The sequence below is a fragment of the Ochotona curzoniae genome, unplaced genomic scaffold (assembly GCF_017591425.1).
Source record: "Ochotona curzoniae isolate NIBS_2020 unplaced genomic scaffold, NIBS_Ocur_1.0 contig_54, whole genome shotgun sequence".
Classification (NCBI taxonomy): domain Eukaryota; kingdom Metazoa; phylum Chordata; class Mammalia; order Lagomorpha; family Ochotonidae; genus Ochotona; species Ochotona curzoniae.
The window spans coordinates 1,246,141-1,526,256 of record NW_024466464.1 but is presented as its reverse complement, the minus strand read 5'-3'; the positions used below and the strand labels follow the sequence as shown (position 1 = coordinate 1,526,256).

General features: G+C 56.8%; 5 protein-coding genes across 11 annotated transcripts in view; 1 reads left to right on the top strand and 4 right to left on the bottom strand.

Annotated features, from left to right (window-relative positions):
• The window catches only part of TNRC18 (trinucleotide repeat containing 18), a 73,498-nt gene extending 34,383 nt beyond the window's left edge, over positions 1–39,115 (bottom strand). For 2 of the 3 annotated variants that reach the window (XM_040990029.1, XM_040990030.1), the window contains exons 1-9: positions 38,839–39,115; positions 16,737–16,862; positions 14,616–16,271; positions 9,650–9,752; positions 9,266–9,471; positions 8,825–8,971; positions 8,253–8,443; positions 6,607–7,033; positions 4,748–5,752 (exon numbers count right to left, since the gene is read on the bottom strand). In XM_040990029.1, coding sequence (XP_040845963.1) covers positions 4,748–5,752; positions 6,607–7,033; positions 8,253–8,443; positions 8,825–8,971; positions 9,266–9,471; positions 9,650–9,752; positions 14,616–16,271; positions 16,737–16,862; positions 38,839–39,025 — 4,048 coding nt within the window. In that variant the 5' untranslated portion in view covers positions 39,026–39,115. Of the gene's footprint in view, positions 1–4,747; positions 5,753–6,606; positions 7,037–8,252; positions 8,444–8,824; positions 8,972–9,265; positions 9,472–9,649; positions 9,753–14,615; positions 16,272–16,736; positions 16,863–18,687; positions 18,844–38,838 lie in introns of all 3 variants that reach the window. The other variant, XM_040990028.1, reaches the window with a different exon arrangement.
• A 28,032-nt stretch (positions 39,116–67,147) lies between these two features.
• On the bottom strand, positions 67,148–83,669 carry FBXL18 (F-box and leucine rich repeat protein 18). Of its 3 annotated transcripts, XM_040990026.1 has the most exons (5): positions 83,590–83,669; positions 77,389–77,601; positions 75,332–76,863; positions 72,350–72,568; positions 67,148–67,344 (listed from the first exon to the last, which is right to left on the bottom strand). In XM_040990026.1, the coding sequence occupies exons 1-5, from the start codon at positions 83,605–83,607 to the stop codon at positions 67,188–67,190; spliced, it is 2,139 nt and encodes a 712-aa protein (XP_040845960.1). In that variant the 5' UTR covers positions 83,608–83,669; the 3' UTR covers positions 67,148–67,187. The 3 variants fall into 3 exon arrangements, with proteins under 3 accessions (XP_040845960.1, XP_040845959.1, XP_040845961.1); XM_040990025.1 differs by lacking the exon at positions 83,590–83,669 and having other exon boundaries at positions 77,389–77,675; XM_040990027.1 differs by lacking the exons at positions 67,148–67,344; positions 83,590–83,669 and adding an exon at positions 70,040–70,051 and having other exon boundaries at positions 72,339–72,568; positions 77,389–77,675.
• A 4,298-nt stretch (positions 83,670–87,967) lies between these two features.
• Positions 87,968–91,398, bottom strand: ACTB (actin beta). Of its 3 annotated transcripts, XM_040990022.1 has the most exons (6): positions 91,304–91,398; positions 90,280–90,408; positions 89,949–90,188; positions 89,097–89,535; positions 88,838–89,019; positions 87,968–88,727 (listed from the first exon to the last, which is right to left on the bottom strand). In XM_040990022.1, exons 2-6 carry the CDS (start codon positions 90,400–90,402, stop codon positions 88,584–88,586), a joined length of 1,128 nt encoding a protein of 375 aa, XP_040845956.1. In that variant the 5' UTR covers positions 90,403–90,408; positions 91,304–91,398; the 3' UTR covers positions 87,968–88,583. The 3 variants fall into 3 exon arrangements, with proteins under 3 accessions (XP_040845956.1, XP_040845958.1, XP_040845957.1); XM_040990024.1 differs by lacking the exon at positions 91,304–91,398 and having other exon boundaries at positions 90,280–90,438; XM_040990023.1 differs by lacking the exon at positions 91,304–91,398 and having other exon boundaries at positions 90,268–90,427.
• Positions 91,399–117,210: 25,812 nt separating this feature from the next.
• Positions 117,211–123,222, top strand: FSCN1 (fascin actin-bundling protein 1). The gene is made up of 5 exons (XM_040989934.1): positions 117,211–118,094; positions 121,941–122,097; positions 122,195–122,316; positions 122,407–122,574; positions 122,784–123,222. Exons 1-5 carry the CDS (start codon positions 117,260–117,262, stop codon positions 122,984–122,986), a joined length of 1,485 nt encoding a protein of 494 aa, XP_040845868.1. The 5' UTR covers positions 117,211–117,259; the 3' UTR covers positions 122,987–123,222.
• Positions 123,223–129,733: 6,511 nt separating this feature from the next.
• RNF216 (ring finger protein 216) lies at positions 129,734–242,854 on the bottom strand. The gene is made up of 17 exons (XM_040990021.1): positions 242,768–242,854; positions 234,659–234,788; positions 229,145–229,278; positions 226,785–227,621; positions 222,468–222,544; positions 216,957–217,059; positions 215,935–216,099; positions 207,130–207,244; positions 203,486–203,625; positions 202,727–202,777; positions 201,554–201,691; positions 197,825–197,973; positions 197,297–197,375; positions 153,182–153,279; positions 143,693–143,915; positions 132,371–132,440; positions 129,734–132,001 (listed from the first exon to the last, which is right to left on the bottom strand). The coding sequence occupies exons 2-17, from the start codon at positions 234,720–234,722 to the stop codon at positions 131,682–131,684; spliced, it is 2,763 nt and encodes a 920-aa protein (XP_040845955.1). The 5' UTR covers positions 234,723–234,788; positions 242,768–242,854; the 3' UTR covers positions 129,734–131,681.
• Between the last annotated feature and the right edge of the window lie 37,262 nt (positions 242,855–280,116).

Below are 280,116 nucleotides of genomic sequence, written 5' to 3'. Positions count from 1 at the left end.
AGGCTGCTCGGGGCAGGCAGGACTCACAGGTACGACACAGGATAACACAGGCCTGGGTGCCCAGGCCTCAAGGCCTGGTGTGAGCACAGAACACTCGGCTGCTCCCGCTGTCTGCTGGAGCAGAAGACCCCAGGTGTGCTGAAGGCCAAAGAGCTTCCGCTGGGAGACCAGCTCGAAAGGCTTTACCGAGGCTGTGCTTAGAACTAGAAAGCACACAGGACAGATACGGGACCCCGCTGAAGGGTGTGAAAAAATCACGCCACTTTGCCACCAGGAAAATCCCTCCTGGGGGTGGAAGGGAGGCCACTGTCGGCGTCGATTCTGGCAGATGGTTCCAGAAACGTGAATGCATTTATGTTCCAAAGCACATAACACATCTGGGCATCCTGAATACAAAACCAGTGGCAGTCAACACAAACCACATCCCATGCCACTCTCCTCTGTCCAGCATCTCCCCAGTGGCTCATCATACACACACTCCCCTGCTCACTGGTCTCAACTGTGTGTAGCTCACCATTTCACCGACTGCTTTCACTGCCAACCCTACCAGCAGGGAACCTTCCTCTTGCATTGAGCGTTCTCATTAACCTGAATGATACCCGCCATTGGCATCGGCTTCTTTCCATAAACTCTTTTTGGAGAAGAGACAAAAGCTCGGGCTATGACAGGTGTGTGGGTACAGGTCCCACCAGTGGGGTTGGCGTGAAGTGGGAGAACCTCAACCCAGCAGAGGGCAGCTTGTCTCCACCAAATCAAAATGAGTGATACTCCCGAGTCTGCAAATTGACGATGTCTTTGACATCTAGAATATGACCGTCCTGGAGCCAGCACATCAGCCGTGGTGGTTTAGGCAGCTGTATCCCACATGCGAGTGCCTGGGGTCTAGGCTCCACTCAGGATTACCCCTGAGGCAGCAGGCAGCACTCCCACCCACACGGGAGACCCGGCAGAGCTCCCGGCTCCTGCTTGCCTTCAAGTCTGGCTCAGCTCTGGCTGTCGGGGCATTTGGGGAGTGAGCCACCAGGGGGCAGCACACGCTCTCTACCTTCTCCTCACCACTTTCTCAATTAATCAAAATACATGGATGAGACTTTATAAAAATAAATTTTACAACATTTTTGGAAGTTCCCTAGGTGTTTAAGCAGAGCTTGTCAAATACAAGAGGAATCTACACAGTGCTGCCCTGGGGCTCGGCATGTGAAATTGCCATATGCCAGCAGTTCTGACCTGGAGAGGGCCATCCTGGTCAGGTGCAGGCTGGCAAGAATATCCAGCTGGGGCCCGGCACCATGGCCTAGCGGCTAAACTCCTCACCTTGATAGTGCCAGGATCCCATATGGGCCTCAGTTCTAACCCCGGCAGCTCCACTTCCCATCCAGCTCCCTGCCTGTGGCCTGGGAAAGCAGTCGAGGACGGCCCAAAGCCTTGGGACCCTGCACCCGTGTAGGAGACCTGGAGGAGGTTCCTGGTTCCCGGCTTCAGATTGGCACAGCACCGGCCGTTGCAGTCACTTGGGGAGTGAATCATTGGATGGAAGATCTTTCTGTCTCTCCTCCTCTCTGTATATCTGACTTTCCAATAAAAATAAAATAAATCTTAAAAAAAAAAAAATAGAATATCCCGGTGGGTACATCTGTCTGGTCTGAGCTGGTGTGAACCCACACCAGAGTGAGTCCTGCCTTGCCCCACTAGAGGGCACCCGCATCCCTCCAAGCCGCAAACGGTGGACGTCAGTAATGTCGAGCAGGGGCATGCCCGCTCTGCCAGGCCCTGGGAAACTGAAGCCACCAGCAGCCATGGGCTCCTACGGGTGATGCCTCCACCCTCTGCATCCCCAGATTCTTAGCTGTTGGGTCAGGCAGAGCCCGGTCCTGTGCATGCTCCCCTCAGATGGCCCCAGGGTACCTGCGGGTCCCTCTGGGCCACTGCACAAGTCGGGGTCCTGACTCTCAGGACCTACAGAGTTGACCCCATGAAAGGGAAGGTGGGGCCCACAGGAATGAAGCCACGGGGAGACAGAGCTGTGCGGAGACCCTCTGACAAGCCAGGGAGAGGGATCCGGCCCAGTCCCTCAGTCTGCTGGCCTATCATTTTCCCCTCTGAGCTGCCCAGGCCAGCCTGCTTTCCCACAACAAACATGACCAAGCTGGATGGGCTTTGTGGGACATCTGCGTGCCGCGTCACAGCACTGTCTCAGGCCTCCGCGCTCCACTTCAGATCCAGCTCCCCGCCAGTGTGCCTAGAAGGCAGCGGGTGATGGCCCAAGGGCGTGAATTCCTGCCACCTGCACGGGAGACCTGGACTGAGCACAGCTCCTGGCTTGGCCTGGTGCAGTCCTGTGGTCATCCGGAAGCTAAGTGACAGATGGAAGAGCCCCCCTCTCTCTCTGCCTTCCAGTTACTAAACAAACAAGACAACAGGACAATGTGACACCTAAGACTGAAGACTGAGCTCCCGGGTTCACCAGCCAGACCAGGACAGGGAGCCCAAAGCAGGCTCCCCCTCCAGGCACCCCCTTTCCCCCAGGGGACCCCTCTGCTCCAGAAGCCCTCGGGCCCTCCTCAGTTCCCTCTGAAAACCACCAGCTGGCAGGGCAGTTTTCATTTTCTTCTGAAGGAAAAATAAAGTTTTCTCCTAAACTGTTTTAATCCAAAAATGAAAAATCCTCCATGAATTCTAGAACCACCACCAGCGCACCGGGGTGGCCCGGGCAGGAGATGGCATGTGGGCCATGGCTGACTGTGAGGGTCAGAAAACCTTGAAAACACCAACTTGTTTTACTGACATTTTTGCCTCTGGGGACACAGCCTTGGGACAATCAGACCAACAACAAAGACTTCTCTCCAAGGATAATCGCCCTGCTATTTGCAACAAGAGAAAAAAAAATAGGATTGCGTCATTGAAGGCCAGAGCCTGCACTGGACAGAAAACCCAGCAGCCTCTTCAAAAACATTCTTCTGAGATACCACGCCTGTGCAAAATGCTTGATAAAGAAAATATTAAGTGTAAACAGCAGGCTACAGGGCGCCGTGCTGCAGAAACACCTACGTTACCCAGTCAGCACATGTGTAACAAGTTCCAGAGGAAATACATAAGCTTCCCTGACAGCGGGGCCTCAGCCGTCCACCGCGGGCTCCAGGCCCTGCTGTGCGGGGCGGCGGGGCCGGGCCACCTGCAGGCCCTCACCAGAACGCCGCATTAATCATGCCGTGCCCGACCCTGAACTCGAAGCTTCTGCCAGTCACTCCACTCAGAAGGAACACGGCGCCCGCCCACTCCCGGCTGCGGGCGCAACACCTCTGAGGCCACAGCTGTTCCATCTCCCTGGACACTGAACTCTGGCAGCCGCAGAGAGCTGCTCTCGGCGCTGGCACCACAGCTAACGGGAGACAGGTGGCCTCTTCCAGGAAGGCTCCACGCCCAGGACGAACTGCCGGAGCCCCACAAGGAGCAGGACTACCTCGAACGAGGTCAATCCAGAGAAAAGTAGAACACAGCTCCTGGATACACACACACCCCTAAAATTACCCACTTACTGCTGAGCCATATAAACCTCCCCCTACCTGCTCTTAAATCAGCATGCATGAAGGCTTCCATCCTTCATTGTTTAATTTATTTAATTTTTATTGGAGAGGCAGATCTGCAGAGAAGAAAGTCAGTGAGAGAGATCCTCCATCTGCTAGCTCACTGCCCAAATGAACGCAACAACTGGAGCCGAGCCGATCCAAAGCCAGCAGTCTTTTCCAGGTCTCCCGGGTGGGTACGGGGTCTTCAGCTGTCGTCAGCTGTTTTCTTAGACCATAAGCAGGGAGTTGGACTGGAAGTAGAACAGCTGGGACTCAAACTGGCAAACATATGGGATGTTGGCACAAAAGGTAGAAGTTTAACTTACTATGCCACAGCACCAGCCCCAGTTTCCAGCCTTTAAAACTCCCTTAAAAAAAAAAAAAATCCACAGATCAACTGTGTTAACAGGCTGCTTTAAAAATGGCCAAAGCGGAGCTGGTGTTGTGACGCAGCAAGCAAAACTGCCCCCTGTAACACCAGTACCCCATAGAGGCTGGTTCTAGTCCCAGCTGCTCCACTTCTCACCAGCTCCCTGCCGTGCACTGGGAAGGCAGCGGGGACGGTCCAAGTCAGCACTCCTTGCACCCACGGGGGAGATGGGAGAACTTCTTCCTGGCTTTGCTCTCGCCCAGTCCTGGCCACCGTAGCCAAGTGAAGAAGTAAACGGAGGATGGCACTTCTCTCTGCCCCTCCCTCTGTAACTGTGCCTTTCCAATAACTGAAAATACATCTTCAAAAATAAAAACCGGTCCGGGCCAGTGTGGCAAAGTTAAGCCTCTGCCTGCAGTGCGAGCATCCCTCTATCCGCTCCATTTCCAATCCAGCTCCTTGATGATGTGCCTGAGAAAACAGCAGCAGATGGCCCAATTCCTTAAGCCCCGGCACCCACGTGGGAGACCCAGAAGAAGCTCCTGGCTCCTGGCTTCGGACTGGCTCAGCTTTGGCCGTTACAGCCAGATGGAGATTAAACCAGCACATGAACATCTGTCTCTCCTTTCTGGAACTCTTTCACGTAAAAAATAAGCAAATCTTTACAAGTGAGTGGGCCAAGATGGTAGACTGTGTGTTCTCCCACAATTTCTTACAAGAGAGAAGGAATGACTCAGAGGCACGTCCTGGGGCCTCCCCACCCTTACAGACTGAGACCTGGGCACAGCCTGCAGACCAGCGGGCACCTCACCTCCTGGCTCCTGGCTCCGACGCTGCAGCTCCAGCTCAGCAATCTCGCTCAGCAGGGTGATACCGTGCAGGAAGCTCTGCTCCAGGACCAGGCTCGGGGCCACGGCAGCTTCCAGCTTCTCCAAGGCCGGGGCCCCGTCAGCGGGAGAAGGCAGGGGCCTGGCCTGGGGCAGCTCCGCAGCCGCCGCCAGCGCATTCATGCCAGCCAGCGGGTCCTCCAGGCCAGGCAGGAACTGGTCAGAGCTCACCTCCTCCAGGTAGCAGGCACCGCCGGGCCCAGGGACAGCCTCCTGGGCGTCCAGACTCAGGCCCTGGTCCTCCGTGGCGGAGACGTCACACCGTGACAGTTCCAGGTCAGCTTGGGGCTCACTCAGGGCTGCCGAGGCCAGGTCTTCCTCAGGTGCCGCCTCCACTACGGGCACCTCCATGGGCACATCCAGGGGCACCTCCACTGGCTCCTCCTTGGTCTCTATCAGTGTCTCAGGTGTCAGCCGGCCCCCCAGCTCCAAGGCAGCCCTGCAGGACTCTGTCCGGCCTGGCAAGTCCACCTGTGTTTCGGCCCCTTCCGTGAAGCCTGGGCACTCGGCGGGCTCCACACAGTCCTGGCCAGCGGCACTCAGCGCCTGGGCCTCCAGCAGGCTGCCGCCACAGCCGCTCGCGGGGCTCACGGCTGCCATGGTGTCGGCGGTGGGCAGGGCCAGCGGTGACTGCAGGGGAGGCAGCTCGGCCGGGCCTTCGTCCTCGTCCTCCACCTCGGCCTTCACCTCCCTCTCGACCAGCGTTTCTTCTTCCGGACCCTCCCGCAGTGGCTCTGGGATCTTGGAGGGCGACAGGCGGATGGGCTTGTCCTCAGGTGAGAGCGCCAGCTGCTCAGGCCCCTCGGATGGGAGCGGCACATCGGGGGCCAGGCCATCTGCGTCGGTAGCTGCTGTGGGCTGCAGCAGGAAGGGGTAGGGCCTCCCGTAGTGTGGCGGAAGGGCTTGGAACGGGTACCTGGGGGGGATATCTGTCGGGACACAAGGTCAGTGTGTCATGGGCTGCCCCTGCCAGCACCACCAGCACAGGCCCACAGCCCCCGGTGTGGGCCCGGAACAGGGCTGCTATAGGGTAGCACTTAGCTCTCCCAGGCCCTGGCCACATGTCTGGACCACGTGGAGAGAAGGGCTACGCATCTTGGCCCCAGGGATATTACTCGCGCGCTCCAACGCAGAACGGTCCCTCCCACTCAGCAGCCAACCAGGTGAGCAGAACCACGCCAAGAAGGTTCTCTGGCAGCTTGCCTCTGTAGCCTGCTCCCCTCCTACCTCCCCACCAAGGCCGTGAGAACAGGCCGAGCGGTCACCCTCTCCCAGGGCCCCACGGCCATCGCCTGAGAGTGAGCAGACCCTCTGCCCACACCCAGCCACCAGCTCGTGCTCCAGGGAAACCAGAAGACTCCCACAGCCCCGGCCCAGGGCCAGGCACACCAGCACTGCACAGCATTCTCCCTGAGCTCACACAGCACCAGTGCCAACCATGCCAACCACGAGCCCATGCTCCTAACACTGTGGTGGAGCAGACACACGCTCTGGTCCCCGCACACTGCCCCTCAGAGCCAGCAGGCAGCACAGGAGGCATGGACAGGCCGCTGCCGAGAACGGGCAAGAGGGATGGGCACCAATTGCATGCTGAGGGAGCCACAGCCTTGCCTGCAGGAAAGCGCGACGCCAGGCCTGCTGCGGAGGCGCCCAGCCACCAGCCAGGACCCCTGGGGCTGGCTCTGAGGAGAGCAGGGGAGAGAGCATGACTGACCACTGGCCCAGTGCCCCGAGAGCTGGCCCCAGGCACGGCCCACACAGAACGGAGCGGGGCGGCCCCTACCTGAGAACAAGGTCTGGAAGGGGCTGGGGGCTTCCTTCTCCAGCTCCAAGTCCTTCTTCTCCACCACGTTCTCCGGGGCCTCCTCCTTGCGGGTGATGCCAGGGGCAGGGGGCGGGGAGGCAGGCGGCGGGCTGCTGGGCTGGGAGCTGGGCGTGGCAGGATAGGCATAGGCAGGTGGCTTGGACACGTCCTCCAGCTTCTGGATCACCTTGGCCTTGAGGGCAGCCACAGGGGACGCACGGGGGGACGGTGGCGGGCTCCCAGCCTTGCTGTAAGCGCCAGTGGGAGCAGTGGCCAGTCCGGGGGGCTTCCGAGGCAGCAGCCCAGGCCCTGTGGCGGTCAGGCCGGCCTTGCCCGCGGCCTCCAGACTGCGCTTGCTCACTTTTTCCTCCACGTCTGCCCGATGCTCCTGGGCCTTCAGCCGCTCCTGCTGGGAGGGGCCGGCAGGCAGAGTCAGCAGAGCAGCAGCCACCATGCAGCCGCCGGTCCCCGGGCTCCCCACACTCAGGGGACAACCTCGGGCAGAGCCTGGGGTCCAGGCCACCCACCCCCTCCCAGGCCTGAGCTGGTCATTCCGGCACTGCACACGTGTAACAAGGACAGCGTTCCCCGCGGAACCCCAAAGGGCAGGGATGGGGGAGGGGCACAGAGCCCACACCTGCAGCATGGGACCTCCACCCAGACCCTGGCCCTGACCCTGGCTCACGGCTGGAGCAAGGGGCCTAGGGCAAGACCTGGACTTCCTGGGAGACCACGAGACTGCCCATTGTCCTGGCCGCTCTACTCCTGGCCCAGCTGCCTGCTAACACACCCGGGAGGCAGCAGACCATGGCTCAAAGGCTTGGGCCCCTGTCACCCAGCATAGAATTCCTGGCTCCTGCCTTTGGCCTGGCCCAGCCTCAGCAATGGGGCCACTTGGGGAGGGGAGCAGTGGATAGAGGATTTCTCTCTGTCCTCTCTATGTCAGCTGCCTTTCAAATAAGGAATGAAGGAAAGACAGAGAGAAAGAAGGACGGGAGGGAGAAAGGACAGAAGAGGGGAGGAAGGATAAACGAACGTGGGAAGGAGCCGGTTGGCTGCACGTCGGCTGTCTGTCGCACGCCAGGCCACGGCTGTGGGAAGCTGAGAAACGGGCCACAGCCAAGAGCTCTGGCAGCACCCAGAAGTACAACGGTGGCCCCAGGCACGGGGCTCTCAGACGTGGCTCTGACAGCACAGCCCACTCCGGTGACGCCTGCTGCCCGAAGCCACGTGGCCAGGTCTGGCAGAGCTAGGATACAAACCCGGAGCAGGGCCCTGAGACCTGAGTCATCTCTGAGCACACGCAAAGAGGGCAGGAGGACCATCAAAGAACATTCCGGAATCTCCTTGAGGAAGAAGAGGAGAGTCCAACCTCACCAGAGGAGCCCTGGGGCCCCTATCTAATGGAATCAGAGACTCAGGCTCCCCCAGGGACAGCAGGCCAGGCCAGGTTGAGGCAGCCTGGCCCAGGGGCCACAGGCGTCCTCTGCCACTGTTTCCCCACCCCTGTCTTTGCGCACACTGTTCTCGCTGACCGCTCCAGTTTTTGCTCCAATGCCAGTTTTTCCAGGAAGTATTCCTTGCCTCGCCAGCTTTCCCCCTCACTCTGACCAGGTTCGACTCACCACCAGCTGCGTGCTCCTCTGCAGCTCCAGGGCCTGGGCCGCCTGCTGCTGCAGGTACAGGAACTCCTGTTGCCGCAGGAAGTGCTGCTGCGAGAAGAGCTGCAGCTGCTGGGCGTGGTGCAAGGGGCTGCGGCCCGGAGGGTACAAGGCGGGCCAGAGCGGCGGCACCGCGGCCCGCTCCATCAGCTCGGCTGCAGGAGAGACATATGGCACTGAACCCCTTCTCCCAGACACCCTGCCAGCCCGCTGCAGAGTCCAGCTGAGGCCCAGGGCAGGGCCCGCCAGATCCCTTGCAATGTAGAGTCACTCACGCCCAACAGGAGTTCACCAACATGCACACTCATCCCAGAACCCCTGGGGACCCTAAGCTCCTCCCCGCACCAAACCCCAGAGGGAGCAAAGCGGGAATCCCATGGATGGGGCACTGAGCAGAGTTCAAGCGCCCCTAAGGGGATCCTAAGTTCGAGTTGGGGAAGGCAGACCCCCAGGTGTGGTGACAATGTGGAAGCCCTGACATGGGAAGCCCCTCTCTGGGCCTCGGGCCCCATCTGCCACCCACAGTGGTCCCTTACCGAAGTGAGGCAGGTGATCGCTGGGAATGACCACCAGCTGGCCCGACTGGGGGTCCCGCACAAACTGGTAGGCTGAGGGCAGCGAGCCCCCGAGGCCCGGCGGGAATGCAGGTGCCACACCCTGGTGCAGAGAAGGGGGGCCCAAGCCTGGGAGGGGAAACTCAGGTGAGTGTCAGGGCTGGGCCCACCTCCCACCGCTGGGTCCGATCCGGCCCCCACACCAGCCATCAATCCGTCTCTGAACCCTGGGAGCCTCCTGCAGAGAGCCGAGGGTACAGGGTGCAGACTGACAGCAGAGACCCACAAGGGACCCCAAAGGGCGGATGCCATTACAATGCCATGGTTGGAAGGCAGCAACCAGCAATGGGCTTGGGTCCCTGCACCCAGACTTTCCCTACCCACCACCTGATAGGGAGAGAAACCCCCTAGCCCCACGCTCACCATAGGGGTGTCCGGCAAGCCACATGGACGTACTGCCTGAGCGAGGCAGCCAGGGGTGTGTGGCCAGGTGAGCTGCGGGGTCGGTGGACCAGCGTCCGGAGCTTGCCAGGGCAGGGCCCCCGGTCACCATGAGGTTGGGGTTGAGGCCATTCGGAGCACAGCTGGTGGGGTGCAGGCGGGCCAGGTCGGCCAGCTCCTTGCTTTCTCTATAAGGGAGACGGAGCATCACCGATGATCTGGTTAGCCCCAGGACTCAGGAGGGCGAGAAGTCAGGCTCAGCCAGCGCGGCCAGGCCTAAGGTGGCAGGTGCCTCCTGGCTCGAAGCACAGGACCAGCCAGCTGTCAAGGAGCCAAGGCCATGTGGGGTCAGCTGCTCGCCCTCACCTGAGCAGCTTCTCTTGATCCCGGTCCAGGCGTGCCCCGAGCAGCCGCTCCTCCCGGTGCCTGGCTCTGTCGTCTGCACAGTCTTCATCGGTTCGGCCGTGCCCTACAAGGGATGCCCAGGTGACCCCAAGCCCTGAGCCAGCACAGAGACCCAGGCCCTCCTCACCACAGAGCGCTGCCCCCCTCAGCTCCCCAGCACCAAGACGCCTGCCTGCAGCACACACTCAAGAGCCCACCCACCACCTGAGCAGGTAACCGTGGCCACGGCAAGAGAGCCGGCGCGAGGCAGGACGCGTCACACGTCGGTGGAACAGGAGCCCCCGTTTGTCCCCAGCACCATTTCAATGCCGAGAAGGGGCTTGGGGGAGCACAGGTGGAGCCAACAAGAGGAACCACAGTCTCGAAACGTGCTCCACCCTTCTCCAGCAATGCCAGACCAGACTGTGGTCACCAGTGCCAGCCTCAAGTCCCACTGCACAGGTGACCAGGGTGTCCAGTAGCGCAGGGCAGGTGAGGAACCCGTCTGTCTCCCTGTCTTTTCCAGGTGGCAAACTGGACGAGCAGCACCCAGCCCTGGCCTCCGGCTCCACCACTCTCACACGGCCCAGGGCACACGCACCCTAGGCCAGCACAGGTCACACCAGGCAAGGGACTCAAGAGGGAGAAGACGCAGGCATCGGGCATGGGTAGGGCACAGCCTGTCTGTCCCCTGACAGCATGACCATGTCCAGGACTGGGAGGACCAGCAGTACAGGAGAACAGCGTGGCCTAGTGACAGCCTCAGGCAGACAAGGGCAGGGGCAGAACCCCACAGCTGCGCTGAGCACCAGAGCCCAACTCAAGCCTTGGCACTCCTCACCTCCACCTTCTCAAGGCCCAAGAGTAACAGGGCTCACCAGGGTCTAATGGAGCTTGGGTGTGCCGACACAAATTGTTCCCCCTACTCAACCTCAGCTTCAGACGCCATCTCCTCCAGGCAGCCCTCCCACCAGCCAGCCTCCTCCTCCATACTCCCCTGCCATCTCCTCCAGGCAGTACCCCTCTCAGCCTCGCCCCCCATGCTCCGTTGCCTTCGCTCTCACAGCACTGACCACATCACAGAGCCATTCTGCTTGCTGGCTACCTTCCTCTTCCCGACCTGGCAAAGAGGGATGGGAAGTGGATGGGGGAAGGTGCAGTTCCTGTAGGCATGGTGGGGGGGGGGGGGGACAACGCACCAGGAAGACAGAATGTTCTGCAGAGAGGCTAACAGGACAGGGTGCAGGAAGCTGGCGGGGGAGGATGTGTGATGGCCCCTGCTGGAGGCTTCAGCAACCCCCAGGAACACAGAGCCACTAAGGGCCACTTGCCTATCCCTGATGAGATTAGGCACAGCACTGAGTGTGTATCCTAGTCCCCGCATCAGGGAGAGCCCAGCCACTCGGGCGGGTAGGCAGGGTGGATGCCTGCAGGTGGGCCCATGCACCACCTGCCGCAGGCCTGCCCCTGGCCAAGCGGAGCTGCCTCCATAAAAGCCAGCACCACCCGGGAAGCAGGCGGCAGCAGCTCCTTCGGCAGTCACATGCCCCAGACTCAACCAGGACTCTGCCTGGGTCCAGCTGCCATGGCAACGGAGGATGCTGCCCTAGCACTGGGGGCAGCTGTGTCTGCTGCAGCTCAGGCCTTCTCGCTGGCGCAATAACAGAAGCTGCAGAAGAAAACCAATGCGTCACCACCACCTCTGGCAGTGGCCCTGAATCTACCCAACATACTGGCAGGGTTGGGGACACCCTGAGCCTACCATCCCCTCAATTTGGTCCCAAACCTGCCTCCAACCATAAGGAGATAGACAAGCCCCAAGCCCCAGCATCCCCACCTGTGGCTGATCGCTAACAGGCACCCAAGAGAAGGAGAGACTGCTCGGTCCGGCTGACAGCAACGCTCTCCACTGGGCTCAGGGTCCTGATGGCGTGAGGCCCTCAGGTGCAGGACCTGCCCACCCTGAGCTCACTCCTGACGCCCAGCATGATAGCTTGGAATCTCACCCAACCAAAGGAGGCACTGTCAGGCCGCACGGCCCAACACCTGGAGAGGAGAGGCACGGACAGAGGGGTGCTGTCCGCCACCTGGACACAGCGCCCAGGGGCTTCACGCTCCCGCTCAAGGCCACACAGCTCCGAAAGGGCAGAGCAGGGGGACAACTACAGGGGCAGAGAGGGGCAGAAAATCCAGCCCTTAGGTGATTTTTTTTTTTTTTTTTTTAAGGACAGGAAGAATCCAGCTACTTTCAAATCCCCACAGTGTCAGACAGTGCTAGGGCCTGGCTCCCGTGGCACAAAGGGAGCCTGGGATGCTGACACCCTAGCTCAGAGCGTCTGGGTCCAGCCTGGCCTCCTCCACTTGAGGTTCAGTTTCCCGCAGGTGCACACTCTTGGAAGGAGCGAGTGATCACTCGGGGACTTGGGCCCTTGACACACACGGGAGAGACCTGGCCTGAGCTCCAGGCTCCCGACTTCAGCTGTTACGGGTATCTGGAAGCTGAACCAATGAACAGAAAATCTCTTTATCACTGCCTGCCTTTCCAATAAACCAAAAATGATTTTCCCCCAAAGATGCTAGGAACCAGTATTGTGATAATGGCATCCCATATCTAACTATGATGTTTGTTCAAGTCCCAGCTGCCCCACTTTCAATGCAGCTCCCTGCTAATGTACTTCAGAAGGCAGTGAGAGATGGCCCAGGTGCCTGAGCCCCCGCCACCCACGCGGGAGACTCAGACGGAGGTCAGACCCCTCTCCTGGCTTCAGCTCCAGTCACTGCGAGTATTCCAGGAGAGAACAAAGATCTCTCTCTCTTTCTCTCTCCCTTTCAAATAAGTAAAACTCCTCACCCGTCTTCATTTCTCAAGTGTTCTGCACACTGCGCCCCAGAATGTCGTACGCACAGGCCTCTCAGGCACCGGCAAACACCTGGAACGCCAGAGCACCCGCAAACAGGAGTACAGCAATACCACAGAGCATCCTTCCGGACAACACATCCAGAACAGTCTCTGCCTTCAGGAAAGGCTAAAGGAATGACCACCAGCGAGCTGGCCATCTCCAAACCAGGGCTGTTGCCCTATCCCTACATTGCAGAATAAGGTACAGCTATGCACACAGCCTCCAGGGCAGCAGGGACTGCAGGCAGAACAGGGGGAAGGGGACTGTCCAGCCCCTTTCGCACCTTCAGGCAAGCCTCTCTCACACAGACATCCAGGCAGCAGGGACAGAATGCCAGACCAGGGCAGGAAGAGCCCCACCTCCTGACTCCAACACTGCTCGCAGCTGGGACAGTCACAGCAGGCCAGAGGATGAGCAGCTGGGGCCTCCAGGAGTGGGGTACGCTACAGGCAGAGGCACAACGTGAGATGCACAGGGCCTGTCTGGGGTCCTGGGGTGCGGTTATCTGTACCAGGAGGAGCCAGCTGATGACCTTCCCCCAGAACGTGGAAACCACGGCTGTCACAGTGGGACTGGCCTCTGCTCCAAGTACCCCAGGGCCTGACTTCCAACAGGTGAGTCCAAACCAACTCCCCAGAGTCCCGGGACGCATGGCCAGCACCCCACAGGTGAAGCTGCCACTGTCCTTGATGCATACGTCGGTCAGCACCCGGCTGGCACTGTGGCAAAAGTTAAGCTGCCACCCCCAATGCCACTTCTCACATGGGCTCCAGTTTGAGTCCCGGCTGCTCCAACGGTTGAGGCCATTTGGGCAGTAATCAGCAGATGAAACCTGTGTGTGTCTCTGATTCTGTATAGCTCTTTCAAATAAATAAAATAAATTTAAAAAGAAACACCTCCCAGGCAACCCACCGAGTTCTGGAGCAGAAATGACTCACTGTAACTAAAGGAACCACACAGTCACTAGCACGCTGGAAGCACCTCCAAGTGCAACGCAGACTCGGACGCTGCCGACGCGCGCCTGAGCTCCCTGCATCAGCAGCCACACACGCTGTCAGGGCCCCAGGGACGCCAGCACCCTGCTGCCCCCTGCTTGCTCACACACCCACTCCTCCAACATCTATCCTGGCTGGGCCCCGCCCCGAATGGGTTCTGAGAACCCTGGAACGCACAAGACACAGCTGCTCCCAGAAGCACCCCAAACCAAGGCCTAAGTCTCATCCACTCCAAGGACCCGCTATTCTTAGGAATTACTCAAAATCCCATCACAGCACAAGGCCCAGGAATACTCAACACGATTGACATGGGCCCGAGACCCGCCGGGGCATGGAGGCTGGACTCCAGTGCACGCCCCCGGAGACCCGCCAGGGCATGGAGACCCGCCAGGGCATGGAGACCTGCCAGGGCACGGAGGCTGGACTCCAGTGCACGCTCCCAGAGACCCGCCAGGGCATGGAGACCCGCCAGGGCACGGAGGCTGGACTTCAGGGCATGGAGGCTGGACTCCAGTGCACGCCCCCGGAGACCCACCAGGGCATGGAGGCTGGACTCCAGTGCATGCTCCCAGAGACCCACCAGGGCATGGAGACCCGCCAGGGCATGGAGACCCGCCAGGGCATGGAGGCTGGACTCCAGTGCACGCTCCCGGAGACCCACCAGGGCATGGAGACCCGCCAGGGCATGGAGACCCGCCAGGGCACGGAGGCTGGACTCCAGTGCACGCCCCCGGAGACCCGCCAGGGCATGGAGGCTGGACTCCAGTGCACGCTCTTGGCAGGGAAACAAAAGCCCTAAAACCAGGCCTAACAAGGAAGCGACACAAAAGGCCAAGATGCACTGGCACAGCATGCTCTCCAGGCCGAGGAAACAGAATTCAGGGTCTGAATTCACACAGGAAAGCTCCCGGGATGCTGAGGACACAGAACGCCTTTTATACACTCAAAGCAGTGACTCTGAGTGTCCCCAGGGTGCAAACAGGGCCAAGGGCCCCAGGAGGGCAGGGACAGGAGAGGGTGCTCGCAGGACGCCAGCTGGCAGCCAGGACCTACCTTTGACGTTGCTTAGCGACAAGGAGCGCTCCTGGTCCGCCAGTCCAGGCCCCAGCCGGCTACTGCCCCCGCTGTCCTTCTGCCGGGCCACGGCCACCGCGATGCCCACTGGTGGGTGTCGCACTTCAACCTCGCCCTGGGCCCCAGAGCTGTCGCGACCAAAAGCCTTGGCACTATCGGGCCTCTCGGGGTCCCGCTTCAGCTGCCGGCTGCCACCGGCCACAGGCCCCCCGGGGTGCGGCAGGCGGGCCTGGGCCCGGGGCGCCCCTGCCGAGGTGGGGACCGGCTCAGGTTTCATGGTGCCCAGACCTCCAAAGGGGCTCTTCTTGCCGCAGCCCCCGGGGCGCACAGCAACCGCCTCGCGGGCGAAGCTGCCGCTGTACTTGATGAGGCTCTGCATGGCCGAGGCCTCCCCGGGTGCGTGCGTGGCAGGGTGCAGGTCAGTAACGGGTCGGACACAGGACGCCGAGGCGCGGGGCAGAGCGGGTCCCGGCTCCAGGTAGGACTTCTTGGACGCGGCCGCGGCCTCCTCCTCCGCGCGGCCGGCGTGGTGGTGCTGCGCGGCCAGCACGGCCATCTGCGTGGTGGCGAAGTTGCCCAATTCGAAGGGCTTCCACTTGGGTTCGGGCCCGGCGGGCGCGGGCGGCCGCCCCGACTCCAGGCCGAAGAGCTTGGCGGCCTGCTGGGCGGCGGCGGCCGGGCCGCGGGGCGCGCGCTCGCACGGCCGGGGCTCGCCGTCCGGCCTCAGCAGCTCCTTGGCGGGCAGGTAGGTGCGGGGGTCCGGGGAGGCGCGAGCGCTGCGGGCCGTCGGGGCGTCGGAAGGCGGCGGCCGCTTCAGGGAGCGGATGACCGAGTTCTTCTCCCGCAGGACCTCGGGCCGGTCCAGGGGCCGCGGGGAGCCGGGGGGCGCCTGCAGGACGCCCGGCCGTCCCGCCTCGCGTTCGCGCGCGCGGGCATCGCGTGCCTGGGACGCGATCTGGATGGGCCCCGCGCGCTCGTCGAAGGCCTCCACGGAAGGCACGAAGGTAGGCGCCACCACACGGTGCTCGCGGCCCGGCTCGCGGAACACGGTGTAGACGCCGCCGGCAGACGCGGAGGCCGAGGGCGCGGGCGGCCCCTTGGGGGGCGGCGGCGGCGGGGGCAGCGGCGAGGGGCAGGGCCGCGGCCCGGGCAGCAGGGTCTCCGCGCGCCGCAGGAGCCGCGCGCTCTCGTCTTGCCTGGCCGCCTCCTTGGCGCTGGCGCGGCCCGCTTCGGCCACGAGAGCCGGCAGCCCCGCGTCCCCCGCGCCGTTGCACAGGCTCAGCGCCGACGGCTGCAACACACTCTTGCCCTTGGCCTCCGCCAGGAAGGGAGACAGGCGCTCGGACAGGCGCGGGGGTGCGCGCTCCTGCCGGCCGTCGGCCCGCGCCTCCTGGGTCAGGTCCACCACGCGGCTGGCCTCCTCGCGGGCCCGCGGGTCCTTCTTGCCGAAGAGCGGGGGCGGCTCCCCGCCGCGGCCCGCCCGCTCCTTGGCAGGCCCCTCCCGGGACGTGGAGGTCGAAGAGGTCGAGGAGCCTTTGGGTGGAGCGCCGGAAGAGTGGCCACCGGGGGTCCTGGAGGAGGGTGCATGCGAGTGCAGGGTGCCCGGTGCTCCAGGGGCGGCCAGGTAGAAGCCGTCTGCGGAGAGCGGTGCAACATTGAGCCAGAAGGCATCACCCCAAGACGTCCCTGGGGCCCAACACCACATGACAGGAGGGGGTCCAAGATGGTGGCCTGCATCCCAGGGCAAGGACACACAGCACGGCCCCCTCTGACCCTCCCCAACCCCGAGTGTCCCCACCTGTGAAAGGAGAGACCAGCAGCTATTTTAAGAGCTGCTCAGGGCCCCTACAGCACTGGGCACGGAGAGCAATCAGAAGGTACTAGAGCCCGCAGGCTGACCCAGGCCTGCTCTCCAGGCCCTTCGGGCTTGGGCTCTCAAGAAAGTATCTTGGATGCGGTCTTGGAAACAGAGCTAGGGGTTCCGGAGAAGGTGAGGGTCCCCGCCCATCCCGGCATAAACCCCACGGGAGGTTCCCATGGCTCCATCTCCCCTCTCCCACAGCCCCTCAGTCCCTCCCCAGGCCCAATCTAACTCCTCACCTTTCTGGGCGTCGAAAATGCTGGGCTGGCCCAGCTGGCTGAGGAGGGGGCTCCCGCTGCTGGGGGGCTCCAGGTGGTTCAGGTGGAGGTAGGATGGGCACAGCCCACTGGGCATGTGGGAGAAACCTGGAAGAACCAAGGGAGAGCTAGGCTGCCAGCTTCCTGCCTCCGCCCCATCCTCTTCGCCGAAAGCAACCTATGTGAGCTGGCAGCCCCTGGGGCAGGGTGCCCGGGTCTCCTGAAGTCCCCTGGCACCATGCCTGCTCCCAGCTCCGCCGCTGCTCCCGAGGCCTCAGGGGCTCAATTCCCCTCCTTCTGCAGCCAGGAGCACCCGGACAGCTACCCCGACACTATCGCCTGCGTTGCCTGGTTTTTCAGGAGAGCTCGGAGGCAGGTAACTCTATGGGCTCCGTGTTACAGGAGAAAGAACAGGGACTCGAAGAGGACCAGGCATCCAAGGCCCTTCCGCAGGGCAGCCTGCGTTGGGCCCTGAGCTACACCAACCCTACAGCCCGACACAGAGCCAGGGCAGTGGCTGTCCGGCCCTTCTCTGACACAGAGCCAGGGCAGTGGCTGTCCGGCCCTTCTCTGACACAGAGCCAGGGCAGTGGCTGTCCGGCCCTTCTCCGCTGTGAACCCCCAGGGTCATCTCCCTGGTTCTTCCAGGTTTCTTTGCATCCCACAGCACTAGCCTCTGGCTGCCAGGTCTCAGAGACACATGCCGCCCAGGGCAATTTGTTCAGATGATGGTCCTGCCCAGCTCCTGAAAAACCCCTCACCAATGCTGCCCAGGAGACAAAGACAGGCAGGAATCAGGCACCAGGAGACAAAGACAGGCAGAAAAAGCAAGGCCTCCAGGCAGATGTGGAACAGAAGGTCGGGTGGCCAGGTATCCAGCAAAGGGTCCTGAAGTTCTGTGCCTCTGGCACAGGGAGCCCTTGGCCCACCGGAGATCCTGCAGAGACCCAGGCACTCCATGTCTCCAGGGTGCCCGCTGTGGCTGCGGGTGCAGGACCTGTCCCTGGCCCACTGGGCACACAGGTGCCTTCTCCCCCAGCGCTATGGGACAAAGACATCAGCCCTGATGAGTCAACAAAATGATGGACAGACAGAGCTCTCCTCCTTTGATCCGACAACAATGCCCACAGGCAGGCGCTGCCACCTGGGTCAGCACAGCAGAGCAGCCGCCAGGCTGTAAAGCGGGCTCATTGGATACGTAGCCCCTGGGACGAGATGAGCATTCTAGGAAAGGGGGGCCTCAGAGCACAGTGGGGGCTCACAAGTACCCGGGCTGGCTAAAGGGAAGCCCAGCTCAAGCAGGCCTTGGTGAAGCCCCACCTGCACCAGAGGCGCTTGGGGCAGGGGTTATCAGACGTTATGCCCAAGGGGCTGCAGCCGCTGTCCACAACTTCTAAGGACCGCAGGGCCCTGCGCCCAGGTCTGGGGAAGCTGTGGGCTGGGAAAGAGAGCAGCACCACAACCCTGCCTGATCCAAAGGTGCCCTCAGACTAATGGCAAGCAGGTGAAATTCTAACCTTGGGCATCTGTAAGCCAGAGCCGGGGAACTGAGTAGCGAGTCTCAAGGCCTTGCACCCAGGGACAGGAGACTCCTTGCTCCTGGTGGGCAAGCAAGGAAAGCCAGGCCCAGAGACCACACCAGGAGGTCCCTCTACACAGACAGCTCCCAGTGAAGGTGTGGCCAGGCCAGCACACCGGGTCCTGCCCTCAGGGCTCACTCTGCCAGGAAGAGGGTGGGCAGGAGAGACAGGTGCTCAGCCAGGCCTGAAGCAAGGACAGGAGAGCTGTGCAAAGGCCCTGTGACACCAATAAGAGGATGCGCTGAGTATCCAAGGAACAGATGATCAGGGCTGAGTGCACCAGCCACAGAGGGAAGGGGTGACCATGGAGGGGCCAGCATGCAGCAGACCCAGCCCACCCGCACACGCCTTACCTTCATGGGCATGAGCGGCCCACAGCTGCACCATGGGCAGGTTGCTGGGTGTGGGGGAGCGGAAGGAGAGGTCAGAAGGGAGGGGCACTGGGCTCCCGTGGGACGAGGCCGATGGTCCCATCCCACTGGCCACGAAACTGCCCAGGAAGGCCTCGCCTGTGGAGAGAAGGGGCCGGTCAGGCAGCTGGTCAAGTTTCTACCCTCCCCCAACCCATCCCCCATTACTGGCAGGACAGGCCTGGGTCAACACAGCTACTCTCAGAAAGAGCCCAGGAAGGCAGTCCAGCCAGCAGCCAGGCCCCCGGGGCCCCAACACCCTGAGGAGGGCTTTGTCCATCCCACCCCATCAGAGGGTGGACACCACAGCTAAGTGGGAGCAGGGCTTCCCGCAAGCGATGGGAGCGTTTAAGCAGGCCATGTGGACCAGGAAGGACAGCCCAGGCCCACAGAGAGGCTTCCCTGAGGACCCCACGGCAGCCCTGGACAGACTCATGAGGCCTCAGCTGACCTCATGTGCCCACTTCCCAGCTGAGCACCTGAGACTCCAGCAGGACTTGTGCCTGGTCACGCAGGGAGTAGGGCCTCTGCATGGTCAGCGGGGTAGCCTGGAGCCCACCCTTGTACCTTGGAGAGTGAACGCGTGAGAGCCCTGAGCTTACTCCCTGGCCAGGGAAGGTGCCAGTGCCCTGCCAGGGGGACCATGCCTCCTCAGGCCAAGGGCCCTGCTGACAAGGGCTGAGCCGGAAGGACAGTCACAGCGGGCCGGGCCTGCTGGAGCCACACCCTCGGTCCAGCTCAGCTGACCAACGGGCCATCCACACCCAACAGGACACCTTCTGCTGCCACCAGGGGCTCTGCCCCACCAGCTTCAAAGCCTCCATCGTCCGAAGAAGGCCTGGGTCACAGGCCGTGGGCACGCCGGGCACCCTGGGCACAGGTCTACCCTCCCCGGGACTTGCAGAGTAGACGCGGAACTGCAGTAAGTGAAGGCAGTATGCACAGCCGTGACGGATGGTCACCCCTCGCTGAGAGCTCCAAGGCACGGGGGCCCAGCAGTGACCTCACATCCCCAATGTTCACCCACTCCCAGGGGCCTCTGTGTGCCGCCCGCAGACCCCCTCAGCCGGCACCCGGAAGTGAGGCGGCCTGGCAGGGGCGCATGGACAGGCCCTCAGGTCAGCACGCAGGGGGCTCAGAGTCCAGCCCTGCCTCGGGGTCTCCAGAACCTCAGCAGCCATCTTCTCCCTGGGACACAGATCCCCCAAATGTCCAACACAGCCCCTTCAGGTACATGGGGGGACCAAAGCCGTGAGGGCCAGGGTCTCCACCTTGGTTCCCCCAGACAAGAGGGGAGCAGGCAGAGCAACGCAGGCCACTTCCGCCCGCCCATCCACGGGGGTTCGGCCTCCCACAGTCCAGCCCAGCCCCCTCACCAGACTCCAGTGCCAAGCCCTTGGGCCCCAGGGCCATGGTGGCCGCTCCATCCATCCATGCGGCCCCCACTAGTCCACAGGGCCCCTGGGCCCTGCCCAGCCCGAGGCTTCCTCTTCGCTGCGGTGGGCAGACAGGCAGAAGGCTCCGGAAGCCGGTAGCCTGAGGTTTGTGCAAGGGCTTACATCAGCTCTTCCTGCCCCGGGCTGCACGGAAGCCCTGCAGCCGGGGCCTGCCCTGTCTGGGCTTGTGAAACCCGCCCCACAGCAGCACCCAGGCCCTCAGAGCGTTGGGCCCGGATGCCACCAACGGCCCCCGCCCACCACAGGGGCCCAACGGCAACTCCCTCCTCCCCAGCTCCACAGGGCGGCCGGGGATCCCCAGGGACGCAGGCAAGCCAGGGCCCTGCTTTCAGCTCTGTGAAGTGGGTGTGTGACCCAAGCTGGCTCTGCGGACCGCGGCCCCGATGTATGTGAACCCACGTGGTTTGACAGCAGGTGCCTCCCGATCCACCGTCCCGGGCTGCCGCGGCCATCCAGGCACCTGCCCGGCCCCACTCAGCCCCCTGCGCTCTGGACAGACCCAGAACCAACCTGTGACACCTGGAAGTGCACATCCACGCACCTGAGCGTGCCCGTCACTCGCTCCCTAACCGGTTCCCTCCGCCTTGCCCTGGCCGTGTGCCCTTGCCCAGGCCTGGCCTACAGAAACACTGCATTCTGGCTGACAGGGAGCTCAGGAGCACCATTTACGGACACACGGGGCCAGGCAGACGGACACACGGGAGGATCCAGAGGAAAGGGAGGGGCGGCCTCTGACCCAGGTGGGGCTGTCCGCCCCCACCGCGCCGACACTGTCTCTAGGCAGCCTCCTAAGTGGGCACAGTGAGCAGGCACTCTGTGTCCAGCCTGCAGCCCTGCCTGCGGCTCACACCCGCCGGGCACCCAGCAGAGGCCCCCTAGAAGGCTGAGCTGGGCCGAACCTCACAGCCCTCACCCAAGACTGTGATTCCGTCAAAGCCAATGAGAGCTGGAGGGTCCCCCTTAGCGACAGGAGCCTATGTGCCACCGAATTCCCCTCATGACCAACTCACTTGACCATCAAGCACTCACAATGGCAGGCACTCACACCGCGCTTCCGATGCCTCTTGGGACGCCGCATCCCATACCAGGAGTGCTCGGCTCCATTTCTGATTCCGACTTCCTGTCAGCCTGCACTCTGGAAGCCTGGCCTGATGGCTCAAGAAACTGAACCTGGGGCCAGCCCAGTGGCACAACTAGCTAATTCTCCACCTCCGAGCTGCAGCCATCCCATATGGGTGCCGGTTCATATCCCGGCAGCTCCACTTCCCATCCAGCTCCCTGCCTGTGGCCTGAAAAGCGGTAGAGGACGGCCCAAAGCCTTGGGACCCTGCACCCACATGGGAGATCCAGAAGAAGCTCCTGGCTCCTGGCTGCAAATCTGCTCAGCTTTGGCCATTATGACCACTTGGAAAATGAACCAGCGGAGGGAAGATCTTTCTCTCTGTAAATCTTCCTTTCCAATAAAAAATAAATAAATCTTGAATACAAAAAAGGCGGGGTGGGGACTTGCCTCCCCACTACCTATGGGGGTGGAAGATCTCACTCTCAAAATAATTAACCTTAATCAATACATACATATATGTATTAAAAATAGTTACAGAGAAGACAAAGAACGCTGTCACCCACTAGTTCCCTCCCAGATGGAGCCACGCCAAGGCCAGAAGGCTGAATTCCATGCAGGTGCAAGCTGCTCTGCCGGGACATGAGGAGGGAGCTGGATTGGAGTGAAGCAGCCAATCTAGTTCCTATAGGTGATGCCAGCCAGCACATAGGTGGCAGCTTAACACACTCATGCCAGCCCCCAAAGGAAGTTTAAAAAAAAAAAAGCAAAGACCAATGACTGTGGATACCACACACACACACACACACGCATACGCATCATCACAGTTCAGTGAATGCTAACAAACTCCCAGGGCACCAGGCACCATGCAGATGTCCCCAATGCCCGCCCGCTGAGGGGCTGGCATACACAAGGTCCCACCACCCAGCCACAGGAGCCTGCAGTGGGTGGGGCTCGCAGACCAGAGTCCCACAAGGACCCCCAGGACACAGCCCTGTCACTTCCTGGAGACATGCTGTGTGTTCACCAGGTGCAGCCAGCGTAACCTGACCAACAGCAGTGCCATCCACAAGGCACAGGGGGCCCCCCGGGCCAGTGCAGTGCCAGCCTGGTGACCTGGAACTGCATTTTCCCTCTGGTGCCATTCTAATGCATTTCACCAACAGACTGCTGGAGGTGACCCCAGGGGACACTTGAGGGGGTGGGCAGGGATGGTGGCTTCCCTATGGGAACCGGGGTCCCATCACTCGGCTGCCTGGCTTGTCTGGTGGCTGTCTCCACTGCTCCAGGCTGTGGGAGCAAACCGAGCGAGCCCGTGCTTAAAGCCTGCAGTGCCAGGTGACCGCGCTGGCTGTTCCATCCCCGCTCTCCTTACTACGGCAGCCTGCCCCCTTATCGGCAGTTTCAGCTGCTGGCGGTCAACCACAGCCTGAAAATATTAAATGGAAAATTCCGCCTCTTGAGAGAAAGAGGGAGGGAGAGAGCGCCCGTGTGCCTAACTTTTATTACAGCACACTGTAACGGCAGCTCCATTTTATCAGTAACCGTCATGCCGTGCCTCGGCTGAACACGGACACTCAGCACAGGCTCGCAACGCATGAGGAAAAGCAGGGGGCACAGGATTCAGACCTTCCTAGGCTTTGGGCATCCACCCAGGGGTCTTAACACAGCGCTCAGGGAACTGATCCTTCTTGGAATAAAAATTGAATCTGTTGCTGGCATTGTGGTGCAACTCAGTAAGCTGACGCCATCAGCACCTGCATCACACTGAATGCTGGTCCAAGTCCCGGCTGCTCTGCTTCCGCCCCAGCTCCCTGCTAATGCACCTGGGGAAGCAGCGAGGGATGGCGCACGCACTTGGGCCCCTGACTTGACCTGGTCATTCTCTGGAGGTGGAAGGTGTCTATTTCACACCCTCTCTCTCTAACTCTGCCTTTCAAATAAAGAAGCCATTTTTAAAACACTCATTTCTGAGAAGCCTGCTGTGACTGTGGAGGCTCAAGCTGTCCCCTACACCAGCATCCCACACGGGCACTGGCTCAAGTCCCGGCTGCCCGACTTCTGATCCAGCTTCCTGGGAACACCAGCAATGATGGCCCAAGTACCAGGGGCCCTGGCGGGTAGGAGGCCTGGCTGGAGTGCCAGGTTCTGGGGGTGACCAGCAGACAAAACCAATCTCTCCTCCTTCCTGTCTGCTGTCAGCTTTGCAAGTCAACGGACCCCAGCTCTGTGTGTGTGTGTGTGTGTGCGTGTGTGTGTGTGTGTGTGTGTGTGTGTGTGTGTGCGTGTGTGTGTGTGTGTGTGTGTGCGCGTGTGTGTGTGCGCGCGCGTGTGTGTGTGTGTGTGTGTGTGCGTGTGTGTGTGTGTGTGTGCGCGTGTGTGTGTGCGCGTGTGTGTGTGTGTGTGTGTGTGCGCGTGTGTGTGTGTGTGTGTGTGCGTGTGTGTGTGTGTGTGTGTGCGTGTGTGTGTGTGTGTGTGTGCGTGTGTGTGCGCGTGTGTGTGTGCGTGTGTGTGTGTGTGTGTGTGCGCGTGTGTGTGTGCGTGTGTGTGTGTGTGTGTGTGTGCGCGTGTGTGTGTGCGTGTGTGTGTGTGTGTGTGTGCGCGTGTGTGTGTGTGTGTGTGTGCGTGTGTGTGTGTGTGTGTGTGCGTGTGTGTGTGTGTGCTGAAAAGCGCAGAGACAGAAGCAGGGACTGCATCACGTATGTGTACACCCACATCCACAGCCAACACAGAACAACCACCACAGCCGATGGATGACGGAGGGATGAAGGCCATGGCGGACACTGGTGTGATGGAATACCCCTCAGCCCTGAAGAGGAAGTACTGGGGCTCTAGCATGGACGAGCTCAGAGGCAACGCAAGGAGTAAAACAAGCCGGTCACAAGCACACGGATCCTGCAAGCCTCCACTCCCCAGATGGACCCAGAGGTGCAAAGTACCTCCAGCCACAGACTGCCAGGGGCTGCGGCAGGGCTCAGGGGGTCCGTGATCCCGACCATGACAGTTGCACCGCCCTGTCTCCACCATGTCTGACCTGGGGACTAAAATGCAGTTCTGGCAAAAAATTCAGTCACACAATTGCACTCCAAAACACAGGGTCTGATGTTGTGGCACAGTGGCTTGAGCTGCTGCCTGCCGACGTAGGCATCCCACAGGTGACCGTTCAAACCCAGTTACGCTGCTTCTGATCCAGCTCCATGCCAATGGGCCTGGAAAAGCAGCAGAAAACGGTGCCAGTGCTTGAACTCCAATTAGCCACATGGGAGACCAGATGCAGTTCCTGGTCCTGCCCTGGCCACTGTGACCACTTAGGGGGCAAATTTGCCAATGGAAGGCATCTCTCTTTGCTTTCAGAAAAATAATGTTTTACTCATTATTGGAAAGGCAGATATTCAGAGATAATGAGACACAGAGAGAAAGAGAGACAAGGATCTTTCCATCTGCTGGTTCTCTCCCCAAATGTCTGCAACAGTCAGAGCTGAGCCGATCCAAAGCCAGGAGCGTCTTCCAGGTCTCTCGTGCAGGTGCAGGATCCCAAGACTGTACACCATCCTTGGCTGCCTTCCCAGCTCACAAGCAGGGACCTAGAAGGTAAGTGGAACAGCCAGGATACAAACCAGCACCCATATCGGATCCCGGCGTATACAAGACGAGAATTTAGCCACTAGACTACCACGCCAGGCCCATAAATATTTTTTCAAAAACTGAAACACAAGGGTCAAGAGTAGCCCAGGCAACACTGAGGATGAAGTGTGAAGGATGTCGCAATGAGTGGTCCAGCAGATGTGGAGGGAGCCTAATGGGCCAGCCACGGCAGGGGACGCTGCTGCTGGGCCGCGGCTAGCACGTGACAAGAGCCATGGCACAGTGACAGAGATGCCGACTGGCAGGTCCACGTCCATCTGTTGGTTCGCCCCTCCAACGTTCACAATAACCAGACCTGGACCAGAACAAAAGGCACATCCTGTGTGCCAGGGAGGGGAGAGGAGCCCAAAGCACCAAGCCATCCTCACTGCCTCCCAGCAAACCAGGCACAGCACTGATACATGTGGGTGTCCCAAGTGACGACAGCTAAACCACTGTGCCACAAAGCCCACCCCAACCATGAACCTTGACCCCTGCTGCCCACTGAACACCAAGTCCACTCCGAGCATGTGGGAACCCTGACTAAAAGGCAGAGCCAGGGGCCTGGCAGTGTGGCCTAGTGGCTAAAGTCCTTGCCTTGAACATGCTGGGATCCCATAGGGGTGCTGGTTCTAATCCCGGCAGCCCTGCTCCCCATCCAGCTCCCTGCTTGTGGCCTGGGAAAGCAGTCGAGGATGGCCCAGAGCCTTGGGACCCTGCACCCGCGTGGGAGACCTGTAGAAAGTTCCTGGCTCCTGGCTCCTGGCTTCAGATCAGCATAGCATCGGCTGTTGCGCTCACTTGGGGAGTGAATCATCGGACAGATCTTCCTCTCTGTCTCTCCTCTCTGTATATCTGACTTTGCAATAAAAATAAAATACATCTTAACAACAACAAAAAAAAGGCATAGCCAGACAGACTGCTGAAGACTCGTGGGAGAGCGCTTCCACAGCCTGCAGGCCAGGGGAGCAGGCGCTGTGCGAGATGGGCAGGTGGGCACACCAGGTCCTGGCACAGCCAGCTCTGCTGGCCACATGATCCTATCAGGGGCTGCTGCTGTGGCACAGCAGCTCAAGCCACCCTTGCAGCACTGACACCCATAGCTGAATCCTGGCTGCTGCACTTTTGATCCAGTTCTCTGCTAATGCGCCTGACAGAGCAGTGTAAGACGGCCCAAGTGCTCAGACCCTGCCACCACACATGAAACCCAGACGGAGCTCCTGGCTCCCGGCTTCCGCCTGGCTCAGGTCCTGCTGCTGCAGCTATTCGGGGACTAAAACATTGATTCTCTCTTTTTACACACACACACACACACATATACATACATACACACACACATATATACATGTATATACCAATATCTGTAAAAACTCTTTTTAAAAATTTTTATCGGGCCCAGCACGATGGCACAGTGGTTAAGGTCCTCGCCTTGCACGCCCGGAATCCCATATGGTCGCCGGTTCTATCCCGGCAGCCCCGCTTCCCTTCCAGCTCCCTGCCTGTGGCCTGGGAGAGCAGTCGAGGACGGCCCAAAGCTTTGGGAACCTGCACCCGCGTGGGAGACCCGGAAGAGGCTCCTGGCTTCGGATCGGCATAGCATCGGCCCGTTGCGCTCACTTGAGGAGTGAATCATCGGACGGAAGATCTTCCTCTCTGTCTCTCCTCTCTGTATATCCGCCTTTCCAATAAAAATAAATCTTTAAAAAAAAAATTTTTTTATCTATTTGAAAGAGTTACAGAAAGAGAGGGAAAGGGTTGCAACAACCAGCACTGGGCCGGTCCGAAGCCAGGAGTCAGGAACTTCATCGGGTCCCCATGGGGGTGCAGGGGCCCAAGCACTTAGGGCCATCCGCTACTGCTTTCCCAGGACACTAGCTGGGATTTGGATGGGAAGTGGAGCAGCTGGGACTCAGCCGGTGCCCATGTGGGGTCCACCATTGCAAGTGGCAGCATCAGGGAGCACATGCCACAATGCTAGCCGCTGAACTCTGCCTTTCAAATAAACAAATCTTGAAAGAATATTTTTAAATAACACCCTCAGAGCAAAACCCGGGGGAAGCGGGAGCAAGAGACTGCTAGAAGATCTCCACCTCCTCATGGTTCAATGGCATCAAAATACATAACCCTGCTCAGGCAGTGAGAGGCCCAAGGCCACATACAAAGTGGCAGGCCCAGGGAGAACCTCAATGTCGGTTAAAGCACCGGCTCTGAAACCACCCCCGGCTGTGAATTCAACTGCCACCCAGCCAGCAGAATGGACAAGCCAGGCAGCTGCAATGCTGAGCAGTCAGCCCCGGGGAAGGGTGGCGGGCAGGGAGACAGGCCGCAAGCTGGCTGGGCCCCCGCAGGTGCACACCCCACAGCGCACAAACAAACCCACGTGCAAAACGGGACTTTTCCCGACAGGTCGGGGGCAAACGCCACTGCAGACGCAGTGACACGGCCCCATGGGAACACCGCTCCCCGTGAGCAGGGAGCTGCCGCTGTGGCACGGAGCCAGCGCGGCCAGGTGCCAAGGAACACGTGCCATGTGACTCCATTCAGGCTCCAACGACCGAGCACAGGAACCTGGTCAGACACGGAGCTGGTCTCCCTGTGCACACAGGGGTGACCCTGGGACCCCACGGCCTCAGCTGCGCTTTTATTTATTTATTTACTTTCAGTTAATTTTTTAGAAATGCCAGAATGACAGTCATGAGTTCACTCTCCCCACAGGTCCAACAGCTGGCACACGCCTCCGTGCTGGCTGCCTACGTGGGTGGCTGGGCCCAAGCACCGAGCCGCCTGCCTCCATCCCAGCTCTCGTAGCAGGATCACAAACAGCCCCTAGAACTTCAACCAGCACCCGGAGCAAGTGGCAGCTTCAACGGTTCCGTCACAAAACTCACCTCGAGTTTTCTTTTTAATCTAATGGGTGGTTATTCAAATGAGTTCATCTGGTTTTATACACACACACACACACAAGGGGCCAGTGCAGCGGCATACTGGGCCACTCCTCCACCTGTGACGTTACCACCCCGGACGGCTGCCAGTTCTTGTTCCAGCTGCTCCACTTTCCATCCAGCTCCCTGCTCCGGCCCTGGGGAAGCAGTCAGGGACAGCACAAAGCCTTGGGACCCTGCACCCACATCGGAGACCAGCAAGAGGCTGCGGCTCCTGCCTGGCCCAGCCTGATCCCCACAGCCAGTTGGGGGAATGAACGAAATGAAAGATCTCTCTCGCTCTCCCTCATCCTGTAACTCTGCCTTTCACATTAATTTTTGAAAGAAAACAACATTTCCTTAACATGAGGCCACGGTGTGTCTGCAGGCAGCCACGGAAATACGGCATTCTGAGGGACTCTCATGAAAACCTCGGACAGTTGACATAATTCATAAAAACCAAAGCCAGTAAAATGAACAGGGGAGTGGAGAGAACAGAGAGGCAACCTACCCACCTGCTACCTCCCCCCTCCCCACAATCGCCTGGCTCCAGGCGGGGCTGCACCCCATCCCTGCTGCATGACCCATGACCCGGGCAGGCACCCTCCACTTCCCGCTGAAGCCAAAAGCAGCAAGCCAGCTGCGGCACACCGCCCGGCAGGCGTGGTGCAGACGGCTGCTGGGGACTCGGCCTGCACACTACTGCACACTACTCGGCCTGCCGCTGCCACTGTCCCCCGTCCCCAGACCCGTCTGCAGACCCCATGGTCAGCTCCAGGTCACCCCCACGCGGAAGGCCCGCCCCGGGGCCCCACGCTCAGCCTCACCCCTGCCCGGCCCAGTGGGAGGACCTAAGGGCCCTGCCCCGCAGCAGCTCCTCCCACACATTCTGGTTCCCAGGCCCCAGGGTGCTATGGGCTACGCCCCCCAAACTAGATACTCAGATTCACGTCCAGGGAGCCTCAGCCCCCCCACACACACACCTCCTACACGCAAATACTGTCCACTCCGCAGACATCCGGGGACCAAGACGACAGGCGGCAGGATTTCCCCCGGCCGGGAGGTGAGGATGGAGGATGGGGGAGGATGGGGGAGGATGGGGGAGGATGGGAGAGGATGGGGGAGGATGGGGGAGGATGGCCGAGGATGGCCGAGGATGGGGGAGGATGGCGGAGGATGGGGGAGGATGGCCGAGGATGGGGGAGGATGGCCGAGGATGGGGGAGGATGGAGGATGATGGGGGAGGATGGCCGAGGATGGCCATGGCCGAGGATGGGGGAGGGTGGGGGAGAATGGCCATGGCCGAGGATGGCCGAGAATGGCGGAGGATGGCGGAGGATGGGGGAGGATGGAGGATGATGGGGGAGGATGGCCGAGGATGGCCATGGCCGAGGATGGGGGAGGGTGGGGGAGGATGGCCATGGCGGAGGATGGGGGAGGATGGCGGAGGATGGCCGAGGATGGCGGAGGATGGCGGAGGATGGCGGAGGATGGGGGAGGATGGCCATGGCCGAGGATGGCGGAGGATGGGGGAGGATGGCGGAGGATGGGGGAGGATGGCGGAGGATGGGGGAGGATGGCGGAGGATGGGGGAGGATGGCGGAGGATGGGGGAGGATGGCCGAGGATGGGGGAGGATGGCCGAGGATGGGGGAGGATGGCCGAGGATGGGGGAGGATGGAGGATGATGGGGGAGGATGGCCGAGGATGGCCATGGCCGAGGATGGGGGAGGGTGGGGGAGGATGGCCATGGCCGAGGATGGCCGAGAATGGCGGAGGATGGCGGAGGATGGGGGAGGATGGAGGATGATGGGGGAGGATGGCCATGGCGGAGGATGGGGGAGGATGGGGGAGGATGGCCGAGGATGGCGGAGGATGGCGGAGGATGGCGGAGGATGGGGGAGGATGGCCATGGCCGAGGATGGGGGAGGATGGCCGAGGATGGCCGAGGATGGGGGAGGATGGAGGATGATGGGGGAGGATGGCCGAGGATGGCGGAGGATGGCGGAGGATGGCGGAGGATGGGGGAGGATGGCCATGGCCGAGGATGGCCGAGAATGGCGGAGGATGGCGGAGGATGGGGGAGGATGGAGGATGATGGGGGAGGATGGCCGAGGATGGCCATGGCCGAGGATGGGGGAGGGTGGGGGAGGATGGCCATGGCGGAGGATGGGGGAGGATGGGGGAGGATGGGGGAGGATGGCCGAGGATGGCTGAGGATGGGGGAGGATGGCCGAGGATGGGGGAGGATGGCGGAGGATGGGGGAGGATGGCCGAGGATGGCGGAGGATGGCGGAGGATGGGGGAGGATGGAGGATGATGGGGGAGGATGGCCGAGGATGGCCATGGCCGAGGATGGGGGAGGGTGGGGGAGGATGGCCATGGCGGAGGATGGGGGAGGATGGCGGAGGATGGCGGAGGATGGGGGAGGATGGAGGATGATGGGGGAGGATGGCGGAGGATGGCTGAGGATGGCCATGGCGGAGGATGGGGGAGGATGGCGGAGGATGGGGGAGGATGGCCGAGGATGGGGGAGGATGGCGGAGGATGGCCATGGCCGAGGATGGCCGAGGATGGCGGAGGATGGCGGAGGATGGCGAGCCGGGACCGCCACGACAGGCCGAGGGAAGCGTGCCCGCCCGCGCAGGGCCGGCCCGGATGCCTCACGAAAACTCCCTCAGCATCTCAAAGCGAGCAGCACCCGGCGCTCTGAGGAGCCTGAGGAAAACGCAGTGGGAAGCTGCGTGCGGCTGCCGGCCTTCTAGAACCGTCCACGCCGGCTCATCCCGGCCCACGCCATCCAGGGCCTGTCTTGCTGGTGTGAGGGGAGCAAGGTGAGGACTGGGGCGGGGGAGTGTGCATCTATGACAGATTGGGGAGCCCGCCCCCCAAAAGCCTCCAGTGAGAACCCCAATTCCAGCGGGAGCCAGAGCGGCCGGCGGGGGCTGGGGGTCCCAGCCCAGGAGGTGCAGGACCCAAGGGCGCCGCCCGCCCTTCAGGAAATCCCTCTGGGTGAATAAGCCCAGCCTCACTTCAGACTGCCATCTTTTTAGCGCCCCTGTGACAGACGCCTGGGGGGGGGGGGGCACCTGGAGCTCCTGGGAACAGTGCCCAGAGAAAGAAAACTCGGGATTTGGGGGGAACCACAGTTGATGTCCTCCACGGGTATCCTTTAACACATGTATCAGCAAAGCAGGAAAGAGATACTGCTAACAGAAAAATGAACCCTGAGCTTAACAACTCCTGAGAGGGGGGCCAGCACGGTGGCCTAGTGGCTAACGTCCTTGCCTTGAATGGGCACGGGTTCCCATCCAGCTCCCTGCTTGTGGCCTGGGAAAGCAGTCGAGGATGGCCAAAAGCTTTGGGCCTGCACCCGCATGGGAGACCTGGAGGAGCTCCTGGCTCCCGGCTTCGGATCAGGGCAGTACCGGTCGTTGCAGTCACTTGGGGTGTGAATATACTTCTCTCTGTATATCTGACTTTGCAATAAAAATAAACAAATATTAAAAAAAAAACTGGAAAAAAATCATGACGTCACATTTAAAACTCAAATGGAATTGTTTCAAGATACCCTTAAGAACATTTCCTCAAAAACAGAAGGAAGGGGGGCCGGAGGTGTGTCTTAGTCATAAAGCCACCACTCCTGACACGGGCTTCCCAGAAGGACACCAGTTCAAGTCCCGGCTGCTCCACTTCCCACCCAGCCTGGGGAAAGCAGTGGAGCATGACCCAGAGCACTCAGAAAGAGCTCCTGGCTCTTGGTTTCAGACCATTTGGGGGAGTGAACCAGTGGGCAGATTTCCCTCTCTCTTCCTCTGCCTCTCCTTTTCTGTCTGTAACACTGCATTCCAGACAAGTTAATAAATATTTCAAAAAGAAGAAAAGAAAAATTGCTTGAGACCGAGCATCCCTGGTGGTGCTGCATGCTGGGGCCCAGCTCTCCTTCTGAGCCCCGCTCCCTGCTAACGGGCAGCAGGCGGGGAGGAGACAGCAGCAACGGCTCAAGGGCTCGGACCCTGGCAAACCAAGTGGGCGACTCCGATGGAGTGCCAGGTAACTGGCTCACCCTGGGCCTGTCCTGTGGGTGGTGTGCATCTGGGGAGTGAGGCAGCAGCCATGAAGATCTCTCTTCCACGTAAAAAAGAAAGGAAGGGAGGAAGAAAGGGAGGGACGGAGGGAGGGAGAGAGAGAGAATACTAAAGGTAAGAGCAAATATTAAGAATGATTTTTAAAAATTCACTAGTAAAAGTAACTTTTCCTTTAAAGAGTTATTTACTCTTATTGCAAAATCAGATATACAGAGAGGAGGATCTTCCGTCGATGATTCACTCCCCAAGCAGCCATAATGGCTGGAGCTGAGCCAATCAGAAGCCAGGAGTCAGAAACATCTTCCGGGTCTCCCACGCGGGTGCAGGATCCCAAGGCTTTGGGTCGTCCTTGACTGCTTTCCCAGGCCACAAGCAGGGAGCTGGATGGAAAGCAGGGCTGGATGGTTTATGCATGTGTATAAACCATCCACTCCTGACCCAGCCTCAGGAGGTAGGCACCACGCCTCATTTCACACACACACGGAGAAAGCCTTGGGTAAGACACCTGAGGCCCAGAGCTAGCAGTAATGGAGTGAGTGGTGTGCTCAACAATTACGTGGTTCCAAAAGAGTTTAAGCATTTGGGGAAAAAAACAACAAAACTGGCTTTCCCATGAAAATGGCATCATATTCCTCAAAAGTAACATTGGAACCTGAAAGCTGGTGCTGCAGTTCCTTCAAAAACCAAAGTCACGCAAGAGTCAGCATTTCAGCTTTCCCAAAACAGGCCGTCCAGGAAGCGTCACGTCAAAGACCACGGCAGGATGTGCAGAGGAGGAAGGGAAGGAGCAGGGGACAGAGCGGACAGGGTATCCCAAGCAGGAAATTTCCAGCAAAGAGAAAACTGTGGGTCATCCAAGCAACAGGCCCAGGGGAGCTCTGAACCAGGAAATCAGCAAGCAGAGACTCCAAGACAGCTCCGTCAAGAAAAGCCAAGGCAATGAACAACTCCAGGAAATAAAGAAAGGAATTCCATTATCCCACTTGGCTCAAATATGAATAAGAGTTACAAGGCCATAAAAAGAAAAACTTCAACAAAATTGTACTTTCCATATATCAGGAACTTGAGGGCGCCAGGAGATGGGATGGGGTACCACGGTAATGTAATTACTGTCTGTTATGGGCCACATATGTGCAGTGGTTCTATTTTTTTAAATTTATTTATTTTTATTGGAAAGGCAGATTAATAGAGAGGAAGACAGACAGAAAGATCTTCAAAGCACTGGTTCACTTCCCCAACAGCCAGAGCTGAGGTAATCCTATGCCAGGAGCCAGGAGCTTCTTTCGGGTCTCCTATGTGGGTGCAGGGTCCTAGGGCTTTGGACCGTCCCTCACTGAAAAGTGGACTGAGGAACTGGGAGAGCGAGGGGCTTGCTGGTTTCTATACGACCCTCCCGCCACTCTTTAACTTTTTAATATGTCAGTCTGATTGTAAAATCTACAGTAAGCACAAGATAGAACACTGCACTTTCAATTTGCACATTTTACTTTATGTAAAATAACCATGAATAACTTTTTTAAAAAATCAGGGGAAAAGGCTTAAAAATTTGTGCACAACTCAATACATGTTCTCCACAATGTGTCAAAAATTTCAAGATTTTTATCTTTGAAAGGCAGGGATGAAAGAGAAAGTGAGACAAAGATGTTGCCTCCACTGGCACAGTCCGCTAAAGTGTAAGAGCCAGGACTGTGCTGGTCAAGCCGGCAGCCAGGAGCCAGGGACTCCGGGTCTTGCCCTGTGGGTGGCGAGCCCCCAACCGACGAAGCCATCATGTGTTCCCTCGCGAGCACATCCACACGGGGCTGGAACAGAAGTGCACTATGCAGGACTCAAGCAGACACGGATGTGGGAAGCAGGCTCTGCAAGCAGCGGCTTCACCGGCCATACCACAATGCCCAGCCCAGAACGGCTAATTTGAAGACGCTGACATCACACGTTGGCGGACATGGAGCCACAAGAATTTTAAATGGCACGGCCATTGGAAAACTCGAAGCGACTGAAATTTAACCTAGGCAGGCTGAGCTCCTCCAATTCTACTCTCCTCCATATAAATTCAAAGAAGTGTAAATTCAAATGCTGCCAATAATCTAAATGCCCAGCAGAAGATAAACAGGTAAATCATGCAAAGATCATCGGGTGGAATACTACACCACAGCGAAAAAAAATGCAGATCCCTGCTCCGTTCCAAAGTACAGATCTGGACAACAGTGCTGAGTGAGAACCGCCAGACAGAAAAGGGCGAACTATATACACTCCCTGCTTGAACACACACACACACACACCCACACCAGTTACAGAAAGGATCCAGGCTCCAGCCGGCTACTGGCTACAGGGAGCATGCTCATTTTGTAAAAACTCAACGAAGAGGCGAAGTCGAGTTCGGGCTGGAGGTCTGGAAGGCCTGCGACCCCCTCAGGACTTAGCGCTCCAGGCTCCGGTGAGGCCTGGGTGAGCCAGGGGACTCTGCACAGCCAAGGCTCGCACATCTCGGCCATTCAGTGGGCTATGCCTCGGCTCACTCGGTCGGGCCTCTTTACCACTGAATGAACCTCACACTACAAATGGACCCACTTCAGAGAGGAAAACATTTAGGTTTGTCGACAAAGAACCACACCTGAGCCCCAAGTGTGGTTAAGGACCCTGGTACTGAATGACAACCACCCAGGGCTCCCAGCAGGCCCCAGGGGGAGGTCCAACTGGTCCCCTCCAAACAAAAAAAGTTGGCCTGGGGCACAGGCACTGAGGCACAACATTTGCAACCCACACTGGGCGCCAGTTCTCCCGGGCTCTGCTTCCAGTTCAGCTCCCTGCTAATACACTTGAAAGGGCAGCAGAAAAGGACTCGGCCCCTGCCACCACTGAGGGCTGGCTCAGGCCAGGCTGCTGTGGCCACTGGCCATTTAGGGATCTGTCATTCTGTCTTTCAAATAAATAAATCCTCTAAAAAAAAAAGCAGGCCAGGACGCCTGTTTCGGTTTCAGACCAGGAGGTACTGGCGCAGGCCAAGAACCAGGAGCCAAAACAACAATGTCATCCCCACCCCTCCCCAGGGCTGTACTTCCCCATTCCTCAGTGGGGGGGGGGGGGCTGTCCAGCCTGCTGCCGACCACGTCCCCTCCCTAGGCGCCCAGACCCTGGCCTGCCCTGGTCTTGGGCACCTCCACCTGCCTCCTGGCACAGCCGGCTCGCCTGCCAGCACCCCCTGCTGAACAGCTTTCGAATGCTTCCTTTGAAATCATGCCAATCAGAGGGAAAGTCTGAGCAGCAGAGTGACCTTCACCAGCGGCCACATCACCTGGGTGACCTGAAACCTTCCCGCTCCTTGATGCCACCTCTGGGCTGTGCACACGCCCCCCACCATCGCGCTTCCCAGGAACGAGGACACTCTTACATAAGCACAGTCCAGCTGTCCGGCCACCTCCAGAAACGCGACATGGATCTGATCCTATCAGCTCATCTCCAGTCCCATTCCAGTTTCACCATCTGTCCCGACCACCAGCACGGATTCCCCGAGCTGTTTCCTCTCCAACCCAGACTCAATCAGGGCTCCTTCCCAGCCTTTGCACCGGGAACCGCTTCGGGGCCTCTTTTGTCTTGCAGCCCAAGGACTTTGTTTTTTCTTCCTTAGAATCCAGACCAGCAGGGGGGCAGGGGGGAGGGACAAAACTAGCCCCTTGGTGGATAAGTTCGGTTGCTTCCAGTTGCTCCCAGCGTTCCCCACCCTCTACTAGTTTCAAATTCCAGGAAGGAGTTCGGCAGAGAGCAGCGGGATGGGATCCACCTCCCGAGGCGTCTCCTGCAGCTGCACTACCTGGTCCCTCATCACACTCCAGCTTGTCTCTGTCACACACACACACACACACACGCCTTCATCCCTCAGGCCCAGCTCCCGGGACCCTGCCCTCGCCACTCCGCCGGCCAGACCAGACCCTGGTCATTTTCTGCATGGCCTTGTGTGTCTCTAGACACAGCCATTTCCTCCGCCGCCTCGTGCGTCTGCTGCGGGGTCCCACGCCGGCAGGGGACTCCGAGGAGGCCAGCCTCATCTGTTTGGTTCTCGCTGCAGCATTCCCAGGACGGGTGCAGCGCCTGGCACGCGGGAAGCACTAGGAAATTATTTGCTGAGCAAATGAACAAGCGAGGAAAGAAAAAAAAAAAAAAAAGGCACCGAGACTGGAAGCTGAAGGACAGCCTGCTTGAGGAGGGGGACGGGGGAGAGGTGGACGGTCCAAGCAAGATTCCAGAACCTTCCCCAGGCATCTCCCAGCTGCGCACCCTTATCTCCTGGATCCCACCAGCAGCAGCGCTGACTGCTCCTGCTAAATTAATCCCAGGAGGCCAACCGGCCGGATTCCAAACAGGGACCCGGTGAGCCCAGGAGAAGGCCCATGGCCCCTATTGTCCACTGACCAGGCCAAAGTGCATGGCCTCCGGCCTGATCCCTGTGCCCCACCCCTCATTCAGCCTGGGGCCAGTGGGAGCAGAAAGAATCCCAAAGATACGGAATGCTGCAGCTAATCGCTCAGCGATTGTGTGCAGGCCTCCCAACTGGGGAGCCCACAGAGGCCCTCCCAGGCCTCAAGGTTACAGCAGCAGTGAAGGCCGCCTTCCTCACTGCTGTCACCTCCTCTTCTGAGGAAGGGGCCAAAGGCCGGGGCTTCCCAAGGCAGCCCCACGCTCGCCCTGCTCAACGGCAGCACCACGCAAAGGCTCCCTCCGACCCCCACAGCCCCACCAGGTCCTCCCGCGTGGGGGCAAGGGCTGGACCACCTCTGCCTCCCTCCCTGGCTGTGTGACCGGGGCAAACCCACAGCCTCGCCAGGCCTTCCAGCACAAAAATAAACAAATAAAGATGGGGCTGATAAGGCTGGCAAGACCCAAGGAGCTGACAGCCAAGAAGGATGGGGGAGAAGGGGAGGGTACGTCGGAGGAGAAAAGCTGGCCCTGTACCCCACAAACTGGGTTGAAAAACCTCTACTCTGGCACCGCCCCAGGAGCACAGGGCACAAGTGCCCACCTTCCAGCTGGATGGGATCAGCTGGCGCTGGGATCTGGGCGTTGGCAAGGGGTCCCAGCACCCCCCCCCACAGAGGCCACTGGCGATGGGGGTGGCGGGGAGCAAGGGGCAGCGCTGGCCCTCACACTAGAGGAGAGAGGAGCAGTGGCCTTTCCCGCCATTTCCAGCAGGAGCTGCAGGCAGGCAGCTCCGAGCTCTGGAGGCGCGGAGACCACACTCCACCGGCCCGCCTCTGGCCGGACACTCCTCGCTGCTCGCTTGGCCCCGGGATCCACCAAATGAGGTCAGGCTGCAGCCCTGGCACGGTGGACGCGGCACAGCGCTCTTCCCATCGCTTCTCATTCGGCAACACTGCCTGCATCTGGCCCTGGCCAGCTCGGGGGGAGGAGGGGTAGGCAGGACAGCCCGGGGGACACCGTCCCGCGGAAGACGGGAGTGGGGCGCAAAAAAGTCTGATCTAAGACCACGGAGCCGCGTCACTATCCCGGGCCGAACCGAGGGACCTGGACCTGCACAGCTCAAAAGGCGCACACGCGCTTCAGCGACCACACGCACACCTACAACCCCACGCTCACCACACCACGCACTGCCTCGCTGACAGCGAAACCAGGGAGGCCCAGGTAGCATCTCCATTCTAGAGCTGCCCCCCAAATCCTTCTGCGGGAGGGGTTCTCCAGCTCCCCTGCCTCGGTCCCAGGGCGCTGTGCGGGAGAAGACCCTGGGCCCTCGCCGTAGCCCCCCGGCAGCATGCGGCCCCCCGCCCGGGCCGACGGGGCTCCCGGCGCGCAGGCCCCCGCGCGCGCCCCTCCCCCGTCCGGCGCCGCACAAAGGCCCTTTGTCCCGCCGAGCCCCCGGCACTCCGGTTCCTGAAAAGTTGCCGCAGAGAAATCGGAGACGCTGAGCGGGCGAGCGCGCCGGGGAAGGTCGGGGACATCTCCTCCGACACCCCCAAGGACAAGGCTGCGTCGGGGGCGCGCCAGGAGACCGCACGAGTCCCGAACTACAGTCTGGGGAACAGGAGGTTTTCTTTCTGCTGTTTCTCAATAAAAGCAGAAGCCAAGGGAGGAGTACTGAAGTGGCCGCCCGCCGGGGAGAGTTGCAGGCCCCCGCGACTGCCTTCCCACCCGGGCGGCTGCGGCGGCAAAGACCGACCGAGTCAAGCGTCTCGGCCCGCCGCGCCCCGGGAGCCCCTCCGGGGAAATGGCGCAGACTGCCGCCGGCTTCCTCGGCCACCTCCTCCCGCGGTTCGATGCCAGACCCAGGGCTTCCCCGCCGCCGCCTGCACCCGGTCCGCTACGCTCCCCAAGCTCCGGGTGGCGGCCGCAGCCCGGCTGCACGGCGCAGCGTCTCGGCCCAGGAAACCAGGGGTCCCGGGTCGGGGTTGCGGACCAACTACAGAAGTGCGAGCTCCGGGGGGAGAAGGCTGCTCCCGGGGCCCGCCCACCCACCGGAGACAAGGACCCGGGACTAGAGCCGCGGTCTTCCCGTACCCGCGCCACGGGGGACTTGCAACCCGGCTCGCCGCGAGTGGCAGCGCTGGGAGCAGACCCTGGGGACCGCGCGCAGCGGGGAGGGCTTTCGCCAAAAAAGGTTTCGAGCTCGGGAACGCACGTCTCGCCGAGTACGGGGACTTGCTTTGGTGTCTTTTCTCTTCCGGATTTCTGAAAACTGCAGCCCAAGTTCTCCCAAGTGCATGCCGCGGGGGCTGGGAAGGGATCAGACCCGGCTCTGGCGGCTCCGAGGTCCGCGGGCGCTCGCGTTCCCGCAGGGTTGGGAGGGTGCCTCGGGACCCAGGGATTTCCGTGTCCCGGGAACCGAGGCTGTCCACGGCGCCGTGCGCCGGCCGAGGGAAGCTTTCCGGGGCTCCCTCCTCTGGAACCCGGGAAGACTAGGGCGAGGCGGCGCAGCGCAGAGCAGGGCACACTTACCCGGGTGCGGATGAAGGTTGAGGCCGGCCATGTACTTCCCGGGCGGCAGTGGCCCCGGCAAGCCCGAGGCTGGCAGGCGTCCGGCCGTGGCGGCGCCCACGCGGTGGGTATCCATGGCCAAGCCGGACAGCAGCGGCGGCGGGGGGCCGTGCACGGACCGCTGGGGCCCGAAGTCTCGGCCATCCATCCTCCGCGGGAGTGCCGCGGCCAGCCCCCCACCTGGCTCAGCGGGACCTAAAAGTTCGGCCTCGACGTAGTCCCAAGGTCCTCGGGCGGCGAAGGCTCCGCGGCGGCGTGCATGGCGGCGGCCAGCGGGGCTTGCGCTCGGCGGCGGGCCCGCGGCCCGGGGCGCACCAGCGGCCGGTAGCGGCGGGGCCCCTCCGGGCGGCCAGGCGGAGCTGTGCGAGGCGTCGCACACAGGGTCTTGGCGGGCAGAAAGAAGCGAGCCGCGGAAGACACAGAGGAGGGGAAAAAAAAAAAAAAGGGAGGGGAGAAGAAAAAATAATAAACAAGTTTCAGAAAGTCGCGTCGTCCTTAGGGTTCTGCCCAGCCGAGGAGATGGCGAGGCCGGCTCCTGGCTCCAGGCTCCGGCGACTGCAGGGCGCAGGCCGGCTCCTGGCTCCCCGCTCCGGTGGCTGCAGGGCGCAGGCCGGCTCCTGGCTCCCCGCTCCGGCGGCTGCAGGGCGCAGGCCGGCTCGGCGCGGTGACTGCACCCGCCGGGGAAGGCTCCTCGGCCGCGCCCGGCCCGGCTCGGCGCGGACCTCGCCAGTGCGTTTTATTCCTGGGCGGGCGTCACATGCTACGGGGCTGGGAAGCCTTCCCGGGTCACCCCAGAGGTCTCCCTCAGCCTTGTGCCACTATCTGCTGGGGAAAAGTTTAATATTTAACCTTTTTGAGCCCTTTGCTTCTCCTCTTTCTGGGCTTGCTTCCCCTGCGCCGCCAAAAGGAGTATTTGACCGGATTTGTTGTTTTAAAACCGGGTTGGGGAGGAGAGTCAAGAAGGACTTATTAGCGTCCCCCCCCTTCTTATTCTTTTTAAAAGGGCCTTCGCCCCCTCGCGCTGTCCCAAGACCCTAGACGTGGCACTCCGTCCGGGGACTGGCCAGACCCCTTCGGACCATGCTTTGGTTTCATTTTCCAGCGCCCTGGTCCCTGGAAGCTGGCCGTTCGAGGACGTGGCAGGTGTGGGCTGGAGAGCTTGGGGAATTTCTATGCTACCCTAGTTTTCAGCCTCCTCCCCACCCCAAATTCCACCCCCCCCGAAAAAAAAAATCCTACAGAAAAAAAAAAAAAAACCTGGGCAGCGCAGGCTGGCGAAGGGGCGCCTCCCGTCCCCAACCAACGCTGGGCAAATCCGCCAGTAGTTCCAGTTTAAAGATGTTTGTTTAAGAGATTTGTCGCTGGCCCATCCCCGTGGGGGCGGCAGTGTGTGTGTGTGTTGGGGGGGTCTCGAACCCACCCTCCGCTTGGCTCCCCAGCGCCCTGCAGCACGCAGCTCCGATGGAGTCCGGAGGGCCCTGGCCGCTGCCGACCTGCGCTCTGCTGGGCACCCAGCCCCCCAGCCCCCCAGCCGCAGAGCCCCGCGCCCTCTCCGCCTTCGCGCCAGGGGGCCCGCGGCACCCGGGTCTGAGTAACAAACACCCCCCGCCCTGCCCTGCCCTTCCTCCCTCCCTCCCGCACTCTCCCGGCGTCGGGCTCTGATTACCAGATCCGCGTTTACTTTGGAAAAAATCTAAGATCGCCACATCCGAGGAGACACGTCTCAGGCAGGCGAAGAGCTCCCCTGATTTATATACATATATATGTGTATGTATATATAGAAATGGTGTTGGGGAGCAGCTTTCCCTTAAAAGCCGGCGCCTCTGAGCCCGCTCGGGCACCCCGTTTCGGGGCGGTCGGAGTGAGAGCCCCCTGTGACACCCCGGCACTGGCGAGGGAGCTGGCTCGGCCACCTGCGGGCTCCGTTTGCTCTCTCCTTACTTTTCTCCCCCCACCTCCCTCCGAAATGCAGTTAAAATGGCTGAATTCCGGCTTTTAATTAAAAACAGCCTATAATGGAAAACGTCTCGACGGCCACGACTCCCGCGCCGCCTGCAGGGAAGCGAGAAGGGAGGAACCGACGCCCCTCCGCCGGGCTGGGCGCGCTGCAGCGGGGCTGGGGGCTCGGGTGGGCGCCCCGGGGCGCAGGGCCCGCCCCCAGCCCACCCCTCCCGGGGCGCCCCCTCCGCGCCGGCCTCGGGCACCCCCCGCGCCAGGGCTGTCCCCGCGAGCGGGTGCGGCTGCGGGGGACCCCGGGCGCGCACCCCGAGCGCGCGGCTGGAGAAGTTTGGAGCCCGCGGCGCGCGGCCGGGGACCGGGCACCGGGGGGCGGACCGCGGCGTACCTGGCGCGGCGGGGCTCCCGGCTCCAGGCTCCGGCTCCGGCGACTCCGGCAGCGGCGGCGGCGGCCCCGATTCCCGGCGCGGCTAGGCGCCCGTGCTGCCCGCCATCCCGCGGCCGCCGCTCCCCTCCGCCACCCGCAGCCGCCTCACACTTTTTGCCCGCCTTTCCTTTTTTTGGTAGAAAACCGCTCCCCGGGCCGAGCGCTCGGCGCGCCAACTCCTCCGCCCTCCCGCGGCCCGGCTCCCGCAGCCCCCGGAAAAGCCAGCTTTCTTCCCGCCGGGCTCCCCGCTTTTTAATAAAATCCAGGTAGCGCCGGTTTAAAGAATCCCAAATCTCCATATACAGCCCGGGATTGGAAAAGGTACATTACACAACCCCCCCCCCCTTTCAAGTTCCTCTCGCTAGATCTAAAAAAAAAAAAAAAAAATGGGGGGAGGGCGTGGGGGAGGGGCGCGCTCGCAGGCGAAGAAACACGCATTGTTCCCGGGCGCCCGCCCCGCGCCCGGCCCGCCCCGCGCCGCCGCGCATTGGCCCCGCGCGCCGCCACTCAAGCGCATGTAAACACCTTGGCCCTCAGCCATTCCTATAAAACCAATTACGGACCGAGGGGCTCCAGCAGTTTCCAGGCCCCCCTCGGCGGGGCTGAATGATCAAAACTGGTGGTGAGAATTTTTCCGAGCCGTTTCTAGGCAGCCCTCCCCCTCCACCGGCTCCGACTCCCTCCCCCGTCCTTCCTCCTCCCTTCCCCACCCCCATCCCCTCCCCCTCCCCCTCGCCCAGCGTCTGGGCTGAGTGATCAAAATAGACGAAGATGGTTGTCGCCGCAATCCAGGGCTTTGCAAGGCGCGGTTTAATGGGCCGCCTGTCAGCTTCCTGCTCGCAGGAGCGGGTGACGAGCCGAGCGCACCGGGCGGGAAGGGTTTTGGGGGGACCCTGCGGGCTGCGCCCCACGCCCGCTCCCCGGCCCCCAGCTCCCCTGGGCTGCGCCTCCAGAACGCGCGGGGCGGCGGCGCAGACGCCACCGCAGACAAGGGCTGCTTTTCCTTTTTTTTTTTTTTTTCCTTTCCTTCCTTTTAAAACAAAGCGGCGATTCATTCCCTCTCCCCTAGCCAGCGCGGTAGGGTGGGATGGGCAGGCGAGAAGGCCGTCTTCCTAAGCCCCGGCCTGAAACGCGCGGTGTCAGATGGTTACTGATTAATATTTTGGAGAGGCCGCGGCGGCGGGCAGCGGGTGAGTCTCTAATCTTCTAAAAGGGGGTTCCTATAGAAACGCGGATGGGGCGCGCCCCCCGTGCCGCCCGGCCCCGGGCTGCGCCACTGCGCGCAGCTCGCCCCTCCCCAGAGCCCCTCTGTGCGTGGGCGTCCCCTCCTCTCTCCTCTCCCCCTCCAGCACCCCCCCAAAAAAAATCAGAGCAGAAAAAAGGATTAAATCGACTGAGCGCGAACTGAATCCCCTTCTCGTTTCTGACATTTCAGCCCTATTAGCATTTCTCCACGGGGCCTTCTGCAACCTATTAAAGTGTAATATTAAAAACCGCTTGGCTGGGGGCCTCTCTCGCCTTCCATCCGCCGCGCCCCCTCCAGGGAGGGCGAGACCGGGAAGGAAAAAAAAAAAAATGTTGAGCTCAGAGGAAGCGGCAGCCAGGCCCAAAAAGTGCTGGGCTGGCCGCGGCGGGCGTGGGGGAGGGGAGCCCCCGGCCCCCAGACTTTGTACTTGGGTTCTGCGTTTTCAGCACAATCCTTCCTGAGCTGGAGCTACCCACTGCGGGCATCTGCCTGGCCGGGGCGGGGGGCTTCAGGGAAATCTCACTGGAGAGAGGCGGTTGGAAGGAGAGACCCCAGCGCCCTTTCCAGCGCAGCCCCGTGGGGTTCCCTTCCCGTCCCCAGCCGGCTGGAAATTACGCACCCAGAAAAGGGAGCTTGGAAAGGGACACAGGTCATGCCGATTGTGTCCCGAGAAAAACCGTGGCAGTGGGCTGTTCCTAAAACTATTTTCCTCCTCCGCTCGGCTCGCTCCGCGCTGCGGACTCAGCGTTTTCTAGTTGCTACTTTTTTTTTTTTTTTCCTTAAATCCATTATTTTTAAAAGACAACTTTTCTGGAGGGAGGGGAAATTAGCTGGTTCTCGCCCATCCGTTCTATTTTCTTTTCTCCACTTTTAGGGGAGAAAATCGGGGGGGGGGGCAGTTAGGCTTGGAGAAGGAAATGGGGGTGTCTAATTTAATTCCAGGATAAATTTGAGGGAGAGGGAAAAAAAAGCTACAGCCCCATGAGAGCGGTTTCAAGTTGCCCTTCCCGGAGCCGCCTGCGCTGGTTTCTAGGCTGCCCCCTTTTGGAAGCTTGGCGCTCCACGCGGGGGTGGGGAGACGAGGGAGAAGAAAAGAAAAGGAACGAAAATAGCCGGAGCGGAGGGGAACGAGCCGCCGCGTCCGCGCTCGGAGCTGGGCGCGCGGGTCTCCAGGAGGCCTGGGCAGCCCCGGGCGGCGGCCAGCAGCAAAGACGCAGAGGACTGGGGGGGTTAGAGAAAGGAGGTATTGTGTCCGTGTGCCTTAGGGGCGGTGGAGGCGCACGCGGCCGCAGCCCAGCCAGGCCGGGGGAAGGGGCCGCCGGGGCGCGGCGGGGGCGCGGGGCGCCAAGCGCCCTTGAGACTTACCCCCAGGTCTTTGTGGGTGCCCAGTAAGCCCTCCCACGCCCGAGTCCCCGTCGCTCCCGCCCCCCTTACCCCACCCCTGCGGCCCTCCAGTGTTCGGAGCGCAGCCCGTGATTATCCCGCCCGGGACCTGGAATGTTGTTTTTAATTTTAATATAGTTCAAGAAGCGGCGGGGGGGTGGGGTGGGGGGGAGCGGCGGAATGGATCTTAAGAGAGTTGGGGTGGGGAATACAAAAGGCTTGCGGCGCGGAAAAAAACAAAGGCCTATTTTTATAAATGTTTAATGTTTTCACCCCCGGATGCGCCGAGACGCCGTAATTGTGACGGCGGGGGGATGTGTGCCATAAATCATTGAGTTGCTTAATAAAAATTCTGCCTGTTTGTCCTGGATTTGCCAATGGCGTTTACATTTTTCAAGTGTGCGCCTGGTCGGCGTAGCCAGCCGAGCCGGCATTTCAACAGGGGGGTCCCTCCCGCCCGAGCCCCTTACCTCCAAGGACTTTGTCCGCGCCCCCCCCGGCCCCCGCCCCGCCGAAAATTGCGCACCGGTGCCTGTCCTGGGTCTCAGGCCACGCGCCCCGTGTGCCCGGCCGTTGGCCCGGGCGGCGCAAAGCACCGGGCCTGCCCGCGCCGGTTCTCCAGGGCTGCGGCGCGCGCACGGGCAAGGCCGCCATGCCTGATCTTTGCCCGGCTACTGCCCCGCGCCCTAGTGCCCCCCGAAATTGCAGAGTAAACAGCGATGAGGAGCCATCTTGGGGCGGGGGACGAATGCTGAGCAGCCAGGCTGGAGCTCCTTGGGAGACCCCCCCGCCCGCCCCAGCACCGCCTCTCACAGTCGGAGGCGATGGGGCCTCCGGAACGCCTTGGCGAGGTTTCAGGACACCCTCCCTGATTTGGGGGGGGGGGGGCCGCAAAAGTTTAAAAAAAGAAAAACAGGTCTGGGCGTGCGTGGCGCCCACACGATCCAGCCGCCATCTTCCGAGCCCCACCCCCTCCAACCCGCGCTCCCCACCCCCATACTTGTGTTTACCCGGCGGGATCGGTGGCCAAAAACTGTGTTGACGCAGTGGGTGTGGGTGTGTGTTTTTGTACTGACTGGGCGGAAAATCGGCGCGGTGGGGGTGGGGGCGCCTGTTCACGGCCCCCAGCCGCAGTTCCCGGAGGAACCAGCCGCGCTGGCCTCGGCCCCCGGCGTAGCGCGACGACGTGGCTGCCCCGTGTCCTCCGGTGTGTGCCCAGGCCGCTCGCTTGGGTCTCGGCGCCCTGGACGCGTCCGAGTGCGGCACCCCTTCCCCCTTCCCCGTCCGAAGGACAGCTGCACCTTGAGCCCGCGGCCTCCCGTGCCGTGCCTCCTCCGTTTCTGCCGCGATCTGGGCTGAGCCCGGCTGTTTTCTAACTCGGGTGTTGCTGGACGCGCGGAAACGTTCTCCCTTTACCCCCTTCTCCGAAAATTCCTGCATCCGTTCCTAGGCGCGGATGATCTGAGCCGCCCCATCCGGCGTCCGGCACGGTCATCCCCGGCAGGGATCGAAAGCCCCGCACTGCCCCTGCGGCTGGCTTCTGCCGCCCGCTGGAGAGGCCGGGGTTATTGGAACTCCGGGATTTCCGCCAAGCCCTAGGTCCAGCAGGCGACCGGGATGTTCCTGGTGGCCCGGGCGCCACTAAAACCCGGAAAGGCCTTGCCGCGCTCTGGGCCGCGCTGCGGTGGCGGCCGGCTCCCCGCGATGACCGGGGACGCGGCGTCTGCGCCCCACGCGCCGACTAACCCCGGGTGTGCAGCGCGCAGAGCCGGGGCCGGTGCGCCAGGCCTGGCTCCCGGCGGATCCGGCTCCCGTCGGCCCCGCCTCCGGCCCTGGCCTCTTCCTCCGGCCCGGGTCGGGTCTTCCATTCCACAGCTTGGCTGGGAGAGGAGCCGAAGCGCTGCGCTAGGGGGCCGGCCTCGGCCGTGCGTCCGGCGCGGGCCCTGCTTCCCGCCGTCCCCGCGCTGGGGCCCCGCAGCCGCGATGGGACCCTGTTCTCGCCCGCAGGGTCATGAAGACGGTGCAGGGAATCAAGGCAGGCACTGCCCGTTCGGCCACTCCGCCCAAACCGACCTCGTTGCGGGGTGGCCTGAGCCTCCGCGGTCACCGCAGGCGGTAGGGCATGGCTGGCACGTCCCCGCTACCGCCGCCATAGAAGGACAAATACCAGGGTCGGGGTCTGAGCAGCCTGGCGCGGACTTTACCGCTGACCATCCTCTCCCCGCGCTCGTGGCGGTCTGCGGGGGCGCGGTGCGTGTGGGTTTTTTTTGCGGGGGGGTGGTTTGTTCTGCACGGCAAGGATCAAGCTGCGTTAACTGGGCCCGGGGCCCCTCTGGTTCCACACCTCGCGCCACCCTGCCTGCTTCTAGGTGCCCCCCGACCCAGTCGTCACGGGGTGCCCGGAGCGCAAGCTCGGAGAGGCTGCGTTTGTCTTTCACCGGGGATCCCGGCCCGACAGCCGCTGGGCCGCTGGCTTTGGCGCAAGGAGTCTAACCCACCGGAGAGCAGGAACCGGTCACGCGCTGGTGACAGCCTGGTGGGGGTCTTCGTGGTGCGTGGGCATGGGAAAAGCGCAAAAAAAAATGGGGGGCATTTGAGATGAGGACATTTGACTGTCACCGGCGCTGTTTATCGCTGGCGGGGAGCATTCCCTGTGGTGCGATCGGGGCTGACCACCCGAGACCCGGCTTTGCTTCGGACTCAGGGTGTGGACATGCCCTCCCGGGTCGGGGGGCTCTCCTGACGACCTCTTCGTGCCAGCGACACGACTGCGCGCCCCCGGGGCGCTGCGATAACCTGGCTTTGCGGACGCCCGCTCTCGCCCTCCAGGTGCCTGAGCCTCTTCCCAGCACTTCCAAGCAGCGGGTTCGGTAGGGACCCAAGGCTTCCGGCCTGGCGCAAAGGAATCCCAGAGAGCCTGGGAGTGGCCAGGCGGCCGAGCCGCATTCCGGCCCAGCCGCCCGGGGCCCGGCCCCGCGCGGCACCGCAGGAAGCGCTTCGGAAGAACAAAGCGCTGCGGTCCCAGCCCGAGGTTAAAGTCCGCCGCGAGCCTTCCCTTGCCCCGGAACCCGAGAGCGATAGCGTTTCTCCAAATAAACAGCCAATAAATCAGCTGCGGGGAACTGCCTGCCCGCGAGCTCTGCTGACCTTGGGCACTGGTTTTCCGGGCTCAGAGCAGCGGGCCCAAGGTCGGCGTCCTGCGTGCGGTGGCACGGGACGGGGGGAGGGGGCGTCTGCAGGTGTCGACTGTGGTATGTGTGGCCCGAGGGGGAGGGGCGTGCCAGGGGTCGCGGGAGTCTGCGGGGGTGGCGAGGGCGCCCCCACACCCACCCTGCGCCACCAGGCAGGTTCCCCCTCCGACTGTCCCGAGCGCCGCCGCGCTGGGCGCGGGGCAGAGAGCGCGACGCGCAGGCGAGGCCTCCTCGGGCGCAGCGCCCTTTGTCTGGGTGCGAGCGGCAGGCGCGTTCGCGCGGGGTGTGACTAATGGGATTTCTGTATGGCAGTGCCAGGGTGACTAATGGAGGGCTTGGCAGCACGTGTGCTCGGGGAGGGAGGGGCGCTGCGCCTAGGTGGGGAGTCGCCGCCCGATTTATAGCGTTCCCAGCCCCTCCCCCTGCCCGCCGGGAGCTTTGTTTGGGCCTCCGAGCCGCTCCCTGGCAGGCCCGTGCGTGCCGCCGAGCTCTCGGGAGCGCATTCCTCCGCCCGCCGCGGTCCCTAGGGCGCTCCGGTGCCGCCCGCCCCCGCCCGTCCACCGCACCCCGCGCACCCCGTATCGCACGTGGTGCCTGCAGACCCAGGGCTGATGCTCTCTGGCGGCAAAGCCTTGGCCGAGAGGGTCTCTGACGTCTGAAAATTCCTGGAGCTGCGCCCAACCTAGGCACTTATGAAGCCCTCTTCTGCCCACCCTGAATGCCGAGCGCAGGCGTACCCATTCCACAGATGAGGAAACTGAGGTACAGCCAGGCTAGGAAGGGTATCGAGCATGCCTGGAAGCTCGCCATCCCCCAGTCTCGCTCGGGGAAGGTCGGGCACCCTGGCTTGCCTGCTCCTTCTCCTCCTTGCCATTTCTCCCGCCCTAGCCTGGCCTGGCGGGTTGCTAAGGTCAGTGAGAGCCTCTGGCTTCGCTGGGCTAAGGGCTGGGGTCTGCGTGGAGCACCTCCACGCGGTGCAGACACACTGACCCAGAGACCTGGGCCCCCTGACCGAGGCCACCCAGTCAGGTGCACGAGGCAGACTAGACCCAACTTGCCCACCCCAGGATATGGCTGATTCTCTGTGCCGCGCCACCCCACCCCTGTGACATTGGAGGGAGGCGGTGGCTGGACTCCTTGGGCAAACATCTCCCACTGTGCGTGCGTGTGCGCGCGCGCGCACGTGTGTGTGTGTGTGTGTGTGTGTGTGTGTAAGCGCAGGCGCGCTGTCTCCTGGGCTCACACTCAGCCTCTCTCCTCACCTCCCTCCTGCCTGCCCTTCCCCCCCCCTTGGATTGTAGTGGTTTTTTTAATCCCTTCTGTTTCTTTGAAGCAGAAAATACACATTTTTTTCCCATGGCTTGTAGCTTTGCCAGCTTCCCTCTGCCCGCCCTGTGCCTCTGGGCGTCCAAAGTCAGTACCAAGCCAGAGCCTGTCCCATGGAGAGGAGCTCTGACGCCTGCCCAGCCCCCGACCCCCTTCTTCAAGTCTGCACTCACACATCCCACTTCTGCAGCCATGGAGACCCTCGAGAGCATTCTAAAGCTGTTCCCTGCTTCTGGAAAAGCCCGAGCTCCCCCCCACACACACACACACACGCACACCCAGCCACTCTCCCCTGGGGCTTGTTGGACAAGACCTGGGGTCAGGTCCCAAGCACCCCGCCCCCCCAAGCCTAGAAGTGTAGCCTGTATTTGGAATATAGAACAGCTGCATATGGGGCTAGCTGAGATGAGAGAGGTGGAGCCCTCATCAAGGACACACTTGGATACAGCGAGAGGAGATCCAGGCTAGCCGCAGAGGAGAGAGCAGATGGCCGGCCAAGGCCAGGGGTGAGCTGGGCGACCGTTCCTGGGGACCAGCACCTTGATCTGGAAGCCCAACGCTCCAGAACCAGCTACGAGCAACAGGGCTGCAGATCCCATACGGGTACCAGTTCCTGTCCCATCCAGCTCCCTGCTGTGGCCTGGGAAAGCAGCAGAGGATGGCCCAAAGCCTTGGGACCCTGCACCCACAAGGGTGGGAGAGCCAGATGGAATTCCAGGCTCCTGGCTTCGGCCTAGCCCAGTCCCAGCTATTGTGGTCATTTAAGGAGTGAACCAGTGGATGGAAGATATCTCTCTCCTGCTCACTCTGCTTTTCAAATAAGCCTTATTGGAAAGGTAGATATATGGAAAGCAGAAGATGCAGAAAGACCTTTCACCCACTGGTTCACTCCCCAAGTGGCCATGCAGCTGAGTTGATCCAAAGCCAGGAGCTTCTTCCAGGTCTCCCATGCGGGTGCAGGGTCCCAAGGCTTTGGGCTGTCCTCGACTGCTTTCCCAGGCCACATGAACAGAGAGCTAGATCAGAAGCTAGCAGTCAGAACTAGAACCAGCACCCACATGGGATGTCAGAGTTGCAGGTAGAGGCTTAACGTGCTATGCCAGGGCTTCGCATCCATCCTTGGCACTGGATTTAACTCTGTGATGGGCAGAATAAAGTGTGCAAGGAGACAGAGGAGGAGGCCACCTGTTGGTGCCTGAGTGCAAACTTTCCGAGCCTCTGTCCAGCTCAGCTGGGTCACCCATGCCCGCCTGCCCCCGCCCACGGCTCTCCTGGGGCCCTCACACTCCTCTCCACCCCTCAGTCACCTCCCAGGACCTGTGGAGAGTGGGGCTCCATGGGACAGAATCCCAAGTGCGGTGGGCCCCACAAAGGGACAAGAGGAGCTGGCAGCAGGCAGCACCCACTTTGCTCAGACCAGTCACGGGGTCCTGTGTTAGGAAGCGCAAGGCAGGCTGGGTCAAGGACAAGCCAGCATGGCTCACACGTAGACTGTCTCTTCTCAGTGTCTCGTCATTTCCCACGGGCTCCACTCTCCTTAGAACCTGGTTTCCTCTAAGTGTTGGGTCGTGACCACCTGGCTTGCTCTAAGTGTTGGGACGTGACCATCCTCAGAGATGTGGACCCACTGTCTCGCCAGCCACAGTCCTCCCACACACTCACAATTCCAGTTTCAGGCTTGAAATCCCCCTGGAACACATTGTATTACAAGACAGTGCCACTTGTATCCTCTGCCAGGGTGTGGCCAAGACACTCCCCCATTGCAAGGAGGGGGCACTGTGTGGCTTCCCTGGTCACATCACCCACATTACCCACAGGAAGACCTGGTAACTGGCAGGTTCACCTGGGGCCCTGCTTGCCAGGGGCCTGGCACTGGCAGCGGCTTGAGCCGCACCTGGGCAGGGTTCAGCGGGAGCCGGAGGGGAGCCTGGGTGCAGGTTCCAGCGCCCGTGTGCTGGGAAGGCCCAGCTCCTCCTCAAAGCCCGGCAAAAAGAGGCTTGGGGCATCAGTGATGGCCAGGCTGGGGCTGGGACCCTGCTGCTTCCCTGCCAGCCCCCTGCCCTCCGTGAAGTGTGACTGTCTCTCCGGTTCCTCAGTCTACCCGTCTACAAAGTGGGGTTGGACATGCCGGTTTCCTGGGGAGGTGGCTGAGTACTCGCCTTTCCAAATACCAGCAGGGGAGCTGGCCACAGGACCTGGGCAGACAGGGCCTGGCGTTGCTGGCTTGGAGCCACTGTTAACAGTGACCACAGGCTGTGACTTAGGCATCAGAAACTGTCTCTTGACCCTGGCATGGTGGCCAAGTAGTGCCAGATTCCACATGGGCACCAGTCTGTGTCCCTCCTGCACCATTTCCCTTCCAGCTCCCTGCTTGTGGCCTGGGAAAGCAGTCGAGGACGGCCCAAAGCCTTGGGACCCTGCAACAGTGTGGGAGACCTAGAGGAAGCTCCTGGCTCCTGGCTTCAGATTGGTACAGTGCCGGCCGTTGCGCTCACTTGGGGAGTGAACCAGTGGACGAAAGATCTTCTCTATCTCTTCTCCTCTCACTGTATCTGACTTTGTAATAAAAATAAATCTTGCCGTAACCCCAAAAATCTTAAAAAAAAAAAAAAAAACTGTCCCCCCACAGTCCCAGAGGCCCAAAGCTGGCAGCAGGGCCAGGCCCAAGTTCCCGCTGCCATGCTGGCTGCCAGTCCCTGGCACCTGCATCCCGTAGCCCCCGTAGCCTCCACTTGTCCTGGGGTACCTCCCCCTACACGTGTAGCTTCATGTGGCGCTACCTCGGGTGCTGCTCTGTCTGGTGTGTGTGTCCCAGCAGCAGAGGCTCTAATCCTTCCGGTGCAGCCTGACACTGAGCATACACACGGGCAGTGACCCCGTTTCCAGATTGGGTCCTAGCAGAGGGACTGCCGCTTAGCTTTCTGGGACTCGTGGTCATCGCATCCCCCATCCCTGCACTGCAGCATCACATGAAGCCCCTTCCTCAGCTAGCGCAGGTTCCTCTAGCAGCCGCCAAGGAGACCCAGGTCTGCTGGGCAAATCCAAATCCTGACGTTCCAGGAAACAGGAATTAAAAGATAAGGCAAAAGGAAAGGAACTGATTAAAAGGAGAGAGAAGGGAGAGATTTAAAAAAAAAAAAAAAGATCAAGAAAATGCATATATTTTTAAAAGGTAAGCTGGGAGGGGAAGCCTGTGGCCCAGCGGGTTAAGCCTGAGCTGAACTGCAGAGCACACGTTGAATCCCAGCGGCTCCACTTCTGACCAGCTCCCCAAAGAGACGCGAGTGGAATTCTGGGCTCCTGGCTTCAGCCTGGTGCAATAGAGCTGTTGCAGAGTGAAGTCGTGGATGGAAAAGTCTCCCTTCGTTCTTTCCAATAAAATGAAAAAATGAAATGTAGTACTTGGTTTCACATTCATATCACTTGGGGGGAGAGGAAATCACCAAAAAAAAATCATGAAAAACACAGATACACACATTCTGTGGATTTCAGAAGGTCTATTGAAAGGCAGAGAGGCATCCGACTCAACTTGGCTAAATCCTCACCTTGCAAGTCCTGGGCTCCCTGATGGGCATCAGTTCATATCCACTGCTCCACTTCCCATCCAGCTCCCTGCCTGCGGCCTGGGAAAGCAGTTGAGGACGGCCAAAAGACTTGGGACCCTGATCTGCTTGGGAGACCTGGAGGAAGCCCCTGGCTCCTGACTTCAGAACTACAGCTGCAGCGGTTTGCGGCTGCTTGGGAAATGAACCAGTGGGTGGTGACCTCTCTCTCTCTTTCTCTCTCTCTCTCTCTCTCTCTCTCTCTCCTTATCTCTTTAAATCTGATCTGCTTTTTCAGTCTGCCTTCCACCAGCCCCAGCCCCAGCTGCCCAGCCTGGCACCTCTTGAGCTGATCTCAGCCCTCTGCTGCGCCCACAGCTGGCACACAGGGGCCACACCGATGTCAGCTCAGCCCACTGTCGCTTAGCAGCTGCCACCCTGCCCCCTGGGAGCCAGGGCTGGTGGAGGTGGCAGGGTCTGCATGGGTCACGCTCTCCCTCATCACCCCGTACAGGGGACACAAATGGACAAGAAGTCCAACCTGGCCACTGTGCTTGGTTTTCCCATCTGTGAAATGGACACGGTGTGAGTGGCCTGGCTGTCCTGCACTGCTATGTCCCCATGGCTCACACCTGGCGCCCTGTGTCACCCTTCAGGGAAGAGGAGGGCCAGTTCTCTCAGTCCTCCTGGCACACACAGAATTACTGGCCCTCAAATCCCTGATGCCCTGTGGGTGGCAGGTGGGGTCTGCCTGTCCCAAGCCTGTGGCCTCCATGTTTAACACCAATAGTCAAGGCCTCTCCTCTGGACATGGCAGCTTCTGAGTTTGGGGGCTATGGATGTCCCTGGCCCGCAGAGTGTGCCCCCGTCCACACCACACGAAGCAGAACCCAGGACCGGTCCAACCTGCAGATCTAGCAGCATGGCTGATCTAGGCCCAGGGACTCAGATGCTCTGTGAGCAGCACAGAGAAGCCAAACCTGAGGCTTGGCTGAAGCTTCACTGTGCCCCATCCTGTGTCCGCCAGCCTCGCCACCTTGGGCTGAGCAAGGATGGGACGGGGGCACTAGGTTGTAGCATCCATGATGTTAATATCTTCCAGCTACCAACATGATGTCACTGCCGGTGCCCCATGACGACACAGTGGGAAGAGCTGCAGGACCACCCAGCTGACTTCCTGTGGCCACTTGTCCTCAGAGTTGGGGTGGGGTAGATTCCATGACCCCCAGGGACTCCTGAATGCAAAGTACACTCTTCCTCATAAAATAGAAATTTACACTTTTCTTTTTATATCATGTTACTTGTTCATTTGAAAGGCAGAGTGCTGGAGAGGAAGAGACAAGAGAGAGGTTTTCATTCCGTTCACTTAACCCCCAGAACGGGCTGAAGCAACCTGAAGCCGACAGCTGGAATCCCACCGGCCTCTCTCATGTGGCTGTAGGGCCCAGAGCACTTGGGCTGGCACCACCTGCTTCCCGGGGCGCGCATTAGCTGCGATCAGAACTGGAGCGGCCTGGACTCAAGCACTCCAGGAAGCAGCGTGACCCCCACCTCGCAGCACTGAGTATCTGCTGACCCCCAGTGGCTACTGGTAACTCAGCCAGAACCTGAGCAGGGACCCCAAAGTATGGGCCCACGTGGGCACCCAGCACAGGCAGCTACTGAGTCTGCATGGCGTAGATCATAAGCAGGTGGAGGGCAGCTGACCATGCCAGAGAGCCCGTGCCAGCCTGCCAACAGTCCAGAGAATCAGCAACAAGGCCTCTCCTGGGCTGCGGTATCTGCTGCTCCCATAAGGGAGGCCCCTCCAGGCTTCCGGTGGGGCCCTTGAGGGTGGCAAGGTCCACCTCAGGCTCTCATGCCCTCAGCCCAGTAGGGGAGGGGAAAAGCTGACCAGGGCCCAGATTTAAAGCAGCGGCTGGCAGGCCTGAGCTGTGCTCCCATGCAGGCTGCTGCCAGCTGCTTGAATGTCAGTTAACACCAGAGACCACGCACACATCCGTGTACACGGCACACACATGCACAAGCCCAGGAGCACATGCATGCACTCACGTGAGCAGGGCCGCCCCAGCTGCCCCCACCTCTGCCCACCACCCCGTCAGCTTCATGTGTCAGGGTCTTGCAGCTGCCATGGTGGAGTGCCACCCACTGGATGCCTTCTGAGCATCCAGTGTCTGTTCTGGGTCTTGTTGCAGCACACTGGGCTAAGCTGCCATCGACATCCACATCGGAGCACCTGTCAAAGGCCCCGCTGCTTGGCTTCCCGTCCCGGCTACTGTGCCTGAATGGCAATGGTGATTGTTCAAATGCTTGGGCCCCTGTCCCACACAGGGGGGAGAACCGGTGGAGTCGCTGGCTCCTGGCTTTGGGAAGTGAGCCAGAGGATGGAAGAGCTTGCTCCCTCTCTGTCCCCATCCCCATCTCTCTGCCATTCTCTTCCAATCAATCTTTTTTTGAAGATTTATTTATTTTAATTGGAAAGGCAGACTTACACAGAGAAGGAGAGAGAAAGATCCTCCATCCACTGGTTCACTGCCTAAGCGGCTGCAATGACCAGAGCTAAGCCAATCTGAAGTTAGGGGGCCAGGAGCATCCTGCAGGTCTCCCACACAGGTGCAGGATCCCAAGGCTTTGGGCCGTCCTCTCCTGCTTTCCCAGGCCACAAGCAGGGAGCTGCAAGGAAAGTGGAGCATCCAGGACACCAAAAGGCACCCATATGGGATCCTGCCACATGCAAGGGAAGGATTTAAGCCACTAGGTTACCACGCTGGGTCATCCAATCAATCTTATGAAAAATGCTTACTTGTGGGCCCGGCACAGTAGCCTAGTGACTAAAGTCCTTACCTTGAATGTGCCAGGATCCCATATGAGTGCCAGTTCTACTCTTGGCTGCTCCACTTCCCATCCAGCTCCCTGCTTGTGGCCTGGAAAAGCAGTCGAGGACGGCCCAAAGCCTTGGGACCCTGAACTTGCATGGGAAACCTGGAAAAAGCTCCTGGCTCCTGGCTCTGGATCAGCTCAGCTCTGGCCATTGTGGTCACGTGCGGAGTAAACCAGTGGATGGTGATCTTTCTCTCTCCTTTTCTCCGTAAATCTTTTTTATTATTATTATTTTATTATCTAAGATCTTCGTCCGATGATTCACTTCCCAAGTGAGCACAACGGCTGATGCCATGCCGATCCGAAGCCAGGAGCCTCTTCCGGGTCTCCCACGCGGGTGCAGGTTCCCAAAGCCTTGGGCTGTCCTCGACTGCCTTCCCAGGCCACAGGCAGGGAGCTGGATGGGAAGCGGGGCTGCCGGGATAGAACCGGCGCCCATATGGGACCCCGGGCGTGCAAGGCGAGGACCTTTAACCACTTGCGCCACCACGCCGGGCCCTGAAAATCTTTTTAAAAAATACAAATAAATAAATAATTTTTAAAGATTTATTTTATTTTTATTACAAAGTCAGATAAACTGAGAGGAGAAGAGATAGAGAGGAAGATCTTCCATCTGATGATTCACTCCCCAAGTGAGCGCAACGGTCGGTGCTGAGCCAATCTAAAACCAGGAGCCAGGAGCTTCTTCCAGGTCTCCCACATGGGTGCAGGGTCCCAAAGCTTTGGGTCGTCCTCGACTGCTTTCCCAGGCCACAAGCAGGGAGCTGGATGGGAAGTGGAGCTGGCGGGATTAGAACCAGCGCCCATATGGGATCCTGGAGCGTTCAAGGTGAGGACTTTAGCTGCTAGGCCACGCCACTGTGCCCCACTTTTACACAGGGTACAATGCAATGGTGGTTCTTTTCTCTACCTCTAGCCCAATGGCCCCCCGCAGTCAGCAACAGCCACAGCTGATGGCATGCACACAGTGCTGACTCCCTGTGCCCACTGGCAAGCACAGTCCGGAAGTGGCCCCGCCCCTGCCAAGCCTGCTGCTGGGCACAGCAGGAGTTTAATTCGGTTCCCTGACACCTGGAACCGTGGCTTCCCTGGAGACCAACCTCCATGGCTCCTGGGAGCTGACACACTCAAACCTGCCAGGTGGTGCATTCCTGGCCCCAGGCACTGCCTGCTTCCCCTCCTAATTGGGACCATTTTTAGCAGGGAGTGGGAGGCTCCCCTAGGCCAGGGGGGCCCTCCTGGGTACCCACAGGAGTGACACAGGTCTCTCCCCGCCCCCTCTCCAGCCCCGATGGCAGTGGCCCACGGCACCCACACACAGAGCCCCACTGGGGACTCAGAGCCTGTGTCCCTGCCCTACAGGAAGGGGGCCCTCTCAGACCGCATTCATTGCCATGGAACTGTGGCTCAGGGTGGCGTCCCCAGCACCAGCCACAAGGGGGGCACAGGCACTAGGGCCCTCTCTGCCCACACCTCCAGCTGGTCCTTCTGCAGCTGAAAGTTTAGGTTGATGGCCTTTGGCACAGCAATCAAGGGATGTCAGGCAGGGACACAGGGGACTCCAGCCATGGGCAGAAGGCAGGGAGACTGGGGTCTCGGAGAGGATGGGTGGGGGTTAGACCTGACTTTCCCTGGAGCCTGGTCAGGACTTCCTTATAGGATTAACTTGCCAGTGCCCAGAGAGACCCTCAATGGCCATGTGACGGGGCGGCGAGGGATAGGGGACTCCTGGAAGAGGAGGCGGCCATGGTCATGCAGGGGGTTCTTGTTGGTGTGGGCACTGAGTCCTGGCGGGCATGAGGGGCTGGGACACTTGACCAGCGGGAGGTGCCCTTGACCAGCATGGTGGTTTGGCTCTCCTTCTTTGATGTTGGGGTCTCCAGGGACCCATGAGGTGATGCCAGCTGCTCCACACTGCCGCCTGCTGGCCCACAGAACAGGGTGAGGCTGCCGGGCAAGTGTGCACACAGCTATGCCCAACGGGCAAAGCCACTCACTGGCTTTCCTGCTCTGCGGAGATGGTGACTGACATTGTTGAGGAGTGAGGGCAGGAGCACGGGCCTCTCAGCGGGGACCAGGCTGTTAAGCAGGACACAGGCCCGAGCCAGCAGCCAAGCGGATGTGGTTTCACAGCCTTAGACTCCCCACGCTTGAACCCAAACAATCGCGTGTCGGTGCCCTCAATCACAGGTGGCACCAGGCCCAGGCGCTGGGACGATCCTTGGCAGAGGCTCTGTGGCTGACAGATAACGTGGCCTCCCAGCGAGCACCTGAACTCAAGTGGCCCACGTGTGTGCTTGGCTGAAACTGCCAGTCTGGCCAGGACTCAAAGAAGTGCCCTTGTCTGGAACGAGAACTCTCAGCACAGGAACTGACCTGTGGTTCTCCAGCAAGCCGGTCCCGGTTTAGGACAGGAAGGACATAGGAAGTGGCAGCGGGAGAGGCTGAGTGACCGAGCAGGCAGGAGTGGGGTGGTGAGGCCATGGACCTGGGAAGGCTGGAGACCAGTGCATGTGTAGCCCGAGAGGGCCGGGGACCGTCCCCTGCCCTGAGCCCCCAGCAGGCAGCTCTCGCTGGTTGCATCCCTCCTGTGCTGGACATGGACGTGACCATCTCCCAGGGGCTAGGTCTGCTCGCTCCCCAGACTGGGTGGGCTCCCAGTCACTCCTGCCACAGGCTGAGGGCTTCTGTGGGGTGTGGCCCCTGCCCGGCCTGGGCCGGGCACACAACCTGCTGCCCACAAACAGTGCGGTGAGACCCACACCTCGTGCCCCCAGTTTCATCTGCTCACCTCTCAGTTGGAGGCCCTCACCTCCAAATTGCTCCCAGCTAGGAAGGCACCACTCCACGGAGGATGCCCAGGGCCAAGGCTGTGGGCAGACCGCGTCCCCCTTCAGCACCCTCTATGAGGTAGGCTGGAGTGCTCCCCCAGGGCCCATGTAGGCTGGTACCAGCTGAGGCCGAGGGGGAACAGTATAGGCGTGAGCCAAGAGAAGCAGGGCTGCCCACGGGATCCGAGCTCATGGTTGTGTTCTGAGGCCACACTGTGTGGCAGGCCTCACGGTACTCTGGCACTCACCAGCAATGACTATGGCGAGGTTTGGACAATTCCAGAAGCTGCCTGCCCCAGCTCTGCCTGACACTGGCCTTCCTTGCTGGATCCCCTTGTCCCAGCTCAGCTCCCTTCCCTGCTGAGAGGGTGTGTCTGTGGGTGCACAGAAAGCTAAGACCAAGACCTGGGTCAGCGCTGGATTGGATGGATGGACAGACACACGGGTGTTCGGATGGGTGGGTACCTGGGTGGGTAAATGGTATAAATGGGGACAGGGTCAGTGCCTTCTGCACAACCCAGACCCTCCCAGGGTGTCTCACTGACAGCCCAATGGGGCAGACACCCAGGCCTGCATGGCTCCCCTCTCCCTGGGGGGGGGGCCGGCACCCAGGCTGCGTGGCTCCCCTCTCCCTGGGGGGGGCCGGGACCCAGGCCAGGTGCCCCGGCTGTGGGCAGGTGTGGGAACTATGGAAGCAGCCCCTGTGGATGCATGTGCCAATTTCCTCTGCAGCCTCTTCATTTGCTTTCTGTAGAAAACACGCTAATGGAAGCATCGAGAATTCATTAAGAAAAAAGCAGGCCTCAGCGTTTCCTTGGCATTGGCAGCATTCCGGGGAGGGGGGAGGGGAGGAATGGGGGAGCAGGCAAGGAGGAGAAAGAGGCAGAAGGAGGAGGGAGAGGAGGGGGGGAGAGGAGGGGGAAAGAGGAGGGGGGGAGAGGAGGGGGGGAGAGGAGGGGGGGAGAGGAGGGGGGAGAGGAGGGGGGAGAGGAGGGGGGGAGAGGAGGGGGGGAGAGGAGGGGGGGAGAGGAGGCGGCCAGGGAAAGGTGGGCCGAAGGGAGGAGAAGGAAGGGAGAGGGGAAGGAAGAGGGCAAAGGGAGGAGGTTGGAGAAGAGGGGAGTGGAGGAGGGAGAGGAGGGGGGGGACGGGGAGCAGGGGTGGGAAGGAGACTGGGTGGAAGCAGCCGTGACTGCTCGGCGGATTCCTGAGTGCACCACCGCTGGCCCACCTGCCACAGCAGTCCCCTCAGCTCTCCCTCTGTGCTCACACCTTGGCGCTGTGGCAAGGGGGCGAGGCTCCTGGGAGCTAAAGGGCCACTCACCCTTAGCCCCTGCCCGGGACACCTGCTGCCAGGGCTCTGACCTCAGAATAGTGTAGGCTGGGTCCCAAACCTGGGTGTGTGCCTGTGGGTGCCTCTGTGGGTGTGTCTGTGGGTGCCCTGTGTGTGCCTCTGTGGGTGTGTTTGTGGGTGCCCTGCACGTGCCTCTGTGGGTGCCTGTGGATGCCCTGTGTGGGTGCTGTGTGTGCCTCTGTGTGTGCCTGTGGGTGCCTCTGTGGGTGTGTCTGTGGGTGCCCTGTGTGGGTGCTGTGTGTGCCTCTGTGTGTGCCTGTGGGTGTTTCTGTGGGTGTGTCTGTGGGTGCCCTGCACGTGCCTCTGGATGCCCTGTGGGTGTGTTGTGTGTGCCCCTGTGTCCTGTGCCCCGTGTCTTGCACATGTGCCACAGGGCCTCGGTGTATGTCCCGTGTTTGTGTGTGTGCCCCTGCGTGAGCCTGGCTTCCTGGGTCAAGGTGGCTTCCAGAGTGGACCAGCGCCTTGCTCCTTTGCTGGGCTCTGTGTAGCAGCCCCTTGGCGTAAGGACACTGCATGGGGTCTCCCAGCCTGCTGAGGCAATGCAGCCCACCTCAGCTGCTCTGGGGCCCTGGCAGAGGGGTGGGAGGTGCCAGTGCACTAGTGCTGCTGGTCAGGGGCTCACAGACACCCCCTTGGTCCCCAGATTCTGCAGGCTCTGGTGACACCTGCTGGCCACTGGCCCCATCACCATGGCAACCTCTCACACTTCCAAGGAGGGCTCAGAGGGGCGGAACCCACCCTGGCTGGAGGTTGAGGGCCCAGGCTTGTTATCACTGTCCTTCCATCCAACCTGGTCCTGCTGGTTGCCCCCCGCCCCCAGCTGGGGGTAGAGGGTCCTTGCCCAGACCCCAGGCTGTGCCCCCCCACTGACAGTGGCCCCATCACCCCTTCCAAGGTCTCCCATCCTCAGCCGAGCCTTGACAGGAGCCTGTGGCTGCCCCTCACCACCAAGGCCTGTGCAGGTACTACAGGACCAGCCATCCCTTCAGAGTTCCACAGACAGCCCCGCTGCTGCCCTGTCCCTGGCTTCCTTGGTTACTCAGCAAAGCCTTCCAAAACATTTCTGCTGTACCCTTCCCAGCACCACTCCACCCTCCTATGCCACCCGGGCCTGGGGCCCACCCCTGTCCTGGGGTGCTGCCCACACCAGTGGGGCATTTGCTGTGTGTGCAGGGCTGCCCCAGGAGGAGGTGTCTATGACCAGTCCACTGGAGCCTTCTGCTCTTCTAAGCACCAACCCCAGCTGAGACTTCTCCCGTCGCCTGCTCTGGTCAGCTCCGGAGAGGTCGGTCAGCTCCTGGTGGCAGGAGGCCAGCAGAAGTTGAGGCCCTGGACGGTAAGCAGTGCAGTGGCAGCCTGCCCGGGGCCCTCCATCCTCAGGGCCTTGCCCTGCGTCTCGGGGCAGAAAGGGGAGCAGGCTGCCCCTCTGGAGGCACACACTCTGGCAGCCCCATGTCCACAGTGAGTCCAGCAGGAACTTCGGCCAGATGTGCAGCTCGGGGGACCTTGGTGGCCACTGAATGGCGAGAAGTGGAGGCCTTGGGCAGTGCAAGGAGCTGCTGGCACGTGAAAATCCCCAAAACAATCCATGCCACACACAGCGGGTGCGATACCCAGGCCAGGAACCCAGGGAGGTGGCAGGTAGAACTTTCTGGATAACACAGGACGCCCACGTCTCCCCTCCACCTCAGCACCCTGGCCCTGCCACCTGTGGACAGGAAGACCTGAAACTCTCTCTCTCTTCCTGCCTTTCAAATAAATGAAAAAATGTGGAATAAAAAACACAAACCTGGTGATTCCTCTCCTGACTCACTGGTCTCCCAGGACCTGCTCTGCTCGGAGCCCGCATTTGCCCCTCACTGTCCCCAGCCCCACCACACCTGCTTGCTTGCCTACCTGGCTCCGTCCCCCAGACAGTGAGCAGGGGGGTGGCCGGGGTGCCTCAAGAGGAAGGGAGACCAGAAAGGGACAAGCTGAGATCACATACAGTTGGTCTTCCAGGATTCCGTAGAAGCCCCGGGGACAGCTGGCTGCGACACCCCTCACCCCACCACCACCTTGAGTTTTCCAGCATGTAGGACAAGGACAGGGTGGGGGGTCTGGGTTGGAGCTGCCTGTGCCACTGCTCTGGGGCCACGCGTGGACAGGAGAGCAGAGTGGCAGGGAGCAGGGCACAGGGACACTGGTGTGAGGCCCCCAAGGGGCAGCCCAGGCCCCAGGCCCTGAGCAGCGTGGCCCCCTGCAGCACACACACAGCAGCAGGTACACGATATTGGAGGCATGGGGGCTGCACTAAGCCAGCCAGGGACTCCCCTGTGAGGGAAGGACTGGGCGGTGTGGCTGTCCCAGGGCAAGAGGCCCAGGAGGTAAACTCCTGGGATGCTGAAGGCCTCCGTGTCCACGCGGCTCACAGCCCCCGCCCAGCGCCCCATCCTTGCCGTGGAGCCCGGCTGGACGAGTGCCCACAGTTAAGAGAGATTTCTCCGCAGCAGTCGCTCTGGTAGATCTGGGCCTTATCTTCCCCTTCCAGAGCTGGGTTTGTGCATTTCCCCTAAATAAATAAAGAAAGAAATAAAGTAACAGCCAAGCCACAAACTGAAAAGCAGTGGGGCCGCGCCTGGATTCTCTGCAGTTTTCTGGGAACTGATAAGGGGCTGCCGGTTGCCAGGGCGACAGAGCAGGGCCCAGCATTTCCAGGACGACCTGCTGCTGCCCAGCGTGACAACTCCCCAAGGCCTCTGTCCTTCGCAGGGAGGGGGCCAGGCCAAGGGTCTGGGGGTCCAGACAGGAGCTCAGCTAATGCACAAAACCGAGTGATGCTGCCTGCCCGTGGGGGCTCCGGGCGGAGCCCCTGACCATACGCATGGCCCTGGGGATCTGAGCCCTGTTCCACAAAGGCGATGATTGCTGACCACAAGGGCAGGGAGACCACCTGCCCAAACCCACAGCTGACCCAGAAAGCTGGGAGAGGGGTCGGAGGTGTGGCGCGGTGGGTTAAGCCACCACTGTTTTGAATACTGGCTGCTCCTCTTCCCTCCCAGCTCTGCTCGTGGTCTAGGAAAGTGGCAGAGGATGGCCCACGTGCTTGGTTCCCTGCACCCATGTGGGAGACCAGGACGAAGATTCTGGCTCCTGGCTTCAGTTTGGCCCAGTCCTGGATACTGTGGCTACGTGGAGAATCAGCAGATGGAAGAGCTCTCTCTAAGTACGATTCCTAGATGTACTTCTAACAGGACATTTGTGTCAACCACTTAATAAAACACCAACTCAGGCACCTAACGAATGAGACTCCAGATGACAACTGAGCCCACAGAAGGACCCTTGGGCAGGACAGCCAGAGCCACAGCGAGACACCACCACACCCGGCAGGATGGGCGAAACAAGAAGACACTGAGCTCTCCATGTCTGACCGAGCTGCCTGTTAACACACCTGGGGAACCAGCCAAGGATGGTCCGGGGGCTGGGCTGCCTGAACCCACCTGGGAGGCCTGGGAGAAGCTCCCGGCTTTGGGTCAGCCCAGCTCTGGCCACTGCAGCCACTGGGGAGTGACCCAACACACGGGATCCCGGCTTCTCTGTCCAACACTGCCTTTCAACGAGGCAGAAAGCAGGCTCACACCCACAGTGACAGGTCGTGCCCACCCAGTCTAAGTCGTGGCCTCATCTGTCCACCTCAGGCCTAGATGACCTAGGTCAACATGTGTGCACACACACCAACACACATGTTCACAACACGCTCACACACACACACAGCATGCTCCTTCTGCAGCTAACGGTTGTGTACACACACACCTGCATGTCATAATGCACACACGTGAATGCATGCCACATGCACACGGGGGGGGGCAGGAGCAGTGTGTTCCCAGGACTTGGCCTCCACACAGCGGGGCTTGTAGGCACAGGTGCCGGCTGGGGGTCCCAAGTCCCCCCAGCTCCAAGGCTGCTGCACCCAGGGTCTCGGCAGGGGCCGCGGGGCCATCCTGGACAGGCAGCCAGTGTGTGTGTGGGTCCGCCCAGCACTGCCGTCCCTGCCGTGGCTGAGGAAGGGCCAGGGCTCCTCTGCATGTGGACCCAGTGAAGCGGGCTCCGCTGTTCAGGGTTCAGTCCCAGAGACTGCAGCATGCTCTGCCCGGAGGAGGTGGCCTCAGGATGGCCACGCCAGGCTCAATGCCGAGCAGAGTAAGAGTGACTGAGGAGCCAAGCAACGGAGCTGGTGCGGTGGCCCAGGGGACACAGCGGAGCTGGTGCGGTGGCCCAGGGGACACAGCGGGCAGAGCTCAACCTGCAGTGCCTGGGGACACACAGGCACACGCGGCAACACCCTGAGGGCAGGGTGGGTTCTATGCCCAGGGCCAGGCTTCCTGGAGCCGTGCAGACAGCTGGGTGACCACGGGCATGCTCTTGGGAAGGGAGGAGGGGAGGACGCGCTGGTACTTGATAGCTGCCTCGGTGACAAGCGTCCCCCATCGCAGCAGCTCTTCGGTACAGCTCACGCAGCTTGGGAAGGCAGAACCTATGTGGGCAACCTGGCTGGCGGGCAGCCTGGCCCTGGTGGACATTTGGAGTGAACCCACAGATGGTATGTCACTCGCTCTGCCAAAAAATCAGTGAACGAATGGATGAGCAAATCAGTCCGCAAAGCAGGTGGCTGCTGTCTGCAACGGCAGACACAAGGCCAGCCCCATGTGAGGAGCTGGAAGTGCCGGCAGCCAGGTCAGCGCTGACCCGACCTCGGGTGCCAGCCCAGCTCCTGGGCCCCGGCCTCCTTCCCAGAGGCTCGAGCAGCAAGGTCGCCGTGCACAGGGGAAGCAGGTCCAAGTTCTGTTTGCACATTTTCTTCCACGCGCCTTACTGGCTTTACACTGGAAATGGGTCACCCGTGTGCGCATGCTGAGCCACCAGCCAGGGCGTGGGTCTCAGGCCGGGGCTTGGGGAGACTCCAGGATAGGCCCCGATTTGTGGCAGGGCAGGGAATATCCAGTGAGGGTCTGTGCTTCTTAATGCGTGCTGTGCACAGGGAACTGTGCCAGATGAGGTGGGTGCCCAAGGGGTGGTCAGCAGGTCACGTCCACCCCTATGGCCAACGGCCACTGCCCTCAGGCCCCCCAGCTCTCGGGGAGACACACCTGTCCCGTAGGCATCAATGCCGCATCATTTATCACTTACTTTAAACTGAGAGAAGAGTTCTTCTATCTACTGCTCCATGACCCAAAACCAGGAGCTGGGCACTCCATCTGGGTCTCCCTGGGACTTGAGCCTGCCCACATGGCTTCTTCCCAGGGCATCCAACGGCAGGGAGCTGGAGGCAGGAATTAGAGCTTGGCAGTGACCCCAGTGCACTCTGACAGGGAGCCAGGCGGGCAGGTGTCTCAATTGGCAACCAACAGCTGTAGGATCTGTGCGTGCAGGGTCTCGGAGGACAGCTTTTCTGCCGGGCCCAGGGGTGACGCAGAAGCAGCTCCCCACGCTCCACACGGCGTGGCCACAGATCTCCCAGCCTCATGTGCCCAGCCGTCTTCCCTTCCCGGTTCTGAGTGTGTGACAAGTGACCATCCCCCACTGGCTGTACGGCCTTGAACATGGAGATCCCTCCAGTCACACATGATGGGCACAGCTCGCTCGGAGCTCATGTGACTGACTGACCCAGGCCGGCCACCAAGTACACACTGGATGTGAACGGAGCCCGGAGCCTGGGCATGGGAACATGTCTGCTGGAAAGAACACACTGCTGCCAGGTAGGTTTAAGTTCATTTTATTGGAAAAATTTCCCACATGTCAGATTCACATAAGAGACTTCCCCCCACCCCAACATGTAGCTAGACACAGGGAACGGCAGGGCCCGGGGGCGTCACCAGGGGACCCTCACATGGGCAGCCCATATGGCACTGGTGGGGACAGTCATTTAGCACCTGCTCATGAGCAACACTGAGACCCCAGACTCCCCACCTGGGGCCCCCAAGACCACACTAACCATGGTGTGCTCAGTGGAGGTGGGAGAGACACTGCTCACACAGGGCTGCCTGCACCCCATGCCCCATGCCCCTCTCTCCCACACATGGTCTAGGCAGGGTGGGTCAGCTGCTGCAGCCTCCAGGCCCTGGCCCGGCCCATGACTGGCACGGCCAGGGCAGCATTTCTGGGTGAGCTTCAGCCTCCAGGCCCACATGCAAGGCCCTGCCCTCCAGGGGAGGTGACGCTGGCTGGGACCTTGGGCAGCTGGGGCTCCCAGGAGGCATCTGTTCTTGGGGCCGGGCAGGTCCTGGGCACTCCTCATGGGACTCCTGCGGGGGGCAGGCACAGCCATGCAAGGTGCCTTCCGGTCCTGTGGCCACGCCTCACAAACTCTTTGGTGGTTCTCACCACGTGTGGGCAGCTGTCAGCCCTACAAGGGGCACGTAACAAGGTCGGGGACAGGGAGCAGAGACTCCACAGGGGGGACTCCTGCTCCACCCTTCCTGCAGAAGCACAGCCGGCGACACCACGAGCCCCACTCCCAAGGCCTCCGAAGGCAGGGCTGAGGATGCCAGCCCTTCTCTGGGAAGGAGCCCCGTCTGCTCCCAGAGGCTCCCACGCCCTCACAGTGCTGGGAGCGGGCCGCAGGACACGGGCCTGCAGGATGAGGCAGCTGAGCTTGGGGCTGTAGGGACAGCCAAGCAGGAAGCCCCGAGCCTGCTGCCCTGCCCCGGGCTCACACACACATGTGTGTGCAGGCCTGGGTGCTGACCGCGCCTCTCGGCACACAGCATACGGTGTGCCACTTAACGGCCTGGCCCTGCCAACTGGGAACTGTTACAGCGGGTTCCTCTCCCAGTGCAAAACGCTGCAGAATATAAATTGCAATTAACACCCGTGCCAACATAGCACTTGGTGAGAATCGGCATGTTGTGAGCGTCTGCTGGCCCGTCCTGGGTGTGGAGGAAGCACAAACTCCCGCTCCAGGCCCAAGGGCTGTGACGGGGCGTGGCAGATACATGGGGGGGCACCCCCAGTGGGACCTCACCCCTGGGGGACAAGGTTCTGCAAGGAAGGGACATGGACGCCAGGGCACCCAGTCCTAGGGTTTTCCAGGCAACCTATCCCCTCAGGGCTGTGGTTTCTCACCTATCAGGCTGCGACAAGCATTGCTCCGATGCAAGGTGACAGGTGGTCGGTTCCAGGCAGCCCATGCCACCAGCCTGGGAGTCACCCTTGCGGCTCCCCAGATGACACCTCAGAGCTCTGCAGAGATGGCCAAGGCTGGAGTTGGTTCCAGCACTGACAGCTGACCAGGACCATGGCTCTCAGAGAAAGGCTCCCTGTGGAGCGTTCCCCGCATCGGCCTGCCAGAGGACCGAGGTCCTTCCGGCACTGCAGCTTGGAGCACTGAGGGGCTGTCCCACGCTCCACCTGGGGCCCTCCGCCCCACCAGTGCAGCCGGCCCCAGCACAGCCCATGGAGCCTCCAGGGGCCCTCCACCCCACCAGTGCAACCGGCCCCAGCACAGCCCATGGAGCCTCCTGGGGCCCAACAACCCAGCAGTGTAGCTGCTGGCACGTTAGCCCCGGAGCCCAGGGACAGTCCGGGACTAGTGCCCGTGGCCCAGGGAAGCGAGAGGAGGGCAGGTGGCGGCACCCTGGGGCCCATCACCGAGGGGCCTGCTTCTGGGTGGGTGCAGGCCTGGCCACAGCCTGCTTGGGACAGTGAGGCAAGACAGGGGGTAGGCGGGGATAAGCCATCTGCATGGGTGAGCCACACAGACAGGGGACTGGCCCTTCCCTGTTATGCCAACTCGGCCCCAGGGAGCTGGTGCTGTCTGTCTCCATCCAGCAGTCCCAGTCCCAGGGACCCCACTGGGCCACACACACTGTCTGGAACGAGACGTCTTGGGATAAGACTGGGTTAAAAATGTGCCTCCAGATTTGCAGCCACCACAGAGCTCCCAGCAGGGATAGCCAACCCCTGCACGGCCGCCATGCCAGGACACAGCAGGACCCCAGGGCCGCACGGCCGCCATGCCAGGACACAGCAGGAGCCCAGGGCGTGGGTGCTCAGGCCTTCATCTGTCCAAGTCCTTGTGTAGACTCCCACAGACCCTGCAGGTCACTTGGCCCAAACTTCACCGAGCAGTGCGTGCACGCTGGGACAGCCTAGGTGGGCACTGGATGGCACCAGCAGTGTCCTCACGGCGACAGCCTCGCTCACCACCACAGGTTGGGTGGCTCCTCGGCCACTCTGCTTTTAAACAGGGTAATCTCGTCCAGGTGCACCATGGGCACGTCCCGAATGACGTCCGTCAGGCCCTCGTGCAGCAACGGGAAGATGACGACGTTCAGGGCGGGCCGCTCGGCCTGGAAGCTGAGCCAGAGACAGCGGTCAGGGACGGCGGTCAGGGACGGCGGTCAGGGACAGCGGTCAGGGACAGCAGTCAGGGACGGCGGGCAGGGTGTCAAGGCCAGGGATGGTGGGCAGGGGCGTCAAGGCCAGGGACGGTGGGCAGGGGCGTCAAGGCCAGGGACACCGGGCAGGGGCTTCAAGGCCAGGGACGGTGGGCAGGGGTGGGTGCCAAGGCTCTCCCATGGGGCTCAATCTCCCTGTCAGGCCTGCAGACATGGGTGATACTAGGGTGAGCCTACATGAGGGCTATTCATGCAGCTCCAAGAGCGGGGGAGGAGAAGGGAGGTGGGAGACACAGGTGGGAGACATGGGAGGCTGCACTCCCTGGAAGGGCAGGGCACCCCTTCCACAGCCAACACAAGACTCAAGCCAGAGGGGCCAGCCCTGCGCTGGAGCCGGCACAGGCCCCTGAACTGCAGGGAGAGCCTCCGAGGCCAGGCGGCCAACTCTGCACAGCACAGGTCACCCTGAAGGACATCCCCAAGTCAGGAGACAGGGGCTTACGAGGCAACGGTCGGGACCTCAGGCATCCATTTGGTGGGCGAGCAGCTCCCTGGCCCTCGCGGCAGCAGCACCACGCCCTGCCATGCTGAGTACCATGCTGTCAGGTGGGCATTGGGTGGAGTATGGGGGCTATTCTACCCTTCCCAAATCTCCCAGGCTGACCACAGTCCCACTGCTGGGCAGGGGCCAGGCAGAGTCCCCTGTCTGGTCAGAGAGGCCAGGGAGCAGTGTTAGCCACTCCACCAGGTCAGAACACGATGTGACACCATGACAACCAACGTGCCACCGGGAGCTCATGTCAGGCAGAGGGCACAGTGCCGTCCACAGAGCAAGACGGGACAGGCCCAGGGCCGGCCGGGCCCAGGCAGCCAGGCCCCTCCAACAGCAGGGTGGGCGTGGCCCTGGCTCAGCTGCACCAGCAGAGGGTTGCCACGAGGGCACAGGAGACACCGGGCAGGCGCCAGTCCACCTCCCAGCTCTGCTCAGTGCTGGTGGCGGCTGCACCCATGAGCTTCGCAGGCCATATGGCAGACAAGTCCCTGCCCACAGCACTGTTGCTGAAACACAATCTCACAGACAGGCTCTCTGAAGACCCCCCTCCCTGGGGGTCCTGGGCAGCTGCTGTGGGCACAGGGAACAGAGTCTGCCCTCCCCAGCAGCAGGACCCTGAACTCACATGACTGGCCCCAAGACCTCACCTCGCTGCTTCCGTTTCCAGCTCACACCTGGGCTAACTTGTCCCCCTGGCTTAAGTCAGTGTTTAGAGGAGTGGGCCATGGGTCTTGCCAAGGCAGAGCACCGGGGGCAAACCAAGCAGGGAGGGTAGAGAGGCCCAGGGGTGCTGTTCAGGCCACCATGGGTGCTGCTAGTGTGGCTGCACCTGTGGGTGCAGTAGAGGAGGAAGCTGGCCGCATGGAATGCGGGAAGGGGCTGCTTGTGCAGGGGAGGAGCTGAGGCCACGGTGAGGGTGGGGCCTGTGACGGGGTCAGTGGCTTCACAGGAGGGGGCACCAGGGATCCCCCACGGGCACTGCCTAGACTCCAGCTGCTCCAGTTCCCTGTCGCAGTCTGGGAGCGCAGCACAGGATGGACCCTGTGTCCACGTGGGGGACCTGGAAGAAGCTGCTGGCTTTGGGCTGGCTTAGCCCGGCCGACTGCTGCGTCCATGTGGGGAGAGAAGCAGCACTTGAAGATCTTTCCTCTTTCTGTTTCTCCTTTCCTATGTGACTGTGCATTTCAATTAAATGAATCTTAAACAGAGAAAAAGGAAAGAAGAAAAGAGATGAAGAATACACGGACAGAAGAAGGCAGACAGACACACTGCGAGCCGGACAGAGGAAGGCCAAGGCACAGCTGCGGCGGCTGCTCCAAGCCCAGGTGTTTGCAGAGGCCACGGCAGTGCCAGGGCCCCCGGCTTCCGCGTTCAGCTTCTGGGTGCGGAGCCAAGCATGGAACATGGAAGACAGGGTGAGTGGGCTGTCAGGCTTCCCACTGCTCCAACTGCCCGGGGCTGTCTCCAACCAGCCTGGTCCTGGGGAAACCTAGGCAGTCACGCCGCAAGTCGGCAGTGCAGGCTAGGCAGCACCACACTGACCCCAGGCCCCGGGCACACGCCTGTGAATGAACAGGTGGCGGGTACGGCCCAGCCCTGCTAGCAGTCACAGACAGGGACAGGCAGGTCCACCTCTCACTCCAGCATTTTCTGAGCTCTCAAGGATGGAAGACGAGTGAGACAAGAGAGAGCAGCTGAGAAAGTTAACAATCCTGGGCATCTTCCTTTCCCGGTCGTGCAGCGGCTGTGGGCCACAGCGCCACCTACTGGCGCCCTCCGCAAGAGCATCTGCAGGACAGGACCCACAGCGAGGCCTGACCCCACAGCCAGCAGGTGCCAGATGAGGGCAGGACCTGCAGGGGCTGCAAACCATGGCTACCTGCAAGCAAGTGGGGTAGACACAGCTGTGCACTGGCAGGTGCCACCAGGGAATTCTTTGCCGATGTCCACGGTGGGGAATGTCTCTGCTCCATTGCTGGCCCGGCTGCAGGATTTCGGGGCTCAGGCCTGGGTGAGAGCCAGCATGCCGCCAGCAGGACCCTTTGCCACTCACTGCAGTGAGCTCCTGTTCTCCGGCCCCACTGTTCCCCCACTCTGGGTCCTTGTTTCCCATCTGTACATTGTGGTGACAGCATTTACCACTCAGGGTTTTTACACTTTGAGCAGCAGCAGCAGCACTCTGCCTGGCTCCAGCCCGGGGCCTGTGTTGGGACGCAGTGGTCTACATGGCCACTTAGGATGCCCACCACCATCTCCAAGTGCCAGTTCCAGTCCTGGCTGCTCCACTTCCAATCCAGCTCCCTGCTAAGCCACCTGAGAAGGCAGCAGAGTCAGCTTAAGCACTTGGGTGACTCGGATGGAGTTCCTGGCTCCTAGCTTTGGCCTGGCTCAGTTCTGGCTATGGTGACCAACAGATGGGTGATGCGTGTGTGACACTGTGCTTTCAAGTGACAAACAAACCTCTTTAGAGTGGTTAGCACAGGACAATGGCTGGAAAGAGAGCTGCTGCCCTGATGTGTGGGCACGCAAAGCACCTGCAGGAAAGACGGAGATGGGCAGACGTTCTGGCGTCTCCTCGGTGCCAGGAAGGACCATGGAGAACCAGCAAGGCCGTGACCATGGTGACTGGAGGGATAGCGGCATGGGAACATAACTGTCCCACACACACCCTTTACACTGGATCTGTAAGGCCACCAGCAGGAGTCCAGATCTCCATCAGCGTCTCCCACCCTCCAGCCATTACCTGCTGCCTCCCAGGGAGATGGGCAGGAAGCGTGACAGGGCCCCAAATCCTCAGGCCATTGCCACTGTCTCCCAAAGACGGTATCCTCAGCAGGCCGGATCAAGGCTGGAGCTAGGTAATGAACTCAGGAAACCCACAGGAGGGGCCACAGAGTCAGGGTCAGAGCTAGGTAATGAACTTGGGTACCCACAGGAGGGGCCACGGGCTGCAACCTGCCTCTCCACAGACTTCCAGGAGCACAACTTGCTCACAGACATCAACTTAGGCCGGGCGAGCAAAGAAGAGCTAAGAAGTGAGGGGTCCGATCCCAGCCCGAAAGGACACAGCCTGCACTAGGCGGGCAGGGACAATGTGAGCGCAGGGACAATGAGAGGGACGCAGGAAGCTCACTGCGTAAATGAGTGTCCCGGGTCCGCACGGACACCCAACAGACATGCAAAACAGAAGGAAATGTGCAAGAGGGGTGGGGCTTTCTCGTGGTACAGCTTCAACTAGCAAACACATGAATGAGACTGCCAGCAACCACCCAGGCAACCCGCACGAGGACAGTGCTAGGTACTGCTGGACGGGGCCGGCAGTGGCCTCAGCCAGCAAGCGCTGCTATCCCATATGGGCGCCAAATGTCCGTCGCTCTGCTTCTGAGCCAACTCCCAGCTAACGGCATGGGAAAGCAGTCCCAGACAGCCAAGTCCTTGCAGCCATGCACCCGTGCGGGAGACCTGGCTGAAGTTCCTGGCTTTGGTATAGCCCAATGCGGCCATGGCAGCCATTTTGGGGAGTGAACCAGCAGACGGAAGATCTCCATCTCTGTAATTCTGACTTTCAAGTAAAATACATAAGTCATTTTTGTTCACCTGGAAATCAGATCTGAGGCCAAATGGATGGCATGAGGCAGTGCTGGGGCTCACGACACTGCGGGGAGCAGCAAAGCAGCCTCCTGTGACTGGCTCGGCACCTCGCACTGCACCTCCCAGCCACCCAGAAGTGTGAGGGGTCTCCCCAAAAGCTCATGGCAAACGCACGTTAGCGAAAACCAGGCATAGGTTTCAAAATCCTTTGACAACAACTAAACCTTCAAGCCCGTTTTTCCTGGGCTTCTGGGCGGTCACGGGCGATGAGCAAACTGGGCAAGCCCTGCCAAAACGCCACCCAGGGCACAGGGAGCTGGAAGACAGGCCCCTGGGCACTGCCTTCCTCCCAAGAGCCTCTCCCCATGGACAGGGACTGGCAGGAAAGCAGCAGCCAGCACCCGGCCCGGCCCAGGACAGGCCAGCGACCTCGGCAGCCTCAACACGATGCCTGCAGTGGCACGTGGCACCTGTTCTGGCACAGTCTTGCCAGAGCTTACAAAGCTCAGAACGACCTCCCCGTAAAAGGATGCTGGCCAAACTCAAATGGAGGGATGTTCTGCAAAGCTGCCAACTTCCCACAGCGTCAAGGCCTGGGAAGGCCAGCGAAGACGCACAGGAGCTGCCTCACGCAGCAGACAGAGCTACGAGGCAGCTCAGTTCCTGAGACAGCTCACAGCCGACACACGCAGACGAGAGGGGGACCCCAGGACGCCCACTGTGCTTGGACACGGGTCTTCCAGGGTGGGAACATGCTCCCGCCCCTCGTAGTGTTCCCACTTCCTGAGAGCACTCCCAGGCGCCCACACCCAGCACTCACCTGCGGAGGAGAGACTGCTGCAGGCTCTTGCAGGTGGCGAGGGACTCGCCGGTGAACAGGTGACACACAACAACATGCCGACAGCGTGCCATGAAGGCCAGCACAGCGTCGGACTGCAGCGTGCCACTGCGGGATACCAGGCAGAAGCGCTGCAGGGATGGGCACTGGCTCAGCGCCTGGAAAAACTGCGTGTTGCCGCTGAAGTGCGGCTGCTCCAGCCTGCGGGAGAGAGGCCCCGTGAGGTCCTGCCAGGGTGCCCCGGCTGCCCCTGCGCCTGACTGTACCACAGGCCCCTGAAGTGCTGGGTGGGGACTCCGGCACCCATGCTCTTAGAGCACCCGATCTGGGGGTCACGTGCTGCCCACCTCCCCCCCACAGTACACCCTTCCTCTAGGCTGATATGGGAGAGGTATGCAGACCAAGGGACATGGGGTCCCTGCCCTGGGAGGCTCGGTGCGGTGGGGGCAGGTGCACCCCCAGCAGTTCGATGTACCTGGGCTGGAAGAACCACCCCAGCCATGACAGGAGTGGTGGGCAGCACCAGGGGAGTGCCAGGCTAGGGGGCGGCGCCTGCAGACAAGAACGGGCTAGAGATCCCTGCCCAGCAAGACGCACTCGCACAAAGGGACGGGGAGCCAGCAGCTCGGCACAGCAAGTGAAGCCACTGCCCGCAGCGCCAGAACCACACAAGAACGCATTTACATCCTGGCTGCGCTGCTTCCAATCCAGCTCCCTGCCAACACGCCAGGGACAGCAGGGCACCCACGGGGAGACCCAGACGGAGTTCCTGGCTCCTGGCTGCGGCGTAGCCCACAAACAGCTGCTGTGAGCATCTGGGGAGTGAACTAGTAAACACTAAATCTCTCTCTTTGTCCCTCTGCCTTTCACTGAACACAAAAATCAACATTTTAAACAAAAATATGCTTCATACAAAACAACAACAACAAAAAACACACAGCATCCACCGACTGGCAATAGTGCTGGGGATACCAAAAGGGAGTCCCCAGGGCTGCTCTGGGCACAGGAGCGGGGGCAGGCCCTCCCTGGGCAACCACATGGAGCAGGCGCAAGGGCCTGGCAGAGCCCAGGCAGCCAGTAAGCAGTCACTCGCAGAGCAGGCACACACACGATGGACAGACGGGCCAATGAAGAGGGAGGGTCGGGACAGACACACACACACACACACTGCAGTGTATCTACACACACACACACTCACTCTCTCTCTCTCTCTCTCTCTCTCTCTCTCTCTCTCTCTCTCTCTCTCTCTCGCTGCAGTGGCTGTGCTGCCACCTGTCACTAGGTGGCGCTGAGAGGCTGCACTCCCCCATCCGGTCTGGAGGAGCCTCTCCAGTTAGGGGCTGAAGAGCTGGCAGGCAGGAAGCCCCTGTGTTCCCCCAGGACCCCCAGAGCACATCGACCCAGCACCCAGGCGCAGCAGGTCCAGGCATCAGCCCACTGAGGAAAAGGCTCTGAGGGTACTTGGCTTTGCTTGGGGTCTCAGCCCAAGCCCTACTCCCCAGCAGAGAGCTGAGCCTCACGGGGGTTCACAGTGCCAGCAATGAGCGGGGCAGTGCCAGCCTCCTGCCAGCATGCATTCCTATTCCCATGTGGCTGCTGGCCTGGTGCCCAGGTCGGGCAGCCCAGGCAGGGTGGCTAGGGATGAGACGCACCTGTCCTTCTCTCAGCAGGCAGCGGGGAGAAGGTGCCCTCTTCTGCCCACGCTGCAGGGCTCCAGCTCCTCAGGCGCTCCTGGGCGCTCCGCGGGCACTCTCGGGGCCGTAGCCAGGACCACTGGCTCCTGCACGCTCCTCCCTGCCGCAGCTTGGTGGGCACAGCAGCCCTGGGGCAGAGTGCCCACCTCACCTGCTCCCCTCCTGACTTGCCAGACGGAAGAGGCCCAGGGGAACATAGCAGCAGGCTGCGTCTGGAAGTTGGCGTGTGCTCTGAACGGGCAGTTCCAGAAACACAGCAGACGGCAGGCACAGAGAGGCCACGCATGGCGGGTGGGGTCCTAGGTCAGCCATATGCCCACTCACTCCAAGGCTGGCAGCGGTACATGGCCTGCTCCCAGGGAGAAGCTGGGCCAGGCCCTGAAGGCTGCTGGGCGGCCATGAACTGCTGCCATGCCACCCTGTGTGGCAGCACACATGGGCATCTGTGGGAGCCAGGCAGGCACAGCAACGCCCGGGGCCGCACTCTTCCTCAGTCTCACCTGTCCTAAGCCCATGAGGGCACTGGCAGCCGCACAGTGTGAGGGCAGTCCCCAGCCCGCTGGCCAGAGGGGGCCGCAGGCGTGGACGGCCGCTGTGGCACATGCCCAGACTTAGCACACTGGCGCCTCTAAACTACAGGCACACACTGCTTTTCCTGGCTTCTACTGGCTTCTGTTTTGTGCAAGCACCTCCTGATAACAACCCAAGGGTCTGGTTCATGCAGTCAGCTAAGCACATGGTGTAAGGGGCTGGCAGGAGAGGAGCCCGCTGCCCCAGAGGCCAGGCTGAGGCTAGGCTGGAAGCAGCACAAGGAGGGGGCCTGGGCAGCAGCCCACTTGGACACTCGGCCCCTGCCCACACACTGAGCACAGCTGCTCCAGGGAAGGTCGGGGGAGCCAGGTAAGACACAGCGAGGCCCAGAGGCTGGCGGGAGAGGGCAGTCGAGCAGGCATTTCCACGCGCCCTTCGGGAATCACAAAGTGGGGTCAGAAAGACCTGGATTCAGATCCTGGCTCCCTCACTGCCCAGTCAGCCAACAGTCCCAGGGGCTCCACGAGACTACAGCGACATTGTCAGGAGCCCAATACGTTCAAGAAACAAAGACAAAGACACCAAGCTCGGGCGCCCCCGCCTTCCCCAACCCCCGGCCTGCTCCAGTCTCTAAGCCCAGAGCCAGCCTGGGCTGCACTCCAGGCCCGGCACCAGCGCCCACCCCGGCCTGGGCAGGCGTGCTGTGCGCCCCTCCCATCACGTCAGCCTGCGCCCTCACCTGAGGTCCCTGAGCCGCTTGCAGTGCTTCAACATGTCCGAGAGGGCAGGCATGTACACCACCCTGCCCAGCACGCCCAGGTTGGCCAGCGACAGAGACTGCAGCTGCTGGCACTGCAGGCCGATGCTGAGCAGCCCGGAGCCCGTCAGGATGCTGGGCAGCTGGGCCAGTGTCAGGTGCCGCAAGAAGACCAGCTGGCCGATGGCAGCCACCTCGGAGTCCCCGACGCTCTGCGCACGGCTGCAGGGTGGCAGCGAGTTGCGGATGGCAGGCTCGTTGCGTGGCATGGCAGAGGAAAAGTTGGAGCCAATGAGCTCGAGGCGCTCCAGGAAGGGCAGGGCCTTCAGCAGCGACCAGAACACGGAGGAGGGCTGGGGCGCTGTGGGGCTGGCGCAGGTCTGCACGCCGATGCGCACCTTTTTGCCGAAACCACGGGGCACGGCATGCGTGGCAGGCGGGGCGGGCGCACGGTCAGCCCCTGGCGCCGGGTCGGCCACGGAGCAGACGGGCAGGGCGAGGGAGCGCAGGTGGCAGAGCCGGGCCAGCAGCTGGCAGAGGTGCCGGCCCAGGCCCTCGGAGCTGTGATGGTGGGCGGCAGACAGGTTGAGGTGGCGCAGGTTGCAGCAGCAGGCCACCAGCGTCTCCAGGATGCCACTGTCAATGTCATCCTCGGCCTTGCGCAGCAGTGAGTCCGGCGACAGGCAGTGCACGCAGCCGCTGAGGTTGAGGCTGGCCAGGCTGCGGAGGTCACGGCCGCTGTGGATGACCCGCTGCAGGAGGTGGCCGCCGGACAGGGCGCAGCGGCTGAAGCTGAAGTAGAGCGGGTTGCGGAAGCGCAGGCTTTGCAGCAGCGAGGAGCCGTTGAGCCAGGACTTGGGCAGCTGCAGGGCGTCCAGCGTCACGTTGCGGGCCATGGAGTCCAGCAGGTTCTTGGTGGCCCCGCTCTCGGCGAAGCTGCCCGGGACGGAGATGAGGAAGGCGTGCAGGTTCTCCGGCGTGCGGTCACTGAGCACGGCCAGGTAGAGCCGCACCACCTCCTGGTTGACATAGCCGGGTGCCAGGCGGGCGTAGAAGACACGCAGGTTCTGGTAGTGGGGCACGTTGCTCTGGCCCACCATGAGCTGCCCCGAGAGGATGGCACCCTCTCGAGTGCGGTCCAAGATCTCAAAGTAGAGCAGCAGCCGCTCAAGGCTGGTGCAGCAGGGCACCACGCCATAGGAGGGCGTGAACAGCGTCTGCTTGAGCTCCCGCACGCGGCTCAGCGTCGCCTTGCACTCGCTGCTCAGCTGGCCAGCGTCGAAACCAGGGCTCACGTCGATGGCCAGCGAGCGCAGGTGCGGCAGAGCCGAGAGCATCTTGGAGAGGCGCAGGGAGGTCAGGTGGCAGCCCGAGAGGTTGACCTTGACCAGGCTGTGGCATCGTGCCACATGCTCGATGGTGGCACCCGACAGCCAGTAGCAGCCAGCCATGTTCAGCTGCTGGATCTCCCGGCCAATCTCCTTCACCAACTGCTTCACCTTGTCCTGGCTCGCCTGCAGACAGCAAGACCAGGGGCTGGAGCGCCTCATTCTGCATCCCAAACACACCCGGCCAGCTGGGGGAGCCCCCAGCGCCACGGGGAGGCAGGTGGGTTGGTGAACCGTCATAAAGCTGAGGGCACAGCGGGGGCCCAAGTGCCAGTGTGCCAACACCCACAGCAGCCCACCGGTGGCAGGATGCCTGCCTGCCCACCCACACATTGCAAAATCATTCAGCCACACAGGGAGAGAAGTGCTGGCTCCCGGCATGCCCCGAAGGAGCCTCGAGCGCAGTCAGACACTACGTGGCATGCCCTGCAAACGCCCCTTCCTCTCCCGCTCCAGCACAGGTGACACACAGGGACAGGAGGCAGAGCAGAGGTGCCAGGGGTCCCAATCAGGACATGAGGAAGGGGACAGAGGCAGTGAAGCCCACACAGCAAAGGTGTGTCCCCCACTTGCCCTCTCAGCCCTGGCTTCTGTCACTTCCTGGTGCCCACGTGCTGGCCCTGTCCCACCCTGGCACCCAGGCTGCCTCACCTGGTAGTCCTTCTGCAGCAGCACCGTGTGCACAAGGCTCTTGTCCAGGCACAGGGTGGCAAGCTTCCGGCAGGTGCGCCGCACGTTCAGAATCAGGTCTGTGCTGGGGACGTGGCTCAGGATGTGCAGCAGGATCTCGTCCGAGAAGCCCAGCAGGTGGGGGCCGCTGGCCACGTCGGCCGCGTGGGCCGCCTCCTCGTCAGTGGACACATCCTGAAAGGAAGGATGTCCCGGCATCACGGTGGCAGCTCCCGGCCCGGCTCTTCCACGCAGGGAGGGCCTTGCTCAGGCTTGTGCGAAAGGAGCTTTTAGCAAAAACCTGAACAGCACCGCACAGAACTGTCCTCCAAACCCTTTCCACATTGGCAAACCAAACTAGGATCTCTTCAAAAATGAAAGGTGCCAGGGTGGACGCCCACGCAGCAGGCTCACCGCCCCCAGGGCAGCGGCATCCCACCAGGGGTGCCTGGGATTCAGGCCCAGCTTCAGCCCGGCTTCGGATCTAGCTCTCTGCTCGGGCAGCTTGGAGGCAGCAGAGGGCCCACGCACCTGGCAAACCTGGATGAACTCCAAGCTCCTGGCCTCAGCTGAAGCCATCTGGGTAACGACCCCGGCATCTCTTTGCCACTCTGCCTTTCAAATAAATACAAATGAGTAGAAGATCTATTTTATACAAATCTTACGTTTTCACTGAAGGGTTCAGGCCAGTCGCCCAGGCCCCGCCCTGAGAAGCTGCTGTTCCCTGGGAGGACTCCAGCAGGAACCCACTGAGCACAAGAAGGGCGCCCTCGCCTCCCAGGCTGACCACTGCAGCAAGTTCGGAGAGCCTGTGGGCCAGTGGCTCCTTCAAATGGAGCAGGGGGTGCAAACAGGCAGCTCTCCTTGAGCACTGGGGAGCACACTGCACAGTCCTGGATAAAGGCCCTACAACCCAGGAGGGCTGCCAAGCTGGCACTCAGCAAGACGGCAGGGAGGGCACACAGGAGAGCCCTGTCCCACGGTGCCTCTGGGCCCACAACTGCACAGTGACCAACCTGGAGGGAACTGTGGCGGGCAGCATGGGTGGTTCCCAAACACAGTGTAACAGGCACACACATGGCATCTACATTGTATCTTGTGGCCCTCCACTCCCAATACGCACTTGGCAGGCTTCCATACTTTTGCCAGGAAATCCCAGCTAAGGACAAAGAAAGGCAGAGGACCCTGCTGAGGGAGTGGGCCTGCCCGGTGGAGGGGCTCAGCGCTCTAAGGGTGCCTCCCTGCCCAGCTCCTTCCTGCCAGCAGGAGCCTATCTCTAGCCTGCCCCTTTCTCTACCCCGCTTCCTGCTCACACTGCCAGCTGTCTCTGAACGCCCTGCTGCTGCCATGGCAACCGTGCAGTCCAGAGTGGAGGAGCGCTGCACAGGTTACACATGACGCAGGCTCTGCGCTCGCTCGCCCGGGGAAGCGGCTGTCACATCCTTTCATCTCCATCCAGCCCGGCCCTCACGCAGGCCCACACAGGTGGCAAGGCACGCTGCCCACCAAGGGGACCACCCAGGGCACGGAGGAGGACCCTCCACTGTCCACCACAGAAACGCAGGACGGACGCCAAGGAGAGCAGCCAGGCCGAAGGCCAGCAGCCCTTACAGGCCCCGCAAGGCCCTCACAGAAGAGGCCGCGACCAGGGCAGCTGCCCTTTCCCTGCACCCTGGCCCAGCTCCAGCCTCCAAGGCCTCAGCCACTGCACTCTTTTGTTCTGGGGCAGTGTTGGCGGCAGCAAGCGACCCATTCCCCCTCAGCACGCGACTTCCCATAAACCAGGTCACCCAGACACCTTTAGAAAGCAGATTCCCGTGGGCCAGTGTTGTGCCTCTGTGGACTAAGCAGCCACCCGAGGTGCTGTCTGAGCACAGGTTCAAGTCCTGCTCTTCTTGTGCTAATGTACACGGAAGGGCGGCAGCGGGCGGCCCAAGTGGTTGGACCCCTGCAACCCACATGTGAGAGCCAGACGGGCGCAGGGTCCCAGGGCTCTGGGCGTCCTCGGCTGCTTTCCCAGACCACAGGAAGGGAGCTGGGTGGAAGCTGGGACATGAACTGGCACCCACATGTGAGAGCCAGACAGGCGCAGGGTCCCAGGGCTCTGGGCGTCCTCGGCTGCTTTCCTAGACCACAAGCAGGGAGCTGGATGAGAAGCGAGGTAGCTGGAATATAAACATGCCCATATGGGATTTTGGTACATGTAAGGTAAGAACTTTTAGCCACTAGGCTACCCCATCAAGCCCATAAACAGAGCTTCTAAAAAATAAAATAAAATCCGATTCCCAGGGCAGGTGTTGTAGTGCAACAGGTTAACCTGCCGCTTGGGACACTCATGTCCCACATTCGGGTGCCAACCACCCTGCTCCAACCCAGACTCCAGCTACCTCTGGAGAGAGCAGGTCCTGAGTCACGTGCCTGTGTCCCAGGCACTGCCCAGCCACCACAGGCATCTGAGGAGAGAGCAGCAGGACAAAAGAACTCTGTCCCATGGGCCCAGCAGATACCCTGGCGGCTAAAGTCCTCACCTTGCATCCAGCAGGATCCCATCCGGGCACCAGGTAGTATCCCAGTGGCCCCACTTCCCACCCAGCTCCCTGCCTGTGGCCTGGGAAAGCAGTCGAGGACGGCCCAAAGCCTTGGGACCCTGCACCCGCGTGGGAGACCCAGAAGAGGCTCCTGGCTTCAGATTGGCTCAGCTCTGGCTATATGCAGCGACTTGAGGAGTGAACCAGAGGATGAAAGATCTTCCTCTCTGTCCCTCCTTCTCTCTGTATATCTGTCGAGAAAGAGAGAAAGAGAGAGAAAGAGAGAGAAAGAAAGAAAGAAAGAAAGAAAGATAGAAAGAAAGAAAGAAAGGAAGGAAGGTCCGGCAGTGAGGCCTGTTCTCACCTTGAACGTGCCATGATCCCATATGGGCGCCGGTTCTAATCCCAGCAGCTCCACTTCCCATCCAGCTCCCTGCTTGTGGCCTGGGAAAGCAGTCGAGGATGGCCCAAAGCCTTGGGACCCTGCACCTATGTGGGAGACCCAGAAGAAGCTCCTGCCTTCGGATTGGCTCAGCTCCGGCCACTGTGGTCATTTGGGGAGTGAATCATCGGACGGAAGATCTTCCTCTCTCTCTCTCCTCCTCTCTGTATATCTGATTTTGTAATAGATAGATAGATAGATAGAAAGAAAGAAAGAGGCCTGTTTCTGGCAGACATTGGTACAGCACTGAAGCAGTCATCTGGTATGCCCATACCCCATCTGGGATTGCCTGGCTCCATCCCAGCTCCTCCACTTCCAATCCAGCTTCCTGCTAACCTAACCAGCAGAGGATGTGCGAGACCCCACCACCAATCCTGGCTCCTGGCTCCTGGTCCCCAGCACTAGGCTCTGGCTTAGCTCCTGACTCGCAGCCCTTGGCCCCCGGCCCTGGCTGGCCTGGCTCCTGGCTCCTGACCTTTGGGTCCCCAGCCATGACCTGGCTCCTGGCTCTGGCTCCCGGCCCCTGGCCTCCGGCACCCAACTCTGGCCTGGCTCCTGGCTCCTGGTCCCTGGCCCTGGCCTGGCTCTGGCTCCCAGCTGTTGGGGTCCGTGCAGTAGATGTGGGGGACATAAAGGGGTGAAGAGTGTTCCATTGCAGGCAGGGCCGCAAGGAATTTCCTGCTGTTCGGCAGGGCCCGCCTGGCGGATGTCTCTACAACCACCTGAATGCAGCTCCACCTTCTTTTGCATGGACACAGGACCACCCTGCGGAAGAATTCTAATCCATCCTGGCATTTGCTACTGCGAGGTTAACCTTTTGCTCAGCCTGAGCTTGGAGGTCAATATCTTGCAAAAAGGTCCTTTATCATTCCTACTGTCTCGGCTGTCCCCATTGAACCTATGCTAATGAAAGGACCTGTATTTAGGCTTTCATTCTTTCCTTGAGCTTTAAGTTCTCCTTTTCTTTGTGATACAAGATTGAATTGTAAGATAAGAATTGTAGCAGGAACTTCTAGGTAATACTATGGCAAGAGTTATCTTTAGAAACACCCACTTGACCATACCGTAAAAAGTCTGGGCCAGAGTTTGACTGATTTTGTATAAATAAAGCGGACAGCTTTCCCGCGTGGTCCATTATGATGAAGTCCTAGTGGTCCGTCTTTCTTTCCTCTCTGCACCTCATCCATGCACCCTTCGCGAGTTCCGAACTCAGCTGGAGCTGGACTGCAGCACACGTCTGCCCACAGCTGCAGGAACCCGTGGGCTTGGGCGTACCTGCTGCTTTACCAAGCAGCTTAGCAGGAAGGTGCAGGGAAAGTGGAGCAGTCGGGACTCGAAGACCAAGCTGGTCCCTGACAACGGACAAATGGAAAAGCCCTGTCTCCCTATCATGTTGCCTTGCAAATAGAGCGGGGAAGTGGTGCAATGGTTCAAAAGGCTAATCTTTTACCTCCAAGTACTGGCATCCCAGGATGGCCCAAGTCCTTGGACCCAGCACACACGGGAGACCCAGAGAAGACTCTTGCCCAAATCGGCTCAGCTCCAGCCATTGTGGCCATCTGGGGAAGTGAACCAGAAAATGGAAGATCCGTGCTCTCTGCTTCTCCTTCTCTCTGTAAACCCGTCTTTCCAGTAAAAAATAAACACATCTTCAAAAGGGACAGAGAAACCAGCTAAGATATCCAACCCTCTGGTTCGCTGCCCAACTGCCCAGCTCCGACTGACCAGGCTCCTGACACCCAAGTGGGAGGACCTAGATTGAATTTCTGGTTGCTGGATTTGGCACTTGTGGCACCTCGGTGAATCAGGTGATGGGACTGTATTTTGTCTCTTGAGAGAAAAAGCCAGGGAGGCGGAGGCTGGGGTGCCTGCATCTCCCGAGAGACGGCCCATGTGTGGGTCCTGACTCCCTGTTGGAATGCACACTGGGCGGCAGCAGGCATGGTGGGCACCCTTGGGTCTCTGTCAGCCACATGGGGGGCCCAGATTGGGTTTCAGGCTTCAGCCTGACCCACTCCCAGCTGTGACAGGCATCTGGGGAGAGAAACAGCAGAAGGAAAAACCTCTTTGGATGTGCTCAAGTGCAAGCAGTGCGACATGAACAAGGCGCTGAAGGTGCATAAAAACCTTGAGCACCCTAGCCAGTGCCCCATCTCTCCCTTCTCTCCTCAAGCCCACGGCCACGCCCAGGCGCTGCAGGAGCAGAGCTTGCCCCCTTGGCCAGGCTGCCCACAAGACCCACCATTCCCCATCCCCAGCTCACACCAAGTGCTCAGCCACTGGCACCACCAGGCTGCCCCTCACCTCTTCCTCAGGAATCTGCCCTTCCAGCTGTGTCCCCCCTCCTGCAGTTGGGCACCACACTTCCCCTGTAGCCATCCGGAGCCACCTTCGAGCCAAGTTCATTACAGAGAGCCATCCATGTCCCATCCGGTGCCCATCTCTCACGTTCCTGCACCCCAGAACCCAGGCAAGCCCTCTGAAACTTACCCGGGATGGCCTGAGAGTCCTGGGGTGACACTTGCAACCAGGACCACTTAAAGGAAAAACAGGAGGGAGTACAAAGCCACCAGGCAGGGTCCAGACCCCTACATCCCGGCCTACAGGAAATACCTTACACCCCATGCTGTGTGGCCTGGGAGGCGCCCCAAGGCAGGCCGAGACCCCCTTGCATCCCATGCTGTGTGGCCTGGGAGGCGCCCCAAGGCAGGCCCAGACCCCCTTGCATCCCATGCTGAGGCAGCCTGGGAGGCCCTCCAGGCCAGGGCGGGACCCCCTTGCATCCCATGCTCTGTGGCCTGGGAGGGACCCCAAGGCAGGCCGGGACCCCCTTGCATCCCATGCTGAGGCGGCCTGGGAGGCCCTCCAGGCCAGGCTCCGACCCCCCAGCCCAGCAGGTGAGATGGTTTCCCTTCATCACCACCTCCCGCGCCTCCCAAGTCCGAGAAAAGTGAAGGTAAGCGATCCGAGACGTCAAACCGGGAGGGAACGCGGGCACGGAGGATGGGGGCGTGGGTGGGGGTGGACAGGAAGCCTCCAGGCGGCCGGGGTTAGTCCACGCCAGGCCCAAGCGGGCCACACACATCGGGATGGGCAGGTCCAGCAGGGAAGGACGCAAGGTGGCCGGCCGGGGTCGGGATGGGCAGGTCCTGGGCGGCCGAGGCGAGAGCAGAAAGCAAGAGTGGAGACAGAGAAGCGCGCGCGGGGCCGTACCTCTCCGGAGCTGGCCATGTCTCGGGCCGAGGAAGCCGTGTCCAACGCTACCTGCCCTGTCTGGGATGCTCCGAGCCGGCGCGTCCGCGGCTCCACGGACACCCCGGGGAGGGGCGGGGCAGCGGCCACTTCCGGCGCCCGCGGCACGCATTTCCGTTCGCGCGCCGGCGGGCTCCGCGCGGCGGCCATGTTGGGTGTGGCGCTGCCTGCTCGGGCTGCCCATAAGGGGCACGGTTGCTCACCGCGGCTCTGGCACCGGGCTCTGCCAGCTCGCGGAGGAGCCGGGAAAGCTTCCGATGGGCCCCGCCTCCTCTCCGGGCTCGGTTCCCGGCTCCCCTGGCCTCTGCACGCCTGCTGTCCGGTCTGTGCCTCTGCGCGGTCCCACCACCTGCTGTGTCAGCAGGCCTCTCCCGGCCCTTGGCCTGGGCTTTGCTAACTGCACCAGCTAAGTTACTGTATCTTTCCATTTTTATCCGCCCGCCACCTCCCACCCCCTCCTTCCAGTAAACAGCCAGGATTCCTGGCCCCGGGCGGGCGTGGTTCAGCACTGGTCCTGGGATTTCAACATTTGCCTGTAAAGGGAATTTATTATTAATTTTTTAAAATTCAGTTGGGTCCGCCGCGGTGGCTTAGAGGCTTGAAGTCCTTGACTTGAGCGGACTGGGATTCCATATGAGCGCTGGATCTAATCCCCTTCCCATCCAGCTCCCTGCTTTGTGGAAAGCAGTCAAGGACAGCCCAAGCCCTTGGGACCCTGCACCCGCATGGGAGACGCGGAGGAGGCTCGTGGCTCCTGGCTTCAAATTGGCTCAGCTCTGGCTGTTGCCACCACTTGTGGAGTGAATCATGGGTTGGAAGATCTTCCTCTGTCTCTCCTCCTCCACATATCTGACTTTGCAATAAAAATAAATGAATCTCTTTTTTTTAAGATTTATTTTTATTGTTTTTTCATTGGAAAGGTGGATATACAGAGAGGAGAGACAGAGAGGAAGATCTTCCGTCCGATGATTCACTCCCCAAGTGAGCGCAACGGCCGATACTATGCCGATCCGAAGCCAGGAGCCTCCTCCGGGTCTCCCACGCAGGTGCAGGGTCCCAGAGCTTTGGGCCGTCCTCGACTGCCTTCCCGGGCCACAAGCAGGGAGCTGGAAGGGAAGCGGGGCTGCCGGGATTAGAACCGGCGCCCATATGGGATCCCGGGAGTGCAAGGCAAGGACCTTAACCACTGTGCCACTGCGCCACTGTGCCGGGCCCAATAAATGAATCTTTTTTAGAAAATCAGTCATGGCTGCAGCCAGGATAGAGTGGCGTTGGTGGGGGTGGGGACTCCCATCAAGGAAGCTTGTCCGGGAGCCACCCCCACACGGCAGCTAACTGGGGGTGCGCATTGTGGTGCTGTAGGTGAACCCCAGCACCCCAGATCCAATGCCCACCTGCTTTGGATCCAGTTCCCTGTGGGTGTGCCTGAGATGACAGTGGAGGAAGGCTCAAGTCTGGCCCCTGCACCCGCGTGGGAGACCCAGATGAAGCAGGTCCAGGCTCAAGCCTTGGGCCCCGCCCAGCCCTGCCTGTTGCAACCATTTGGGGAATGAACGAGTCATTCAAACATTCAGCCTGTCTCTTCCCTTTGTAACTCTGGCTTAAAAATTTTTTTTTAATTGTTAAGAGAAATTTTTACAAAAATGTACATGTTCCTGGGGCACGCAGTGTTTTACTCTATTGTGTAATATTCAAAAGTAAGATAAGCGTGTTTATCTGCTTTATCATTCCTAGTCCTTGCTCCAGGCCTTTTCTTCTTTTTGGAAATTTTTTCTCTTCCCCGGGACATGGCTTCCAAGGACTCTCTTCCCCTGGGGCTGACCTCATCGGCAGGGACAGGCTGTGCCAGGGCCTGCTTCCACATAAGGTCACAGTCCAGGCGGCTCCAGGTGGACCGGAATCCCCAGGCTGGGAGTTTGGGATTGTGCCCCGCCCCCGGCCCGCCCACCCGCCAGGGTGTGCAGGTGACTCACCTCACCCCTCACCACCACTGAAGTACAACTAAGAATGTGTGTGCACGGGTTGGGGGTCCCATCGTCCACTGCCTGAGCCCACCGCGTGTCTCCTGGCCCGGTCACCATGACGTCGGCTCTGATGGAATGCTCGCAGCTCCCCGACGGCCACCGCCCTGCCCCGCCTGGACCTTGCTTTCCCTGCTGCCTGCCCTCCCACAGCTGTCCTCTGATTCTCGCTGGAGCAGGTGCAGGGCGTCACTCCCGCCCCACCCTGTGGAGTGAGGGCTCAGGCCTGCTGGACCACTCCTGCCTTGCCCTGCCCTGTGGCTGTCACCACCATCAGGGCCTAGGCCTGCTGGACCACCTATGGGCAGAGCGAAACCCAAAGCACTCCTCCAGTGGAGGACCCTTCCCACAGCGTCCCGGTGGCCTTTGGGTCTGAAGGCCTCCTCCTGGCAGGGCCCACAGGTCAGCTTGACCCCACACCTCCACCTTGCAGCCCCTCTGGAAGCTAAATATAGAGAATGGTGGTTTAGTTCCCAAGCCACTGCTTGTGCCCTGTGCCAGCCCTGTGGATCACCTGTCATCTCGTGGAGTGTAAGGGCGAGGCGGGGCTGGGATTCAGGCTTAGGTCTTTCCCTCTCTGGAAACTCCCAGAAGCAAGGCCCGATTCAGCCTGTGGGCCCCTGCAGGGTGGAGACAGCAACAGTGCACCCCGCCCTGGGGAAGCCCGCAGGCTCCCTGGGTGCCGGACACTGGCCCACCCCCACACCTCTCACCTCCCCAGCAGGACTTTCAGAGGAGCCATGACCTCCCAGCTCCTGCAACTCCACAACGACCTTTAGAAAAATTAACTTAAAATGTGTTTATTCGAAGAGCAGTGACACAGAGAGATCCACTGGTTCACTCTGCAAACAACCGTGACAGCTAAAGCCAAGAGCCTGGACAGAGCGACAGGCCCCAAGTGCCTGAGCCCTCTGCTAATTTCCCCAGGTGCTGGGTCGCAATGGACTCGCCAGTTGCCTGTATGGAAGCCAATGTCACAACCTGTGTGGGCAGAGGAGTGGACTGCCCAGGGCTGATGCTGTGGCACCTGAGGCTGCTGCCTATGATGCCCGCGTGCCAGGTGGCAGCATCAGCTGGAGTCCCAGCTGCTCCATTTCCAATTGGGCTCACCGCTACTGTACCTCAGCAAGTGCTTAAAGGCCCAAGCGCTTGGGGCCCTGTAAGCCAGGGAAGCAGGCCTGGCTCTGGCCCCGCTGGATAAGCTGCTCACCAGGCTTAGCCTCCCCTACCCTGCGGGGGCTGTGGCCACATCCCGAGGCTGCCTCACCTCTGAGCTTGGCTCCTAGCAAGGACAGGCACAGGGTCCCTCCATCCTGACCACTGGGCACAAGGAGGGGTCAGGGTACAGGGGATGAGCTGGGATCCCCCAGGACCCCTTGTCAGTGCCAGACATGGCTTCCCTCTGAGCTCCCCAGGGAGCTACATTAGATGGGACTGTGGTCGAAGGGCATGATGGTGGGGGGAAGGGGAGGCTTGGGGCTAGCCTAGGTGTGCAGTGAGTGGTGAGGGTTGCGTCCTCTGGCTCACCAAGGCTTGGGTCCTGGGTTCCTGATGCTGCCCTCACAAAGGCCTCAGGGGATGGAGCCCAGCTCCTGGGCCCTGAGGCTATCCCAAACTGCTAGGAACAGGTGCTGGCCACCACCGCTGCCCAGGGTGCAGACAGTGAGTGGCATGTGATGCCCCACTCAGGTGACCAACCACCAGCAATTCCCATTTACCCTGTGCACCTGCCCCGGGTGATACTTGAAGCTTCCTCCTTGGGGCAGCTGCTTCCTCCCACCCTCAGGCCTGGCTTATAAACCATCCTGTTGGGTTTTATCCAGAAATGCTGGAAGCCAGGTGTTCCCATACATACTGGTCACTCAAGGGACAGCCACTCTATCAGGTGGCCAGCCAGGCCAAGACCAGAAGTCCCCACATGGGTGTCACTCACTTGGGAGGCAGTACCTGCTGTCCTACTGGCCCATGGGCAGGAGTTGGATGCAGCTGGACTCCAGCCAGTACTGCTTCTCCACCCTTCTGTGCTCCAACCCCATTCAACACACTCTCAGGACTTTGAACACAGTACAATTTCAACCTCAGAAGCTTCCCGTTGCCCAGCGCCCTACAGTGGGCACTCCATTCTGGCCCCTGAAAGCTACCACCCTCTGCACCTGTGCCTGCCACTCCTGCCCAGTCCAAGTCTTACGCTTGCACCAGCCACTTGGGCCAGGCAGACCCCTCCAAACCCTAGCAAGGTGTGCTGTCAGGGCTCCTAGCCCCGGCCCGGCCCCACCCATCCCCTCTCCCCTCCCCAGCAATGACGCAAGAGCCTCGCCTTGTTTTACGGTGTGCACTTTTATTGAACTGGTCTCAAGTGTACAGGTAAGCCCGGGATGCCTCCACACCTCAACCCACTCCCAGGGAGACCAAAAGCCTTCATACGTCTAAGTCGGGGGGACAAAAAACAGGGGGGGTCACAATGGCTGACCATCCAAAATAAAAGGAAATTAAAAAAGTATTAAGGCGAAGATCTAAAAAATTTGCATTACATAATTTACACGAAAAGCAATGCTGTGGCCTCGGCCGGGTGTTCCCAGCCAGGACTGCGCTGTTCCTCCCGCGGGAGGGAGGAGTGGGCTCGTGGAGGGCAGGGGGCTTCCTGTCACGTGGCATCTCACAATATTTGGAATGACTATTAAAAAAAAGAACAATGTACAATCAGAGTCCTCGGCCACATTGTAGAACTTTGGGGTGCTCGCTCCAACCGACTGCTGTCACCTTCACCATTCCAGTTTTTAAATCCTGAGTCAAAAAGCGCCAAGAAACAAAAAATAAAAACAAAACAAAAAAAAACCAAAACAAAAAACCAAAAAACAATAAAGCCATGCCAATGTCATCTCGGTCTGCGCGGGTAGGTTGTCGCGGGTCTCACGCCACTAGCCGACAGTCCGCCTAGAAGCACTTGCGGTGCACGATGGAGGGGCCGGACTCGTCATACTCCTGCTTGCTGATCCACATCTGCTGGAAGGTGGACAGCGAGGCCAGGATGGAGCCGCCGATCCACACCGAGTACTTGCGCTCAGGGGGAGCGATGATCTGCAAGGAAGGAGGGAGGGCGTGGTTGGCGAGGTTGGCGTGGTTGGCGAGGTTGGTGAGGCCCGCCGGCCGCCAGGGCACCCCCACCGCGGGCTCCCCCGCCCACTCACCTTGATCTTCATGGTGCTGGGCGCCAGGGCGGTGATCTCCTTCTGCATGCGGTCAGCAATGCCCGGGTACATGGTGGTGCCACCGGACAGCACGGTGTTGGCGTACAGGTCCTTACGGATATCCACGTCGCACTTCATGATGGAGTTGAAGGTCGTCTCGTGGATGCCACAGGACTCCATGCCTGGGGAGCAGAGGCCAGACTGAGCGCCCTGGCCCGGACACGGGGGTCTGGGGCACCGGGCACGGGGCACTACTCACCCAAGAAGGAGGGCTGGAAGAGCGCCTCGGGGCAGCGGAAGCGCTCGTTGCCGATGGTGATGACCTGGCCGTCGGGCAGCTCGTAGCTCTTCTCCAGCGAGGAGGAGGACGCGGCCGTGGCCATCTCCTGCTCGAAGTCCAGGGCGACGTAGCACAGCTTCTCCTTGATGTCACGCACGATCTCGCGCTCGGCCGTGGTGGTGAAGCTGTAGCCACGCTCCGTGAGGATCTTCATGAGGTAGTCGGTCAGGTCCCGGCCGGCCAGGTCCAGACGCAGGATGGCGTGGGGGAGGGCGTAGCCCTCATAGATGGGCACCGTGTGGGTGACGCCGTCGCCGGAGTCCATCACGATGCCCGTGGTACGGCCGGAGGCGTACAGAGACAGCACGGCCTGGATGGCCACGTACATGGCCGGCGTGTTGAAGGTCTCGAACATGATCTGCAGGCAGACGGGCAAGGTCAGGCGCGGCCAGCCCGGGGCAGAGCGGGCGCTCAGGCCGGGGCGGGCACATGCAGAGTGCGGGAACACAGCACGATGTGCCAGGGGAGGAGGAATGCCGTTCAGGCCTACTGTGCACCTGTCTCACACACACCCCAGGCGCGGGGCGGCCCCCACGAGCCAGTGTTAGTACCTACGCTCACAGCACTGCGCTTAAAAAAAAAACACCTGGTCAGAAGGACAGACACCAGAAAAAGAGCCCACAGCGGGGCAAAGCACACAGAACCTGGAGAGACAGATCCAAAGCAGATCAGGTCAGAGTCCTGGAACAACGGCAGAAGAGAGAGCCGGTGAGGCGGGCGGCCGCGGGAGGCAGGGGACCCGCGGGCTCGGGAGGGCCGCTGGCCACGCACCTGGGTCATCTTCTCGCGGTTGGCCTTGGGGTTGAGGGGGGCCTCGGTGAGCAGCACGGGGTGCTCCTCGGGGGCCACGCGCAGCTCGTTGTAGAAGGTGTGGTGCCAGATCTTCTCCATGTCGTCCCAGTTGGTCACGATGCCGTGCTCGATGGGGTACTTGAGGGTCAGGATGCCGCGCTTGCTCTGCGCCTCGTCGCCCACGTACGAGTCCTTCTGGCCCATGCCCACCATGACGCCCTGCGGGAGGAAGGGGCCGGGCGGCCTCAGCACGGAGCCCGGGGCCGCAGCCGCGACCCCGCCTGCGGCCAGGGCGGACCCCCAGCCTTACCTGGTGCCGCGGGCGGCCCACGATGGACGGGAAGACGGCCCGGGGGGCGTCGTCACCCGCGAAGCCGGCCTTGCACATGCCGGAGCCGTTGTCCACAACGAGCGCGGCGATATCGTCATCCATGGCGAGCTGCGGGGGTCGGCGGGGAGACGGGCGCGGCGCCGTGAGCCCCCTGCGCGTGCGCGGCGCCGCGAGCCCCCTGCGCGTGCGCGGCCGCCCCCGCCCTGCCCACTTCCGGCGCGCCGCGCTCGCGGGCCGCCAGGGGGCGCCGGCGCGCGCCCCGCTCGGGGACAAAGGAAAGGCGCCGGGCCGGCCGCGTTGTGACCATAAAAGGCAAACGCGGGTCCGCGGCAGGAAGCCAGGGTCCCCGCCCCCTCCCGCTGCAGCTCCTCCCTGCCGCGGGCGGGGGGGGAGGCGTCCGCCGGACGCGCGCGCGCCCCGACCACACCCGTACGCGGCCGCGGCGACAAGCAGGAAGTCCGCGCAGGCGCCGTGGCGGCCCCACCCCTTCCGGCCGCGCGGCCCCGCCCTCGCCGCAGCCCGGGACGCGGCACCCGCGCCTCGGCGAGCCCCCCCCCGGCCCGGGCCCTGGTGCGCATGCTCAGCAGCGCCTCCCCAGCCCCCACCCGGCGGGTCCTGCGGGGCCGCGCGCCCACCCCCGTGCAGCGCCCACCCCGCGCCGCGCCCACGGGAGCCCCTCGGACAAAGGGCCGGCCTGGCTGCCCGCTGCACCGGCGGCAGCGCCTTGCAGGGCGCGCCCGAGCCCCGAGTGCAGCCCGGCCGCGTCTGAGCCCCGAGTGCAGCCCGGCCGCGTCTGAGCCCCGAGTGCAGCCCGGCCGCGTCTGAGCACCGAGGCTGCTGCGTGCGCCCCCACGCTCGCGGCCCGAGTCCCCCCGGGGTGCAGTGTCCAGCTCCCGCGGCGTCCGGCGCGCCGAGCGGGGGCTGCGGGGCCGGGGCTGCGCGCTCGGGCCGTGCACGGGCTGCGCTGCAGCTGCGCTGGGCGTGCGGGTGCGGCAGGCCTTACCTGGGTGGCGGGTGTAGACGGGCGGAGGATCGGCTAAGCGAGGCGAAGGGCTCGCAGGCGGGACGCGGTCTCGGCAGTGGCTGCACCCCGCTCCGCCCGGGTTTTATAGGGCGCCTCTGCGGCCGCTCGAGCCATAAAAGGCAACTTTCGGAACGGCGAGCGCTGATTGGCCCCGCGCCGCTCACTCACCGGCCTCGCCGCACAGTGCAGCATTTTTTTACCCCCTCTCCCCTCCTTTTGCAAAAAAAAAAAAGAGCGAGAGCGAGATTGAGGAAGAGGAGGAGGAGGGAGAGTGGTGGCGTCGGCCGGCCTTGGGTGCTGCGGGGTCCACGGCCGGGGGCGCGCCCCGGCAGCCGCCCTGCCCGGCCCTCGTGGCCAGGCCTGGAGCGCGCCCGCCCCGTGCGCCCCTGTGCTGCAGCCCCCCCAGGACCCCCTTGCGCCCCGGTGGAGGGGGGCATGTCACAGGGCAGCTTGAACGAGCGCCCAGGGGCCGAGGGTCAGTGCGGCGCCCTGAGCTGGTCCCGCTGCGGGACTTGGCATGACCCCGGCCGGGCGCGTGCGCGGCCCTAGCTTGCCAACTGTGGCTGCCTTGCCCAGGAGGCCTGGGCCGGGGTGCAGCCGGCTCGGCGGGCAGGGGGCTAGGGTGTGGTGTGGCGAGAGTCAGGGTGAGGGGTCTTGTGTCTGCTCCGGGGCCCATGAGCCACACCAGGAGGGGGCCTGGACAGGGGCGGCTGGTGCCAGGCTGGGGGAAGGCTGTGGCCCTGCCCTGCCACCCAGACCTAGGGAGACAGTGGGCTTCGCAGGAGAGAGACTTGGCCAGGTGCCAGGCTGCGCCCAGCGCCAAGGCCAGGCCTGGGACCGTTGGCTGGGGACCCAGGCAGCTGCCCAGGCACAGGCCCTGTGTCTGTTATCAGTCCCCGAGCGTTGGCTGGGGACCCTCCTGCAGGATGACAAGGCCACCAGGGACGTGGGAGTGGGCATTGAGGGGCGAGTGATGGAGTGGGAGGGGGGCTCGCAGGCGCTGTCAGGAGCAGACCCCAGCAGCTGACCTGGGGCGTTCCCTAGCAACCAGAGCAGACACCCCCCCCCCCAGGGAGCCCTGGGGCCTCCTGAAGAACTGGCACCTACAGGCCCCAGGCAGCGCACAGTAGGGCTCTGTGCCTGCTCAGCGGTGTGCAGTGACGGCTGCGTCCATATATGGACTTAGAACCTGCAGCTGCCTAGGGGTGGTTGGTCCAGCTCGTGGCCCGGGCTGGGGGCAGGGCCGGTGCAGGTTGCAGCCAGGTGGAGGAGGCTGGGGGGTGGGGGGCAGCAGCAGCCTTCCGGCGCCATGCCCCCAGCCTCCCCAGGGAACAACCACAGAACTGTCTCCCCACCCCACCCCCTCTACCACCACTGCCCCAGGCCGGAGCACTTTCCCAGCTTGTCCACTCCCTGCCTCCCGGGCGTGGACAGGACTGCCCTGGCCTTGCATCTGTGTCTCTCTCGGCATCCTGCCAGCAGACTCTAGACCTGCCAAACCTGCCGTTCGCAGGGCCTGGGCCCAGGGTGGGAGTGTGCTGGCAGGGGGACCCTTTCTGTGGGCCCGTGGTCACCGGGATTGCAGAGCAAGCTTGACCCCCAGACAGGACCTGTGATGCCAGGGCCTGGTGGGGGCACCATTCCCACTTGGCCTCAGGACCATCTGTCTACAGTGGCCTTGGGCTGGTGCTCTCCTATGCACCCTTCAAAGCCCACCCTGGCAGGCCCCTCCTTGGGGGAGTCCTTGGCACCCGTCAGCCGGCGACACTGGTTAATCCAGCATCCCCCTACAAAACTACGAGCACCCCCCCCCCCCCGGGATCTCCAAGCCCCCGGTGGCTGTGAGTGAGGGTTGGCCACGCCAGGGACCTTCGGGCTCAGGACTCTGGGAAGGCGGCTTGGAGGGGGACGGGGTGGGGGTGGGGGAGCTGCAGAGGGGACAAGGAAAGAGGAAGTGGCCCCGGAGGCCGGGGGAGGGGCGCCGGGCGGGCGGAGAGGAAGCGAGCAGGTTCTTCTTCGCTGGGAACTTTGGCCTCGTGGGGAGTTTTCAGGGTTGTTGCCTCAGCAGGCTCAGGGCCATCGTGCGCCCTCACGCCCGGCTCAGCCAACCGGACGCCACCTGCCTTTCTGGAACATTCTCTTCCCTCCCAAGGCCTCGCACTCTTGGTTCCTCACCCACCAAGGCCTCGGGCAAGGGACCATTCACAGCCCACACTGGCAGATGGCTCCCAGCCTGCCGCCCTGCCTGCCGCCCTGCCTGCCGCCCTGCCTGCCACCCTGCCTGCCCAGGGCACCCGGGCCCCAGGTCACTGCCGGGCGAGACAGCTCTGCTTTGTAAAGACAGTGAGAAGAGAAGCACCCCCCACCCCCAGAGATGTGGGTTGGCTGCATGGGGACCTGCACAGGGGAATATAGCAGTGAATAAGGCGTTGGAACATTCCAGAACACACACCCCCTTTTTTCACAGGTAAAGAACTTTGGGACAAGGGTCTGCCCCTCCCTGGATGGAGTGCCCTCTGGAATGTCCCAAAGTCAAGGGCTGTGAAGTTCACCTTCTCGGTCCCCACCCCTGCTCACCAAGCCCGGGCCCCCAGGGCCTTCCCCGCCTCCTGCTGCCTGCTCCCAGGAACCCGCTGAATTGAGGCACACATCCCACTTGCTGCCCCGTTGGCCTGGCACAGTGAGGGGAAAAGTAAGCACAGCTCATGAGATGGCACCCCAAACCAGATGGATGGCCCAGGAGGGGCAGGCAGGGAGGGCTCCCCGGAGGAGGTGGCAGTCAGGTAGGCAGGGATCCCCTCCCAGTGGCTGGAGCCTGCCCCACTTCCCCTGCTCCCTGACACAGCCAGTGGGCTCCAGGGTGTCCCTACAGAAGAACTGGGCACTGACCACCAGTTCCTGGGAGTTTTAAAAAAAATCTTTGAAAACCACCTTGCCTCTCCCTCTCCTGGGGGGGATCTGCAAAAACTTCCCTCCCCTCCCCGCAGGGAGTTCCCGACCTGGCTCATTTGCCTGGGTTCTTGAGTAGAAGCAACGTCCCCGGGCCTCGCTGCTTCCTCAAACCTCTGGGACCCCTGCCTTCTCCAGGTGCAAGATGGAGCCCACCTTGAAGCCCAAGAGAGCTAGTGCTGGTGGGGCAGGCCGAGGCCCTGCAGAGCCAGGGTCACCTGCCCAAGGCAGCCTGTGAGCTCGGGGCTTCCTGGTGTCCTCGGAGCCTGAGGAGCTGGGCAGTGGGAGGACATTCAGCAGCATCTCCAAGGTCAAGTAGGGAGATGGCAGAAACGAAGGCAGGAGCACCGGTGCCGCCCAACCTCTGGGCAGAGGCACCCGGGTCTCTCCACACACACACACACACACACACACACACACACACACACACACACACACACACACACACACACACACACGGCAGTCATCAGGCTGCCCTTTTCGCTGCCCCAGGCCTGTGAGCTGGCAGCAGATGGAAGCCCAGAGTGGCTACAGGTTATGGGTCTTCTGGCCTGTTCGCCATACTCTGTGGGGCAAGTTGGATTCTTCCCACTTCTCAGGCAAGCAGACTGAGGCCCATGATGGGAGAGGCTTGGGCCCTGCTCACCTCACAGCTTGTCCAATATGCCCAGTACTGGACCTAACCTCTGGGGCCAGGTACGGGCCTCCAAGGGGCCTCCACTCTCCACCCCATATTGCAGATGGGCAGACTGAGATTCAGAGCAGCCAGTGGCAGGGGCTGCCCGGCCCCCTCAGCCACCATGCCTGGTCCACGGGTCGCACACGACCCCATGAGCTCCAGAACAGGCACCAGCTCCACCGCCGCGGGGCTTGGGGCCTGCCCGGCAGGAAAGTCCGATCAACCAGGGCCATGAAACCTCATCAACAGGCCCTCCTGGGGCGGAAATCCGTGCTGCCCACTGGGCTCCCTGGAACCTGAGCTGGCCCTGGGGGCAGGCATGGGCCCTCTGGGGGTGGGCATGGCCCCACTGCAGGTTTCCTGCCGCCTGCCCCAGGCTTGGCCCTCTGCCAGCTGTGGGGGCCACCCGCAAGTCCCTTCCCTGCAGCCCCTGGGGACACAGAGCGTGACAGTCCGGGCGGAATTGGCCTGGTCAGGGAGAGCACAGGGGCTCCGCAGTGTGGGCAGTGATGGGCAGCCCAGGCAGGGGCTTTCCTTGGTACTTGGCCAGCAGTGGGAGCCGCAGGCGACAGCCAGGGCACCCCAGACCTCCCCTCCATCACTCACTTGGTCTCAAAGGCCTCTAGGACTGATTTGGGGTCCCCTGTGTGTGCCTGAGCCCACCTGGGCTGCACAGACACACAGCACTGGGGGGGGGTGATGGAGCAGGGGTACACGGGGGGCCTGAGGCCGTGACTAGGAGGCAGACGAGGGGGCATGTCAGGGAACAAGCCTGCCCTGCCCCTGAGAGCCAGTCCCATCCCCGAGTGAGAGGAGCAGGTGTGTCTTCCCAGGGCTCCCTGAGGACTGTGCATCCCCACGGGGAGCCTGACCCGCCGGTCCAGTGCTTGCATGGCTGAGAGTCCCAGCACCCTGGCTAGGGGACTCCAAAATCTTCCTTAGCAAGGACACTTCAGAACTTAGAGGTCTTCAGGAGCTTGAGGAAAAATGACACGAAGCTCGATTCTGCTGTTGTGTTTTTATTTGAAAGGCAGCGAGACAGGATCTTCTGTCTGCTAGCTTGTTTGCTCCTCCAGAGCACACTGTGGCTGGATGTAACTGCGTAGGGCTGGAGCCAGGAGCCAGGAACTCCATCTGGGAGCCAACTGCTTGAGCCACCACCTGCTGCCTCCAGGGGCACACACTGGCAGGAAGCTGCGATGCGAAATGGAGCCGCAAACGAAATACCACCTTAGGGTCAGCTTCCCAGAGAGCTCCCCTGGCCACACAATGTGAGCCACCCCAAGACCGGTGAATGGTCCCCATTGGTCCACCTGCCTGCCACACAGAGCGGGGCAGAACCGAGCAGTGATGAGGGCGGCGAGGCCTTCAGGCAGGGAGAGTCAGAGAAAGACACAAGACTGTCTCAGTAGGGAGGGTCACTCAGCAGGTGCAAACAAAGCCCCCTTGGGGTCCCACCTCATCCCTGCCAGCCGGAGAACGCCAAGAAGGTCCCCACTGTGTGCTCTGGAAGAATCGCTGAGAGAGGGAGAGAGACTCCACTCCCCAAACGGTTGCATGGGCAGGGCTGTGTCAGACTGAAGCCGTCTGGGTCTCCCACAAGGGTGGCAAAGACCCAACCACTGGGACCATCTTCTGTGCCTGTCCCAGGCCATTAACAGGGAGCTGCGTTGGAAGTGCAGCAGCCTGCTTTTTGCTATGTGGCCCACTGAAGTATTTTTTAAAAATCAGTTGGTTGGAGCTGACACCATTGCTCAGTGGGCCTCCACCTTCAAGGACAGGCATTCCGTGTAGTCCCAAAGCCCTGGGACCCGGCACCATGTGGGAAAGCGGGGGAAGAAGCTCATGGCTTTGGGTTCAGCTCTGGCCTTTGCGGCCACTAGGGGAATGAATCAACAGTTGGAATCTCTTTCTTCTCTTTGTCTCTCAAAGATTTGTTTATTTTTGGGCCCAGTGCAGTGGCCTAGCAGCTAAAGTCCTCATCTTGCACTTGCCCCGGGATCCCATATGGGTGCCAGTTCTAATCCCAGCTGCACCACTTCCCATCCAGCTACCTGCTTGTGACCTGGGAAAGCAGTGGAGGACGGCCCAAGGCATTGGGACCCTGCACCAGCGTGGGAGACCTGGAGGAGGCTCTTGGCTCCAGATCAGCACAGCTCTGGCTGTTGCGCTCACTTGGGGAGTGAATCATCAGATGGAAGATCTTCCTCTCTGTCTCTCCTCTCTCCTCTCTATATATCTGACTTTGCAATAAAGATAAATAAATCTTTAAAAATAAAAATAAATTTTAAAAAAAGTCAGATTTACAGAGAGAAAGATCCTTCATCTGCTGGTTTACTCTCCAAGTGCTTGCAACAGCTGCTGCTGAGCTGATCTGAAGCCAGGAGCCCAGAGCCTCTTCTGGGTCTCCCAAACGGGTTCAAGGTCCCAAGGCTTTGGGCCGTCGTTGATTGCTTTCCCAGGCCACAAGCAGGGAGCTGGATAAAAGCGGGCAGTTGGGATACAAATCAGCGCCTATATGGGATCCCAGCTCATGCAAGGCAAGGACTTTAGCCACTAGGCTACAGTGTCAGGCCCCCTTCTCCCTTTAAAAAGATTTATTTGTTATTTGAAAGACAGATCTTGCATCTACTAGTTCATTCACCAAACAAAGCCAAGAGGCGGGGACTCCATCAGGACCTCCCGCGTGCTGCAGGACCAAGCACCTGGGCCGTCTTCTGCTGCTTTTCCAGGCACAGTAGTGGACAGCTGGATGGGAAGTGGAACAGCTGGGACTCGAACTGGCTTCAGAGGTAGCAATTTAGCTTGTCACTCCACAGGCCTGTCCTAGTGGCAGATTTATCACAATTATCACTTACTGCTTCGCCTGTCCACCCCCGGGCTAGAGCAGCAGGAAGCTGGGTTAGAACTAGAGGGAGGAAGACTCCTCCCTGGCAGGCAGCCCAGGATGGGCCAGGGGCATTCCAAGTGACGGCTTGCCCCAGGGCAACACCAACACCGGCCCCTAACTTAGAATGCTCTGAAAATTTGAGCTCACGCCAAAGGTGTGTTCCGAATGAGTCAGTTCTGCGTTGTTCTCTTTTGCAGGGAAGTGTCAGGGAAGGGAGAGTAACGGATGCCGGCTGACTGGGGCTGCTGTGTGTGTGTGTGTGTTCAGCTGTGGACAGAGCTGCCCACTCAGGACGCGTACCCTAGGTGGATGGCAGCCAGGCTGGGCATGTGGGGTCCCCTTGCAGCACCCAGCTCCTGCCTGCCTCAGGACAGTCACACCTGCTGGCCCCCACTCTGTCCTCCCACACACATCCTTTTGCTTCTGCGGTCTTGCTTATCCTTCAGGTCTCACGGTAAGTAATTTCGGCCTCGTCCAATGACCCCTCGCAGCAGCAGTCAGGGCCGGAGCCATGCTGCCTGTGGCTGCATCACCGAGCACATCTGTGTGATGACAGGTGCACTTGGCTGCTACATGGCGGGGGCAGGAAGGATGCATGGGTCAACACAAGACCCCCAGAGCACAGCACGCACGCACGCATGTACGCAATCAGCCCTTGGGAAACTCTGCAGGGGGAGGGAGGAAGGAGGGCTCAGGCCTGGACAGGAGGGATGGAGCCTGCAGCAGCCCCAGAGGGTGTTGCTGGAGGGTGTGACCCAGTCCTGGCAAGAGCTGCCGAAACCTCCTCCTCCTCCTCCTTGGAGAAGACTGAGGGACAGACTGGGAGGAGGAGGTCCCGCCAGCTCAGGGCTCACACCTTCTAGCGTATGTTGGCGGGAGGGGAGCCGGAGGGCGCTGTCACAGGAAGTGGCTCCTCTCTGGGCTGTGGCTGACTCACTCACGGGGCTGGGCCGATGGTACTCCCAGGTCAGACTCCAGAGGCCCGGGAAATGACGGGACTGTCTGCCATCCAGAGTGTGTCAGGGGTTGGCCCACTGCAGGGACAGGCAAAACTTCCCCAAGAAGAGGGCTTTGGGGGGGCTGTACTTTGATGTCTAAACAAGAGTCCACCCTGGAGACAATCTAGGGAGGGACTGCAAGTGTCCCCTGTAGCTGGGCACCCTGGGAAGCGTCTAGGTAGGCCTGGTTGCACGGGGGTGAAGGAGATTGTGTGGGCACGGAGCCTCTCCTCACTGCCTGTCTGCCCCATGCCTGCCTGGACCGGCTGGTGCCCTGGAGGCCCGGGGTCTCAGGGGTCACCCTGCAAGGCGGGGCCGGATCCAGCAGCAATGACGCGGAGGGTGTGTGGAGAGCAGCAGGGCGGGGAGAAGCCTCCTGCTTCCTGATGGCTCTCCCCATCAAAGGGTTGCCAGCAAACCCTGACCCGAGAGGAGCTGTACTGAGGGGCCTGGATTTCGCCTGTGGCAGGATGGCAAGAGAAGCCACCCATGGGTGCCTGGGCGCTCACTCCCTCCTCCCTGCCCTGCAGGGTGACACTGTCCCCACAGGGCTACCACGAGCGATAAGGCTGCTGCTGTCACTCACGTTGATAGGGGACAGGGCGTGTGCAATGGCACATGGGTGTGCACACAGGTCAGGGACCTGCACAGGTGTGTGTCACACCCTCACCTGTCAGCAGGGCCACACCTGTCCCCTCGTGGCCACGTGCCTTTCTGGGGTGGTCAGGGGCCAGGCCTGTGGTGGTTCTGAAGGCAGCTCAGCAAGGTGAGGGCCAGCCCTAGAAAAGGACCTCAACCTTCTCTGAGAAATGGGGGTGAAAAAGCTGCTGTGGGAGGGAGTCTGGGTACCCTGGAGGAGGAGGGAAACATGGCTTCAGGTCTTGAGGACCACCCAGGGCAAAGGGCAAAGGGCAAAGGGCAGGGCTGGGGTCCGACCTCTCCCTGCCTCAGCTGACCCACTGAGGCCCGCCTGCCTTCTTCCCTGCCCTGCTCCTTTCAAGTCCAGCTGGGGTGTGGGGGCGCAGGCACCTGCCAGCGGCACAAGGCAGAGGCCCACTGGCCAGGTCTGCTGGCCAACCTGGCCACCGGCCCTGAGCAGCCTGCAGCTGAAGGAGACACTCATTTCCGGGGCTGCTCTAGGGAGGAATCACAGCCCTGTCTCAGCTGCTGAGTGGGTCACACCTCTGACTACAGTCCCCAGAGCTCCGGCTCTGCTCGTCCCCACTACTCCTCCGGGACCCCTCTGCGGCTCCAGGGGAGCCCTGCCCCAGGACGGGGCCTTCCTGGTGCAGCAGGTTCCAGAGGCATCGGGGTTTTGGGGACAGTGAGCGGTCGGTACTTATCAGGCACTGCCAGGCTCTCGTGGCACCCGTGGGCCGAGCCGGGGCCTCCCGTGTCCCAGGACCAGGAGATAAGCAGCAACCCCCGCGTGTCCAGCGCGGGCTTGGCCGGCCCCCTCCCCGCCCCTCGGGCCGGCCCGGCCCACTTGGCCCAACTTCCTCTCCTTAAAAGGCGAGGTTTGGGAGCGCCCCGCGAGGGGAGGGTGCGGGGCTGGGCACCGTCCCCACGCCCCCTCCCCGCCGCGGGCCGCCTTGGGGCTCCGACCCCATTTTTCATCGGAAGAAGACAGGGAGGTCCGCGCAGCAGCGTGGCAGCCCCGGATGTGGCGGGCACCGGGCAGTGGGTACGGCCCGTGGAGCCGCCCACCCAGACGGACCGAATGTGACCTGGCGCGCACGTGTCGCCGGCTCGCAGCCTGAGTTTCTCGGCGAGAAGAGGCGCGCGAGGAGAAGCGGGGCCGTGGCACGGGGAGCATCTCCAGCAGCTCTCCGCCCCGCGCGCCCCTCGGCCTGGGCGCGGCCGGGGAGCCGAGGATGCCAGGGCGCAAACACGGGGCGCTCCCCACAAGCGGCCCCGCCCCGCAGCGCGCACCCCCGCGGGAGCGTGACTCATCCGGGCGGGCCCGGGAGACGCTGGGCTCCGCCCGCCGCGCCTGGCCGGGTGACCCCGGACGGCGGGCTCCGCCTCCTCTCTCTCGGACTCAGTTTCCCTCCCGGCGCGGTTCCGAAGAGGGCTGGGGGTGGGTGGGGGCGGTGCCCCCGCTTGCCTTGGAGGCCGCCATAAAAGGCCAAGGGCGCAATCTGCGCAGCCAAACTTAGTCATGCGGCCCGCGGGCCGCTCCGCGGCCGACTTCCCGTTTCCAGCCGGGGGGCCGAGGTGTGGCCCGGAGCTTTCGAAAGGGCCCGGGGCTGGGCCTCGCGCGGGGCGGCGGAGTTGCTGGGGATGCGAGCCGGGGAGGGACCCTGGACTCTCAGGGGGCTGTCGCTGCAGGTGCTGGCCAGGCAGGGGTCACCTCGCTCTCCCGAGCTTTCCAGTCCTGTTTGGGAAATATTCCGCACCCTGGGGCTCAGGCTGCACCTGCTCCCAGCTGGCTTCTGCTCCTACTTCCTTGGAGCGGTGTGTGTGGGGGGGATGGGGCTGGTTTACTGTAAACGCACTCAGGCGCTAGGCACGGGCCCCAAGCACGAGGCATGGAGAAGGCGCTCAGTAAGGGGTCTGCTTGAAGGGTGGGAGGAGCCCTTTTGCCTCGCTGTTCCCAGAGAGGGCTGGAGGTCAGGGGCGCAAGGTGCCTGTGGCCCGCCAGCTCCTGGCTGGCCTCCGTGGCTGGGGAGGTTTGTGTTTCTGACAAATGGGGCCAGCCAACCCCCATGCCCTGCTTTGTGCGGTCCGTTGCGTCCTGTCCTGTCCCCGGGGTCTGGGTCAGTCCGGGTGAGGCTCAGCACCAGTGTGCCCAGCAGGTTACAGGCAGGTGGGTCACCTGGCATCACATTCCAGGTGGCCTGGTCCTCAGCAGCCCGTCTTGGGGTGGCAGGTGCACAGGCCGCCTCCCCACCCCCACCTCTCGCCCCCAGAGGGTTAACGGGCTGCCAGGGAGGAAGGGGCGGGGCGGGGACGGGAGAGGGCGGAGGAAACAGAAAGCAGAAAAAAAGAGAAGCCCAGCTTCTGCTTTGGGAGGAAATTAGAGCGCCCTGGGGTGTCGGGAAGCTCCGCACCCCTGCTCCCAAAGAGAGGCCCCTCCCCCCGAGGACAGTGAGGTTAAACAGTCTGGCGGGGAAGGCCAGGCTCCGAGTAGAGGCAGAGATTCCGGAAAGACTCCACGGGGCGTCCGTGGCGAGACCGGCGGGGCCCAGGGCAGCGCGCAGGAGTGGGGCGAGACTAGCAGGGCCCAGGGCAGCGCGCAGGAGTCCACCGGGGCCCAGGGCAGCGCGCAGGAGTGGGGCGAGACCGGCGGGGCCCAGGGCAGCGCGCAGGAGTGGGGCGAAGCCGGCGGGGCCCAGGGCAGCGCGCAGGAGTGGGGCGAGACTAGCAGGGCCCAGGGCAGCGCGCAGGAGTCCACCGGGGCCCAGGGCAGCGCGCAGGAGTGGGGCGAAGCCGGCGGGGCCCAGGGCAGCGCGCAGGAGTGGGGCGAGACTAGCAGGGCCCAGGGCAGCGCGCAGGAGTCCACGGGGGCCCAGGGCAGCGCGCAGGAGTGGGGCGAAGCCGGCGGGGCCCAGGGCAGCGCGCAGGAGGCCGGCGAAGTCTGCCGACGCGCTTCGCGAGCGCCCTCTCCTGAGCGCCCGTCTCTGCTGGGGACTTCCCCGGGTGAAGGACTCTCTGGATTCGAAACTGGGCACCCCACCTAGGTTTGCCCAACCCGCTTCTCCCCATCCCACCCCTGTAGAGGTTTAGAAGCAGGAGATGGGCACGTCCCAGACTTTGCTGGGCGAGAAAGGGGCATGGGAAAACATACAGTGGGAGTATGATCTTGAGCCGCTGGTGGCCACCTGCCCACTGGCCAGCCCCGCGCCGGGCATCGTCCTCCTCCTCGCATGCAAGTTCCAGAGGGCCGATGGCACTCACCAAGGAGTGTGGCTGACCAATGGCCCGGCTGGGGCCGCGTCTGTGGTAGTCGGGGCTCTGCTCAAGCCGCTGGACAGGCAGGGAGCAGCAAGGTGCCTGCCAGTCGCCCCTCACCCTCCATCCCCCCTCCCCCGTTGCTCCCGGGGGCACCAGGCGCTCTGGGTGGCTGTGGGTGATGTCTACAAAGGGTCAACCCTGACAGAGAGCACAGGTAGTGTCCTCCCACTTCGCTCTGAGGCCAGGACACCCACATTCACCCAGCCCCTTAGGTAAAGTGGTGTGGTGGGGGGGCGGGCATAGCCGGTAAAGCTGTTCCCTGCAGTGCCCATCCCATATAGGCACTGGTTTCAGTTCCAGCTGCTCCACTTCCCATCCAACTCTCCGCTAATGGCCTGAGAACGCAGCAGAAGGTGGCCCTGGGCATCGGTCCCTGCCACCCGAGTGGGAGACCCAGAGGAAGCACCTGGCTTCAGCCTGGCTTGGTACTGACCACTGTGGCCATCTGGGGAATGAACCTGCAGTTGGAAGATTTTCTTTGTAACTCTGGCCTTCAAAAAAAAAAAATCTTTACATAGCTACATCAAAGGAGTGGCAAGGGGCGTCCCATACAGAAGCTCTGCAGCCCTGCGTTCTAATCCCGAACCCAGCTCTTAAGCCTGCCCTCTCTGCCTTTCAAATAAATTAACCTTTAAAAATCTGGAGTAAAACTCGTAAAGATACAAACTAGAATGGTGCATGGTGATGTCCAGGGCCTGGGTGAAGAGGAGGCCGAGACCGGAGGTCTGCAACGGCTCCGGACCCCGCACAGGAGCAAACGCACAAATGGCCCCAGGATGAACACTTGTGCGCAGATGCCCAGCGTGGACACGCCCCTGCCACACCAGCTTCTGCTGCCCATTGGGTGAGGCCAGCCGCCGGAGCTTCTGGGAATGGTAGTTCAGTCCCTAAGGCCCGAGCCTGACCAGCCACCGAGCCGGGTGGGCTTGGCGCCACGAGACAATGGCTGTGTGGCTGACTATGGAGTCGGTGAGGGACGCCGCCCGCTCCTCGTCGTCCTTGCGCGCGCGCACACACATGCATACACTGGGATGCACATCTTTGCCTGTACCTCTGCGCCTCCTGGCACGTGGGTACACCTGAACCTGTTGGCCTAGTCTCCCTGTGCCGCCCTCGGGCGCCCCTCACCCCTCCCCGACACACCCCGGCAGGCGTGGGAGCCTTGGTAATAACTAGGAGCGGACGGGAAGAGCGCCCAGGCTACAAGTGTCCGGGGCTGTAAGAGTCCCAAGCTGAGGACACAGCCAGCGCTGTGGGAGGTGCAGAATGGTAGGAGACAGGCCGGTCAGCTTCGTGGACCCAGGAAGGGGCGTTTCCCGGGTCGGCGGCCAGGTGCCAGGTGTCCCAGGGGCCGCCGTGGGGCAGGTCGCAGCAGCCTCAGTGTTAGCTCGGCTGGGGCTCTGGTGGGCATGACTCAGCCATTTCCGGGCACTAGGGACCAGGGGTCCTGCCTGCCTGTGCAGAGGCGCAGGGGGAGGGGGGACGTCCCTTCCGTCCCCACCCCACCCCCACCCCCGGGCTAGCGCGCTGCCGCAGGGGTGCGGTGTGGGGGGGAAGGGATCCACAGCCCTGAGCCTGGCCTTGCCGGTGGGAGTGCGTGGAACTGGCCCTGTCTGGACCCAGGGTGCGACTAGGCGGGTAGCGACCTTTACTCCCTGTATAGGGCAAGCAGGGGCGAGGGGCTCTGCCGGGAGGTGCGCGCCCTCCGGGACCTTGGGAGGGATGGCCGAGCGCCACGGGCAAACTTGATGAGGTTGGGCAGGTGGGCGGCCATCTCCGACCCCAGCTAGCCGCCTGCGCGCGTTTCAGGAGGCAGCTGTGCGGACCAAGACAGTACTCGGGTCACTGTCACCCATGTGGGAGACCTGACCGCAAAGGCCTGGACTCCTGGCCTCTACCTGGCTTTGCCCCTGACTGGGTTGTTGGACATCTCAGAAATGAACCTGGCCACGGAAACTCTGCTCTTGCAAGTGACTGGGCCTCAGCGTCCCCAGGCATGTAATGGTCCCCAGGCTTGCTGCAGCGAGCGGCAGGCTGGCTGGACTGGGAAAGTGGCTTGAATCTGGTCGTTCCGGGAGAAGCTACCTACGGCTGCCAAGGTGCACAGACACGGCGGGGGGCACCTCTGGCCTGGTCCCTGGCGCGCAAGGCGGTAGTCACAGCCGGGAACCCAGCGGGGAGCGCACGGCCAGTCACCCTCCCCGGGAACCCCAGCGGGAGCGCACGGCCAGCCCCCGGGAACCCCAGCGGGAGCGCACGGCCAGCCCCCAGAACCCCAGCGGGGAGCGCACGGCCAGCCCCGGGAACCCAGCGGGAGCGCACGGCCAGCCCCCGGAACTCCAGCGGGGAGCTCACGGCCAGCCCCGGGAACCCCAGCGGGAGCGCATGGCCAGCCCCGGGAACCCCAGCGGGAGCGCACGGCCAGCCCCGTGCGCCATTGGCGAACTGCTCCTGGCCGCCGCCAGGTGGCGACGGACACGCGCCCGCTGGGCCTGGCCTCGCTGCGCTGGACAGGGCCTGGTGGCCCCATGCGGTGGGGGGGACCTCTTAGCGGGGTTCAGACAGAGCCCGTGGTTAAGTTACACGGATGCCTGCCGCTCCTTACACCAGGACTGGCCCTACTCGGCAGACGGGGGAGAGTGGGTGTGACATCCCCACGTGGCCCCGCTGGGACTGGCCACTCTTGTGCCCTTGGAGACGTGGCCCATTCTGTGTCACTATGGACATCGGGCTCCTCTGTCTTTTTGCAACGTCACACATCCACATTCCCAGGACCCCTGGCGGCCTCAGGGTGACCGTGTGCGTGGGCAGGGCCACGCCCAGCAGGTCCAGATCGCTGGACCCTAGGCCTTCCGCAAACTCCATGGGGTCAGGAGGTTGTAGGGCAGATGCTGGAGTGACCTGCTGGTGACTGCCCCCCTCCCCTGAGCCACGGGATTTGGTGTGTGTGTGTTAGGGGCGGAGTGGGGGAAGGGATGGGATTCAGGCTGTGTGGCCAGCAGGACAGGGGCCCGCGGAGGGCACTGGGCTGACTCCTCCCGCTTATCTTAGGCCTGCAGGAGATAACAGATCTCCCAGACTTAACCTGTAACCTGGACCACAGGCCTGCACGCAAAGCTGCATAGTCAGGCCAGTCAGAAGTTTCAGAATTTAAGCTGCCTGGGGTCTGCCCCTGACCCACAGGGTGAGTACTTGGCTGAACCCCAGGACCAGCAAGCTGCAGACTGGCCAGGGGCTGTGGACAGATCCCCCAGACTATGGCAGCCCCCTGCCCCTACCATCCATCCACTCCAACCCAAAGACAGCCACTGCTGTGCATTGCGGGCCTGGGGCTGGCACCAGGCTCCTCCTGCTTGTGGGGGGCTGGCACCGGCCTCCTCCTGCTTGTGGGGGCTGGCACGGGCCTCCTCCTGTTTGCTCTCGCGTGCGCAGGAGCAGCCAGGCTGGATCCGAGGTGGAGCCGGTGTTTGGCCCAGGTGGCATTGCCTTAGAGACCTGTCCCTGTGGCCGCCACCTAGACCGCCCAGCTCCCTGGCCCTGCCCAAGGCGGGGTGCTGTTCAATGACTGCAGGAAGTAAGGACCACACCAAGGGGTCTCTCCAGCGGGGACAGAGGCTGCTCCAAGCACGGCCTGGTCAGGGCTCCAGCTTTGCACCTTATGTTCTCTGTGGGTCCGGCGAAGGCCACTCTAGGTGTGCAGGTGCAGGCCACCCTAGGGAGACTGGACAGGGAGGTTTAGGGTCCCGCGACACCCCCGTGATCTGGCTTCAGCCTCCCCGCGCCCGGGGGTCCCCACACCTGAAGCTGGGAGGGGTGGTGGGCAGGACAGGGAGCGCGGCCCAGGGGAAGGGAGTGGGTGCGGGACGCCCGCAGGTGGGCGGATGGGGACCTTTGGAGGGAAATCCAGCTCAGGATTTCGGAAACCACACCCTAGAGGAAGCTGCCGGGGTCCGAGCCAGAATCCTCTCCATCATTCCCGTGGAGCGCCCCCAGCGCCAGGAAACGGCGGAGGGGGCTGGGTCAGAGGAGGGGTGGGGCGAGGGGCGCCGGCCCCGGTCCCCCGGCTGCTGAGCCCCAGGCCCTGCGCCCCGGCCCCCCCCCCCCCACTGCTGGGCCCCAGGCCCTGCGCCCCGGCCCCCCGACTGCTGGGCCCCAGGCCCTGCGCCCCGGCCCCAGGGCACCCCTCTCAGCCGCCCCACAGCTTCAGCCAGACCCCACCAGTACCCCCAGCCGCCTGGAGCCCCCCGCCCTCCGGACTCTCCCTCGCCCAGCCATTGGCCTCCCGGCGCTGGGTTTCCTCGGATAGGTCCACCTGCCCGGGGCCACGCCCCCAGCAAGGCACAAAGACCGGGGGTCCACGGCGCGGGCGCTTCCTCGGGAGCGCGGGGGTCTCCACTCGTCCGCGCCACGTGGCACATGAGACTTGGGGGTGGGTGGGTTGTGAACCCCGAACTGGAGGAAGCGCAACCCAGGGACTGGTGCCCTGGCCTGTCCTTCATTGCCCACGGTGCTGGGTGGGGGTTGGGTAAGGAAGGTCCCAGGGAAGTTCAGCTGGGTTGCGCCCCACGGTGGGTGCCCGGCCCGCGGGGAGAGTTCCCGACATGACTGAGAGTGGGGTGGGAAGGAGCCAGGAGCCAGGGAGGGGTGCCTGGACAGACACCAGGCCTGCAGGCTGGACCTGCGGGGCGGCGGCTTGTTGGTTGACAGACACTTCTTCAAGTTTGACATATGTCCAGCGATCTTCCACCCACTGGCTCATTCCCCAAATGGCTGCACCCGCCAGGACAGCGCCTGGGTGAAGCCAGGAGCCCCGAACTCCGGGTCTCCCACACGCGTGGCAGTGTCTGAGCCCTTGGGCCACCGGCTGCTTCCTGCCAGGTGCATCAGTGGGGAGCTGGGCGGGAAGTGGAGGGGGCTGGATCCGAGGCGCTGGGCACAGGACGAGGCTGAGTCAGCTTGCTGTACCGAGGTACAGTTGGCAGTGGCTCAGGGGAAATCACGGTGGGCCATTGTTTCAGACTGAGCTCTTGGCACTGGACGCAGGAACCTAGAGTAAAAATCCAGATGGAGTCGCTCACACTAGTTCTCCTGTCATCCTTGCACTTGACCTTCTGAGAGTCCAGAAGGCAGAACGGGAGGACATTCCAAACACGCAAGTTCCGGCCACCCTGCTTTACTCCCTGCACAAGTAGGGACTTGCTGGTACAAAGCCGCATGCTGTCCCCCTTCCTTGGGGCTGCCCTTGGCTCTCCAAAACCCCTCTGTCCCGCTTCTCAGCACGTTCACAAGGGCGGTGTTGCTGAGAAATGCAGTTGTATGACTTTATTTTTACATCTTTAAAATGTACACACACCGGGCCCAGTGCGATAGCTTAGTGGCTGAAGTTCTTGCCTGGAACGCACTGGGATCCCATATGGGCCTCGGTTCTAATCCCAGCGGCCCTGCTTCCCATCCAGCACCCTGCTTGTTGCCTGAGAAAGCAGTCAAGGACGGCCCACGACTTTGGGACCCTGCACCCGAGTGGGAGACTGAGAAGCTTCTGGCTTCTGGCTTCGGATTGGCTCAGCTCCAGCTGTTGCGGACTTGGGGAGTGAACCATCAGAGGGAAGATCTTCCTCTCTGTCTCTCCTCCTCTTTGTATATCTGCCATTCCAGTAAAAATAAATACATGTTAAAAAAAATAATAGACACTGTCTGTTCACTCCCTAGTTGCTCACTGCAGCTGCGACTGGGTCAAGCAGAGGCCACGCCCCCACAACTGCACCCAGGTCTCCCACATGGGTGCAGGGGTCCGAGCACCTAGCCATCCGCTGTGGCTCTCCCAGGTGCGTTAGCAGGGAGCTGGATGGGAAGTGGGGCACTGGGACTCAAACTGGTGCCCACTGGAGCGGCCAGTGCTGCAGGTGGCTGTGTAACACACTTCGCCACAAGCAGGTTGTCGAGGAGCTGTAAGCAGGAAGCTACACTCAGAGGCTGGGCTCGGGGGCTCCGACTGCCATGCGGTTGACGCAGTGTGCCGTGGGTGGGCAGTGTGCCGTGGGTGGGCAGTGTGACCGTGGGTGGGCAGTGTGCCGTGGGTGGGCAGTGTGACCGTGGGTGGGCAGTGTGCCGTGGGTGGGCAGTGTGCCGTGGGTGGGCAGTGTGCCGTGGGTGGGCAGTGTGACCGTGGGTGGGCAGTGTCCCGTGGGTGGGCAGTGTCCCGTGGGTGGGCAGTGTGCCGTGGGTGGGCAGTGTCCCGTGGGTGGGCAGTGTGCCGTGGGTGGGCAGTGTGACCGTGGGTGGGCAGTGTCCCGTGGGTGGGCAGTGTGCCGTGGGTGGGCAGTGTCCCCGTGGGTGGGCAGTGTGCTGTGGGTGGGCAGTGTCCCGTGGGTGGGCAGTGTGCCGTGGGTGGGCAGTGTGCCGTGGGTGGGTTCTGGCTGCCTTCCTGCCACGGGGTGGCAAGTGTGGCTCTCCTGCTTTTCAGCCATTTGTATACTCCTTGGCAGAACTCCAGGCTTCTGGGTGGGGCCTGTGGGATTTTTGGTTTTTTTTGCTTAGGAGGTTCTTTTTTCCAGCAGGGTAAGAACGGGAGTGGAGCTGGGGCTGGAGGGGGAGAGAACATGAAGGGACACATCTCCTGCCATGGTGGCAGGCTCGGGGACTGCTGGGGCAGGGCAAGGGGGCAACATGGAGTTGGACGGGGGAGCCAGGAAGAAAGGCGCCTGCAGGGCTTTGTTCCTAATTAAAAAAAAAAAAAGATTTATTTTTATTACAAAGTCAGATATACAGAGAGGAGGAGAGACAGAGAGGAAGATCTTCCGTCTGATGATTCACTCCCTAAGTGACCGCAATGGCCAGCGCTGCGCTAATCCAAAGCCAGAAGCCAGGAGCCTCTTCCGGGTCTCCCACGCGGGTACAGGGTCCCAAGGCTTTGGGCCGTCCTCCACTGCTTTCCCAGGCCACAGGCAGGGAGCTGGAAGGGAAGCGGGGCTGCCGGGATTAGAACTGGCGCCCGTATTGAGATCCTGGCCCGTTCAAGGTGAGGACTTTACCTGCTAGGCCACGCCGCTGGGCCCTGGTCCTGATTTTAAAGATGTATTTATTGGGCCCGGCGCGGTGGCGCAAGTGGTTAAAGGTCCTCGCCTTGCACCCCCGGGATCCCATATGGGCGCCGGTTCTAATCCCGGCAGCCCCGCTTCCCTTCCAGCTCCCTGCTTGTGGCCTGGGAAAGCAGTCGAGGACAGCCCAAAGCTTTGGGAACCTGCACCCGCGTGGGAGACCCGGAAGAGGCTCCTGGCTTCGGATCGGCATAGTATCGGCCCGTTGCGCTCACTTGGGGAGTGAATCATCGGACGGAAGATCTTCCTCTCTGTCTCTCCTCTCTGTATATCCGCCTTTCCAATGAAAAAATAATAAAAAAATAAATCTTTAAAAAAAAAAAAAAAAAAAAAAAAGACAAACAAAAAAAAAAAAGATGTATTTATTGGAAAGGCAGAGTTACAGAGAGGAGAGACAGAGGTCGACCTTCATTTTCTGGTTCACTCCCCCCCACATGGCCCCACAGCCAGCAGCGTGGCACTGCATCTGCTTCTCCCACATGGACAGCAGGACCCTGGGACTCGGCCACCCTCTGCTGCCTTGCTAGTGCATCAGCAAGGAGCGGGATGGGAAATGGAGCAGCCGGGGCTTGAACTGGCACCCGTGTGGGGTGCAGGCACCAGTTCAGTGCCTGCTTTGTCAGGCTCTTCTTCCAGCTCTGCAAGACGGCCGAGCCCTGGAGTCAGGAGTCGCTGATCCCTTGCGTGGAGAACAGGGGTGCAGACACAGGACTCCAGGGGTGCAGAGCAAGGAGCCCGAGGCCCACGTGCACGGAATCCTGCCTCCCTTAGTGTGTGAGGACAACCAGTGGCTGACCTAAAGAGAACGCTCCACTTCCACCTGCTGGCTCTCCCAGCTCTCCTGGGCAGAATGGGGTCGCCCTGCACCCCCTTGAAGATGCTGTCTCCTCCGCCTGAGGGTCTGGGGACCAGCCCAGCCTGCAGCTCTGACCTCTGACCTGCCAGCAGCCACCCTGGCTCCTTTCACTGCACTGCTTGGGCCGGTCACTAGAGCGCTGGATTGTTCCAGAAAGGGGGTTGCTGAGTAGAAGAGACCGAAGGAAACGGAAGCCGGGCGGTCTCTGGGTTGTTGCTTCATCTTCCACACTTTGGCCAGGTGCACTTTCCCCCAGAGTTCCCAGCTGCCTGAGTCCTTAGGGAAAGGTCCTGACTGGGGGCCTGCTTGCCCCGTCCTGCAGCAGCCCTGCAGTACAGCCGGGAAGAGGCCAGGGCCCTGGTAGGGGCGGAGACGCCCGGAGGGCCAGACAGGGCCCTGGGACAGAGGCCTGCTGTCCTCTTCCTTCCCAGACAATGGGCAGCCGGATGTGGCCGGAGATAAGGGTCCTGCTGTGCGGAGTGGACGGTGGGGGAGGGGAAGGCCCTGACATCCCCCGGTGGTAACTGTCACAGGGGTGATGCCATTATAGAAGGGAAAGCAGGGGGTGCCTGTCCTCGGGCCCACCCAGATGCTGCCCAAGGCCAGAGCCTGCGGCCCCCGCACTTGCCACCCGAGTGAGCAGGTGGGGTCGCCAGCTGAGGGATGCAGGAGGCACTTGGGGCCTGGCCGGACGTGTCCCACCTCTGCCTTGAGCACAACCCAGGGAGGCCTGGGGACTTGGCGCTGGTGCAGGAGTCAGATCCGGTGTCCGGCCCTCCGGCGTCCGCGCCCTGGTGGCTTCCGCCCCGAGCCCCGCTCAACCCGGAGGGATCAGGATGCGGCCGCGCGTCCGGGCCTGCTGCGAGCGGAACGGCTTTGTTTCCTGGGCTCTCCCGGAGGGCGGCGTGCACGTTGCTCTGCACCGTCCAGAGGAGATTGTAACGAGGAGCCTGGGGAGAGGGGGACCCCAGGTCTTTCCCCGCCCCCAGGGTCCAGTGGGTAGAGAGAGATTTCCTGGAAGCTGGAGATGGTGGGGGCGGGGAGGCGGCAGACCGACCCCACCCCAACTGCCACCTCCTGCACCCCGCGGGTGAGTGCAGAAGTCTGCGGGAGACCTGACAGCTGAAGCAGGCTGCGGGACCCCTCCCTGCCAACACTTTTTGCATCCAGCTGACAGCCTTACCCAGCCTGTGGTGCAGCCATCGCTGCTGGGAAATTTCCAGAACTTTCTTTTTTTTTTAAAAGATTTATTTTTATTATTTTTTCATTGGAAAGGCGGATATACAGAGAGGAGAGACAGAGAGGAAGATCTTCCGTCTGATGATTCACTCCCCAAGTGAGCGCAACGGCCGATACTATGTCGATCCGAAGCCAGGAGCCTCCTCCGGGTCTCCCACCGGGTGCAGGGTCCCAAAGCTTTGGGCCGTCCTTGACTGCTTTCCCGGGCCACAGGCAGGGAGCTGGAAGGGAAGCGGGGCTGCCGGGGATAGAACCGGCGCCCATATGGGACCCCGGGCGTGCAAGGCGAGGACCTTTAACCACTTGCGCCACTGCGCCGGGCCCAATTTCCAGAACTTTCTTAGCCCCAAGAAACAGTCCCTGACCCTTCAGAAGTGCCTTTTTTGCAACCTGTGGATTAAAAAAAAAAAAAGCAAAAAACAAATTTTTTTTAAAAAGATTTTATTTTTATTGCAAGGTCAGATATATACAGAGGAGGAGAGACAGAGAGGAAGCTCTTCCTTCCAATGATTCACTCCCCAAGTGACCACAGCGGCTGCAGCTGCGCCAATCCAAAGCCAGGAGCCAGACGCTCTTCTGGGTCTCCCAAGCGGGTGCAGGGTCCCAAGGCCTTGGGCCTTGACTGCTTTCCCAGGCCACAACAGGGAGCTGGATGGGTAGCAGGGCAGCCGGGATTAAAACCTGCACCCATATGGGATCTTGGTGCACTCAAGGCAAGGACTTTAGCTGCTAGGCCACGGCGCTGGGCTCTATATTTTTATTTATTTGAAAGACAGAGAGCCACGCACACAGCCCCCTCACTCTCCGGCTGGGGGAACTGGGACTCCTCCGGGTTCTCCCACTCGGGGGACAGAGTCCCAAGCACATGGACCATCCTCTGCTGCTGTCCCAGGAGCATCAGCAGGGAGCTGGATCGGAAGTGGAGGAGCCGGGACTCGAACCGGGACCCATAAGGGATGCTGGCACTGCAGGTGGCAGCTCAAGCTGTACGATGTTGGCCCTAAGATGTTTCTAGTTTTTCAGGTGGAAACAGACAGAACACGGCTTGTTCACTAACTGCGGCTGGTTGCCGAGTGAGGAGGAGCGGGGATCACCCAGGGCCTTTCCCGGTGGCGGGACCAGGAACCAGCCCTGGGAACTCCCGCTGTTTCTCGCCATTGTGAGTGGCTGTGCTGTGGCCCTGGCTGAAGCGGGTCTCTGTTCCTGGTGTTGAAGCTGCAGAGCCCGAAGAAGGGTGTTCCCAGAGCGCCGGGCAGCCCCTCTGCATGACTCAGAGGACCAAAGCCCCTTGGCTGCACCCCACACATGTCCCTGCCGGTGGTGGCGGCCAGGCAGCTGCTGGTCTTGCAGTGCCGGGCTCCTCCAGGCATCCCAAATGGGCGCCTGCTCGAGTCCCAGCTGCTCCACTTCCCATTCAACTCCCTGCTGATAACTCCTAAGTGCTTGGGCCCCTGCACCTGCGTGGGAGCCCCAGAAGAGGCTCCTGGCTCCTGGTTTCGGATTGGCTCAGCTCTGGCCGTTGCGGGCACTTGGGAAGTGAATCTGTGGATATAAGACCTGTTTCTCCTCTCTGTAACTCTGCCTTTCAAAGAAAACTAAATTTTAAAAAAGCAAAGTCACCCACAGCTTATGGGCTGGCTCACAGCATGTCCCTGTAGCCGCTGCAGGCTGTCCACAGTCGGCGTCCAGTAGGGCCACCAGGAGTCACAGATGGCTTTCGCATATGCACTAGAGAGAGAGAGAGAGAGAAAGAGAGAGAACCCACAGTCTGCCAACCACACTTCCATGCTTCATGAGCTCCATGTCTATGCATGATGGCAAAGGACTCCTGTGTGGGACAAACAAGATTCTAGGACATTTCTAGAAAGTTCTGTGGGATGGCATGAGCCCAAACCCCTGTCGTGAACCCTGGACGCCAGACCTGGGTGAGGAAGGCCTTAGGTGGCACTCGTGGATGTCTGAAGTCAGAGGAGGAGGGTGAAGGGAAAATTGGGTCTTTCGTTGGGAAGGCCAGGCTGCCGTCCCGGGCATGGGCAAGGCTGCACGAGGGGCTGTGACGGGGCGGGCCCAGGGCCCCAGGCTGGGCTGTAGCCAGGCGGGGAGGCCAAGGCCAAGGCCTGGCAGCAGCCGGCGCCCCTCTCCTGCCAGAGGCCTGGTGGCAGGAGCCAGGCTCTGCCCAGGACACTAATGGCCTCTTAATTAACCAGGCCCTTGCCAAGCATGGCTGCCCCGCCCTGCTTTGTGGAGCGCGCCAGGGCTGGGAGTGGGACCAGGGTCTGCTGTGCTGCAGTGCTCGGGGCCCCAGGGAGGTGGCCTCAGAGATACCCCCTGAGGCTGGTCCAGGCCTGGGCAATGGGAGACTGCTGGAGGTGGCATTGCTTTTCCAGCTCCAGAGACTTTTAACTGCCCGGTGGGGGCGTCACCACCTCCTGGAAGCCCTCCAGGACTCCAGGTTTGGCCAGCGTCGGGCAGGGCACAGAGAGAGCTCTTTGGAAGCATGCTGACAGCCCCAAGCCTGGTCCCCCACACCCTCACCCAGTGCCAGATCCTGTGTGCCTTGTCTGAGCCTTGGTTTCCCTTAGATGCAGCCTGGGCCCCTAAAGGCTGGTGCAGGGAGCCGGCAGCGGATGGCTATGGGGAGGGGGCAGCTTTGTCCCTAGAGGCTCCGGCTAACTGCGCAGGCGCCCTGCGGGGCATGCAAGCCCCTCCCACCCAAGCCCCGTGGTCAGTGCCTTGCACCCTGGGGCTCCCTGAGGGGTGCCGGCCGTGCCAGGCAGCTTTGAGAGGACCCTTCCTTGAGGTGATGGCTGGGCCCGCAGAACAACAAAGACACCATTCATGGGCCCAGCTACCAGAGACAGTTGGTTGTCACTACCTCTACACCGTGTTGCTTGTGCACGCTGGGCTGGCCACACTTGTCTTCCCCCAGAGGAAGGGAAGCTGAGGCTGGGAGAGGCAGTGGGCACCGCTGCTTGAAGCCTCCAGGGCCCGAGCTGCCCAGCCCCGTCCCTAGCCAGCCTCAGGCTCTGGCTGCCAGTGGCCCAGCCACTCCCTTCAGTTCTGCCCAGGCTGTGCCCTGGTTCAGGGTGGCTCAGGTGGCACGTGGGGTCCCTAGGGGGCAGGGCACACAGCGTCCTTCCCACCCTCTGGGGACCCGAGGTTTTGAGGGCCACCTGATGGACTCTGGGACAGCGGGCGTGGCTTGGGTGTCTATGCCGAGCTGGGCCTCCTCCCCACGGGGGCCACCTGCAGGCCTCCCCTGCTGTGCTGTGCCCACACCCAGGCAGTCACCCACCCTCCACCACGAACCTCTGCCTCCTGGGGGCTGGCAAGGCGGAGCGGAAGTGCAGCTGTGGGGCCTGCCCTGGCGCTGACCAGAGGACGCGGCGAAGGAGTGTGGCACAGGGTCCTGGCCAGGGCAGAGTGGCAGCATCAATGCCCCCGAGACCCGAGGGATATCACACAGCTGTCAGGCTGAGGAAGCCTCGGGCGTGTCCCCGCAGGACACAGGACTGGAATTCTCCCTGGGGTCGTGCTTACCCTGCTGTGGGTTGTTCAAGTCCCGGCTCTGCTTCTGAGTCCAGTGTCCTGTTCAGGGGCCCCCAACCCTCACCCTGCGAGGCAGCAGGCGACAGCTCCAACACCAGCACTGGGGTCCCTGTGTCACCCCCATGGGAGGCCCAGATGAAGCTCCTGGCTCACCTCTGGCCCCGCCCTCCATGGCCACGGTGGGCATCTGGGGCGTGAACTAGTGGATGGGTCTCTCTTCCTTTTTCTCTCAAAACAGAGAAGGAAAAGAACCTTTGAAACAGAACAAGACAAGGCTACAATTGTGTCTTTAAAGACACAAAAATGTCAACAACCCCGAGAGCCCAAACACAGGGGCGGCAGCCCAAGGCCCTCCTGCTCTCTCCTATCTGAATCCGTGCCTGGGGGGTGTGCAGCTGGCACAGCAAACACCTCACCAGGGAAGGCCGGCTTGAGGCCCGGTGGTCGGCACACCTGTCCCCTGCCCAGCCCACCGAAAGGCACAGGCTGACAGGTCCCCGTCACCAGGCACTGCGCGTGCCCCAGGAGTCTGTGGCCACTGTCCCACAGCCAGCCACCTGCCGTGCTGCGACGCTGGCCTGGCTGTCCCCCCCAGGGCCCCTGCCCACGCCCCAGCACACCCCTGAGGCTAGAAGCCAGGCCTGGGCTTTCTGCTCTTCCCAGCTTGAGACGGGGACCAGGGAAGGAATCGGGCCCAGAGAGGTGTGGTAACTTACCCAGAGAGGCACAGCCCAGCAAGGTGCCCCGGGTTTCCAAACCTAGGATGGCATGACCCTGGATGACCTGCGCAGGAAGATCTGGGTTTCCGGGATCTGAACAGGGTGGGCACTGTGGGAGGGGCTCCCAGGGCCAGGCAAGGCTGGGGGTGTGGGCAATGGGGGGTGTCTCTTGAGGGGTTTGTCTGGGGTCAAGGGAGGACTCGGCCAGCTCGGGCCCCTTGCCTGCAGCGGGCAAGGGCCTGGCCGAGTCCCTGTGGGCAGCCGGTGGCCGTGCTGGCATGTAGGGAATGTCCCCAGAAAAAGCCTGGGCTTTCCTTCAGCGGGCAGCCAGGGGGCGTGGGTGGTGGGCACGGGGTGGGGGGCGCTGCGTGCACGGAGAGCTGGGGCGGCCACAGCGCCCGGCCAGGGGCCGTCTGTCCGCGGGACTGGCCCCAGCGCCGCGGATCCTGCCCTGCCCTGCCGGCCCGGCGCTGGGGCTCCTCGGGACGGGGGTCACAGGGCAGCGGGGCAGCGGGCAGGAGGCCTCCGGGGGCAGCGGCCCCGGCGGGGGAGGGTAGGCTGCAAGGACCCCGCGGAGCCGGCGTCCTGGGGGTCTGTGGGCCACCGGGCCGGGGCCTTGCAGGCGGGCTGGGCGCCAGCGCCGCCTCCTCCGGGCAGCCCCGCCGCTCGGCATCGGGGTCCCCAGGGCCGGTCGGCGGCGGGGCGCGGGGCTTCGGGGGGCGCGCGGGAAAGGGGCGGCCGGCGCGGGAGGCGGGGGGCGCGCGCGGGGCCGCGTGCGGGACGGGGCGGGGCCCGGCGGCGCTGACGTCAGCCCGCCTATAAAGCGGCGCGCGCGGCAGGGCCGGCTTTGTGGAGCGCTGCGGCTGCGGAGGCGCGGGGTCCGCGCCGCGAACAAAGGAGGCGCGCGTCGCGGGGAGGCGCGGGCAGCAGCGCCGCCGCCGCCGCGGGCACCGCGGGCACCGCCAGCAGTCCCCGGGCAGCGCCGGGCAGCGCCGCGCAGCCATGGCCGCCAACGGCACGGCCCCCGAGGCGGTGCAGATCCAGTTCGGCCTCATCAACTGCGGCAACAAGTACCTGACGGCCGAGGCGTTCGGCTTCAAGGTGAACGCGTCGGCCAGCAGCCTGAAGAAGAAGCAGATCTGGACGCTGGAGCAGCCGCCCGACGAGGCGGGCAGCGCGGCCGTGTGCCTGCGCAGCCACCTGGGCCGCTACCTGGCGGCCGACAAGGACGGCAACGTGAGCTGCGAGCGCGAGGCGCCCGACGCCGACTGCCGCTTCCTCGTCGTGGCGCACGACGACGGCCGCTGGTCGCTGCAGTCCGAGGCGCACCGGCGCTACTTCGGCGGCACCGAGGACCGCCTGTCGTGCTTCGCGCAGAGCGTGTCGCCCGCCGAGAAGTGGAGCGTGCACATCGCCATGCACCCGCAGGTCAACATCTACAGCCTGACCCGCAAGCGCTACGCGCACCTGAGCGCGCGGCCGGCCGAGGAGATCGCCGTGGACCGCGACGTGCCCTGGGGCGTCGACTCGCTCATCACGCTCGCCTTCCAGGACCAGCGCTACAGCGTGCAGACGGCCGACCACCGCTTCCTGCGCCACGACGGCCGCCTCGTGGCGCGCCCCGAGCCCGCCACCGGCTACACGCTCGAGTTCCGCTCGGGCAAGGTGGCCTTCCGCGACTGCGAGGGCCGTTACCTGGCGCCGTCGGGCCCCAGCGGCACGCTCAAGGCCGGCAAGGCCACCAAGGTGGGCAAGGACGAGCTCTTCGCGCTGGAGCAGAGCTGCGCCCAGGTCGTGCTGCAGGCGGCCAACGAGAGGAACGTGTCCACGCGCCAGGGTGAGTGCGGGGCGCCCGGCGGGAGCTGGGGACACAAAGCGCGGCCCGCGCCGCCGCCGCCGCCTTCCCGGAGGGGTGGGGTTTGCTCTGCGGGTCCTCGGGGGCGCGCGCGCCGGGCGGGGAGGGGGCGCCACCTCCCCCACCCCACCCGGGAGCTCTGTGCCCACTCCGGGGAGCCTCCTTCCCTCGTCCTGCACGCGCGGGTCCCACGGATCGGCGGCCCCGGCCCTTTGGGGAGGGGGCGCTGTGCGTGTGCGCGCGCGCCCGCCTTTCTCCGCTCCCGACCCCGGGCTGCGGGGCTTTTCTCTCCAACTGGGGAGGGGGCGGCTGGCGATCCCTGCGATGCGCTCCTCCACCTCCTCCCGCCGCGGTCGGGGTGGGCTGCTGCCGGGGGTCGCCCTGCGAATCCGCCCTGCCCCCCAACCCCCGCGTCCGCCCCGCGCCCGAGGCCGCGGCCTTTGTGAGCAGGGGGCGGGTCGCCTCGCCTGGGCCCTCCCTCGCCCCCTTTGTCCTGCTCGGCCTCTGCAGATGGGGAAACCAGATGCGGCGGGGCGGGGGAGGGGACGGCTTTAGCGCCCCCACCCCGGAGCAGGAGCCTCCCCCCGCCCGGACCCCCGCCGCTCCGTCCCTAGGGCCGGCGCCGGGCCGGGGGGCTCCCGGCCTCCCGTCGCGCCGGACCCGGGACTGGCGAGGCGCCGCTGGCCGCCCGCCAGGCACCCCGCCCTGCGCCTGCCGCGCGCGCCTCCCCGCCGGGTGCGCTCCGCTCGACGGGCGTTCGAGGGCGGCTTGGGCGCGAACCCGAGACCCCAGCCCGGCTCCCTCGGGAAGCTCTTGCCCTAGCGTGAACCCGTCCCCAAGGGCTCTCTCTCCGGGAACAATTGGTTTGCAACGCGATCCCGCCCTGCGGGGCCTCCAGCCGGCAGAGCTGTTTCCGACCGGCCCGTGCAGTGAGCTCCCCCACCTCCGCTTTCCTCCTGGCTTGCGCGCCCCTCCTTTGCAAAGCCCCGCTTGTGGGGGGCTGGCTGGGGGCCCTTGCTGAGGTGTGAGTGGCAGATGAGCACAGCCCGTGTCCTTGAGGCCTTGGCTGAGGCCGGGAAGAGACGGCGGGAGGCCGGGGTCCGCAGCTGTAGTGGAGAGGGTTGGGGCTTTCCCAGGAGGACCCTGGGAGGCCTGGGGGGAGGGCACAGCACATGCCAAGGCCCTGAGGCGGCGGGACGCAGGTGCCAGGGGCTCCCCTGCGGCCGGGCTGCCTGCACAGTGGGGTTCCCTGGGGAAAGGGCAGGCACAGGTGGCTGTGGCCCCTGGGACTGGGGCAGGAGCCGCTTGGGGCGAGCCCGGGCAGTGCCCCTTCTCTGGGAAGGCTTGTTCAGCTCCTGGTGGTGACTCAGGCTGAGGGGGCAGGAGGGGCAGGAAATAGGAGCCCAGGGGGTGTTGGCTCATCCACAGAGTCCAAAGGGATGGGAGTGGGGAGGGGACCCTTTGGGCGGAGCCCAGGGCCCTGCCTTCGTCCCTCCTCACCCCTCCACCTAGGGGAGCTGGAGACCCCAGGCGGGCCTGGGGAGGGGGCGTGTCCGCCGGGGCCATTTTGGACAGGCCTGCGTGGCAAGGAGGCGGTGCTCGCTGCCCTGCACACGTTGGGAAAGTCAGGCCGGAGAGGCGGGGAGGGTCCTGGAGCGCAGCCTGCCGTGCTGGGGGGATGTGAGTCATCCTTGCAGGCCTGCTCCCATTGGTGGGTGGGGGCGCCAAGGGGCCTGGAGCCTGCGTCCCAGCTTAGCTCCTGTGAGTGTGCTGGCTTTGGTGCCCAGAGGGTCTCCTGCCCCTCAGAACCCTCTCCAAGGCCCTGGCTCCAGCCAGACCACTTGCCCCCCCATCCGTGGCTCATTGGTGAGGGTGCAGAGAGATGGGGGTTGGGCAAGCTGGGGGACAGGGATAGGAGGTTTGGATCCTCCCCAAGTGGGACCTGGGGATGGGGCTGCTGTAAAGAATGTTCTGGAAGCTGGGGGCCTGGTGCGGGGGTGGGGAGGACAGGACTCCAGTTTCTCCTAGGCTCTGGCAGGGATGGGAAGTGCCATGGGCCCCCCAGGCCATGCAGGCCTGTGACTCAGGCTTTCTGGGTTGCCAGTAAGGGGAAGAAAAATCCCAGTGAAAGCCTCGTTCCCAGGGAAACGGGGCCCTAATTAGAGGCTGCAAGGCTAAGTGGGGCCCTGCCTGCCTTGGCAGGGGCTTGGAGCCCCGTTGGCGGTTGTCCTCTCGAGTACACACTGCTTGCTTGTAGGGGTGGAAGGGCCTGCAGTGGCAGGGACCCTCATGACAGGCAGGGAAACTGAGGCAGTATGAGGAAGCCACTGGTCTGGATCTTGGCATTCAAGCAGTTTGGGATTGGACGTGCCAGGCAGCTGGGGTCTGCCGGCATCCCTGGCAGGGGTGGCACAGGTTAGTCTCTCCATGGCACAGTCAGTGGCTGCGCTGCTGAGCAGCCGGAAGTCTGCCTTTGTCTGGACTGAGGCAGCTCCCCGACGTGCCCACATGTCCAGGACCTGGCCCCACCTGGACCTCAATTGAGGCCGCCCGGGTGGGCAGCAGAGCCAGGAGCTGTAGCAGGTTCCCTCTGGGGAGGCCTTCCCTGTCCCGGGAGCCTCATTTTGCTGCCCCCTTGCCCCTCATCAGTGCTTGGGCAGCTGGTGAGCTCTGGGCGCCCAGGAGGGGACCTGGCTGTGCTGGCGTCTTTGCCTCTCTTTAAGCACTCTGCCTACCCTCCTGCCATAGGGGACCCAGTGGGGCTCCTCCCCGTGGCCCCATTCAGACACTGGGTGGGTGGTTTGCCAGGGCCCTGGGGCAAGGTGGCCCGCCTGGCTGCTGGCTCAGCAGTGCAGGTGGCTTGTGGGGGTGGCATCCTAGTGGCCTGAGCTGTGTCCTGGGAAGGGAGTGGTGGCCTGAGCCTGACTCCCCAGCAGCATCTCGGGGTGCCCCTGACCCTGAGGGCCTACCTGTGGCGCTGTGCATGGCAGGATTGGTGGGTGAGGGAAGTCTGTCCCTGCCTTCTCCCAGAGTCGCTGGCACCCCTTGCTTTCTTGGGGTGACCTTAGGGAAGGATCTGGCACTGTCTGGCTTCAGCTGCTTGCTTTGTGAGGCAGGCAGGGCTTACTGGGGGGTCCTCTGGGATGGGTGTGGTAGAGTTGAGTGTCAGCCCTTGCAGAGCAGTCTCTGTCCCCGGCAGCCTCTTCCATCCGTGACAGGACACCTGCCATTCAGGACTGCAGTCCCTGCTGGTGGCAGGTGCCCAGATGGGCATAGGAGGGCAGCCAGCAGAGCTGGAGCTGGTGCCAGGGGCATTTGGGGGGAGGTGACCGGGTTCTGTGGGGAGTAGAGGCCCCGCCCTGGGTTTGAATATGTGTGTGTGGAGTTTGTGTGTGCACACACGGATGTGCAGGCCCACGTGGCTGCAGAGAATAGCTCCTGTGGGGGCTGCGTGGAGGGATCATGCCATGACACAGGAGACTCGTGAGCGTCGGCGAGTGCAGAGCTGTGGCAAGGCACGTGTGTTCAGGGAGCAAAAATACCCAGGGAAGGGGGCGGTGGGGGGAGGGTGGCATGTCTTTGAAGTTTTTTGGAAGGGCTCCTGGTACCCACAGAGGCAGGAAGCGCTGGTGTTTCGGGTGGATGTCGGGCACAGCCCTCCCGTGGCGGTGCCCACGCCCGCAGCACCCCTGCATCAGTCCTCCTGGTGATGCTGCCCCGGGCCACACCGAGCCTCCTGCCTGGCACACTGCGGCCCCTGTCGTGGCTGGTATGCGAGGGCAGAGCGGTGGCCGGGCAGCCTGGGGACACAGCTCACTCTCTTCCCAGGGATGGACCTGTCGGCCAATCAGGACGAAGAGACGGACCAGGAGACCTTCCAGCTGGAGATCGACCGCGACACCAAAAAGTGCGCCTTCCGCACCCACACGGGCAAGTACTGGACGCTGACGGCCACTGGGGGCGTGCAGTCCACCGCATCCACCAAGTGAGTACCCCCCGCCACCTCCTGAGCACGCCCCCAGCACACACACCTGGGGCGGCCCTCCCAACCCTGCTCTGGCGCCCTCCACCCCTCCTCCCAGGAATGCCAGCTGCTACTTTGACATCGAGTGGCGTGATCGCCGCATCACCCTGCGGGCCTCCAATGGCAAGTTTGTGACTGCCAAGAAGAACGGGCAGCTGGCCGCCTCCGTAGAGACAGCAGGTAGCCTGGGGGGCTCACAGGCACCGCCGGCCCTGCCTGTTCTCCCACTGTCATGAGGCTCATGGGTGCCCCCCGTCCTGCCCTCCCCAGGGGATGCCGAGCTCTTCCTCATGAAACTCATCAACCGGCCCATCATCGTGCTGCGCGGGGAGCACGGCTTCATCGGCTGTCGGAAAGTCACGGGCACCCTGGATGCCAACCGCTCTAACTACGATGTCTTCCAGCTGGAGTTCAATGATGGCGCCTACAACATCAAAGGCAGGTCCCCGTCCTGTCCCCCTCATCCCCCCGGGGCGGGTGGTGCTGCTGGGCTGGCCAGGCAGGGGGGCTCTTGGGGGAGGGGCTGAATTCCGTGCTGCAGGGTGGGAGGCCGCAGGGTGGGAGGCCGCAGGGTGGGAGGCCGCAGGGTGGGAGTCCGCAGGGTGGGAGGCCGGGCCCGCCCTGAGCAGCCTGGGCTCCCCTCGCAGACTCCACGGGCAAGTACTGGACAGTGGGCAGCGACTCCTCGGTCACCAGCAGCAGCGACAGCCCCGTGGATTTCTTCTTCGAGTTCTGTGACTACAACAAGGTGGCCATCAAGGTGGGCGGGCGCTACCTGAAGGGGGACCACGCGGGTGTCCTCAAGGCCTGTGCCGACGCCGTGGACCCCGCCTCCCTGTGGGAGTACTAGGGTCCCCCACCCAGGGGCCTCCTCCAGACCCACCCTCCTGCCAACTCCCTCCCCCAGGTTGAGGAGCCCCTTGCCTTTCAAACTGGAACCCCCAGAGAGAACAGTGCCCCCACCTGCTGCTCCCTGTGTACCCCGCCCCGCCTGTGGTCCTCTGGTCCTCTCTGCCGCGGGCGGGGCCAGCATCTCTTCCTTCTGACCTCAGTCGTCTCTGAGCCTTAGTTCCCTGGAGTGGGATGCCCTCCCCTCCTGAGCCCCCAGGCCTGGCGGGGCCCAAAACTGGAATGGGGAGCCCTCCCTAGCCGCACGCTCTCTCGGCCCCCTGGCCTGTGGGCAGCATCAGGAGAGGTGCCTCCAGGTGGGGCGGAGTATAGCCCTTCCCGCTGCACAGGCCCAGCTTGGGCCTGTGGGTGCCCGCCTCATATCCTGGGTGCTGGGGCTTGCGGGGAGCCCCGTGCTCCCCCTCTCCTTTCACCCTGGCCTGACTGGAAGCGGAAAATGACCAAATCAGTATTTTTTTTTAAGTGATGTGTTACCCTTGGAGGTGCCCTGGGCAAACCCAACTGTAGGGGTGAGTGGTGGGCAGGGGGTCCCGGGCACTCGCCTCGCCCTCTGCTCTGCCTCCTTCTCCCATTCTGGGGCCCGTCCAGCCCTAGCCAGAGCCCTGCCTGGATTGGTGCTCCACCACTCTGACTGGATCCCTGGGGGTCTCCGGGGTGGGGTGAGGCTGGGAGTCCCAGAGCTCACCCCTGCCCTGCCTGTTGCCCCTCTAACCCTGCCCCACCCCCCAATGCCCTGCATCTCACTTTGGGTGTCTTGGTCTTTTATTTTTTCTAAGTGTCATTTGTATAACTCCAAATGCCCATGATAGTTAGCGTCAAACTGGAAAGAGCAAAATAAAATACAGCCAGTTGGCAGCTTGTCTGTGTGTATGGGGCGGGGGTAGAGTGCCCTGCCCTGAGCTGGGGAATGTGACAGTGGGGCCGGGGTGCCCCTGTACCTCTGCTGGCTGTGGTCTGTGTTCCTTGTTGCGCAGGGGCTCCTGGACTAGGGAACTCGGGGTGGATGTCGGGGAGAAGCTTGGACAGGAGCCCAACCCATAGGAACTTTCTGGAGTTCCCAGAGCCTGACAGAAGATGGAGCCCAGACCAGCTGACCATGTTGCTGTGCTGGGGAGAAGGCTCACTTCACTCCTAGAGGATTCCAGAGGCCAGAGACCCTAGGAAATGGCCCCAGCCCAGGAGGGAAGGGGCCGGGCTGACTTCTGGGCGGTGTTGATTGGCTGCTGATGACGCAATGGGGAGGCCCTCGCTGTGATTCGTGGCCCCTGGGGGCGGGGGTCTGGAGATTGACAGAGGCAGATGGCCACCACAAAGGGATGCTGGGTCCCCAGCAGGCTGCCCCCACCCCCATTACAGCCCTTCTCGAAGCCAGGAAAATCTCAGTGACACAGATGGATGCCTGAGGCCCAGCGCCTTAACCTGGGGGAGGGGACAACCCCGCAATGCCTATCCCTCACCCAGGGGCCCCGGCCCTGGGGCTATGCGCTGCCTGACTCTGGTTCCTTCTGCAGGCCCCAGTGTGCCTGGTTGCCTGGACAAGCATGCAGTCATGTGGGGATGGGTTCTGCTTGGAGGAATTCGCAAACTTGGTCCATGCAGAGCAGTCCCCTCCCTGTTGAGGGAGGTGGGCTGGCCCGTGCTCACACCTTCTCCCTTAGCTGCTCTGGGACAGGGGCAGTGTGTGCTGGGGCCCTCCTCTAGTTAGTCCTGGCTATTCTCACCAGTAGGGTGGGGACGGCTGGGAAGGGGGCACCACCAGCCACTCCACCTGGACCCTCGTGGGCCAGTCCGGCCTCCGTGTGTCCACTTGAGCAATGGACAGTTGAGTTCTGGTGTCCCTGGTTTGCAGCGACAGGTGTCTGCATTGGGGAGGGCCTCTGAGACAGGAAGGGGTCTGACCCGGGGTGGCAGGGCCCAGGATTTGCCCGAGTGACAATCCCCTCTCCCTGTGCCTGTCCCTGGGACCCAGGCCCGACAGCAGGAGGTGAGAGGTAGAGGAAGGAGGGAAGCCATGGTCAGGGCAAGGGCTGGGCTGCTGCTGGCACTGCTGTCGCCACGAGGAGTCTGCACCGTATGCAGACAGGCAGGAAATCAGAGGGAACCGAGAGACACCAAAAGGAGTGAACCAGTGCACAGATGGAATGAATGAATCCTTGACTTGAAACAGGTGATGGTACAAAGGAGGCTGGCTGTGTGCAATGGGGCCATGCCACAGACAAGCACTCAAGGCCCCAAGTGATCCTCCGAAGTGCAGGGAGGGAAACGGGGAGACAGGGCTGAGAAACCCAGGATTCACCTGCCCCATCCGCCCAGGGCTGGACTGAGCTGAAGCCAGGAGCCAGGAGCTCCATCCAGGTCTCCCCAGCCCTTTATCCTAGCCACCCGCTGAGCTGGGGACTCGGATGCTCCCATGTCGGAAGTGGGCACCTCAAGGTGACTCCGCCTGCCTCTTGGTACCTCTTACAAGCAGAAGTGCGTGTTTGTCTCTCGGGACTGTCCTCCGGTCCAAGTGCTCAGGAACCGCGGTGGGGATTTCTGCTCTGAGTGGTCAGGACACAGCGTCCCTTGTCCCAACTAATGGCTGTTGCGAGACAAAACTTGCTTATCTTTATTGGAAAGTTGGGTTTATAGAAAGGAGAGGATTTTCTGTCTGTCTGGTTCACTTCCCAAGTGGCTGCAACAGCTGGAGCTGAGCCAACCCTAAGCCAGGAACTTCCTCCAGGTCTCCTATGTGGCTGCAGGGTCCCAAGGCTTTGGGCCGTCCTCGACTGCTTTCCCAAGCCACGGGCAGGCAGCTGGAAGGGAAGTGGAGCAGCTGGGACATGAACTGGTACCTATATGCAACCCCAGCACATACAAGGCAAGGACTTCAGCTGCTAGGCCACTGCGCTGGGACCCTGCTGGGAGATGAGACACACAGTTCCTCCATGCCTGCAGAGAGTGCCCAGGGTGGGAGTGGTGGCCAGGTCACTCTGCGACCTTCTGAGGACCCACCCTGCCCTATGTTCACAGCCGTGGTCACCACCAGGACCTCCCACTATGCTGCTGTATGTCTAGAGCTGCCATGCGCGTGGCCTCGGGTGCTGCTGTGTGTGGGAACTCGTCCCCACACTGGGACCAGGCAGTGGAGTCACGGGCCATGGCGCATACTGTGAGCTCCCAGGGTCACAGCCCACGGTGCCAGATCACCGATGGCGCCTGCATTTTGATCCTGTGTTGGGTCTAGTCTGAAGCAGGGGCAGCTCCAGGCAGGTATCCCAGGGTCCGTTACCCACTTTGGGAGACCTGCAGTGCCCCAGGGCAGTGTGGGGGTCTGGATATACGGGTAGGGCTGCTCCCCAAGTCAGCCTTCTTCCAGCCTGGGTGTCTGCAGGAGGGTGATGGATTAACCCTTGTGGGAAGGACTGGGCCTCAGGGCCCGCCCACCTGCCATCCTGACTCACCGGTGCCAGCTGGGGTTCAGATCCTGGTCGCAGGCATAAAGGCATCTAATCCAGGGAACCAGGAACTCGTCAGCCAGCACAGGGGCCGGAGGAATCCCAGAATGCCTCTGGAAGGATGAGGAGGGCACAGCGTGGGGCAGTTCACCTCGGGAGGCCGGGAACATCTTCAGCGCCATCCCTTACCTGTCCGCTGGCCTGCGCGGGGACATCGGTGGGTGGTGGCTGGGATGCCGGCCTGAGACGTCTCTGTGTGGTCTGTGTGTGGGGCTAGCACGGCTTGGCAGCTGGGCCCCAAGAACAGGTGCCCCTCCAAAACCAGGGGCAAGGGTGAGGCATTTTACTTAATAGTTGGCGCTGCTGTTGCTGCTCTCCGGTTAGGGCTGTTGGAATGCCCACTCAAGTTCAAGGGGTGAGCCTGCGGTGGTGCACGACTGCCTGGTGCAGATATTGTGGCAGGCACTGCCCGTCACCACCTGGCTGAGGGTGCCTGCGATGGGTGGCAGCACACTGGCTTCTGGGAGACCCAGGACCACGTCTGGAGGGGGTTGGACTCTGAATCTTTCTTAGATGTAGAAGGAGGAGAGGAAGATTTTTCGTCTGCTGATTCACTCTCCAAGAGGCTGCAATGGCCGGAACTGAGCCGACCTGAAGCCAGGAGCCAGGAGCCCCCTCGGTCTCCCATGTGGTTGCAGGGTCCCAAGGCTTTGGGCCTTTGTCTGCTTTCCAAGGATGTTAGCCACTAGGCTACTGTGCTGGGCCCTGGACTGTATCTTTGGAAGATAAGGCAGAGAGCAAGTGAGACTGTTTCCTCTGCTGGTACATTCCCCCGAAGCCCCAAAGAGCCAGGTCTGGGGTGGGCTGGAGCAGGAGCTTCGTCTGGGTCTCCCACGGGGGTGCAGGCACCAAGCACTTGGGCCATCTCTGCTGCTTTCCCAGGTGCATCAGCAGGGAGCTGGATCAGAAACCCAACAGCTGGAGCTTGCAGCATGGCTCTGGCATGGGGTGCTGGCATCACAGGGGTGGCTAAATGTACTGTGCCACACCACCAGCCCCCACAACACTTACTCTACCAACAGATACTGCCTGAACAACCCAGAAGACTTGAGTTGCTTTGGTTTCCCTTCAGTAAGGACCAGGGATGGTGCTGAGCCAGGGCATGGCAGAGCAGGCATAGGAGCAGAGTGCCCAGTGGGCACTGTCACGTGTGCCCTGCAGGCTGGAGAGGCCTGGACAGTCCGGGGGGTACACACAGAGCTACTTGGGCCACTCCACAGCACTGGGCAGACTCAGGAAGGTGACTGGGTGCCTGGCGGGGGATGGGGGCTAGCTGGGGTGGCAGCCAGTGGCCAGGCTTCGGCTCAGGCTGGCTGTGGCTAGTTCCTGCCCTGTGAGGAGCCGGTTGTGAGACCTGCGCTGGAGCTGCTGCAAGATGAAGCCACTGTGAGTGGCGAGCGACGGGAGGACGGTGCTGGCAGGACACCGTGGTGGTCCTGTTCTCGGCTGGAGGTGGCGGTGGGGAGGTAGAGCAGGACCACGCACAGGAAAGGCACTGGTCCTTGCTAGTAGTGGTTACTGGGGGTCACTCTGACACGGCTGCAGTTCTCTGGTGTGTGGAGGGCAGGGCTGGGACTGGGGACAGAACTGACCGGATGACTGTAACCACCCCGTGTATATGTAGGCTGATGTGGGTGATGGACTGAGTGGGACCCCACGCTAACTGGCACACACAGGAGTCAGGTCTGCAGTCACATCTGGCCAAGTTTGAGTACCACCCCCGACCGAACTGCTGGACCTCTCCAACCATGGGGAAACCACGGGGTCTGAGGTCTGACCGTGGAGTGCAAGTGTCAGAACTGGAGCTCCTGTTACTGCAGCAACTGTGCAAGGCATGTCCAGATGCACACGGTGGGCAGGACAGACCTTGAGGTCTGCAGAGGACACTGAGTACCATGGGGGGAGATCTGGCCAACGCTGCTGGCCAAGCTTTGACAGCAAGTATGTGGGTGAAACCACTTAGGCTGCACCCTCGGGACACGCTCCACATTGGGAAGGCTGTCCCCCATGCCCAGGTATTAAAGCAGTTAGGCTGCTGGGCTCACCCTGCTTCTCCCAGATACAGGAAGGAAAAAAAAAATCAGCTGTCTCATCCACTTTCCCCCATACCTCGACCCTCCCTGCCCTATAATGGTCCACATGGGTACATATCTCTCTCAACTATGCAAATAACATCACAAAATAAATTAAAAAAAAGAAAGCAGACACAAACAGCACCTTGGGCAGGCCCACAGCCTGGGCTGGGCTTCTATCTGTGAGTGGGGCTCTGGCAGGATGGAAATCCTGCAGAATATCCAGGAGGCATAGAGACCCGCACAACAGACTCTGCTACTGACACCTGCCCTACGTACATCCCAGGCTGGTGAGAGGAGCCCTTGGCTACGGCACTGTGGTAGCACCAGCACAGCAGGCATCTCAAGTGACAACAGTGGTCTGACACATGGCAAATCTACACAAAGAAACAGGTAGCACAGAAAAGGCACGCCGGCTGGGAGCACAGCACAGGGCTGTTCTGAGGGAAGCAGGTGGCCACGCAGGGCTCGGAGTCCCTTCCGAGATGCCCACTCACCTGGCAGGTGCTGCCCTGTGGGGAAGTCCCTGATTTGAGGCACTTCGACTCCCGTATCTGAGTCCTGCTTCTGCTTCCAACCCCACTTACCACTAACGCATCAGGGGAGGCAGCTTCTGGTCAAAACACTTCGCTTCCGGATACCCACATGGAGCTCTTGACTCTGGCTTTGGCCCCGTCTGGCCTCAGCTCTTAGGGCATTTAATGAATGAACAGGTGTCATCACTCTTTCAAATAAATAAAACATGACCAAATATTTAAGAGGCTTCACTGCGATGAGCAGTCATGAACAGCAGGAGACACAGTTCGTGGTGTGTGAGCTCTATGCCACCTGTGGTCGGCAGTTGGCCAGTGCTTCCTCCCAAGGCCTCAACACCCAGGGCTGCCTCAACACCCAGGGCTGCCTCACGGGCCATGGGGGGCTGTGGCCCCAGACCCGGGCAGGTGTCTGCCCACGCGGAGGCCTGTGGGATGCTTTCTGGGACTGGAGAGTGTTCCATACCCACTGTGGGGAGGGGCAGCTGCACAGACTTGGTGCTCCAGATCTGATCCCCTCTGCTGGCTGGCCCTCCCTTCCTCTCCAGGCGGAGGGCTGCTAGCTGTGTGAGAAACAGACCAGAGCAACAAGAGCGCACAAACATTTATTTACAAAAAGTGCAAGTTACATATGATACAGGCTTCTTACACAGTAGTTTGAACAGAACTATTTTATTTTTGCTACCTGAAGGTAATGAACAGAATGGAATGAGCTAATCATTTTTATACAAAGTGACAAATCATGCACACTTTTCCTGTTTTTCAATCATTTGCTAAGTGCAAATACTAGGTTCCTCTCCAGTTTTAAGGCAAGTAAAACAGGACTGCCTGCTGGCCAGACTCCAGTCCCTCTTCTCCCTGGACCCTGCTTCAGGAAACGCAGGGGTCTGAAGCCTCAAGTGCCCACTCCAGGCCTTGCTGCACTCTGCAAGCAGGTGCCCTGGATGGAGAAGGGCACTGCCTCCTTCCAAGCAGCTGGGACACTGGCTCAGCCTTTGGGGGCATCGCCTAGGCCTCTGCCTGCCTTGGCAGCAGCCTGTTCCCTGTCCTGCCCCGGGCCCGTGATGGAGCCCATCTCCTAGGTCAGTGGGCTTGCTTAAGAGGCCCATGAGGGGATGGATGAAGGGAGGCGTGGGGTCACCGTGCCATCCGGCAGGCTGACTGCTGTGCCCCGCCCTCAGAGGCCCTCCCTGGAGGAAGCAGAGGGATGGCCCATGGAGCCCGCCTTTCCAAGGCACTGTCATTCAGGCTAGGAACAAAGCTCAGGTGGCCCGAGGCCGGGCTTGGCGGGAGACAGCAGCAGGCTGTCCCCACCCCAGGCCCTGGTGACCACCTGTCTTCAAAGCCTTCATCCTGAGGAAAGGCAGAAAGAACGGGCATCTTGGATTATGCCTCCACTCAGATCCCCAAGCGACATCTGAGGAGTTGTTGGTCCACACGTCCAGGTCACTCCAGCCGGAGGGCCAGGGCAGGTGACACAGATTAAGAAGGTGACCTGTGCTGCCACAAGGGCTCCCCTCAGCTGAACAGCTGGCAGCTCTGAACCTCTTTCCAGCAGATGGCCACAGCAAGGGCTCAAGAATGGCTCAAGACAAACTGGACAGAAGGTGAGGCTGGGAACTGTCTCACACTGGGGCTGCGTGCAGGCCAAGAGCTGACACTCTGCGGGCCCTTCTACCTGAGTGGACATGGGAGGGAGGACGGAGCTGCCTGGATCCTGCTGGGGAGTGAAGCTACCTCCTAAGGATCTTCAGTCCAGCCACAGCTGCAGGACCAGGCAGCCCTCAGGAGAGGCCTGGCATGGGGTAACATTCTTAGTCTGACTCTGCAGAGCCCGAAGGGAAGGTTAGCAGGGCACGGAAAACCCAGACCAAGTGGAAAAACAGGACAGACACTTCTTCAGGTAAACGACAGAGATGACGTGGCACGGTTCTTCATTACTGGCTGATCAGAGGGGACCCTGAATGGCCGTGTGGCAGCGCCAACAACCCCACACCCTGCACCCCAGCACTGCATCCTGGGCCAGAACGGTGGTCCTGCTTGGCTGGTCTCTCCCGACTTGTGTCACCTGTTGCTTCGCTGGACTAGGGTTTGGACTACGCTATAGGAACGAAGGCCTACGTGGTGTCCAGCTCTGTGAGGCTGCCCTTGTGCGTGCTGGGAAAAGGGGAACAGGCAAACGGACAATGCTTTTCTCATCTCCCCCTGCAGGGGTGTGAGGAATGGCCTACCTCAGCCACGGCCACGTGTCGCCTGTCAACATGGTGGAGCTCTTGGGGAAGAGGGCTTTGCTGCCTCTTTCTCCTGGGTCCTCCAAGTGCCAGAGCAGTCCTGTTTGAGGCACCCGGAGGGCACCGGCCCGCGGTGCCACTCGAGGGGCAGGGGCCCATCTCAAAAAAGGTGCAGGAATAAAAGGAGTCCACCCCACCATCCTACTGAAGGCATGGGCAGAACCATTAGTCCTTGGGGGATTCTCCATCCAAAATCCACCCCCGCCGACTCCATGGCTGCCCAGTGGTGGCGGGAGCTCCGGGTCAGAAGCGATGCCGTGGCTGGGGACCAAAGTGCATGGGCAGGTTGTGCTCCAGGGGCAAATGAATGGGGCCAAAGTCATAGTTGACCCTCATATTGGGCAGAGGGGGCACGTAGGGTGCCGGGATGGGTCCCATGTTGAGTGGGAAGTTGTTGAACATGGGCCTGACGGGTGGCAGTGGGAAGGGCGGGTGCACGAAGGCGTAGGGTGGCATATGCGGCTGGTGCAGGTTCTGCGGGACGGGCCGTGGCAGGGCCTCCATTCTCTGCACCTTCTCAGGGGGCTTCTCCAGCGGGGGCCCGATGCGTTTGAATGTGTTCTCTGAAAAAGGGAGATGTGACAGTTGAGGAAAACAGGTTGGACCAACTCTGCTGGGACCCAGCCTGGGACCAGGGCTGCACACACTGACCTTAGCCCCCAGCCAAGGCTGGCAGCTAAGCAGAGCCTGGAGTAGGAGAGGCTGGTCCACGGCCAGGGGCTCCTCAGAGGGGACTCCCGCTTTGCATGGGAAAGCACCTGCCGCGGTCACCAGCCACACACGGGAACGCCCCTGCCCGCCTGCTCGCCAAGGGACCAGAGCTGGTTTCTGAGTTTATGCGCACCGCACAGGCCTTCCTCAGTCTGGGAGATGCCTGGAGTGTGTCCGGGCTTCCCTGCCCTTGCCCTGCCTGTTGCCAGGGGTGCACTTGCCTCCATTCTTCCTTTTCTGCTCTTCCTCAGCCTCCTTCTGGATTTCCTCAATGAGCTTCTCGTCATCCTCCTAGGAAAAAGTAAGAGGAAGGATGAGCTGGGGCCAGAGGTTGAGGGGCCAGCTGAAACGCTCCTGGCCTTCCCCCAGCAGCTCCAGCGTTCCCATGAGGACGCCTGTGGGAAGCAGGGGGAGGGGCGGTGGCGGGGAAGCTCTCCGTGGTCAAGTACAGGGAAGCAGCCACAGCCAGCCCATGGCCTGCCACAGCAGAGCAGGGCCTGGGCAGTGCACAGCGAGGGGAAGCAGAGCAGCCTGAGGGTCTAGGTGCCTGTTCCCGCCCAGGCGACACTTGGACACTTGGCTGGAGGAGATAACCTCCAGTCAGCCCTGAGCCTAGAGGCAGAGTGGCAGACCACGACAGGGAGAACATTCATGGGACCGAAAAGCAAGCCAGCCAGCCAGCCAGCCAGGTGGAGCAGCTCCTGCCCGACCAGGTCAGGAGGCCAGCATGGCCTCAGTGGGCTACCGCAGGGCTCTGGGTGCAGCCCTGACCAGGGCCACTGCAGGAAACCATCCAACCCAGGCTCATGGGAAGCGGGTCCTGCTCCTGGGGAATTCCAGTAGCTTCTTCCAGAGCAAAGAACAGTCAAGTCAGGGAGGAGGTTGGAGGGGGGTGTGAGTGAGTTTCAGCCAGGCAAGGAGTTTTAAAGTAAACACGTTTCCCTCTACACAAGGCCTGGAGCCCGTCCATGTGGCCAGCTCTGTACTTCTGGCAGTTATTTCACGAAGTCTGGATTTTCCCAGCAGATGTGCTGACCCCCAAGGACCTTGTGAGATGTGGAAACAGGGCCTTGGCCTTGTGCTGCGGCAGCCCCGGCTCCAGCTGCTGGCGCTTGTGCCAGCCCAGACAGGCCAGCTGGCTGCCCATGACCCTCAGTGGCTGCTGTCAGGAATTTCACCCATAAGTGGCACTGAGACAGAAGGTCACACAGGAGGGATGAGGGTGCTCCTCTTGCCTGGGAGGTGGAAAAATCTTACGGTGGAGCCGCAGGAGACTGGGGGCTTTAGACTACCGAGAGACTGCTGAACCTATGCTCCTCCCGGCTTCGAGAATGGACACCTGTCCTTGGTAGGACCTCGTCCAGTGGGGGCTCTGAGCAAGGCACAGGCACAGGAAGAGGTGAAGTGACAGGCACACTCCCTCCTGGCACCTCTCACAGTCCCACGGACTGCTGTAGGCATCCCCCTTGGCCATGCTGCAGAGGCGGCCTCCGCCCTCCCGGGGAACACATGGCCCACGTGAACCCAGCCGAGCTGGCAGCACATTTGCAAAGGCCACACACACTGCATGAGAAGTAATTTCACAACCTCCAAACTGACCTTCAGCTTGCTCGTTTCTCTCTCCTGACGTTTGTGCCAGCATAAGTGAAACACGAGGCACAGGATTCCAGATCCTTGTGACACTGCCTGATTTTTGGCGCTAAGATTCACTTGACAAACCCAAATGCTCCTGAAGGAGTCCAGCTCGAGCGCTCACTCAGGGCCTGGGCTCCCAGCGTGGGGGCTGAGCAGGGCGATGGTCTGCAGGGGATCCCCAGTTAGTCATTCAGAGTGCTGGGATGGAGGGTGCTTCCACATGCTAGGGACAGGAAGCTGCTGCCCAGCACTGCACTGCAGATGGAAAACAGCTGAAAATGGCCCACGTGCTTTGGGCCCTTGCCACATAGGGGCCTGACTCCTGGCTTCAGCTGGCCCAGATCTGTGGCATCACAGCTACTGGGGAGTAAGTCAGAAGCTTTCTCTGCCTCTCCTTAGGCATGATTAGGACTGATTTTGGGGCGGGGTTTTAAAAATGTATTCATCTAAAAACAGAAAGGGTTTCAATGGCGGGGGCTGGGCAGGTCCAAAGCCAGGGGCTCCTTCTGAGTCTCCAATGTAGGTATAAGTCCTCAAGGACTTGGACCATCTTCCTGCTTTCCCAGATCCACCAGCAGGGAGCTGGATCAAAGTGAAACCGCTGGGACTCCAACAAATGCTCATATGGGATGCTGGTGCCTCAGACAGTGGCTGTATCCACTATATCCCAATGTTTGATCCTGAGGTTAAATGTGAAGCCTGGCCCCTCTGGCCCCTCACGGCCTCTTGGTGATGGATGAATCCCTCCTGGAAGTGGGCTCCATCAGCGAACATGCCAGGCATCCTGTCTCACCACACCCAGGAAGTGTGACCGTGGTTCAGAAAAGCTGGACACACCGCAGCTGCTGGAAATGGCAACGATAGGAAAAGGCCCAGAAGGGCATGCTGAGCCCATCCAACAATGACTGTCCTCTGCCCAGGCTGAATTTCACATGGGGCAGTGGGCATTGGCAGCTGCCCCGACAAGGTAGGTGCCCAGTGCTCCCTAAAAGTGGCTCTGGCATCCTCAACTTCGCAGTCGTGAGGGGCCGGGAAGAGGAAGGTTGACTTCGGGGCAGCAAAGTCTGCACGTGGCCCGCCCTGAGACACAGGGTCCTGACAGCCCCTCTCCTTAGCACAAGGCAAAGCCCACCCAGAACACTCAGACAAGCAAGCAGAGGGGGGCCACTTCCAGGCCATTCTCAGGAAGCAGCTTGTACTTTCTTGGGCTCAGGTCGTCCCTCACAACAACTTACTTGACTATCATCTCTCCTTAACACTTGACCTCTGGGACAGAAGCCAGCAGAGTGGGGGTGCTCCGGGAGCCCCATGAACGTCATGAGTTGAACCAGCAATCTAAGCTGCAGACCAGGGTGGACCACTGAGGCAAAGGTCCCGGCTGCCTGACCACAGGGCGGAAGCAAGCCCTTCAGGCCGCCTGCTGCTGCTGTTTTTTCTCACGAGGTCTCCGAGTTCCTCGAATGTGATGAAGGCTTATGGAATTTGCTCTTCGGAGACCTTCTCCTTTAAAAAACCAGAGATCTGATTCCCACACACACTGAAAAATGTCACCTCACCAGGGTCAGAGGGCTTACTTCTGGTCGCTGAGCCCCTTTGAGGAGAACAGAAAGTTCTGTCAGATGAGACTCCAGCAGGGCTGAGCAGGGAGGACCGGGCCTCAGTTGGACCCCACGACCAACAGTCAGGTTTCAGTTAAGGACAAAAACTAGCCCCTTAACGTGTCCCTCAGCCCACAGCTGAGGCCTTGCAGAGGGTCTGGAAGGAGAAAAGAAGGAAGAGAAACGCCCAATGGTTAAGCAGGAAGGAGGAGAACACGGCCACCAGGTTTCCGTGACCGTCCGCCGAGGCCTCTGAACCCCAAGGCCATGGCACTGGAGCTGCTGGAGCCAGCTGGAGCCTCTGCTCTGCTGGTGGCCACCAGGACTGGCTGCCTGCATGCCAACCGGCAGACCCTCATACGAAGGGTGGGCGACTGGCTTCTCCAGCACACCTTTGCCCCTTTAGAAAGGTGACAGAGGCCAGGTGTGGTAGCTTAGCGGCTAAAGTCCTCACCTTAAAGGTGCTGGGGTCCCACATGAACACCAGTTCTAATCCCGGCAGCCCTGCTTCCCATCCAGCTCCCTGCCTGTGGCCTGGGAAAGCAGTTGAGGACGGCCCAAAGCCTTGGGACCCTGCACCTGCGTGTGGGAGACCCTGAAGAGCTCCAGGCTCCTGGCTTTGGATTGGCTCAGCTCTGGCTGTTGTGGTACTTGAGGAGTAAATCATCAGACGGAAGATCTTCCTCTCTGTATATCTGACTTTGTAATAAAAATAAACAAACAAACAAAAAGAAAGATGATATAAAATTTGCTGCGTGTTAAGTGCTGTGTCCCCTCCTGTGATTTTGGGGTGGAGCAGCCTGGGTCATGTGTGGCCACAGCTGTTGTTAAGAAACTTGCAACGATTTCACGACAGGCCCTGGAAGAGCGATGATTCTCAGGCCATCTGAAGCTGGCTGGGCAACAGGAGGCCCGCCTGCCCACCCCGTGACAGGAAATGAGAGGCAGCGAGTGGGGAGTGGCTGAGGCCCTGCAGCTGTGGCTGCAAGATGGGGTGGGGGCCAAGCGGCCCAGGCTGGAGGCTGGCCACCTGGCAGGTCAGAGGCCCAGTGCCTGGAGGCCTGCCTACATAGAGAGGTGGAGGTGGGGGTGGCATGAGTCTGCCTCAGCCCTCCCCAGTCCTGAGATGGCTCCCCAGCACGCCAAGCCTGTCCTCCTGAGACCTCCTTCCTGTCATCTGCAGTTGTGGGCCTCAGTCCCCTGGCCTCTGGACAGGGGGGAGGCCTCTCCACCTTGGGGGAAGAAGCTGGACATGGCTCAGGATGTCACCCACGGTGACCTGTCACTTTCCTCATCTACAAAATGGGACAGCTGGGAGCACAGTGTGGCTGTACAGCAGGGAGGCCGAGGTCAGCTCTGAGGACAGCACAGCGACAAGCTCCCTCCCGCCCTCTCACAGGAACAGCAATATTTGAAACTAGGGGGGAAAAAAAAAGCAGACAGGTTATGGAGGCCAGGTGATGGGAACACGTGGGCTGATTTGTCTTTACTTTTAAAACTTACTTTATCTATTTGAAAGGCAGATTTACACAGAAGAGATCTTCCACTTGCTGGTTCACTCGCCAAGTGGCCAAAAGAGCCAGGCTGAAGCCAGGAGTGAGAGTTTCTTTCTTTCTTTCTTTTTGATTAAGATTTATTTATTTATTGGAAAGTCAGATATACAGAGAGGAGAGAGAGAGAGAGAGGAAGATCTTCCGTCCGATGATTCACTCACTCCCCAAGTGAGCGCAACAGCCGATGCTATGCCAGTCTGAAGCCAGGAGCCAGGAACTTCTTCTGGGTCTTCCACACGGGTGCAGGGTCCCAGGGCTTTGGGCCATACTCTACTGCTTTCCCAGGCCACAGGCAGGGAGCTGGATGTGAAGTGGAGCTGCCGGGATTAGAACCAGTGCTCATACGAGATCCCAGTGCGTTCAAGGCGAGGACTTTACCCGCTAGGCCACGCTGCTGGGCCCAGGAGTGAGTTTCTCTTGGTTCATGTTGTGTGCCAACATGCCACATGGGCATCAGCTGGGAGTCCTGGCTGCTTCACTTCCCATTCAGTTCTCTGCTAATTTTTTTCAGGGAAAGCAGTGGAAAATGGCCTACCTTGGTTGGTGTACCTATATGGGGAGGGATCCGGTGGATCAAAGCTCTCTTTTTCTCTCTACCTCCTCTTCCCCGTGTGTGTGTGAGAGGAGAGAGACAGATACTTATTTATTAAATAAATAAGCTAAAAGCCTGGCATTGTTGAGTAGCAGGTAAAGCTGCCCATTCTCATGATTCTGGCACCCTTTGTGACCCAGTGCTGTTGGTGGCCTGGGGAAAGCAGCAGACGACCCAAGTGTTTGGGCCCCTGCCACCCATGCTGGAGTCCCGAATGAAGTTCCTGGCTCTGGCCAGGCCCAGCCCTGGTTGTTGTATCACTGGGGAAGTAAATTAGTGAATGGAACGTCTCTGCCTTTCCCTATCTCCTTCAAACAAAACAGCAAAGTCAATTCATAAAGTTAGGCAAAAACAATGCTCAAGCCAAATCAGTCTCCAGCACGGAAGACCCTGTGCTTACTCGGCCCTGCCGCCCGCAGCCGCCTGCCTCTCCCCGCCCGACTCCTGCAGTGCTCTGCCCATGCCTGGAGCACAGGACCAGGTCCCTGTGGGAGCAGGCAGGCCTGGGGACAAAGAGCTGGCCTACACTCCTATCCCAGAACAAAGCACACGCTATGGACAAATGGGAGGGACCCAACACGCCACCTAAGTAAACAGCTGGTGACAATGCTACCAAATGGAGAGTCGTTTGTAAAAGCCCGGATGTCTTCTCTGAACAGGCAGCTTCAAATCCTTACATCAGAAAACAGAGTTGCGCAAAACAATCCTCTGTGGTTTCTTGTGGCCGAAGCCAAGGACAAACACCAACTGGGATGGTTAAAGAGAACATGCTGCTATGGACTGCGCCACAATTGTGGAAATCCCAACAGTTCCACGTGACTGCTCCAACAGCAGCACGAGATGCATCTGGTTTAGCCTTCAGCAATCACCTGTGGGCAGGAGTCAGTCCAGCGGCCCACACAGCCCAGGCCACGCGTCTTGGCCGTAGTCAGGCAGTGCGTGAGTCCTGGCCTTTGCCCGGTACCCCATTCGTGCAGACAGCCGTGTGTGGCTGGAAGGGTCCAGGAAAGACACCTTGTCTCCTAGCACTCTGGTTTTGCCTTCACTGTGACAAAAAGTGACATGTGTCTGGATGCCTGATGCAGAGCTGAGTTCAGATTCCCAAGCAATCTCTAGTCATTAGGGATGAAAATTCAAGTTCTTTCCAAACCACAGAGGGACAACTCCCTGGCTGACAAATAAGAGATTCTTCCGAGCGCTGCTGGTTCATTAAGCCCGAGAACAGACTCTCACGACAGTGAGTGCTTTGTTTCACTCAACTTCTGAATGGCTTTGTGTTCTCAGACGCCCCAACAGATGCTGGGCTGGAATTCAATCAGCCTCCTGGTGAGACTCAAGGAAACGGGGCCGATCCCTGTTTTGATGGGAACGGACACATGGAACAAAATCTCTGGCTATGGCTGCCTGGGGAAATTGGAGGGGTCTGTATTTGCTTGAGTTTCCTTTCAAACTGTATTTTGAGCAAATAAGGAATCATTCTCAGGAGAGAGGAGGCACTTGCAGGGGACACACTCACACGAGGCAGCCATCCATGAGAGCCCTTGTGAACGAGTCCATGTGGGAAGACACCGTGGTGGCAGAAGGAACAGGCAGAGGTGACAGGAGGACTGTGCGGTCCCTGTCCTCACTGCTTTTTCCAAAATGAAACCCAGCCCGAGGGGGACTGTGAGCTCCAGCTGCAGGAAGGCAAGGTCCTGCTTAGCTCCTCACCAGGGTGGAGATACTCCCTGGGCGGGGACGTTAGGAGGTGGCGGCCATAGCTCAGCCGGGCAAATGAACACTGACCGGTGACGGCTCCCCAAAGGGGGCCACACTTGCACTTCATCAGAGATGGACGACGACCAAAGCCCTCCCTCTCCCCTCCTTCCACACATTTCCTTAGGGCAGGGGTGCAGAGAGGAGCTTGCTCCTGATAACATTTCTGATACACCTAAGTTTCCATGGAGGATTCAAGCTTTTCAAAACCCTGTGTAGCTCTGAGGGGCATGAATTTCTTTAGCACTTCCTTTAACGGAAGCAGCTCCAAGAAGCTCACCCTGGTAACTGAAGGATCTGTTGTCACTTTCCCATGTGGCCGGCCCGGGATTTGGACGCTGGTCATCTTGCTAGCCATGCACACAGGAGTGCTATGTCCAGTCCAGCCCCTTCCTAACATGGGAAGCAGTGAGGATGGTTCAACCTCCTGGGCCTCTGCCACCCTGGGGACACTGCCTTCAGCCTGACCAGCACCAGCTGCTGCGTCCATTCGGTGAGTAAACCAGCGGAAGGACAGCCTCGCCTGTCTTACAAAGGATTGAGTAAGCAGAATAAAGCCAGGAAAGCGCTCTCCGGCAGTCGCTTCCAGGGCCCACAGGCACTCCTGATGGCCACAGCCCGCCCTCACTTCATTTCCTACACAACTCCTTCCTGTGACCCTTATTTTCTTCTTGGACAAGACAGAGCGAGCAGGATTCCGCCTGCTTATTTACTCTGTAAACGCCTGCTGTGGCTGGTGCGCTGGAGCTGGGAGCTCACTCAGGCCGCAGCGGAGGCAGGGTGGGAGCCATCAGCACCACTGCCTGCCAGGCTCTCCAATGGCCAGCAGCTGGAGGGAGGAGATAGAGCTGGGACCTCTTAGTCACTAGCACAAATGCTGACCCATTCTTTAATGTCTAAATCTTTCCATATTTCTCCTCAAAAATTGTCTTAAAATCTAGAGATTATTATTTTTTAAAAATAATCTTAGGGCCCGGCGCGGTGGCGCAGTGGTTAAGGTCCTCGCCTTGCACGCCCGGGATCCCATAGGGGTGCCGGTTCTATCCTGGCGGCCCCGCTTCCCTTCCAGCTCCCTGCCTGTGGCCCGGGAAAGCAGTCGAGGACGGCCCAAGGCTTTGGGACCCTGCACCCGCGTGGGAGACCCGGAAGAGGCTCCTGGCTTCGGATCGGCATAGTATCGGCCCGTTGCGCTCACTTGGGGAGTGAGTGAATCATTGGACGGAAGATCTTCCTCTCTGTCTCTCCTCTCTGTCTATCCACCTTTCCAATAAAACATAATAAAAAATAAATCTTTAAAAAAAATAATCTTAGTTGATTAGGGTAGGGTCAAGGGCTACAGGGTGAAAGTGGGTAATACCATTGTTTCCTCACTAATATTATCACTTTTCCCTGTATCTGGGGTTAGGGGAGTAACAAAGGGCAAAGCCCACCCAGCCTCCCACCCACCCCAGATCCCCCACGGGAGGCGCGCTCCGAGGGTCCTGGAGCATTATTTTTGTACCATTATCCTAATATTAGCACATATACATATAAATGTGTTTCTGGGCCTGGCATGGTAGCCTAGCGGCTGAAGTCCATGCCTTGAACACGGTGGGATCCCATATGGGCACTGGTTTTATTCCCAGTGGCCCCGCTTCCCATCCAGCTCCCTGCCTGTGGCCTGGGAAAGCAGTCGAGGATGGCCTGAAGCCTTGGGATCCTGCACCTGTGTGGGAGACCCAGAAAAAGCTCCTGGCTTCAGATCAGCTCAGATCCAACCATTGCAGCCACTTGGGGATTGAATTAGTGGATGGAATATCTTCCTCTCTCTGCTCCTCTCTGTATATCTGACTTTCCAATTTAAAAACAAAACAAAACAAAAAGCTTAAAAAAAGTAAATGTTTCCTATGTTGAGGCTACTGAAACATGGGCTGCTGTCAAGGCTTACCATCCAGGCCGCCCACTTGGATCGCCTGCTGCTTTCCCAGGTGCACCAGCAGCGGCTGGATCCAAAGTGGAGCAGCAACACGAACCAGCGGCAATATGAGATGCTGGCCTCACAGGCAGCAGACAAACCTCAGCATCTTCTGTCTACTCTTGTGTCAGCACATTTAAAAAGTATTCCTATTGGAAAGGGAGATTTATGGAGAAGGAGATATGGGGAAAGAGCTTTCCGTCCCAAATGGCTGCAATGGGGGAGCCGAGCTGAGCTAATCTGAAGGCAGGAGCCAGGAGCTTCTTCCAGGTTCCAAGCACTTGGACCATCCTCCACTGCATTCCCAGGCCACAAGCAGGGAGCTGGACGGGAAGTGGAGCAGCCAGGACATGAACTGGCACCTGTATGGGATACTGGCACTTAGAGGTGGAGGGTTAGCTAACTAAACCATCACACCAGCCCCAGTCAGGATAGCTTTGACCAGTGTGATTTTACAGTTAAAAATTAGTCTCCTTTTCCACATTACAGCTGACTTTTAAAGAAAATAAATTTCTAGGTGAGTGACTCAACAGAGGTCGTCTCTGTAGTGGCGCACAAACCTTAGAGGACCCACACAAGCCACACCCACGCTTCCCCAGGAGAGGCTGAGAGACAGTCGTCACTATGCACTGCTCCAGGTCACCGCAGACCACTGCTTGCTGCAACAAGCCTCACATTATTGCCAGTGATCCTTAGAATTACCTTACTAACTCACAGGCCTTACTGCCACGGCTGGCACTGTGGCACGGCTGGTGAAGCTGCTGCTTGCAGTGTTGGCATTCTTTATCGGAAGCTGATCTGAGGCCTACCTGCTGCTTCTGACCCAGGTTCCTGTAACGTGCCCGGGAAGGCAGTGGGTGTTTTCCTGCCACCCACATGAGTTCCCAGGTCTGGACTGCGACCTGGCACTTGTTGGTATCTGGGGAATGAACCAGCAGATGGAAGATCTGTTTGAACTGCCTTTCAAATGTATAAAAGAATAAACAAATCTTAAATTCCTTTTGTTTGAAAGACAGAGAGAGATGCCCCATTCACAGCTTCATTCTCCAAATGACCACAATGGCTGGATTTGAGCTGATTTGAAGCCAGGGGCCCTCTTGGGGTCTCCCACGTGTGTGCAGGAGTCTACGAACCTAAGCCATCTCTGTTTCTTTCCCAGGTCACAAGCAGAGAGCTGGATTGGAAATGGAGCGGCTGGGGCTCAAACTGGCACCCATGTGGGATGCTGGCTCTGCAGGCAGAGATCTACCTTACAATGCCAAGGCACTGCCTTCTGTGCCCCTGAAGTCTGAACACCCGATGCCTTAATGAAGGGGTTTTGTGGCTCAGTGGATTCAAGCACTGCTTGGGCTGCCCAGGCCCATCCTCAAGTGCCATGTGAGCCCTGGCTCCTCTGCCTGCTTTAGCTTCCTGCTAGCGCGTCCTCAGAAGCAGCAGATCATGGCTAAGGTGATCTGCCGCGTCCCTGACATTCACCTGTGAGGCCAGGAGGGAGTTCTGGGCTCCGTCCCAGCCAAGTGTTGTGGACATGTGGGGAGTGAGCCACAGGGTTAGACTGCCCTCGCTGTGACTGCCTTTCACGTAGATGAAAAACACAGAACCCTCCATAGAACTGATGCCCTTTAAATATGAAGCCTTCTACAGACAATGTCCCTCAACACAGTTTTACGGTTTTCAACATACTGCTCTGTGCTCCCTGCGGGCCTTCACTTCTCCGCTCGTCTATGGCTCACACGGCTGGCACACATGGTTTCATAGGAACGGCTTCTGACCGCTTTCTCTCCAGTGGCACACGAAGTGCAATGTTCTGCCACGGCAGCTTAGACGACAGCTGGAACGCCACACCAGAGTGCTCCGGGATGGGGCGGTTCTCTCCCAGTTCCAGCCCACTGATGGGTTCTGTCGGGGACAGCAGGTGATGGGTAAACAAGGTGGGTACCTGATACCCACGTGGGAGACCTGGACCAAGTTCTGGGCTTCAGCATGGCCCAACATCAGCTGTTGTGGCTGTGTGAGACAAACAGTGGATGAAAGATGTCTTTGAAGTAAAATGAAAATAACTAAAACTTAAAAAAAGGCAGAAACCATCCATGAATTCACACTTGTGTTTTGTTTCTTCCTCTGTGAGGCCCTCCTGTTGGGACTGAGACCAGCATTACACCAACCTTGCAGAAACATAGCGACAACTTCTCCATGCCTTGGAGTTTTTGGATAACACAGAAAAGCTTTAATTTCCTAAATAAATGAGGAATTTGCTTTTACAAAAAAGCACATGCTGTTTCATACTGAACTGAATAGCTTTTGTTCCTTCTCTCAATCTTTCCTGTGATGGCCAGTGCGTAGGATCCCCTGGTCTCTGCAGAATGACCATGTGCGACGCAGCCACTGAACGCCTGCCGAGGGACCGGACAGGGCTTCCCCTTAACAAAGCAAAGCACGGTCACGCATCTACTCACAGTGGGGTCAGTCCAGAGGGAGCACCTGGAACACTCCTGGCAAGGCGCTCCTGGCGAGCGTGGGTGCTGACAGAAGTGGTCGTACCCACTGATGGGCACTCGGCAGAGGTAGCACATCTGGGCACCGCAGCGGCAGGACATGCGGTTGCAGCCCTCGGACTTGATGAGGCCGGTCCCACACTTGTGGCATTTTCTAATGCGGGCGGCGGTCATTCTCTCCTCTCTGAAAGAAGAAAACAGGACTGGCGCTGAGAGAAGACGAACACTGGTCACTACGCGTTCAGAAAGACAAGAACATTGCAGTCCCACAGGCATGGGCTGAACACGGCCTTGATGACACTCAAAGACTGAAAGAGCCAGTCTCAGAACTAGTTTGCCTTGCATGTGCTGGGATCCCACATGGGTGCCGGTCTGCATCCCGGCTGCTCTGTTTCCCACACAGCTCCCTGCTTGTGGACTGAGAAAGCAGCAGAGGATGGTCCAAAGCCTTGGGACCCTGCACCCAGGGACCCGGAAGAAGCTCCTGGCTTTGGACTGGCGCAGTTGCAGCGACATGGGGAGTGAAACAGTGGTTAGAATATCTTTTTGTCTTTCATTTTTCTCTGTAAATCTGACTTTACAATCTATTTTTTTAAAAAAGATTTATTTATTTTATTATAAAGTCAGATACAGAGAGAGAAGGAGAGATGGAGAGGAAGATCTTCTGTCCAATGATTCACTCCCCAAGCGAGTGCAATGTCCAGTGCTACGCTGATCCAAAGCCAGGAACCCAGAACCTCTTCTGGGTCTCCCACACGGGTGCAGGATCCCAAGGCTTTGGGCCGTCCTCGACTGCACTCCCAGGCCACAAGCAGGGAGCTGGATGGGAAGTGGAGCTGCTGGGATTAGAACCGCCACTCATGTGGGATCCTGGCACATTGAGGACTTTAGCCACTAGGCCACGGCGCCGGGCCCTGACTTAATAATTAAAAAAAAAAAAATATATATATATATATTTTTTTAAAAGTTTGCCAACTACATAACTTTGGGTGAATTAATCAACTACCTGGAGACTCAGAAAGCAATCTGGTCTGTGGTACTTGAAGACTGTTACTTAAGAATGCTATGGGCTTCTGTGCTCCACACCCACACAGGCAGGGGCTGGGAGGCAGATCTGTAGCACTGGAGCAGGCAGGCAGGGCTGGACGACCAGATTTAGTGACGGGCTGTCTGGTCGTGAGCAGCATTGTGCAGCCAGGTGCTTCCAAGCTGTTCCTTCTGGAAACCATCGCCCGCTTGGCCTGTGGATGCGCCCACTCCACCTGTTCTGGAAGCTCCGAGGCCCTGGCTGGAAACAGGTGGGACGGGGTTCTGATCTGCAGACTGCTCTACTAGGAGCACCAGCTTTCCCCTCCAAGGCTCCTAGCGGCTCCACTGTACAAGGGCTGCTAACACTTCTTTGCAGGCAAGAGACACAGACCACGTGACTTACGGGGCAGTGTGGGGTAGAAGATCTTCCACATGCTAGCTTACTGCCTAAACAGCTGAAACTGCCAGATTTCGACCAGTCTGACAATAGAAGCCAGGAACTGCTTCCAGGTCTCCCACGGGCAGCAGGGGCCCAAGAACTTCAGGCATCATTTGCTGCCTTCCCAAGCACAGAAACAGGAAGGTGGATAGGAAGTGGAGTAGCAGAGACCCAAAATGGCACTCTGATAATGCCTGTGATTTGCAAGCTGTGGAGTCTTCCTCAGCATAAACTCTGTCAGAGCCCCCTGGAGGCTGGCCTTGGCCCTCAGCTGGGACCTGCTGGCTGACGGGGTTCCCAGGCAGCTGCTTGGGCTGCAGAGCATGCAGGCCACACCACCTCTCCCCAAAGCACTGGCAGGAGAGGGTTCACTAAGCCTCAGTCAGAGGCGCAGTAACAGTGGCGTGCAGGGCAGGAAAGGTCCTCCTAACCCGGGGGCAGCGCAGAGTACACACAGCCCACAATGGCCCTGTGTTTGGACAGCTACCTGCAACAGCATGGAGAGCTATTCAAACAGCAACGGACAGGGCCACAATGGCCCTTTACCAAAAAAGGACTGCTATTACAGGATGTGGTGACTACAACTCCAGTCCAGCAACAGCAAACCCCTGAGCTGGGGGACAAATCATCGTTGATTCTTCTAGGGGTAGAGTGGTTTGGCAACCAGATCCTGAAGGAGGCAGGAAACAAACAGCCCACAGGATGTGTCCCTTGGGGGAGGACAGGAAGCCTGAGCCGCGGCTGCGAGTGCGGCTCTGTGTTCAAACAGGAAAGCCCAGGACCCTGCTTAGGCACCAGTCTGTGACCTCTGACCCCACTAACCCAAGGCAGTGCTCAGATCTTGGCATGTGCCAATTAAAATCTTACACGTGTGTACATGTTATGTACGTGTATGCTTTTTTCTTGGAGTATAAGGCACTGACTGCCTAAACTATCGTATTTTGCTTACTTTGTTCAGAAGGGGAAGTGAGGGAGGGAAAGTAGAGGGGAGGAAAGAGGGGGACAGGGAGAGGCAGGGAGTGGTTCCATGTTTGGGTTCTGTACCTAACTAAAGCCGAGACGGGTCTCTCACCCGGAGCCATGGGCACCGCCTCTGGACTCAGGGACTTGGGCATCTTAGTCAGCTAGGTGCCCACTCTGGAATTAGCGATTTCATGTTGTGCCTATAGTATTTCATATATATATAGATGATCCTTGACTTCTGGGGATGTTATGACAAACTCACCACAAAGTAAAATAAAATAAACAACTCAGAAAACTATATGTCAACTGTTAAGTCAGAACTGCCTATAAACAGAAACTGTATAGACGGGGCCTGCTGTCTCGTTTCTTTCAAGTTTCGTCCATGTAGGGCCCAGAGTGATAGTGTAGTGGTTAAGTCCTCACCTTGAATGCACCGGGATCCCATATGGTCGCCAGTTCTAATCCTGGCAGCCCTGCTTCCCATCCAGCTCCCTGCTTGTGGCCTGGGAAAACAGTCGAAGAAAGCCCAAGGCCTTGGGACCCTGCACCTGCGTGGCAGACCTGGAAGAGTTACTGGCTCCTGACTTCAGATCGGCTCAGCACCTGCCGTTATGGCCATGTGGGGAGTGAACCAGTGAATGGAAGATTTTTGTCTCTCATTCTCTCTGTAGATCGGCCTTTCCAACAAAAAGAAATAAATCTTTAAATGTTTTGTGGTTGGGATGTTCTCTCTTGCTCTTCAAGGTGTCTTCTCTTTGTCTTTGGCATTCAAGGAATGATGTGTTTCGGTTTTGCAGATCTCTTTGAATTTTATCCTACCTCATGTTTGTTCAGATTCTTAGATGCGTGCACATTCATGCACTTACTGAAATGTGCTGAGTTTTCAGCCATTACTTCTTCAAATATTTTTCTGCCTTCGTTCTGTCCCTTTGCAGTTCCCTAACATGAACGAGCATACGTGAAGGTGTCCCATCGGTCCCTAGTTTCAGCTCTTTTTATTGAATTCTTTTTTTCCCCCCCTGCTCTTCCAACTGGGTAATTTCCACAAACTTATCTTCAAAGGCTCCAATTCCTTCTCCTGCTCAACTCTGCTGCTTTATTCTCTCGTGGGGTTTCTCATTTCAGTAGTTGTGACTTCCCAGGACAGTACTCCCAGCAGCTGCTCGTCGCCTTCTCTTTACTGACACTGTCTGCCTGTCCCTATGCTGTGTGCCTGGCGGCCTGCGGCTCTCGGGCACATTGAGGACAGCCGACTTAAGAGTGTGTCCAGGGAGTCCAACGCCTTTGCGTCCTCGGGGCTGGTTTCTGACGGTCGCTTTAACTTCAATGAACAGACTAGGCTTGTTTTTCTTGGAAATTATTGTTGAGAACTAGGTGTTCTGCAATGTGAAAATCAGCTTGGGTCTTGTGGGGTTTGTGACTGTGTGTGGTGACTTTTCTGAACTATTTTTGTAATGATCATATTTTCTCTGTTGGGTGTGGTTGCTGAAGTCTGTTAGCTTAGTGGTCAGAGCTAGACTTAATGAACTTTTTTTTAAAGGTTTGTTTGAGGGCCCGAGTAAAGTCCTTGCCTTGAACGCACCTGAATCCCATATGGGCACTGGTTCTAATCCCAGCAGCCCCACTTCCCATCCAGCTCCCTGCTTGTGGCCTGGGAAAGCAGTAGAGTACGGCCCAAAGCCTTGGGACGCTGCACCTGCGTGGGAGACCTGGAGGAAGATCCAGGCTCCTGGTTTCGGATCAGCACAGCACCGGCCATTGCGGTCACTTGGGGAGTGAATCACCGGACGAAGATCTTCCTTTCTGTCTTTCCTCCTATCTGACTTTGCAAGAAAATAAAAAAGTTTGTTTGAAAGTCACAGTTACAGAGAGACCTTCCAGATGCTGGCTCACTGTCCAGACGGATCCAACAGCTGGGAGATTCACCTCGTTTGCCTATGTGAGCGGCAGCGGTCCAAACACTTGGGGCCATCGTCCACTGCTTTCCCAGGCCATTAGTAGGGAACTTATTTGGAAGTGGAGGAGCTGGGATGCTAGCATTGTAGGTGGCAGCTTCACTCACTATGCCACCATGATGCCAGTCAGTTCCAAAAACTTTCATATGAAAAAAAGAATAAAAACTGTTGCAGCTTTCACCACTTATTGGTTAAGGCTTCTTAACATGTATTTTTTTTTTTTAAAAGATTTGTTCATTTATTGGAAAGTCAGATATACAGAGAGGAGAGACAGAGAGGAAGATCCTCCGTTTGATGATTCACTCCCCAAGTGAGCAAAATGGCCGATGCTATGCTAGTCTGAAGCCAGGATCCAGGAACTTCTTCTGGGTCTCCCACGTGGGTACAGGGTCCCAAGGCTTTGGGCCGTCCTCAACTGCTCTCCCAGGCCACAAGCAGGGAGCTGGAAGGGAAGTGGAGCTGCTGGGATTAGAACCGGTGCCCATATGAGATTCAGGTGCGTTCAAGGCGAAGATCTTTACCCGCTAGGCCACGCCGCTGGGCCCAAGGCTTCTTAACATGTTAAGACCAAGCTTGACCTCACTGTACTTGCATGCTTAGAAGTCCCTGTTTGCATGAGACACCCTGTCCTGAGACCCACCACCTAGGCAAGGTCTTAAACCCCTAGTGAGCCATGTATGAGCCATATGTGGGTATGGACAAACCATGGCTGGGCTGAAACAGCAAGAAACAGATTGGGTTGAAGGCCAGTCAGGAAAAGCCACAGTTCCTGCTATGACAGGAGGTGGACTGAGTAGGGCTGGCTTATGGGAAACCTGGTATTGGGAGAGGTTCTGATGGAGGAGCCTGGGCAACTCCTCTGGCAGGACACAGACCCGGCAGGTAAACGCAAGAAATATAATAGGAAACAGCCCAGAACAGGCCATGGAGTTACCCACTGGCATACAATTGGCAGGGGTTGGGGGAAGACCAGGCTGAATCTGTCCACGTCATCCACTGGCAAATCCAGGTGCCAGTGTGGGTCGAGCCAGGTTCGGTCGCAACAAAGACTAGTACACAATACGGAATGCCAAGGTGAGGTTGCCTGTACAGGAAGGGACCACAGCGCCCAACCAGCGTGAGAACAAGGAAGGGAGGGGGCAGAGCCGGCAGGGGAATAAGGGAGGGTTCCTGTGCTGGACAGCTACTTCCACAGGAGAGCATAGGCTGGGATGGGGGCAGACCATTTAAATAAATAAATAAATAAAACAGAAAAAAAAAAAAAGAAAAACATAATAATGTGGAAACAATGGTCTTAGCCACTTTCATGTAGCCCTTGAGCCTTTGTGCCCTAATCAGTTATGTAAAGATTATCAAAATAAAATTATAATGAAGATAAAAAAGTGATTAAAAAAAAAAAGAAATCCTTGTTTGTCCCCTGTAAGTTTTCCTGACACTTGGCAACTGCCAGAAATCCACGGATAAAGGAGTATTTTGTGGCAGAAGCCAAGAAAAGCCCTTGGAATAACCCCTCTGGAAAAGCACAGCAGATTCCTGTGGGAATTTAGCGCTGTGGTTCCGATATCATATCCCAGTTGGAGTCCTGGCTCTGCCCCCTTTCCAGCGCTCTGCGAACGAGCGACGTGGCATGCAGCAGGGGAGGATGGCTACATGGCCGGGCCTTGTCACCCAGAGACTCAGACTCAGTTGCAGCCCCGGCTGTTGCAGGCATGTGGGATATGAACCGTGGAGGGGAGAGGTTGAGGCAATAACTCCTTTCTGTCTAGCCTTTCAGAAGCACGCTTAGGCTGCGAGGATGCTATCAGGAGCTGAAGCTGCTAAGAATGAACTGCAGTCATTCCCGAAACTGGTTCCTACACACAGTCCACGGCACTAGGAAAACAGCTACTATTCTGGAAAATACCTTCTGTTCTCTGTTCAGAAGGCAGAGAGCACCAGCAGCTGACAAAGACCTGAACACCTCCTACCTCTCAGGAGAGCACACTGGCCTGGTACCCCAATGCCTAGCAGCTACAGCGTAGAGAACAGCTAACTGCTGCTCCAGGTACATCAACGAGGGCCGTGAGCCCAGAAGGGAGCTAAGCCCTTCAGCTACACAAGCATGCCTAGGATGTGCTGGTGGTCAGCAGTGCGTAGCAGCGAAGCTCATGTTGCTCTAGGCTTGCATCCCCTGCCACCAAGGAAGCTGCCCAACAACCAAGAGGGCCTTTGTGGGACTCTGAAATCAACACGAGCCACATCTGGAGGTCCTGCTCCGAGTCATCCATTGGTGATGGACACGCTGCTAGCATAAAGGTCCAAGGTTAAGGCAAGTGTCCATGGCACACCAGATGCTGAGTAAGGCATGGCAGGAGCTGATGGGAGAGGCACCATGAACCTTCTCTCTGGAGACAAGTCTTGTGACTACTGCGGAGTCCTGGAGTGTTTCACCTGCCTGCCTATGAGCTGAGCTCCTGGGGTGGGGTGGGGTAGGACAATCTGCTACTTCTCATCTGGGTTGTCCGCAGGATTCAGCCCCTGAAGGCTGCAGGCCTGAGGGGCCCACGTTCTCGGTGGCAAGAGCCCGAGAGGCTGCATGGCCGAGGCTGCCGCAGGGCCAGCCACTGGAGATCTGGGGCTTCCTCCATCGCTGCACCCCCCACAGCTCGGAGGGGCTCTGTACCTCAAGCACTCGTCATCAGACTGGGTCTGACGGGTCTGTTTCCAGGCCACAATGACCCCACACATACCAGGACAACTGCTTCGTTAGGCAGTGTAACATTCACAGGTTCTGGAAGTAGGGGATGCACATTTTTGGAGCCGTTATTCTCCCTCCTGTAGCACAAGCAGAGAGAAGCCCACCAGCCTGGGTAATCCTCGCTACAGCACCTACTGCTCTGCCCCCCAGGCACCTCCTTAGTCACACGAGGGCAATGGAGACTTGGTGACTGTTAGCTAACTGCCATTACTTGCCACCTGTACCTCACTTTCAGTAAAGGACTTGAAGGCACCAACAAAAGGCTATAAATAGTGTCTGTTTTGGAGTCAGGCTGGGCCTCTAGAACTTGCTAAGACCAGTGGGGGTAGGACCTGGCACAATGCCTCAGTAGCTAAATTCTCGCCTTGAAAATACCAGGATCCTCTATGGGCATCGATTCATGTTCTAGCTGCTCCACTTCCCATCCAGCTCCCTGCTCATGGTGTGGGAAAGGACGGCCCAAAGCCTTTACCCTGCACCTGTGTGGGAGACCGAGAAGAAGCTCCTGGCTTTAGATCGGTTCAGCTCTGGCCGTTGCTGCCATTTGGGGAGTGAATCAATCAGTATTTGGAGGATCTTCCCATCTGTCTGTCTCCTTCTCTCCGTGAATCTGAGCTGCCTTTCCAATGAAATAAATCTTTTTAAAGATTTATCTTTTTTGCAAAGTCAGATATACAAAGAGGAGGAAGAGAGAGAGGAAAATCTTCTGTTCGCCGATTCACTCCAAGTGCCTGCAACGGCTGGAGTTGCGTTGATATGAAGCCAGGAGCCTGGAGCCTCTTCTGGGTCTCCCACATGGGTGCAGGATCCCAAGGCTTTGGACCATCCTCTACTGCTTTCCCAGACCACAAGCAGGGAAATGGATGGAAAGTGAGGCCGCCAGAATTAGAACCAGTGCTCATATGGGATACTGGCACGTGCATGGCAAAGACTTTAGCCGCTAGGCCATGGCGCCAGGCCCAGAAAATAAGTTAGAGAGAGGGGTGGAAGAGGGCGGGCCAGCATTGTTGCATTGCATTGTTGCACTGTGATGATGTCACACCGTGTTAGTGACACTGGTGTTGCACGAGGGCCACTTGAAGTCCTGCTTACTCCATTTGTGATGCAGCTCTCTGCTAATGCGGAAGGTGGCCTAGGTACTTGGTTCACACACATGGGAGACCTGCATCATTTTCCAGGGTCCTGGTTTCCAGCTGGCCCAGTAAGAGCCCCGTGATCATCTGAGAAGTAAACCAGTGGGTGGAGACTCTCTCTCTCCCATAGTCTGTCACTCTGCTTCCACAACGAAGTTAAAAAGAAAATCCTCAAAACTGAAGGAAAAACGTCTTTCCAACGTAGGGTAAATGTGAACACAACGCAGACACTCACACATACACAGAGATAAGAATCCTGAGCTTGGGCCCGGCGGCGTGGCCTAGCGGTTAAAGATCTCGCTTTGAACGCCCTGGGGTCTCATATGAGCACTGGTTCTAATCCCAGCAGCTCCACTTCCCATCCAGCTCCCTGCTTGCGGCCTGAGAAAGCAGTAGAGGACGGCCCAAAGCCTTGGGACCCTGCACCCGTGTGGGAGACCCGGAGGAAGTTCCTGGATCCTGGCTTCGGATCTGCATAGCATCGGCCATTGTGCTCACTTGGGGAGTGAATCATCGGATGGAAGATCTTCCTCTCTGTCTCTCCTCCTCTCTGTATTCAATAAAATCTTAAAAAAAAAAAATCTGACTTAAGACACAGACACATGGGCTATCTGTGTACTCTCATCTAAATCAGCTGTGCTACTTGCTGCTTTACCTCGGCACAGGAAGAAGGGGACCAACATTTCCCAAATTTCTACCTGCCAGCCATGTAAAGTCACTGAAGTAGCTCTGTGGCCAGGCGCCAGGCTGGCGGTTTGAACTTGCTCCCCCATGGCACACTCAGTGGCCCCCAGGGCACACTCAGGGGCCCCCAGGGCACACTCAGAGCCCCCCAGGGCACACTCAGAGGCCCCCAGGGCACACTCAGAGGCCCCCCAGGGCACACTCAGCGGCCCCCAGGGCACACTCAGAGCCCCCCAGGGCACACTCAGCAGCCCCCAGGGCACACTCAGAGGCCCCCAGGGCACACTCAGAGGCCCCAGGGCACACTCAGAGGCCCCCAGGGCACACTCAGAGGCCCCCAGGGCACACTCAGAGGCCCCCAGGGCACACTCAGCAGCCCCCAGGGCACACTCAGAGCCCCCCAGGGCACACTCAGCAGCCCCCAGGGCACACTCAGAGCCCCCCAGGGCACACTCAGCAGCCCCCAGGGCACACTCAGGCCCCCAGGGCACACTCAGGCCCACCACTTACATAGATGTCCTGTACTTGATGTCGTCCTTCTCGGCCAGCTCTTCACAGGTGAGGCCGTTGTGTTCTTTCCAGAGCCCTTGGCACTTTCTACAAGTTTCCTGGGACAAAGCAGAGACACAGAGATTTCCTGGTCAGTGGGGGAGCATGGACCGAGCTGCTGACCTTCTGGAGGACCCCACCCTGTTCGCAGGTGTCCCTAGAGAGGAGGGAAGTGTTAGGAGAAAACACATGCTTGGTTTTCTATCTTAGATTTAAAGGAAGAGTTGCAGCCATCCCGATAGGATATGCTTCTAAAACAGTATTAAGCTACTTGCAGAAACAAAAACCAAAAACCAAAAACCAAAAACCAAAACAGCGCGCACACACACACACACACAAACACACACGTAACAAATAAATAAATAAATAGCACTGTGGAAAAAAAAAATAAATACAGCCCTGTGAAGCACCTGGGGATAGGGTCTGTCTGGATCTTTCCAGCCTCCTGCAGGCCCTCTGCCCTTGGAGTGCTCTGGCCCAGACACTGCCCCTAAACGCAACAATCGTCCGGTTTAGGACCCCCAGGGTGCCTGAGTCAGCCATCATTCACAAGCACACACACCACACATCAAAGGATGACTTCAACTCAACATGCAATTGCTTAAAAGTTACGTTCTATCAGAAGCCTTCATAGTTTACAAGATTTTTGCCTACGAACCAGAGACTATCCCAAACCAATAACAAGAACTGAAACAAACACCAATTCAACGATCAGATGTCCCGGAAGTCACAACCTTCATGACTACAATGAGGAAAAGGAGTTGTGAGCTTTAACTGGGACCTGACCCAGTCTGGGGAGGGCTGGAGGAAGTGCAGCCCAGGATCCGAAAGATGAGTCAGAGATAACCAGCTGGGCTGGCCAGCGGAGCAGCAGCAGGGGAAGGCTCTGGCAGACAAAGCTGGGCAAGCCTGGTTCCTGCAGCCTGACTGCAGTGAAAACAGGCCGGCCAGGCCTGCAGGGGCTGGTCCACATGGGCCCACAGTGTGAAACGACCAGGTCGATCTTTATCCTCAGAGTGCTAGGAAGCCAACACAGGGCACCAGGCACAGCAATAACATGATCGGGTCTGGGGTTCTGACAGATCCCTCTGGGTGGGACACAGAGTGCAAGGTAAGCAAAGACAGTGGAGGCACTGGAAAACCAACCCGCGGAGGGATGAAGAAGGCCCAGCTGGAGGCAGATGAGGATGTGGGGAAGGTGACCGATTAGAAACTGAGGGAAGCAAGGTTGGCCTGCTGGTGACAGATGGCCTGGTCTGCAAGCGAGCAGACAGGGTCTCTGGTTTATGCCACCGCAGACCACAGTGACAACAGTGGGGTTTTGGGCACAGAGGGGCAGGTGTGAAAATGCCCAGTGTAATCTGGGTGGTGACGACACAGGGGCCAGCGGGCACCCTGAGGAGTTGAAGTCGGGTGAGAGACTGTGAGAGGTGTACCCAGTCCTCAGAACACCTGCACTGCTGACCCCACCGCGACTGAGCAGCACAAGGGTGCACGTGCGACTGCTCCTACACAGAAAGGCACGGGTAGGGCAGGCAGTCTAGATGAAAGGTCCCAAAAAGGATGCCCAAGGACCTGGTGATGTGACAGGTGGGTAGGGGTGAGACTTCACTGCAGGCCCCCTGCACTATCTAATGAAACCAGCAACACCTGAGAAGCTGAGACCCTGGACGGCCCTAAGGCGGATGTTACCCATAGGCGATAGGGAGCGAGGCTGAGGGGGCTGAAGAGTTGACGGACAGCCATGCTTAAGACCACTGTTTTGGCTCTGGCACCGTGGCTCGCTGGTAAATTCTTACTTTACAAGCACCAGGATCCCATATGGGCGCCAGTTCATGTCCTGGCTGCCCCACTCCAGCTCCCTGATCGTGGCTTGGGAAAGCAGCGGAAGACAGCCCAATTAGCTGGGACCCTGCACCCACGAGGGAGACCCCAAAGAGGCTCCTGGCTTTGAATCGGCTCAGCTCCAGCTGTTGGGTCCATGTGGGGAGTGAACCAGTGGATGGAAGATCTTTCTGTCTCTTCTTCTCTCTGTAAATCTAATGTGCCTTTCCAATAAAAATAAGTTTTAAAACAAACACTGCCCCGGTGCCATTCTTGGGCTTACGAACAGCATCCCACTCAGGTGACCCAGAGTCCACGCAGTTATTATTATTGTTATCTGAGGTGCGTTTCTCTGAAAGTCAGAGTTACATAAACAAAGGGAGAGAAGAGAGCGCATCCACTGGTTAGTCACACTCTCCACACGGCTGTGAACAGCCAGGCCTGGGCCTCACGCAAGCCAGCCAGGAGCTTCATTCAGGACTCCCACAAGGCTGGCGGGCACCCAAATACTCGGGCCATCCTCCTTTGCTTTCCCAAGGCCATCGGAAGGGAACTGGACTGGAAGTGGAGCAGCCAGGACATGCACTGGTGCCCACATAGGATGCTAGTGTGGCAGCTGGTGGCTTTATGCACAGGACGACTCCAGCCCTAAGGAGTGTTTAATTATTATCCCCCAAAATGCTCAGCAGCACAAAGCTCATTAAAAAAAAAGAAAAGAAAAAAAGCCCTGGCGCCCGACTATTCCAGGAATCTGGTGGATAAACAACAGCTGGAGAATAGATGGGCTGGTATTTGGAACTTAACTTCAAAACAATGCTCAGCCAGCCACCCGCCAGGAGGCAGGAACAGCAGTCCCCACACAATGCACAGCGTTAGGTCACGTTTTAGCACTGGGGGTGGGGGCTGCCAGCCAAGCAGAGCCCTCAACCCTGAGGGCCTCCAGGAAGTCCTCCAGACCACCTGAAAAGGCACCCTGAGAGCAACAGAAGCATTAGATAAGAGACAATGAAACCACAATTAAAAGGTAAGGCAAACAAACAGCGGGCTGGGGAGAGCAGCATCCAGGCTCTGCATCTAGGCCCTGCGTCCAGGCTCTGTGTCCAGGCCCTGCGTCCAGGCCCCGAGTCCAGGCCCTGCGTCTAGGCCCCGAGTCCAGGCCCTGAGACCAGGCCCTGCGTCCAGGCCCTGCACGGCTGCCAGGTTTACAACGTGCCCTCTGCCCACAGTGTCTGTTTCAGTGTCATCACCCTCTCGCAGGGCATTAGCACTTCCAGGACACGAGGGACAGCACATCCTGCCTATCCAACCCACGGGGGCCACAGCTCCCCATCACCTTGTGTGTCTTGCACAGGCAGGAGCAGTGAGGGCGGTGAGGAAAGCACACACTGGCCAGCCTGGCCAGCCCTGCACACCAGGCAGCCTGCTGGCCAGGTTTTGGCCTGTCCACTAGCCATCCACGCGACAGAAAGAGCTTGCCCTCCATCACTGCCGTCACTGCCATCCCAGGCAATGGCGCCGACGGTGCCCACACTGGAGACTTCACTCATTTGGCTTACAGCCTTGCTTCAGAAGCAGGACACTGCAAACTCCCTCAGGGCCAGTGCTGGGGCTCAGCAGAACAACCCTCCGTCCGAGCAGCAGCATCCGGTACAGGTGCTGGTCCTAGTCCTGGCTCCGCTGTTTCGGCTCCAGTTCATTGCTTGTGGCTCAAGTCCTTGGTCCCCTGCAGTCATGTGAGAGACCCGGAAGAAGCTCCTGGTTCAGCCCCAACCTTTGCAGTTAACTGGGGCATGAACTAGCAGATGGAAGATCTCTTGCTCCCTATCTCTCTAACTCTGCCATCCCAACAAAAATACTCTCTAAAAATAAATAAATAAATAAATAAATAAATAAATACTCCCTCACTGCCTCTGGTGAAACCTCCAGCTGTGGTCCAGGGGAGGGGATGGACTGCTGACCAGTCACCAGGCTGTGGTGGATCCAAATTTAACTGGAACGCCCAGTTCCGTGCTATGTCCTCTGAGGTCAGTGAGAACATCAGCCCCCAGAGCTCAGCTAAGCGAAGCCAAGCTAAGAGACGAGGTCCAGGCACCTGCAAACTGCAGGGACCACAGGGTTGTCGGCCTACCAGCCACCTACGGGTTCTGGTTGTCAGTCACTGGCCCAGTCCACTTCCAGGTGAAAATGACAGGTGGACAGCAGGCAGGGAGACATTGATTTAAGATGCTGAAAACAGATAACGCGACAGATGTCAGATGCCTGGAGCAGACTGGGGTGCTTGCTCCGCTCACAGAGGAAATCTAATCACGACTAGTTCTCCTGGGTCTCCTTGCTCAGTTGGTCCTCAAGGCGTTCATGGTCTAAGGGGTCACAGGTCTGAGCAAAGCAAAAGCAGGGGCGCTGAGGGCAGCGGGTCCAAGGGCCTGTCCTTCAAAAGGTGGAAGGAGACAAACACCCACACAAATCATGAGGCATTTCCCCCGCCTGATCCCTGTCTGCTTCTGAAGTGCCTTTCCCGGCTGTGTGGTCACCAAACCCCACAGCTCACTCGGACACTTCACACTGAAAGCTTCAACAGTGACATATATTCAATAGATTAGCATTGTTGATTACAAAAGCTCTTCACGTTAAACACAATCATTTTAATGTTTGATTTCCATCACCCCATTCTTTAAAATGTTCTGTTTGTTTCGTGCTTGTGTCAGCAACAGCAGTACACGCTGTAACTTACACAAACTCACAGCTCTACACCCAAGTTTTATGATCAATGAGCAGGCCAAAGGTTCTGAGTCTGCTTCCAACACCGCAAAGTTGCAGAAAGGTCACAGACAGTGAAGGGCAGTCCTGCTTGTCACAAACACCTTGTCGGCCTGGACAGGCTGAGAGCAGGAGCAGGCCAACAGGTAACCGAGTGAGGGGTGGAGTGGTGCTACGCAGGGCAGGCTGAGCCCTGGAGGGCTTTGCTTCTCACCCACCTTCCTGCTGACGTGCGCTCTGGGAGGCAGTGAGGGACGCCTCTGTCCTTCTGCCTTGCAAACAGAACTTGGGGCAGACAAGTGAACGAGCTATGAAGAGGTGAGTGTGAGGAGTTGTGGTTTCTGCCTGGGGACACCACTGAGGCTGGCGGGAGCACCAATGCAGCCAGGATGCTGAGCAGTTCTGTGAGGGGGAGCAGGCCGACTTGAGTTAATTCCAGATGAGCTCACTGTCCCCTCTCTCTGCCCTCCCCACATCCGCTACTTCTGCACTTGTACCTGTTATTTCTGCATGACAGATTTGTGCATATTATCTCTATCTCTTGTGAGAGATGCTGAGTTTGCAGCAATAAGCCCTTCGGACTCCAACTCACATTCTAGTGAAGAACACAGACGCTGTGCAAACAGCACCGGAAGTTATCACCATGGCGGGGCATCTCCAAGGCGAGCCCTGCCTGTGAGTGTGCAGCAACAGGCGTCACAGGCTGCAGAGGAGCTATGGCCAGATGAACAGCAGCCGGCAGTGCAGCAAGCAGGAAGAAGACCTGGGCTGTTTGAGGCTCCGGGTGGGAGAGCAGAGCCGAGGGACCAGGCCAAGCAGGAAGCTGGGCCCCAGGGAGACCTCAGGAGGCGTTTGAAGGGTGTACAGTGGGACAGTCTGACCTGCCATTTCCAAAGACCATCGTGGCTGCTGGTGGTTGGAAAGCAGGGGGGTTACTGGCCCGCAGACAAGGCACAGGTAAATGGGGTTCTGAGACTGAGTCCTCGAATCGGGATCTGATTTCTTGGTTAGACCTCCTCGAAGTCCTCCAGAAATAAGGCCACCAGCAGCTTTCTACTTTCCAACTGAACCAGCCATGCCAACAGAGCCTGGCAGGGGTCAGCATGGCTGATATGTGACAGGAAAAATGGTAACACAGCTGCCTCTTTCTGTCCAGAAAAAAAAAAAAAGACTATGTTTTATGAAGGAACCTTCTCATTGCTTTGATTTTAAAGTTGGCCATTTATTGTTTTGGCTTTTACAGCGAGTCGCCCACTGCTGCATTGTGCACTGGGAGCACCCTCATGGAAGGTCCCTTCTTCCTGCAGCCCCGCCCAGGGTTTCTGCACACTTTTCTGAGACAGAAATGAGAGCTTTTAGGCCTGGAGGACCCAGGTTGCACGGCATGCACATCTTGCAACACTGAGAAAGAATGGACCATCACCCTAGTGTTTTCTTAAGTGAATGTGAGTCAGAGTCAAGCTATGTCGGCCAAGGCTGCAGGGCTCTGTCCTGCTCTGCGCATTGCCCTCCCGGGCCTGCGAATGCTCCCGCTACCGGGACTCACAAGAACAGGTTATTGTTTGCTGAGAAGCCGAGGGCATGAGGCTATGAGACAAGCCGGAGGTTACAATGGCATCTTGTGTAGGCGACCACAGAGGGACAATGGCGTGGCGACGTGGAAGCGAGTGCCAGGGTCTGAGGCGAGAGGCGTGCCGGCCCTGCAGCTGTGAGCACCCGGCTTCCCTGAGCCACCTGCAGAGCCGGGAAAGGCCCGGGAAGAGGCAGGATGGGGCATAATGACAGGAATCGGACACGTGCGAGGAAGGAGCTACTCCTGCCACCTCTAGCCGGTGGCCTGTCTGGCACAGCAGCAGAAGGAAGTGTATTTTTAGATTTCTATTCTCTGCAGACACAGCCTGGCTCCCTGTGAGCTTTCAATGACTGTCACTCCCTCGGTCAGCCCGGGACCCTTCCTCAGAAACACTCCTCAGAAGTGGCCAGGGTTGTGACTAGTCAGATTTTCAAGGACACAGCTGGAGACTACCACGCCCCAGGCCGCTCTGGGTCACAGCAGTGTTCCCAGTGATAACGGGGAAGGGAGCAGCAACTTCTGCACTGGGTGCAATCAGAGCAGCCGGCCAAATCCTCGCCCCCTTCGACCCATCCGCGAGCCCTACCCCGCCTCCCCTGCTCTCATCTCAGCCAAGTAATCGCACTATATGAGGAAGCCCGCGTCCTCCTTGAGTCAGTGTTCAGGCTCGGCGGGCCGACAAAGAAATAACCCTAAAGACGATGGCGAGTCCTGAGAGCGAGTGGAGCCACGCGACGAGTTTGTCAGGGAAGCTCTGGGACCGAGGTGGCAATTCAGCTCGGTCCCGCAGGCAGTGTGGTAGCAACACAGGCAGAAAAGTGGCACGACGCAGGCAGGAGAGAAAGCTCCAGCTCACAGGGGGTTTGTACCAGCTGGCACCTGGAGCCAGCGTTGTTGGCCCCTTGCCAGTGTCCATACCCCCCCTTCAATGTCCACACAGCATTCTGCCTAGAATGTTCCTTCTCTGACACGGCCTACTCGTTCGTTTTCATTTCCAATAGGTGGGGGAGTCTGGGCGGAAGCTGGGGCTCTCACAGGCTGACCCACACCACGGGCTGAGCGGGACGACGGCCGCAAAGACACTGCAGGTGCCTCCGCACGCGTCACAAAGGCAGCCCCACCGGCCCCATGCACTGCACGTGGGGTCAGAGGCACCCGGAGCCCTCAGCAGGCCTAGCTCTTCTCCCAAAAGCACACTACCTTCCTCGCTACCGAGTTTTCATATTCCTAATGATGCAAGGCAGGGCTTTATGGGATGAAGTTACGTAAGACACTGGGTGAGGTTAATCCACTTAAGCCTTGAGCATGTGGCTCTGCCTCTCCCGCAAGGGCACTAGCTGCCACGTGCCAATGCCAACTGCTCACAGACAGCCGGAAAGCGCTGCACACACTTCAGTAACACTGCTGGTGTCCAGTGCTCATCTCACGGGTCCGTCTGGTGCTGCTGCTGGAACAGCCTGGCTTTCTTCGGGGTGCCCTCAGGGGCTGTGGAAGGTCAGCCACTGACTGCAACCAGTGTTCTCCACGGCCTCTCCACACCCCCGGACAAAGCTGGCCCACCTGGCGCAGCTCCGAGGACAGCGCTTCCACCTGAACTGGTGAACGGAGCACACACAGCTCCGATGATGCCACAGCTCTCTCAGCAAACTGCTCCTCTCAGGAGACCTTTCTCGTTTCCTCAAAGTACAGCACCAGAAGAGCTCTCCATTTCTAAACCAGGAACAGCTCTGGGACCCGAGGAAGCTGCACACCCTCGTCCTGCAGGCTTTGCGCTGTTCTTCAGTTTTTTCTGATGTTCTTGTGGATGTATACACTAAAAACACTGTGGCATGTGCACTGGATGGACCCCGTCGCTTCCGTGCACAGAGCAGCTGAGGAGGCCAGCCCTTCTGGCCCCGAAGTCCCTCAGGATTAGGTGACCAATTTGGTTCCTGTGGCAGTGCTGCCCCCTAGGGGTGGAATGCTGTAAGCCAAGGCGAGCCTGAGAACGGGCCGGCCCGGCATCCCAGCCTCCCCGGCATCCCAGCCTCCCCGGCATCCCAGCCTCCCCATGACCTGCCTGCTTTTCTGAGGAAAAGTAACAGTAAAGCCCTTCTGGAATAAATGCAAGGTCAATTTCAACAGAGTAACTGCAAACAGAAATATCAATTCCTTTAAAGCAGTTACAATTCTGACAGTTTTTCTCCAATGCCTGCTTAATAGGGACTTTAATCAGGATGTGGACATTTATGCAGTTAAAAAAAACCTCAGGGCCCGGCGCCATGGCCTAGTGGCTAAAGTCCTCACCTTGAACACGCCTGGATCCAATATGGGCGCCGGTTCTAGTCCCGGCAGCTCCACTTCCCATCCAGCTCCCTGCCTGTGTCCTGGGAAAGCAGTCGAGGACGGCCCAAAGCCTTGGGACCTGCACTCGCGTGGGAGGCCTGGAAGAAGTTCCTGGTTCCCGGCTTCGGATTGGTGCAGCACAGGCTGTTGTGCTCACTTGGGACGGAAGATCTTCCTCTCTGTCTCTCCTGTCTGTGTATCTGACTTTGTAATAAAAATAAAATAAATCTTTAAAAAAATTCAAAGGCAAATATTGAATTCTTAGCAAGGCTCCGGGTCTTGTACTAGGCATTAGAAAAAAAGACTTTAGCTGCTAGGTTACTGCACTGGGCCCTGTTCTAGGCACTTTAAAGTGATCCAAACAAACCCCTGCCTCCTGGAAGTCGCTCTAGAGGACAGGAGACACGACACATTCAGCAAAATACAGACACGACTCCAAGTGCTTAGACAGGATGTTACCTAGCGGGTGCTCAGAGAACTTCCAAGGAGCACCTGTGACGCCTGGGACGAAGCACCCAGACCAGGGAGAGGCTCCAGCTGCAGAATGCTGCCTGGTAGGGGCTGCTAAACATACAAGGAAACAGCTAAAGCCACGCCCCTGACAAGGTTCTACAAACGGCCCCCTTCGCTGAACCCCTCTCAAGGAGAGCTCTCGGGCCAGGGGCTGTCTCCGCAGGCCAGCCTGTGTGCCTGGGCCCCAGGAGCGTGTCCTCACAGCACGGAGAGGCCAGGAGAGCGTAGGCTGTGACTAAGCACCTACCAAAGGCATTTGCTCACTGCGCGTGGGGGGCCCCCAGAACACTACAAGTCTGTGGACCCAGCACTGCTGCGACCACGGATTCAGTGTTTCGTGAGGTGCATGACTGGAGGCTGGAAAACAATGACCCAGAGTGCATTCTGTGCGTCAGGTATCTGCCTTGCATAGATCTTAGACAAGCACGTGTGCATTAACTTATGGTGATTTCTACTTACAGATGAAGTTAGGAACTTGGGATTCATTGACTGATTCAAAAACCAGGAAGCGGAAGCTGCTGCTGTGGCATCTGTGATGTTTACACAGTCAGGAAGGATGCATGCCCGTGTGGCGAGGAAAGGGGCTGAGCAAGTGTTTGCGATCCCCTTCCCCTTCCTGTGTCTGGGGAGAGTGGGGAGTGTGCGTGTGTGTCTGCAGTCGCCCGGTCAGTTCTGTCCCCAGCTCCATCTCATACACAAACCAAGGGATGCTGAGGCCCAGCCCATGCCTGCGTCCTACGCACACAGCAGAAACTGCAGCCCTTACTAGCGCCCCCCACAGGTGAACCCTCAGTGCCAGTTCCTGCGCCTGCCTTTGCATACAGCTGACTGGCCCAGTCCACCGGGCATCCCGCCTGACCACGCCCAGTATCCAGTCCACACTCACGCTAGCGGGTGCCACTGCCTGTCCAGCCAGGCCCACCCCCAGCCTTGGTTCCCACGCCCACCAGCCCACAGGAGGGTTGCCCACAATATCCCTACTAGGCTCACTCCCAGCCCCAGATCTTGTACTTTCCAGGTGTGAACTATCATAATACTGGTCTATCATAACAGAGTGTTGGCTGGGGCGATTGTTTTTAAAGGTTTTTATTTATTCCTTTATTTATATTGGAAAGTCAGATACACACAGAGGAGGAGAGACAGAGCAAGATCCTCTGATGACTCACTCTCCAAGCAGCCATAATGGCTGGAGCTGTGCCGATTTGAAGCCAGGAGCCTACAGCCTCCTCTGGATCAGCCACGTGGTTGCAGGGTCCCAAGGCTTTGGGCCGTCCTCGACTGCTTTCCCAGGCCACAGGCAGGGAGCTGGTTGGGAAGTGGGGTTGCTGGGATAAGAACTGGCTCCCAGATGGGATCCCAGCGTGTTTAAGGCGAGGACTTTAGCTACTACACTACCACGTGGGGCCCACTATTATACTTTGGATCCAGTTCCTTTACTGGGTCTTGGAAGGGAGTGGATGACGGCCCAAGTGGTTGGGCCTCAGCCACCTATGTAGGAGACCAGGATGCAGGTCTTGGCTCCTGGCTTTGGCCTGGCCAACACTTGGCTTTGGGGCTATTTAAGGAATAAGTCAAAGGTAGGGTGATCTTGTCTCTGTCTTTCCTTGTCGCTCTCTTCAATCAACAAACGAGTTAACAAGTAAACCACAAACTGATTTTCAAAAGTATCAGAGGGGCCCTTTCCCATGACAGGGACTTAGCCCTACTTCCCATTACCCCAGACATGACTGTGTTAATGAAGAACAATGTGCTGAAGAACCTAGGCCTTTTCTGCCTTTTGTGATTCTGCCTTAATGGCTTGGCTGGGGGCTGTGTGAACCTCGAGCCTGATAGTCTACGTGACACCCGGCAGGACACCTGGCAGGTTCCGTAGGCAGACCACTCCTCAGGAAGGAGGTACCTGGTGTCTGATAAGACTCACAGCCCAATAGCTCATCGATTTGTACTTTTTGAAAGTTGCTTGTTTCAAATCCACCAATAGAAGCCTGCTAAATCATGACTGTATAATTAACAGCCCGAAATGTGTAAGAACTGGGGGGCTTGGGCTCTCTTCTCTCTTGCGCTTCTTTTTGTCCTCCCTGTGGATCCTAGCAGCCTCGGCTGTGGCTGCCCCGCCCCCGCCCAGCCATGCTGGGCTGGGGGAGGTGGCTGGGATACCTAGGCTAACCTGAATAAACCACCTTTTTGCCTCAGCACCGACTTCAGACTTGATGATTATCTGGGGATTTCAAAAATCCGGCACAACAGTGCGAGCAGTAAGGAGCAGGAGCAAGGCCAGCCTAGGCCAGGACAGATCTAATAACAGATCATCGCCAACTGTCAAGAAGAAACACTGTTCCATTTAGGACAGAGGCAAGCCCAGGCAGATCCTGGGTTACCCCTGGCTTACCAGCCAGGAATCTGGATATGCAATAGTAGTTGGCAAATACATTACAGCCCTGCTTGGCCTCCATTGTCATGGCCCTGAGGGGAAGCCGCAGACATCAGGAAGCCAGCTTGGATGTGGCCACCTGAGCCTCCTGGCCCTGCCTGGGCTGGCAGGGCTGATGAGGCAGGGAGGGAAGCCTCTCGGGTCATCCACAGCAGAGGGAGGAGGAAGTTTTGTTTTACTTGCAGGTCCTCTGTGGCAGTACTGTCCTGGGAGCTTTCGATTCAGCTCCCTGCTGATGTGCCTGGGAGCAACAGAGGATGGTCCAAGTACTTGGTCTTTGAACCCATGTGGGGGACCCAGATGATGCTCCTGGCTCTGGGCTGGCCCAGCTTTGGCTGATGTGGCCATTTGGGGGAGTGAACCAGTGGATGGAACTGTGCCTTTCCAATAAAAATACATCTCTGAAAGAGGCAATAGCATTTTTCATTTTCTCAGTCATGCATGATGGAATACTTTGGCTCCATAATTCAGTTCCTTTCTGGTGACTCAGTTTTTGGTCACGATGTTACCAACCCACTCCGGGCTTAACCTGGGGAATCCAATGGGCCTAGGGCAGTCAGTCCCTGCCCCGAATTTCTTAGGTGTCCGGGTCTTGGGAGAACCTGTCAGTCCCAGTCAGATGGTGTCTCTCCCTCGAATGATGGCAGCCCCTCACAGCTGCTGTTTCTTTCTTGCTTTTAAATATCAGAAAGTATTAGCACTTTTTAAAAAGATTTATATTTATTTTTATTGGGAAGGCAGATATACGGAGAGGAGGACCAGAGAGGAAGATCTTCGTCCGCTGATTCACTCCCAAAGTGGCTGGAACAGGGGGAGATGAGCTGATCTGAACCCAGGAGCTTCTTCACCCTCGCGGGTCCAGGGTCCCAAGGCTTTGGGTCGTCCTCAACTGCTTTCCCAGGCCACAGGCAGGGAAATGGATGGGGAGCAGGACTGCTGGAATTTGACCCAGTGCCCATATGGGATCCTGGTGCGTACAAGACGAGGATTAGCCACTAGGCTACCGTGCAGGGCCCCCAGCTGCTGTTTCTCTGCCTGGCTCATGGACTTGCTTTTCTGCCCCATCTCTCTGTTGAGGATCAGAAACCCAGATAAGGAAACATTTTAGAACTGGGTTCAAAATGAGAACACACTGACCTGAAGGCAATTCAAGGGTTCACCACTGAGGTGAGCAGGAACTGTAACTATTTCTGGGGCCTCAAAGGTTCTCCAGAGTAGCTCCTGATGAAGAGAGGGGCAGAAGTGAAGCATTCCTCCCAAGCATCCCTGTGCTAACCTGAGCTGGCTTGGCCTTGCTCGGCATGGGGACTGCAGGAACACCAGCAGGGCAGTCCCCTCACCTCACAGGCCACACGCTCCTAGGGCGCATCTTTCAGTCCAGGCAGAGCACCGCTCTGACTAACACCAGTTTCCAGTGAAGGCAGAGGAGAACAATGTGGGCACGTTCCTTCATTCTGAGCTGATAAGCCTTGCTCCCATGAGGACGCAATCAGTTCTGACCAACAGGCTTTCTCACAGAGAGGGGAAGACAGGCCCTTCGCAGTCTCAGAGCGGGCACCCACCTGCCATCAGGCTCATCCCAAGTGGTTAGCGCACATGGTTTGTCAGTAGTTGTCAGTGTGATTTTAAGCAGCAGTATACTCAAGTCAACAGAAAACCGAAGAAACCAAGGCAAGGAAGACACCAGAGGCTCAGGATCTGGACTGGGTAGGAAGCCGCAGGCCTGGCAAAGAGGCCACGGGCACAATCAGGCCTTCCTGGTTTTCCCCACAGGAATACAAGAGCAACCACAGGTGGTTGGGACTACAGCCGAATGATAATTCCACTCAGATTTCAGGAACTCACCTTGGAAAAGCAGGAACACAGCTGTAAGCAGCCCTGGACTCGAGGAGAAGAGAGGCATTCTTGTAGAACACATGGAGTGTTTAATGTTGCTTTTGGCGGTGAGCGTGGGGAGGCGTAGTTTGAGATGCCCGTGACATCCCAGACCTGCAGCCCTGGAGCAGGGCGCAGCTCAGGCAGAAAGAAGCTATTTAGAGCCATAGACCCGATGGAACCAGAACGCCTTAGCTGCCTGTGCCACCAGCATCCCATGTGGCTCCCTGCCAATGCGCTCAGGGAAGGAAGCGCAGGATGGCCAGGTGGGAGACCTCCAAAGAGTGCCTGACTCCTGGCTTCAGCCTGGTCCAACCCTGGCCCTTGTGACCATTTGGGAGTGAACCAAACGATGCTAGATCCTCCTTCTCTATCTGTCCTTCCATCTCTTAGTGCTTGTGAAAAAGAGAGGCTCTAGACACAGAGAAAAAGAAACAGGAAACATTGTTAAGTAGCATGTACTCCTAAAGCATCTGTCAGATGCCAAGGTAATAGGGGCAAACTGACAGGAGCTGGGGACGGCAATCCGGGCCATGTCCCTCGGATGGTTAATAGGACAGCCATCTCTCTCCTGCTCCTTGTATGACTGCTTACCTGTAAGACTCTGGTGAAGTCTTGTAAAAATTTGATTTAAGATAAAACTACTAATTTGGGGTTGGGGTCGTGGCATAGCATGCTAATTCTCAGCTTGCAGCACCAGCATCCCAGTGGGCACTGGTTCTAATCCTGGCTGTTCCAGTCCTAATCCAACTCCCTGATCACGGCCTAGGAAAGCAGTGGGTTCCCTAATCCGCTGTTCGGACACCTGCACACACATGGGAGACCTGAAGACACTCCTGACTTCCAGCTTTGAACTAGACAAGCTCTGGCCTTTGCACCATTTGGAAAGTGAACCACAGGATGGAAGAGCTGTTTCTCCCCCTCTCTGATGGCTTCCTGAAACGAGAATCTTCAGTTACAAGTCTGAAAGGAGGAGTGCTAGTGGACGTGATGGGATCAGCGCTGCCTTCCCAGCAGGCCCGGGCTTCTGAGAACCCTGCAGATATGAGCAGTTCCACATGGGAAATTGGTCAAGTCTGAGGTCGCTTGAGGCAAGATTTCTTGGGGGACTCCACGACTGGATCACTGGACTCAGATCCTGGCCACCTGGAAAATCACGAGATGTACAGCCCCACCTTGGAATACATGTACTGGGACTGGACTGTCTCAGTTGCCCTGTGTGGTGGGAGACGTGCTCAGACCCTCACAGGGGACATGACAGCAGCTCACCTAGGCCTTGTCAGACGGAAAGCAGGACAGGCTGGACATTTCTAGCCAAGCTCTGGCAGCAAGTGTCCGTGTGCAGATGCCCTTGGTGGACTCTGTCAACCATCAGACCTCGGGGAGATCTCTCAACCCTGGAGCAACCAAGCAGACAACGCCTCGGAGCGAGCGAGACCGCTCAAATACCACCCTTGGGAAACTCTTCCCCACACCTGGGTCTCTGGGGCCATCATCTAAAGACTACCTCCATCCCAGCGTGTCGATGTTTGGACAGCAAGGAGCGGCCCCGTCCCTTCCTCCCTTGTGGACACGGAAGAAAAAGTCCTAGGCTAAACTCCTCGTCTTACACGCACTGGGATCCCATACGGGCGCCGGTTCTAATCCCGGCTGCTCCACTTCCCATCCAGCTCCCTGCCTGTGGCCTAGGAAAGCAGTCGAGGACAGCCCAAAGCCTTGGGACCCTGCACCCGTGTGGGAGACCCAGGAGAAGCTCCAAGCTCCTGGCTTCGGATTGGCTCAGCTCTGGCCATTGCGGCCACGTGAATCATCATATTAAAGATTTTCCTTTCTGTCTCTCTCCCTCCCTTTATATGTGCCTTTGCAGTAAAAATAAAATCTTAAAAAAAAAAAAAATGATGCCTAGTAAGCTACTTTTCAGAAATTCCTTTTCTTTTTTACAGCAATGTTTTCTGGGCTGGTAACTGGAACGTCCCAGTGGATTCCTGTCCAATTCTGGTCTTCTGGTTCACCTGCTGTCCCCAGCTGCTGCCCAGAACCTTCTAGAACAGGGAAAGGCAGCACAATGAGGTGGAGTGGTGCAGCCTTCACAGAGTGAGATGAACTGGGTTGCTCGTTACTGCTGCGGGCAGGCTCACAGCTCACTCCTCAGGACCAACTCTGATGTGGTGCCTGACGGCTGGCTGTCCCTCAACAGACCACAGGAGGTGGTCGGACGTGACCTCCACACCTCATCACTCTTGTCACCTGTGCTTTTCACTGACAGAGCAGTGGCAACAAGCCAGATGGTCTTTACGGCTGGTTTCTTGTTTCCATGTGAAATCTACGTGTAAGCGGATATGTCAAGTGTGCAGAAAACAGAATTAAGTTTATTTTGATGCACTAAATTGAAATCTACATAGATTTTCACAGTGTAGAGTTTCCAGAGAGTTTTTGAAGACATACCGTGAGGTGAGCAGGAATAAAAGAAGCGAACTAAGGTAGAGCACAGGCAGACTCTCACCCCTACTCACGCCCCCCTCTTACACGCCCCCACTCACCCCTACTCACACGCCCCCCTCTTACACGCCCCCACTCACCCCTCCTCACACGCCCCCACCCACCCCACTCATGCCCCCTCTTACATGCCCCCACTCACCCCTCCTCACACGCCCCCCTCTTACACGTCCCCACTCACCCCTCCTCACACACCGCCCACTCACCAACTCATGCCCCCCTTACACCCCTCCTCACACGCCGCCCACTCACCAACTCATGCCCCCCTTACACCCCTACTCACATGCCGCCCACTCACCCCTACTCACACGCCCCCACCCACCCCTACTCATACGCCGCCCACTCGCCCCAACTCACGCCCCCCTCTTACACCCCTACTCACATGCTGCCACACTCACCCTCACACCCCCCTTACACCCCTACTCACACGCTCCCCCACACTCACCCCTACTCACACGTCCCCCCACACTCACCCCTATTCACATGAGTCCTGAGACACAGACATTTACACTCCTAGTCACACCCCCACAGATCCTGTAGCCTGTTGGAAACCAGTTCTCTCCAGGAATGGATTAGGAGCAGTCTGAGAAGGGACTGTGGGTGGGGTATAAGACTAGAGAGAATGCTGCATTTTTCTTTTTTACAGATTTACTTATTTTTTTACTGGAGAGGCAAATATACTCAGAGAAGGAGAGACAGAGAGAAAAGATATTCCATCTGCTGACTGACTCCCCAAGTGGCCGCAACAGCCAGAGTTAAGCTGATCCAAAGCCAGGAACCAGAAGCTTCCTCCAGGTCTCCCACGCAGGTGCAGGGTCCCAAGGCTTTGGGCCATCCTTGACTGCTTTCCCAGGCCACAGGCAGGGAGCTGGATGGGAAGCAGGACTGCCAGGATTAGAACATGTGCCCATATGGGATCCCGGTGCATGCAAGGCAAGGATCTTAGCCACTAGGCTAGTGCACTGGGCCCTGACTCCAGTTTTTATTCCAGACTCCTTTCTCTCCCCATCTGGACATCTTAATAAGGTATGCAAACTCGAACAGAGCTGCAAAACCCAGGTTCAAGCAGAATCTAGGAAAGCCTGTATGCCAGAACAGCAGAGCTCCGAGCAGCCTGTGCTCAGGGCCAAGCCACTGCCCTGCTTCCTACCAGGTCTGTGCTCCACGTCTCTTGGGCCCACAGTCCTGTCTGCCCGCATCCGCTGTATCTGTGGGGTTGAGAACACAAGCTCCCGAACCGGGGAGGGTGCGATGGACACACGCACGGAGTGGGCAGAATGGCTGAGCCAGCAACAGCTGCTTCCACCTGGGCCCCATTCCTAGGGAAGAGGAAGAACGTTCCAGGTCCAACAACGGGCCCATGGCTCATCGGAGAGCCAATGGCCTTCACTTCCGGGTCCTTCCCCTGTTGCCACTGTCCCACCCTACTATAGTCTGGGCTTGTGACCAGATGTGGGTCCAGCTGGGGTGCCCAAAATGAGACCAGGAACACGGATATAACCTCATTTATGACCTGTTATTTCCTGCAGGTATTGTTCCTTACAAACAAAGCAAAATCACAACAAAACAACTGTAAGAAAGGTCCTGTGGAAGAAACTGAACTAGTGGCCCAGTGCAGTAAAACCCCCTGGCCTCCATAGCCTACTTATGTCTCTAGGATACACTGCTGTGTGTGGCTTCCACGGTGCGCGAAACAGAAACCAATCCATCGGCCGTTGGCACTGTGTCTACACGGAAAGGTGCTCCATGTGGAGCACAAGCACCCAGCCTAGGGAGCACTCACGCCCAGCCTGGGGTCACCACGTGTTGTCCTCTTGCTTGCATCAACAGCCTGGGCAACGCCACCTACACGCACTGAACGAGGGACTGAGGCACGGTTTAGGCACCGCAGGAGGTGACAGCTAGTCACAGACCTATACGTGCTTGGATTTCTTGTCGTTTTATCAAACTTTATCAAGAGTAAGCCAGGTGCCTTAGTGCGGAGCTCTCGCTAAAGCAGAGCTGCCAGGATTCCAGCTGGCACTCTGATAAGGGACGCTAGTGACACCAAGTGGTGGCTTAACCACATGCCATTCAACAGATTATAACAGCGCTGTAGTTTTATACTTTCCACATAATCAATCCACTGCTTACGACTTCAGGTGGCTCTCTCACATCAGAGGAAGTTATTAAGTAGTTCGGGATCTGCCCCACCTTCACGCTGGATACAACAGCCGATCTCACCACATCTTTCTAGAAGCCTTATCTGCATCTCCAGGACAGGAATTGGCAAAGCCCCAGGCAGCTGCCAGAAGCTGGGTTTGGGAGGCTCTGGGGCCCTCTGCTGACTGCTGCTATGTAGCTTCTCACCAGACTGACCAGAAAATGCCTTTCAGAATTCTTTCCATTTTAGAGCCACCTGCAAGGCTTTCAACTAGTTGTAAATGTTCAGGCACAGAGACATGTTCAGTGCAGTTTTCATGTGGTCTCAGCTCCTGCAATCTAAGTGCCTCACCAGGTTTCGTAAGTGAGGACCGACGGGCCCTAGGGAGGGCTGACCAGCCTCACTCACCCTGGCAATCCCTGGCGCTCTAGGCAGACCTGGGCCGTCCACAGTGGCTGCCTAACTCGGAGTTGCTTCACCCCTCCCAGTTTGTTTCCGCACCCATCAAAGGGGCTGAACTGGGCGAACGGGGTGCAGGGTTCAGAGAGAGGACGTTCTCCCAGCTCTGGGCAAGGAAGCTGGCAGCAGCACTGCCCAAGCGCTGTGGCAGGAAACACCCGCCAGCAGGGAGGACTACAGAGGCCACTCTCACCACAGAAGGTGACTGAGGCGAGACAGGACTCACAAATGAAGCAAGACCGAGGCAAGCGGGAGTGTCCAAAGAGTGTCCAAGAGCCGAAGGCCCCTGGGTCACTTGCCAATAACCCTGACCGCGTGGAGCTCAGACACAACCTTGAGCTACCAGAGAATTCCAGAGTGTGGAATATTTTCAAGATTACTGAATAAAGAGAGCCGTGACACAGTAGTGGGAGCAGCCCAGGAGCTGTTACTGATGTGCAGTCTGTGGACCAAGTCTTACTGGAGGTCCTGTGACAAGGACACTGTGGCAGGGGGTGTGTGTGTGCACGCTGTGTGGCCTGTGCTGTGACCTCCCACTGAAGGTGCTAGATGGAGCGTGTGCTCTGTCACTGTCTAGAGACCTGTGGCTTTGGGCAAATCCTTTAGCTAAGTGGTGCTCTCTGGTCAACCTGGCGAGGCACGCAGGTGGTGCTGTGTCATGACACAGGCAGTGGGCTATGCAGACTGCACGTAAGCCTGGAGGACTGAGTGAAGCTGAGCAGGGAGCTGACAGGTCAGTCTAGGCGCTCACCAGAGGTGACCTTCACGCCAGGTGCTGTGGCAATGGACCACAAAGCCAACCAAACCTCTGAAATCAAGCAAGTGAGGGCATCCCCATCATAGTGGATGTGCGCTAGTGGGATGTGCTGTTGCCAGGTATAATTAGAAAAAGGCAAAGAAAACAAAGAAAAATCCCCACAAAACCCCAGAGCATCACTGCTAGAGGAAGTACCCGAGAGTGTTTGCATTTTTACCAGCTCGCCTCATGGGCACGCAAGGGCCTGGGCTGATGCCCGTGACGGACAGAGCCCCCGTCTCGGCCGAGCAGCCCTCTGGTGGAGTGGCCAGAGCCAGGGCAGCAGGGCAGAGCCCCCCAGGCTGCAGCCACCTCACTGTGCAGTGCCGACTTCTGCCTGCAAACTCTCCCTACTTTCAGTCCTGTCTTTAAAGATTTATTTATTTTTATTGCAAAGTCAGATATATATATATATAGAAAAAGAGAGACAGAGAGGAAGATCTTCCATCCAATGATTCATTCCCCAAGTGACCACAGTGGCCGGAGCTGAGCCAATCCGAAGCCAGGAGCCACGAATCTCCTCCAGATCTCCCAAACGGGTGCAGGGTCCCAGTGTTCTGGTCCGTCCTCGGCTGCTTTCCCAGGCCACAGGCAGGGAGCCGGATGGAAAGTGGAGCTGCTGGGATTAGAACTGGCGCCCATATGGGATCCTGGCGCGTTCAGGGCAAAGACTTTAGCCGCTAGACCATGCTACCAGGTCCCAGTCCTGTCTTTAAACCGTGACCATAATTCCCTAAAAAAACAAAATGTCAATCACATCGCTTCCCCTATTTACAAGCACAGATGGGCTTCTGACTGTTAATAGGAAAAAAGACATTAAAAAAGATTTATTTGAAATATTTGAAAGAGTTACAGAGAAAGAGAGGCAGAGACAGAGATCTCCCACACACTGGCTGACTCCTCAGGTGGCTGCCATGTCTAGGGCTGCCAGGCCATCTTCTGCTGCTTTTCCAGGTGCATCATCAGGGAGCTGCATTGGAAACTGGACAGCTGGGCTTGAACTGGCACCACTGGGGTTGCAGGCGCTGCAGGCAGAGGTTTAACTTACTATACAGAAAATGATAAGGTTAAAGCTTTGCACTATATTAACTGCAAGAGCTAAACTTGAAAACACCATCCACTCACCACTCAAGAATACGAGGATGGATCTCAAGGGCACAGCACTCATGGAGCAACCCTAACTGTCCCATAGGAAACAAACGGCGAGCCAAGCGGCAGTGTCTCGGGCAGCAGCACAGCAGGGCTGGACCTGGGCACGTGGTCAGAAGTTGGTGACCTGGAACAGCTCCCAGACTCCATCTCTTCAAAAACGGAGACAACAGAAGAATGGAAAAAAAAAAGAACCTGGCAGAATTTTGTAAATACTAATTTAAAAAGAAAACAAGAGGAGGAGGAGGAAGTTCATGCAGGTAGTCAGTGGCACTGCTAAGGTGTGGCTATCTCTAGATGTGTCAGCAGTGAAGCAGTCGAGTTCCCAGGCCTAAGGTGGGTTGACATCACCCTGTCCTCCGTGTGAGACAGGGCAGAGGCCCAAGACCCCTCACGGGAGCCGCCTGAGCAGACACACACTGCGTCACACACGTCTCTCAGGACGGCACGGGGACAGGCACTGGCCCTAGGCCTGGCTGGGCTGGTCCAGCAGTGCTCTTCACCTTGAGCCCCAGTGCCCCGGGCACTGCCAGGAAAAGCACACACGAGAAGCCAGGGAAATACTTGTACTATTTAATCTCAGGAAAGCCTGTCGGAGTGGGTCCTGCCTCTGATGTGCAGGGGACATCAGGTGTGAGCGGGTTTATCCACAACCACCCAGAGCCTGATTATCAAACACAGACCCAACACCGAAGCAGGTGCCCAGGGATCTGCACTCTGGAAGAAGCCAATGCTGCTTCTGACCCCACCCTCTCTGGCTGCTCACTTCTCATTCTGCCTCTCCAAACAGCTAGCTCCCGGGGACCAGTGGCATGTCGGGTGGTGGCAAGTTTTTAGCCAATGGGCTGCCCATGGTCATCAACCACAGTGTGGACACGCCTTCCTCTTTACCACACAGGCTCCCAACCTCGACCCTCAGAATGACAAGGAGGCTGCTCTGCGGCCCGTGTCTCCCTGGGTCTGTTCCTCTGCCCCACACAGGCTGCTGGGATCAAAGCCAGGGTGCTGCAGGTGACAGCTCGGTCTCCAGGAGAGCAGTGTTACAGAAACTGCTCTGCTGGACGATGATGGACACACATTAGACACTGACTGTGGGAACACGATGAGCGACAGGATGAACTTTACAAGGGCAACCTCGATTACGTACAAACTCGACTGATTTCAAAACTGAACATCCAAAGTGACGGGCTGAGTGCGAGAGGGAGGGGTGTCCTGTGGAAGGGCTGGAGAGTCAGGCCCCCTGCTTCCTCTTACATTCTCGTCCCAGTGGCAAGTCATCAAGGCTGCAAATCTCAGGAGTAATTAAACTAATCTTGGGAAAGAGCTTTAAATATTCAAAGCCCCAGTAATCCCCATGCCTTGTAATTAAATATGCATGTTAAAGAGGTCTGGACAGAAACTAAATATTTTCAAAACCTGGATTTTTTTTTATGTGCAGTATTAGGGTGCCTAAGACTTGACCTTGCACAAAACTACGTGAACAGCCCCATGAAGCACAAACTGAGAAAACATGGCAGGAGGAATGCAGGCACAATCCCAGCCACGCGGAGCCTCATGTGCCCGAGCACACAGCCTCACTTCAAGGACCACCAGGTGTAATCCATGGTGACCTCCCCCGGCCCGCCTGCACCCCGATGCTCTGCCCTACAGAACAGGCCTTCACTCCACTGCATGGGGATCCTCTCCTCACTGCCTGTTCAGAATGCCAGTCTTGCAGGGATTATCGCCGGAACAATCACTAGAAAGGCTGGTCACGGGCACAGTAGACTAGCAGCTCAAGTCCTTGCCTTAAACCCACCAGGATCCTATATGGGCGCCAGTTCTAATCCCGGCAGCTCCACTTCCCATCCAGCTCCCTGCCTGTGGCCTGGGAAAGCAGTCGAGGACGGACCAGAACACTGGGACCCTGCACCCGTGTGGGAGATCTGGAGGAAGTTCCTGTTTCCTGGCTTTGGACTGGCTCAGCTCCGACCACTGTGCTCACTTGGGGAGTGAATCATTGGATGGAAGATCTTCCTCTCTGTCTCTCCTCCTCTCTGTATATCTGACTTTGCAATAAAAATGAAAACAAAAAAATCTTTAAAAAAAAAGAAAGGAAGGCAGGCAGGTTGGTCACCCTCTTCCTCTGTGTGCCCGCAGGGATGGCCAGCAACCACGCTGTTCTGTGGAAGGGCATTTATTCTGGTGCAGAGACCTGCATTTCCCTTGATTCCAGCTGCCTGTGAGGGTGCAACCCAGGAAGCAGCAGTGATGGCTCGAGTCCTTGGGACCCTGCACCCGCTTCAGAGGTCCAGAAGAGGCTCCTGGCTTCGGATTGGTTCAGCTTCAGCAGTTGCGGCTGCTTGGGAGTGAATCATTGGACGGAAGATCTTCCTCTCTGTCTCTCCTCTCTGTATATCCGCCTTTCCAATAAAAATAAAATAAATCTTAAAAAAAAAAAAAAGAAAGTTTAGAAACCTTGTCAAGGGCCCGGCGCGGTGGCGCAAGTGGTTAAGGTCCTCGCCTTGCACGCCCAGGATCCCATATGGGCGCCGGTTCTAATCCCGGCAGCCCCGCTTCCCTTCCAGCTCCCTGCCTGTGGCCCAGGAAAGCAGTCGAGGACGGCCCAAAGCTTTGGGACCCTGCACCCGCGTGGGAGACCTGAAAGAGGCTCCTGGCTTCGGATCGGCATAATATCGGCCCGTTGCGCTCACTTGGGGAGTGAATCATCGGATGGAAGATCTTCCTCTCTGTCTCTCCTCTCTGTATATCCGCCTTTCCAATAAAAAAATAATAAAAATAAATCTTTAAAAAAAAAAAAAAAAGAAAACTTGTCAAGAAGTTTTCAGTGTTGTTGGTGACCATGGAATATCACCTAGAGAAGGCCATTTGGGGAGTGAATCAGCAGATGGAAGATCTACTCTAAGTCTGCCTTTCAAACAAGTCTTTGAAAACAAAAAACAAAAACCACTTTTATGCAGAAACTGTGACATTAGCATGGTCAACTGAATGTACCTGTCAGGAAAATTAGGTTCAAAATAAAACCTGGAAATTAAGAGAAGATGTAACATCTTAAAAAAAAAGCCAACTCATATCTAACATACAGAAGGCCTCTTACGTCGGCATGTGTGGCTCTAAATGACATCCTAAATTTCTTGTAGGTTACTCTAGGAACAGGAAAATTGTAGTCATCTGGCTGCTTTCCAAGGCCCAGAGGAGGGAAAAGATAAATGAATACACTCACACACCCAAGGACTGGAAAGGTTAAGGCGCTGAGAGTTCGCAAACACCCCTGGGCTCCGTCCTCAGACCCCCAGTGGAGAGGGCAGGGATGGGGCGAGGTAAGCACTGTTCCACAGATGAGCAGACTGCAGACTCATCCACACTCCGTGGCTCCTGGCCAGAATTCGCAAATCAGGCCACCAACTGCATTTGCTCACTGCCTTTGGTCCTGTTTTCCAGCAGGAAGGTCTGACTTGGGTTAAATAGGTGAATGGAGGTAAGATGTAAGACACTTGGGCTCTAAGCCCTGAGTCCCCACAGCTGGGCAACAGAACTGCATAAAACTGAAAGCGTCTCTAGCAATGTTTAGTCTGCTTTTAATTTTTGTATGACTAAAAGGTTATATAGAATGTACCAACAAGCAATAAATAGGGTTAAGGTCAAAGCCTGTACACACTGCAGCTCACGCCATGTTCCAAATGAGAATGTTCAGCAGAAGCTAGATTTCTATCCCGAGGTTGAAAATTTTGTTTTTAAATCTCTGCCAACAATGGTGGAATAAATTACAAACACATGCTAAGAAATCCACAAGGGGACAGCGCGATGGTCCCTCCTGTCTCAACAGCGTCTCTTGCCTTCCAGAAAGAGTGATGCATGTATTCACGTCCTTAACTGACGGGAAGGGAAGTGGTCCTTGTTGCGCACACATCACCCTTCTGTTTTCACCTGATAATGTAGTCACGAAGGAACTGTGTTACCATGCACGCTTGCAGGCTTACAGGTCTGAGCTTTTTTGCAAATGGGATATGCAAAAGTTTGCCAGTGACACTTTCTGGACCCTGGGAGATTCTTCAATTCATTTCATTTCTAACCAATAAAGGCATGCTTTAGATAAAGTTTCATAAAGGCTCCTACATGCTAATAGCTAACACAGCTATGCACAGCACTGCACTCCGCAAAATGGAGGCCCCTGAAGTCAAAGGCTTACCGGACAACAGGAGGGTTTAAAAAGAGCTGAGCTAAGGAAACCCGTTCTCCCCAGGTGGATCTGGGAGGGTGGGGGTAAACCTGGCTGCCTCTTGGGGGGGGGCAGTTGGACACAGGAAGCAATGGGGGCGAAGCAGGCTCTCCTTGGAGGCAAGGCCCGGGGCACCTGCACGAGTGGTCACTGAGTTCCTCCCAGCTCCAGCCTGAGACAGCATTTTCCAAGTATGCGAGATACGGGAGAAGTGACAGGATTTACTTTCACTTTTAGCAACCATGACTCACCCTAAGCCTCTGACTGTGGCCATATTTAAGTATTTTTAGAAAGAAAGAAAAGAAAGGCAGAACAACTGCAGACCCGGAGGCGGGGCACCTGGGACCCACATCCTTCCCACGGCCACACCATCCGTGCTTCCTGACTTTCTGAAGCTGGTTCCTTTTCAAGAAAAATCGAAGCGTGTTTCTTCTCAAAATGGTCTCTCTCATTTAAAAGCAGTTTTCTTTTTCTCCTAGGATTACCACAGGTCAAGGTTTTCAACACTAGCAATCTATCGCTAGAACTGTAATTCCAAGGCCTTATAAGCAAAACAATGATTATGCAAAGCTTACAGAAGTAGTCCTGGAGTGGTTAGGTAACCTCACTGCTTCGCAGCTACTACAATATATTTTATTGACATCTTAAAAGCCCCCCTTTATTTCCTGTTCCTCAGAAGCTGGGTGAGCCGTGGTTATTGATGACCATGTGGAGGTTTCCCAGGTACCATTAAGAGCCTGAGAAGCATCCATCACTGCGGTGAGATGACCGCTCCTCTGCCTGAATCACTGAGGTGCACACGGCCCAGGAGAGGTGGAGCTGCGATCAGAAACATCCTTGGTCAGCCTTAACCCAGCAGGTACCAAGGCTTGCTCACCTGGGCCTACAGGCGCATGCACACTGCAGGCCGGGCCTTGCCCACCTCCACCTTCTAGTGACGCAAATGGACAATGCCCTGGTTGTGGAACTGTGACTTGACTTACAGCTAAGGAAACTCAGCCATGTAGAGGACCGCTGTCTGCAGCACCTCACTGTCCCTGCCCTTGGTCTCAGCTTGGCTCATCAGGCCAAAGAGCTTGGCGCTCCTGAGGGTGACGGTCCCACATGCCCACAGAATCGCACGGCCAGCAAGCCCGCAGGGACCCACGTGCAGAGCAGCTGCTCCCGTCTGCAGGGCGCTCAGCCAGGGCTGCCTGTGCTACGGGAGACGCTCAGACACCTCACCTTCCTGGCCAGCAGCAGGATTTCACCGTCAGGATGCCATCTCCTGGCCCCTCTCCTCCCGCTCCTCCCTTCTCAGTTGTCAGGGTAATTAGCAGTGTCAGTGCTCGGGCTTGATTGCTCCAGCCCATTAATAATGCAAGAGAAGGAGCAGGATGAATGCAAACACAGCAGAGGCCTCAAGGTTAAAAGCAGTAATGGAGGGGGGAGGGCGTGGGGGTGGGAGCTGGTGCTGGTGGGAGAAGAGGAACCCGTATCAGAGAGAGAGAGAGAGACAGAGACAGTGTGTTTATGTGACAGAGAAACAGGAAGGAGGGAGAGTTTTAAAGCAAATCTTTAAAATTCCCAGCTTCCTTTGAGGGACCACACTACGGAAAGCACCGCTTCTGAGTGTCCCCAACAAAGCAAAATGCAGCCCTTCCCTATGAGGGGACAAGCCTCTGGTCAGACTGCGGGGGTGTCAGCGCCAACTGCGACACTGGAGAGGTCCCAGGGTACGGAGCTGCGGTCGGAGCTTGCTCCGCCAGCTCCTTCTGCAGACATTTTCAATGTTTGGAGCCACTTCTCTCGCCAAGGCGAGCCCTGCTTGCTCAGCAGAATGGCCGCCTTCCCGCCGGATGCCTTCACGGCTGAGCCAAGACAAGCAGCGCGAGGCAGGCTGGGTCTGGCAGGCAGGCCCTCCCCACTCAGAGGAAAAGACAGATTTCACATTGTTACAGCTGCCTCTGTGCCTCCACAAATATCTGTCTCCAAGTAGGGATTGCAAAAGCTGCTCGCCAATCTTTCCACCCAGAGCTCTGCAGGAAAATGGAATGACAGCAAGCAAGCCCACAGAGGATGCCTGCGGAAGGCTGGGCGGCTGGGAGGAGGGGCTGTGGGGGAGCCTGAATTCCTGAGCTGTTTGTATCCACACTGCCTACAGAGCAGAGCAGGGCTTGCCACTAAGCCCTTTGCTTGCTCCTCACACACCAGATGAGAACTATTTCACACACCAGGAAAGTCACATCTTTATCTCCTGGTTTCACAACCCAAGACATTTTTAAAAAACTAGTCATAGCAACATCTGATGAATCCGAACCCATGCTTGGCTGGCAGGGGGACAGCCGCGTGGGAAAAGGCAGCAGCTGGAGGCAGGACTGAATGCTGATGACTACAGGCTGTGCTTACTCCCAGGGCTGACTTCTGCCCAGGGTTTTCTCACTGGCAGCCCCGGCCCTAGCTCTAAAGAAGCTGCAAAGAGAGGCAGAGTTCCAGCTCCCCCTGCCCATCACCAAGCACCATCCAAGCACGCACAACCGCACAAGCGCGGCAAAGCATTCCTCCAGGCCATGAACATCCCCTCCGCAAGGAACGGACCAACAGGGAACAGCCTGCAAACTCACAAGCCGATTTCACTTGCTGCAGTTCTGTTTCACAAATTCTCTCACAGTGTTTAAACCTAGAGTTCAGGTGTGACTGCTTGACGGCGGTGGGCTGCGCCAGCAGTGCCAGCGCCTCCTCGCCAGGCTCCCCAAAGCAGGACACAGCTGGCAGGCTTCCCAATCTTCCCACAGGGGTCCCACGTGACTGCCCGCTGGGCCCAGTGCTGTGCACTCTGCTCTGTTGACCTCACGCACGCTGGGCAAGGCTGGGCCCAGGGCATCCTATCCTTTTCAAGGTTCCAATGTGTGCCAGGGGTTGGCAAACTGCAGCTCCTGGGCCACATCTGGCTGCTGCTCACTTCTGTAAATATTACCAGACTGGAACAAAGCCCATTCATTTGTGTGTTGTCTATAGTTATGTTCATGATACAAAGGTGGGGGGGGGGGGTGAGCAACTGGATGCAGACCATATGGCTTGCAAACCCGAAACTACATCTTGCCTTTTATAGACAAAATGTGCTGACCCACTGTACAATGTACCAAATGTACTGAACCTGCTTCCTGCTGACCACCAGTGCAAACTGGATATTAAGAACAAATGTTGGGCCTCATGCAGTAGCCTAGTGGTTCAAGTCCCTGACCTGCATGCACCGAGATCCTATATGGGTGCCCATTCATGTCCAGGTGCCCTGCTTCCCATCCAGCTCCCTGCCTGTGGCCTGGGAAAGCAGTCGAGGACGGCCCAGAGCCTTGGGACCCTGCACCCGCGTGGGAGACCTGGAAGAGGCTCCTGGCTCCTGGCTTTGGATCGGCTCAGCTCTGCTGTTGCGGCTGCTTGGGGAGTGCATCAGCGGACAGAAGATCTTCCTCTCTGTCTCTTCTCCTCCCTGTATATCTGACTTTCTAATAAAAATAAATAAATCTTTAAAAAAAAAAGAATAAATGTAAACTCCTGAGATGCTGAGAGACAAGTTATAACCACGAGGAAGGAAGCTGCAGGAACTAACGGGGAGGAAGCTGGCACAAGTAAGGCAGCTTCAAGAGGGAACTGCAGGCTGAACCACAACCTCCCACAGTGTCACTTCCTCTTCTGAGAGGAAGTAGGAAGGGAACTGTAGGTCTTTTGATAAGAGGAAATTCCCCTTTGCTAAATACTGAAGCTACTCCCTGTGTCTGTGTTTTTCTAGTCAGGCCAGCCCTGCCTGAAGCAGGCTGTGACCAAATTAGGAAGCAGGCAGGCAGGCTGAGGTCTCCAAGCCGGTCACCGCATGGCCAGGACGCCCGGGCACGCACGGACACTGATGGACAGGCACTTTCAGTTCATGACGGAAATGTTATTTGCTTGAGAAACCAGCTTTAAAAAAATACATAATTAGAGTGAGTAATTGTTCTGTGAGACAAATTTACTATCTGTTGCTGACAAAAAAGCTGAGTGCTAGCCAGGTTTCTTCAAGCACCAAACATGCAAGCTAAACACTCTGTCCACTCGGCCCAAGGAAATGCTGTAATGGATCTGTGGCAGAGCCGGACCCTGCCATCCTATGGGGTCTTCACTCTGCAGCTGTGCACCCCCAGCCGGGCTGCCTGCAAGGGGCCACGCCGGCCTCTCCCCGCAGCCGGCTTCAGCCGCGGTCCTCCCTGGCACCCTCCCTCAGGAATGGCTTCTGAGATAACTTGGGATTCTGAGCCAATGAGCTCAGAATCTATCCCCACCACCAGCATTATCTGCGTAGTAACTTTTAACCTTGGAAAGCCTTGCCTCCCTCCCAAACCTCCAGATCAGCAAAAAATTCTTGGACACGATTTCTGCTCCCTTAGGAATGTGTTCAGTTCAGTTCCAGCTTCAGCTATGAAACCAAACACGCAGAGTTCACGGACACTAACAGCAAACCCCCCTCGGCAGTGCTCCTTCGCGGGCCCAGCAGGGACCACCTCCAGGTGTGCATCAGAGAACTCGCTCCCCGGCGCTCTGCTCCAACCCGGGTCCCTCTGCCAGAGTGCTTGGGACATGAACTCTGCAGCTCCTGTGTCAACAATCTCTCAGGTCAAACACCCAAGCATTTCATTTCCAGCCACTCCTGTACCGACTCTAACCATTTATTTCCAATCACCTACCTAAAGGACTACTGATTTTTATAAATAACACTACAAAAACTATACATCTTCCACAGATTCTAGTTAACTGTTACACAAATCTATCACTTAAGAATTGAATTTCTGTTGGTCAGGATTTCCATGGGCTTCCATTAACTGAGTCAGACTACACTCTAACGGCTCACTGGGGACAGCCCAGACCAGAGAGCTAGCTCTGAACCCCAAAACGGGAGCTGAAGGATCTCCCCAAGCTATAGAACCCTGGCCCTGTGGCCTTGCAAAGCTTCTAGGATCTCCTGGAACAAAGCTCAGAGCCAACACTGTGGCGGGACCACCTGGGCATGGCAGGCTCACGCAGTTCTGTCCTCGGGGTTCAGGGCCCACAGGCACATGTCCCAGAGGTACAAGGGGGACAAGACGACATCACTACCACAGTCTGAAGGCCCTCCAGCAGAGCCCTCCACCACCTCTCTTCTCTCGCTGCCATCCTTGCCTGGAAGGCTCAGCTGAGACGCCCTGTGGACTTGCAGCAGCCTCGGCCACATCTCCTGCCCAGAGCAGCTATCCATGCCTGTCTTCTGCTTCTCTCCCATGCTGCAGAAGGCATCACAGCTATAGACAAGTTTCATTGCCCTTTTATGGTAGAAAAATGAATTGCCTGCCCAGCAGTGCAGCCAGAGATGACAGAACGGAAAGTTGTCATCTGTTGTGGTTTTGGCAGCCACAGCAGCCTCGAAGGGAAGGAGCGCCAGGCATGCATCGAGGGAAAAGCACAGTCCTGGCCACGCTGCTCCGCAGGCCTCCTGCCCGGCCTGCCTCCACCGCACGTGCCTGCTGAGGGTCACTGTCAAGCTGGATTTTTGTGTAAAGATATCCAAAGGTCTTTTGTATTTCCCTGAAAGACCTAAGCAAGAATGTCCCAGAAAACATGCTTCAGTCAAAATGTGTGTGTGTTCAGCTGAAGCCCCAGGCTGCTCTACTCAGAGAAGCGGAAGCAACGGGAACACGCCTGAGCTGCTGCGGCCTGGTCCCTATGAACTCAGGGCGTAACAAGTGAAAGAAAAATAAAATACCTCTGAACTCTGAAAAAAACAAACAACAACAACAACAACAACATGGTATGTTTCAGGAACAGTCTCTTCTTGTACAAGGAATCCACATGAAGAAGCCGCCCGGCACGGGCCTCATCCCCGTCTCTGCCTCCCTGAAGGCCATTTCCCCGAGGAGAGGCACCAGTCCCCGAGTCTGCAAGCTGACAGACAGCAGGGTGCACCACGGGGCCTCCACCACCTGCCCGTGCTGGGAGCCGCACAGCAGGAGCGCAGGCCTCGCCACAGCCGGGAAGACACACAGCCAAGAGATGCTCCACAGGCACATGTGAGGGAAGCAAGCTCAGCTTGCTGCTAGAAAACAAGTCTTTTCAAATCAATGAAGCAAAGACTCCCGCGCTCTTCCGACGTGGCCTGCGCCTGTAGCCACACAGTGGCCCCAGACTGTGTCCTCCCTGCATGGCCATGGACCAAATGCCTTCCCCCACAACTTCGACCCTGGCCACGTGAAGCAGCGCCCCTGCCCACTGCTCCATCTGGCCCTCCGATGCCTGGGCCTCGCCCCGCAGCCCAGCTGGGATTCCTGAATGATGCGGCCCCTGGCAGCATGACTGAGCCCACAGGCTCTACGCGATGACTCACTGTGGCACCTACACTGACGAGCTGCCCTCACTCCCAGCATCCCGTATCTCCTCTCTCTCCCTGCCACTCCCTCTCCTGGCTCCTCAGAGCTCACCCTCTCAAGCAGCAGCCAGGCCCTCTGCTCGGCCTGACCATTTCCTGTGGTCTCCAGAGCCGACCTCACCTCCCCCTCCTCCTGCATCTCCAGTCTGTCCTCCCACTCCCGCTTGCCTGGGCTCGGGCTCGGCTTGTGTCACCCTCTCCTGCAACCCAGCAGATCCCAGCAGGGGCCAGAGAGGCCAGGCCGACCTTGCCCACACGGTGGCTTCCTCACCTCCCCAAATTGGAGTGTGCCCTCACCACTCAGGGTCCCCATGGCTTCCCCACCAGCTAAAGTCTGCACAGGAAAGCCAAGGTTAGGGCCACGGCTGCCCCTTTTTGTATTCCTTCTGGCAAAGCAACACTCAGTAAACACCGGCTGAACGAAGGGTCCGACCGTGACCAACACCAGGAAGTGCCCAGGGAACACGGTGAGGGTGAGGGCTGAGACCACGCGAGGGGAGGAGGGCTGAGACCACGCGGGCTGCAGGGAGAGGCTGGCACTCAGCTCGGGCAGACACGACTGGCAGGAGAGAGGGCTGGGAGAGGGCGCTGAGGGCAACGCGGGGTTTTCAGTGGGGAGGCTGGATGCTTTGAGAAAGCGCAGAAGCACGAGGAGAGCAAAGGGACAGCTGCAGCCAGAGCCAGGAGTGTGCAGCCTCGTCCACACCGTCAGAGCCAACGCCCGCACGGGCTGCCCAGACACGGGCCGCTTGTGAAGCTGAAACTGCTTTTTCATAGGAACCTCTGGATGGGAGAGAAACTCAAGACAAAGCACTTTCATGAGGCTACGGGGATTTGATCCGAGAGACACGTAAGACAGTTTCTTGTTGGAAAGCAAATGCCAACACCACTGTGAAAGTCTTCAATTTTCTAGAAATCTTAGACTTCAGGCTAGGACATTCAAAATGTCATCTGAGCCGCGGCCCTGAGGCCATGCCATCTGTGCGAGGCGCCCTGGGAACCCGGAGGAGGCAGCGCTCCGTGCAGACCCCGGGTTTGTCAAGGACTTACTTACAGCATGGGGCGGGGGCAGATATTCTCCACTAGAGATGGCCCGAACGCTTGGGGGGGGGGGCCGGCTGGCTAGGAGCTTCTTCCCATGTCTTCTACATGGGTGGCACAGCCTGCCCAAATACTCAGCCAATCTTCAGTGGTTTTCCCAGGCCATGACAGGGAGTTGGATCCAACAGAGCAGCAACTGCGACCTGAACCAGTGCCCATGTGTTACAATTAGAAGCTTTAGCTGCAGGCCTGGCACGGTAGCTTAGCGGCTAAAGTCCTCACCCTTGCAGGCACTGGGATCCCATATGGGCGTTGGTTCCAGCCCAGCAGAGCCCTGCTTCCCATCCAGCTCCCTGCTTGTGGCTGGGAAAGCAGTCGAGGATAGCCCAAGGGCTTGGGACCCTGCATCTGCGTGGGAGACCCGGAAGAGACTTGGCTCCTGGCTTCAGACTGGCACAGCTCTGGCCTTTGAGGCTGCTTGGGGAGTGAAGCATCAGTCAGATCTTCCTCTCTGTCTCTCCTCCTCTCTGTGTATCTGACCTTCCAATAAAAATAAATCTTAAAAAAAAAAGCAGCAGCACCGTTATCTGCTACGCCATGCTGGCCCCCCTCTTGGATCCTTCATGGGTAGTTTAAGTCTGTTTCCCAGCACAGTTAAACGTGACGCCCTCACCACTTACGAGTAGAAACCACACGCACGACTGAGGTCTTCCTTTCTCCAGGACGAAAAAGCTTTCCATCTTTCTATAACCAACTGCGGGCATCTTCCAGTTAAGTTACAAATGCTCATCTCTCAAAGAGTGAATAAGTCACAAAAACAGAACATTTAAATAAACGTCTTCCCAATTCGCAAGAGCGGAGAAACTTCAAATCCACAAATCAGAACAGAATACAAGGACAAATCTGGCCCCAGTACGATTTGGTGAGTCTTTCTCAGTTCCCTGTTAACTTTTAAAAATCATAAAAAGCAGGTGAAAATAGAACCCCACGTAGCCATCACTCGCTTTAAAATTTCATTTTTATTGGAAAGACAGATTAGTTTGCAGAGGGGAGACTGAGAGCAAGATTTTTCACCCGGGTCACTCCCCAGATGGTCACAACGGCTGGAGCTGGTTCCATGTTTCCCACAGCTTTGAACCGTCCTCTGCTGCCTTCCCAGGCCACAAGCAGAGAGCTGTTTGGGATGTGGAGCAGCCGGGACACAAAGTGGAACATAAACCTGGTGCTTGGAAGGTGAGGATTTAGTCAGCGAGCCCCATGCTGGGCCATCCTCATTACAGCAATGATCTGGGCAGGGTGGAGCCTGGCTGGCTACACCTGCTCTTCCATCCGTTGTCTACTACAATTTTGAAGCAAATCCCAGATAAAACATCATCCTGTTTAGAAATACTCAGCTTTTTAGCTGTAAAAGTTTAAGAAACTTTAAAGCCAAGGAAACACAGTCAAAAAGACAAATAATAGTAATAGGGGCCAGGTATGTTCCTCCCGTCGTCCGTGTGACCAAAGCTGAGTCCTCTGGCAGGGCCCCAGGCTACCAGCACACTTGCCCAGGATGCCCAACTGCCTGTTCCAAGCAAAGTCCGTGTGACCAAAGCCGAGTCCCAAGGCAGGGCCCCAGGCTACCAGCACACTTGCCCAGGATGCCCAACTGCCCCGTTCCAAGCACTGTCCGTGTGGCCCTCCTACCGGGCAGCAACGCACGGCTGCATGGGCTCCTGACCTGACCTCGGCAGGCTGCATCCTGCTCTGGGACCATCCTGAGTCCTCCTTCCACGGGGACGAGCATGGGGTAGACACAGATCACGTACCGGCAGTGTGGTGTCAAGAGATGGCAATTCCACTGGATACGGATTTCAAAGGTGATTTTGATTTTTCTCTAAAAGTCAGAGAGGATGCTGAGTAAAAGGCCACTTACACTTCTTGGCTATATTAGCAAGTTCTGAAATGACCTTGGGTCCATGGTTGGCCTGGCAGTTCATTGCCCTGGGGGTTGGCACTGTGGTGTAGAGGAAGGCTAAGCCGCTGCCTGCAGTGCCAGTATCCCACATGGACACCAGTTCAATCCTGGCTGCTCCATTTCTGGTTCAGCTCCCTGCTAATGCGCCTTGGAAAGCAGAGGAAATGGACCAGGTGCATGTGTGAGAGCAGGAAGACGCTGGCTCCACCTTGGCCCAGGTCTGGCAATCACAGCCTTTTGGGAAGTGAATTGGACCTAGGGACACCCACATTTCGATCAGCGTCTCAGGTTCAAATCTGGGATCTGGTTTTGGTTCCAGCTCCCCACTGAGCCATTCCCTGGAAGGCTGCAGGTGAGGGCTGAGCTCCTCACACCACACAGGAGGCCTGCATTTAATTTGCAGCTCCCTATTTGCCTCTGCAGTCGCCCCCCCCCCCCAAAAAAAAAACCAGAAACGAAACACAACTGAGTGCGTGAAAAGCCTGCGAGGGCCAGCGGCTTCGGCCTGGGCCCTGGCCTTGTGCTGCACCACGCCCTGCACATCTCCCGGTGCTCCCGCTCCACACTGCTCCACCCTGACAGACGCCCACAGGGAACCGGGGCGTTTCCATGCCTGTGCTGTCTCCATAGCAACCATCTCTCCACCCGCAGACTGGAAAGCCTGCAGCGCCGTGTGCTGAGAATGCCAAGAGGGGACATGGAGTGTGGCACCGCAGTGAGCACCCAGGGTTCCCATCCCACGCACACACACACTGTCTTTTCTCAAGGGCATCAGTCCGAGGTCATCTTACAATAAAGATGCCAACACCCGGTAATACTATCAACATGAAGACTAAAAGAAGGTAAAAACAAAACACGTGATGGGGCCCGCCGGCTAATCCTCTGCCTTGCAGCACTGGTATCCCATACGAACGCCGGGTGGTCCGGGTGGCTTTCCTTGCCCTCCAGTTCCCTGCTTACGGCCTGGGGAAGCAGAGCAGGATGCCCCAAGTGGTTGTTGCCTTGCACCCATGTGGGAGATCTGGAAGAAGCTACTGGCTTCAGACTGACTCAGTAATTCAGGCCACTGCAGCCACTGGGGAGCAAACCAGAGAGCATGGAGGATCTCGGTCTCTCCTTGGCTAACAACTCTGCCTTTCAAATAAAATCACACACACACAAACAAAAAACCTAGCAAAACATTTTAAAGAGACTAAACAAGTGATCTGTGCCTTCTAGAGTGTCACTACAAGCTTGTTTCTCAGACAAGTTGCCATACAAGAGAAATTTAGACCGTGAGTCTGATAAGCAATAGTTAATGTAGCGCAAACAAAACAAAACACATGAAAAAGGGCCAGGGCACCTATTTTAATAAAGTACAACCTCTAAATCTCTAAGTATAACAGACAGTGCATTCCAATGCAGACCAAGAAGAGCAAGAGGAAGCTTTCACACCAAGGACAGGGAAAGGCAAGCGGCCCTAACATCACGGCCTGCCCATGGTCAGTGCCAGGAGGGTGGCCATGGCAGTTCCCCTTCCAGTTAAGACAAAAGCCATGACCAATGAGCCATGGAGACAAACCACCCATTTTTATCACCCATTTTGTCTTGAGATTACTCTGCATTCTCCAGCAAAATATAGCTAGCCACCCTTGTTCCCAGGCCCTCTCCACATTCAACTTTTTGAGAATCTTTCGAGCCCCCATCCTTCTGGGATCAGGGGACACCCGAGAAGTACGTGACAGTGCGCAGAGACAAGCGCACAGCCACGGCAGAAGCCCCAGACAGCAAACACACACAGAAGTGATCCCCCCATTAGAAGGACTGCTCAGCAAAAAATTAGCTTTAAAAACCCATCTTTACCTTACAGCACAATGGAATACTGGAAAGCAAAACGCACATTTGAGAAGTTCATCTGAAAAGTAAGGCGACTACAAAGTCATGTTTTCCTTACCCGGCCACTTCAGGAGCCCTGCATGTGCTGTAACTGATTCAGCGGGAAGCAGGGAGGAATGGCACGTAGCTGAGCATACCAACCTAAAGAGAGATTGTGCGAAGAGCTCCCATTTATGGATTTTTACTGGAAAGTCACGCTTACACAGAGAACAAGAGACAGACATCTTCCATCCGCTGGTTCACCCGCCAAGTGGTCGCAACGGTCAGAGTTGAGCCAATCTGAAGCAGGAACTTCTTACGAGTCCCCCATATGGGTGCAGGGTCCCAAGGCCTTGGACCACCCCTGACTGCTTTCCAAGGCCATAAGCAGGGTGCTGGATGAGAAGTGGAGCAGCTGGGATTAAACCAGACCCATATGGGATCTTGTACATTCAAGGTGAGGACTTTAATCACTAGGCTATCGTGCCGGGCCTTCGACTAGCCCCGTTCTGGCTGTTGTGGTTATCTACAGAGTGAGCACGTGGATGGAATATTTTCCCCTCTGTCTAAATCTGCCTTTCAAATAAAATAAATTTTAAAAATCTTAAAAATAAACAAACAGGGTCAGGCGGCGTGGCCTAGTGGCTAAAGTCCTTGCCTTGAATGCACCAGGATCCCATATGGGCGCCGGTTCTAATCCCAGCAGTTCCACTTCCCATCCAGCTCCCTGCCTGTGGCCTGGGAAAGCAGTGGAGGACGGCTCAAAGCCTTGGGACCCTGTGACCACGTACGAGACCTGGAGGAAGTTCTGGATCCTGGCTCCAGATCAGCGCAGCACTGGCCGTTGTGCTCATTTGGGGAGTGAAGATTTTCCTCTCTGTATATACGACTTTTTCAATAAAAATAAAATAAATCTTAAACAAACAAAACACATGGGGTCCAGCACAGTAGCCTAGTGGCTAAAATCCCTGCCTTGCTCACGCTGGGATCCTATATGGGCGCCAGTTCATGTCCTGGCAGTCCCGCTCCCATCCAGCTCCCAGCCTGCGGCTTGGGAAAGAGCTGAGGATGGCGCAAAGCCTTAGGACCCTGCACCCGCGTGGGAGGCCCAAAAGAAGCTCCTGGCTTCGGAGCAGCTCGGCTCGGCCGCTGTGCCTGCTGGGGGAGTGAGTGAACCACAGAAGATCTTCCTGTACCTTCCTCTGTAGCTCCTCCTCTTTGTGTATCTGACTTTCCAATAAAAATAAAATAAATCTGAAAAGGAAAGGTGAGATGCTTCTGCTACCTGGCATTGCGTCACCTGCGTCTGTCCCGCCAGTCTGCCCTCCCCATGCCAGCAGCCACTACTGCTGAGTAACACCCAGGAGGCACGGGCAGAGAGCCAGGACGTGCTTCACCCACACCACGCCACTCGCTTTCCGCAGAATCTTTGAGACAGGGACAGTGTCCTCATTTACAGATAAAGGTTTCTTTCTCATCTTAACCGCGATGCTGTTGCTTCCAGCCTCACTCGGCAGCACGGGACTGGATGGAGCAGAACACGCTGCCTCCGTCCCGGGCTTCAAACCCTCCTGGGGCAGGCAGCTTGCTAAGAAAGCACAGCACAGGACGCCCTGGCCGTAACACCACAGGAGAGGCGCAGCGCTCTTCAGCTGCGCCCACACGGCAAGGGGACGAGACAGCAGCAGCACAATGTCCTCCGGGAACGAGAGCCGCTTCTTCCCTGGGCCCACCCGCGTTCTCGGGCTGGTGCTGAGGGGTCTCGGGGTGCCTCAATGGCCCTGGTACTGAAACGTTCCCAGGTCGATGCACACCGCAGCAGCTGCCACAGGGCTCACACGGGCCTCTGGGAGCTGGATGGGAAGTGGAGCTGCCGGGGTTAGAACCGGCACCCATATGGGATCTTGGCGCGTTCAAGGCGAGGTCATTAACCACCAGGCCATGCCGCTGGGCCCTCACAGTGGTCTCTGGAAGGCTTCCCCACCGCCCAGTCCTTCCTGAAGGCAGGCTGTGTGCGTGTGAGAGCCAGAGTGTGACGGTGAGTGGTTCCTGCTACCCTGCAGTGAAAAATATAAATCAAAACATTTGGCACCAAGGGGAAGATGCTGCTGAGGCCCCGAGGCCACGCTGGAGTGCACAGTCTCCTGCAAGCCACATGCTGGAGGCAGAGGGGAGCAGCCCCAGTGGCTGTGTCCTCGCTACCCTCTCGTGACCCTGGGGGACCCTGTGCCCCTGGCTGCAGCCTGGTCCAGGCTGTCCTGCAGGCATCTGAAAGGGAATCAGCAGTTAAAGGATCTCTACGTGTCTCTCTCTGTCTTTTAAATAAATTTAAACAAACAAAAACCAACTTCTGCAGGGTCAACAGGAAGCAAAAATAAACTTTTATTTATACTGGCAGTTTAATTTAGGCATGCATTTTTACTTTTTCCTATTTTGGACAGCTATCCTTTACTCTTGAAATATTACAAATAGCTGCAGATGTGGTATCTATTTATATAAACGTGGTTTTCTGAAGTTAAAAAAAAACACTATTTCTTTTCTTTCTTTGAGAGGGAGGAAAAGGAGAGTCGCAGAGAGCTGCTCTCGGCCGGCTCAGGAGCCAGAGTGCGCCCCAGGTCCCCCACGTGACGGCAGAAGGCCACGAGCGTGACGGCACAGCCAGAACGGCCCACACACTCCTGAACCCCAGGCCCGAGGACCGCTCCCTGCTTCATTTGTATCGGAGACTCAGAACGGCCCCCACACTCCTGAACCCCAGGCTCGAGGACGGCTCCCTGCTTCATTTGTAGCGGAGACTCAGGGTGCAGACAGACGAGCTATACTTGCCTTCCGCTGCTTCTGTCCCTCACACACACAAATACACACCTGCTGAAGCGACCAGTGTCTAGCCCGTGGCTAAGGCCGAAACGTCAGAAGGGACATGGACGTGCTCTGTGCGTCACTGTCCACCCGAGTCTTTCCAGAAACAAGAAGCCTAGGACTAATATTCCCCGTCTCAAGATGCAGTCAAGTTCACAACTGACAAGATGAGCACATGATGGACTGCGTGCGGAGAGTGCCTTGTTCCCCAGCCCCCGCCGGAGGCCGACAGGGCTCACCTGAGACCCCCTCTGGGCTGCGTGCTGGGGCAGGCTTCCTCCGGGTCCTCAGCTCACCATGTCCCCGCCTTCCCTCGCCACGGCAAGCCTGGGGCTCCACTCCTTGGGAAGTGCCCACCTCCTCCCAGGATGTTACTGTAGCCCGGAAGGAGTTCACCTTGAAGGAGCCAGCGGTTGGTCTGCAGACTCCTCGCAGCCCCCCTGCCTGCACCGGGCAGCACAGACTCCTCCATGCGGCAGGGAAGCCCTCCTGTGCGCCGAGCCCCCGTCCCCCGATGCTGGCGTGTCAACCTTCCCTCCCTGATTGCAGCCCAGGCTCAGCACAGGAGTCAGCTGACGGGCTGAGCTCCAGTTCCCAGTGCAGCTACCGAGTGCCACCACCCACCGTCCCAGCTGGGGCCGCTGGGCACTCCCAGCTGGCAGACTCATTCACATTCTCTCCTCGCAGTCACTGAGCTGCCGCGGGCGGCTGCGGCCACCTCCCTTTCAGCAACACACTGGCTTGCTGCAAACGTGAATGTCGGGGTCGTTCCAACCACGTTGAGCTAACAGCATGAAAACTACAAGGAAGGGCCGAGACCTAGAAAGTGTGCAAGGACCAGCAGCGAGAGAGTCGGAGCTGAGGCGATCACAGCCACATGCCCAGACCCCAGTCTGCAAACCAGACACCGGCTGCCGAGTGATCTGTGGCTTCTGCCTGGTCCACCCCCTGAGCTGCCCAGTTCCTGGAGGTAACTGTGCCCACCTGACGATCTCTCCACCTCAGCATCTGTTCCATGAGCAATCTTGTTTTTTAAAAATAAGATTTATTTATTTTTATTGGAAAGGCAGATATACAGAGGAGAGACAGAGAGGAAGATCTTCCGTCCATTGATTCACTCCCCAAGCAGCCGCAATGGCTGCAGCTGAGCCGATCCAAAGCCAGGAGCCTCTTCAGGGTCTCCCACGCGGGTGCAGGTTCCCAAGGCTTTGGGCCGTCCTCGGCTGCTCTCTCAGGCCACAAGCAGGGAGCTGGATGGGAAGCAGGGCTGCCGGGATTAGAACCGGCACCCGTATGGGATCCCGACGCATTCAAGGCAAGGATTCTGGCCAACTTTCTGGAAAGTTCTATTTATATATCTCCAAGTTTATCAAGTTATAGCTCTGGGAAGGCACTAAGAGCCTCCAAAGGAATTTCTGACCCTTAAAAATCAAATATTCCAGAAATATCACTTTCAAATTTTCATCTACCTAACACTTCAGCCCTGGACCAAGCATATGTGACTCATTCCTAAAAGTAGCATGCTGATTACAGACGGATGGGCCCTTCACCTGGGAGCCCACAGGGCAGAGCGCGGGCTGGACCCCAGCATCCCTCCCTGGCACCAAAACAAGGACTGTCCACGTGAACCGAGACACCCTGACTTCTCCGACAGCACATTCATATGAACACCTCCTGGGAGTGCCAAGTCCCCGGAAATCGGACCAGAGTGCAGATGACTACCAAAGACACAGAGAGAGCAGCTACCCTGAGTTCCCCACAGACCAAAGCGAGTGTGCAGCCCCCTCTGTGGCCACCAGCAATCCTCCAGGGCTAACAGACAGCCTGGCTCTGGCTGACGGAACACACCCAGGTGAACGGGGCAAAGCCGAGCCCTCCCAGTCCGGGCGTCCTGAAGGCATGTGGCCGAGCTGGAGGGGGCAGTGTATTGGTACGCCAGCCTCCCGTGCTGAAACCCGAGGGAGAAGGCCCTCTCCTTGTGGAGCACCAGCGCCACCTTGTGGCAGCTCCCCTTCGTGCGCACACAGGACGGCCAGCAGGTCTGTGGCTGGGCTGAGTGAAAGCCACCAAGTTCCCCCTCAGCCAGACAAGCTGGAACTTTGCATTCTGATGTGCCAGCGGACCACACTCACCAGGCTGTCACTGCTTTGTTTTCCCTGAATGGCAAACCTATCCTAACGGTGAAAAAGGGAAGCTAGACCATGGAGGGTACCATCTGCAGGTCAAGCTCAGGTTCTGAGGCTTATGGGAATTGATGATCATTATTCTTTTCACTGGAATACAATGCTGGGGGAGGTACTAGGCTAACGTCCTCACTGGAATCCTATACCAGCACCTGTTCTAATCCCAGCTGCACCACTTTCCATCCAGCTCCCTGCTTGTGGCCTGGGAAAGAAGCGGAGGACGTTCCAAAGCCTTGGGACCCTGCACCTGCATGGGAGACCCGGAACAAGCTCTTAGCTCCTGGCTTCAGACTGGCCCAGCTTCAGCTCTTGCAGCCATTCAGGGAGTGAACCAGTAGACAGAAATCTTTACAAATAAAAACTAAACAGGCACACTCTGAACTTGGGTTGCAGAATCTCTCCCTCCTAAAACACCACCCCCGCTTGCCTGTCCCCTCCTTTCAGCTCTCCCTCCAGCCTGTGGCTCTCCATGTGCCAGGCGGCGGGCACACACATACCAGACGTACTCACCCTGAACACTGGCCATGTCTTTTATTTCCCCTCTGCCAACAGCATCAACCACCTGGTGGCCGGAACCAGAGAAGCCTGAGTGCCCGGCCGTCTCTCCACGCCAACGTGCAGCACCCCCGCCCCCAGGCAGTTATAGTCACGGTGAGGCACTTGTCAGGACCCCAAACCAAGCCAACCTCAGCTGCTTCTCACCCAGGCTTCTCACTCTCACCCAGGCTTCTCACTCTCACCCAGGCTTCTCACTCTCACCCAGGCTTCTCACTCTCACCCAGGCTTCTCACTCTCACTCAGCCTTCTCACTCCCATGCAGGCTTCTCACTCTCACCCAGGCTTCTCACTCTCACCCAGGCTTCTCACTCTCACTCGGGCTTCTCTCTCAGCCTTCTCACTCTCACCCAGGCTTCTCACTTTCACCCAGGCTTCTCACTCTCACCCAGGCTTCTCACTCTCACCCAGGCTTCTCACTCTCACCCAGGCTTCTCACTCTCACTCAGCCTTCTCACTCTCACCCAGGCTTCACGTTCATCTTGGCAGAGGGAAGAGGTGAACCACACTGCCCTTCAAAACACACGTCACATGTGCCCTGCAGGAGCATCACTAAGAGTACAAAACAAGTTGTCAGCCACGCACAGAACGTCATGCAGTGGCTGCTAGAACATTTTCCCACGGCATGAGTGACACAAGCAGGGTCTGAAAACGTGAGACTCCAACTCTTTCCCCAGGGAAGAGCGGGGAGGTGGGAACTCCTACCCCACCCCAGCCCCGGCACCTTGTTCAGCACTAACCTGGGAGCGGGGTGTGCACGTAGACCTGCAGGATCGATGGTGGCCTGCCACCTGCTAGCTAGCTCTTTCCTGCTGGGCAAGACCGAACCCAGTCCCCAGGGCAGCTCTGGAGTACTCACCAGCAAGTTATCTACTGGCAGATTTCAAGGGTCAGAAGAAGCTACGTGCCCACCTCTACGTCCACAGGGCACGAATCCTCCTCCCAGAGCTGGAAGGCAGAACATCTGTTCTTGTTGCCAAGATACCAGCTGGACAGTAGTACAGACCGACACTCTAGTCCTCGTGGAGCGACAGCCTCCGCTTCTCGCTGGCCTGCCCAGCTGTGCATGAATCCTGTCCTTAGCACAACTTTAACTTGAACTCACGCCAGGAAATGGACTTCCTCTTTAGCAGCTTTTGGGAGACCCCAGGGGAGGAAGCCACGGTGTGCATTTCTCACCTGCACTACTCAACAGCCAAACAGATCCTCCTGCTTTTATCCATTTCCCCAACTCAAAATGATGCTTGATGGGGCTCAGCGTGGCCTAGTGGCTAAAGTCCTTGCCTTGAACGCCACAGGGATCCCATATGGGTGCCGGTTCTAATCCCAGCAGCTCCACTTCCCATCCAGCTCCCTACGTGTGGCCTGGGAAAGCAGTGGGGGACGGCCCAAAGCCTTGGGACCCTGCACCCACGTGGGAGACCCAGAAGAAGTTCCTGGCTCCTGGCTTCGGTTCAACATAGCATCGGCCGTTGTGCTCACTTGGGGAGTGAATCATCGGATGGGAAATCTTCTTCTCTGTCTCTCCTCCTCTCTGTATATCCGACTTTCCAATAAATAAATAAACCTTAAAAAAAATATATATATATATATATATATATGATGCCTTATGCCTGGTCCTGACTCGCCTCAAGGAGCCTTTATCAAGTTCCCTGTGTACCAGTCAGTGTACAGGCAGCCGCTGTACCCCAGAACAAGCCCACATGTACCAACTTCCCAGGTAGCCCAGGAGAGAACACAGAAGCACACAGAGAGAGCAGACTACTGAAACAACTTAGTTAGGCCAGCTGCCTGGAGTTGGGAAATACCATTAAATGGTCATTTATGAGTTCTGTATGAGCCTCGCCTTGCATGTGCCGGGATCCCATGTGGGCACTGGTTCTAATCCCAGCTGCCCCACTTCCCATCCAGCTCCCTGCTTGTGTCCTGGGAAAGCAGTTGAGAAGAGCCCAGTCTTGGGACCCTGCATCCATGTGAGTGGACTGGGAGCTCTTGGTTCTTGGCTTTTGATTGGCTTGCCTCCATCCATTATGGCTACTTGGGAAGTGAGTTATCGGACAGAAGATCTTCCTCTCTGTCTCTCACATCTGTATATCTGATTTTCAAACAAAAACAAATAAATCCATCTTTATATATATATGTATATATATATATATCTCCAGAGTTTATACCAAACTATTAATGCTACAATAAAAGGAATACAGCTTATTCTACTAGCTTAATTTCTTCTTTCTTTAATCTCTACCTTAATTACTTGAGATGCTATAATCTTCAACTATAATCAGTTTTACTAACTGCTTGACTAGGTACATGCTGACAGACTGTACACCCCTCTCAGCGCACAGTGAAGGGCTGCAGCAGGGAGCGGCTGGAGGACTCAGGCCTTCCTTGACAGGCTCAGGAAGCGCATGTGTGTGCTGGGGTTTCCCCAGAGGTTGTCACACTGGAATAACACAAAACTCCCCAGATTTCATGTGCTAGCATGTCTCCCAGGACTTAGAACTGCAATTCCACCAGTGGTTCTCATCCCCGTGACCATGTCAGCCACCATGCACAGCGTCAACAGGCTGAGAGCAGCAGCTGACGCCTGGGCGCTCAGGGTAGCAGCCCACAGCACCAAATCGCAAGCAGGCATCCAGAAGGAAACTTGCTCCCTACCTTTCGGCAGCGTGGGTTAGGACAGCTGAACCTCTTCACGTCGCTGTCCAGCAGAGCAGGGAAGCTACAGGAGGGGCACCTGGAGTCAAAACAGCACAGCACTACTGCTCAGAACACTGCACCCCGAGCTCAATCGGGGCGACTGTTCAGATGAAGGCAGAAATTTCAGCTACACATCACACCACTTTCTTCTTCAGTCTGCTGTTCCCCATTGAAACAAACGGAACTTCAGCGTTATGCTGGGCTGCTAGCAGGAACACACCCTTCCAGGTCCTGCTGCAGTGTGACCCATTCCATCAACACATGTCCCAGCCTGGGAGAACTCTTTGGAAATGTCACTTTTTCTCCAAATTAAGGTGACCGAGTTCCCACAGGTCAGAAGGTTAATGCGTGCCAAGGAAGGTGAAATCTGACCTGCTGATTTTTCTACCTTGATAAAATGGACTAGCGTCTCTCTCTGCAAGGTCAGAGCACTGCGGCAGGATCCTCACAGCACACATGGGGAACGAGCTGGCAGACCACACTCACCTGACCAGCTCGTCGGCGTAGGCCGCCGCGACCTCCTCCTCAGCTCGCCGCTCGTAGTACTTGCACAGGATGGTCTGCGGCAGCACCTTCTCCAGCTCACTGGTCGGGAACGAGCATGTGCAGCTGCCTTCCATGCAGCTGAGCTCCGACTGCAATGATGAAGCACACACACCGAGAAAAGACAAAGTTCAACCAAGCTCCTAAACAGACAACAAGCAGTGTAGCGGCACGCACTTCCTAACGCGAGGCCAACCAACAGTGTCCAAGTTCAAGGGACATCAGGTCCTTTGGCCTCACAACGCCAAGGCCATCAAGCAACCATCTCATCCCCAAACAAAACCCATGCTGCTGGAGGTGGGCGGGGAGGGGCTTAGCGGAGTGGAGGCGGACGGAGGCAGGCTGTGTGCAAGGAGCGGGTGTCGCGTCTCGGCCTTCTGGCTAAGATCAAGTCACTCCCTTCCCCATGTCCTGGAATCACAGGGCCAAGGGGTGCGGCCTCAGGCAGGGCTTGAAGGGGACTCTCGGGCAGCTTCTTCCTCTACAGAGCCAGCCCCTTGGAAAGGCGCTCACAGCTGCCACGCAGCAGCCGTGCGGAACCTCCTCGGCACAGAGCCCCCGCTGCACTGACAGGCAAGTCACACGTCACAGCTGACAGGCGAGCCGGGCTGGAGGAAGTCCCGCCGCCTGCGCAGCTTCTTACATGAACGACACAGGCTCGGAACACTTCAACAGGAAAGACACCAGGCAAAAAGATGGGGAAAAGACCTTAAAAATAATAACGCCTGAAGTTTATGAGGCATTTACCATGTCTCAGAAAGTAAGTTCTTTCAATCTATTATTCCCTCCTCTCCACTTGACAGAGAAAGAAACTGGGGGATGGGAAATGCCCAAAGGCACACCGCTGGTCAGGGCACCCAAGGTCCACTCAAGCTGATTCTAAAGCGAAGATTTCCAAACAATTCTATACTTTAAAAAGTTGCAAAAAATAGTACTCAGAGGTCCGGCAGCTAAAGTCCTTGCCTTGCACACGCCAGGATGCCATATGGGTACCAGTTCTAATCCCAACAGCCCTGTTTCCCAACCAGCTCCCTGCCTGTGGTCTGGGAAAGCAGTTGAGGATGGCCCAGAGCCTTGGAACCCTGCACCCGTGTGGGAGACCTGGAAGAAGCTCCTGGCTTCTCATCAGCTCATCTCCAACCATTGCGGCCACTTGGGGAGTGAACCAGTGGTCGAAGATCTTCCTCTTCCTCTCCTCTTTGACTTTTCATTAAAATAAGTCTTCAAGGAAAATTATTCACATATTTGTAAGGCGGACTGACAGACTCTATACAATGTCCACTCCCAAATTGGCCCCAAATGCTTGGTGTGACTCAGGTTGAGGTCAGCAGTCCGGGTACTGGAGCCATCATCCACGGCCTGGCAGGTGCATCAGCAGGGAGCTGCACTGGAAGCACAGCAGCCAGGACCTTTAACTGGCACCCTCCCACCATGTGCTGGTAGGATACACAAGCCAGGACCTTTAACTGGCACCCTCCCACCATGTGCTGGTAGGATACACAAGCCAGGACCTTTAACTGGCACCTCCCACCATGTGCTGGTAGGACACCCTGATGTTTCAGGACTCATCCTGCTTCCCGACTTGCACAGCCCTTTTTAATTCTTTGATGAGCAGAAAATACAGATTATTTGGCCTTTTTTCCACTTTTTAGAATACGCTTTGAAACAATTCCAGAGCAGCAAAGTGAGACACACTCTTAACCTTTCCTTTCTGCCTTTTTCCCGTTCCATGATCTCCCACAAAAACTAGAATTTGTCTTCCCCAAGGGAGGTCCCACAAACCTTTTCCCGCCCCTGTCGCGGACCTGCTCCGAGAGTGTCCAGAAGGAGTTCCCCCCATGCCCACCAGGAAGGCGTGCTGCAGAGGGGCTGGGGAGCAGCCACATCTTAACAGGGCGATCCACGCTTCCTCTGCCCTGGCTGAGCCATGAAGTCTCTCTAACAAACAGAACACGTGCAGAGCTTCAGGCCAAGCGAGCACACCCAGGCTTACAGGCAGCAGAGCAAGAACAGGCCAGGAGGGCAGAGGCACTCCAGAGCCCTCCTGGCATCACCCCAGCGATGCTCTCCAGGACACTGTTGGTTCCAAACTATTGGATCCTGGGCCAATGTGACTGCTTAGTGGCTAAATCCTCGTGTTGTACAAGCTGGGATCCCATATGGACGCCAGTCCAAGTCCTGGCCACTCCCCCGCTTCCATCCAACCCCCTGCTTGTGGCCTGAAAAGAAGGTTGAAGATGATCCAAAGCCTTGAGACACTGTACCTGGGTGGGAGACCTGGAAGAAGCTCCTGGCTTCAGACTGGCTCATCTCCGGCCACTGTACTCACTTGGGAAGTGATCCAGAGGATGGAAGATCTCTCTATAAATGTGCCTTTCCAATTTATGTGTGTGTGTATCTATATAGACACACACACACATATACACACATATATATATATAATCTATCTCAGAGCTTTTGTAACAAACTGGCAGCCTGTTTCTCTTAGTTCTTCTAGCCCCTCTAGCAAATTTACTGAGCCTGAGGGATTTGGGAACTCCAGTTTGTAGGGTCAGCCAGAAGGGAGCAGTCTGTAGATGGACACTCTTGCAGCAGATGGAGTCAGAACTGAACTGAATTAGAGGACACACGATGGCCTTCAGTGCACTGTGGCTCGGCAGTGCGCTGTTGGGGAGGACGCCCCCACATCTGGGCGCAGAGGCGATGGGTGCTGTGAGTGGACAGAGAAACACCTTCGTTTCCCTTGCACCCTGGGACAACTTCTCAGTATCTCCTGGGGCTCCCACGACCTCAGTCCTCCTAAGTCCTCCCTCTGGCTCAGCTGGCATTCACCTCATACTTAGATTGAAACCTGAGCAATCTTAACAGGGTCTGAACAGGCAGCTAAGTGATCAAATAGGAGTTCCCCTAGGCTAGGTGCATGGTGGTGAAGGAGTCCCCTAGGCTAGGTGCATGGTAGTGAAGGAATCCCCTAGGCTAGGTGCATGGTGATGAAGGAGTCCCCTAGGCTAGGTGCATGGTGGTGAAGGAGTCCCCTAGGCTAGGTGCATGGTGGTGAAGGAGTCCCCTAGGCTAGGTCCATGGTAGTGAAGGAGTCCCCTAGGCTAGGTGCATGGTGGTGAAGGAGTCCCCTAGGCTAGGTGCATGGTGGTGAAGGAGTCCCCTAGGCTAGGTGCATGGTGGTGAAGAATTTCAGCATTCCCTGAATCTATAGCCTAGAATAACACACTCAAGCACACACACATTCACCTATCAGAAGACCCCACCTTTCATCAAAGTGTGCTTCCTAGACTGTTCCCTGTGGATGGAACGTGACCTTCCACACAGTTCTCTGTGGGGCTGGGGTGAAGGCCCTGCACGATAAACCACTCCCCCATGGGAGTTCTGGTTCAAGTCCTGATGCTCCTCAGGCCCAGTTTCTGGTCAACATGTTGGGGTGGGTAGCTCAAGATGGCCCAAGGCTGTGAGCCCCTGCCCCTCGCGTTGGAGACCATACAGTTGGAGGCTCTGGGCTTCAGCCTGGCAGTTGTTTGGGATGTAAACCAGTGAAAACAGAAGATCACTTTTTTTTTTCCACTCTTCCTCTTTATTTATCACTATGCTTTTCAAATAAATTCAACTTGAAGGAGAAGCAGAAGTTGCTTCTGTATGAACACATCAGACAGCTCCTACCTTTCCGGCCCCGAAGACTGCCTCCTGGGCGTATCTGATGAGACACTCTTTGCAGAACAAGTGAGCATCTGCACACTGGGTCAGCTCCTCGAAGGGGAACTCCCCATAGCAGCAGCGGCACTCGATCAGCTGGCCGTCCTGCGGGTGTCAGACACAAGCACGCATGAAACGCCCCACTCCAGCAGCAGGGAAGAGACCGCTCACGCACCTTCAAGCTCTCCCACACACACTCCTGGGCAAAACCCACCCCAAGGCGCCAGGAAGCAGTGAGATGCTTTTTACTAACAAGTCTAGCCTGACATGCACTACTAACCCACAGCTGCACAGTGAGCTTCCGCATTCTTTACAATAACAGTCACGTTAACACTTGATCTTAGCCGAAAGGCTGAGAAGCGATAACAGTTTAACAATGGTGCCAGATGCTGGCATGTTACAAAAGGGATAAAGTGCCACAGAAGTTGTTGCCCAAAAAAACTTCAAAAGTTGCACTTTTCTTTTAAGACAGATGTGTGGGAGTTATAACCCAAGTAAGCTTTCTCTTTTTAAAAACTTCACTGTTCAAAGAAAAGTTTTTATTCGATTAACATAAAGAGAACAGATTTCATATATTTCATAGGTGCAATTCTACGGTATCCATTTTCCTCTCTCAATCCTCCTCCTCCCCTTTGTTTAATTTTTGCAAAAACTTTATTTTAATCTACTCCATAATCATGGGCTTAATGCACCAGTTAACATAACATTCAACAGAGGAAACATGGTATCTGTCATCTGGGGGCTTCAGTCAAGCTTCATCTTAAGGAGCTACCGAAGGTGACCAAAGTGGCAAGCTCAAAGAATGCGCCAAGGAACTCGCTCTCTCCATTACCTGCGGTGCCTGACGCGGCGGCCACCCTACTCTGGCTATGCTGGAGAAGGGAGTCGCCACGCGGAAAGCCATCTGGCCGGAAGCTGGGGCCCAGACCTCTTGCTTGTCCAAGTTCTGCACTTCTCTGCGAGATTCCAGCTGGCCGGCTCCAGGTAACGCTGGAACAGCACACTGCCTAATCCCTGCGGCTGACACCCCAGCTCAGCTCCCCCAGAGGTTCCAGCTGAGCAGACACTCCACAGAATGCTGGGGAAACATGCTAAGACAGCTATGAAAATAATAAGAACTTGGATGAGACTGCAAATTACCTTCTGATACTGTTCTTCATTCATCTGCAGGGCAAGCAGAAAATCTTCATGCTGAGGAATCAAAACAGAGAAACAACACATTCAGATACAAATTTAGTACAGATGACACCAACCAAACATGGTAACCCTGTAACCAGTATCATTTTAGTTATCTAGTCACCATTTTAAAAAAGCCATGTCGGAATAAATTTAAAATGGATCAAAGAGATAAACTGAAACAACATACATGTATGAGACTTTCTCAAATCTGCTTTAAAATGCAGAATGAGTAAGGGAAGAGGCTGACATGTAAAATATTTTACATGGAACTGGCATTTAATACATGAGCACAGGGTAGAGCAAACAGTGATTACTACCCATTTTGTGCCAACGCCTGATCCACACGACACCCGTGCCTAGACCGTGCTGTGGCACACCCAGTGAGAGAAAAGGGGAGACAGTGTCTGAGCACTGCACCGACAGACGTGACCTCAAAGGATGCAGGCTCCGGGAATCCACGCTGGAGGCGCTGGTCCAGCAGACACTGACAGGCACTGTACTTACTCTGGTTGACTTGCACTCGAATATACATTCATAAAAAAAAAAACAAGCGAAACAGAGCCTATGGCTACTTTGGCTCACGCTGGCATGCTGAGGGAGGTGAAACCTACGCCCCAGTTAGAACTCTGGTGACACAGCTCTGACTGCTGAAGCTCAGGATGCAGCGAGGCCCAGACAGGAGAGGCCCAGCACGGCCTGCGACTGAGCCCATCGTCCCACCTCGGCCATCTCCTTGACCTTCTGCTCATAGAACTCCTGCTCCTGCTGCACGGCTGGAAGCAAGGCACGCCGGTCATAGGACCTACAGTGTCGCCGCTTGTTTTCCAGGAAGAACATCCTCTTTTCTATTTTTATGTCACCTGGAAGACACAGATGACACAAACCATGCAGGCGGCCATTTAGGACTGCTGGTCCCCTGCAGCCCGGTCCCACTGGTACTTCCTGCGGTGTGCCCCACTCCTCCCCTCGCACGGGCCGTCCTGTGGGGACACTGGACTCCCCACCCACTGGGTTCCCAGGGGCTCGCAGACCTTCTTGGTCCCTCCATACTGTCACACTGCCTCGTCCATCTGTCACAGATCATTACCCATTCTACTGCTGGAGACACCTGGTATTACAGCTTAGGGTTATCAGAACGTGGGCTGCCTACAGTTGGCTGCTAAGGAGTGCAGTTAAGCTGAGTGTACAATACAGGAGTAGAAGTGCTGAACTACAGGATCTGGTTCTCCTTCAGCTTTAGAAAACGATGGCAGCTTCCCAAGTGGCAGCCCTCCTTTGCACCTGCACCATGCAGGTGGCAGTGTGAGGTCCAGCCACTCCACGTGCTGGCTGCCCCTATCATCAGCAACTGCTATTTTTAACTATTCTGGAAGGTGCAAAGTTGACAGCATAGTACTCGGCCTTGCTGTACTAACAGCTCAAACGGAACAGTTTGAATGGGAGACACCAGATTTGTACCCAGTCTGCTCAGGTTTGGGATGTTGTAATTCACACTTTCTTTTTTTTTTTTTAAGATTTATTTTTATTATTTTTTCATTGGAAAGGCGGATATACAGAGAGGAGAGACAGAGAAGAAGATCTTCCGTCCGATGATTCACTCCCCAAGTAACCGCAACGGCCAATGCTATGCCGATCCGAAGCCAGGAGCCTCTTCCGGGTCTCCCACGCAGGTGCAGGGTCCCAAAGCTTTGGGCCGTCCTCCACTGCTTTCCCGGGCCACAGGCAGGGAGCTGGAAGGGAAGCGGGGCTGCCGGGATAGAACCGGCGCCCATATGGGATCCTGGGTGTGCAAGGCGAGGACCTTAACCACTTGCGCCACTGCGCCGGGCCCAATTCATACTTTCTAGAAACGTATTTCCTCCAGACTCAGTAACTCACAGGGTTGTTCTAGTGATCTCTTTTGGTTTTTAACAATATTTACCGGGCCTGGCAATGTGGTCTAGTGGCTAAAGTCCTCATCTTGAACGCCTGGGGATCCATATGGGCGCCGGTTCTAATCCCGACAGCTCCATTTCCCATCCAGCTCCCTGCCTGTGGCCTGGGAAAGCAGTGGAGGACGGCCCAAAGCTTTGGGACCCTGCACCCACGTGGGAGACCTGGAAAGAAGTTCCTGGTACCCGGCTTCGGATCGGCGCAGCACCAGCCGTTGCGCTCACTTGGGGAGTGAATCATCGGACGGAAGATCTTCCTCTCTGTCTCTCCTCCTCTCTGTATATCTGACTTTGTAATTAAAAAATAAATAAAACTTAAAAAAAAAAAAAAACCCAATATTTACTACATCTGGTTCCAACTGTATTTTTAATTTTACTCTCCCTTTCTCTTGTTAATTTTGCTAGGTTTAAAAAGTAAAACTTTTTGTTCAGAAAACCAGTGTCTGGTTTTAGGAGGACACGGTATTGAGAGAGCAGGCTCTGAAGCCAGAGTGCCCATGCTGGAATCCCAGAGCAGTGACTGTGCTGGGTTGGGATGCTTGACAGTAACAGCAGGTGCCTCTCATAAGCATTTAAAAAATAGCAAATGCTGGATACTAATAAGTACCCAAGGAAGGCTAGTCGCTATCATTTCCACAGTCACTTAAGATTCAGTTTTTGGGCCTGGATTAGTAGTTCAGCGGCTAAATCCTTTCCTTTCACATACCAGGATCCCACATGGACACCGATTTGTGTCCTGGCTGCTCCATTTCCCACCCTGTGGCCTGGGAAAGCAGTGGAGGATGGCACAAAGCCTTGGGACCCTGTACACACATGGAAGACCCAGTAAAAAGCTGGCTTTGGATCAGCTCAGTTTTGGCTGTTGCAGCCACCTGGGGTGTGAACCAGCTGACTGGAGATTTGAATGTCTCTCCTTCTCTCTGCAAATCTGCCTTTCCAACAAAATCAAAATAAATATTTAGAAAATAATAAAATTCACTTTCTGCTTTTATTACTTTTCCTTTTGTTTTTATTCAGCTTTTTAAAAAAATGGGTTATCAAGCTAGCATTACAGAATTAGTACTTTCATATTGTGAAGATGAATGCAAGGGACCTGGTGCGGCAGCTTTTGCATAAATTCTTCGCCTTTCACTTGCCAGGATGCCATACTGCCACTGGTTATAATACTGGCAGCCCCACTTTTCATCCAGCTCCCTGCTTGTGGCCTGGGAATGCAACTGAGGACGGCCCAAAGTCTTGGTACCCTGCACCCATGAGAGAGACCTGGGAGAACCTCTGGGCTCCTGGCTTCGGATAAGCTCCGGCCACTGTGGTCATTTGGGGAGTGAATCAATGGACAGATCTCCCTCTCTGTATATCTGACTTTTCAGTAAAAATAAAATCTTTTTTTTCCCCCCTAAAGTAACACAATGAAGTCTCTAGCTTCTTTTCCTGGGTCGTCCAGGTTTTGGCATACGTTCTTTTTGTTTAGGACAGCTTGTGCATCCTGCACCCATACTCCAGACGGTAACACCTGCACAACAGAGGACACCAGTAGCAGCGGCACCCAGGGATGGTCCAGATGTGGCACTCCTGCCTGCCTCGCAGTCACGCCTACTTCCCTCACTGCTACCAGCGCTTTTCTTATCCTTGCCAACAACTGAGCTGTCTTCATTCCTGTAACTGTGTCAAGCATGAATGAACCACGCCACAGCTTTACCGCTCAGCAGTGCCGCGGCATGTGTCCGGGGTTTTTGCTGAGGACAGGAGTCCACGCGGTGGGGGTGCCGGGCTCACTCTTCACCAGCTGAAGGGCACTTAGCTTGTTCTAACTTTTGGACAATTAAATACAGTTGTTATGACCATATACATTCAGGGCTTTTTGCGAACCTAAGATTGTTTTTCTTGGATAACTGCACAGGAATTCAGCTGCTGGGCTGTCTTGTAGCCGTATGCTTGCTCTTAGAGACTGCCTAACTTGACCTGGATGGCTGAGGTTTTTTTCATGTTCTCAGCAGCAATGCCTGCTGGTCCTCTCTCTGTTCCACACTGTCACTGCTAGTTTTGGCAGCTCTGTAAGGTGTGTGATGGCACATCTTACCAGAGTTTCCACGTGGATTTACTGAATGGCTAATAATGCCATTCAGTATCTGTTTATTTTATGCCACTTTTTTTTTCCTTAAAAGATTTATGTACTCGAAAGGCAGAGTTAGAGAGAGAGAGAGAGAGAGAGAGAGAGAGCAGGACAAAGAGATCTTGGTCTGCTAGTTCACTCCTGAAATAGCTGCAACATCCAGTGCCAGCCAGTGCCAGCCAGTGCCAGCCAGAAGCCTGTGTGTGCAAGGACTCCATCACGGGAGGTCCGACATCTTTACTATACGGAGTCTTTGGGTCCACCGATAGAGTTTGCTCTGCAACTTCATGCAGTAAATAACATTCATGGCTTGCCATTACCTTGTTCAAACTTGAAATCTATGTAAGAAAATTGATTCATTTCTTTTCTCTTTTTCCTTTTTCCACTGGATTCTGGTGATAGTTCCTGCCATTTTTTAATGGCATCAGAAAAGGCCTAAAAATTGAGAAAAGGAAATGTTACCACAGTCAGAGAACAAGAATATGTGAAACAGTCGCAACTGGCAGACTGCAGCCGGACATCTCATCTCAGCCAAGGCTCCCCACGGCGTCACGCCATCAGGGGTGGACACACACACGCAGCCTTGCATCAGAACCAGAATATTCACCCACATATTAAAGGGTGACCGGGGAAACCAAGCTGCTGCAGCTGTCCTTACAGGGCATCAGTTATGTCACATGGCACGCAGGGCAAGTTGTGTCCCCGGCCTGCCTGCTGTTTCTCCAGCAAACACTGGTGCTCTTCTCCAATAGCCTCACTGCCCACTCACCGTCCTCTTCCTTGACACCACTTCACTGTGCTCTGGAATCGAACGTTCTCATGCTAACGAGACTCCCTTTCTCCCACACCTTCCACCCTCGGCTGCCTGCCTTCGGTCCTGGGTACCCGCGAGCACGAAGCTGGAATCGGAAGCTGAGCTTGGATTGCCACCCAGGATGGATGCCAGCTCTCCTAGCAACGTCCTCCCCGCTGTGCCAAGTGTTCCTTCCCCGGGTAGTACTACGAAGCATGATCGAGCCTGTCTCCTGACCTCGCCTCTGCTGGCCTCTTCCTGCTCCATGCCCCTCACGGGGATTGTCACCTGACCTCCTCTCTACGCACCCCGAACAGGGTCAGGAGACTCATGACTCTCAAGACCTTACCTCCAGGCCACAGAAACCCTTTCATGCCTGTTCAGCAGCCCAGTTGATTCATTCATTACCGGATGCCCCACAGGCTCTCGTCAGCATTTTAGCAGTGAATACATCCCATAATGAGTTCACGCTCCTTCTGTGAGCCATCAACTCCCGGTTACACCTGTGATCACGTGCCACGTGCTCAGGGAGGGCTCCTGAGAGCCCCTGGACCTCTGGGACTTGGCCGTCTGGGCCTCCTAGCAGACCTTTCCCAAAGAATCCTGAAGCTTCTCTCTCCACAGGCAGAGTGACCAGCTTACTTGTCTGTTTCACAACATTTCCTCCACTAGACTGAGTCCGAGTCCCTGTGGCACCAGAACTGTGCCCCCATTTCGGTGTCCCCCTAGCAACACAGTCAACATTGACTTGGAGAACACGTGGTTATAGCTGACACCTGCAAGTTCCCAGTACGTAATGCAGTTACCCTAACAGCCCCTCTGGTGAAGCAGAAAGTGTGTTTCCGTACAAGGGAAGACCACGGTCTGCACGATCGACCCACCCCTTTCTGACGCCTTCTCTGGCCACCAGAACGTGATTTCTTGCTTCCTCCTGTGGAATTCCCACCACTGATGCTATTCCTTACAACTCCTCGGACATCAACCTTAAAAACACACTTTTTATAAGCTACAAGGCTACTAAGTTTTGCCCAAGATGAACATTCCAATCTTGAGTTAGGGCTGTTAACAAAAACCAGGCAAGGAAGCGGGGCAAATGCTCAACTTTAGCAGTGAGGTCACAGAAGAATGGGTCCCACACAGCAGCCAGCAGCAGGCCAGAAGGTGAACCTGGCACTCCTGCCTGCCTGTCCTCCTTCTTTCCAGCCATGGAGGCACAGAGCGGCTCCTGAAGACAAACTGAAGGGGACAGCACCACCTCATCCAAATATTCTTTCTAAATAGCAGGGGAGTCCTGCATGATATGAACATCAATTAGTACTTGTCAGAAAACTGTATCTTTAAAATGTCTATGGGTGGGCCTGGCGGCACGGTAGCCTAGTGGCTAAAGTCCTCATCTTGAACGCACCGGGATCCCATATGGGCGCTGGTTCTAATCCCGGCAGCTCCACTTCCCATCCAGCTCCCTGCTTGTGGCCTGGGAAAGCAGTCGAGGACGGCCCAAAACCTTGGGACCCTGCACCCGTGTGGGAGACCCGGAAGAAGTTCCTGGATCCCGGCTTTGGATCGGCATAGCACCGGCCGTTGTGCTCACTTGGGGAGTGAATCATCGGAGAGAAGATCTTTCTCTCCTTCTCTCTGTCTCTCCTCCTCTCTGTATATCTGACTTTGCAATAAAAAAACAGTCTATGGGTGCCAGTGCCATGCTACAGTGGGTCACACCACCACTGTCCATACTGACATGGCATATTGGGACACCAGCACCACTCTCAGCCGCTCAACTTCCGCTCCAGTTTCCTGCTAATGTACCCAGGAAAGCAGCAGAAGATGAACCAAACCCTTGGTCCTGCTACCCTCATGGCAGATCAGGACAGGATTCTGGGCTCCTATCTTTCTGTAACAGCCCAAGCCACTGCAGCCATCTGAGGAGTAAGCCATCAATTTATTTTTCAAATAAACAAATAAGTAAATTAAAAAAAAAACAAATAATTTTTAAAGGTCAAGAATACACTAAAAGAACCTCAAAAATAATTTTTAAAATATTTATTCAGGACAACACCATAGCATAGTTAGCTAAGCCTCTGCCTTCCGTGCCACCATCCCATATGGGCAATGGTTAAAGTCTTGGATGCTCCACTTCCAATCCAACTCATGCTTATGGCCTGGGAAAGCAGCAAAGAATGGTTCAAGTCCTTGGACCCTGCACCCATGAGGGAGGATCAGAAGAAGCTCCTGGCTCCAGATCAGCTCAGCTCTGGCCACTGCAGCCACTTGGGGAACAAACCAGTGGATGGAAGATATTTCTCTCTTCGTAACTTTTCCAAGTAAAAACAAAACACAATCCTTAAAATATAAACGATAAAAATTTACACATTTAAAAGTGTTACAGAGATAGGGAGAGAGAAGAGTCCATCACTAGCCAGGACTGGGCCTGGCTGAAGCCAGGAGCCAGGGCTCCCGAGCACTTCTCCATGTGGCTGCCAGCCGTACAAGCGCTTGGCTCATCATTCTCAGCTGGGACTTGAAGCAGCACTCACATGAGATGCCAGCCTGCAGGAGCAATCCCTAGTGTCTCAGTGTTGCACCCCTCCAAAATCTTGCTTTAATAATCACTCCTCCTTGTGACAGCTACTAATCTACACACCCTGCAGGCACATGGCCACGTTTTCTTGCCCTTAGCCTTTGTACATATCATTTCACTGGCTTAAAAAAAAAATCTCTCCTTCAAGACTACTTAAGTAACATCTTCATTTCTTTCTCAGTGCTCCCAATAGCTTTCTCCACCTGCTTTTGGAAAACTGCTTCAACCACTCTTACTCCCACTCCCTGACCGAGCCCTGCAAGATCTTCCCTAAGAAAGCGCTTTCTGTGTTGGTTGGTGCTGACATCTGCAGAGTCCAGTGCTTTACCTAACAGCAAGCAGTCATGAAGCCCAGCTGGAAGAATCTAGGCACAGCAGACAACAAAAGAAAAAGCATGAGGCCTCCTTCTGGGCGAGGGCAGGAGGCACCTGTGCCTGCACACAGCGCCAGGACAGCTGTCCTCAGGGCAGTCGCACACAGGCAGGGGTCCTGATCAGCTGGCCACTTGGTGGGCAGCCTGGCCTGGGAAGCACCTACACTGGCAGGGGTTGCCATGCAGACAGGCATTCAGAGGTGCTGCTGCCTGGGTCCCCCAAGTCCCAGAGGAAGCTCATCTGAGCCTTCTAGGAACCCCAGCCTTTATCAGATTTCGCTCTCCATCCCTTGATGGTATGTGACACTGGTGGGTGGCATGTTGTCACATCCTGATGGCTTTGGATGCCTCAGGTGAGGCTGGAAGAGGGGAGGGGTGCCCACTTCCTGGACCCCTCTGCCACAGTTCACTGCTGCCCTGCACTAGATAGACCGTCTAACACAAAACAACACCTGGGACTGCCAAGACAGCCAGGGCCAGGGGAGCTTCCCTCTGCTTCTCTGCCCAGACCTAGGGGGTGGGAGGGTGCAGGCCACGCTCCCAGAACAGGACCAGCAGCAGTGTGAATAGCCTCATTCAAGACCTCTCTATCAGCACACACACCTGGTTCCCCTCTGCCCCTCTAGCTTCATGACTCCGAGAAAAAAACACAGCAAAACAACAAAGCCTTGAGAAGCCAGAGCCGTCTCCCCTGAAGCCAGCGTCCGGTGGACACCTGCCTCCTTCGTGGGCCAGTGCTTTCCTATCGCTGGGTTCTGGATGAAGATCGTTAGGCCTGCACTTGCTTCCCAGCGTCTTATTTCTATATCAAGCTGAAGAAAGGACCCGCGGAGCTTCACCGGTGACCTGGCGATCTCCGATCTCAGGAATGACACCCATGGGTGTGGGCTCGACCTGGGCACTCAGAGGTGCATGTGGGCCATGGCCTCTGTGAACGCTTGCGCAAACCCACGTGCACGGGAAAGATAAGCCTGCCTGCTCCAGTCAACCAAGCGAAGGCAACAAATACCTCTCCAAAACGCAACAATCCCAAACTTGTCAGCAATGAGGACCATGCAGGCTGGCCTAACAGGCTGACCAAACCGGTTCTTCTGCATACCCACACCCTGTCCCTCGGCCTGCGTCTAACACTGGTCCAACACTCAGCAGCGACTCAGCCTGACAGGACATGTACTGGCTCCCTGCTCAGTCTAGAATGACAGCAGAAAATGGTCCTCGTGCCTGGGCGCCCGCCACCAATGTGGGCAACACCACAGAGCTCCCCCAGGCTCCTGGTTTGACCTGCTCTGGGCCTGGCCACCGCAGCCATTGGCAGAGTAAATCAGCAGACTGAAGATCTGTCTCTGCCTTTCTCTTTTTGTACCTTGGATGTTCAAAAAAAAAAAAAAAAAAAGATAAGAAAGAAGAGAAAGACCAACAAAAACAAAACCCTCAGGATGGAAAATGTTCAACCCTGTGGAATAATCAGTAAAGCACAAGTATGAAAACCAAAACATATGGGAGAAAAAGAGCAAAATTTTATCCCACTTTCCTTTCTCCATGCCCTGACCCTCCTCCCTAACCAGAGGCCACAAGGGCATTTATCCCTCTCACCTGGTAAACAACACTGAAACTAAAACAAAAAATTAAACAAACAAACAAAAACCCCAAGAAAGGAAAGTCGCCAGATCTCAGCTCGAGGAAGAAAGGCAGGAGAAAGGCACAGAAGTTGCCACGCTGGAGGTGGGGCAGGTTTCAGGGTGACAGTCACGCAGCGTACACAGTGCACACAACCAGGGTTCTGGAAGAAGGCGTGCTTTGGGGGAGGACCCGAGGGCTGAGCTGAAAGTTCTGACAACACAAAGACCTGTGTTTCAGCTGTCAGGTGTGGCAACACCTAGCTACAGCCAAAAATCCAAATCAAAACAGTAAGAAACCAATCCAAATGAAAAAACAAAACAAACTTAATCAGTTAATTTCAATTCCAGGAGTAACATAAAACTGAACAAAACATTATGACACGTACTGCTTGCCTTAGCAGCGACCAGTTCGACCGCCATACACATCAAAGTGTGGAGACAAGCTTTGTTAAGCTGAGTGTACTGCAGGGAGGGTGCGTTTACCCCTCCAGGGTCCATGAACCAAGCAGAGGTGCTGCTCACTGATACGGGCGTGAGCAGCAGAAGGAGCAGAGTTCAGAGCTGCCTCGGGACAGCAGAGAACACCAGCCTGCCACTGAAAATATTATAGCCACTTTGGCGCTACTTGATTTTCAAACTCTGGAAATTAATTACTTTGGTAAATACACTATTTTGAGAAGTACTTTTCCTCTGAACTTCACAGTTTTACTTTCTCCCTCCAGGTCAGAAGCTGGTCATTAAAGACACTTAGCAGTGGCGGTGGCAGAGTGGCAGAGTGGGGAAAGCCAGAGCCCATGACTGCAGTGCCCTCCCCGCAACCTTCCCAACGCACAGGACGGCCCAGGCTGACGCCAGGACGGAGCTCCAGGCTCCTGCCTCCTCCTTCCCGCAGGCCTGGCTGCTGGGCCCATCTGGACAGTGAACCAGTAAATGCCTCTCTCTCTGACCAAGATTCTAGAACACAGTAACTAGCTAACACCACTATGGGGATGCAGCCAATGAAATGCAGACTATTCAAACCTATAGAAAAACAACTTTTGTTTTAAGCAAATAAGCTACAAATAAATGTAAAATGGAAAGACGAGGGAACCCATCGATTTTAAGAAATTCAAATAACAACTGTAATAGGGCCCGGTGTGATAGCCTAGTGGTTAAGGTCCCTGCCTTGCGCTGGGCCTGAGCATTCATCTTTTAAGGCTAGTCACTGAAGTTAGTTTTGACGGAAAAAACTACATGCTTGCAATTTGCTTCAAAACTGGCAAGGAGGCCCGACACGATGGCCTAGTGGCTAAAGTCTTTGCCTTGAATGCACCGGGATCCCATATGGACGCCGGTTCTAATCCTGGTAGCCCTGCTTCCCATCCAGCTCCCTGCCTGTGGCCTGGGAAAGCAGTCAAGAAAGACCCAAGGCTTTGGGACCCTGCACCTGTGTGGGAGACAGGAACAGGCTCCTGGCTCCTGACTTCAGACTGGCTCACTCCAGCCGTTGCGGTCACTTGGGGAGAGAATTATCGGACGGAAGATCCTCCTCTTTGTCTCTCCTCCTCTCTGTATACCTGACTTTGCAATTAAAAAAAAAAAAATCTTAAAAAACAAAAACAAAACAAAACTGGGAGGAAAAAAATGGGCAAAGACAGAAATGAAAGAAGACTGAGTATGAGCTGGCCTTTACCAAAGCCAAGTGATGGCTGATTACAATACAATCTACCCCTTATCTATTTATCTATCAAGATTTCTTACTTGACTTGAAAAGAGACAGAGAGAGATCTTCCATCTGCTGGCTCACTCCCTAAATGGCTACATTGGCCAAAGCTGGGCTAGCCTGAGGCTGGGAGCCAGGAGCTTCTCCCACATGGGTGGAGAGACCCAAGGATTTATGCCATCCCCTGCTGCTTTCCCAGGCCATAAGTAGAGTGGTCAGGACGTGAACCGGTGCCTCTATGGGACGCCAGTGGCGCCAGGAGGAGGATTAACGTGTTACTACCACGGCAGCCCCAGCCCTTCTATGTCTCTAAGTAGGGCAGAGTGGGAGAAGCGGGAAACTCCAGATATGCATCACTCACTCTCAACCGACTTCCCTGAGCAGGTGGTTAAAAAAAAGCTATACTATTCATATAATCGAGAAATCCGTGAGGCAGACTGCTGTGGCCCGATCTACAACAGCCACCTTCCAGAAGACATGACTCGGCACTTCCTGCAGATAACAAGCAGAAGCTCCAAGTCCTAACTGGGTGCAAAATTTAGTTTTTACCGCAGAGGACTTCCTCTTAAATATTCTTCTTTAATTACAACAGCTCTTATCCACCCCATTTCAAAACCCATGTAAATTCCCACACTCCCCAACAAAACAAACAAGATTCTAACACCAGCGGCAACAGAAACAGCAAGTGAGGAATAAATACACAAGGACAAGGAGTAATTCTTCCAGAGCGTTTCCCAGATCACCTAAATAAAGCCACTTAAGATGCAGCTTCCTCAGAGCTGCCTGCCAACCAGGGAAGGCTAACAGGAAAGCTGCCACACAGCACAAGCGCAAGCACCCCTCCAGCCAGTGGGCAGTGGAAGGACCAGCTCCTCCGGGGCTGGCCACTGTTTGTTCTTTTCTGCAGGTAGGGGCTGGGAGGGAACAGGCACAGCTAGTGCACTTTATGCCACTGGCCCCAGGATGGGCCCCAAGGCGCGAGACCACAGGAGCCCTTTCCCCTGCAGCCCCTCCCCAAGAAAGGGGCTGAGGAAGCAGAGGGACAGCCCCTTCAGCCCTGCTGTTCCGTTACACAGCAGTGGGAGCGAAGACTCAGGGATGGCAGTGATGGCTCCCTTCAGAGGGGTTTGACCCGAGATTAACCTGCAATCAGGACTGACCAACCCAAGCCATCACTGCGATAAGTTCAGGCTTACTGGTCTTTTGGTTAGTATTTGCTAAGAATCACAGAACTCCAGCAGGAGTCAGGGTCAGTGGCAGCAAGGGGGGCCAAGAAGAGTCCATCAGGGCTCCCTCCAGTGAGCTGGACCCATCAGGTAACTCACTAAATGAGCACCTCCACGTTACCTCAGTAACTAGGACCCACAAATTTTGGAGTGGAGGCCGTACCACGGTACCTTACCAGGCCCTAGCAGGGAAAACACTTGCCCTTCACTCCTCTGAGGCAAGCCACCAGCCCTGGACACTGCTGTGTTCCTGGATCCAGGGAACTTGTCAACTGGGCCACTGGCAGATGTCTACAGGACCCATCAGCCAGGTGGTATGGAGCAGGACTGCACTGTGTCTGTTCTCTCATCATCCTACATTCCATGGTAGCTACTGCCCTCCAGACCAAAAGGGATAGGGGGAGGGGCAGGGATATCACCCTTTTATCTGCTGCTTCACTCCCCAAATGACAGGCAGGGGCAAGGGCTGGGTCTGGTCCAGGTCAGACACAGGAGCCTGGAGCTCAGTGCAGGTCTCCTACATGGGCCACAGGGCACCACCTCAGGCCATCGTCCACTGCTTTTCTAGACATGTCTAGGGAGCTGGATCAGAGCTGGAGCTGCAATACAAGATGCTACACTGCAGGCAGCACCTCAGCCTGCCGTGCCACAATGCTGGTCCCTATCATTTCTTTGCAGTGCTTCCTAATCGGCAAACACTTCTGTCTACTAAACTCCACCCTGACAAACTTCTTTCAGCTCTTTGCCATCATAAGTACATTAACTTCCAGAAGCTGAGCTCTTCATTCTGCGATCACAGGATCCCACTCCCCAAGGAGAGCGAAGCTGAGCACCTTGCGGGTGATTGCATAGTGTCCCTTGAGCTCGTGCAGGGCCCACTTGATGTCCTGACTGCTGAGCATCTTGAAGTCAGCCATCAGCAGGTCGGCAGCTTGGATGAAGCAGCGCTGGTCAAGAGGAACCAATTTGGAATAGTCAAAAAAGTCCACTTTAGGCAGCTGAAATGGCAGAAGCACATAAGGATTAGAAGACAAAGCATTCCCGCCGGGTGGGCAGGAATCGCTGTGAGACAGAGATTACCAAAAACAATCATCTCGTTTATTCTTGTAATTGCCCTATAGGAAGTTATTTAGCTGCAAAATGTGAGAGGTGCAGGGGCTCAACAACCTGCCTGCAGACTGCACATCAGCAACTCTAAAATCTAACAAACGAGTAAGGGTATGTGGGGACTTGAACTCCATTCTCAGGGATTTGGTTGAACAGTTATATACACTGTATGCCACAAACAATAAACTCCAAGCGACGACACACACAACGAATGTCGCCCAGGGAGGCATATTTAAGTGTTACAACTAACTTGCAAATAGGCTAACAAAGCAAACACAAAAAAGATGGTGCTTATCCAAAGAACAGAGGAAAGACATAAAATAAAGCTTACTCTGTAAAATGTTCATCTTACAGCCACACTGGTGGAAGGTAAATAGGTGACTGATGTGAAACACATCAACTTCTCTGTGTGCTACGAAACTTTCATCATGAAACGACTAAATAAACCTAAGAAACTAACATGACAAAGAATTGCACCCAATCTGTTTCATTTTAGGAACTTGCTTCAGCAATTTGCAATAAAAATACGAAATCTTAAAATTAATTATTTGTGGAAGAATAGTAACATCACAAAAGATAGAAGTTAAATAAATACACAGTTCAAATTGGCTTGAATTCGATCCCAGTGAGGCACGATTTATCCCGAAACCCAGGCTTCCGCCAGCAGTCTTCACCAGCGTGTCTGCCGACGCGGTGAGGAACACAGCAAAGGGCTTCCAGAAACAGCAACACAGAGAACAACACTCGCCTTTGTCTCATCCGGGCTGGCAAGCAGGCTGCTGCTGGGATTCACAATGACTCGATCTTCTCTCTTTGGATAATCTGGATTTTCCAGCAGAAAATTGCAAAGTCTGCAAACACAAATGACGTTACTCTCACACTGGCTCCACATCTCCCACCTGCCCACTGACACAAACGTAGTGTTTGAAAAGGACTACAAAGAATTAAGATGTCTGCAGAAAACTAAATCAGCAAATGAGGAATCATATTGAATCTATTACCAATCAGTTTAAGAAGCAATAAACATGCCAGTTCACGCGAACACCCGTGAAGTTTATGTACTAGCTGGCTGTGATACACTCAAGTCACTGAAATTCCGAACACACCTCACAGACCGAAGACTAACGAACTAGCTATTGTCAAGGAAACAATAAGCAAGAAAGAGTATATGTTTGCACTTAAAAATAATTTGCAAAGACAGTAATTACAAGAAACTTTGTGCTAATTCATTAGCACTTTACCTCTATGATAATAAATGTTTATGAGCCATTAATTAGGTCAAGTTCATTTAGCTACTTTTAAGACCAATTTTCTATTTCCTTAGAAAGACTCTACTCACACCCATTACACACACTATTGTCTTTCTGTAATTTTTTTCAAGATTTTTTAATTGGAAAGGTAGATTTGCAGAGAGGAGAGGCAGGGACAAAGATCTTCCATCCACTGCTTTACTCCTCAAGTGACCGCAACAGCTGGAGCTGAGCTGATTCTAAAACCAGGACTCAGGAGCTTCTTCCAGGTCTCCCACACAGATGCAGGGTCCCCAGGCTTTGGGTCGTCCTTGACTGCTTTCCCACAAGCAGGGAGCTGGATGGGAAGTGGAGCAGCCAACACACAAACCAGGAGGATGCAAGGCAAGGATTTAGCCACTAGACTACAGTGCCTGGCCCTCTCTCTCTGTAACTATTATTCAGAAAAACTTCAAAGATAATGCTATACAGGGTAAGACGCACAAACCGATATCCAGGCCATGTGGATGCTAAGTTGCCAGATCGTCAATCTGGGCCTCAGCTGACAGAGAAATGCTCTCACCTGCAACCGCGGACGTTAGTTTAATTCCTTCTGTACCCAGAACTTTCCTGGGAGCTGAGTGACACTCAGTGGCACGGACAACTGTTCTCCAGGAACAGGCTGGGGCTCCTGCACTAGGATTTGCACTTGGGCCAGAAGTGGGGAAGCCTGGCAGATTCACCTCTGACCACTGGTTCCTATCATCTCATGCTTTATCTCACCTGTCACTTTAGTTTTGTTCTTTTAAAGATTTATTTTTATTGGAAACGCAGATCAGATTTACACAGAGGAGAGACAAAGAGAAAGATCTTCTATTCACTGATTTGCTTCCCAAATGGCTGCAGCAGTCAGAGTCTACTGATCTGATTGAAGCCAGGAGCCAGGATCTTTCTCCAGGTCTCCCACGCGGGTGCAGGGTCCCAGGGCTTTGGGCTGTCCTCCACTGCTTTCCCAGGCCACAGGCAGAGAGCTGGATGGGAAGAAAAGCAGCCAGGAAATGAACCGGCTCTATGTGGGAACCTGGCACCTGCAAGGGGAGGATTTAGCCATTGAGTCATCCCCTACTGGCATTCTGTTAGCGCCAGCTTGAGCCCTGTCCTCTCTGCTGCCGATCCAGCTCGGCTAACACACCTGGGAAAACGGCGGAGGACGGCCCAAGTGCTTGGGCCCCTGCCATGTGGGAGACCCAGATGGAGTTCTAGGACCCTGGCCTTCAGCCTGGGAAGTCCTAGCTCTTGTAGCCATTTGGGGAGCCAACCAGCAGAGGTAAGGTATCTGTCTCTACAACTCCTCCTTTCAAATATTCAAAAAACAAACAGCAAACATTCCCAAGGGAGATGTGGTGGTGCCCCCTGTCATTTGTCTGTTCAAGTCCCAGCTCTTCTGCTTCTAGTCAAGCCTCCTGCTGATGTACCGGAAGAGCAGCAGACAGCCAAGCACTAAGAGCTCCTGCTACTCATGCAGGAGCCCTACATGGAACCCCAAAACTCAGCCTGCTAAAATCAACTCAGCTTTATTCGTGGTCTACATAAGCCACGTTCACCTTCGCTGAGGGACTGACACTGTCCCAGGAGCCCAGGGCTGACAGCAAGGAATGCAGTGTCAGGAAGACCAGACACAAGCACCACTACTGGGCAGCCCCTGGCCTTCCAGCTTCTGCAGGAACCTTTACGTGCTTAAAGACCAGTGTTCACTCTGGAATGACAACAGGGCAACAAGCGCCTAAAAACAAGAACATGCGTAAGACAGGGCAGGATGGAACCTGAATCTACCAGTTTGATTATAAAATTTACCAACAATTAATTCTGAATTTGAAAAACCAATCATTCTCTTTGCATATCCTTTTCTCCATTACTCATTTAAAAGGCAGAGTTACAAAGAAAAGTGCTTCCATTTCCTGGCTTACTCCCACATGGCTGCCAGCAGCACAGGCTATACCAGTCTCCGGCGAGGGAACAGGAATCCCAGCACCTGGCTCATTGCTGCTTTATCAGCCTACGAACAGGAGCTGATCAGAAATAGAGCACCCAAGTCTTTTTTTAATTTTTTAAAATTTTTTTATTTTTAAATTGTTATTGGAAAGGTAGATATATAGAGAGGAGGAGAGACAGAGAGGAAGGTCTTCCATCCGATGATTCACTCCCCAAGTGACTACAACGGCTGGTGCTGTGCCGATCCAGGGCCAGGAGCCAGGAACACCGGTGCAGGATCCCAAAGCATTGGGCCGTCCTTGACTGCCTTGCCAGGCCACAAGCAGGGAGCTGGACGGGAAGTGCATTAGAACCGGCGCCCATACGGGACCCCAGCGCGTGCAAGACGTGCAAGGCAAGGACTTAAACCACTACGCTATCGCGCCAGGCCCAGAGCACCCAAGTCTTGAACCAGCACCCACACAGGATGCCAGCACAGCAGACGGCATGCCGACATATTTGCCACACTGCTGAACCCGACAATCTTTTAATAGGATGCTGATTTGTAGGAGCAGCAAACATGTACATTACATTTCTATGATGTTAGTATCTACCACAAATGTTTCAAATATTCAAACTTGGTATTTCTCATTTGAATCACTGTTCTTTAATTAAATGTACAAGCACCACATTTCACAACCAGAAAAACATTAAAAAAAAAAAGGGATTCAATGAGAAGCAATTCACACTTTCACATTAGAGAGGAATATAATGAATTAACAAATAATGTAACATGCTACACAGCCAATTACCATGGAAATGCAACCTAAACAGCAGGCCCACTTAGCAACAGCAAAAAATAACGCCTGGGCTCGGAACAACGGCCTGGTGGCTGAATCTTCGCCTTGCAAGCACCAGCATCCCACATGGGCACCAGTTCGTGTCCCAGTAGCTCCGCTTCCCATCCAGCTCCCTGCTGGCCTGGGAAAACAGTTGAGAGCAGCCCAAAATCTTGGCACCCTGCAAACGCGTAGGAGACCCAGAGGAAGTTCCTGGCTTCCGACTGGCTCAGCTCCGGCCATTGTAGTCACCTGACAAAATATTTTCTCTTTGCATATCCTTTTCTCAGTGAATTTGACTTTCCAATAAAAATCAATGAATCTTTAAAACCAAACCAAAGTCCTGTAATGCCATCATCACTCCAATCGGTGAAGAACTGTTAAAGTGACTCATGCACATCCTCAGCCGCAGTATTAACCGGCAGACCTTAATGGAAACTACTTACTGTTGGGATAAAGCTTCAAGAACCATCAATGTATTCATAAACTTTGACTGCAAATTTATAGATTTTAGATTCTCATGATCTGCTAAATAACAAATAGTGCTACACATAGAAGGTTCATTAACACTCAGTCAACATTATGAACGAAACACTCAACAGAGAGAAAGTTAAATAGCTATTAGTAAAGGTCACCCTCATTAGTACCTTGAAGGAAAAAAAAAAGTATTTTTCACTTGATAGTTTCACAAATAAGGCACCCCAAAATTGTGTTTACTTCATGAGAAAAAAATTTTCTCATTCCAAAAACTAAATGAGCATATAACACAAAGTTCTCTTCCTTCCTTTCTTCCTTCCTTCCTTCCTTCTCTCTCCCTCTTTCTTTCTTAGCTAACTGCAACTCAGGAGTTATTATTCACTGTAAAAATAGAGCTGCCAGGCCCAGTGTGGTGGCCTAGCAGCTTAAGCCCTCACCTTGAGTGTGCCGAGATCCCATATGGACATTGGTTCTAATCCCGGCAGCCCCACATCCCATCCAGCTCCCTGGGAAAGCAGTCGAGGACGGCGCAGTGTTGGGACCCTGACCCTGCATGGGAGACCCAGAAGAGCTCCTGGCTCCTGGCTTTGGATTGGCGCAGCACCAGTCGTTGTGGTGCCTTGGGAGTGAACCATCAGACAGAAGAGCTTACTCTCTGTCTCTCCTCCTCTCTATATATCCAACTTTGCAATAAAAATAAATAAATCTTAAAAAAGTGTAGTTATCTTTGCTTATTTATGCTGTTATTTAAAACTGCTTTAAAAATTAAGTTCAATGATTCTCAAATCTACAGTTGCTCCAATGTTGATTAGACATCCCAAAATAAAACATTTTTTTATTTTTTAAAATTTTGTTTATTTTTACTTTTTGATTTATTTTTAAAGATTTATTTATCAGTGGAACCACTGATGCTTAAAGACAGCTTTCCCAGGGACAACGGTAGACACACAGTGTGGCCCTGCAGGGAAGGCCATGGCTACCAAGAAGGGGAACTGTTCCAGCTAAGCAGAGTGGGAGGGTCAAAAGAAAACATGCAATGATCTGGGGTGTTCCAAGTATTACTGAGAACTGTCTGGAAGGCCTAAGACCAATCGGAGGCACCATTAGAGACAATCCGCCAAAGCAGAACAGGGGGCCCCTGGGGAGGTCTGGTTGGGGTCTCCTCCAAGACCAGGCTCTGCCTCCTTCCTCCTGTCAAGCAGGGGAATTTGTGGGGGTTCGGACAGAATGCCTGACAACCCTGCCCTGGCGCTCACCTTTCTTGTTTCCTGATCTTCTAAAATGTATCAAAGAGGCAGCCTCTGGCTTACCCCACCCCCAGCAAGGCAGCCTCAGGCTGGTCCCACCGGATCCACATCTCCAGGAGGGTGGGAGGCATTTGGCCAGACCGGACAGCCAGAGCTGAGCACTGCACACCCAGGACAAAACAGCCACGTCTCCTAATCCTAAACTCTCTAACAGGCGCTAACTTCCTTAATCAAGTGAGAAAGCAGTGTGGGCCTTCTGTCTCAGTGTTGGGATGTGCATATCCTACACCGAGGACTTGGATTCAACCCCACTCCAGCTCCTGACCGCCCCACTCACAGCAACAGCCGGCCCCACCTGCAGCAAGCACCTGTGGAGTCAACAGATGAGCAATCTCTAACCAAATTAAAAAATTCCTTAACATTGCTAAAATGGTAAATTTCAGCATATCTTTTTACCACCAAAAAAAAAAAAAAAAAAGATATAGTATCTACTTACACATTCAAATCATAATAATTCTTCAAATGAATTATTTCTTCAATATATCCATTTGCTACATCTGGAAATCTTGCTTCCTGCAAAGAATCACAACATGATTTATTTATATTTCATTCAGTATGGCTTCAAACGGCAAACTAAGATGGGAAGGAAGATACAAGCTAACAATTAGGATAGTCTGGAAAGCTTCAAGGATTGTTTGGGTCTCTGTCCCCATTTCATATTTCTAATCTTTCTCCTTTTTAATAGAGAGTGTGAACAATGTTCCACCTACTGGTTCCCTCCCCAGATAATCACATACAAGAACAGGCAAGTGCAAGTCAGGAGCCAGGAGCCAGGAGCTTAGTCCAGGTCTCCCATGTGAAGTAGGTGTGAGATCTCGACCTAGGAGGTGGCCAGGCAGGGCCAAGCTGCAGCACCCACCAGCATGTGCAGAGGCAGGTCTGACATCTGGGGACTCTCCTGTGGGCTCCAGCCACCAGGGCAGGGCTGCAGCACCCATCAGCTTGCATGTGGGCTGCATCTGGGAGCAGGCCAAACTGGGCAAGGCCCCAGCATCCTCTAGCACCCGCAGGATCAACTGAGGGCTGGGTCTGGATGTGGGTCAGGCTAGGCCACATTACCTGCTGGTGAGTGCCAGGACCAGTCACATCAGCCTGGGCAACAGTACCCCCTGGCACACATGATACGTTGCTGGGAGTGGGCCTGACAGGAGAATCTGAGGAACTCTCCTGCCAGGCCACAACACCAGCTGGTGAGCGTCAGGAGCTGGGGATATGAGCAGGCCGAGCTGGGCAGGGATGGTCCACATTACATACCAGGAAGAATGAGACAAAATGGGATGCAGGCCAGGCTGGGTTAGACCACGAGATTCCCCAGTTCATGTGAGTGCTGGGGCTGGGAGCTGGCCCGGCCAGGCAAGGCTGTAGCAGAGGCTCGCATGCACAAAAACCAGGGCTGGAGGCATGCCTGATTTGGGTTACTAGGAATGGTCCCAAGTAGGCCATGGGAGCTACTGGTACCCCTGAGGATGTGGTCTGTGGCAGGCTGGCTGAGCTGGCCCACTGCACTTGTCAGTTTTCATGAAATATGGGGCTGGCAACTGGACCTCTGGACTCAAAACTCCAAACCTAGCGAAAATCAGAGGATCTGTGGTCTGGGTGCATGTGTCCCAGTTGCTGAAGCCTGTGCAATGGATGGCATGCCCAGATGCACGTGGGGAACATGACAGATGACTGTGACCTACAGAGGATGTCCAGTACCATGGAGGGCAGAACAAGATGGGACAGTTCTCCCAGCAAAGCTTTGACAGCAAGTATCGGGCAAATGGAGACACTAAGGTGGACTGTGTCACCTAGTGGACCCTGGACGGATCTCTTCAACCTTGGAGCAACAAAATCACAAGCAAAAACTGCTTAAGCAATATCCATGAATCATGCTCCACATCGGGAACCCTGGGACGACACGGAATGGCTGTCCCCATCCCCAGGTATTGATGCGGTCAGGCTGCGAGGAGCAGTCCTCTCCCTGTCTCTCTCCCAGACACAGGAAGAAAAAAAATTGCTAACAATTGTCATTGGGCCCCGGCGGCATGGCCTAGCGGCTCAAGTCCTCGCCTTCAATGCCCCAGGATCCCATATGGGCGCCGGTTCTAATCCCGGCAGCTCCACTTCCCATCCAGCTTCCTGCTTGTGGCCTGGGAAAGCAGTTGAGGACGGCCCAAAGCCTTGGGACCCTGCACCCGCATGGGAGACCCGGAAGAAGTTCTTGGATCCTGGCTTCGGATCGGCATAGCATCGGCCATTGTGCTCACTTGGGGAGTGAATCATCAGACGGAAGATCTTCCTCTCAGTCTCTCCTCCTCTCTGTATATCTGACTTTCCAATAAATAAATAAATCTTAAAAAAAAAAAGAAAAAACAATTGTCATCTACTTCCTCCCAATAACTGGACTCTTTTCCATCATAGTCAGTGGTCAACTTGGGCATGCATCCTTCTCAACTATGTAAACATCATCAAAGATTAAGTAAATTTATTATTTTGAAAAAAGAGAGAGATGGGGCTGTGGAAGCACTAACCAGCAGGTGCAGGGCCAAGCCTGACCCTGCACCGGCTGGCACATGTGAACCCAGTCTGAGGTCATCCCAGTTGAGGTTTCCTGGGAGACTCCCCAGCTAGACTGCTGGATGCAGATCCTGGTCAAGAGAAAACCACAGGCTACGTGGTCTGTCCTTGGAGTGAATGTACCAGGACGCACATGGGGACACGACAGCAAGCTCTTCTAAGCAAGCGTGGGTTGTTGATTGCCTCATCAGAGGATGGAAAACAGAAAAGGCTGGACAATTCTCCCAGCCAAGCTCTGCAACTCCTTGCTGGATCTGCAGATGCACTAGACTTTGTCAACCAACGGGCCTAGGGAAGATTTTTCTCAACCCTGCAGCAATGAAACCAGTAAGTTTTCAGAACTATCAAAAGCACTCCACCTGCAACGATAAACTCATGACTATTTCTGACTAACTATGCTGTTGTAATGATATGGGAGAACTCACCGTGCGTGCGTGTGTGTGTGTGTGTGTATGTGTGTGTGTGAGGGGAGATTTGGGGTGGGGGTAGGGGAAGTCCCAGTGCCCATGGAACTGTATCATAAAATGACTATAATAATTTTTTAAAAATGAAAAAAGCAAACAGAAAAAAGCACTGCAGTAATAGCCTGGGTCACTAAGAGAAGCACATCGGGGTCTCTTAAGTGTCACCAAGTGACCGCCTCCCATCCTTGTCTGACACCAAGAAGCAGCCCCCTCCACCTCCCTGCTACAGACACAAAAGAGGGGGAAAAAAAACACCTGAAATTTTTGTCCCACCCATTTTCCTCCATACCTGACCTTCCCCACCCTAGTCAGATGCCCACATGGACATGCCTCTTTCAACTATGTAAACAATATTAAAAAGAAAACTTTAAAAATTTTTAACAAGAAAAAAGAAACCTGGGTGAGGCGGGGCCGATACTTAGGTACTGACAGTATCTGGCCTTAAAGCATGCATTATTCTCATCAATGCTAACAGGACCTTGGTGATTTGGGAAGGTTTTTGCCTTGGCCTTTCTAACAGGAAAGGTATCAGCCCCAGGGTCCCTCCTGAGGTTAACTGTGAATGCTGCTGGCCCACTGCGATGGCTCAGTGGCTAAAGTCTTCATCTTGGATGCACCAGGATCCCATATGGGCGCCGGTTCTAATCCCGGCCATCCCACTTCCCATCCAGCTCCTTGCTTGTGGCCTGGGAAAGCAGTGGAGGATGGCTCAAAGCCTTGGGACCCTGCACCTGTGTGGGAGGCCCAGAGGAAGCTTCTGGCTCCTGGCTTTGGGTCAGCTCAGTTCTGGCCATTCCAGCTGCTTGGGGAGTGAACCACTGAATGGAAGATCTGTGTCTCTGCTTCTCTCTATAAATCTGACTTTACAACAAAAATAAATAAATCTTAAAAAAAAAATGTGAATGCTATTACTGAAAATCATACGAATTCTTAACTCCACTCAACCACAGCACATTTGCATGTAATCAGTGTCATCTGTCACATGGAGCTAATGACTGCTATAATGAGTAGAACAGGACTTGGTAATTCAAACACTTGCTTTACAGGTTAAAATTTGGAGTGATCTCAAGGGCTCCAAGGGGAGGCCAGGAAGGACAGAAACTCCAGAATTCCTACAAGGTCTTTGATGTTCTTTTTCATCACTCTAGCAAAGCACTGAGATTTTTGTTGCACGTTCACTAACTTCACGCTGATGAAAACGGACTAGTTTCCTCCCTGCTGTGGACTGCACTCGCTGGGTGTGTGCTGAGGAGATGCAGAATGAAGTGCAGCGGAGACGGACATGCTCAGGTGTGGAGAGGAGCGCAGCACGTCTCTCTGCGTGGACCAGAGATGTCCTGACAGGACGATGCCGGACTCTGACACTGTCCGTGCCCACACTGTCGGGAAACACATCATAACAGCACGATGGACTTGTGACTACTCATGAAGGACACCCATTGTAAAACTAGACGAGAAATCAACAGTGAGGGGAGGAAACTTGGGGAGGGGGGTGGAAAATCCCACAGCCTATTAAACTGCATCAAGAAACAAAAATTTTAAAAATTAAAAAAATCAAAAAGAAAACTCCAGAATGCTTCCTGGAGAGCTAAGGAAAAATGCAGGAATCCTGCCATCATTTCTGTGTCTTCTCCGACTCTGCATCTACATATGGGTGTAGGGAAACGAATTCACATAACCATCAGCACATTTAGAGTGCAACTAGCTGAATAATTTTAAACAAAACTTACTGTTTCTTTTACTAGTAGTGCAACAAGTTCTTGATCCACTTCAGCAGCTTCCTGTCCCCACGGATTTTTGAAATTGGTGTCCTGAGATCGTCGCAGTGGGAAGGCTGGCCCTGGCTCTTCATCTTCGATCGCTAACTGTTGCTCTTCAAGTTCTCCCAGAGGATGGGCAGCCTGAGGGGAAGCAGGGCCCGGAATCCCGTCCTGCTGGGGCTCTGGCCTTGGAAAAGCTGGCCCTGGGAGTTCGTGCTGGAACAACAGAAGGCCTAGCTCTGCCTCCCGCTGTCGCTCCTGCGGAACAACCTGGTTGGTTATGTCAAGGGGCTGCTGGTGCAGAGACTGGAGGTACGGGTGGTGCAGCCAGCAATCCTCTTCAATGATCTGATCGTCGACCACACCAGCCGACTCTCCAAGATTTGATAAAAGGTCTGGCTCAGAGTCTTCCAATAACTGGTTTGTAGTTTGCAAAGGATCACCTGCTGGGAAAAGAAGGCTGTTCTCCTGCAAGACAATGATCTTCTGATCTGATCTGGGCTTGAACGTGTTCCTTGCCGCTTGCTTATGACTTGGTCCAGGTCTAGGTTCTCTCTGACCTCTTGGTTTAGCAAACCCAGGCATCGCAGGAGGCCCGAGACGCAGAAACTCCCCACAGTCACCCTCAGCCTGCTCCCGTCTCCCGGGAAGACACGGTGGCTTGTGGCACACGGCGAAGCAGGTGCTCTTCCCGGATTCACACGCTGCTCTCGACTTCGCAGGCCTCTCTTCTCCCAACCTTTTCAGGTCTTGCCACTGAGCAGCAGGTTTGATGAGATTGGGTCGTGGTGTCTGAGGTTTCTTTGTCTAAGATAAAGTGAAATTTTCATCATCACACTGAAAGCTGTCTATGCCATATGTACTTACATTTAGCTTCTGATTGAACAGGAAAAAAATTGAACATATTAAAAAGCCCTCCAGGGCCCGGTACAATAGCCTAGTGGCTAAATCCTAGCCTTGTATGCACCATGTTCCCATAAGTGCGCCAGTTCTAATCCCAGCAGCTCCACTTCCCATCCAGCTCCCTGCTTGTGGCCTGGGAAAGCAGTCGAGGACGGCCCAAAACTGGGACCCTGCACCCGCATGGGAGACCCGGGAGAGTTATCTGGATCCTGGCTTCGGATCGGCACAGTACCAGCCATTGCGCTCACTTGTGGAGTGAATCATCAAACAGAAGATCTTCCTCTCTGTCCCTCCTCCTCTCTGTATATCTGCCTTCACAATAAAAATAAATAAATAAATAAATCTTTAGAAAAAGTGACCATAAAGAATAAAACATAACTGAGTAAGAAAGTATAAAAGCAGTAATGAAAGACAGCATCCCTGCCGACAGACCGAGGAAAGCAGCAAGCAATGGCCCGAGTGCACAGGTCCGCGCCGTCCACATGGAAACATGGATGCAGGTCCTGCTCCCGGCTTGGACCTGGCCCAACCTCAGCCACTGCCGCCATTTGTGGGAGTAAACCAGTGCATGCACCATCTCTCTGTCACTCTTTCAAATAAATCAGCAAACTAGCAAATCTTAAAGAAAGAAAGTGAGAAGGAGGGAGGGTGTGAAGGAAGGAGAGAGAGAAAAGAGAGAGGGAGAAAGGAAGAAGACAACATAAAATTCACTTTCAGAGTCGAAATCATAAACTGTTTCATATGAAACAAGATTTGCCGAGATCTAGATAGAATTATTATTGGGCCTAGCACAATAGTGTAGCGGTTAAGGTCCTCACCTTAAAACATGCACTGGGATCCCATACGGGTGCCGGTTCTAATCCCGGCAGCTCCACTTCCCTTCCAGCTCCCTGCCTGTGGCCTGGGAAAGCAGTCGAGGACAGCCCAAGGCCTTGGGACCCTGCACCCGTGTGGGAGACCTGGAAGAGCTCCTGGCTTCAGATTGGCTCAGCTCTGGCCACTGCGCTCACTTGGGGGGTGAATCATCGGACAGAAGATCTTCCTCTCTGTCTCTCCCTCTTTTCTGTACATCTGCCTTTCCAATAAAAACAAATAAATCTTTTCTTAAAAAAAAAAAATTCATTATTTTCCTGACTATAAATTGAAACTAAAAAAGGCTGAGTGTAAAATTCACCCAAAAATATAAGCACATGGGAATTCAGGATGGTTCTGCAAGTGAGGGGCGCTAAGTTAGTGCGACAGTAAGACACGTGACAATGCAGTAATTACAAGAGCGGTCATCAGTGCCCAGGCTTCCACGAAGGCTGACCGCACAGCCTCTGAAGCCAAAGGGACACGGGACACGGCGGGACACAGAAAGCGCCAACAGGAGCCCAGGAGTGGGCCAAGAATGACCCCTGAGAAGCAGTGCATCTGGGGATACTCACTTCCGTCAGGATGACGTCATCATCCAAGTCCTCTTCTTCCTGTCGCTGAGGTGCTGGGGTGGCCAGGGTGGGCATCCCTTCCTCATCAGAGGAGTCAGAGATGGTGATGGGGCCATCGCGAAGGCTGATCCAGTCTACGAGAAGGCAGAGAGCAAGAACACGGTCACTGGGAGACCAGACCCATCAGCCAGTTCCCAGTCCTGAGAGGGACAAGGATAAAGAGGTGCAACCAATACCTTAACTCAGCATTACAAGAGCCTGGCTTCCAGGGGCCAGCACTGCAGGGCAGAGTTAAGCTGGCACCTACAATGCAGCCCAAGAGTCCCAGGTTCAAGTCCCAGCAGATCCACTTTCTTCTCTTTTTTAAAGATTTCTTTTTATTGGAAAGGCAGATATGCACAGAGGAACAGAGACAGAGAGGAAGATCTTCCATATGAGAATTCACTCCCCAAACAGCTGTAACAGCCAGTGCCGAGCCAATCCAAAGCTAGAAGCTTCTTCCAGGTCTCCTATGTGGGCGCAGAGTCGCAAGACTTTGGGCAGTCCTCGACTGCTTTCCCAGGCCACAAGCAGAAAGCTGGATGGGAAGTGGTGCCACCAGGTTTAGAACCGGCGCCCACATGGGATCCTGGCACGTTCAAGTTAAGTACTTTAGCGGCTATGCTATTGTGCTGGGCCCAGCAGCTCCACTTTCAATCCAGCAGTTTGGTAGGTAATGTGCCTGGGAAACCAGCAAATAATAGCCCAAGTGCTTGGGCTCCCGCCACCATGCTGGAGACCTAGATGGAGTTCCAGGCTCCTGGCTTCCACTTGCTCCTGCCCCAGCCATTTTGGTCACTTAGGGAGTGAACCAGCTCAGCTGAGAGATCTGCCTTATCAAACACCATTACCTCCCACGATATTTCCTAGAATAATAGGCTAGGTCTGAGAAAATAACACTAACTACACTTCTTATTATTTCACATGTTAAAACTTGCTCATTTTTTTTTTTTTAAAGATTTATTTTTATTATTTTTTCATTGGAAAGGCGGATATACAGAGAGGAGAGACAGAGAGGAAGATCTTCCGTCCGATGATTCACTCCCCAAGTGAGCGCAACGAGCCGATACTATGCCGATCCGAAGCCAGGAGCCTCTTCCGGGTCTCCCACACGGGTGCAGGTTCCCAAAGCTTTGGGCCGTCCTCGACTGCTTTCCCAGGCCACAGGCAGGGAGCTGGAAGGGAAGCGGGGCTGCCGGGATTAGAACCGGCGCCCATATGGGATCCCGGGGGTGCAAGGCGAGGACCTTTTAACCACTTGCGCCACCGCGCCGGGCCCAAAACTTGCTCATTTTAAACATAAACTTTAAGAATTAATTCAGCAGGGCCTGGCACGGTGGCCTAGCAGCTCAAGTCCTCACCTTGAACGCACGCGGGATCCCATATGGGTGCCAGTTCTAATCCTGGCAGCACCACTTCTCTTCCAGCTCCCTGCCTGTGGTCTGGGAAAGCAGTGGAGGATGGTTAAAGCCTTGGGACCAGGCACCCATGTGGGAGACCTAGAGGAAGCTCCCAGTCCCTGGCTTCAGACTGGCACAGCCCCGGCCATTGTGGTCGCTTGGGGAGTGCAGCATCAGATGGAAGATCTTCCCCTCTGTCTCTCCTCCTCCCTGTATATCTGTCTTTCCAATAAAAGAAAATACATCTTTAGAAACAAAAATACAACACCACAAATGTACTTTTTTCCAAGCTATCTGCAAAAAAATGTTGAAGACTAAAATGAACAATGAAGAAAAAAGATTTCCTAAAATGAAGGGATGGGGGAAGGAAAGAAAACAGTATTTTCACAATTGCTGCAATTTCTCCGTTAAAGCTTTGATTTTCTTGCCAAGGCTAATGTTGCACATGCTTTTCAGCACCCTACAATTTGAAAAATCACTCAAAACCAATATTTTCAGTTAATTCTCATTTGCTGGTGGAGTGAATCATCGGACAGAAGATCTTTCTCTCCTCTCCTCTCTGTACATCTCATTTTGCCATAAAAATAACATAAATCTTAAAAAAACCAAACAAAACAAAACAAAAACAAACCAGTGCACCTGTACGACATAAGGTCAACTGCAGGAGGAGCTCAAATCAGCTCCCCCACACACTTGCGGCTGGAGATTTACCTACTATCCTGCTGCATACTCCTCAACACTGAAATAAGATTAACAAATTGGATTACTTGCACAATAATAGCTGCTAGCTGCTAGATATATTACCTAATTTCTTGAAGCACACAATTCCTCAAAATTAAAACAAGATTCGCAATTTTAAGGATTATCACAGGGTTGGAGGAATCCCAGAGCTTATGAAACTGCCACATAATGCAATGTAATTAATAAAAATAAATAATTTTCAAATAAAAAAAGAAAGAAAAGATAACATCATGCAGAACAAATGAAAAAAAAAATATCACACAAAATGTTGGCTTATTACATAGCACCTGACACATTGCAAAGCTGCCTTAAGTCAGCTAGCTACCTTTTAGTATAAATTGTGTAAATTGTGTCCCATCATCCCATATGTAGGAGACATCTGGAAATTTTAATTGAGTAGTAAACACATCATCCATGGTGGCAGAAATAAATACTATATTGTTACAAGAGTCACAAAATTGAAAGCAAGAGCATGAATGGTGTAGACCAATGTAACAATCAGCTCAACTGCGGCTTAGGAGATCCACCATGAACCCTGGCCAACCAGAGCCGAGCATCATGACCAGCTCTGTACCAGGAGCACACTGCAGGACTTGAAAGTATAACTCCTGGGCCAGGCATGGTAGCCCAGTGGCTAAAGTCCTCACCTTGAATGCTGGGATCCCATATGGGTAACGGTTCATGTCCCAGCAGCCCCACTTCCCATCTAGCTCCCTGCTGTGGCCCGGAAAAGCAGTCAAGGACAGCCCAAAGCCTTGGGACACTGCACTAGCGTGGGAGGCCCAGAAGAAGCTCCAAGCACCTGGCTATGGATCGGCACATATCTGGCCACTGAGGCCTTTGGGGAGTGAATCAGCGGACGGAAGGCCTTCCTCTCTGTCTCTTCTCTGCATGTCTGATTTTCCAATAAAAATAAATAAATCTTAGAAAGAAATGGTATAACCCTCAAGGACAGGAACAGCAAGGAAGAAAGCTGACAGCAGGCAAAAGACTTCAGAGCAATTCTTCCAATCAGCTGTACAAGTGGCAAGTTCCTTTTTTTTTTTCCAACTTGGCTCACTGGCTCAATCCTCAGCTTGCATGTGCTGGGATCCCACACAACACTGCTTTGCTGTCAGGGCTGCTGCACTTCCCATCCAGCTCCCTGCCTGTGGTCTGGGAAAGCAGTCAAGGTCGGCCCAAAGTCTGGGGACCCTGCACCCACGTGGGACACCTGGAAGCAGCTCCAGGCTCCTGGCTTCGGATCGGCTCAGCTCCGGCTGTTGCGGTCACTTGGGGAGTGAACCAACAGATGGAAGATCTGTTTCTCCTTCCATACATCTGATCGGTCTTTCCAAAAAATCCATATTTTTATTGGAAAGGCAGATTTACTCTGTCTCAAAGAGACAAAAATATCTTTTATCTGCTGGTTCCTTCCCCAAATGGGAGCTGGGAGGGAAGTGGGGCAGCCCCGACACAAACCAGCGTCCATATGGGATGCTGGTACGTGCAGGCAGAGGTTAAGCAAATGAGCCATCATGCCAGCCCCAAGTAGCAAGTTATTAATTAACAGGATCTGAGTCACGCAGTCAGCAGATGGGACAACCAGAAAGCCCCTGACGTTGCAGAACCACAGAAAAGCTCAGCAACCCACAGGGACCGCCGAAGGCCTGAGTGAGACGTGACTGGAGTCTGCCTTCTGGACGTCTTCTATGCCATGCAGCCAGGTGACAAGCCACGACTCACCCAGCCCAAGGATAAGGATCTCAGTACAGACTTCTTTGTAGTCATCCTTCTGACAAGGTCACTATAGTTTTAAAAATACTTTTTCGGAAGTTTAAACCTATTTAAAGCCCAGTTAAAAGGTAAAAATCACAATATAAATCTAACACATAAATTCTGGAAATAATAATGATCATATATACAAGTTATAGCTAAGAGTTTTTTTTTTTCAAGGAATTGTTGCAGTTAAAGGAGCTATATTTAGCCTTTTATCTTTTTTAAGATTTACTTATTTTTATTGTAAAGTCAGAGTTACAAAGAGGAGGAGAGACAGAAACATTTTCTGTCTACTGGTTCACTCCCCAAGAGACCGCAACGGCCGGTGCTATGCACAGATCCAAAGCCAGGAGCCCAGATTCTCTTCCGGGTCTCCCACACGGGTGCAGGGTCCCAAGGCTTTGGGCCGTCCTTGACTGCTTTCCCAGGCCACAAGCAGGGAGCTGGATGGGAAGTGGTGCTGCCAGGATTAGAACCAGTGCCTATATGGGATCTCGGTGCGTTCGAGGCGAGGACTTTAGTTGCTAGGCCATGCTGCCCCTGGCCCCTTTACAGGAAATTTAAAACACACCCACGAATGTTACAGAAAGGCAGATACGAATTACAGAAAAATATGACAGCTTCCATCCACTGGTTCCCTTTGTAAATGGCTACAACAGCTAGGGCTGGGCCAGGCCGAAGCCAGGGGTCAAGGACTCTATGGGCCTCTCACATGAACGGCTGGGGCCTGGGCCCTTGGACCACCTGCTGCTGCCTTCCTGGGCACATCAACAGGAACTGGCGCAGTGGAGCAGCTACAACCAGAACCAGCATCCTCGGGATTGCTTGCATCACAGGCAGTGGCTTAACCTGCAGTGTTGCAACATTATCTGAGGCATTCTTCTGTTTATGAACAAATAAAATTCCCAGAATTTTAAATACCATACATTTCCCATAGGCTATTCCAGAACCTTGCAGTAAGAAGCAGAAGCAAGTATGCTAAAGGGCAGGGTCACTGAGCAGCGTCTTAGCTCCAGTAAGTCCGGACTGTACCTTCACAGCCACCACTCCCTGTAACCCCACCTCTTCAGATCCTACGGCTCTTCTTCCTAATGGTTGTTAAGATTAATTTATGACATGTCTTTTTTAATTAGTTCTGGGAGAGACAAGGATGCAACAAGAGAGTGTCCATCTGCTGGGCCCACTGACAAGTTGTCCGCAACAGCCGGAAGAGGGTGACAGGCCAAGCCAAGACGCAGACATGTAACCCAGGTCCTCGGAACCCAGGCTCCCTGCCTGCCTGGACCGGCAGCACTGCCTCCTCGGCTTGGCCTTTCCAGGGAGGAAGCTCGAGTCAGGGACCAAGCATCACACGCCAACAGAGCAGGTACACCACCTCACTTCAACTTCCTCCAGGCCAGAACACATCATCACTGACACGCACACCTCCCTTTATACTTGTGCCCGAAAATCTAAAAATAAGCTATCTCTGGATTTCAAATGACACAAAATAGAGTCATTTCCAAGATGACATAGCAGCACTACTAAAAGATAAAAGGAACCAGGAAAGAGAAGTGAGAACAAGTGAGCCACCCACCTTGTCCCCGATGGCAGTGGAAGTTGTTCAGGTGAATCACCTCCTCGTTGTTTCCCTCTGCCATCTTCCAACACAGACATGAAGCTCCGTGCACGCTAGTGCTGCCACATGGTGACCTGCCCCACGGGCTCTGCAGGAGGACCAAAGACAAGCATTAAGAGTGAGGGCTTAGCAAAACTCCCGCACACCCCTGGTCAAGCAGCTATTTCTAACTCAGCTTGACACATCCCGTATCTGCTCCAGGCAGGTATTTGGCCAATCAGCCCAGAAGCCACTGGGTATGAGGCGTCTGGGAGGAAAAAAGCCCTGGTTCCGTCCCATTCCAGTTTTCTACTGATCCGCACCCCAAGAGGCTGACAGTTGGGTCTCTGCCTTTCACACAGAAAAGCCAAGCCGAGTGTCCCGTTCCTGGTTCAGCCTGCCCAGGACTGGCATTGTGAGGTAATGAGGCACAAGATGGGAGTTCTCTTTATTCAGAAAGCACTGATAACAAAAATATTAAGACACAAATATTATAAACATATTCAACATCAAAAAAAAGGCACCGCCTGTGGTGCCAGCATCCTGAATGTGCTCTGGCTTGTGTCCCAGCTGCTCCACTCCGATCCAGTTCCCTGCCAATGGACTGGAAAGCAGAAGAGAGCCCAAGCCCTCTGCACCACTATAGGGGACCTAGAACCTCCTGGCTCTTTCATTTAATTATTTTTATTGGAAAAGTAGATGTGCTTAGAAAAGGAGAGACAGAGAAGAAAGCTCTTAAACACATTGGTTCACTCCCCAAATGGTCATCAACAACTGGAGCTGAGTTGACCTGAAGCTAGGAACTTTTTCCAGGTCTCCCATGCAGGTGCAGGTGGCAAGGCCTTGGGCCATCCTCCACAGGCCATAAGCAGGGAGCTGGATGGGAAGTAGGGCGGCCAGAACGCCGACCAGGAATCAGTGCCCATACGGGATCCTGGGAGTGGAGGGGAGGATTAGCAAATTTAGCCATCACAACAGACCCAGAGTCTCCTGGCCCCTGAGTTTACACTGCCTCCACCCTGGACATAGCAGCCATGTGGGAAGTGAACCAGCAGGTGGAAGATGCCCCCAACAAATGGTGGATACGACTCTCCATCTCTATAACCATTTTTTTCTTTAATTTTATTTCTCATGATGTTACACAGTTGATTAGGGTAGGAGGGTCAAAAACTAGAGGAAAGTGGGTGAGTGAGACCACTGCTTACAAACTATCTTTTTATTCTTCCTATATTTGTGGAGGATCGGCCACCCAGTGTCACTCCGGGGTCCTCAGTGTGTAGCATGCCCCGAGGCTTCTGCTAAAGTGGTTTCCATAGTTCTGAAATACTGTCGATCTCACCAATCCAACAATGAGGAAATCCTTCTAAGGACCGTTGGCTGGCACAGTCCACCTGAGTATCTGTTGCCTCAGGTATCTGCTGCCAATGCTTGGCTGGGGTAGCTGACCAGTTTCTCCTGCTCTCCTTCCTCTGCTTTGGAACCAGATGTCCTCTGCATGGATTGCCATGCGTCCATCTGCAGCTGGGCATGCCGTCCACTGCTCCATCTTACTCACCCAGGAGGCCCACTTCTGACACATGCTCTCCACGGTCAGTCCACACATTCTGTGATTTTCCCCATGGTTGGAGTTGTGAGTCCCGTGGTTCAGTTGGGGGAATCCCCAAAGAAACCTCATTGGAGGTGATCCAAGACCCGACTCTTGTGCGTGCTTCCCAGTATGGGGTCTGGCTCAGCCCATCCCCCACACCAGTCAGTGCACACGCTGGTAGCTGCAGTTGCTGGTTTAGTTCTGTCTCTAGCCCCACCTCTTATGTAAATCAATGCATGCTGCGGCCCAGCCCAGCCCAGCCCACCACACACTGGGCTCGCACGTACACCAGTGGGAACTGCAGACTAGCTGGAGCAACCACCAAAACGCCCATTAGGCCCACCCCAAGCCCTCGTTCCTGAGCTTGCCAGAGTATGCAGCAGACTGATCCCGTCTCTCCCATATCCCACTCAGCTCTCATACATATCAATGGACCTTGAAGCCTAGTTCAACCCAACCGACTCCGCTATCCAGTCCATACTCATGATTGTGGGTGCTACCACCTGTCTAGCCAGGTCCACCCTCAGCCCTGGTTCTCACGCTCACCAGTGGGAGCTGCAGCCCACCAGAGAGGTGGCCAGTGTCCCTCCTGGGCCCACTCTTGTACTCTTCAGGTGGTTCTGCAGTGTAGCTGACAGGAATTGCCCCCAGGCTCAGCACTTGCCAGCTGATGGCTGCAGCAAAGCCCACCCAGCCTGTACCCACACTGGCTCATGCCTGCTCCAGTAGGTAGAGTTGTTTAGGCCAGCCTGGCTCTCATCCTAACCCAATTCATAAGGAGACCAGCAGGTGTTACAGCCCTGCCCAGCCTGGTGTGCCCCAGTTTCAGTTCTTATGCACGCCAGTGGGACCAGCAGCCCAACAGGAGAGCCTGCTCTGCCCCCCCCCAGCACGTTTGCACCTCACCCCTCCCCAAGGGTGCTGTTGGGTGCTGCAGCCCAGTCTGGCTGGGCTCCTCACCTTGGTATTTGCCAGCTGCACTGAAGCCTGGCCTGACCTGACCTGCCCCCAGTCAGGTGAACTGGTTGGTGTTGCAGCCTGACCCAGCCTTTCCTGCACCCTGTTCTGGCTCTCAGATCTGCCAGTGGGTGTCATGAACTGGCCCAGTCTGACCCACACGTGTGCCAGTGAGTACCATAACTGGCCTGGCTGGACTGCTCCCAACTTTGGTTCTTGCACTCACCTGCACGAATTGTGTCCTGATAAAGGAGTTCCCCAAGCTCCTCCATCGGGTCTCCTCCAAGTGTCAGATATCACACACACTGTTGTGAATCCCTGGTCTAAACTGACTTAGTCTACTTCCTGTCTTGGCAGGAACAGTGGCCTTGCCCATCCGACCCACACCCATTCCAGATCTTATGGTTGGGTGCTCAGCTCAGCCACACCTGGTTTATACCCAGACACAGCTCTCATGTTCCTCAGGGCAGAGACCTAGCCCAGCCCGTCCTACACTCACCCGGCTCTCACAGGCACCAGTGGGTGCTGGAATCTAAACCAGTCTGGCACACCCCAGACCCAGTTCACACTTGTACCGAGGGACACTGCAGTCATGTCTAGCCCAGATCACTGCTCTATTCCAGCTCACATCATCAGTGGGAACCACAACCCAGCCATGGCATCCCCTTAGCACCCCAATCATGCACAGATCTTATTCATGCCAGTGGTTCCTCTGACACAGCTGGGCATAGCCCATGCCCTTTCTTGGCCTTTGACATCAGATGCTGCAGCCTGGCCTGTTCCAACCCGCCTCCAGTCTCAACTCTTGCTGATGGGTGCTGCAGCCTAGCCCTGCCCATTCTGCTCCCATCCCTGGTTCATGCAAACCAGCAGGTGTGATAGCCAAGCCCAGCATGACCCCCACACTTGCCACCCTGCCCTAGGCCTTCCCACATGCTCAGCAGCAGAGCTGTGGCCCACCAAGGGCTCACTCTCAGACCCGGATTCCACATGTGCTGGCGGATACTAGGCCCTTACTCAGCATAGTCAGCTCCCTCTGTTCCAGCCCAGCCTGACCCACACCCCGTTTTTGGATGCGCCCTTGGGTGCTACATCTTGAACAAGACCAGTCTGTTCCCAATCCCAATGACACCATGAGTGTCAGAGGGTTCCATGGCCATGCCTAGTTCAGCCCTTCACTACCCCAGCTCTTGAGCAAACCAGTGGAAATTGCAGTTCCACAGCGGTGGGCACACATATTCCCCATAGAATCTGCTCCCCGACCTGGTTGCCACGTGCTGACTGGTATTTTTGCCCAGCCTAACATTACCCATCCCCTGTCCCAACTCTCACTGGTGGGAACTGTGACCTACTCCGCCAGGTAGGCCCACACCCAAGTTAAGTGTTTGCTGGTGGGTGGTAGTCAGTGGTGGTCGATGCTAACCAGCTCAGGTCTGACCCAGAAAGGCCCTCCAGTTGCCCTCCTCCAAGCCGCTGTCTCACCACAGCGGTCTTGTCAATGGAGGTCGTCCTCCCTTCCACATACCTCCTTACCCCCTTTCCTGATCAATTCACAGTCCCTGTGCCCGGGAGCACATGGGTCCCCCAGAAATTCCATCCACTGACTCACTCCCCAAATGGCTGTTAAAGAGATTGGGACAAGTAAAAGCCAGCTTTCCCAGGCCATCAGAAGTGAAGCAGCCAGGACTCAAACCAACACTCAAATGTGATGCCAGCACTGCAGGCAGCGGCTTAACGCACTGTGTCACAATAGCAGCCCCTCTTCTCATCTCATAATGCTGTGAACATTAAATAAACACAAGAGGCCAATTAACACATAGTACATGCCAACAGAGCATTTTAATAGTAAAAATTTTTAAATAATCAAAAAAAGGAGTTGACAATACAATTAAACTAAAGGGAAGAAAGCAAAAATCATTTTCCAAACTGCGCACGGGGCCCAGCATGGTAGACTAATGCCTAAAGTCCTCGCCTTGAATGCGCCGGGATCCCATATGGGTGCCGGTTCTAATCCTGGCGGCCCCATTTCCCATCCAGCTCCCTGCCTGTGCCCTGGGAGGGCAGCTGAGTACAGCCGGAGTCTTGAACCTGCGAGGACTCTGGAGTCCCATCCAGAGGAGGTTCCTGGCTTCAGAACAGACTGGCTTGGCTCCGGCCACTGTGGCCACTTGGGGAGTGAATCATCGGATGGAAGATCTTCCTCTCTCTCCTCTCTGTATATCTGACTTGCCAATAAAAGATAAATCTAAAAAACAAACAAAACTACGCGCTTACGTTTGCTTCCACTATAGCACATTTCCTTTTCCCTCCAGAAGCAGCCAGAACCTATACATGCGTCACCGTGTACCTCCTGGTCGGACAGGACAGCTCAATAAAACGGAGTACAGAAGGAACAGAAAAGCCACCACTTCAGTTCTTGCCTCTACTGCAAAAATCCTCACGTGTGTGATCAACCAGGTTAACGCTCTCAAGTCAAGGCGCGCCAACCTGCTCGCGTTCCTCACCCCTCACCGCTGGGGCTCTCCCACAGCACTGCTGCAGCGTGAGGCGACAGCTCCGGTCTCCATTGCACAACGCCGTCAAGTGCTCACACACGTGAAGAGAACCCCACCCGGCCCTTCCTTTCCAATGACGAGAACCCGTGCACACAATCAGGCACGGCCAAGAGCAGAGGGGCGCGGGAGTCGGGGAGCGGGGCGCAGGAGTCAGGGAGCGGGGCGCAGGGAAGGCAGCGGCCAAGTCAGACAGCAGCACGGGACCGCAGCTCTCGCCCACAGTTCTGGAAGCCCCAAATCAGCAGGTGAGACCCAGAAAGCCCTGACCCCCACAGGGTCAGTGACAGGAACCTCGGAACCACGTTTACTTCAAGTCCCCACTATGACCCCTGAAGTGACAAGTTATTTTTTAGCCACATCTTAGTTTGTTCCCTTTAAAAGCAGAGAGGCGCCAGCACTGTGGCGCAGCGGCCTCGGTTCGCAGCTGCTCCACTTGTGATCCGGCTCCCACCAACGTGCTTGGGAAAGAGGTGGGACGTGGCTGGAGTGTCCCCGTCCCTGCCACACACTCTGGGAAACAGATGCAGCTCCTGGTCCCCGGCCTCTGGGGACCGCGGGGACAGCAAAGCAGCAGGCGCAAGATCTCTCTTGGTCTCCCTTTATCTGTGGCCCTGCCTTCCACCGGGGACAGCGTCATGCTGCAGCCCGTCACACAGGAGCCACACAGGAAGCCCACCCCGGAGGACCAGGCCAAGCCCCAGCTGCCTGCACTGCCATCCGGCTCTCCGCCCCGGCCGGGGAAAGCAGCAGAGACTGAGCCAAGCACTCAGAGCCCCAGTCACCCACCCAGCAGACCAAGATGGGGCTCTGGTTTCAGGCTCAACAGGCCAGCAGGCACGTGGCCAAGCGGATCAAACAAGATCTGTCATTTACAGTTTCAAGAATATCAAAATCAAATCTTTGGGAAAAAAATGATATAAATTGTAGCCCTGAGATTAAGACAATAGGCCAAGGGTTGGGCCTGGAGGTTAGGACGCCGCACGCCCATCCCAGCTCCACTCCACAGGCCAGGCTGGTGCTCAGGGTGCCGGGGCAGCAGCAGCCCAGGCCACAGGCTCCCTGCCATCCGTGCGGGAGACCGAGGCCGAGCGCCCAGCTCCAGCGCACTGGGCGAGGGACCCCACACGTGGAGTTCAGTGCGTCAGATGCACGGAAGCTGCCTGTGACGTCTGGCTCGGAGAACCACACTTAGGTGGACGAACAGTGACGTGGGCAGAAGAGCGGCACCGTCACACGTGGGCGCATCAGCTCGGGCGGCGGGCAGACCTAGGCTGCAGGAAACCCGAGAGCCTAGCACACGCGTTCCACTCTAGCTGGCTTTCCTGTCAGCCAGCGGGCCTCCCACCCATCCTGTCTACCTGTGGGCCCCCGAGTCAATCAATTTCAACTTGATTAAGCTTCACCAAAAAGGCTTCAAAGGTGTTTTTGTTTTTAAATTTTATTTACAGGGTCCAGCGCAGTAGCCTAGTGGCTAACGTCCTCACCTTGCACACGCCAGTTCGTGTCCAGCCAGCTCCGCTTTCCTATTCAGCACCCTGCTTATGGCTCCGGCAGCTGTGGCTGCCTGGGGAGCGAACCAGAGACTGGAAGATTTTTTTTTTTCTATGTCTCTTTTCTTCTCTCTGCAAATCTGCTTTTTCGATAAAAATAAATATTTTTTAAAATGATATACTTATTTGAAAGTCACAGAAACAATTTTTAAAATATATTTTATTTTTATTGCAAAGTCGGATATACAGAGAGACAGAGAGGAAGACCTTCTGTCCACTGACTCACTCCCCAAGTGACTGCAACGGCTGGAGCTGTGCCGAGCTGAAGTGAGGAGCCAGGAGCCTCTTCCGGGTCTCCCACACGGGTGCAGGGTCCCAAAGTCGTCCCCGACTGCTTTCCCCGGCCACAGGCAGGGCGCTGGATGGGAAGCGGGGCTGCTGGAATTAGACCCAGTGCCCATATGGGATCCCGGCATGTGCAAGGCGAGGACTTTAGGCGCTAGGCTACCTGGCCGGGCTCACAAAGGCAGATCTTGCAGCTGCTGGTTCACTACCCAAATGGCCTGAACTTCCCCCAGGCCTCCCGAGTGGGTGTCCAAGTACGTGGGCCATTTCGTACTGGCTTCCCAAGTGCAGGAGCAGGTAGCCAGATTGCCACCGGCGTGGCTGGGACCGGAATCCGTGCCCAAGTGGGGATGCCTGCTGCAGCTAACACGCGCGGCCACAGCCCTGCAGCGGTTCCTGTTTTCTACGTGCGCAGCCTTCATTCAGCCGCCTTCAGAGTAAAGGTCTCAAGCCCCTAACGAGGGTCCTGCAGGCTGTGCAAACTCCAGCCCTTCCTTCCCTTCCCAACCCCGCGGGGCACAAGCAGGGCCAGGCCACTTCTCCGCTAACTTCCTTCGGCCTCGCCCCGCAGCGGCGCAAACCCAGCTCCACCACGGGGGGCTACCAAAGCGCGCCCCGACACTCGGGGCGACCGCTCCCCTCGCCGGGCCCACGGAGGCGCGAGTTCCCTGCAGGGCACCGAGGCCCAAGGTCAGCGCTGCCAGGGGGGTGCCCGGTGGACTTGACCCCAACAGCGCCCGGGGCCGTCGGCCACTGCCGCCCTTCCCCAGAACCCAGCCGCGAGCGGCTTCCGCGCGGATTCAAAGTTGCCGTTCGTGCGCTCCATGCCCCCGGGGAGAGCGCGCCGCCGGCGAGGGGCAGCCGGCCGGGCGAGCGGGCGCACGACCCACCAAACTTCCCCAAGTGGCGCGAGCCGAGCGCCGGACGCCCGGAGCAAGGCTCTCTCTCTCGGCTTTTCTCTTTTTTGTGTTTGTTATTTTTTTGGGGGGGGGTCGCTCCTGCCTCACCGCCAGCCCCCGCTCCACGGCCGCGGCCGCCCAAGGCCCCCCACCCCCCACACGCCGCCCCGGGGCCCAGACCCCGACCCCGCGCCCCTCGGCCCTCACAGCCCGCAGGCGGCGAGCAGAGAAGCCCGCAGAAGCCCCTCACTCACTCAGCCGGCCGGCTCGTCCGCCGCGGCGCCCCAGTCAGCTGGAGCCGCCGCCGCCAGGTCAGTCAGGAGGCGCCGCCGACCAGACTGCCGCCGCGCTCCTTCCGGCCCTGCCGCGGCGTCACCGCGCCTGCGCACAGCGCCCCCTCCCGACTAATGACAGGAAGAACCATAGAGGCTCGCCGGGCGCCCAGGGAGGCGGGACCATAGAGAGGAGCGCCTAGCCGCGGCTCCGTCCCGGGCGCCGCCGGCGGAATCTCGACTCCCCCATGCGGCGGGAAGACGAAAGGACGTGAGACGCGCTCCCCGCCTGGCGACCTTCGACGCCCAAGCGGTCACGCTGTCCGGCCTCTTGCAGACGAGGTGGCCCGAGGACAGGAGTGGCCGTGGAAACCGACCTGCGAACTCGCTTGCTTGCGCTCCCTGTTGTTGGTAAGTTCTCCTTCACGTGTGAGAAGTGGGCCTCCTGGGTGAGTGAGATGGAGCAGTGGACGGCATGCCCAGCTGCAGATGGACGCATGGCAGTCCATGCAGAGGACATCTGGTTCCAAAGCAGAGGAAGGAGAGCAGGAGAAACTGGTCAGCTACCCCAGCCAAGCATTGGCAGCAGATACCTGAGGCAACAGAGACTCAGGTGGACTATGCCAGCCAACGGTCCTTAGAAGGATTTCCTCATTGTTGGATTGGTGAGATCGACAGTATTTCAGAACTATGGAAACCACTGTAGCAGAAGCCTCGGGGCGTGCTACACACTGGGGACCCCGGGGTGACACTGGGTGGCCGTTCCCCGTCCCTGGGTACTGAGGCGGTTGGGAGGCTGGGTGCAGCTTCTGCCCTTTTATCCTCAGTTCTGCCAGATACCGGAGGAAGAAAAGGAAAGTTGGAAACAGCCATCTCCTCCGCTTTCCCTTAGCCCTGGGCCCTTCCCTCCCTCATCAACTATGTGAATATCATCAAAAATAAAAAGGAAATTAAGAGAAAGAGGGAAACGGAGAGAGAGAGAAGGAAAAAGAGAGGGAGGAAGGGGGGAGGGAGGAATTACACGTCTAGTCTACCCAGGAGGCAAAGCATGGTACAAACTTCAGACAGCTCCTGTATCTGCTGCCCACGTACCATCACCAGAAGGATACAAAGACACGTTCTGAAGGACCTAGGTTGAATAAAATTAGTCAGTTCTACATTACGGAAGTGCATTCAACATTCTACTGTCTCTGCTATTGTGTGGTAGCCAAAGAACAGCAACCTCCGAGTGCCGCTGGGGCCGCAGCCCCGTCAGGGCTGAGATAAGAGAAACCAACATTTACCTAGTACGGCTTCTGCATCTTTGGCAAAAATGTCCAACACAATGAGAATATTACATACCTGACACTGTTATGGCTGCAGGTTTGACCTCACAGTCTCCTCAGGGGGCCCCTGAGAGCTCCCCAGTACTGCGGACCCCCACTGAGAAGCTGGAAGGGGGATAATAGCTTGGTGCCAGCATTGGCTGGTTGGCTGATTCTCCCCCTGTAAGCCCTGAGATCCGATAGGGGTACATGTTTGTGTCAGGGCAGCTCCACTTCCCATCCAGCTCCCTGCTTGTGGCCTGGGAAAGTCACAGCCCAAGCCTTGGGACCCTGCACCATGTGAAAGCCGGAGGAAGCCCTGGATGGACCATCGGCTCAGCTCCAGCTGTTGCAGCCACTTGGGGAGTGACCCAGTGCGTGGAAGATCTCTCTCGCTGTCTCTCCTATCTTACCAATGAAAATAACTAAATCTTTAAAAAAAAATAAAAAGCTGACTTGTGTTGAAGAATCCGATTCCTGCCCTAGAAGTGTTCAATGCAATCCGGACTCAAGAACTGGGATTTGGCCATGAGGCTGGGGTGCAGCTTGTGACACCCCCATGCCACATCAGGGTGCCTGGGCTCGTCTCCTGCCAGGGCACACTTTGGGGGTCATCAGGAGATGGCTCGAGTGGTGGCCTCCCTGCTGCCGAAGTGGGAGACACCGACAGCCTTCAGTTCCCAGCGGTTAACCGCAGGGCCATGACGTGGCTGCCTTTCACGTCATAAATACATCAAAATTAGAGATTTGGCTGCAGAGACAAGTAGAGACAAACACCAGGCAGTGCACTGGGAACTGGAAAGCCTCCTGTGGTTTGTTTTTTTAAGATTTCTTTATTTTCTTTTGAAAGGCAGGTACACAGAGAGACGGAGAGACAGAAAGCTCTTCCATTTGCTGGTTCACTCCAAGTGCCCACAATGGCCAGAGCTGTGCTGATCTGAAGCCAGGAGCTTCTTCCAGGTCTCCCATGTGGGTGCAGAGTCCCAAGGCTTTGGGCCACCCTTGACTGCTGTCCCAGGCCACAAGCAGGGAGCTAGATGGTAAGCGGGGCTGCCGGGATTAGAACCAGTGCCCCTATGGGATCCTGGCATGTGCAAGGTGAGGACTTCAGCGGCCACTAGGCTACCGTGCTGGGTGCAGCCTCCTGGGTTGTGGACCAGACTCTGACATTAACAGCTCAGGTGGCTGCACACAGGTCCCTGCTCTCTTGTTTCCCTCCTATATTTACCATTGTGATTCAGACCGGCTGTGGATTTGCCAAAGCAGGGGTAAGCAAATTCTTTTAATTACATTTGTGTTTTTTAGAAAATTCATTCCAGTGCCAGTGTTGTGGCTTACCCGGTGCAGCCACCACCTGCAACACTGGCATCTCACATGAAAAGCAGGAATGCTGGTTCTAGGCTTGGCTGCTCCACTTCCATTCAGTTCTCTGCTGCTGTACCTGGGAAAGCAGTGGGGGATGGCCCAAGTGCTTCGGGGCCCTCCAGCTGTGCAGGAGATGTGCGAAAAGCTCGAGACTTCTGGCTCCGGTGGCCAGCACCTGCCGCTGTGGTCGTTTGGGAGTGGACCACTGGATGGGATCTGGGTGTAAACCTAAATCACTTCTCTATGTAGACCTAATTTTAAATAAATATACACAGAAGTTTTATATAAATATAGATTTTATATAAGTATTCTAGGATATTTATATTTTTATATTATATAATATTACATATAATACTTATGTGTAATAACATCATATAATGTTATTATGTCATAATCTATATTACATAATAATAACATTATTATGTATAATATATTATGTAATCTGAACACTATATTATATAGTATATATGACATCTCTATAAAAAATTGTAGGGCTCACCATGAAGGCTCAGTGGCTGACTTGTCTTCCAAGTGCCAGGAACCCATACGGGCGCTGGTTCTAATCCCGGCAGCCCCACTTCCCATCCAGCTCCCTGCTTGTGGCTGGGAAAGCAGTCGAGGACGGCCCAAGGCCTTGGGACCCTGCACCCGCGTGGGAGACCCTGAAGAGGCTCCTGGCTCCTGGCTTCGGATCGACTCAGTTCTAGCAGTTGTGGCCACTTGGGGAGTGAACCAGCGGATGGAAGATCTTCCTCTCTGTCTCTCCTTCTCTCTGTAAATCTGACTTTCCAATAAAAACAAATAAATCTGAAAATTTTAATTGTAAAAATGCAAGAGAGAGTTCACATCAGTTGGCTCACCCTCTAAATGTCCCAGCCGACCAGCTCCAAGATTGGACAGGAGCGCAGCACAGCAGCCTGGGGTGCTGGAGCCTGCAAAGCGGGAATGGCTGCCTTTGGGGAGGCCCGCCCTCCTAGCTGCCGAGGACACAGAGAAGGGCAGCGTGGTCGGACACCAGTATCCTGGGGAGGCACAAAGGTGGGTCCTCAGAAGGTGGGGGCCGCTGGAAGTTGTGGAGCACAGCTGTGGAAAGGGGCATTTGTGGGAAAGTGTGCTGGGGGAATCAAGGGCCTGCTCTGGTGAGGGTTTCGTTGACACAGAAAATGGTAAAGCATCCTTTGAGGATGGGCTGCAGCAGAGTGAAGCAGCCCGTCAGGAGCCTTAGCCAACACAGCCCAATGTTAACGCAAACAGCGATAGCCCACAAGCTGGGAGCCGAGATAAAGCGGAAATCTCAAAATGAATTCAATCCGGAGGAAGACAAAGAATGGAAGGGCGAGTAGAGAACAGGCTACAAGACGGTAGGTGTAGCTTCAACTGTATCAGTAACTACATTAAAGTAGGAGTGGCTTAAACACTGTTCAACTTCATGGAATCCTTCCACTGGGTGATGGAGAATGGCCACACTTTCCAAACCTATGACATCATTGCAGAATTCAATGGGGGGCGGGGGGAGGAGAGACAAGGCCCAAAAGGGTCCCCTTAGATATTTCACATAATATAACATGGAGAAAACAGGCCTTCCCATGAAATGGTCAATCTTCCCCCTGCAAGCGCCAGGAAGCCATGTGGGTACCAGTTGGTGCAATGGCTACTCAAATTCTCTTCCTGCTCCCTGTTTATGCTCTAGGAAAGCAGTAGACAATGACCCGAGGCTCCTACATGTTGGGGTCCATGCAGTGGATGTGGGGGGATGCAAAGGTGTGAAGAGTATTGTTCCATTGCAGGCAGAGCCGCAAGGAACTTCCTGCTGTATGGCAGGGCGTGTGGATGTCTCTACAACACCTGAATGCAGCTCCACCTTCCTTTGCATGGACACTGGACCACCCTGCGGAAGAATTCTAATCCACTCAGGCATTGTTTGTTACTGTGAGGTTGGCCTTTTAGTCAATGTGAGCTTGGAGGTTAATGTCAATAATAACGTCTTGCTATAGGGCCTTCTCTCATTCCTACTGTCTTGGCTGTCCCCATTGACCTTATGCTAATCAAGGGACCTGTATTTAGGATTTCATTCTTTCCTCCTTGTCTTTGTGATACAAGATTGAGTTGTAGGATAAGAATTGTAGCAGGAACTTCTAATGTTTTTAGGTAAAACAAATGGCAGAATTATCCTTAGAAGCACCCACTTGACCATGACGTAAAAAGTCTGAGCTAGAGTTTGACTGATTTTCTATAAAGTGGACAGCTTTCGTGCATTTTCCATTATGATCATTAAATCCTAGTGGTCCGTCTTTCTTTCCTGTTTGCGCCTCATCCACGCACCCTTCGCGAGTTCTGAACCCAGCTGGAGTGGACTCCAGCCCCTACACTCATGGGTGCACTCCCCACATGCCTGCAACAGCCAGGGCTGCTCTCGGTCAAAGCCAAGTGCTGAGAACTCAGCTCTGATTGGCCTCGAGGGTGGGAGGGAGCCAGGCAGGGTTGTGAGCAACCCAAGTGACACCTAACCACTGCACAAATGCCACCTCAAACTGCCGCTCTTGAAGACACACAATGAAGAAGTGAAAGGCGGGGGCTGGCGCCGTGGAGTAGTAGGTGAAGCCTCTTCCCGCAGCTCCTGCATCCTCGTGGGCACGGTTTTGAGCCCTGGCTGCTCCGTATTGCATCCAGCTCCCTGTTAATGGGCTGAGAAAGCAGCAGGGAACGCCCCAAGGCCTCCTGCCCCTGCGCCCACTTTGGAAACCCGGAACAGACTGGATGATTTAGCTTTACACGCAGATTCATCTCAGTCACAGTTGGCCGGGAAGCCCAAGACACACAGTGGCATCTGCTGAGGGCCTTACCGTGGCAGGACATGAACGCAGGTCAACACAAAGCCAGAGCACATGGGAGCTGGCTTTATAACCAAGCTGTTCCAGTGAGAACCAACCCACTCCAGTGAGAAGGGCTCTTGCCCAGCTCCCCACACTGCCACAGGGGGTGTTCCGATTCCAGCGGGGCGGCGCATGCAGACCGCAGCAGCTGCACCAGTGCACCCCGTAAGCCTCCCGCCCTCCGTGCCTCATCCTCACCATCGCCTACAAGCCGCCCTTCACCGTCTGTCTTCCCCAGAGCCCCACTCCCCAGCCCCGCGGCTCTTTGCTTTTTTTTTTTTTTTTTAAGATTTATTTTTATTGAAAGGCAGATTTACAGAGAGAAGGAAAGGCAGAGAGAAAGATCTTCTGTCCACTGTTCAAGTGGCCACAACAGCTGGAGCTGAACCAATCCAAAGCCAGGAGCAAAGAGCGTCTCCTTTTTTTAAAAAATTAATTTATTTTTTAAAAACGATCTTACCTAATTGATTAGGATACAAAGGGTCAAGGGCTACAGGGTGAAAGTGGGTAATAGCATTATTTCCACACTAATGTTATAATTTGTCCGTGTATCTGGGGTTAGGGGAGTAACAACGGGCAAAGCCCCACCCAACCTACCACCCATGCCAGATCCCCAAGGGGAGGCGCGCTCCGAGGGTCCTGCTCAAACAGTTTTGGTAGTTCATCAGTTCTGGATTGCTGCCAGTCTCGCAGTTCCAATCGCAAGGAAACCTATTCAGAGTCCACTGGCGGACAGTCTCTTGGTGGTTGGGCTTCTAAGATCAGCAGTTCCGTTGGAGGGATGTGCAAAGAAACTTCCTCTGAGATGATCCCAGACCTGATTCTTGCGTGAGTTTGCTAGTACAGAGTCCAGCACCATCCGTCACCCCAGTCAGCTTATGCACATGCTGGTCGTTAAGCTTGCTGGGTCCATTCTGTTTCCAGCCCTGTCTTCCTCATAACCCAACGAGTGTGTTGTAGTCCAGCTGAATCCTGTCCACTTCCTATTCAGTCCTCCCGCGAACCAGTGGGAGCTGCAGCCTAGTTGGGGTGACTCCCCATAGCCCTCACCAGCCCTGCCCCCTACCCTGATTCCCATGCACGCCAGTATGTACCACAGGCTTGTTCAGTCTGTCCCACATCCCATTTAGCCCTCGTACATGTCAATTGGCAAAGAAGCCTAGTTCAACCCAACCAACCTTCTATCCAGCCCACACACATACTGGCGGGTGCCTTTCTGTCTGGCCACCCCTGCCCCTGTCCTGGTTTTCGTGCTCTCCAGTGGGAGTGGTTACCCACAAGGGAGGTGCCCATTTTTCCCTACTAGGCCACTCCCACTTCTGGATTGTGCACTCTCCAGGTGGTCTGGCATTTAACTTAACAGAATTGGTCCCCTGTGCCAACCTCTGCCATCTGATGATGTGGCAAATCCCAACTGACCCTCTAATTTTTACTTGCGCCAGTCGGAACAGTCAGCCCAACCTGGCCCTTCCCCAGTCTAGCTCACATGAGGCCCACAGGTGTTGTAGCCCTGCCTGGTCTGGTCTGCCCTCATCCCAGCTCACACTCTCCAGTGGGAGTGGTTGTCCAGCAGGGGAGCCCACATTCCCCTGCCAGCGTAAAGAGCTTCTTGAGCCATTCTCTGCTGCATTAGCAGGGAGCTGGATCAGAAGTGGAGCAGCTGGGACATGAACTGGTGTCCATGTAGGATGGTGGTGGCAGCAGGCTAAGGGTTAGCCTGTTACACCACTCTGCCAGCCCTGTGATAGATATTTTAATGTGTGTGTACAGTGTGTGATGACCAGAGCAGGGTAATGGAAATCTACCACCTCCAGCAGTCACCGTTTCTTTGTGTAGTGAGGGTTCAGCCTGTTTTGCAGATACACCTGTCAGGAGTCGTGCTTACCCCGCGGTGCTACCGAACCTAGGGAGCTATTCCTGCCACACGGCTGTGCTCTGTCGCCTCACACCACACCTCCCGCTCCACGCCTTTCCCAGCTGCTGCTCGCTGGCCTTCCACTCCTCTGCTCTCTCCTCCTCGGAGCTCCGCACTGCTGGGATCCACAGACAGCAGCAAGCAGTAGCTTCTGAACTCAGACCCCTGGCTTCTCCTCGAGTCACAGACTCAGCTAGCAATTGCCCATTGACATTTTTACTTCAAGGTCCACACGGCAGCTTAGCGCGGCCAAAACATGCTCACTTCCCCCCTCCTCCCTACAGAAAAAACCGTTTCTCCCCTCCACCCCGTCTTGTGGAATGGGACCAGTCATGCAGCTATTCAACCTCTCTCTCTCTCATCCAACTCCACCTGTAAACCATCCTTTAGTTTTATTCAGTATTTATTTTTTTTAAAGATTTGTTTGTTTTTATTGGAAGGCAGATATATAGAGAGGAGGAGAGACAGAGAGGAAGATCTTCTGTCCAATGATTCTCTCCCCAAACTACCACAACAGCTGGAGCTGAGCCAATCTGAAGCCAGGAGCCAGGAACTTCCTCCTGGTCTCCCACACAGGTGCAGGGTCCCAAGGCTTTGGGCCATCCTTGATTGCTTTCCCAGGCCACAGCCAGGGAGCTGGATGGGAATCAGGGCCACCAGGATTAGAACTGGCGCCCATATGGGATCCCGGTGCGTTCAAGGCAAGGACTTTAACCACTACGCTATGGCAGTGGGCCCTCAGTATTTATTTTAAAACTTAAAAAAAATTTGTTTTCCTATTGTTCCCATAGTAGGTCTTCATTTTATTTTTAAGAATTTACTTATTTATTTGAAAGGCAAAGTTAGTGAAAAAGGGATGGATAAAGAGAGACCTTTCATTTGCTAGTTCATTCTCCAGATGGCTGTAACAGGGCTAGGTCAGGCTGAGCGCTCCTTCTGGGTCTCCCACATGGGTGCAGGCTCCCCAGGACTTGAGCCATCCTCTGCTCTTTTCCCAGGTGACTAGCAGGGCCTGGATGGGAAGCGGGGCAGCTGGGACTGCAGCGGTGTCCACGTGGGGTACTGGGGTGCCCCAACACAGTTCGCAAGTCACGTTTCCTGGAATGCTCATCTTTCACCACACCCTCCCTGACAACACTGGCTCAGGTCGCCAAGGCTTGTCATTTAGACTCCTGCAGCAGCCGCCAAACGGCTTCTCCTCACATTCCTCTCTCTATAGCCTTTGGAGCAGTCGCCAGACACGCCACCCTTCTAGAAGCTTCCGGGCACCTCACCCTGAGCAGATAATGTGTGCGCTGCCATCACAGCCACCCTGCTCCCCACAGGCCATTCCCCTGCAGCACTGCAGCCATGCTTTCTGTGTCCTTACAATCTATTTATTTATTTGAAAGGCAACGCTACAGAGAAAAGGACACACACACACACACAGGAAGACGTTGGTCCACTGCCCAGTTGGCCTGGACAGCCAGGGATAGGCCAGGCTGAAGCCAGGAGCCCAGCCTGCCGCCCAGGCCGGCCACGTGTCCGTCGGGGGCTGCCTTCCTGGGAGTGGCCAGCAGCTGCTGGACAGGAAGTGACGCAGCTAGGACCCCCGGGGGGACCACAGACACAACACCAGCCCTTCCCCTTCCACTCCAGGAAGGTGCCCACGCCTGGGCTGGGCTCCTGTCTCCACCCACCCTGCCTGAATTTAGTCTTTTTAGTTAGTTAGCTGACTAAAACCTTTGGGTTTTGAGAACAGGGTCCCTCCCAACGATCCTGCCACCTGCTGTTTCTACAACAGCGCCTGACACGTGTGGACCAGGGGATAAAGACGGTTAGCCCGGCCTGTTTGTCATCCCATCCCAGTTCACAGTAGGCCAGCAGGTGTTGTAGCCTTGTCCAGCCAGGTCTGCCCACTCCTCCGGCATCTCAGGTTCTCATTCTCACCAGTGGGAACCTCAGCCCAGCAGCGGAGCCACGCTGCCCGTCTGCCTGGCTTGCACCCCTCCCCCAGGTCTCTTGTGGACTGGTGGGCACTGCGGCCCAGGCTGGCATGGCTCGTCTCACCTTGGCACTTGCTCGTGTGCTGTAGCCAGGTTGGCCCGGTCTGCGCTTGCTTCCCACTCACACTGGTGAGTACCGCGGCGTGGCCCATCGCAGTCAGTCCCCCGCACTGACCGTTTTCACAGAGCTGTCTGGAAAGGACGCACGCAGACTGTGATGAGCTATGACAGTTCAGACATGGGTGCGCTGCAGACGGCTTCTCAGAATGGAACGAGGTGAAATGCTCGCTTCAGAGCAATCACTGTGAGCTTGCTGCCAGTGATGACATTTGAGCTGCCAAGAGAAGACGAAGAATTTTTGAAAGATTTACGCCCACTCTTGTGCACCTGACACTTTCCCAATACTTAGAAGCTGCTGCTGAGATAGGTTGACGATAGCAATGGATGTGATGTTCTGATATGTTATGAAGTGTGTCAGTGTCCAGAAAATCTGTCCTAGCACATCTGCGTCTGGTTTTTGTCCTGGGCTCCTCTCAGGGCTCTGGGAGAGACCCAGCTGCTGCTCAGAGAGAAGCCCTTTTCAACCACACCTGAGTGTGTGTGATGGCCGGGCCTTCCCGGTCGGGGTGGGGTGGGGGGAGGTGCCGTGGGCTGAGTTGTGGAGGGCCCTGGTGGAATTCATGGCTAATGGCCAAAGCCTTCATCATGCACCATTTGAAGAAAAGCAAGGAAGCATGGGATTCGGAGAGCCTCTGGGCCGCTGAATGCCTGGAGGCTCTGGGGCTTTGATGTACCCCTCCCTGGGCTTTGCTGCAGTTCTGTTCCACGTGGCTCCCCCTGACAGCAGCTGTCTCCCTGAGTTCTTTTAACGAGCCCCCAGTGTGACACAGGGGGTGTCACAGAACCTCCGGAGCTAGAGCAGCCCCAGAGGCCTGCAATGGCATTGGCATCTAAAGTGGGGGCGTGCGGTGACAGTGAGCCCTGACCTGGGGAATTTGAGTGCTAGTCATTCGGGGTGCACCCGCAGAAGGCACACCTTTGGGGTCAGAAACCATTAGGAGGCACGCCAGCCTTTTGACTGCTGCGAGGGGTTGTGGTTCCTCACACCGGGTTAGGGTGCAGTCATTTGGCCTTCCTGTACCCCCGGACTGTGAGCCCAAATGCTCCCCCCCCATCTCCTTCAGCCCTGCGACCGCTGGAAACCCCAGCAGGTCAGGCTCCTGTGGGCAGGCTGGCCTGCTGAGGATGACCCCGCTGGAGCGTGCCTCTTTCCTCACGCCCTGCACGAGGGGGCTTGCCTTTGCTGATCCCCGTGAGGCCCTGGAGGTTAAACTCCACTTCCCCAGAGCTGCCCGCTCTCTGCCGCAGCCTCAGCCTTGGAGAGCTGTGCCACGCTTCCTTCCCACCCCTGGTTAGAACAGCATGGATGGTGCGGGGGTGTGGCGCGTGTTGGGGTGTTTGTCTCTGATGCTGGAAGGCCAGAGGCAGCTGAGCTGTGTGGGGCCAGCCCTTTTCTCCAGGCGAGGCAGGCTCTGGTGAAAGCCTTGTACCCCGGGCTCCGGCTGACTCCTAGGGGTTTCTCTCCCAGGAGCATGAGGGCCCCTGTCGCTGAGAGAGGAGTTAGAGTGGGTAGTAGGCAGTTGGGGTATTCTGGGTCCCAGAGTAAAAGAGAATTTCCCCACCATGTCTTGGATTCACCAGGGCACGTCTCTTCCAAGGGACAAGGGTGCTATTAACATACCAATTCCCCACCTGAAGTATCGGCCATCACCTCTGGCCACTGTGGGAGGGCCTCAGGCTGATCTCTTTATCATTGAAAGGAGAGCAGGAAGAAGTAATACACATCTGCCTAAGGCCTGGAATGTCCTATGTCTGGTACCTCTGTGGCCTTTTGTCCCAAGGCCAGGTACCATGGAAACCAGGAATTTTGTTCATGGAGAAACATCTTTGAGGGAAACCTTTAAAAGGTGCATTCCCCACCATCAATGCGGGTTCTTGTCCTCCTGCCACTATGGCAGAGCACTGGGGTCTTCTTTTTACTTTTCCTCCTGCCACTATGGCCGGCGTAAGGGTCCTTTCTATCTCAAAACCCCCTCCCGTCACTAGGACGGGAGTCTCTCTTCTCAACTTTTCTAATAAATCTTGCTTTAAAACTAAACTGTGTCCGCATGAAAATTCTTCTTTCCTGTGAGACAAGAATTTGAGGTTGCTGCCATACTCGGAGTCAAAAATCCTGCAACATCAGGACCCTATATCGGCATCAAGTCATGTCCTGGCTGCTCCAGTTCCCGTCCAGCTCCCTGCTTGTGGCCTGGGAGAGCACCAGAGGACGGCCCAAAGCCTTGGGACCTGCACCTGTGTGGGAGACCAGGAGGAAGCTCTTGGCTTTGGAAGGGCTCCTCTCTGCCCATCGTGACCACTTGGGGAGTGAACTGGCCGATTGAAGATCTCTCTGTCTCTCCTCTTCATAAATCAGATCTGCCTTTGGAATAAAAATATGTAACTAACAGAAAGAGATGGAAACAGGAAGAGAAAGGCCTTCTATCTGCTAATTTCTTCTCCAAATCATTTCAGCAGCTAGGATTCTAGGATTGTGTTGACTTGAATCCTGGAGCCAGGCGCTCCCTCCGGCTTGGCCACACAGCAGCCGGGGCCCAGGCCAGGCCGTCCCTCTGTTGCAGGAATTTTGACTCCAAGTATGGCAGCAACCTCAAATTCTTGTCTCGCAGGAAAGAAGAATTTTCATGCGGACACAGTTTAGTTTTAAAGCAAGATTTATTAGAAAAGTTGAGAAGAGAAGACTCCCGTCCTAGTGATGGGAGGGGGTTTTGAGATAGAAAAGACCCTTACCTCCTGCCATAGTGGCAGGAGGAAAAGGACCCCAGTGCTCTGCCATAGTGGCAGGAAAATAAGAAGAACCCTAGTCCTCTGCCATAGTGGCAGGAGGCAAAGAAGAAAAACCCTTATTAATGGTGGGGAATGCACCTTTTAAAGGTTTCCCTCAAAGATGTTTCTCCATGAACAAAGAAAATTCCTGGTTTCCATGGTACCTGGCCTTGGGACAAAAGGCCACAGAGGTGCCAGACCTAGGACATTCCAGGCCTTAGGCAGATGTGTATTACTTCTTCCTGCTCTCCTTTCAATGATAAAGAGATCGGCCTGAGACCCTCCCACAATGGCCGGAGGTAATGGCCGATACTTCTGGTGGGGAATTGATATGCTAATAGCACCCCTGTCCCTGGGAGAGTGAGTTCAAGACATGGTGGGGAAATTCTCTTTTACTCAGGGACCCAGAATACCCTAACTGCCTACTACCCACTCTAACTCCTCTCTCATTCCGCCCCCCAGAAGAAGTGACCCTAACTGCTGTTAGGGGGAAATGGGACGGTGACCGCTCTGACTGCTTCCTGCTGACATGGGACGAAGTTCAAAGGCAGCAGTTGGGCATTCCTCTGGGGGTCGGTCTAAGGGTCCCCAGTGGAACGTAGAAGTCATCAAAGACGCCTGGCAGAAGTCATCAGAGGTGCCTGGCAGGTTGTTTGAACTCTGGGTGTTCCTTCTTGTTGAAGTCTAGATGCCAAAACAAAGACAATTATAATCTCTCCCAACCTAATATGTAATGGGCTTGGTGGAAGCACCAGTTTGAATACTTGAGATTTAGAATTTAGATGAGAAACACAGTCAGAGTAAACATTGACTTGAGCAGTTTGACTATAAACTAGATTTATAGGTTTAAATTAACTCATTTAAAGCTCAAGTTTTGAAACAGTTAAACTCAATGAATATTATAGAACACATGAAACTTTCTGAGCTACATGAGATTGTTATCTAGGTCCATTAGAAGGCACAAAACCAATGAAAAGTTAACATGTGGCTTTAGGACATGAACACATAAGGGGAGGTAAACATTACGCCTCCATAGAGTTGCAATTTCGTCTAGCATTGATGATTCTGAATTAAGATTTAAACTTACTTGACTTTTGAAAATACTACAGTTGCTTTGTATACAAATGGTGGATTTTTAAAATAACAATTGTACTTTACCAGTTGCTGGAAACCCTAAGAGTGTCAGAAGACATTGAGCCTAGAACATAAAGCACAGCGCTGAAAACATTTCATTGCAAGACTTATCTGGATCATAGCGTAGATGGCAAAAGACTAAACTAATTGTGAATTACAATAACCCAGCAGCTTATGGCATTCTAGTTAAGAATTCACAAAACTCCACACATTAGGGCAAAGGCAATGAACTAGTCCTGTAGTTGTAACAAGCCATACATTGACAGTTGGAGAACAGAAGAGTCTTAAATATATGAACAGAGAGATCCCCAATAATTTAGTCAATGAGGAAGACATGAACCCTGCTTCAGAATGGTGAGGGTGTTCTACCTAGTGATGAATAGTACAAACTGAAGAGTGATGGCAAACATGCCCTGTCAGGAGCCTGGTCAGCGATACAGGCTGAGCAGTTACAGGCTAACTAACTTTTCCCTAGAAAAACTTCTTTTCTGAGCTTCTAGATTAATCTGTCTGTCACCTAAGCTAATTTGGGACTCCTGAGAGACCCTGATGGTCACCCTGAGAGAGGGAAGAAGCCCAAGCTAGCTAGGACAGAGAAGGCAGTGTCCAGACGAAAACTTAAAACTTTCCTTTCCACTGTGAGATCCACCCGGGGCTCCTGAGTGCTGTTCCGAGGTGTCACCGAAGTCCGTGGATGGCCTTGAGCCTGTGCAGGTTCCAGGGCTGCTTCCGTCCCATGTGGGAGATCCAATGGGAGATGACTGACCTGAAGTACTTGGCCTTCGAGGACAGTCAGATCTCCAATGACCTCCTTGGTAGTTGGGACATGGCCCTGGGCATCCTTTCTGACGAAGTGCCCATTGCTTCTGCAATGAAGAGCACTTGGGAGGCCTCCGGGGGTCTCACTGGAACCAGGAGCACACACCTCTCTCATCCTGCTTTGCCATGGGATCCCCTCCTGGTCTCTGAGGTAAAAGACCATGGTGACCCCTTTAAGAGGATATCAGGGCACATTCAGGTCCCATTTGTCTAAAGTCCTATCCTAATGTCCTGGGCAGTTAAGAATCTGTTATCTATATCACCTATTCTTCTCTACATAGAATCTAGTGGAATATACTTAAAGTCATTCCTTAAGCAGTTTAAGAAGCTGGGGGATTTCTCTGTGGCTCTTAATCTCAGATTTGTTTAAATCAAAATAAAATTCAGCTTAGCAATTCTCATTTATGAACATTTGCCCAGTCAATTGAAATAGACTACATAGCTTGCCACATGAACATGTATATGCATACCAGATGACATACATTATAAAGCAAAACTTTTGTAACAGCTTTTGAAAAATCTCTTTAAGTGTTTTAAAGTTACCACATCTTGCTCTTAGTAACACTAGTTGAAGGTGCTTTTAGTTGGAACCTGTAGCTTACTGCTTAGCTTTAGTTCTATCTGCAATGGATGCAATAGTATCTGTTGGAACTAGAAGATGAAGCATTCATTGTCAGAATTATAATAACAAATATAAACATCTATTCATACAGCACACTGTGGAACCACCTGTAGGACTTATACACATTTGTACTGTTTAGGCCTTGTTCATTAGGATAACAGCTGTAAACAATAAAGCAATAAGATTATTAGACTTTAGTGATGTTTTTTTTTTTTTAAAGATTTATTTTTTTATTATTTTTTCATTGGAAAGGCGGATATACAGAGAGAGGAGAGAGAGAGAGAGGAAGATCTTCCGTCCGATGATTCACTCCCCAAGTGAGCGCAACGGGCCGATACTATGCCGATCCGAAGCCAGGAGCCTCTTCCGGGTCTCCCACGCGGGTGCAGGTTCCCAAAGCCTTGGGCCATCCTCCACTGCTTTCCCAGGCCACAAGCAGGGAGCTGGAAGGGAAGCGGGGCTGCCGGGATTAGAACCGGCGCCCATATGGGATCCCGGGGTTGCAAGGCGAGGACTTAACCACTTGCGCCACCGCGCCGGGCCCCGACTTTAGTGATGTTTTCACATTTGTACCAATAGCAGTCTGTTATGTTAATATTTCATTATACTGGAACTAGCTAGCAGATTTAGTCACTAATAACTAAGACAAGATAAGAGAAGTCAAAAAAACCTGTTGCTTTGACAAAGAATCAGATTTCAATTCCATTGTACCAAAGATGAACATTAAGATGTTGTACACAATATGTTCAATCGTACCATACATCCTTTAAGAACTTGCTGTCTTCCTATAAGACAAAATCTCAAATGATGCTTTTTGCAAGTTAAAACATAAATAATTGACAATGCAAGAATACAAATAATTCCACAACGTGATACAGCTTCACGATTAAAAGACAACTTGACCAAAACATAACCATATGCATTAGCAGCTTTTGAAACTTTACCAAGAATCTTTGTAAGTATGCAAATATTCATTCACTTTAATAGAATATATAAGCTCACACGCAGAATCTGCTCCTCCTTATAGCAAGCACCACTCTAGGTGTAAACACTGTAGGCCGGATCTGGTCAGAGCTGGGATGGCACTATAAATCAGTAGATGGTTAAACTTCAAGACCAAATAGCAGGAAAAGCAGCAGAAAACATTGGAAAAAACACTGAGAACTCATCGCTGAAGCCAGTTGCAATGACACAGAAAAACTTTGATTAAAACATGAACACAGCAGTAACAGTGAGATACACCATGAAGCAAAAGGCACATAGAATGAAATACTAGTAGTCAGGGTCAGAGGAAACTGCAAAGGGAAGGAATCTCTCAGGCTACAAAGAGTTAATGAATTTTAAGTTCTCCCTGGGGGTGCAGGAGTCTGGGGTCTGGCCCATTGTTAACTAGCAATATTCCCGTTGGTTCCCGAGATCAGTGACCAAGGAGAGACAAAATGAACTTCTACCTCCTGTTAGATATCTCTAACAATTAAGCCTAAAATGAAACAATTAAAGCTAAAAGACAGAACATGGAAGGGCCAAGGTAAAAACCAGTTGTGTGCTCCACGTGGCGGTGGAGCCAGCACAGCACAGCAGCATAGTTATGCAAAGAGACCCATCCAGACTAACTCTCTCCACTCTAAAGCTCAAAGCTGGCAGCCAGGCTGTGGCATCCCTGTAATTGCGGAGGCACCCCAAGGAGGGGTATCTCCGTTCAGCCCCCCATTCCTGTGACATGCTAACTCTGGGACTCCTGCCAGTACAAGTAAATCCTGGTTTTGCACCTGGACATACTTGTCAGAATAGCATGTGCTGGGAGCACTGAAATGAGGATAGAAACTAGAAGCGTCCCTCAGTTTCTATCTCTCCTGAGTCTAAGACGTCTCTTAGGACTCCTATAGCTCGCCCGTGGTGTCCAGGTGTGCGCTGCTGAAGACCACAGAAGAAGGGAGGAAGGTGGGAGTGAAGTCAGCACACTTGACTCACGTCGCTCGACCTTCCACGCCTTGTGGGATGTCTCGGTTAGAACAGCATGTGCCAGGAGTGAACAATCCGCTCCTGTTTCCTGCGCCATGCTAGACCTAGGCCTCTGCCTGGTGCAATACTCTGATGTCCTGGAGAACATACAAGTCAGAAGCAGCATGTGCCAAAAAATATCCCCTGCACCCTGCTGCATCTGGGACTTCTGCCGGACAAAATATGCTCTCCTTTTGAAATTCATTCTAACCTCAAGTTGACAAGCCTGACCTCAAACTTCGGCCTGATTCTATAAGCCTGTATAGCAATGTCCTTAACTAGAGCTGGAGGAATACCTGTGTTGACTCTGGTTTTCTGCTCACATTAGCGACCACACTCCTTAAAGCTAACCTGGAGGAACTGTCTCTGCTGACTGCCTTGTGAAGGAATTAAAGCACTCTCCAGTTAAGTTTATCTTAGATCTCGTCTTTAGAGGGGCCTAGAAAGAAACTCTGCCTGACTTTTCATTTTCCCCATTACAGACCAGCTGATATTTAGCACATACTGACCAGTAAAAGAAAGCCCAAAAACTGAATTCGTACAGAATGAGGAGACTTAGTGAGAAAAAGCTTTTGGAGAAGATATCAGAAAAGGTAACGGAGGACTCGTCAGTGCCTGAGGCCATTTGGGAATTGAGGCACGTAGCCCAGGGCTCGTGGCCTCGCCGTGGTGATGACTGAGTCCCCGTAGAAGGAAGAAAAGAGTGCAGATTTCAGCCCGACACCCTGACGGGCTGTCGGAGTCCGGGGTACAGTCCAGAGGCCTTTCGAAAAGCATCAGGGAGTGGCCCTGACCAGAATTTCTGAGGCGCCCTAAGACTTCTCCCAGTCTCACGCGACGGGCTTAGTCCGCGAAAGGAAACTGAGTCTGGACAAAACCGACATTCCTGGAGCCGAGGAGAGAAGAGAAAGGTAGAACCCCCACTTCCGTAGGCTGAGCACCCAGGTGCCTTTCCCAGGAGAAGCGCTTCACGGTCCTCTGCTCACTGGAGGCCTAGGGTGAGGCTGACTGGCTTTCAGGGAACGCCAGAGAGTGCCCTGACCAGATCCCCTACTCGTCCACGCCTTCTCCCACATCTTCCACGAGAGGCCAGTCTGCCAGAGCGGTGTTTCACGGCGCCTTGCCCACTGGGCTTTTTGGGGACTGAGGTCAGCCGACGGGCTTTCAGGGAACGTCAGGGGGTGCCCTGACCAGATCCCCTACTCGTCCAGGCCTATCCCCAACGTCCTTCCTTTGGCGCCGATCCACAGAAGCGAGAGGAGCCGTTTCCCAGCGCCTTGCCCACCGGGCATTTCTGGGAACCAGGGTCAGCCGATGGGCTTTCGGAGAACACCAGAGAGTGCCCTGGCCATATCCCCTATTTACCCAGGCTTTCCCTATTGTTCTTGCGGCACTGATCTACGGGAAGTGGGAAGCAAGGAGAGATCAGAAAAGTGTCCCAGCTCCAGGGGATCAATTTAGCCAAACTCAGCAAGCCTCGCCCCTGAGTCTTAAGACCGGCAGCCGCGCTAACCGCATTTAACTGGCTGACAGGGACCCGGTGTTTCTTTTTCCGAGAGTTACTAATTGTGGAGAGCTAGTGTCTCCGAAAAACAGGAAAGAGAGTCCGCTTTGCTCACCGTCCGACGAGATGGATGTCTGGAGGCTGGCTGGAGATGAACTCAAGTCTCGCTGGTAGAATCCGAGTCACACGGCACCAAAAACTGTTGCAGGAATTTTGACTCCGAGTATGGCAGCAACCTCAAATTCTTGTCTCGCAGGAAAGAAGAATTTTCATGCGGACACAGTTTAGTTTTAAAGCAAGATTTATTAGAAAAGTTGAGAAGAGAAGACTCCCGTCCTAGTGATGGGAGGGGGTTTTGAGATAGAAAAGACCCTTACCTCCTGCCATAGTGGCAGGAGGAAAAGGACCCCAGTGCTCTGCCATAGTGGCAGGAAAATAAGAAGAACCCTAGTCCTCTGCCATAGTGGCAGGAGGCAAAGAAGAAAAACCCTTATTAATGGTGGGGAATGCACCTTTTAAAGGTTTCCCTCAAAGATGTTTCTCCATGAACAAAGAAAATTCCTGGTTTCCATGGTACCTGGCCTTGGGACAAAAGGCCACAGAGGTGCCAGACCTAGGACATTCCAGGCCTTAGGCAGATGTGTATTACTTCTTCCTGCTCTCCTTTCAATGATAAAGAGATCGGCCTGAGACCCTCCCACAATGGCCGGAGGTAATGGCCGATACTTCTGGTGGGGAATTGATATGCTAATAGCACCCCTGTCCCTGGGAGAGTGAGTTCAAGACATGGTGGGGAAATTCTCTTTTACTCAGGGACCCAGAATACCCTAACTGCCTACTACCCAGTCTAACTCCTCTCTCACCTCCAGCTCAGCCACGCAGCAGCGGCAGGGGCCCAGGTAACTTCATCTCCCACCCGTTGTTGTGGAATGCGGGCATCCCAAGTAGCAGCTTAACCAGCTGAACATTTGCCCTATGTTTGCATTGCCCCCTCCCCCACCATTCTGTAAGTGGATTTCAAAGTAATAGGTTGTCATAGCATTTTCCAATGGTGATTAATGAGTGTTTTCTTTGGTGTCGTTACCAAATGTTTGGATATCTGCTTCTCATTATAAATGTCTATAATAATGAATGAGGCAGAACTTTTCAAATCTTTAGAGGAATTTGTGTGTTTTTCTCCCTGAGAACTCCGATTGTATGCAGAACTCAGTTTTGTATGTTTGTGTCTTTTTAAAAAAATCTATTTAAAAGGCAGGATTGGAGAGAGGGAGAGACAGATCTTTATCCTCTGCTTGCGTCCCCAGATGGCTGCGATGCTTGGAGCTGGGCTGCAGCAGGGAGCTGCCCAGGAGCTAGAGCATCTGGGACTGGCTGCTGCAGGCGGCAGCTTAATGGGCTGTGCCGTAATCCTGGCCCGTTTTCTCCTCTAACTTTATTTACTTATTTATTTATTTATTTATTTATTTATTTATTTATTACAAAGTCAGATATACAGAGAGGAGGAGAGACAGAGAGGAAGATCTTCTGTCCGATGATTCACTCCCCAAGTGACCGCAACAGCTGGTGCTGTGCCGATCCAAAGCCAGGATCCAGGAAACTTCTGGGTCTCCCACACAGGTGCAGGGTCCTAAGGCTTTGGGCCGTCCTCGACTGCTTTCCCAGGCCACAGGCAGGGAGCCAGATGGGAAGTTGGGCACCCAGGACACTAACTGGCACCTTTGTGGGATCCCAGTGCATTCAAGTTGAGGACTTCAGCCACTAGGCTAAGGTGCAAAGCCCTGATGGCTTGTTTTTATATGAATGGCAAAATTACAGAGAGAAAGAAATGGAGAGCCAGACTCAACTGGTTCACTCAAATGACCACAGTGGCTGGAACTGAGCTGGTCCAAAGCCAGGAGCCACGACCTTCTTCCCTGGTCTTACATGTGGGTGCAGGGGCCCAGGCACTTGACCCTGCTTTCCCAGGGGTGTTAGTGGTGAGCTGGATAGGAAGTGGAGCAGCTAGTACTCAAGCATGGGGCCTTTTTATGGGGTGCTGGCACCACAGAGAGGCTTAACCTCCTATGCCGTAGCCCTCCCTCTGCTGGAGTCGACCTCCCAGGAGAGGGTATTGCTTATCTGTCCCCTGTGTGAGAGAACTGTAAGGACCTCTTAGTTGCTGGCTTCCGGCCGGCCCAGACCTGACTGTTTAGGCCAGTGGGGAGGGAACCAGTGATGGCGGATTCCACTGCCCCTCTGTCCCCATATAAGTGAATCTTTATGTATCAGGCATAAACTGCATCAAATATCCAGATGTGTTCTCACAGTAAATCATTTACCTTCTCCTGGGGTCATGCTGTTTTTATCTTAGGATTTATTTGTTTTTCCATGTTTTGGTAATCAGATTTGCTGGGTTCTCCTTCTTGTGTCTGAATTTTGTTTTTGTTTTTTTTTTAAATAATAATTGTTTTTATTTTGTCAATCTTTACATGGTTAATTTGTGCATAAAGGGTCAAGGGCTACGGGAAAGTGGGTAAAACTATTATTTCCATATTGTTTCCTTCATATATCTGAGGTACAGGGGGATATTGAGGGAGAAACCCCACCTGATTTCCCACCCACCCCAAGTCCCGCATGTGGGGCATGCTCCGAGATGCTCGTTGAAGTGGTTTCAATAGGTCACCAGTTTTGAAATTGCTGCCAATCTTGCCTCTCCAAACACGATGAGGTTGTTGAAAAATCCATTAATTGACATTGTCCATCATAGCGTCTCTATTTGCCCGGTATTTTGTTGCCAACCTATAGCTGAGGTGGTTGATTAACTTGTTCCATCTTCTGTCCCTTCATGGTTAGGGTTCTGAGTCTGGCATTTCAATTGGGTAGATCACCAAAGAAACTTCGTCTGAGGTGTTCCCAGGCCAGAAACTCGTATGCACCAGCAAGCACAGGGCCCAGCACAGTCCATCACCTGGTCAGCTGGTAGTTGCAATTGCTGGGTTGGTTCTGTTGTCAGCCCCGTCTTCCACTGGAACCAATGGGTGATGCAGTCCAGCCTGGTTCTGCACAGCACATACTTGGTCTTCACCTAAACCAGTGGGAGCTGCAGCCTGATGAGAGCGGCCCGCAATAACCCCCACCAGGCCAACCCCCTACCCTGGTTTGCCAGTATGTGTGGCAGACCAGTCCAATCTGACCCACATCCCCCCTGGTTCTCGTACATGACAAATGGCATTGAAGCTTGGATCCATCTACCCAGCTCAACAGTCAAGCCTTCATGGGTGTGGTTGAGTGCCTCTCTTGTCTAGCTACCCCAGCCCCTGTCCTATTTCTTCTGCCTTCCCGTGGCAGTGGTAACCCAAGAGGGGGGAACCCACTATTTCCCTCCCAGGTCTCTCACTCCCGGATTGTGCACTTTCCAGGTGGTTCTGCAGTTTAACTTGACAGGATTAGCCCCCAGTGCCAGTTTCTGCCAGCTGATGCTACAGCTATGCCCAAACAGCCCTCTTCCATTCTAATTATAGGTTGCACCCATAGGAACAATCAATCCATCCTGGCTTTTCCCTGGTCTAGTCCACATGAGGCGCACAGGTGTTGTAGCCCTGCTTAGTCTGGTCTGCCCCCATCCCAGTTCATGCTCTCCAGTGGGAGTAGCTGTCCAGCAGGGGAACCTCCCCTTATTCCCCCGCTGGCTCTGTCCCCTCCCCTCCTGTTTCTCACATGTGCTGGATGGGCACTGCAGTCACATCCGGCACAGTCAACCTCCTCGTGGCTTTCTGAAGTGTGGACTGGTTTTTATCGCAACCAAACCTGACTCGACCCTTACTCTGTTCTGGTGCTCGGATTTGCCAGTGATGACGTTAACTGATTAGCCTGGCCGGCCCCCAATCCATGCCTAATGTATGCCAGTGGGAAACTTCTTGTGGCCTGCTCTGGGCTGTTTCCATTCATGCTTCTTGCGCTTACCCGTGGGGTCTGTGTCCTGCCAGAGGAGTTGCCCAGGCTCCTCCATCAGAACCTCTCCCAGTGCCGGATTTTGCGCATGCCAGTGGGTCCATGAGCCAGCCCTAGCCCAGTTCCTGACTAGCTTTCGACCCAAGCTGGTTCTTGTTGTTGGATATTTCAGCCCAGCCATGGCTCGTCCAGTCCATTCCCACATACGGCGCACACATGGTTCAGTAGGGGTTGTGACCTAGCATAATCCGTCCCACTTCTATCCTGGTCCTCCAGGAGCACCAGACAGTGCTGGGGTCTGGTCCAGCCTGGTGCGTCCAGTCCCAGTCCACACTTGTGCCAAGGGGGATTTCACTGTAACCCGATCAGAACGCAGCCCCGATTCCAGCCCACGTGCTCCTTGGCGGTAGCCTTAATCCAGTTAGTGTGTCTACTGGACAAGACCCATGCCAAAGCTTTAGCATGAACTGGTATTTGGTAAGTCAGCATTGCTAAGTGGTAACACATTCTTTAAAGGAAGAGTAACTGTCATTGGGAAACTTTAGGATGTATTCACCTTGCAGAAACACATCAGGTTCAACGTGGAGCCACAAAAGCAGCAATTCAAACCACCAAAATCCCAGAGCTCCCCTGCCGGGCGGCCAGCAGGCAAAGCCTGGCACCAAATGGCGCACTGGTCACCCAAGCCCAGCTCACCATGTGCCCATGATGGCGGGCGTATGGGATCCGGGCATGAGACGCCCTGTCCCGGGACCCACCCGCTGCCGAGAGGCGACGGGAGGTGTAAGCTCTGTGTCTGAATTTTGAATCTTAGCAAAGCTTTCCCCACTCTAGTGGTGGGAAAGTTCATTTCTTATTTATTTATTTATTTATTTATAGATAGTTTACTTTCTTTTTTTTAAAAGATTTATTTTTATTATTTTTTATTGGAAAGGCGGATATACAGAGAGGAGAGACAGAGAGGAAGATCTTCCCTCCGATGATTCACTCCCCAAGTGAGCGCAATGGCCGATGCTATGCCGATCCGAAGCCAGGAGCCTCTTCCGGATCTCCCACGCGGGTGCAGGGTCCCAAGACTTTGGGAAAAGCTTTGGGAAAGCTTTCTCGACTGCTTTCCCAGGTCACAGGCAGGGAGCTGGATGGGAAGCAGGGCTGCCAGGATTAGAACCGGCACCCATATGGGATCCCAGTGCAGTTCATGGCGAGGACTTTAGCCACTAGGCCACGCCGCCGGGCCCTGGGAATATTTTTAAAATATGGATCTATATATAGTAATTTGTGGCATATACATACACACATATGTATATATTTTGCATCTGAGAGAAACGTCACTGTGATTGGGTTTTTTTTTTTTTTTCTTTGGTTTTGGTTTCTGTTGAAGATTGTCTTTTAGCTTTTCCATTTCTACAAATATCCCGGATGTGCCTGAGACAACTGGGTACCCTCTGATCTGTGTGTGTCCCGAGGTGGAGCTTTCACACTGTTACACGCACAGTGTTACAGTATTACACTCACAGTGTTACACTCACAGTGTTAACTCACACTGTTACAGTGTTACACACACAGTGTTACACTCACAGTGTTACAGTATTACACTCACGCTGTTACACTTACACTGTTACAGTGTTACATTCACAGTGTTACACATACGTGCCTGTATGTTCTCTCTTTTTTTAGATTTAGTTATTTATTTTTAAAGATTTATTTATTTTTGGGCCCGGCTGCATGGTCTAGTGGCTCAAGTCCTTACCTTAAACACGCCAGGATCCCATATGGGCGCCGGTTCTGATCCTGGCAGCTCCACTTCCCATCCAGCTCCCTGCTTGTGGCCTGGGAAAGCAGTTGAGGATGGCCCAAAGCCTTGGGACCCTGCACCTGTGTGGGAGACCCGGAAGAAGTTTCAGGCTCCTGGCTTCGGATTGGCGCAGCACCGGCTGTTGTGCTCACTTTATTTATTTATTTTTATTGCAAAGGCGGATATACAGAGAGGAGGAGAGACAGAGAGGAAGATCTTCCATCTGATGTATTCCCCAAGTGGCCACAACAGCTGCAGCTGAGCCAATCTGAAGCCAGGAGCCAGGAGCTCTTCTGGGTCTCCTGTGCAGGTGCAGGGTCCCAAGGCTTTGGGCCGTCCTTGACTGCTTTCCCAGGCCACAAGCAGGGAGCTGGATGGGAAGTAGGGCTGCCGGAATTAGAACTGGTGCTCACACGGGATCCCGGCATGTGCAAGGCGAGGACTTTAGCCACTAGGCTACTGCGCCAGGCCCAGGCCCAGCTTTTGTAAGTGACACCTCCTCTGCCCTCTTCTGCAGTCAGGCTGTCCCACTCCTCGGGGAGTCCCTGAGACTGATGTGCACCTGGACAATGGAACACTCCTTGTGCAGGCGGGTTACTGTCCAAAGTGCCGGCAAGGCTCCTGTCCCGGGGTCTTTGGTATAGCTGGGGGCGGGGGCTGGAGCGTCCCAGCACAGGTGGCGCCACCTGGTGTCCTCCTACCTTCTTGCAGAATTTCATCTTGGCTTGGGGGTGAGAGGCGCAGGCTGGAGCCACGTGGGGCATTTCCCTGACCTTGGCTACAGACGTGATGGGGGGCTTCCTCCAAGCCCACCTGCCATGTCCATCCTCTCCGGTCTGCTCAGCTGGCTCTCCAGCCCCCAGCAGTCACCCCATGCGTCAGCCCCTGACGTGCAAGGCGTGCAAGTTGCTCTCTGAGTGGCCTCCCTGTGGGGCTGGGACTTGGAGAAGAGCTCCTGGGGAGAAAACACAGCAGGATGCCACGTGTGTGTTCTCATGTCATGCTTGGGTACCAAGCCACGAGACTCCTTTTTGGGAATGAGCAAAATGCCTTTGTGTTGAGAACAGGGGGCAGAGAGAGCGGTGGCCAAGGTGTCACGTGTTTCCTTTGGAATTAGCATGCGTGGTCAGTGCTCACAGGCAGGGGACAGAGGCAGGTGGCACCACAGGTCTCCGCAGGAGTGACCATCTTGGGCTCTGCAGGAGACATCGTAAGCGCAGTGTGTCAGCAGGGTGGGCTCCCGCGGGAGGCGCTAGGGGAGGACAGGCCCCTGCAGTCCCAAGCACGCTGACCATGCAGGTTGCTTGCCAGCCCGAGGGGCAGGATGGTGTGGGGGTCATGGGGCGGTACATGGGGAGACTGAGTGGCAGGGAGAGGCCAGCATCAGGGGAGGGGTATTCAGAAGCCCATGGTAGAGGTGCACTATGAAAACTGCATGGATTCCAGACTGTTCTTGCATTTTCTGGGAACCCATCGAAGCCCCCACCTCGTCTGTCACCCCCCGCCGCGGCCTTGGCCACCGAGTGGCATTCTCCCAGTGCCCGTGTGCACACCCACCAGGTTTGCTTTGGTTCAGCGCCACCCTAACAACTGCTGTGGAACTGCAGCGCTCAGAGCCACCCGGGGTCAACACATGACAGATTCCCCCACCAGGACAGTGCCTGCGGGTGGGGTGGGCTGCGGCCCTGAGCAGTGGGGCGAGGCCCAACCGGAGGGACAGGGAGGAGCGGACTGACCGGTGCTTTGCTGACTGTGGCCGGACGGTGGCACTGTGGGCACAGCCTGGAACGCCTGCTGGCCTCTGCCACCGCCGCGCCCACCCCCTGCAGCTCCTGCCTTGGGGTCCCGACTTGCCACACCCACAGGCAGCCTGCGTGCTCAGCGTCCCTGTGCTGAAGGTCAAGCACAGGAGTCCAGGATGCTCTTGCGTCTTTGTAACAACTGCATTGACAGGTGTCCCCGTACCTGCCCCTATTGCCCGCTGCGGGCTCAGGCAGCCTCTGAGCACCTGCCTGCTCAGCTGGGTCCCTCCGGGGTCCCTCTTCCAAAGAAACGGGTTTCCTGCAGAGCCTCAGGATCGGGGCTGTTTGTGGTTTAGCTGGAATTCCAAGGCATTTGGAAGGAATCCTAGCAGATGCCTCTCCCTCCCCCGGCTGTCACAGGAGTGTGACTCACCAATGCCATGTCACATGTTCCTGGAAGATCTTTCCCCATTAATTGCATTTTCTAGAATACTTCAGGTTAATTGCAGCTTGGCTTGCGCTAACTACATTGTGATTCATTTGTCAGTATCTCTTTGCTTTAAAGTTTTCCATATTTGAAAGGCAGAGAGGACCAAGCCTTCCCTTCCACTGGCTGGCCATTCAGACGCCTGCAGCACCCAGGTGTGTGTTGGCAGCAACCTGGACTTGGAGGTAGAGCCGGCTCTGGAACTCAGGTGTGTGGCATGGAACGTGGGCAGTCCAAGAATCAGATCTTTACATAGTTGATTAGGGCTCAAGGGGTCAAGGATTTGTCAGCTGTATGCTTTATGTTTTTATTATATATTTGAATCTTTAGTTGAATTTCATTTTAGAGTTTTAGCAAACTGTAAGAAATATCTGTCTTTGCCTGAATCATGAATGCTTCAGTATAAATTTGCATTCCTGCTATCCGCTGGCGAGGTGAGGGCCCGGGAAGCAGACACAAAGACAAGTTACCAGTAGTTTCAAGCTCACGGGATTGGCTCCCGTCCCATTGCTAGGGGCACAGCGTTGCAAATAACACAGCTCCTGCAGACCAGCCTTTCCTGTGCTGGCAAAGGCTGGGTGACCCTGAAGGGGCCTCAGGCAAGCTGGTCTCCCCGCAGCCCAGGCTCCCGCAGCAGGTGCGTGATAGTGTGCGTACGTCCACAGGTAGCGGGGGGGCAAGTGACCAGAACAGTGGGGACCGAAGCACGGAGCTGGGGGGGCAAGGGCAGGTGTGCCACCAAGGCCACCGCTTTCCCCTTCCTGCCAGCGACTTCCCCTGATCGGCGTCTCCCCATCAGGTCTCGGGGTGCCTCTGAGGGCACGCGCTCTGCCTGGGCAGTGCAGCACTTGTGCGGGCTGGATGCGGGGGCAGCGTGATAATCGCCTCCCGCGCAGTCTCAGTAGCGAAGCCCTCGCGCGCGTCCCCGTGTGAGCGCGACAGCCCCCCAGACCCAGCCTTCTCGGGGAGGTGCCCGGTCCGCAAAGGCTTTCCCTAACAATGTCCGACCCAGGGGGAGAGTGACCGGCTCCCGGGCTCTGGCTGGGGTGGAGCAGCCGCCAAGGACGGGGCCAGCTCTCAGGGGTCAAGGGTGGCGCCCACCACATCGCTTCTGGGACTCAGAGCTCATCTGTCTCCCCTTGGCTTCTCTCTCTCTCTCTTTAAAAGATGTATTTATTTGAAAGGGGACCGGAAAGGAGGGAGGAAGAGGAGAGCTAGGAGAGAGAGGAGGTGAGAGAGATGGGAGAGGAGCGGGGGAGAGAGGAGGAAGAAAGGGAACGGAGGAGGCGAGGAAAGATGGAGAAGTGGGCCCGGCGACATGGCCTAGCGTGGTGGCGAGCGGCTAAAGTGCTCACCTTGAATGCGCCGGGATCCCATAAGGGCGCTGGTTCTAATCCCGGCAGCTCTACTTCCCATCCAGCTCCCTGCTTGGGGCCTGGGAAAGCAGTCGAGGATGACCCAAAGCATTGGGGACCCTGTACCTGTGTGGGAGACCCGGCATGGGGTTCCTGGCTTCGAATTGGCACAGCATCAGCCATTGCACTCACTTGGGGAATGAATCATTGGACAAAAAGATCTTCCTCTCTGTTTCTCCTCCTCTCTCTGTATCTGACTTCCCAATAAAAATAAATAAATCTTCAAAAAAAACCCATCTTAAAAAAGATGGGATTGAGAGGTGAGAGAGAGGTGAGCTGGAGAGGCAGGGAGCGATAGCGGGGAGGGGACGGGAGGGAAGGGGGTCTCTCTTCTTCCTCAGCTAGTGTTTTAAGGTTGCTTTCCGTTGTCTCACCACTTTCTCGAGGTCCCCACTCCCGGGGTCCCCCCACACCCTGGATCCTAGGAGTGTGTGCAGGGGGAGTGCACTTGTCCCAATCCTGGATTCTTCTTCTTTTTTTTTTTAAGATTTATTTTTATTTTTAAGATTTATTTTATTGCCGACTTACACAAGAGAGGAGATCTTCCTTCTGCTGGTTCACTCCCCAAGTGGCTGCAATGGCCGGAACTGAGCCGATCTGAAGCCAGGAACCAGAAGCTTCTTCTGGGTCTCCTGTGTGGGTGCAGGGTCCCAAAGCCTGGGGCCGTCCTCTACTGCTTTCCCAGGCCACAAGCAGGGAGCTGGATGGGAGGGAGAGCAGCTGGAACACAAATCAGTGCCCATGTGGGATCTCGGCGTTTGCTAGGGGAGGATTTAGCCAGTTTAGCTGTGGTGCCAGGTCCAGAATTCTAAAGTTCTAAGAGCTAAGCCCAGCCACCAGTGGTTTAGGACCAGAAAAATTACTGGGCAGCCCTTGGAGCGGGGTGAGGGCAGGGGAGGAGCAGGCAGCTGGATCCAGGATGTCCTGGGCTTTTGTTCCTTTGGAAGGGATACCTCAGCACTGTTAACAGCCGGTCAGGGGCTGGCACTGTAGCGGAGCAGGTTTGGTTGCCCACTTGTAATGTCAGCATCCCAGCTGCTCCACTGCCCATGAGGCTCCCTGAGAGTGTGAGGATGGCCCAAGTCCTTGGGGCCTGCATCCATGTGCAAGTCCCAGATGCAGTTCCAGGCTCCTGGCTTGCTCCTGCCCAGTCCTGGCTGTTGAAGCCACTTGGGGAGTGAAGCAGATCAAAGCTCTTTGTGTCTGTGTATGTGTGTCTTTCTAAGTCTGCCTTTCAATAAGGAAATCATTAAAGGGAATAACAGGTGCGGCGAGGAGCAGAGCACCAGCCATTCAATCTACTCTGACTCAATTAGCAGTCACCGTCCGGGAGAAGTGGCCCTGGGCCCCCAGGGCTGTGCACTTAGCCTGTGACACCTCCCTGTCCCCTGATTCCAGCTTCTCCCATCCACAGTCGGGTCTTCTCACCTGCACCCCGGTCTGTGAGCATCCGCCTGTGGGATTCACAGGATGTACCACGCTGACAGACGCCGTCCCGTGCATGCAGGGTTGCACAGGTGCCTCTGCGTCGTCCCCTGCTGTCCACACCTGCTGGGGAGAGAGTGTGTGCTCCTCTGGGCTCCAGTGTTGGACCGGGGTGCCCCAGCCTGTCCCATCCTTCACGTTCCTGCCCACAGCACTGTTGCTGCCCACTCTGGCCAGAGGTAGAGCAGCCCGTCAGACTCAGGCACCTGTACCTTGATGTGATGCTGGTAAACTTCAACCACCTCCTGTGCCGCCTCTGCTCCTGGCTCTTGCTTGGAGTAGCTGTCCTTCCACCGTCACATTAAACAGTGAAACCTCCTCGATGCTGAGGGCGGTTGGCCTGCGGGCTCTGTGGGTAAGGAGGCTGGCCCCTGCCTGACGCGAGTCCCACACATGGGGATTCCGTCAATCAACAGGTAAAGATGTTGCAAACAAAAAGATCCCAAATGAGCACCCATTCGTATCCCGGCTGCTGTTCTTCCCTTCCAGCTCCCTGCCTGTGGCCTGGGAAAGCAGTTGGGCATGGACCAAAGCCTTGGGACCCTGCACCCGCGTGGGGAACCTAGATGAGGCTCCTGGCTTCGGATTGGCTCAGCTCTGGCCATTGTGGCTACTTGGGGAGTGAACCAGCAGATGGAAGATCTTCTTTCTGTGTGTCCTTCTCTGTATATCTGCCTTTCCAATAAAAATAAGTCCTGGGAGAAAAAAAAAAAAGGAAGAGAAAAAAAGCAGCTGTTTTGATCAGGCTTTTTGTCTTGCCACTATTCCATAAATTGCAAAGGTGAGAGATGCTGACACAGCAGACAGCAGTGCAAGCAGCCTGGAGCTGAGCCCAAGGTGGGTGTGGGGTAGAGGGTCGGGTTTTATGCAACAAAAAGGTCCCGACTAGAGGCCATTACGCTCAGTGAGATAAGTTAATCTCGAAAGGACAAATGTCACGTGTTCTCTCTGATACAAGGCAGCCACCATGCAAACCGTAAGACCAATAACCCTTCTCACACTGTTTTTGCTGAATTTCATGGTTTTTAAAAAAATTTTTTTAAGATTTTAAAAAAAATTTTTAAAGATTTATTTATTTTAAAAGATATACAGAGAGGAGGAGAGACAGGAAGATCTTCCATCCGAAGATTCACGCCCCAAGTGAGCACAACGACAGGTGCTGAGCCGATCCGAAGCCAGGATGCAGCAACCTCTTCCGGGTCTCCCACACGGGTGCAGGGTCCCAAGGCTTTGACCCGTCCTCAACTGCTCTCCCAGGCCACAGCAGGGAGCTGGATGGGAAGTGGAGCTGCTGGGATTAGAACCAGTGTAGGATCCCGGTGCATTCAAGGCGAGGACTTTAGCCGCTTGGCCACGCCGCCGGGCCTTTATGCTTATTTTTGATTTTGAATTCTATGGTACAATTCTGCAGACTCTGGGATTCCCCGCCCCATCACATGTATTTTGATGTTTAAGTTTTCATTTTCATTTTTTCCACATAGTTTCTTTTGTCAAACTCATCGCTGGCTCACGGATCACATGGTGGGCCACATCATTTTACCCAAGAGCCTTCTGTGTTTTTTTCACCTGGGTGTTGCTCATTCGGTGGCGTGTTTTTCGACTCCACGGTGCTGTAAATTTTTGTTTTAACTTCATACCTATTGCTGACTTTGTTTCGTGGCTTCTCATTTAAGGGACTGTAGAGTGATGCAGTAACGGAGACTCAGATCCAGATGTGAGGACACACATGCATCCCTAGTTCCAAATCAAAGCTGGGCTCCCCATGAGCCTGCTGGACGTATCTAGACAGTGAGATCCTGGGCTGACATCGTCTGTAGCAGCAGTGTCGGGACACACTTAAATAGCAGATGATGCATGGCCGCTTATGAAGGACTATGCTATTGCAATAATATGGGAAAAATCATAATCTCAGACCCTATGGAATTATACCATAAAACTAAAAATAAATATGGGAAAAATCATAATCCCAGACCCTATGGAATTATACCATAAAACTAAAAATAAATATGGGAAAAATCATAATCCCAGACCCTATGGAATTATACCATAAAACTAAAAATAAATTAAAAAAATTTAAATGCAATTCCATTTTTAAAAAGATTTTTTATTTTTATTTAACATGTATTTATCTTATTGTAAAGTCAGATCCACAGAGAGGAGAGACAGAAAGATCTTCTGTCTGCTGATTCACTCCTTCAGTGGCCACAATGGCCAGAGCTCAGCTGATCCAAAGCCAGGAGTCAGGAGCCTCTTCCGGGTCTCCCACTGCTTTCCCAGGCCACAAGCAGGGAACTAGAAGGGGAGTGGTGTAGCTGGGACATGAACTAGTGCCCATATGGGATCCTGATGGATGCAAGGGGAGGACTTAACCACGAGGCTACCGCGCTGGGCCCAGTGCCTTTTCTACAAAAGTGCGTGAGTACCCAGAACATGCAGGACCTGAACCAGCCTCCCAGTGGAAGGAGGGTCGGTCCAGCTGAGGTGGGAAGAAAGGCGGGCTTGGTTCAGTGGGGTGTGGAGGTTCGGGGTCTCCCAACACCAGGGCCGGGGCAGCTTTCTTATTCCAGGAAACGGTTCTTTCATGATTTCGACAGAGGGAGACACTTCCTCCAGTCACTGGTTCGCTCCCCAGATGGCTGCGCCAAGCCAGGCTGAAGCCAGGGACGTGTAGCTACGTGGATGGCAGGAATCCAAGGACTTGAGGCCTCACCTGCTGCCTCCCCAGGCGTGCATGCAATGAGCCAGGAAGCTTTCACGTGCCGACTGAAGGGGACTCAATGGCCAGCGTAGCCAGGGTCCGTGTGCCACAGCCTGGGCGTACCACGGGGGAGAGCCAGGAAGCTTTCCAGTCATGTTAGTGAAAGCCCACGGTCTCTGTCGACCCTGGCCAGCCCGTCCTCCAACTCTCCCGGCGTTTGCTGGGCGGCCCTGGAGCTGGCCGCTTTCATGTTCCTGTGGACTGTGGGTTAAATGTGCACGCTGAAGCCGGACAGACAGAGGACTAACAAGCAAGGACCTGTGACAGCAGGCTGGAAGCCAACCCTGGGGGCAGAACCGAGCCCCGACCTTGTAGCCACTCTGTGGAGTGCGCACAGGTGCCAGGTCGGTGCTGAGCCGCTGGCTCTCCCTGGGCAGAGGGTGGGGCCAGGGTCCTGTCCCTGAATGCCAAGTGGCCACTCACCTGCATCTCCTGTGGAGGCGGATTCTGAACGTGCCCCGTTGTGCTTCCTGGTTGACAACCTGACTGATGCAGAGACAGGTCAGAGCAACACGGTGTGTTCGGAGGGGACCCTCGTACCACCTGTCTCAGCATCCCATCAACGCCTCGGGGAGAGGCAGCTGGGGCCTTGTCTGCTGCAGTTACAACTCAGGTCAGCTCCAGACCGGCCTATTGCTGCACGCACTGGCTCCAGCCAGGAGGAGTGCCGGCCAGGAATTGCTGGCACAGATCCACGGCTCCTTGGACACAACTTCTGGGCTGAGGGAAAGTTCTCTGCCACATGGCGGAGACAGGTGTCTGCTACGCGATTCAGGGGCGCCACCACCAGGCGGCGGTGTTTCCAAATGCAGTCACTAGCGCAGAGTTAGGACCTGTTCGCCCTAGGTCCCCGAGGCTCCAGGGCAGCGTCTCTCCTGCTGGCCCGTGGGGGACATCAGAGCAGTCAGCTGCGGAGATCTGACCACATGGGGCGCTCCCACCGCAGGGCCTGGCCTGTGGCTAGCCAGAACTAGGCAGTATTCTATCGTGGGCTGCCCGGGGCCGTCTGCGGTGGCCCCGCTGTCAGCAGGCAGCACTGCTCTGCGCTTGGTCCTGGGCCAGCAGGGATTTGCTTGGCTTTGTGGGTGTGTTTGGGTTTCCGTGTCCTTGAAGCAGCACACTGACAGATTTTGTTTCACTTATTTCTTCACGGCAGATTCCGCGGGGCTGGAGTGTGGGTACCTTTGGCCACGTTTGACAGGTGGGACTGTCACACTTCAGCAGCCTTGAGCCTCCACCTGGGATACTGCTAACACCTCACAGCCCAGCAGGTCAGTAGCAGCCGATGGGCCCAGTGGCATTGGCTTGGAGGCCCTCGTGTGCCACGCCTGAGTTTGCATGACCTACGGGAGTCACGTAGGGGCCTGGAAGGGTGAGGTCTCCATCTGTGGGAGCGATGTCCGGACAGGCCCCATCCAGTGCCTGGCGTCAGGTGACCTGGACCTGCTGGCCCGTCCCTGGTGCCCTGGAGTCAACCCCGGCAACCACGCGCTGCAGGGCGCCCTGCAGGTCACGGTTGCGCAGTGTGTAGATAGTAGGGTACAGCAGCGGGGTGAGGTTGATGTAGATGAGTGAGACCAGCTTGTCCTCCTCCAGGGACCGGCTGCCCAGGGGCCGGGCGTACATGGCCGTGGCGCAGCCATAGTGCAGCACGGCCACCGTGAGGTGAGATGCCACCGTGTGGAAGGCCTTGCGGCGGCCCGCAGAATCCCCGACACCCAAGATGACGAGCAGCACGCGGGTGTAGGACAGCAGAATGAGTGCCAGGGGCAGTACGAGCAGCAGCAGGCAGGCCGCCAGCAGCGCGTGCTCCTGCAGGGCCCGATCCCCGCAGGCCAGCAGCAGCACGGCCGGCACGTCGCAGAAGACATGGTTGACGAGGCCGCCCCGGCAAAAGGGCAGCTGGAAAATGACTGTGGTGAGGCCAAGGGCCAGAAGTGAGCCCCCTGTGCAGCACGCGGCCAGCAGGCCCCAGCAGAGGCCCGTGGTCATGAGCTGAGGGTAGTAGAGGGGGCGGCAGATGGCCAGGTAGCGATCCAGAGCCATGGCGGCCAGCAGCAGGCACTCAGAGCCTCCCAGGGCCACAAAGAGGCCCATCTGGGCAGCACAGGTGGAGGGGGCCACGGCCTGGCCGCCGGGCGGCAGGAGGAAGCCGGCCAGCATGCGTGGCGTCAGTACCAGTGTGTAGGCCACCTCCACGGCTGACAGCGCGCCCAGGAAGAAGTACATGGGTGTTTGCAGGGCAGGCGTGGCCAGGGCCAGGCCCAGGATGAGCAGGTTGCCAGCCAGGGTGGCCAGGTAGAGCGGCAGGAGGAGGGCAAAGAGCAGTGCCCGGAGGCCTGGCGACCAGCCTGAGAAACCCAGGATGATGAACTCGCATGGGGCCGTCCAGTTGGATTCCGGCCAGCAGCTCATGCTGGGGCCTGGGTGGGGAAGGGGAACAGTCGTGGTGACCTCCAAGAACTGGCTGCCTTTTCCTCTCCCAGGCCCCAAAGCTTCTGTACGCAGCCATGCCCCACACCACACTCCCTCAGGGCCGCGTCTCCCCTGACCCCACCACCGTGGCCTCCTGTGGCTTTCTAGCTCTCCACAGGTCTTCTTCAGACCTCCCTCCTCCCCAGCAACTGTTCCCACCCTCCTGAGTCCTCCCTGGTCCTAAGGAGCCTGGCATCCTATTTGCCAGCCTGTGCCAGGGAGGATGAGGGGCTTGAGATGTTCCTGGGCCACCTTGGTGTGAAGTGGCCCAAGCTACACAGATGGCCAGCCCTGCCGACACAGCCACACATGGTTAAGGGGCTTGCGCGGTGCCCCTTCAAGCAGCCCTCTCCTTCATGACCCTCCAGGGGATTTGGGGCGTGCCCTCTCTGGGCCAATGTCCCTCCCCATCCTGGCGCTCACCTGCCCTACAGTGGTTTGGTCGCTTGGGCTTCCTGCGTGGGCTTTTTCTTGGCTGGATTCAGGACAAGCCCCCGATACTCTAGGGCCTGTCAGTTCTAGGGAGGAACTCTGCAGAGGAAGAGGAAGGTGGTACTGTGCTGATGTGGGCAGAGGGCCACTCGGGGACATCACGCCCACTCCTGGGGGGCTCATCACCCCCCCCCCGCACTGCCTCAGAATAGTGTCAGAGAACCTGCAGCTCACTCCATCCCGAGATCCGCTCATTTCTCAGCCCTGCTCCTTTGTAGGAACTGACCTGGTCCAGGAGCCAGGGCACAAGTAAGTCAGTGAGCCATCCCACGAGTGGGGAATTTTCTCCCCTGCAGGGTCCCAGATGTCACTGTCCCACCCCAGAGTTCTTTCCCAGGCGAGCATCCCGCTGTCCCTTCCCCTCCCCTGTGCAGCCGAGGCCCTGCTCCGGGGTGCTGACGACACCATGAAGTCATGACGTCTCCCCTACGGCCGTCGGGCTGACGTCGGGCTGGTGGTTACTGCCCTTGCAGCTTCCTGGCAGCTGGCCCTGGTAGAGTTCTGGCCAGCAACCACTGAGCAGCCAGCCATGAGATGCCCCCGGCTTGGTCAGCACGGAGCAGGGGACCACACAGCTCCGGTTAATTTTAAGGACACTGTGATGTCTTTGGCGCTGCTTGGGGAAGTTTGGGTGCCAGAGCCTGGTGCGGTGGACACGTGTCCTGGACATGCGGAGTGCTGGGCATTCAGGCCAGCTCTTTCTCTTTCAAACAAAGTTTCTTAAAAAAATTTCAGATAAGGGGCTGGCATCGTGGCACCACATGCTAATTGTCTAGTGGTGCTGGCATCCCCTATGGGCGCTGCCTTATCCATCTCTCTCCCTGCCATGAGGAGCTGGTGCCCCGAGAGCTCCCCCTCGCCACCACCCCCACATACTGTTTTCTGGTTCTCCCAGGGAGGGAGCGGGGAGAGGAGGTTGCAGTGCGTGTGTGTCTGGGTTTCATCTCGGCTCTGTCACCTGCCAACTGCGAGAGCTGCAAGAATTGTAAGATTTTTTTAAAAACTGCTTTAAAGGCAGAGTTAGAGAGGGCATCTGCTGGTTCACTTCCCCAAGTGGCTGCAATGGCCACATTGGAGCTTCTTCGGGGTCTTGCATGTGGGTGCAGGAGCCCAAGCACTAGGGCCAGCTTCTGCCGCTTTCCCACGGCACATCAGCAAGGAGCTAGGGCAGAAGTGGAGCAACCAGGACTAGAACTGGTACACCTGTAGGATGCTGGCATGGTAGGCAGTAGCCTCAAGAGACTTTCCGACCTTCTGGGGCAGCTGGGATATCCTCTGTCCCCTGGAATCAGTGTTGTGTGGAATATCCCAGGAATGTGGCCCCTGCCTTCTGGAAGTGCTGGGGAGGGTCAGGATGGGCTCGGGTCTCTGCTGTGATTCCTGGTCAACCACAGACGTCCCATTCTGCCCTTGCTGGCCATGCCTGGAAGGAGGACTTTACCCAGGGAGAGGAGGTGGGACAAAAATGCAGAGGTCCGGGCCCTGGCAGCAGGAGCATGCAGGAGACCAGGGCCTGAGCCCCAGCCACAGGTTGCCCACTGCTCCAGGTACTGTCTCTGCCTCCACGGGGGATGACTGGACAGCTGCCCAGTGACATTGATACGACCTCCAACTCACCCTTGGCTGGCCTGAGCCCTGCAGTGACCACTGCCGCCTGCTAAGCTCATGCTGGCCTGAGCCCTGCAGTGACCATTGCCGCCTGCTAAGCTCATGCTGGCCTGAGCCCTGCAGTGACCATTGCCGCCTGCTAAGCTCATGCTGGCCTGAGCCCTGCAGTGACCACTGCCACCTGCTAAGCCCATGCTGGTCTGAGCCGTGCAGTACCACCGTGCGGGAGGCAGTGTTACCATCACTGGGACACGGGTATGGCTTCTTCCCAAGCTTGGGTGGCCCTGGCTTGGACTATCCTGGGTCGGGAGAGCGCGTGGGGTCTGTTCTCGGCTGTCCCTGTCTCAGCTGTTTCTCCTAAGAGGAGAAGTGAGAGAAGAACTGGAAGGAAGAGAAAGAGCAGAGTTAGATGCCCATGTGGAGTGTGGCAGGTGCAGGATGGGCAGCAGATGCAGAGGCTGGGTGAGGGATGGCGGTGATAGACAGAGGAGCCCTGAGCCTGGCTGGCTCAGAAGGTGAGGAGGGGAAGGGGGACGGGGCAGCGGGTGGGAGATGTGCTGCCTGCACGTGTCACCAGCTGTGCAGATCTGATGGGACTTTGGCCTGTCTAAACTCCCGTCTACACCCTGTCCTCCCCACCAGGACCCACAACACCCTGCAGGCCACCCGGGGGCCATCTCAGGAAGGGCTGTTCAACTAAAGACTATGACTCAGGACCCCTGCGGTCACATCTGGG

What these genes read in the sequence shown, in the direction of transcription:
- FBXL18 (XM_040990025.1), bottom strand. Translation starts at nt 77,625, where the DNA reads ATGCCGGGACATCCTTCCTTTCAGGATGTGTCCACTGACGAGGAGGCG. An exon ending in TGCTGCAGAAGGACTACCAG is followed by an intron (nt 76,864 to 77,388) that starts GTGAGGCAGCCT and finishes TGCTGTCTGCAG; the next exon opens with GCGAGCCAGGACAAGGTGAA. An exon ending in AAGCGGCTCAGGGACCTCAG is followed by an intron (nt 72,569 to 75,331) that starts GTGAGGGCGCAG and finishes TCTCTCCCGCAG; the next exon opens with GCTGGAGCAGCCGCACTTCA.
- RNF216 (XM_040990021.1), bottom strand. Translation starts at nt 234,722, where the DNA reads ATGGCAGAGGGAAACAACGAGGAGGTGATTCACCTGAACAACTTCCAC. An exon ending in CCAGCCCGGATGAGACAAAG is followed by an intron (nt 216,100 to 216,956) that starts GCGAGTGTTGTT and finishes CTGCCATTTCAG; the next exon opens with CTGCCTAAAGTGGACTTTTT. An exon ending in CTAACCCACGCTGCCGAAAG is followed by an intron (nt 153,280 to 197,296) that starts GTAGGGAGCAAG and finishes GCTTTGTCCCAG; the next exon opens with GAAACTTGTAGAAAGTGCCA.
- FSCN1 (XM_040989934.1), top strand. Translation starts at nt 117,260, where the DNA reads ATGGCCGCCAACGGCACGGCCCCCGAGGCGGTGCAGATCCAGTTCGGC. An exon ending in GAACGTGTCCACGCGCCAGG is followed by an intron (nt 118,095 to 121,940) that starts GTGAGTGCGGGG and finishes CTCTCTTCCCAG; the next exon opens with GGATGGACCTGTCGGCCAAT. An exon ending in TGGCGCCTACAACATCAAAG is followed by an intron (nt 122,575 to 122,783) that starts GCAGGTCCCCGT and finishes CTCCCCTCGCAG; the next exon opens with ACTCCACGGGCAAGTACTGG.
- ACTB (XM_040990023.1), bottom strand. Translation starts at nt 90,402, where the DNA reads ATGGATGACGATATCGCCGCGCTCGTTGTGGACAACGGCTCCGGCATG. An exon ending in ACCGCGAGAAGATGACCCAG is followed by an intron (nt 89,536 to 89,948) that starts GTGCGTGGCCAG and finishes GTCTGCCTGCAG; the next exon opens with ATCATGTTCGAGACCTTCAA. An exon ending in CTTCCAGCCCTCCTTCTTGG is followed by an intron (nt 89,020 to 89,096) that starts GTGAGTAGTGCC and finishes TCTGCTCCCCAG; the next exon opens with GCATGGAGTCCTGTGGCATC.